Here is a 207,860-nt window from a genome sequence, read left to right as displayed (position 1 = left end):
GATTTTCTGTTTGCATGTCCCTTGCTGTAAACTCGTGGTCATTGTAAGTGAGGGAAACTACAATGCCCTACTAGTGTAAATAAAGTTTTGAAACTAGATTAAAAGGTGTTTTATTTGCAGGTGAGGCGTCATTGGACTCTAGTAGCCCCGATTTTGTGCCTTCTGTGTTTGTGTACACAAAACAAAGCCAGAACCCCGATGCAAAGATGGACAGGTACGATTTGAGTTGCCCTCCTCTTAGTCGTTTTTTAGTTTATTTTCCTCTTGCATAAGCTTTGGTGCATACAGCTGCTGTTTGGAGATATGGATCAGTCTAACTATAATCTTTATACTGTAGGTAGGTACCATAGGAAAATGAGGAGAGAGAGACCTAACAGACCTAACACTGCAGCAAATCCTCCGGTTCCATCTGAAACTCCAGAACAAGAATGCAGCATGGATCATTGTTCTGGTATGAATATATTTAATCTTACAATTAACTGATTGTCAGGGTTCCCACCGCCATGTATTTCCATGAGAAATGATTACATTAGAACAGACCTTGAAGTGGTTTTGGAATCGTGTGTGTGTGTGTGTGTGTGTGTGTGTGTGTGTGTGTGTGTGTGTGTGTGTGTGTGTGTGTGTGTGTGTGTGTGTGTGTGTGTGTGTGTGTGTGTGGCACATTGCTCCAATTGCATATGTATGTGTACACTGGCCCCTAGATGGATCAAATGCAGAGGAAAATTTCCCCCTGAGATCAATAAAGTATCTTCTCTTCTATCATGGAAACGTTTTGAAAAATCATTGGTAAAAATGTGTGAGTACCCCTTGATTGGGAACTTGTCTGCATTGGTTGCAGCACATGCTAATATATTTTTTTCTATATTTAAGCTGAAGAGGATATCCCAGTTCCAAGGAGAGAGTATGATGATCTGAACCTGAGACAGTCAACTTCAGGAGGACTATGTCAACCTGCGACAGGATTTGGACACACTACGAGCTGAAAATGTAAAGCTGAAAGAGGAGCTGCAAAAATCTACATTTTCCTACACCACTGTTAAGTGCAACAATGTACAATAGATTTTTCTCACAGGACTGACCTCTGTGATCTTTGAGTGGCTGCTTACAAAAATAACAGGCAGCGTAGAAATAATTTGCAAAAAACTTACAGTTGAGGACCACCTTTTGGTTATATTGATGAAATTAAGGTTGGGCCTATCCAATACTGACTTGGCATATAGATTTAAGGTATCAAAAACCACCATATCAAATATTTTGCGGAGCTGGGTCCCTGTTATGGCCGTGGTCCTCAAGCCACTCATTAAATGGCCAAGTAAGGAGGCAGTACTGAAATATATGCCAAAAATATTCAAGCGCAACTTTAAAAGATGCAGGTGCATAATAGATTGCACAGACATTTTCATAGCTATACCCAGTAATCTGACTTCCAGGGCCCAGACATGGTCAAATTATAAACACAACAACACCATTAAATATTTGATTGGCATCACTCCAGCTGGTGCAATTTCATTTCTGTCTCCTGGGTGGGGTGGACGGGTTTCAGACAAGCAGATCATTAAAGAGTCAGGATTCTACAAACTTTTGGAGTCTAGAGATGAGGTTTTAGCAGACAGAGGATTTCTCATCAGAGACGAGCTTGCAGCTTATGGTGCAACCCTTCGTATCCCTCATTTCACAAAGGGAAAAAAGCAGCTTTCTGCACAGGAAGTGGACACATCCAGACAACTTTCTCGTGTGAGGATCCATGTGGAACGAGTTATTGGTCGGTGGAAAAACTTTACGATTCTGCAAACAGTTATTCCAGTGTCGCAGGTTGATTTACTGGATGATGTTGTGACTGTATGTGGTGCCCTCACAAACCTCTGTAAGAGTGTTGTTCCCAAATGAGTTGCACATAAGAATGTAGGAGTTAAAGTGATTTATTTGTAACATGTATTTACTGTACTTAAAGCGTAATGAATTATAATAAACCTCCCAACATTGTCTGCTGCTGGTGTGTCTAATGGTCCTTTCCCCCCCAGATTACCTCTTAATTCAGTGTGCAGCATCACTTATTGTAATGATATTAACATAGTATACAAACAACATAGGTGCCATTAAAGTGCGATTAAACATTGACATGGAAAGTAGGAGTATGTACAATATATTACAATCAAACTGATCAAACAGTAAATAATAATTCCTAATAATTCAGTCCTAAATGAAGGCATTCAAGCCTCAACTCAGACATTTCCTACATAACCATTTTGCTGACTTCCTTTTTATTTGTGCACAGCTGTAGTGTATGTGGTTGGTGCATTTGACACAGATGATCATTTTTCCAAAATCTGGCCTTTTACAGTATTCGCAGGCTCTCTGTGTCACCAAGACAGGGTCATGTCTTCTTGTCAGTAGTTCAGGCAACACACTTGAGATAAAGAAGTCATGTGCTTTTAGCAACGCCTCCTGCAGAAAATCTTCATTTCTTAGAATACGTTGCACAATGAACTTCTCCTTCGTCCACACAGTCACAGTAGCTAACACCACACACAAACATGTGAAGTTGAGTTTGATAGTAGTATGTGTGTGACTGTTTCAATAAGAATGACTTGTCCAGACAAAACTGCTTGTCTTCTGTACATCCTTGAAGGCTATCACGGTATTTGTAGGGACACTTTATCTCTACCACCCCTTTGCCACAGCAGGTACATCTTGCTATCCCATCTGGTGATGATCCAAGGTGTGGCTCAGAAGGTTGCACCACTAAGCCACATGAGCTTATGCTGAAATCTGGATGGCTTTGGGACATAAATGCAGTGTAGGCTTGTCTTGCCGTTTCCTCCATGTTTTGACCCCAGAGCACAGATGGGACATTTAACTGTGTTTTGTTGTACTGCATTATATCAGTTAGGTATGTCATGCTGATCTTGTCAGTTGTGGTCGCATGGTGAAATTTGGTACTTGTGATCCGACCAGCCCTATAGGTGTGCCACTCCTTTGACATTGACTGTTGCCGAGTCACAAATTCCAATTTCTCACATTGATGAGGTTGTAGCGTCGTTTTTAGTCTGTGAAATATATCCTGACATTTCACCTGCATTTCCTGTGGTGAGAGTTCCCTAAGTGTTGCATCAAATAAAGCAGTCAAGGGCTCAGGTAAGTCTGGAAGCTCCTCTGAATCAGGGTCAGATGATGCAGTGTCCGTGTCACTATTTTTCAGGCTTGTCAGCACTGCAACACCTGGGTCCACAACCTGCAGTTCCCGGATGTCATCATCCGTCAACACTGATAATAGAGCAACAAAAATACACGATTATTGTGCTGCATAATGTTCAGTTTAATTCATTTAAAGCATACTGACTGAATTATTCTTAAACGGGTGAACAATAGATAACAAACAATCAGATTTCTACAATCAGTAATCTGAAGACAAATGCACAGACATATTAAAACTAACATAACAAATTATACTGACATTATTCAAACTGTGTCTGTAGGCCTTTTCATCTATGCATAAGTAACACCTATCTCAGGCTAGATTATGGTGTCAAAACACTGAGAAGAAATCCTCTGAATTAATAAAATGCACTATGGCAAAATGAAACTTATCTAGGCTCTGTCAACTACTACATGCCTCTCGGTGTGATACTACTTTTCCTAGCAGATGTTGAAGCTGCTGGAAGCTGCCTGCTTAGCCTCTTTGGTTTATGGAAGCTGATTTCCCTCAATGGAGCTGGTCTGACTTCTTTCCTGCTGATATCTTTCCACATGCACACTCCAGAAGTAACCGCTGCTTTCTCTGTCCTTCCCATCCTAACATAGAGCTCAACTTTGAACAGTATTGCAGCTGCATGGCTGCAGCATGACCCAAGTCTGAAATTTCACAAAAACATAATAAACATACTGTCTGCTCCATAATGTTATGCATTATGGAAAATAATAGTAATAAAGCAGAGTAATAGCCTAAGTTAAACCTGAAAGGACAGTAACACAGAAGCATAATTCATCTTTGCATAACAACTATGTATATCATAGAGCTCTGAACTATGTTAGCTACAAGCCCACAAAACCAAATAATATGCAACTTACCCCGCCATACAGGTGCAATTCGCTGTGAGGACGTAGTTTTCTCGTTGGTTGATTATAACCCAAGCCTCATACATCGTTGTCTTGTGTCCTTGTCTTTGACTAGGGAGGATTTCTGATTTCACCACACAAAACTCAGAGTCTATGTCATGGTATTTGACGTTCTGTACATGACCACAGACAACGTATTCATAAGCATCCAGTGACTTATAGGCTCGTAATTTCTCTCTGGTGTACACGCTCGGTTTCTCTATTAAGTACGTATATATCTGGCCACTGTATATTCGGCCACTTGTTGACGTGTTCAACCCACTCATTAATAGTACACGGATCTGGAAGTCGGACACCATTTGTCAAAGTCAACTTGTTGAAGTAAAATTTGCAATCTTGTGTTGATAATTCCCTTGCATAGCTTGACAAGCTGTTGATCTCTGCCATGCTTCTGTTGCCTGACTGCGCGTGCATGCGTTCTACGTCATCATTGTGTACAAACAGTAAAAGGGTCTATAGTTCAAACAACAATAACAGTGATAATAACAACACATAACAACAAGACATTACATAAGGGACATTACAAAGGAATGTAATGTCAGCGTGCTAACATTACACAGGAATGGAATAACCCAACCAACAGCTCTTCGATTGTTTTATGTTTTATAATTCAACAGCTCCACCCGGGAAAAGGAAGGTACGGGAAAAGGAACTTATCACTTCTTTTTCCCGTACCCTCGTTATTCCAGCACAGCCCTCCATTCACTTTAGGACTGTCTCTCAGACCCTTCACAGTACCAGTTCCCAAAGTATTGCAGGTGTGATGGTGGCTTCCGTTCCTGCTGGCACTTTCTACAAAGGATCACGCCTGTCTTCCTCACGTATTTCCTTGTGAAAGTGCCAGCGTGCTCCCTTTTCTCTTTTTTTTCCCTGTACAGTTGTGTTGTGTAAGGAGTTGATGGTGGCATCAACTCCTTACACAACGGAGTTGGGGGGTTGAAGACCATCACCTGCAAGGGTCCAGGCACGGTAGGAAGCTGTGCAGTGAAGGGGAGAGAGACGGGTGGAGCTGGTGCTATCACACCAAGTGGTGGTGCTTGGTGGATGGCCTGAGGTTGCGGTCTCCCCTTGAGCTTCGCCTGCCCAGCAGTGTTTGGTGGCAGAATGAACAGGTGAGGCTCAGCCAGATTGCCAGAATGCAGAGTTGTGGCTTTCTGCAAAGCCACAGGAAGCGTCTCTGGTCCTGCCATGGGTGCGTCTGGAGAAGGGACACCCTGCATCAGAGTATCATTCTCCTGTGATCGGCAACGCCTGCTGAACCTGGGAAAACAATCAATATGAATAAACATTTAGCAATAATACACAAGAGGGTGTGGCCGATTGGCATTTGATCATGACTATGATACAGCAGCATGACACAGCTGTGATCAAATAGCAATTGATGACATCCTCTCATGTATTATTGATTTTATCAGATGGCCAATTCATTTAGATTTACATTCCATTTGCTGAGCCAGCCATCTTGTTATGAAAACTGGAAACAATGCATTAAACATGCTCTGCATAAAATATCATGCAAAGCATGTACCTTAAGCATGCTCATTTACTCACCATTGTGTCACTGTTGCTGCATTGACTTCGGGCAGCTGGATGGTGGTCTCACTCAGCACCTTCGCGTTGGTGACGACGCACTCTCTGATGTGCTTGTAAGCACGCGTCACCACCGTGAAGCGCGACACCCTCCTGCCATCACAGCGCACAGCGCTTGGGTAGAGCGCACACATCTGATGAAGATGGCCTCCACCGCCCTGTTGCATTCTGGCCACTGTGCAGGACAGTGAGCCCCAACGAAACACCTGCAAATTACAACAGAATACATATCTTTAATATAAGATTGTTTTCAATGCGTGATCCTTACTCACTGTGCTATTTTTGTTGTTAAATACATTTCTTAATATCTGTGCATAATTATGTTGTCTTGTCTTGTTTTTTAAATGTTACTGTTTGTTTAAATGACTATTGTCTTATGTAATATATGTTTTGGACCCCAGGAAGATAAGCTGGTCGTTAAGGCGTCAGCTAATGGTGATCCTTTAATAAACTAAAGCTGGAGGCGAAATTTCAGCCAGTTTCAGTTATTTTAAAAGTTTTTAGGCAATCAAGACCCTGTGTTTGCTTAATTTAACGTACCTTTTGGTGCTCTCCACACCGGGTGCCACAATCTTCTTAGTGGCCCTGAATCGTCCCTGTTTCAGGCAATATTGGTGACGTGGCGGGTAAACGGTCTTCCTCTTGTCAAACTCCCCCAACGCCTGCCACAGGGTGATGATCTGGGCGCACTCCTCTCCAGTCAAGGCCAGACGGTGGTCTCTGAGGCCAAACAGTACCTCTGCCAAGTCCTGCACAGCTCCATACCCCTGAATATTGTCAGGTCCAACAGAATCCTAAAATGAGAAATAATTGTAGAACTTTTGATAGCAGCAATGAATACTATTAATTCTATGAGAGCACAGATAACACAACTCAGATTTTGTTTACAAATGTAAATATACATTTAAAGAAGGGATTTTTTACATCATGTGGAATGGACTCTTCAACTGCTGGAAGATCCGCCGTTGCTACGGTGCAGGACGCAGGACGTGTTGGTGCTGGTGATGGAGGGACCACAGAGGTCGTTGCCACGGTGCAGGATGCATGACGTGTTGGTACTGGTGATGGAGGGACCACAGAGGTCGTTGCCACGGTGCAGGATGCATGACGTGTTGGTACTGGTGATGGAGGGACCACAGAGGTCGTTGCCACGGTGCAGGACGCAGGATGTGTTGGTGCTGGTGATGGAGGGACCACAGAGGCCAGTGCTTGAGAGGAGGCAGCAGGTGTTCGTTCCGTCTCGAAGGTGGGGACAGCGATGTCCTGAAACTCCTCAAGTTCAGCGTGGCGTTCATCCACCTCTACAGAAAAATCTGAGGTCTCCGACTCCTCAATGGCCAAATTGTAGTCCTGCAGAACTTTACCGGTTTGATCATAGAGATATTCCACTCCGATAAGCTCACCTTTAAAATATAAAAACACTGACAATTAGATAATATACCAGGATTTTATATAATAACTTATGGTATTTGTAAACTTGAAATTGTCACAAAGAAACAACAAATATAATAGTTATCTACCAGTGTATTTTCTTGGCCCGACGTAAGGGATGATCTTCTCGCCCAGAACATCCTCTGCAAGACTGTTAACAGAGTGACGGAGAAGATGGTTGTACGAATGCTGCTGCTCATCTGTTGTCGTCGCTGCCACAGCCCGGTCCTCATTTCACCTCGCAAGTCCATCCAAAAGATACGCCTGGAAGAAGGTGTCACCTGCCAGTGTACCTGTAAAAAATAAAAAGATAAATGTCTGAGACCATATAAACATTTCCTATATGATAGGTTACATGACAGCTACAACATATTTACCTGGGATGAATCGGTTCAGGTGCAGGTGAAATGACTCAAGGGATGTTGAACCTCTGGCACAGCGGTAGGTTGGCAGGCGGTGCCCTCCCTTCCCTACTGTTCCCGTCTGTGGGTACAGCTGCACACCCGGAGGATCCTGGATGCAGGCCACATGCTTCCACTGGGCCTTCAGGATCGCACTCATCCAGGCCGAGTTGATCAAAGGGACTCCCATGTGTCCCATGGAGACAGAGTGTCACGACCCCTGTCTCCATCATAGGCCTGGATATGGCTTTCAATCAGAGCCTGGGTCTCCTTGGTCCCGCGGGTGGTTATCCTGCAATGCAGGGCTAGCTCGCATCGGCTGATACAGCGCATCACATCAGCCTCGGATGGATGCTTCCGGTCAACTACTAGCTCTGCACGCTTGGCCTCCTTCAGGGCCGTCAGGTCATCCTGGTCCCACATGAAGATGCAGTGGCTGAGGCGACTCATGAAGCTTGCGTATAACCGTTCTCAGCCAGCCATTTAAATGTTTGATTCCTGAAGAGCCCAAACTGTAATTTATGCTGGCCAAGAACATGCTCCTCGTTGTTCGGGTCCCGACCTTTATTCTTAACCGCTTCCCTTGCAGATTCTTTCACCTCATCTGGTGAAAGAGCTCTGGTCCATGGCCGTTTCTCTGCCTTGACCTTCCTCAGAGTCAAAAAGGGTGATACAGCCATCCTTCTTCCTAAATTTAGGATCCATTTTGTATTCTGAAAGTGGAGGAAATATCAATAATATAGAAAGAAATCTCCCATTACAGAGACACAGTCAACAATCAACATCAATCTTCTCAGTTCCTAAAAGTGTTTAAAGTACTTACCGGTAAATGACATAATCCGGTAATACTGTGTAAAGTTATATAGCCTACCACTTAATATCTTAAGAACAAGGAAAGAAAATACAATAAATACTTGAACACATTACTTAAGGCAGCTGTGAATATTATATTACTAACAGTTATATTCAGTTATGATCACCTCGTAATGTTGCTTTAATATTCTGCTCTCTGTATATTTGTCACTATGGGTTAGTTAGGATGACCACCTCGTTATGGCCCTGTTGCAGGACAGCAGACTATTATTAGGCTCTGTGAATAGTGATTTTATATTACATGCCTATTTGCAGTAGAGTTGGAAGTTAACCTGCTTTAAATCGCGTTGGGCTTTATGAAATGATGATTTTAACGGCACTGGACCTATTCAATGTAATACATATAATGAATTTAATATAATAGGCTAATGTGTTTTAAGAATAGTAAACGAGAGAAACAGATCAATATTACGAGTAAAGATTAGGCAGCTCCCCATAGGCTGTGTATCATATATAAGCTATGTAACATATATAGGCCATGTAACGGAAATATGAACGGCGATACTGAGTTACAGCTTCTTCACTGTATTATTTGTTGCTTGGTAGTAACGTGCTTCTTGAATTTTGGTTACCACGTTGCTAAGGTTACCAGTCTTGGTGTTCCAACGGTTTACTAGGTATCTAATAAATCGCTGTCTAATCAATACCTCATTAACTGCCTCTTCCGTGGTCATTACAATATTATGAATAGAAGCTGCCCATAACAGGTTCGAATATTAAGGGCTGCCTAATCAAAGCCCTACCTGTTAGTGACTTAACGTTCACTGAATGACTCGGCTCGTTAATGTTCATCAACCGGCATTTGTCGAATATGTTAACGTGAAATTGATTTTAAATCAACATATTATAAGTAGGAAATCCACATCACCATCGGAAAGCTGTAAAGTCATAACGGTTATGAGACAGATAACACTGGCACGTTATTTAGGCCTATTAACTATTCGTTAACGTTTCTGAGCGATAGGTTATTCATCCAACTAAAACCTGTTTATATATATATATATATATAGAGATATTTGCCAATTTATTTGGATTGAAAATCGCTAGAAAGGACTGACTTACCTCGGAAATGTTGGTAATAAGAAGATTTTCGTAATGTCACAAAATGCGATTCGAAGATTTTCGTAATGTCACAAAGTGCGATTCTTCGTAGGGAGCGATACGAGCACTGATTGGCCAGAGTGTAGCATTGTTCGTGCAATTATTGGTAGTGATACGAGCGCTGATTGGCCATAGCTTTGTATTCTTGGTAGATTCTTGGTAGCAGACTGAAATGTGATTGGCTGTCAATACCAAGAATGATCTCGACTCACAGGTGGCAGGTAGCGCCACTAACCCACCTGTATAAACACAGACCATCATTAAAATTCGTCCAATAAGAAAGGACGCTTGCTTTAAAATTCTCATTCCAAGCCCATTTTTCTCATTGTGAAAGTCAAATGGCTGACCATAGCTAGGTATGAATATGGCGCATTCAATCTTGTTGGGGAAATGAGCTTTTCTTTTAGAATAAAAGAAAAGCTAATTTTTTTCGTGGCTTTTGTACTTCAGCTCCTTCCACTGAGTATTCTTACTCGGTGAGAACGAATACTCCCGATGGCTCGGACTTAGGTTCTTCTCGCTTAGCAGACTTCTAACCCGTCTACAAACGTCATATAAAAGTCTAAAGCAAATGAAAAAGTGAAATAGAATTATATCACCCCATATAATTACTTGTTCCTACCTCTATAGTTCATTGTGAAACTCAAATGTCTACCCTGAGAGCAATTTGGAGTGGTGCATGTTATTCTTTGGAATAATAACCCAGCATTAGTTTCCAGGCATTTTAAAATATTTCGAGCTAGCCAGGAGTCGAACCTGGAATCTTCTGATCCGTAGTCAGACGCGTTATCCATTGCGCCACTAGCCCACCTGTTTAAACACAGACCATCATTAAAATTCGTCCAATAAGAAAGGACGCTTGCTTTAAAATTCTCATTCCAAGCTAATTTTTCTCATTGTGAAAGTCAAATGGCTGACCATAGCTAGGTATGAATATGGCGCATTCAATCTTGTTGGGGAAATGAGCTTTTCTTTTAGAATAAAAGAAAAGCAAATTTTTTTCGTGGCTTTTGTACTTCAGCTCCTTCCACTGAGTATTCTTACTCGGTGAGAACGAATACTCCCGATGGCTCGGACTTAGGTTCTTCTCGCTTAGCAGACTTCTAACCCGTCTACAAACGTCATATAAAAGTCTAAAGCAAATGAAAAAGTGAAATAGAATTATATCACCCCATATAATTACTTGTTCCTACCTCTATAGTTCATTGTGAAACTCAAATGTCTACCCTGAGAGCAATTTGGAGTGGTGCATGTTATTCTTTGGAATAATAACCCAGCATTAGTTTCCACGCATTTTAAAATCTTTCGAGCTAGCCAGGAGTCGAAGACTTCTAACACGTCTAAAACGTTATATGAAAGTCTAAAGGAAAGGAAAAAGTGAAATAGAATGATATCACCCCATTAAATTCCTTGTTCCTACCTCTATTGTTCATTGTGAAACTCAAATGTCTACCCTGAGAGCAATTTGGTGTGGTGCATGTTATTCTTTGGAATAATAACCCAGCATTAGTTTCCAGGCATTTTAAAATATTTCGAGCTAGCCAGGAGTCGAACCTGGAATCTTCTGATCCGTAGTCAGACGCGTTATCCATTGCGCCACTAACCCACCTGTATAAACACAGACCATCATTAAAATTCGTCCAATAAGAAAGGACGCTTGCTTTAAAATTCTCATTCCAAGCCCATTTTTCTCATTGTGAAAGTCAAATGGCTGACCATAGCTAGGTATGAATATGGCGCATTCAATCTTGTTGGGGAAATGAGCTTTTCTTTTAGAATAAAAGAAAAGCTAATTTTTTTCGTGGCTTTTGTACTTCAGCTCCTTCCACTGAGTATTCTTACTCGGTGAGAACGAATACTCCCGATGGCTCGGACTTAGGTTCTTCTCGCTTAGCAGACTTCTAACCCGTCTACAAACGTCATATAAAAGTCTAAAGCAAATGAAAAAGTGAAATAGAATTATGTCACCCCATATAATTACTTGTTCCTACCTCTATAGTTCATTGTGAAACTCAAATGTCTACCCTGAGAGCAATTTGGAGTGGTGCATGTTATTCTTTGGAATAATAACCCAGCATTAGTTTCCAGGCATTTTAAAATATTTCGAGCTAGCCAGGAGTCGAACCTGGAATCTTCTGATCCGTAGTAAGACGCATTATCCATTGCGCCACTAGCCCACCTGTTTAAACACAGACCATCATTAAAATTCGTCCAATAAGAAAGGACGCTTGCTTTAAAATTCTCATTCCAAGCTAATTTTTCTCATTGTGAAAGTCAAATGGCTGACCACAGCTAGGTATGAATATGGCGCATTCAATCTTGTTGGGGAAATGAGCTTTTCTTTTAGAATAAAAGAAAAGCTAATTTTTTTCGTGGCTTTTGTACTTCAGCTCCTTCCACTGAGTATTCTTACTCGGTGAGAACGAATACTCCCGATGGCTCGGACTTAGGTTCTTCTCGCTTAGCAGACTTCTAACCCGTCTACAAACGTCATATAAAAGTCTAAAGCAAATGAAAAAGTGAAATAGAATTATGTCACCCCATATAATTACTTGTTCCTACCTCTATAGTTCATTGTGAAACTCAAATGTCTACCCTGAGAGCAATTTGGAGTGGTGCATGTTATTCTTTGGAATAATAACCCAGCATTAGTTTCCAGGCATTTTAAAATATTTCGAGCTAGCCAGGAGTCGAACCTGGAATCTTCTGATCCGTAGTAAGACGCATTATCCATTGCGCCACTAGCCCACCTGTTTAAACACAGACCATCATTAAAATTCGTCCAATAAGAAAGGACGCTTGCTTTAAAATTCTCATTCCAAGCTAATTTTTCTCATTGTGAAAGTCAAATGGCTGACCACAGCTAGGTATGAATATGGCGCATTCAATCTTGTTGGGGAAATGAGCTTTTCTTTTAGAATTAAAGAAAAGCTAATTTTTTTCGTGGCTTTTGTACTTCAGCTCCTTCCACTGAGTATTCTTACTCGGTGAGAACGAATACTCCCGATGGCTCGGACTTAGGTTCTTCTCGCTTAGCAGACTTCTAACCCGTCTAGAAACGTCATATAAAAGTCTAAAGCAAAGGAAAAAGTGAAATAGAATGATATCACCCCATATTATTACTTTTTCCTACCTCTATTGTTCTTTGTGAAACTCAAATGTCTACCCTGAGAGCAATTTGGTGTGGTGCATGTTATTCTTTGGAATAATAACCCAGCATTAGATTCCAGGCATTTTATAATTTTTCGAGCTAGCCAGGAGTCGAACCTGGAATCTTCTGATCCGTAGTCAGACGCGTTATCCATTGCGCCACTAACCCACCAGTTTAAACACAGACCATCATTAAAATTTGTCCGATAAGAAAGGACGCAAGATTGAATGCGCCATATTCTTGCTTTAAAATTCTCATTCCAAGCCCATTTTTCTCATTGTGAAAGTCAAATGGCTGACCATAGCTAGGTATGAATATGGCGCATTCAATCTTGTTGGGGAAATGAGCTTTTCTTTTAGAATAAAAGAAAAGCTAATTTTTTTCGTGGCTTTTGTACTTCAGCTCCTTCCACTGAGTATTCTTACTCGGTGAGAACGAATACTTCCGATGGCTCGGACTTAGATTCTTCTCGCTTAGCAGACTTCTAACCCGTCTACAAACATCATATAAAAGTCTAAAGCAAATGAAAAAGTGAAATAGAATGATATCACCCCATAACATTTCTTGTTCCTACCTCTATTGTAATTTGTGAAACTCAAATGTCTACCCTGAGAGCAATTTTGTGTGGTGCATGTTATTCTTTGTAATAATAACCCAGCATTAGTTTCCAGGCATTTTAAAATCTTTCGAGCTAGCCAGGAGTCGAACCTGGAATCTTCTGATCCGTAGTCAGACGCGTTATCCATTGCGCCACTAGCCCACCTGTTTAAACACAGACCATCATTAAAATTCGTCCAATAAGAAAGGACGCTTGCTTTAAAATTCTCATTCCAAGCTAATTTTTCTCATTGTGAAAGTCAAATGGCTGACCATAGCTAGGTATGAATATGGCGCATTCAATCTTGTTGGGGAAATGAGCTTTTCTTTTAGAATAAAAGAAAAGCAAATTTTTTTCGTGGCTTTTGTACTTCAGCTCCTTCCACTGAGTATTCTTACTCGGTGAGAACGAATACTCCCGATGGCTCGGACTTAGGTTCTTCTCGCTTAGCAGACTTCTAACCCGTCTACAAACGTCATATAAAAGTCTAAAGCAAATGAAAAAGTGAAATAGAATTATATCACCCCATATAATTACTTGTTCCTACCTCTATAGTTCATTGTGAAACTCAAATGTCTACCCTGAGAGCAATTTGGAGTGGTGCATGTTATTCTTTGGAATAATAACCCAGCATTAGTTTCCACGCATTTTAAAATCTTTCGAGCTAGCCAGGAGTCGAAGACTTCTAACACGTCTAAAACGTTATATGAAAGTCTAAAGGAAAGGAAAAAGTGAAATAGAATGATATCACCCCATTAAATTCCTTGTTCCTACCTCTATTGTTCATTGTGAAACTCAAATGTCTACCCTGAGAGCAATTTGGTGTGGTGCATGTTATTCTTTGGAATAATAACCCAGCATTAGTTTCCAGGCATTTTAAAATATTTCGAGCTAGCCAGGAGTCGAACCTGGAATCTTCTGATCCGTAGTCAGACGCGTTATCCATTGCGCCACTAACCCACCTGTATAAACACAGACCATCATTAAAATTCGTCCAATAAGAAAGGACGCTTGCTTTAAAATTCTCATTCCAAGCCCATTTTTCTCATTGTGAAAGTCAAATGGCTGACCATAGCTAGGTATGAATATGGCGCATTCAATCTTGTTGGGGAAATGAGCTTTTCTTTTAGAATAAAAGAAAAGCTAATTTTTTTCGTGGCTTTTGTACTTCAGCTCCTTCCACTGAGTATTCTTACTCGGTGAGAACGAATACTCCCGATGGCTCGGACTTAGGTTCTTCTCGCTTAGCAGACTTCTAACCCGTCTACAAACGTCATATAAAAGTCTAAAGCAAATGAAAAAGTGAAATAGAATTATGTCACCCCATATAATTACTTGTTCCTACCTCTATAGTTCATTGTGAAACTCAAATGTCTACCCTGAGAGCAATTTGGAGTGGTGCATGTTATTCTTTGGAATAATAACCCAGCATTAGTTTCCAGGCATTTTAAAATATTTCGAGCTAGCCAGGAGTCGAACCTGGAATCTTCTGATCCGTAGTAAGACGCATTATCCATTGCGCCACTAGCCCACCTGTTTAAACACAGACCATCATTAAAATTCGTCCAATAAGAAAGGACGCTTGCTTTAAAATTCTCATTCCAAGCTAATTTTTCTCATTGTGAAAGTCAAATGGCTGACCACAGCTAGGTATGAATATGGCGCATTCAATCTTGTTGGGGAAATGAGCTTTTCTTTTAGAATAAAAGAAAAGCTAATTTTTTTCGTGGCTTTTGTACTTCAGCTCCTTCCACTGAGTATTCTTACTCGGTGAGAACGAATACTCCCGATGGCTCGGACTTAGGTTCTTCTCGCTTAGCAGACTTCTAACCCGTCTACAAACGTCATATAAAAGTCTAAAGCAAATGAAAAAGTGAAATAGAATTATGTCACCCCATATAATTACTTGTTCCTACCTCTATAGTTCATTGTGAAACTCAAATGTCTACCCTGAGAGCAATTTGGAGTGGTGCATGTTATTCTTTGGAATAATAACCCAGCATTAGTTTCCAGGCATTTTAAAATATTTCGAGCTAGCCAGGAGTCGAACCTGGAATCTTCTGATCCGTAGTAAGACGCATTATCCATTGCGCCACTAGCCCACCTGTTTAAACACAGACCATCATTAAAATTCGTCCAATAAGAAAGGACGCTTGCTTTAAAATTCTCATTCCAAGCTAATTTTTCTCATTGTGAAAGTCAAATGGCTGACCACAGCTAGGTATGAATATGGCGCATTCAATCTTGTTGGGGAAATGAGCTTTTCTTTTAGAATTAAAGAAAAGCTAATTTTTTTCGTGGCTTTTGTACTTCAGCTCCTTCCACTGAGTATTCTTACTCGGTGAGAACGAATACTCCCGATGGCTCGGACTTAGGTTCTTCTCGCTTAGCAGACTTCTAACCCGTCTAGAAACGTCATATAAAAGTCTAAAGCAAAGGAAAAAGTGAAATAGAATGATATCACCCCATATTATTACTTTTTCCTACCTCTATTGTTCTTTGTGAAACTCAAATGTCTACCCTGAGAGCAATTTGGTGTGGTGCATGTTATTCTTTGGAATAATAACCCAGCATTAGATTCCAGGCATTTTATAATTTTTCGAGCTAGCCAGGAGTCGAACCTGGAATCTTCTGATCCGTAGTCAGACGCGTTATCCATTGCGCCACTAACCCACCAGTTTAAACACAGACCATCATTAAAATTTGTCCGATAAGAAAGGACGCAAGATTGAATGCGCCATATTCTTGCTTTAAAATTCTCATTCCAAGCCCATTTTTCTCATTGTGAAAGTCAAATGGCTGACCATAGCTAGGTATGAATATGGCGCATTCAATCTTGTTGGGGAAATGAGCTTTTCTTTTAGAATAAAAGAAAAGCTAATTTTTTTCGTGGCTTTTGTACTTCAGCTCCTTCCACTGAGTATTCTTACTCGGTGAGAACGAATACTTCCGATGGCTCGGACTTAGATTCTTCTCGCTTAGCAGACTTCTAACCCGTCTACAAACATCATATAAAAGTCTAAAGCAAATGAAAAAGTGAAATAGAATGATATCACCCCATAACATTTCTTGTTCCTACCTCTATTGTAATTTGTGAAACTCAAATGTCTACCCTGAGAGCAATTTTGTGTGGTGCATGTTATTCTTTGTAATAATAACCCAGCATTAGTTTCCAGGCATTTTAAAATCTTTCGAGCTAGCCAGGAGTCGAACCTGGAATCTTCTGATCCGTAGTCAGACGCGTTATCCATTGCGCCACTAACCCACCTGTCTAAACACCGACCATCATTAAATTTTGTCCAATAAGAAAGGACGCAAGATTGAATGCGCCATATTCTTGCTTTCAAATTCTCATTCCAAGCCCATTTTTCTCATTGTGAAAGTCAAATGGCTGACCATATCTAGGTATGAATATGGCGCATTCAATCTTGTTGGGGAAATGAGCTTTTCTTTTAGAATAAAAGAATAGCTAATTTCTTTCGTGTTTTTTGTGGCTTCTGCACTTCAGCTCCTTCCACTGAGTATTCGTACTCGGTGGGACAGAATACTCCCGGTGGCTCGGACTTAGATACTTCTCGCTTAGCAGACTTCTAACACGTCTAAAACGTTATATGAAAGTCTAAAGCAAAGGAAAAAGTGAAATAGAATGATGTCACCCCATTAAATTCCTTGTTCCTTCCTCTATTGTTCATTGTGAAACTCAAATGTCTACCCTGAGAGCAATTTGGTGTGGTGCATGTTATTCTTTGGAATAATAACCCAGCATTAGTTTCCAGGCATTTTAAAATCTATCGAGCAAGCCAGGAGTCGAACCTGGAATCTTCTGATCCGTAGTCAGACGCGTTATCCATTGCGCCACTAGCCCACCTGTATAAACACAGACCATCATTAAAATTCGTCCAATAAGAAAGGACGCTTGCTTTAAAATTCTCATTCCAAGCCCATTTTTCTCATTGTGAAAGTCAAATGGCTGACCATAGCTAGGTATGAATATGGCGCATTCAATCTTGTTGGGGAAATGAGCTTTTCTTTTAGAATAAAAGAATAGCTAATTTCTTTCGTGTTTTTTGTGGCTTCTGCACTTCAGCTCCTTCCACTGAGTATTTGTACTCGGTGGGACAGAATACTCCCGATGGCTCGGACATAGATACTTCTCGCTTAGCAGACTTCTAACACGTCTAAAACGTTATATGAAAGTCTAAAGGAAAGGAAAAAGTGAAATAGAATGATATCACCCCATTAAATTCCTTGTTCCTACCTCTATTGTTCATTGTGAAACTCAAATGTCTACCCTGAGAGCAATTTGGTGTGGTGCATGTTATTCTTTGGAATAATAACCCAGCATTAGTTTCCAGGCATTTTAAAATATTTCGAGCTAGCCAGGAGTCGAACCTGGAATCTTCTGATCCGTAGTCAGACGCGTTATCCATTGCGCCACTAACCCACCTGAATAAACACAGACCATCATTAAAATTCGTCCAATAAGAAAGGACGCTTGCTTTAAAATTCTCATTCCAAGCCCATTTTTCTCATTGTGAAAGTCAAATGGCTGACCATAGCTAGGTATGAATATGGCGCATTCAATCTTGTTGGGGAAATGAGCTTTTCTTTTAGAATAAAAGAAAAGCTAATTTTTTTCGTGGCTTTTGTACTTCAGCTCCTTCCACTGAGTATTCTTACTCGGTGAGAACGAATACTCCCGATGGCTCGGACTTAGGTTCTTCTCGCTTAGCAGACTTCTAACCCGTCTACAAACGTCATATAAAAGTCTAAAGCAAATGAAAAAGTGAAATAGAATTATGTCACCCCATATAATTACTTGTTCCTACCTCTATAGTTCATTGTGAAACTCAAATGTCTACCCTGAGAGCAATTTGGAGTGGTGCATGTTATTCTTTGGAATAATAACCCAGCATTAGTTTCCAGGCATTTTAAAATATTTCGAGCTAGCCAGGAGTCGAACCTGGAATCTTCTGATCCGTAGTAAGACGCATTATCCATTGCGCCACTAGCCCACCTGTTTAAACACAGACCATCATTAAAATTCGTCCAATAAGAAAGGACGCTTGCTTTAAAATTCTCATTCCAAGCTAATTTTTCTCATTGTGAAAGTCAAATGGCTGACCACAGCTAGGTATGAATATGGCGCATTCAATCTTGTTGGGGAAATGAGCTTTTCTTTTAGAATTAAAGAAAAGCTAATTTTTTTCGTGGCTTTTGTACTTCAGCTCCTTCCACTGAGTATTCTTACTCGGTGAGAACGAATACTCCCGATGGCTCGGACTTAGGTTCTTCTCGCTTAGCAGACTTCTAACCCGTCTAGAAACGTCATATAAAAGTCTAAAGCAAAGGAAAAAGTGAAATAGAATGATATCACCCCATATTATTACTTTTTCCTACCTCTATTGTTCTTTGTGAAACTCAAATGTCTACCCTGAGAGCAATTTGGTGTGGTGCATGTTATTCTTTGGAATAATAACCCAGCATTAGATTCCAGGCATTTTATAATTTTTCGAGCTAGCCAGGAGTCGAACCTGGAATCTTCTGATCCGTAGTCAGACGCGTTATCCATTGCGCCACTAACCCACCAGTTTAAACACAGACCATCATTAAAATTTGTCCGATAAGAAAGGACGCAAGATTGAATGCGCCATATTCTTGCTTTAAAATTCTCATTCCAAGCCCATTTTTCTCATTGTGAAAGTCAAATGGCTGACCATAGCTAGGTATGAATATGGCGCATTCAATCTTGTTGGGGAAATGAGCTTTTCTTTTAGAATAAAAGAAAAGCTAATTTTTTTCGTGGCTTTTGTACTTCAGCTCCTTCCACTGAGTATTCTTACTCGGTGAGAACGAATACTTCCGATGGCTCGGACTTAGATTCTTCTCGCTTAGCAGACTTCTAACCCGTCTACAAACATCATATAAAAGTCTAAAGCAAATGAAAAAGTGAAATAGAATGATATCACCCCATAACATTTCTTGTTCCTACCTCTATTGTAATTTGTGAAACTCAAATGTCTACCCTGAGAGCAATTTTGTGTGGTGCATGTTATTCTTTGTAATAATAACCCAGCATTAGTTTCCAGGCATTTTAAAATCTTTCGAGCTAGCCAGGAGTCGAACCTGGAATCTTCTGATCCGTAGTCAGACGCGTTATCCATTGCGCCACTAACCCACCTGTCTAAACACCGACCATCATTAAATTTTGTCCAATAAGAAAGGACGCAAGATTGAATGCGCCATATTCTTGCTTTCAAATTCTCATTCCAAGCCCATTTTTCTCATTGTGAAAGTCAAATGGCTGACCATATCTAGGTATGAATATGGCGCATTCAATCTTGTTGGGGAAATGAGCTTTTCTTTTAGAATAAAAGAATAGCTAATTTCTTTCGTGTTTTTTGTGGCTTCTGCACTTCAGCTCCTTCCACTGAGTATTCGTACTCGGTGGGACAGAATACTCCCGGTGGCTCGGACTTAGATACTTCTCGCTTAGCAGACTTCTAACACGTCTAAAACGTTATATGAAAGTCTAAAGCAAAGGAAAAAGTGAAATAGAATGATGTCACCCCATTAAATTCCTTGTTCCTTCCTCTATTGTTCATTGTGAAACTCAAATGTCTACCCTGAGAGCAATTTGGTGTGGTGCATGTTATTCTTTGGAATAATAACCCAGCATTAGTTTCCAGGCATTTTAAAATCTATCGAGCAAGCCAGGAGTCGAACCTGGAATCTTCTGATCCGTAGTCAGACGCGTTATCCATTGCGCCACTAGCCCACCTGTATAAACACAGACCATCATTAAAATTCGTCCAATAAGAAAGGACGCTTGCTTTAAAATTCTCATTCCAAGCCCATTTTTCTCATTGTGAAAGTCAAATGGCTGACCATAGCTAGGTATGAATATGGCGCATTCAATCTTGTTGGGGAAATGAGCTTTTCTTTTAGAATAAAAGAATAGCTAATTTCTTTCGTGTTTTTTGTGGCTTCTGCACTTCAGCTCCTTCCACTGAGTATTTGTACTCGGTGGGACAGAATACTCCCGATGGCTCGGACATAGATACTTCTCGCTTAGCAGACTTCTAACACGTCTAAAACGTTATATGAAAGTCTAAAGGAAAGGAAAAAGTGAAATAGAATGATATCACCCCATTAAATTCCTTGTTCCTACCTCTATTGTTCATTGTGAAACTCAAATGTCTACCCTGAGAGCAATTTGGTGTGGTGCATGTTATTCTTTGGAATAATAACCCAGCATTAGTTTCCAGGCATTTTAAAATATTTCGAGCTAGCCAGGAGTCGAACCTGGAATCTTCTGATCCGTAGTCAGACGCGTTATCCATTGCGCCACTAACCCACCTGAATAAACACAGACCATCATTAAAATTCGTCCAATAAGAAAGGACGCTTGCTTTAAAATTCTCATTCCAAGCCCATTTTTCTCATTGTGAAAGTCAAATGGCTGACCATAGCTAGGTATGAATATGGCGCATTCAATCTTGTTGGGGAAATGAGCTTTTCTTTTAGAATAAAAGAAAAGCTAATTTTTTTCGTGGCTTTTGTACTTCAGCTCCTTCCACTGAGTATTCTTACTCGGTGAGAACGAATACTCCCGATGGCTCGGACTTAGGTTCTTCTCGCTTAGCAGACTTCTAACCCGTCTACAAACGTCATATAAAAGTCTAAAGCAAATGAAAAAGTGAAATAGAATGATATCACCCCATATAATTACTTGTTCCTACCTCTATAGTTCATTGTGAACTTCAAATGTCTACCCTGAGAGCAATTTGGTGTGGTGCATGTTATTCTTTGGAATAATAACCCAGCATTAGTTTCCAGGCATTTTAAAATCTTGCGAGCTAGCCAGGAGTCGAACCTGGAATCTTCTGATCCGTAGTCATACGCGTTATCCATTGCGCCACTAACCCACCTGTCTAAACACCGACCATCATTAAAATTTGTCCAATAAGAAAGGACGCAAGATTGAATGCGCCATATTCTTGCTTTAAAATTCTCATTCCAAGCCCATTTTTCTCATTGTGAAAGTCAAATGGCTGACCATAGCTAGGTATGAAAATGGCGCATTCAATCTTGTTGGCGAAATGAGCTTTTCTTTTAGAATGAAAGAAAAGCTAATTTTTTTCGTGGCTTTTGTACTTCAGCTCCTTCCACTGAGTATTCTTACTCGGTGAGAACGAATACTCCCGATGGCTCGGACTTAGATTCAACTCGCTTAGCAGACTTCTAACCCGTCTACAAACGTCATATAAAAGTCTAAAGCAAAGGAAAAAGTGAAATAGAATGATATCACCCCATATTATTACTTTTTCCTACCTCTATTGTTCTTTGTGATACTCAAATGTCTACCCTGAGTGCAATTTGTTGTGGTGCATGTTATTCTTTGGAATAATAACCCAGCATTAGTTTCCAGGCATTTTATAATCTTTCGAGCTAGCCAGGAGTCGAACCTGGAATCTTCTGATCCGTAGTCAGACGCGTTATCCATTGCGCCACTAACCCACCAGTATAAACACAGACCATCATTAAAATTCGTCCAATAAGAAAGGACGCTTGCTTTAAAATTCTCATTCCAAGCCCATTTTTCTCATTGTGAAAGTCAAATGGCTGACCATAGCTAGGTATGAATATGGCGCATTCAATCTTGTTGGGGAAATGAGCTTTTCTTTTAGAATAAAAGAAAGGCTAATTTTTTTCGTGGCTTTTGTACTTCAGCTCCTTCCACTGAGTATTCTTACTCGGTGAGAACGAATACTCCCGATGGCTCGGACTTAGGTTCTTCTCGCTTAGCAGACTTCTAACCCGTCTACAAACGTCATATAAAAGTCTAAAGCAAATGAAAAAGTGAAATAGACTGATATCACCCCATATAATTACTTGTTCCTACCTCTATAGTTCATTGTGAAACTCAAATATCTACCCTGAGAGCAATTTGGAGTGGTGCATGTTATTCTTTGGAATAATAACCCAGCATTAGTTTCCAGGCATTTTAAAATCTTTCGAGCTAGCCAGGAGTCGAACCTGGAATCTTCTGATCCGTAGTCAGACGCGTTATCCATTGCGCCACTAGCCCACCTGTTTAAACACAGACCATCATTAAAATTCGTCCAATAAGAAAGGACGCTTGCTTTAAAATTCTCATTCCAAGCTAATTTTTCTCATTGTGAAAGTCAAATGGCTGACCATAGCTAGGTATGAATATGGCGCATTCAATCTTGTTGGGGAAATGAGCTTTTCTTTTAGAATAAAAGAAAAGCAAATTTTTTTCGTGGCTTTTGTACTTCAGCTCCTTCCACTGAGTATTCTTACTCGGTGAGAACGAATACTCCCGATGGCTCGGACTTAGGTTCTTCTCGCTTAGCAGACTTCTAACCCGTCTACAAACGTCATATAAAAGTCTAAAGCAAATGAAAAAGTGAAATAGACTGATATCACCCCATAAAATTACTTGTTCCTACCTCTATAGTTCATTGTGAAACTCAAATATCTACCCTGAGAGCAATTTGGAGTGGTGCATGTTATTCTTTGGAATAATAACCCAGCATTAGTTTCCAGGCATTTTAAAATCTTTCGAGCTAGCCAGGAGTCGAACCTGTAATCTTCTGATCCGTAGTCAGACGCGTTATCCATTGCGCCACTAGCCCACCTGTTTAAACACAGACCATCATTAAAATTCGTCCAATAAGAAAGGACGCAAGATTGAATGCGCCATATTCTTGCTTTAAAATTCTCATTCCAAGCCCATTTTTCTCATTGTGAAAGTCAAATGGCTGACCATATCTAGGTATGAATATGGCGCATTCAATCTTGTTGGGGAAATGAGCTTTTCTTTTAGAATAAAAGAATAGCTAATTTCTTGCGTGTTTTTTGTGGCTTCTGCACTTCAGCTCCTTCCACTGAGTATTCGTACTCGGTGGGACAGAATACTCCCGATGGCTCGGACTTAGATACTTCTCGCTTAGCAGACTTCTAACACGTCTAAAACGTTATATGAAAGTCTAAAGGAAAGGAAAAAGTGAAATAGAATGATATCACCCCATTAAATTCCTTGTTCCTACCTCTATTGTTCATTGTGAAACTCAAATGTCTACCCTGAGAGCAATTTGGTGTGGTGCATGTTATTCTTTGGAATAATAACCCAGCATTAGTTTCCAGGCATTTTAAAATATTTCGAGCTAGCCAGGAGTCGAACCTGGAATCTTCTGATCCGTAGTCAGACGCGTTATCCATTGCGCCACTAACCCACCTGAATAAACACAGACCATCATTAAAATTCGTCCAATAAGAAAGGACGCTTGCTTTAAAATTCTCATTCCAAGCTAATTTTTCTCATTGTGAAAGTCAAATGGCTGACCATAGCTAGGTATGAATATGGCGCATTCAATCTTGTTGGGGAAATGAGCTTTTCTTTTAGAATAAAAGAAAAGCAAATTTTTTTCGTGGCTTTTGTACTTCAGCTCCTTCCACTGAGTATTCTTACTCGGTGAGAACGAATACTCCCGATGGCTCGGACTTAGATTCTTCTCGCTTAGCAGACTTCTAACCCGTCTACAAACATCATATAAAAGTCTAAAGCAAATGAAAAAGTGAAATAGAATGATATCACCCCATAACATTTCTTGTTCCTACCTCTATTGTTCTCTGTGAAACTCAAATGTCTACCCTGAGAGCAATTTTGTGTGGTGCATGTTATTCTTTGTAATAATAACCCAGCATTAGTTTCCACGCATTTTAAAATCTTTCGAGCTAGCCAGGAGTCGAACCTGGAATCTTCTGATCCGTAGTCAGACACGTTATCCATTGCGCCACTAACCCACCTATCTAAACACAGACCATCATTAAAATTTGTCCAATAAGAAAGGACGCAAGATTGAATGCGCCATATTCTTGCTTTAAAATTCTCATTCCAAGCCCATTTTTCTCATTGTGAAAGTCAAATGGCTGACCATATCTAGGTATGAATATGGCGCATTCAATCTTGTTGGGGAAATGAGCTTTTCTTTTAGAATAAAAGAATAGCTAATTTCTTTCGTGTTTTTTGTGGCTTCTGCACTTCAGCTCCTTCCACTGAGTATTCGTACTCGGTGGGACAGAATACTCCCGATGGCTCGGACTTAGATACTTCTCGCTTAGCAGACTTCTAACACGTCTAAAACGTTATATGAAAGTCTAAAGCAAAGGAAAAAGTGAAATAGAATGATGTCACCCCATTAAATTCCTTGTTCCTTCCTCTATTGTTCATTGTGAAACTCAAATGTCTACCCTGAGGGCAATTTGGTGTGGTGCATGTTATTCTTTGGAATAATAACCCAGCATTAGTTTCCAGGCACTTTAAAATATTTCGAGCTAGCCAGGAGTCGAACCTGGAATCTTCTGATCCGTAGTCAGACGCGTTATCCATTGCGCCACTAACCCACCTGTATAAACACAGACCATCATTAAAATTCGTCCAATAAGAAAGGACGCTTGCTTTAAAATTCTCATTCCAAGCCCATTTTTCTCATTGTGAAAGTCAAATGGCTGACCATAGCTAGGTATGAATATGGCGCATTCAATCTTGTTGGGGAAATGAGCTTTTCTTTTAGAATAAAAGAAAGGCTAATTTTTTTCGTGGCTTTTGTACTTCAGCTCCTTCCACTGAGTATTCTTACTCGGTGAGAACGAATGCTCCCGATGGCTCGGACTTAGGTTCTTCTCGCTTAGCAGACTTCTAACCCGTCTACAAACGTCATATAAAAGTCTAAAGCAAATGAAAAAGTGAAATAGAATGATATCACCCCATATAATTACTTGTTCCTACCTCTATAGTTCATTGTGAAACTCAAATATCTACCCTGAGAGCAATTTGGAGTGGTGCATGTTATTCTTTGGAATAATAACCCAGCATTAGTTTCCAGGCATTTTAAAATCTTTCGAGCTAGCCAGGAGTCGAACCTGGAATCTTCTGATCCGTAGTCAGACGCGTTATCCATTGCGCCACTAGCCCACCTGTGTAAACACAGACCATCATTAAAATTCGTCCAATAAGAAAGGACGCTTGCTTTAAAATTCTCATTCCAAGCTAATTTTTCTCATTGTGAAAGTCAAATGGCTGACCATAGCTAGGTATGAATATGGCGCATTCAATCTTGTTGGGGAAATGAGCTTTTCTTTTAGAATAAAAGAAAAGCAAATTTTTTTCGTGGCTTTTGTACTTCAGCTCCTTCCACTGGGTATTCTTACTCGGTGAGAACGAATACTCCCGATGGCTCGGACTTAGATTCTTCTCGCTTAGCAGACTTCTAACCCGTCTACAAACATCATATAAAAGTCTAAAGCAAATGAAAAAGTGAAATAGAATGATATCACCCCATAACATTTCTTGTTCCTACCTCTATTGTTCTTTGTGAAACTCAAATGTCTACCCTGAGAGCAATTTTGTGTGGTGCATGTTATTCTTTGGAATAATAACCCAGCATTAGTTTCCAGGCATTTTAAAATCTTTCGAGCTAGCCAGGAGTCGAACATGGAATCTACTGATCCTTAGTCAGACACATTATCCATTGCGCCACTAGCCCACCTGTTTAAACACAGACCATCATTAAAATTCGACCAATAAGAAAGGACGCTTGCTTTAAAATTCTCATTCCAAGCTAATTTTTCTCATTGTGAAAGTCAAATGGCTGACCATAGCTAGGTATGAAAATGGCGCATTCAATCTTGTTGGCGAAATGAGCTTTTCTTTTAGAATGAAAGAAAAGCTAATTTTTTTCGTGGCTTTTGTACTTCAGCTCCTTCCACTGAGTATTCTTACTCGGTGAGAACGAATACTCCCGATGGCTCGGACTTAGATTCAACTCGCTTAGCAGACTTCTAACCCGTCTACAAACGTCATATAAAAGTCTAAAGCAAAGGAAAAAGTGAAATAGAATGATATCACCCCATATTATTACTTTTTCCTACCTCTATTGTTCTTTGTGAAACTCAAATGTCTACCCTGAGAGCAATTTGGTGTGGTGCATGTTATTCTTTGGAATAATAACCCAGCATTAGTTTCCAGGCATTTTATAATCTTTCGAGCTAGCCAGGAGTCGAACCTGGAATCTTCTGATCCGTAGTCAGACGCGTTATCCATTGCGCCACTAACCCACCAGTTTAAACACAGACCATCATTAAAATTTGTCCAATAAGAAAGGACGCAAGATTGAATGCGCCATATTCTTGCTTTAAAATTCTCATTCCAAGCCCATTTTTCTCATTGTGAAAGTCAAATGGCTGACCATAGCTAGGTATGAATATGGCGCATTCAATCTTGTTGGGGAAATGAGCTTTTCTTTTAGAATAAAAGAAAAGCTAATTTTTTTCGTGGCTTTTGTACTTCAGCTCCTTCCACTGAGTATTCTTACTCGGTGAGAACGAATACTCCCGATGGCTCGGACTTAGATTCTTCTCGCTTAGCAGACTTCTAACCCGTCTACAAACATCATATAAAAGTCTAAAGCAAATGAAAAAGTGAAATAGAATGATATCACCCCATAACATTTCTTGTTCCTACCTCTATTGTAATTTGTGAAACTCAAATGTCTACCCTGAGAGCAATTTTGTGTGGTGCATGTTATTCTTTGTAATAATAACCCATCATTAGTTTCCAGGCATTTTAAAAACTTTCGAGCTAGCCAGGAGTCGAACCTGGAATCTTCTGATCCGTAGTCAGACGCGTTATCCATTGCGCCACTAACCCACCTGTCTAAACACCGACCATCATTAAATTTTGTCCAATAAGAAAGGACGCAAGATTGAATGCGCCATATTCTTGCTTTAAAATTCTCATTCCAAGCCCATTTTTCTCATTGTGAAAGTCAAATGGCTGACCATATCTAGGTATGAATATGGCGCATTCAATCTTGTTGGGGAAATGAGCTTTTCTTTTAGAGTAAAAGAATAGCTAATTTCTTGCGTGTTTTTTGTGGCTTCTGCACTTCAGCTCCTTCCACTGAGTATTCGTACTCGGTGGGACAGAATACTCCCGATGGCTCGGACTTAGATACTTCTCGCTTAGCAGACTTCTAACACGTCTAAAACGTTATATGAAAGTCTAAAGCAAAGGAAAAAGTGAAATAGAATGATGTCACCCCATATAATTACTTGTTCCTACCTCTATAGTTCATTGTGAAACTCAAATGTCTACCCTGAGAGCAATTTGGAGTGGTGCATGTTATTCTTTGGAATAATAACCCAGCATTAGTTTCCAGGCATTTTAAAAAATTTCGAGCTAGCCAGGAGTCGAACATGGAATCTACTGATCCTTAGTCAGACACATTATCCATTGCGCCACTAGCCCACCTGTTTAAACACAGACCATCATTAAAATTTGTCCAATAAGAAAGGACGCAAGATTGAATGCGCCATATTCTTGCTTTAAAATTCTCATTCCAAGCCCATTTTTCTCATTGTGAAAGTCAAATGGCTGACCATATCTAGGTATGAATATGGCGCATTCAATCTTGTTGGGGAAATGAGCTTTTCTTTTAGAATAAAAGAATAGCTAATTTCTTTCGTGTTTTTTGTGGCTTCTGCACTTCAGCTCCTTCCACTGAGTATTCGTACTCGGTGGGACAGAATACTCCCGATGGCTCGGACTTAGATACTTCTCGCTTAGCAGACTTCTAACACGTCTAAAACGTTATATGAAAGTCTAAAGCAAAGGAAAAAGTGAAATAGAATGATGTCACCCCATTAAATTCCTTGTTCCTTCCTCTATTGTTCATTGTGAAACTCAAATGTCTACCCTGAGAGCAATTTGGTGTGGTGCATGTTATTCTTTGGAATAATAACCCAGCATTAGTTTCCAGGCATTTTAAAATCTATCGAGCAAGCCAGGAGTCGAACCTTGAATCTTCTGATCCGTAGTCAGACGCGTTATCCATTGCGCCACTAGCCCACCTGTATAAACACAGACCATCATTAAAATTCGTCCAATAAGAAAGGACGCTTGCTTTAAAATTCTCATTCCAAGCCCATTTTTCTCATTGTGAAAGTCAAATGGCTGACCATAGCTAGGTATGAATATGGCGCATTCAATCTTGTTGGGGAAATGAGCTTTTCTTTTAGAATAAAAGAATAGCTAATTTCTTTCGTGTTTTTTGTGGCTTCTGCACTTCAGCTCCTTCCACTGAGTATTTGTACTCGGTGGGACAGAATACTCCCGATGGCTCGGACATAGATACTTCTCGCTTAGCAGACTTCTAACACGTCTAAAACGTTATATGAAAGTCTAAAGGAAAGGAAAAAGTGAAATAGAATGATATCACCCCATTAAATTCCTTGTTCCTACCTCTATTGTTCATTGTGAAACTCAAATGTCTACCCTGAGAGCAATTTGGTGTGGTGCATGTTATTCTTTGGAATAATAACCCAGCATTAGTTTCCAGGCATTTTAAAATCTTTCGAGCTAGCCAGGAGTCGAACCTGGAATCTTCTGATCCGTAGTCAGACGCGTTATCCATTGTGCCACTAACCCACCTGAATAAACACAGACCATCATTAAAATTCGTCCAATAAGAAAGGACGCTTGCTTTAAAATTCTCATTCCAAGCCCATTTTTCTCATTGTGAAAGTCAAATGGCTGACCATAGCTAGGTATGAATATGGCGCATTCAATCTTGTTGGCGAAATGAGCTTTTCTTTTAGAATGAAAGAAAAGCTAATTTTTTTCGTGGCTTTTGTACTTCAACTCCTTCCACTGAGTATTCTTACTCGGTGAGAACGAATACTCCCGATGGCTCGGACTTAGATTCAACTCGCTTAGCAGACTTCTAACCCGTCTACAAACGTCATATAAAAGTCTAAAGCAAAGGAAAAAGTGAAATAGAATGATATCACCCCATATAATTACTTGTTCCTACCTCTATAGTTCATTGGGAAACTCAAATGTCTACCCTGAGAGCAATTTGGAGTGGTGCATGTTATTCTTTGGAATAATAACCCAGCATTAGTTTCCAGGCATTTTAAAATATTTCGAGCTAGCCAGGAGTCGAACCTGGAATCTTCTGATCCGTAGTCAGACGCGTTATCCATTGCGCCACTAGCCCACCTGTTTAAACACAGACCATCATTCAAATTCGTCCAATAAGAAAGGACGCTTGCTTTAAAATTCTCATTCCAAGCTAATTTTTCTCATTGTGAAAGTCAAATGGCTGACCATAGCTAGGTATGAATATGGCACATTCAATCTTGTTGGGGAAATGAGCTTTTCTTTTAGAATAAAAGAAAAGCTAATTTTTTTCGTGGCTTTTGTACTTCAGCTCCTTCCACTGAGTATTCTTACTCGGTGAGAACGAATACTCCCGATGGCTCGGACTTAGGTTCTTCTCGCTTAGCAGACTTCTAACCCGTCTACAAACGTCATATAAAAGTCTAAAGCAAATGAAAAAGTGAAATAGAATTATATCACCCCATATAATTACTTGTTCCTACCTCTATAGTTCATTGTGAAACTCAAATGTCTACCCTGAGAGCAATTTGGAGTGGTGCATGTTATTCTTTGGAATAATAACCCAGCATTAGTTTCCAGGCATTTTAAAATATTTCGAGCTAGCCAGGAGTCGAACCTGGAATCTTCTGATCCGTAGTCAGACGCGTTATCCATTGCGCCACTAGCCCACCTGTTTAAACACAGACCATCATTAAAATTCGTCCAATAAGAAAGGACGCTTGCTTTAAAATTCTCATTCCAAGCTAATTTTTCTCATTGTGAAAGTCAAATGGCTGACCATAGCTAGGTATGAATATGGCGCATTCAATCTTGTTGGGGAAATGAGCTTTTCTTTTAGAATAAAAGAAAAGCAAATTTTTTTCGTGGCTTTTGTACTTCAGCTCCTTCCACTGAGTATTCTTACTCGGTGAGAACGAATACTCCCGATGGCTCGGACTTAGATTCTTCTCGCTTAGCAGACTTCTAACCCGTCTACAAACATCATATAAAAGTCTAAAGCAAATGAAAAAGTGAAATAGAATGATATCACCCCATAACATTTCTTGTTCCTACCTCTATTGTTCTCTGTGAAACTCAAATGTCTACCCTGAGAGCAATTTTGTGTGGTGCATGTTATTCTTTGTAATAATAACCCAGCATTAGTTTCCACGCATTTTAAAATCTTTCGAGCTAGCCAGGAGTCGAACCTGGAATCTTCTGATCCATAGTCAGACACGTTATCCATTGCGCCACTAACCCACCTATCTAAACACAGACCATCATTAAAATTTGTCCAATAAGAAAGGACGCAAGATTGAATGCGCCATATTCTTGCTTTAAAATTCTCATTCCAAGCCCATTTTTCTCATTGTGAAAGTCAAATGGCTGACCATATCTAGGTATGAATATGGCGCATTCAATCTTGTTGGGGAAATGAGCTTTTCTTTTAGAATAAAAGAATAGCTAATTTCTTTCGTGTTTTTTGTGGCTTCTGCACTTCAGCTCCTTCCACTGAGTATTCGTACTCGGTGGGACAGAATACTCCCGATGGCTCGGACTTAGATACTTCTCGCTTAGCAGACTTCTAACACGTCTAAAACGTTATATGAAAGTCTAAAGCAAAGGAAAAAGTGAAATAGAATGATGTCACCCCATTAAATTCCTTGTTCCTTCCTCTATTGTTCATTGTGAAACTCAAATGTCTACCCTGAGGGCAATTTGGTGTGGTGCATGTTATTCTTTGGAATAATAACCCAGCATTAGTTTCCAGGCACTTTAAAATATTTCGAGCTAGCCAGGAGTCGAACCTGGAATCTTCTGATCCGTAGTCAGACGCGTTATCCATTGCGCCACTAACCCACCTGTATAAACCCAGACCATCATTAAAATTCGTCCAATAAGAAAGGACGCTTGCTTTAAAATTCTCATTCCAAGCCCATTTTTCTCATTGTGAAAGTCAAATGGCTGACCATAGCTAGGTATGAATATGGCGCATTCAATCTTGTTGGGGAAATGAGCTTTTCTTTTAGAATAAAAGAAAGGCTAATTTTTTTCGTGGCTTTTGTACTTCAGCTCCTTCCACTGAGTATTCTTACTCGGTGAGAACGAATGCTCCCGATGGCTCGGACTTAGGTTCTTCTCGCTTAGCAGACTTCTAACCCGTCTACAAACGTCATATAAAAGTCTAAAGCAAATGAAAAAGTGAAATAGAATGATATCACCCCATATAATTACTTGTTCCTACCTCTATAGTTCATTGTGAAACTCAAATATCTACCCTGAGAGCAATTTGGAGTGGTGCATGTTATTCTTTGGAATAATAACCCAGCATTAGTTTCCAGGCATTTTAAAATCTTTCGAGCCAGCCAGGAGTCGAACCTGGAATCTTCTGATCCGTAGTCAGACGCGTTATCCATTGCGCCACTAGCCCACCTGTGTAAACACAGACCATCATTAAAATTCGTCCAATAAGAAAGGACGCTTGCTTTAAAATTCTCATTCCAAGCTAATTTTTCTCATTGTGAAAGTCAAATGGCTGACCATAGCTAGGTATGAATATGGCGCATTCAATCTTGTTGGGGAAATGAGCTTTTCTTTTAGAATAAAAGAAAAGCAAATTTTTTTCGTGGCTTTTGTACTTCAGCTCCTTCCACTGGGTATTCTTACTCGGTGAGAACGAATACTCCCGATGGCTCGGACTTAGATTCTTCTCGCTTAGCAGACTTCTAACCCGTCTACAAACATCATATAAAAGTCTAAAGCAAATGAAAAAGTGAAATAGAATGATATCACCCCATAACATTTCTTGTTCCTACCTCTATTGTTCTTTGTGAAACTCAAATGTCTACCCTGAGAGCAATTTTGTGTGGTGCATGTTATTCTTTGGAATAATAACCCAGCATTAGTTTCCAGGCATTTTAAAATCTTTCGAGCTAGCCAGGAGTCGAACATGGAATCTACTGATCCTTAGTCAGACACATTATCCATTGCGCCACTAGCCCACCTGTTTAAACACAGACCATCATTAAAATTCGACCAATAAGAAAGGACGCTTGCTTTAAAATTCTCATTCCAAGCTAATTTTTCTCATTGTGAAAGTCAAATGGCTGACCATAGCTAGGTATGAAAATGGCGCATTCAATCTTGTTGGCGAAATGAGCTTTTCTTTTAGAATGAAAGAAAAGCTAATTTTTTTCGTGGCTTTTGTACTTCAGCTCCTTCCACTGAGTATTCTTACTCGGTGAGAACGAATACTCCCGATGGCTCGGACTTAGATTCAACTCGCTTAGCAGACTTCTAACCCGTCTACAAACGTCATATAAAAGTCTAAAGCAAAGGAAAAAGTGAAATAGAATGATATCACCCCATATTATTACTTTTTCCTACCTCTATTGTTCTTTGTGAAACTCAAATGTCTACCCTGAGAGCAATTTGGTGTGGTGCATGTTATTCTTTGGAATAATAACCCAGCATTAGTTTCCAGGCATTTTATAATCTTTCGAGCTAGCCAGGAGTCGAACCTGGAATCTTCTGATCCGTAGTCAGACGCGTTATCCATTGCGCCACTAACCCACCAGTTTAAACACAGACCATCATTAAAATTTGTCCAATAAGAAAGGACGCAAGATTGAATGCGCCATATTCTTGCTTTAAAATTCTCATTCCAAGCCCATTTTTCTCATTGTGAAAGTCAAATGGCTGACCATAGCTAGGTATGAATATGGCGCATTCAATCTTGTTGGGGAAATGAGCTTTTCTTTTAGAATAAAAGAAAAGCTAATTTTTTTCGTGGCTTTTGTACTTCAGCTCCTTCCACTGAGTATTCTTACTCGGTGAGAACGAATACTCCCGATGGCTCGGACTTAGATTCTTCTCCCTTAGCAGACTTCTAACCCGTCTACAAACATCATATAAAAGTCTAAAGCAAATGAAAAAGTGAAATAGAATGATATCACCCCATAACATTTCTTGTTCCTACCTCTATTGTAATTTGTGAAACTCAAATGTCTACCCTGAGAGCAATTTTGTGTGGTGCATGTTATTCTTTGTAATAATAACCCATCATTAGTTTCCAGGCATTTTAAAAACTTTCGAGCTAGCCAGGAGTCGAACCTGGAATCTTCTGATCCGTAGTCAGACGCGTTATCCATTGCGCCACTAACCCACCTGTCTAAACACCGACCATCATTAAATTTTGTCCAATAAGAAAGGACGCAAGATTGAATGCGCCATATTCTTGCTTTAAAATTCTCATTCCAAGCCCATTTTTCTCATTGTGAAAGTCAAATGGCTGACCATATCTAGGTATGAATATGGCGCATTCAATCTTGTTGGGGAAATGAGCTTTTCTTTTAGAGTAAAAGAATAGCTAATTTCTTGCGTGTTTTTTGTGGCTTCTGCACTTCAGCTCCTTCCACTGAGTATTCGTACTCGGTGGGACAGAATACTCCCGATGGCTCGGACTTAGATACTTCTCGCTTAGCAGACTTCTAACACGTCTAAAACGTTATATGAAAGTCTAAAGCAAAGGAAAAAGTGAAATAGAATGATGTCACCCCATATAATTACTTGTTCCTACCTCTATAGTTCATTGTGAAACTCAAATGTCTACCCTGAGAGCAATTTGGAGTGGTGCATGTTATTCTTTGGAATAATAACCCAGCATTAGTTTCCAGGCATTTTAAAATCTTTCGAGCTAGCCAGGAGTCGAACATGGAATCTACTGATCCTTAGTCAGACACATTATCCATTGCGCCACTAGCCCACCTGTTTAAACAAAGACCATCATTAAAATTTGTCCAATAAGAAAGGACGCAAGATTGAATGCGCCATATTCTTGCTTTAAAATTCTCATTCCAAGCCCATTTTTCTCATTGTGAAAGTCAAATGGCTGACCATATCTAGGTATGAATATGGCGCATTCAATCTTGTTGGGGAAATGAGCTTTTCTTTTAGAGTAAAAGAATAGCTAATTTCTTGCGTGTTTTTTGTGGCTTCTGCACTTCAGCTCCTTCCACTGAGTATTCGTACTCGGTGGGACAGAATACTCCCGATGGCTCGGACTTAGATACTTCTCGCTTAGCAGACTTCTAACACGTCTAAAACGTTATATGAAAGTCTAAAGCAAAGGAAAAAGTGAAATAGAATGATGTCACCCCATATAATTACTTGTTCCTACCTCTATAGTTCATTGTGAAACTCAAATGTCTACCCTGAGAGCAATTTGGAGTGGTGCATGTTATTCTTTGGAATAATAACCCAGCATTAGTTTCCAGGCATTTTAAAATCTTTCGAGCTAGCCAGGAGTCGAACATGGAATCTACTGAACCTTAGTCAGACACATTATCCATTGCGCCACTAGCCCACCTGTTTAAACACAGACCATCATTAAAATTTGTCCAATAAGAAAGGACGCAAGATTGAATGCGCCATATTCTTGCTTTAAAATTCTCATTCCAAGCCCATTTTTCTCATTGTGAAAGTCAAATGGCTGACCATATCTAGGTATGAATATGGCGCATTCAATCTTGTTGGGGAAATGAGCTTTTCTTTTAGAATAAAAGAATAGCTAATTTCTTTCGTGTTTTTTGTGGCTTCTGCACTTCAGCTCCTTCCACTGAGTATTCGTACTCGGTGGGACAGAATACTCCCGATGGCTCGGACTTAGATACTTCTCGCTTAGCAGACTTCTAACACGTCTAAAACGTTATATGAAAGTCTAAAGCAAAGGAAAAAGTGAAATAGAATGATGTCACCCCATTAAATTCCTTGTTCCTTCCTCTATTGTTCATTGTGAAACTCAAATGTCTACCCTGAGAGCAATTTGGTGTGGTGCATGTTATTCTTTGGAATAATAACCCAGCATTAGTTTCCAGGCATTTTAAAATCTATCGAGCAAGCCAGGAGTCGAACCTTGAATCTTCTGATCCGTAGTCAGACGCGTTATCCATTGCGCCACTAGCCCACCTGTATAAACACAGACCATCATTAAAATTCGTCCAATAAGAAAGGACGCTTGCTTTAAAATTCTCATTCCAAGCCCATTTTTCTCATTGTGAAAGTCAAATGGCTGACCATAGCTAGGTATGAATATGGCGCATTCAATCTTGTTGGGGAAATGAGCTTTTCTTTTAGAATAAAAGAATAGCTAATTTCTTTCGTGTTTTTTGTGGCTTCTGCACTTCAGCTCCTTCCACTGAGTATTTGTACTCGGTGGGACAGAATACTCCCGATGGCTCGGACATAGATACTTCTCGCTTAGCAGACTTCTAACACGTCTAAAACGTTATATGAAAGTCTAAAGGAAAGGAAAAAGTGAAATAGAATGATATCACCCCATTAAATTCCTTGTTCCTACCTCTATTGTTCATTGTGAAACTCAAATGTCTACCCTGAGAGCAATTTGGTGTGGTGCATGTTATTCTTTGGAATAATAACCCAGCATTAGTTTCCAGGCATTTTAAAATATTTCGAGCTAGCCAGGAGTCGAACCTTGAATCTTCTGATCCGTAGTCAGACGCGTTATCCATTGTGCCACTAACCCACCTGAATAAACACAGACCATCATTAAAATTCGTCCAATAAGAAAGGACGCTTGCTTTAAAATTCTCATTCCAAGCCCATTTTTCTCATTGTGAAAGTCAAATGGCTGACCATAGCTAGGTATGAATATGGCGCATTCAATCTTGTTGGCGAAATGAGCTTTTCTTTTAGAATAAAAGAAAAGCTAATTTTTTTCGTGGCTTTTGTACTTCAGCTCCTTCCACTGAGTATTCTTACTCGGTGAGAACGAATACTCCCGATGGCTCGGACTTAGATTTTTCTCGCTTAGCAGACTTCTAACCCGTCTACAAACGTCATATAAAAGTCTAAAGCAAATGAAAAAGTGAAATAGAATGATATCACCCCATAACATTTCTTGTTCCTACCTCTATTGTAATTTGTGAAACTCAAATGTCTACCCTGAGAGCAATTTTGTGTGGTGCATGTTATTCTTTGTAATAATAACCCAGCATTAGTTTCCAGGCATTTTAAAATCTTTCGAGCTAGCCAGGAGTCGAACCTGGAATCTTCTGATCCGTATTCAGACGCGTTATCCATTGCGCCACTAACCCACCTGAATAAACACTGACCATCATTAAAATTCGTCCAATAAGAAAGGACGCTTGCTTTAAAATTCTCATTCCAAGTCCATTTTTCTCATTGTGAAAGTCAAATGGCTGACCATAGCTAGGTATGAATATGGCGCATTCAATCTTGTTGGGGAAATTAGCTTTTCTTTTAGAATAAAAGAAAAGCTAATTTTTTTCGTGGCTTTTGTACTTCAGCTCCTTCCACTGAGTATTCTTACTCGGTGAGAACGAATACTCCCGATGGCTCGGACTTAGGTTCTTCTCGCTTAGCAGACTTCTAACCCGTCTACAAACGTCATATAAAAGTCTAAAGCAAATGAAAAAGTGAAATAGAATGATATCACCCCATATAATTACTTGTTCCTACCTCTATAGTTCATTGTGAAACTCAAATGTCTACCCTGAGAGCAATTTGGTGTGGTGCATGTTATTCTTTGGAATAATAACCCAGCATTAGTTTCCAGGCATTTTAAAATCTTGCGAGCTAGCCAGGAGTCGAACCTGGAATCTTCTGATCCGTATTCAGACGCGTTATCCATTGCGCCACTAACCCACCTGTCTAAACAGCGACCATCATTAAAATTTGTCCAATAAGAAAGGACGCAAGATTGAATGCGCCATATTCTTGCTTTAAAATTCTCATTCCAAGCCCATTTTTCTCATTGTGAAAGTCAAATGGCTGACCATATCTAGGTATGAATATGGCGCATTCAATCTTGTTGGGGAAATGAGCTTTTCTTTTAGAATAAAAGAATAGCTAATTTCTTGCGTGTTTTTTGTGGCTTCTGCACTTCAGCTCCTTCCACTGAGTATTCGTACTCGGTGGGACAGAATACTCCCGATGGCTCGGACTTAGATACTTCTCGCTCAGCAGACTTCTAACACGTCTAAAACGTTATATGAAAGTCTAAAGCAAAGGAAAAAGTGAAATGGAATGCTGTCAACCCATATAATTACTTGTTCCTACCGCTATAGTTCATTGTGAAACTCAAATGTCTACCCTGAGAGCAATTTGGAGTGGTGCATGTTATTCTTTGGAATAATAACCCAGCATTAGTTTCCAGGCATTTTAATATCTTTCGAGCTAGCCAGGAGTCGAACATGGAATCTTCTGATCCTTAGTCAGACACATTATCCATTGCGCCACTAGCCCACCTGTTTAAACACAGACCATCATTGAAATTCGTCCAATAAGAAAGGACGCTTGCTTTAAAATTCTCATTCCAAGCCCATTTTTCTCATTGTGAAAGTCAAATGGCTGACCATAGCTAGGTATGAAAATGGCGCATTCAATCTTGTTGGCGAAATGAGCTTTTCTTTTAGAATGAAAGAAAAGCTAATTTTTTTCGTGGCTTTTGTACTTCAGCTCCTTCCACTGAGTATTCTTACTCGGTGAGAACGAATACTCCCGATGGCTCGGACTTAGATTCAACTCGCTTAGCAGACTTCTAACCCGTCTACAAACGTCATATAAAAGTCTAAAGCAAAGGAAAAAGTGAAATAGAATGATATCACCCCATATAATTATTTGTTCCTACCTCTATAGTTCATTGTGAAACTCAAATGTCTACCCTGAGAGCAATTTGGAGTGGTGCATGTTATTCTTTGGAATAATAACCCAGCATTAGTTTCCAGGCATTTTAAAATCTTTCGAGCTAGCCAGGAGTCGAACATGGAATCTACTGATCCTTAGTCAGACACATTATCCATTGCGCCACTAGCCCACCTGTTTAAACACAGACCATCATTAAAATTTGTCCAATAAGAAAGGACGCAAGATTGAATGCGCCATATTCTTGCTTTAAAATTCTCATTCCAAGCCCATTTTTCTCATTGTGAAAGTCAAATGGCTGACCATATCTAGGTATGAATATGGCGCATTCAATCTTGTTGGGGAAATGAGCTTTTCTTTTAGAGTAAAAGAATAGCTAATTTCTTGCGTGTTTTTTGTGGCTTCTGCACTTCAGCTCCTTCCACTGAGTATTCGTACTCGGTGGGACAGAATACTCCCGATGGCTCGGACTTAGATACTTCTCGCTTAGCAGACTTCTAACACGTCTAAAACGTTATATGAAAGTCTAAAGCAAAGGAAAAAGTGAAATAGAATGATGTCACCCCATATAATTACTTGTTCCTACCTCTATAGTTCATTGTGAAACTCAAATGTCTACCCTGAGAGCAATTTGGAGTGGTGCATGTTATTCTTTGGAATAATAACCCAGCATTAGTTTCCAGGCATTTTAAAATCTTTCGAGCTAGCCAGGAGTCTAACATGGAATCTACTGATCCTTAGTCAGACACATTATCCATTGCGCCACTAGCCCACCTGTTTAAACACAGACCATCATTAAAATTTGTCCAATAAGAAAGGACGCAAGATTGAATGCGCCATATTCTTGCTTTAAAATTCTCATTCCAAGCCCATTTTTCTCATTGTGAAAGTCAAATGGCTGACCATATCTAGGTATGAATATGGCGCATTCAATCTTGTTGGGGAAATGAGCTTTTCTTTTAGAATAAAAGAATAGCTAATTTCTTTCGTGTTTTTTGTGGCTTCTGCACTTCAGCTCCTTCCACTGAGTATTCGTACTCGGTGGGACAGAATACTCCCGATGGCTCGGACTTAGATACTTCTCGCTTAGCAGACTTCTAACACGTCTAAAACGTTATATGAAAGTCTAAAGCAAAGGAAAAAGTGAAATAGAATGATGTCACCCCATTAAATTCCTTGTTCCTTCCTCTATTGTTCATTGTGAAACTCAAATGTCTACCCTGAGAGCAATTTGGTGTGGTGCATGTTATTCTTTGGAATAATAACCCAGCATTAGTTTCCAGGCATTTTAAAATCTTTCGAGCAAGCCAGGAGTCGAACCTGAAATCTTCTGATCCGTAGTCAGACGCGTTATCCATTGCGCCACTAGCCCACCTGTATAAACACAGACCATCATTAAAATTCGTCCAATAAGAAAGGACGCTTGCTTTAAAATTCTCATTCCAAGCCCATTTTTCTCATTGTGAAAGTCAAATGGCTGACCATAGCTAGGTATGAATATGGCGCATTCAATCTTGTTGGGGAAATGAGCTTTTCTTTTAGAATAAAAGAATAGCTAATTTCTTGCGTGTTTTTTGTGGCTTCTGCACTTCAGCTCCTTCCACTGAGTATTCGTACTCGGTGGGACAGAATACTCCCGATGGCTCGGACTTAGATACTTCTCGCTCAGCAGACTTCTAACACGTCTAAAACGTTATATGAAAGTCTAAAGCAAAGGAAAAAGTGAAATAGAATGATGTCACCCCATATAATTACTTGTTCCTACCTCTATAGTTCATTGTGAAACTCAAATGTCTACCCTGAGAGCAATTTGGAGTGGTGCATGTTATTCTTTGGAATAATAACCCAGCATTAGTTCCCAGGCATTTTAAAATATTTCGAGCTAGCCAGGAGTCGAACCTGGAATCTTCTGATCCGTAGTCAGACGCGTTATCCATTGCGCCACTAGCCCACCTGTATAAACACAGACCATCATTAAAATTCGTCCAATAAGAAAGTTCGCTTGCTTTAAAATTCTCATTCCAAGCCCATTTTTCTCATTGTGAAAGTCAAATGGCTGACCATAGCTAGGTATGAATATGGCGCATTCAATCTTGTTGGGGAAATGAGCTTTTCTTTTAGAATAAAAGAATAGCTAATTTCTTTCGTGTTTTTTGTGGCTTCTGCACTTCAGCTCCTTCCACTGAGTATTTGTACTCGGTGGGACAGAATACTCCCGATGGCTCGGACATAGATACTTCTCGCTTAGCAGACTTCTAACACGTCTAAAACGTTATATGAAAGTCTAAAGGAAAGGAAAAAGTGAAATAGAATGATATCACCCCATTAAATTCCTTGTTCCTACCTCTATTGTTCATTGTGAAACTCAAATGTCTACCCTGAGAGCAATTTGGTGTGGTGCATGTTATTCTTTGGAATAATAACCCAGCATTAGTTTCCAGGCATTTTAAAATATTTCGAGCTAGCCAGGAGTCGAACCTGGAATCTTCTGATCCGTAGTCAGACGCGTTATCCATTGCGCCACTAACCCACCTTTATAAACACAGACCATCATTAAAATTCGTCCAATAAGAAAGGACGCTTGCTTTAAAATTCTCATTCCAAGCCCATTTTTCTCATTGTGAAAGTCAAATGGCTGACCATAGCTAGGTATGAATATAGCGCATTCAATCTTGTTGGGGAAATGAGCTTTTCTTTTAGAATAAAAGAAAAGCTAATTTTTTTCGTGGCTTTTGTACTTCAGCTCCTTCCACTGAGTATTCTTACTCGGTGAGAACGAATACTCCCGATGGCTCGGACTTAGATTCTTCTCGCTTAGCAGACTTCTAACCCGTCTACAAACATCATATAAAAGTCTAAAGCAAATGAAAAAGTGAAATAGAATGATATCACCCCATAACATTTCTTGTTCCTACCTCTATTGTTCTTTGTGAAACTCAAATGTCTACCCTGAGAGCAATTTTGTGTGGTGCATGTTATTCTTTGTAATAATAACCCAGCATTAGTTTCCAGGCATTTTAAAATCTTTCGAGCTAGCCAGGAGTCGAACCTGGAATCTTCTGATCCGTAGTCAGACGCGTTATCCATTGCGCCACTAACCCACCTGTCTAAACACCGACCATCATTAAAATTTGTCCAATAAGAAAGGACGCAAGATTGAATGCGCCATATTCTTGCTTTAAAATTCTCATTCCAAGCCCATTTTTCTCATTGTGAAAGTCAAATGGCTGACCATATCTAGGTATGAATATGGCGCATTCAATCTTGTTGGGGAAATGAGCTTTTCTTTTAGAATAAAAGAATAGCTAATTTCTTGCGTGTTTTTTGTGGCTTCTGCACTTCAGCTCCTTCCACTGAGTATTCGTACTCGGTGGGACAGAATACTCCCGATGGCTCGGACTTAGATACTTCTCGCTTAGCAGACTTCTAACACGTCTAAAACGTTATATGAAAGTCTAAAGGAAAGGAAAAAGTGAAATAGAATGATATCACCCCATTAAATTCCTTGTTCCTACCTCTATTGTTCATTGTGAAACTCAAATGTCTACCCTGAGAGCAATTTGGTGTGGTGCATGTTATTCTTTGGAATAATAACCCAGCATTAGTTCCCAGGCATTTTAAAATATTTCGAGCTTGCCAGGAGTCGAACCTGGAATCTTCTGATCCGTAGTCAGACGCGTTATCCATTGCGCCACTAACCCACCTGAATAAACACAGACCATCATTAAAATTCGTCCAATAAGAAAGGACGCTTGCTTTAAAATTCTCATTCCAAGTCCATTTTTCTCATTGTGAAAGTCAAATGGCTGACCATAGCTAGGTATGAATATGGCGCATTCAATCTTGTTGGGGAAATGAGCTTTTCTTTTAGAATAAAAGAAAAGCTAATTTTTTTCGTGGCTTTTGTACTTCAGCTCCTTCCACTGAGTATTCTTACTCGGTGAGAACGAATACTCCCGATGGCTCGGACTTAGGTTCTTCTCGCTTAGCAGACTTCTAACCCGTCTACAAACGTCATATAAAAGTCTAAAGCAAATGAAAAAGTGAAATAGAATGATATCACCCCATATAATTACTTGTTCCTACCTCTATAGTTCATTGTGAAACTCAAATGTCTACCCTGAGAGCAATTTGGTGTGGTGCATGTTATTCTTTGGAATAATAACCCAGCATTAGTTTCCAGGCATTTTAAAATCTTGCGAGCTAGCCAGGAGTCGAACCTGGAATCTTCTGATCCGTAGTCAGACGCGTTATCCATTGCGCCACTAACCCACCTGTCTAAACACAGACCATCATTAAAATTTGTCCAATAAGAAAGGACGCAAGATTGAATGCGCCATATTCTTGCTTTAAAATTCTCATTCCAAGCCCATTTTTCTCATTGTGAAAGTCAAATGGCTGACCATATCTAGGTATGAATATGGCGCATTCAATCTTGTTGGGGAAATGAGCTTTTCTTTTAGAATAAAAGAATAGCTAATTTCTTGCGTGTTTTTTGTGGCTTCTGCACTTCAGCTCCTTCCACTGAGTATTCGTACTCGGTGGGACTGAATACTCCCGATGGCTCGGACTTAGATACTTCTCGCTTAGCAGACTTCTAACACGTCTAAAACGTTATATGAAAGTCTAAAGCAAAGGAAAAAGTGAAATAGAATGATGTCACCCCATTAAATTCCTTGTTCCTTCCTCTATTGTTCATTGTGAAACTCAAATGTCTACCCTGAGAGCAATTTGGTGTGGTGCATGTTATTCTTTGGAATAATAACCCAGCATTAGTTTCCAGGCATTTTAAAATATTTCGAGCTAGCCAGGAGTCGAACCTGGAATCTTCTGATCCGTAGTCAGACGCGTTATCCATTGCGCCACTAACCCACCTTTATAAACACAGACCATCATTAAAATTCGTCCAATAAGAAAGGACGCTTGCTTTAAAATTCTCATTCCAAGCCCATTTTTCTCATTGTGAAAGTCAAATGGCTGACCATAGCTAGGTATGAATATAGCGCATTCAATCTTGTTGGGGAAATGAGCTTTTCTTTTAGAATAAAAGAAAAGCTAATTTTTTTCGTGGCTTTTGTACTTCAGCTCCTTCCACTGAGTATTCTTACTCGGTGAGAACGAATACTCCCGATGGCTCGGACTTAGATTCTTCTCGCTTAGCAGACTTCTAACCCGTCTACAAACATCATATAAAAGTCTAAAGCAAATGAAAAAGTGAAATAGAATGATATCACCCCATAACATTTCTTGTTCCTACCTCTATTGTTCTTTGTGAAACTCAAATGTCTACCCTGAGAGCAATTTTGTGTGGTGCATGTTATTCTTTGTAATAATAACCCAGCATTAGTTTCCAGGCATTTTAAAATCTTTCGAGCAAGCCAGGAGTCGAACCTGAAATCTTCTGATCCGTAGTCAGACTAGTTAACCATTGCGCCACTAACCCACCTGTAAAAACACAGACCATCATTAAAATTCGTCCAATAAGAAAGGACGCTTGCTTTAAAATTCTCATTCCAAGCCCATTTTTCTCATTGTGAAAGTCAAATGGCTGACCATAGCTAGGTATGAATATGGCGCATTCAATCTTGTTGGGGAAATGAGCTTTTCTTTTAGAATAAAAGAATAGCTAATTTCTTGCGTGTTTTTTGTGGCTTCTGCACTTCAGCTCCTTCCACTGAGTATTCGTACTCGGTGGGACAGAATACTCCCGATGGCTCGGACTTAGATACTTCTCGCTCAGCAGACTTCTAACACGTCTAAAACGTTATATGAAAGTCTAAAGCAAAGGAAAAAGTGAAATAGAATGATGTCACCCCATATAATTACTTGTTCCTACCTCTATAGTTCATTGTGAAACTCAAATGTCTACCCTGAGAGCAATTTGGAGTGGTGCATGTTATTCTTTGGAATAATAACCCAGCATTAGTTTCCAGGCATTTTAATATCTTTCGAGCTAGCCAGGAGTCGAACATGGAATCTTCTGATCCTTAGTCAGACACATTATCCATTGCGCCACTAGCCCACCAGTATTAACACAGACCATCATTAAAATTCGTCCAATAAGAAAGGACGCTTGCTTTAAAATTCTCATTCCAAGCCCATTTTTCTCATTGTGAAAGTCAAATGGCTGACCATAGCTAGGTATGAATATGGCGCATTCAATCTTGTTGGGGAAATGAGCTTTTCTTTTAGAATAAAAGAATAGCTAATTTCTTTCGTGTTTTTTGTGGCTTCTGCACTTCAGCTCCTTCCACTGAGTATTTGTACTCGGTGGGACAGAATACTCCCGATGGCTCGGACATAGATACTACTCGCTTAGCAGACTTCTAACACGTCTAAAACGTTATATGAAAGTCTAAAGGAAAGGAAAAAGTGAAATAGAATGATATCACCCCATTAAATTCCTTGTTCCTACCTCTATTGTTCATTGTGAAACTCAAATGTCTACCCTGAGAGCAATTTGGTGTGGTGCATGTTATTCTTTGGAATAATAACCCAGCATTAGTTTCCAGGCATTTTAAAATATTTCGAGCTAGCCAGGAGTCGAACCTGGAATCTTCTGATCCGTAGTCAGACGCGTTATCCATTGCGCCACTAACCCACCTTTATAAACACAGACCATCATTAAAATTCGTCCAATAAGAAAGGACGCTTGCTTTAAAATTCTCATTCCAAGCCCATTTTTCTCATTGTGAAAGTCAAATGGCTGACCATAGCTAGGTATGAATATAGCGCATTCAATCTTGTTGGGGAAATGAGCTTTTCTTTTAGAATAAAAGAAAAGCTAATTTTTTTCGTGGCTTTTGTACTTCAGCTCCTTCCACTGAGTATTCTTACTCGGTGAGAACGAATACTCCCGATGGCTCGGACTTAGATTCTTCTCGCTTAGCAGACTTCTAACCCGTCTACAAACATCATATAAAAGTCTAAAGCAAATGAAAAAGTGAAATAGAATGATATCACCCCATAACATTTCTTGTTCCTACCTCTATTGTTCTTTGTGAAACTCAAATGTCTACCCTGAGAGCAATTTTGTGTGGTGCATGTTATTCTTTGTAATAATAACCCAGCATTAGTTTCCAGGCATTTTAAAATCTTTCGAGCTAGCCAGGAGTCGAACCTGGAATCTTCTGATCCGTAGTCAGACGCGTTATCCATTGCGCCACTAACCCACCTGTCTAAACACCGACCATCATTAAAATTTGTCCAATAAGAAAGGACGCAAGATTGAATGCGCCATATTCTTGCTTTAAAATTCTCATTCCAAGCCCATTTTTCTCATTGTGAAAGTCAAATGGCTGACCATATCTAGGTATGAATATGGCGCATTCAATCTTGTTGGGGAAATGAGCTTTTCTTTTAGAATAAAAGAATAGCTAATTTCTTGCGTGTTTTTTGTGGCTTCTGCACTTCAGCTCCTTCCACTGAGTATTCGTACTCGGTGGGACAGAATACTCCCGATGGCTCGGACTTAGATACTTCTCGCTTAGCAGACTTCTAACACGTCTAAAACGTTATATGAAAGTCTAAAGGAAAGGAAAAAGTGAAATAGAATGATATCACCCCATTAAATTCCTTGTTCCTACCTCTATTGTTCATTGTGAAACTCAAATGTCTACCCTGAGAGCAATTTGGTGTGGTGCATGTTATTCTTTGGAATAATAACCCAGCATTAGTTCCCAGGCATTTTAAAATATTTCGAGCTAGCCAGGAGTCGAACCTGGCATCTTCTGATCCGTAGTCAGACGCGTTATCCATTGCGCCACTAACCCACCTGAATAAACACAGACCATCATTAAAATTCGTCCAATAAGAAAGGACGCTTGCTTTAAAATTCTCATTCCAAGTCCATTTTTCTCATTGTGAAAGTCAAATGGCTGACCATAGCTAGGTATGAATATGGCGCATTCAATCTTGTTGGGGAAATGAGCTTTTCTTTTAGAATAAAAGAAAAGCTAATTTTTTTCGTGGCTTTTGTACTTCAGCTCCTTCCACTGAGTATTCTTACTCGGTGAGAACGAATACTCCCGATGGCTCGGACTTAGGTTCTTCTCGCTTAGCAGACTTCTAACCCGTCTACAAACGTCATATAAAAGTCTAAAGCAAATGAAAAAGTGAAATAGAATGATATCACCCCATATAATTACTTGTTCCTACCTCTATAGTTCATTGTGAAACTCAAATGTCTACCCTGAGAGCAATTTGGTGTGGTGCATGTTATTCTTTGGAATAATAACCCAGCATTAGTTTCCAGGCATTTTAAAATCTTGCGAGCTAGCCAGGAGTCGAACCTGGAATCTTCTGATCCGTAGTCAGACGCGTTATCCATTGCGCCACTAACCCACCTGTCTAAACACAGACCATCATTAAAATTTGTCCAATAAGAAAGGACGCAAGATTGAATGCGCCATATTCTTGCTTTAAAATTCTCATTCCAAGCCCATTTTTCTCATTGTGAAAGTCAAATGGCTGACCATATCTAGGTATGAATATGGCGCATTCAATCTTGTTGGGGAAATGAGCTTTTCTTTTAGTATAAAAGAATAGCTAATTTCTTGCGTGTTTTTTGTGGCTTCTGCACTTCAGCTCCTTCCACTGAGTATTCGTACTCGGTGGGACAGAATACTCCCGATGGCTCGGACTTAGATACTTCTCGCTCAGCAGACTTCTAACACGTCTAAAACGTTATATGAAAGTCTAAAGCAAAGGAAAAAGTGAAATGGAATGATGTCAACCCATATAATTACTTGTTCCTACCTCTATAGTTCATTGTGAAACTCAAATGTCTACCCTGAGAGCAATTTGGAGTGGTGCATGTTATTCTTTGGAATAATAACCCAGCATTAGTTTACAGGCATTTTAATATCTTTCGAGCTAGCCAGGAGTCGAACATGGAATCTTCTGATCCTTAGTCAGACACATTATCCATTGCGCCACTAGCCCACCTGTTTAAACACTGACCATCATTGAAATTCGTCCAATAAGAAAGGACGCTTGCTTTAAAATTCTCATTCCAAGCCCATTTTTCTCATTGTGAAAGTCAAATGGCTGACCATAGCTAGGTATGAAAATGGCGCATTCAATCTTGTTGGCGAAATGAGCTTTTCTTTTAGAATGAAAGAAAAGCTAATTTTTTTCGTGGCTTTTGTACTTCAGCTCCTTCCACTGAGTATTCTTACTCGGTGAGAACGAATACTCCCGATGGCTCGGACTTAGATTCAACTCGCTTAGCAGACTTCTAACCCGTCTACAAACGTCATATAAAAGTCTAAAGCAAAGGAAAAAGTGAAATAGAATGATATCACCCCATATTATTACTTTTTCCTACCTCTATTGTTCTTTGTGATACTCAAATGTCTACCCTGAGTGCAATTTGTTGTGGTGCATGTTATTCTTTGGAATAATAACCCAGCATTAGTTTCCAGGCATTTTATAATCTTTCGAGCTAGCCAGGAGTCGAACCTGGCATCTTCTGATCCGTAGTCAGACGCGTTATCCATTGCGCCACTAGCCCACCTGTTTAAACACTGACCATCATTGAAATTCGTCCAATAAGAAAGGACGCTTGCTTTAAAATTCTCATTCCAAGCCCATTTTTCTCATTGTGAAAGTCAAATGGCTGACCATAGCTAGGTATGAAAATGGCGCATTCAATCTTGTTGGCGAAATGAGCTTTTCTTTTAGAATGAAAGAAAAGCTAATTTTTTTCGTGGCTTTTGTACTTCAGCTCCTTCCACTGAGTATTCTTACTCGGTGAGAACGAATACTCCCGATGGCTCGGACTTAGATTCAACTCGCTTAGCAGACTTCTAACCCGTCTACAAACGTCATATAAAAGTCTAAAGCAAAGGAAAAAGTGAAATAGAATGATATCACCCCATATTATTACTTTTTCCTACCTCTATTGTTCTTTGTGATACTCAAATGTCTACCCTGAGTGCAATTTGTTGTGGTGCATGTTATTCTTTGGAATAATAACCCAGCATTAGTTTCCAGGCATTTTATAATCTTTCGAGCTAGCCAGGAGTCGAACCTGGCATCTTCTGATCCGTAGTCAGACGCGTTATCCATTGCGCCACTAACCCACCTGTTTAAACACTGACCATCATTAAAATTTGTCCAATAAGAAAGGACGCAAGATTGAATGCGCCATATTCTTGCTTTAAAATTCTCATTCCAAGCCCATTTTTCTCATTGTGAAAGTCAAATGGCTGACCATATCTAGGCATGAATATGGCGCATTCAATCTTGTTGGGGAAATGAGCTTTTCTTTTAGAATAAAAGAATAGCTAATTTCTTTCGTGTTTTTTGTGGCTTCTGCACTTCAGCTCCTTCCACTGAGTATTTGTACTCGGTGGGACAGAATACTCCCGATGGCTCGGACATAGATACTTCTCGCTTAGCAGACTTCTAACACGTCTAAAACGTTATATGAAAGTCTAAAGGAAAGGAAAAAGTGAAATAGAATGATATCACCCCATTAAATTCCTTGTTCCTACCTCTATTGTTCATTGTGAAACTCAAATGTCTACCCTGAGAGCAATTTGGTGTGGTGCATGTTATTCTTTGGAATAATAACCCAGCATTAGTTTCCAGGCATTTTAAAATATTTCGAGCTAGCCAGGAGTCGAACCTGGAATCTTCTGATCCGTAGTCAGATGCGTTATCCATTGCGCCACTAACCCACCTTTATAAACACCGACCATCATTAAAATTCGTCCAATAAGAAAGGACGCTTGCTTTAAAATTCTCATTCCAAGCCCATTTTTCTCATTGTGAAAGTCAAATGGCTGACCATAGCTAGGTATGAATATAGCGCATTCAATCTTGTTGGGGAAATGAGCTTTTCTTTTAGAATAAAAGAAAAGCTAATTTTTTTCGTGGCTTTTGTACTTCAGCTCCTTCCACTGAGTATTCTTACTCGGTGAGAACGAATACTCCCGATGGCTCGGACTTAGATTCTTCTCGCTTAGCAGACTTCTAACCCGTCTACAAACATCATATATAAGTCTAAAGCAAATGAAAAAGTGAAATAGAATGATATCACCCCATAACATTTCTTGTTCCTACCTCTATTGTTCTTTGTGAAACTCAAATGTCTACCCTGAGAGCAATTTTGTGTGGTGCATGTTATTCTTTGTAATAATAACCCAGCATTAGTTTCCAGGCATTTTAAAATCTTTCGAGCTAGCCAGGAGTCGAACCTGGAATCTTCTGCTCCGTAGTCAGACGCGATATCCATTGCGCCACTAACCCACCTGTCTAAACACCGACCATCATTAAAATTTGTCCAATAAGAAAGGACGCAAGATTGAATGCGCCATATTCTTGCTTTAAAATTCTCATTCCAAGCCCATTTTTCTCATTGTGAAAGTCAAATGGCTGACCATATCTAGGTATGAATATGGCGCATTCAATCTTGTTGGGGAAATGAGCTTTTCTTTTAGAATAAAAGAATAGCTAATTTCTTGCGTGTTTTTTGTGGCTTCTGCACTTCAGCTCCTTCCACTGAGTATTCGTACTCGGTGGGACAGAATACTCCCGATGGCTCGGACTTAGATACTTCTCGCTTAGCAGACTTCTAACACGTCTAAAACGTTATATGAAAGTCTAAAGCAAAGGAAAAAGTGAAATAGAATGATGTCACCGCATATAATTACTTGTTCCTACCTCTATAGTTCATTGTGAAACTCAAATGTCTACCCTGAGAGCAATTTGGAGTGGTGCATGTTATTCTTTGGAATAATAACCCAGCATTAGTTTCCAGGCATTTTAAAATCTTTCGAGCTAGCCAGGAGTCGAACATGGAATCTTCTGATCCTTAGTCAGACACATTATCCATTGCGCCACTAGCCCACCTGTTTAAACACCGACCATCATTAAAATTCGTCCAATAAGAAAGGACGCTTGCTTTAAAATTCTCATTCCAAGCTAATTTTTCTCATTGTGTAAGTCAAATGGCTGACCATAGCTAGGTATGAAAATGGCGCATTCAATCTTGTTGGCGAAATGAGCTTTTCTTTTAGAATGAAAGAAAAGCTAATTTTTTTCGTGGCTTTTGTACTTCAGCTCCTTCCACTGAGTATTCTTACTCGGTGAGAACGAATACTCCCGATGGCTCGGACTTAGATTCAACTCGCTTAGCAGACTTCTAACCCGTCTACAAACGTCATATAAAAGTCTAATGCAAAGGAAAAAGTGAAATAGAATGATATCACCCCATATTATTACTTTTTCCTACCTCTATTGTTCTTTGTGAAACTCAAATGTCTACCCTGAGAGCAATTTGGTGTGGTGCATGTTATTCTTTGGAATAATAACCCAGCATTAGTTTCCAGGCATTTTATAATCTTTCGAGCAAGCCAGGAGTCGAACCTGGAATCTTCTGATCCGTAGTCAGACGCGTTATCCATTGCGCCACTAACCCACCAGTTTAAACACAAACCATCATTAAAATTTGTCCAATAAGAAAGGACGCAAGATTGAATGCGCCATATTCTTGCTTTAAAATTCTCATTCCAAGCCCATTTTTCTCATTGTGAAAGTCAAATGGCTGACCATAGCTAGGTATGAATATGGCGCATTCAATCTTGTTGGGGAAATGAGCTTTTCTTTTAGAATAAAAGAATAGCTAATTTCTTTCGTGTTTTTTGTGGCTTCTGCACTTCAGCTCCTTCCACTGAGTATTTGTACTCGGTGGGACAGAATACTCCCGATGGCTCGGACTTAGATACTTCTCGCTCAGCAGACTTCTAACACGTCTAAAACGTTATATGAAAGTCTAAAGCAAAGGAAAAAGTGAAATGGAATGATGTCAACCCATATAATTACTTGTTCCTACCTCTATAGTTCATTGTGAAACTCAAATGTCTACCCTGAGAGCAATTTGGAGTGGTGCATGTTATTCTTTGGAATAATAACCCAGCATTAGTTTACAGGCATTTTAATATCTTTCGAGCTAGCCAGGAGTCGAACATGGAATCTTCTGATCCTTAGTCAGACACATTATCCATTGCGCCACTAGCCCACCTGTTTAAACACTGACCATCATTGAAATTCGTCCAATAAGAAAGGACGCTTGCTTTAAAATTCTCATTCCAAGCCCATTTTTCTCATTGTGAAAGTCAAATGGCTGACCATAGCTAGGTATGAAAATGGCGCATTCAATCTTGTTGGCGAAATGAGCTTTTCTTTTAGAATGAAAGAAAAGCTAATTTTTTTCGTGGCTTTTGTACTTCAGCTCCTTCCACTGAGTATTCTTACTCGGTGAGAACGAATACTCCCGATGGCTCGGACTTAGATTCAACTCGCTTAGCAGACTTCTAACCCGTCTACAAACGTCATATAAAAGTCTAAAGCAAAGGAAAAAGTGAAATAGAATGATATCACCCCATATTATTACTTTTTCCTACCTCTATTGTTCTTTGTGATACTCAAATGTCTACCCTGAGTGCAATTTGTTGTGGTGCATGTTATTCTTTGGAATAATAACCCAGCATTAGTTTCCAGGCATTTTATAATCTTTCGAGCTAGCCAGGAGTCGAACCTGGCATCTTCTGATCCGTAGTCAGACGCGTTATCCATTGCGCCACTAGCCCACCTGTTTAAACACTGACCATCATTGAAATTCGTCCAATAAGAAAGGACGCTTGCTTTAAAATTCTCATTCCAAGCCCATTTTTCTCATTGTGAAAGTCAAATGGCTGACCATAGCTAGGTATGAAAATGGCGCATTCAATCTTGTTGGCGAAATGAGCTTTTCTTTTAGAATGAAAGAAAAGCTAATTTTTTTCGTGGCTTTTGTACTTCAGCTCCTTCCACTGAGTATTCTTACTCGGTGAGAACGAATACTCCCGATGGCTCGGACTTAGATTCAACTCGCTTAGCAGACTTCTAACCCGTCTACAAACGTCATATAAAAGTCTAAAGCAAAGGAAAAAGTGAAATAGAATGATATCACCCCATATTATTACTTTTTCCTACCTCTATTGTTCTTTGTGAAACTCAAATGTCTACCCTGAGAGCAATTTGGTGTGGTGCATGTTATTCTTTGGAATAATAACCCAGCATTAGTTTCCAGGCATTTTATAATCTTTCGAGCAAGCCAGGAGTCGAACCTGGAATCTTCTGATCCGTAGTCAGACGCGTTATCCATTGCGCCACTAACCCACCTGTTTAAACACAAACCATCATTAAAATTTGTCCAATAAGAAAGGACGCAAGATTGAATGCGCCATATTCTTGCTTTAAAATTCTCATTCCAAGCCCATTTTTCTCATTGTGAAAGTCAAATGGCTGACCAGATCTAGGTATGAATATGGCGCATTCAATCTTGTTGGGGAAATGAGCTTTTCTTTTAGAATAAAAGAATAGCTAATTTCTTTCGTGTTTTTTGTGGCTTCTGCACTTCAGCTCCTTCCACTGAGTATTCGTACTCGGTGGGACAGAATACTCCCGATGGCTCGGACTTAGATACTTCTCGCTTAGCAGACTTCTAACACGTCTAAAACGTTATATGAAAGTCTAAAGCAAAGGAAAAAGTGAAATAGAATGATGTCACCCCATTAAATTCCTTGTTCCTTCCTCTATTGTTCATTGTGAAACTCAAATGTCTACCCTGAGAGCAATTTGGTGTGGTGCATGTTATTCTTTGGAATAATAACCCAGCATTAGTTTCCTGGCATTTTAAAATATTACGAGCTAGCCAGGAGTCGAACCTGGAATCTTCTGATCCGTAGTCAGACGCGTTATCCATTGCGCCACTAACCCACCTGAATAAAAACAGACCATCATTAAAATTCGTCCAATAAGAAAGGACGCTTGCTTTAAAATTCTCATTCCAAGCCCATTTTTCTCATTGTGAAAGTCAAATGGCTGACCATAGCTAGGTATGAATATGGCGCATTCAATCTTGTTGGGGAAATGAGCTTTTCTTTTAGAATAAAAGAATAGCTAATTTCTTTCGTGTTTTTTGTGGTTTCTGCACTTCAGCTCCTTCCACTGAGTATTTGTACTCGGTGGGACAGAATACTCCCGATGGCTCGGACTTAGATACTTCTCGCTTAGCAGACTTCTAACACGTCTAAAACGTTATATGAAAGTCTAAAGGAAAGGAAAAAGTGAAATAGAATGATATCACCCCATTAAATTCCTTGTTCCTACCTCTATTGTCCTTTGTGAAACTCAAATGTCTACCCTGAGAGCAATTTGGAGTGGTGCATGTTATTCTTTGGAATAATAACCCAGCATTAGTTTCCAGGCATTTTAAAATCTTGCAAGCTAGCCAGGAGTCGAACATGGAATCTTCTGATCCGTAGTCAGACGCGTTATCCATTGCGCCACTAGCCCACCTGTTTAAACACAGACCATCATTAAAATTCGTCCAATAAGAAAGGACGCTTGCTTTAAAATTCTCATTCCAAGCTAATTTTTCTCATTGTGAAAGTCAAATGGCTGACCATAGCTAGGTATGAAAATGGCGCATTCAATCTTGTTGGCGAAATGAGCTTTTATTTTAGAATGAAAGAAAAGCTAATTTTTTTCGTGGCTTTTGTACTTCAGCTCCTTCCACTGAGTATTCTTACTCGGTGAGAACGAATACTCCCGATGGCTCGGACTTAGATTCAACTCGCTTAGCAGACTTCTAACCCGTCTACAAACGTCATATAAAAGTCTAAAGCAAAGGAAAAAGTGAAATAGAATGATATCACCCCATATTATTACTTTTTCCTACCTCTATTGTTCTTTGTGAAACTCAAATGTCTACCCTGAGAGCAATTTGGTGTGGTGCATGTTATTCTTTGGAATAATAACCCAGCATTAGTTTCCAGGCATTTCATAATCTTTCTAGCTAGCCAGGAGTCGAACATGGAATCTTCTGATCCGTAGTCAGACGCGTTATCCATTGCGCCACTAACCCACCTGTTTAAACACAGACCATCATTAAAATTTGTCCAATAAGAAAGGACGCAAGATTGAATGCGCCATATTCTTGCTTTAAAATTCTCATTCCAAGCCCATTTTTCTCATTGTGAAAGTCAAATGGCTGACCATATCTAGGTATGAATATGGCGCATTCAATCTTGTTGGGGAAATGAGCTTTTCTTTTAGAATAAAAGAATAGCTAATTTCTTTCGTGTTTTTTGTGGCTTCTGCACTTCAGCTCCTTCCACTGAGTATTCGTACTCGGTGGGACAGAATACTCCCGATGGCTCGGACTTAGATACTTCTCGCTTAGCAGACTTCTAACACGTCTAAAACGTTATATGAAAGTCTAAAGCAAAGGAAAAAGTGAAATAGAATGATGTCACCCCATTAAATTCCTTGTTCCTTCCTCTATTGTTCATTGTGAAACTCAAATGTCTACCCTGAGAGCAATTTGGTGTGGTGCATGTTATTCTTTGGAATAATAACCCAGCATTAGTTTCCAGGCAATTTAAAATCTTTCGAGCAAGCCAGGAGTCGAACCTGGAATCTTCTGATCCGTAGTCAGACACGTTATCCATTGCGCCACTAGCCCACCTGTATAAACACAGACCATCATTAAAATTCGTCCAATAAGAAAGGACGCTTGCTTTAAAATTCTCATTCCAAGCCCATTTTTCTCATTGTGAAAGTCAAATTGCTGACCATAGCTAGGTATGAATATGGCGCATTCAATCTTGTTGGGGAAATGAGCTTTTCTTTTAGAATAAAAGAATAGCTAATTTCTTTCGTGTTTTTTGTGGCTTCTGCACTTCAGCTCCTTCCACTGAGTATTTGTACTCGGTGGGACAGAATACTCCCGATGGCTCGGACATAGATACTTCTCGCTTAGCAGACTTCTAACACGTCTAAAACATTATATGAAAGTCTAAAGGAAAGGAAAAAGTGAAATAGAATGATATCACCCCATTAAATTCCTTGTTCCTACCTCTATGGTTCATTGTGAAACTCAAATGTCTACCCTGAGAGCAATTTGGTGTGGTGCATGTTATTCTTTGGAATAATAACCCAGCATTAGTTTCCAGGCATTTTAAAAAATTTCGAGCTAGCCAGGAGTCGAACCTGGAATCTTCTGATCCGTAGTCAGACGCGTTATCCATTGCGCCACTAACCCACCTGTATAAACACAGACCATCATTAAAATTCGTCCAATAAGAAAGGACGCTTGCTTTAAAATTCTCATTCCAAGCCCATTTTTCTCATTGTGAAAGTCAAATGGCTGACCATATCTAGGTATGAATATGGCGCATTCAATCTTGTTGGGGAAATGAGCTTTTCTTTTAGAATAAAAGAATAGCTAATTTCTTTCGTGTTTTTTGTGGCTTCTGCACTTCAGCTCCTTCCACTGAGTATTCGTACTCGGTGGGACAGAATACTCCCGATGGCTCGGACTTAGATACTTCTCGCTTAGCAGACTTCTAACACGTCTAAAACGTTATATGAAAGTCTAAAGCAAAGGAAAAAGTGAAATAGAATGATGTCACCCCATTAAATTCCTTGTTCCTTCCTCTATTGTTCATTGTGAAACTCAAATGTCTACCCTGAGAGCAATTTGGTGTGGTGCATGTTATTCTTTGGAATAATAACCCAGCATTAGTTTCCAGGCATTTTAAAATCTTTCGAGCAAGCCAGGAGTCGAACCTGGAATCTTCTGATCCGTAGTCAGACACGTTATCCATTGCGCCACTAGCCCACCTGTATAAACACAGACCATCATTAAAATTCGTCCAATAAGAAAGGACGCTTGCTTTAAAATTCTCATTCCAAGCCCATTTTTCTCATTGTGAAAGTCAAATGGCTGACCATAGCTAGGTATGAATATGGCGCATTCAATCTTGTTGGGGGAAATGAGCTTTTCTTTTAGAATAAAAGAAGAGCTAATTTCTTGCGTTTTTTTTGTGGCTTCTGCACTTCAGCTCCTTCCACTGAGTATTCGTACTCGGTGGGACAGAATACTCCCGATGGCTCGGACTTAGATACTTCTCGCTCAGCAGACTTCTAACACGTCTAAAACGTTATATGAAAGTCTAAAGCAAAGGAAAAAGTGAAATAGAATGATGTCACCCCATATAATTACTTGTTCCTACCTCTACAGTTCATTGTGAAACTCAAATGTCTACCCTGAGAGCAATTTGGAGTGGTGCATGTTATTCTTTGGAATAATAACCCAGCATTAGTTTCCAGGCATTTTAAAATCTTTCGAGCTAGCCAGGAGTCGAACATGGAATCTTCTAATCCATAGTCGGACACATTATCCATTGCGCCACTAGCCCACCTGATTAAACACAGACCATCATTAAAATTCGTCCAATAAGAAAGGACGCTTGCTTTAAAATTCTCATTCCAAGCCCATTTTTCTCATTGTGAAAGTCAAATGGCTGACCATATCAAGGTATGAATATATATGAATATTATTCTTTGGAATAATAACCCAGCATTAGTTTCCAGGCATTTTAAAATCTTTCGAGCTAGCCAGGAGTTGAACATGGAATCTTCTAATCCTTAGTCGGACACATTATCCATTGCGCCACTAGCCCACCTGATTAAACACAGACCATCATTAAAATTCTTCCAATAAGAAAGGACGCTTGCTTTAAAATTCTCATTCCAAGCCCATTTTTCTCATTGTGAAAGTCAAATGGCTGACCATATCTAGGTATGAATATGGCGCATTCAATCTTGTTGGGGAAATGAGCTTTTCTTTTAGAATAAAAGAATAGCTAATTTCTTTCGTGTTTTTTGTGGCTTCTGCACTTCAGCTCCTTCCACTGAGTATTTGTACTCGGTGGGACAGAATACTCCCGATGGCTCGGACTTAGATACTTCTCGCTTAGCAGACTTCTAACACGTCTAAAACGTTACATGAAAGTCTAAAGCAAAGGAAAAAGTGAAATAGAATGATGTCACCCCATTAAATTCCTTGTTCCTTCCTCTATTGTTCATTGTGAAACTCAAATGTCTACCCTGAGGGCAATTTGGTGTGGTGCATGTTATTCTTTGGAATAATAACCCAGCATTAGTTTCCAGGCATTTTAAAATCTTTCGAGCAAGCCAGGAGTCGAACCTAGAATCTTCTGATCCGTAGTCAGACGCGTTATCCATTGCGCCACTAGCCCACCTGTATAAACGCAGACCATCATTAAAATTCGTCCAATAAGAAAGGACGCTTGCTTTAAAATTCTCATTCCAAGCCCATTTTTCTCATTGTGAAAGTCAAATGGCTGACCATATCAAGGTATGAATATATATGAATATTATTCTTTGGAATAATAACCCAGCATTAGTTTCCAGGCATTTTAAAATCTTTCGAGCTAGCCAGGAGTCGAACATGGAATCTTCTAATCCTTAGTCGGACACATTATCCATTGCGCCACTAGCCCACCTGATTAAACACAGACCATCATTAAAATTCGTCCAATAAGAAAGGACGCTTGCTTTAAAATTCTCATTCCAAGCCCATTTTTCTCATTGTGAAAGTCAAATGGCTGACCATATCAAGGTATGAATATGGCGCATTCAATCTTGTTGGGGAAATGAGCTTTTCTTTTAGAATAAAAGAATAGCTAATTTCTTTCGTGTTTTTTGTGGCTTCTGCACTTCAGCTCCTTCCACTGAGTATTTGTACTCGGTGGGACAGAATACTCCCGATGGCTCGGACTTAGATACTTCTCGCTTAGCAGACTTCTAACACGTCTAAAACGTTATATGAAAGTCTAAAGCAAAGGAAAAAGTGAAATAGAATGATATCACCCCATTAAATTCCTTGTTCCTTCCTCTATTCTTCATTGTGAAACTCAAATGTCTACCCTGAGAGCAATTTGGTGTGGTGCATGTTATTCTTTGGAATAATAACCCAGCATTAGTTTCCAGGCATTTTAAAATCTTTCGAGCAAGCCAGGAGTCGAACCTGGAATCTTCTGATCCGTAGTCAGACGCGTTATCCATTGCGCCACTAGCCCACCTGTATAAACACAGACCATCATTAAAATTCGTCCAATAAGAAAGGACGCTTGCTTTAAAATTCTCATTCCAAGCCCATTTTTCGCATTGTGAAAGTCAAATGGCTGACCATATCAAGGTATGAATATGGCGCATTCAATCTTGTTGGGGAAATGAGCTTTTCTTTTAGAATAAAAGAATAGCTAATTTCTTTCGTGTTTTTTGTGGCTTCTGCACTTCAGCTCCTTCCACTGAGTATTTGTACTCGGTGGGACAGAATACTCCCGATGGCTCGGACTTAGATACTTCTCGCTTAGCAGACTTCTAACACGTCTAAAACGTTATATGAAAGTCTAAAGGAAAGGAAAAAGTGAAATAGAATGATATCACCCCATTAAATTCCTTGTTCCTACCTCTATTGTCCTTTGTGAAACTCAAATGTCTACCCTGAGAGCAATTTGGAGTGGTGCATGTTATTCTTTGGAATAATAACCCAGCATTAGTTTCCAGGCATTTTAAAATCTTGCAAGCTAGCCAGGAGTCGAACATGGAATCTTCTGATCCGTAGTCAGACGCGTTATCCATTGCGCCACTAGCCCACCTGTTTAAACACAGACCATCATTAAAATTCGTCCAATAAGAAAGGACGCTTGCTTTAAAATTCTCATTCCAAGCTAATTTTTCTCATTGTGAAAGTCAAATGGCTGACCATAGCTAGGTATGAAAATGGCGCATTCAATCTTGTTGGCGAAATGAGCTTTTATTTTAGAATGAAAGAAAAGCTAATTTTTTTCGTGGCTTTTGTACTTCAGCTCCTTCCACTGAGTATTCTTACTCGGTGAGAACGAATACTCCCGATGGCTCGGACTTAGATTCAACTCGCTTAGCAGACTTCTAACCCGTCTACAAACGTCATATAAAAGTCTAAAGCAAAGGAAAAAGTGAAATAGAATGATATCACCCCATATTATTACTTTTTCCTACCTTTATTGTTCTTTGTGAAACTCAAATGTCTACCCTGAGAGCAATTTGGTGTGGTGCATGTTATTCTTTGGAATAATAACCCAGCATTAGTTTCCAGGCATTTCATAATCTTTCTAGCTAGCCAGGAGTCGAACATGGAATCTTCTGATCCGTAGTCAGACGCGTTATCCATTGCGCCACTAACCCACCTGTTTAAACACAGACCATCATTAAAATTTGTCCAATAAGAAAGGACGCAAGATTGAATGCGCCATATTCTTGCTTTAAAATTCTCATTCCAAGCCCATTTTTCTCATTGTGAAAGTCAAATGGCTGACCATATCTAGGTATGAATATGGCGCATTCAATCTTGTTGGGGAAATGAGCTTTTCTTTTAGAATAAAAGAATAGCTAATTTCTTTCGTGTTTTTTGTGGCTTCTGCACTTCAGCTCCTTCCACTGAGTATTCGTACTCGGTGGGACAGAATACTCCCGATGGCTCGGACTTAGATACTTCTCGCTTAGCAGACTTCTAACACGTCTAAAACGTTATATGAAAGTCTAAAGCAAAGGAAAAAGTGAAATAGAATGATGTCACCCCATTAAATTCCTTGTTCCTTCCTCTATTGTTCATTGTGAAACTCAAATGTCTACCCTGAGAGCAATTTGGTGTGGTGCATGTTATTCTTTGGAATAATAACCCAGCATTAGTTTCCAGGCAATTTAAAATCTTTCGAGCAAGCCAGGAGTCGAACCTGGAATCTTCTGATCCGTAGTCAGACACGTTATCCATTGCGCCACTAGCCCACCTGTATAAACACAGACCATCATTAAAATTCGTCCAATAAGAAAGGACGCTTGCTTTAAAATTCTCATTCCAAGCCCATTTTTCTCATTGTGAAAGTCAAATTGCTGACCATAGCTAGGTATGAATATGGCGCATTCAATCTTGTTGGGGAAATGAGCTTTTCTTTTAGAATAAAAGAATAGCTAATTTCTTTCGTGTTTTTTGTGGCTTCTGCACTTCAGCTCCTTCCACTGAGTATTTGTACTCGGTGGGACAGAATACTCCCGATGGCTCGGACATAGATACTTCTCGCTTAGCAGACTTCTAACACGTCTAAAACATTATATGAAAGTCTAAAGGAAAGGAAAAAGTGAAATAGAATGATATCACCCCATTAAATTCCTTGTTCCTACCTCTATGGTTCATTGTGAAACTCAAATGTCTACCCTGAGAGCAATTTGGTGTGGTGCATGTTATTCTTTGGAATAATAACCCAGCATTAGTTTCCAGGCATTTTAAAAAATTTCGAGCTAGCCAGGAGTCGAACCTGGAATCTTCTGATCCGTAGTCAGACGCGTTATCCATTGCGCCACTAGCCCACCTGTATAAACACAGACCATCATTAAAATTCGTCCAATAAGAAAGGACGCTTGCTTTAAAATTCTCATTCCAAGCCCATTTTTCGCATTGTGAAAGTCAAATGGCTGACCATATCAAGGTATGAATATGGCGCATTCAATCTTGTTGGGGAAATGAGCTTTTCTTTTAGAATAAAAGAATAGCTAATTTCTTTCGTGTTTTTTGTGGCTTCTGCACTTCAGCTCCTTCCACTGAGTATTTGTACTCGGTGGGACAGAATACTCCCGATGGCTCGGACTTAGATACTTCTCGCTTAGCAGACTTCTAACACGTCTAAAACGTTATATGAAAGTCTAAAGGAAAGGAAAAAGTGAAATAGAATGATATCACCCCATTAAATTCCTTGTTCCTACCTCTATTGTCCTTTGTGAAACTCAAATGTCTACCCTGAGAGCAATTTGGAGTGGTGCATGTTATTCTTTGGAATAATAACCCAGCATTAGTTTCCAGGCATTTTAAAATCTTGCAAGCTAGCCAGGAGTCGAACATGGAATCTTCTGATCCGTAGTCAGACGCGTTATCCATTGCGCCACTAGCCCACCTGTTTAAACACAGACCATCATTAAAATTCGTCCAATAAGAAAGGACGCTTGCTTTAAAATTCTCATTCCAAGCTAATTTTTCTCATTGTGAAAGTCAAATGGCTGACCATAGCTAGGTATGAAAATGGCGCATTCAATCTTGTTGGCGAAATGAGCTTTTATTTTAGAATGAAAGAAAAGCTAATTTTTTTCGTGGCTTTTGTACTTCAGCTCCTTCCACTGAGTATTCTTACTCGGTGAGAACGAATACTCCCGATGGCTCGGACTTAGATTCAACTCGCTTAGCAGACTTCTAACCCGTCTACAAACGTCATATAAAAGTCTAAAGCAAAGGAAAAAGTGAAATAGAATGATATCACCCCATATTATTACTTTTTCCTACCTTTATTGTTCTTTGTGAAACTCAAATGTCTACCCTGAGAGCAATTTGGTGTGGTGCATGTTATTCTTTGGAATAATAACCCAGCATTAGTTTCCAGGCATTTCATAATCTTTCTAGCTAGCCAGGAGTCGAACATGGAATCTTCTGATCCGTAGTCAGACGCGTTATCCATTGCGCCACTAACCCACCTGTTTAAACACAGACCATCATTAAAATTTGTCCAATAAGAAAGGACGCAAGATTGAATGCGCCATATTCTTGCTTTAAAATTCTCATTCCAAGCCCATTTTTCTCATTGTGAAAGTCAAATGGCTGACCATATCTAGGTATGAATATGGCGCATTCAATCTTGTTGGGGAAATGAGCTTTTCTTTTAGAATAAAAGAATAGCTAATTTCTTTCGTGTTTTTTGTGGCTTCTGCACTTCAGCTCCTTCCACTGAGTATTCGTACTCGGTGGGACAGAATACTCCCGATGGCTCGGACTTAGATACTTCTCGCTTAGCAGACTTCTAACACGTCTAAAACGTTATATGAAAGTCTAAAGCAAAGGAAAAAGTGAAATAGAATGATGTCACCCCATTAAATTCCTTGTTCCTTCCTCTATTGTTCATTGTGAAACTCAAATGTCTACCCTGAGAGCAATTTGGTGTGGTGCATGTTATTCTTTGGAATAATAACCCAGCATTAGTTTCCAGGCAATTTAAAATCTTTCGAGCAAGCCAGGAGTCGAACCTGGAATCTTCTGATCCGTAGTCAGACACGTTATCCATTGCGCCACTAGCCCACCTGTATAAACACAGACCATCATTAAAATTCGTCCAATAAGAAAGGACGCTTGCTTTAAAATTCTCATTCCAAGCCCATTTTTCTCATTGTGAAAGTCAAATTGCTGACCATAGCTAGGTATGAATATGGCGCATTCAATCTTGTTGGGGAAATGAGCTTTTCTTTTAGAATAAAAGAATAGCTAATTTCTTTCGTGTTTTTTGTGGCTTCTGCACTTCAGCTCCTTCCACTGAGTATTTGTACTCGGTGGGACAGAATACTCCCGATGGCTCGGACATAGATACTTCTCGCTTAGCAGACTTCTAACACGTCTAAAACATTATATGAAAGTCTAAAGGAAAGGAAAAAGTGAAATAGAATGATATCACCCCATTAAATTCCTTGTTCCTACCTCTATGGTTCATTGTGAAACTCAAATGTCTACCCTGAGAGCAATTTGGTGTGGTGCATGTTATTCTTTGGAATAATAACCCAGCATTAGTTTCCAGGCATTTTAAAAAATTTCGAGCTAGCCAGGAGTCGAACCTGGAATCTTCTGATCCGTAGTCAGACGCGTTATCCATTGCGCCACTAACCCACCTGTATAAACACAGACCATCATTAAAATTCGTCCAATAAGAAAGGACGCTTGCTTTAAAATTCTCATTCCAAGCCCATTTTTCTCATTGTGAAAGTCAAATGGCTGACCATATCTAGGTATGAATATGGCGCATTCAATCTTGTTGGGGAAATGAGCTTTTCTTTTAGAATAAAAGAATAGCTAATTTCTTTCGTGTTTTTTGTGGCTTCTGCACTTCAGCTCCTTCCACTGAGTATTCGTACTCGGTGGGACAGAATACTCCCGATGGCTCGGACTTAGATACTTCTCGCTTAGCAGACTTCTAACACGTCTAAAACGTTATATGAAAGTCTAAAGCAAAGGAAAAAGTGAAATAGAATGATGTCACCCCATTAAATTCCTTGTTCCTTCCTCTATTGTTCATTGTGAAACTCAAATGTCTACCCTGAGAGCAATTTGGTGTGGTGCATGTTATTCTTTGGAATAATAACCCAGCATTAGTTTCCAGGCATTTTAAAATCTTTCGAGCAAGCCAGGAGTCGAACCTGGAATCTTCTGATCCGTAGTCAGACACGTTATCCATTGCGCCACTAGCCCACCTGTATAAACACAGACCATCATTAAAATTCGTCCAATAAGAAAGGACGCTTGCTTTAAAATTCTCATTCCAAGCCCATTTTTCTCATTGTGAAAGTCAAATGGCTGACCATAGCTAGGTATGAATATGGCGCATTCAATCTTGTTGGGGGAAATGAGCTTTTCTTTTAGAATAAAAGAATAGCTAATTTCTTGCGTTTTTTTTGTGGCTTCTGCACTTCAGCTCCTTCCACTGAGTATTCGTACTCGGTGGGACAGAATACTCCCGATGGCTCGGACTTAGATACTTCTCGCTCAGCAGACTTCTAACACGTCTAAAACGTTATATGAAAGTCTAAAGCAAAGGAAAAAGTGAAATAGAATGATGTCACCCCATATAATTACTTGTTCCTACCTCTACAGTTCATTGTGAAACTCAAATGTCTACCCTGAGAGCAATTTGGAGTGGTGCATGTTATTCTTTGGAATAATAACCCAGCATTAGTTTCCAGGCATTTTAAAATCTTTCGAGCTAGCCAGGAGTCGAACATGGAATCTTCTAATCCATAGTCGGACACATTATCCATTGCGCCACTAGCCCACCTGATTAAACACAGACCATCATTAAAATTCGTCCAATAAGAAAGGACGCTTGCTTTAAAATTCTCATTCCAAGCCCATTTTTCTCATTGTGAAAGTCAAATGGCTGACCATATCAAGGTATGAATATATATGAATATTATTCTTTGGAATAATAACCCAGCATTAGTTTCCAGGCATTTTAAAATCTTTCGAGCTAGCCAGGAGTTGAACATGGAATCTTCTAATCCTTAGTCGGACACATTATCCATTGCGCCACTAGCCCACCTGATTAAACACAGACCATCATTAAAATTCTTCCAATAAGAAAGGACGCTTGCTTTAAAATTCTCATTCCAAGCCCATTTTTCTCATTGTGAAAGTCAAATGGCTGACCATATCTAGGTATGAATATGGCGCATTCAATCTTGTTGGGGAAATGAGCTTTTCTTTTAGAATAAAAGAATAGCTAATTTCTTTCGTGTTTTTTGTGGCTTCTGCACTTCAGCTCCTTCCACTGAGTATTTGTACTCGGTGGGACAGAATACTCCCGATGGCTCGGACTTAGATACTTCTCGCTTAGCAGACTTCTAACACGTCTAAAACGTTACATGAAAGTCTAAAGCAAAGGAAAAAGTGAAATAGAATGATGTCACCCCATTAAATTCCTTGTTCCTTCCTCTATTGTTCATTGTGAAACTCAAATGTCTACCCTGAGGGCAATTTGGTGTGGTGCATGTTATTCTTTGGAATAATAACCCAGCATTAGTTTCCAGGCATTTTAAAATCTTTCGAGCAAGCCAGGAGTCGAACCTAGAATCTTCTGATCCGTAGTCAGACGCGTTATCCATTGCGCCACTAGCCCACCTGTATAAACGCAGACCATCATTAAAATTCGTCCAATAAGAAAGGACGCTTGCTTTAAAATTCTCATTCCAAGCCCATTTTTCTCATTGTGAAAGTCAAATGGCTGACCATATCAAGGTATGAATATATATGAATATTATTCTTTGGAATAATAACCCAGCATTAGTTTCCAGGCATTTTAAAATCTTTCGAGCTAGCCAGGAGTCGAACATGGAATCTTCTAATCCTTAGTCGGACACATTATCCATTGCGCCACTAGCCCACCTGATTAAACACAGACCATCATTAAAATTCGTCCAATAAGAAAGGACGCTTGCTTTAAAATTCTCATTCCAAGCCCATTTTTCTCATTGTGAAAGTCAAATGGCTGACCATATCAAGGTATGAATATGGCGCATTCAATCTTGTTGGGGAAATGAGCTTTTCTTTTAGAATAAAAGAATAGCTAATTTCTTTCGTGTTTTTTGTGGCTTCTGCACTTCAGCTCCTTCCACTGAGTATTTGTACTCGGTGGGACAGAATACTCCCGATGGCTCGGACTTAGATACTTCTCGCTTAGCAGACTTCTAACACGTCTAAAACGTTATATGAAAGTCTAAAGCAAAGGAAAAAGTGAAATAGAATGATATCACCCCATTAAATTCCTTGTTCCTTCCTCTATTCTTCATTGTGAAACTCAAATGTCTACCCTGAGAGCAATTTGGTGTGGTGCATGTTATTCTTTGGAATAATAACCCAGCATTAGTTTCCAGGCATTTTAAAATCTTTCGAGCAAGCCAGGAGTCGAACCTGGAATCTTCTGATCCGTAGTCAGACGCGTTATCCATTGCGCCACTAGCCCACCTGTATAAACACAGACCATCATTAAAATTCGTCCAATAAGAAAGGACGCTTGCTTTAAAATTCTCATTCCAAGCCCATTTTTCGCATTGTGAAAGTCAAATGGCTGACCATATCAAGGTATGAATATGGCGCATTCAATCTTGTTGGGGAAATGAGCTTTTCTTTTAGAATAAAAGAATAGCTAATTTCTTTCGTGTTTTTTGTGGCTTCTGCACTTCAGCTCCTTCCACTGAGTATTTGTACTCGGTGGGACAGAATACTCCCGATGGCTCGGACTTAGATACTTCTCGCTTAGCAGACTTCTAACACGTCTAAAACGTTATATGAAAGTCTAAAGGAAAGGAAAAAGTGAAATAGAATGATATCACCCCATTAAATTCCTTGTTCCTACCTCTATTGTTCATTGTGAAACTCAAATGTCTACCCTGAGAGCAATTTGGTGTGGTGCATGTTATTCTTTGGAATAATAACCCAGCATTAGTTTCCAGGCATTTTAAAATATTTCGAGCTAGCCAGGAGTCGAACCTGGAATCTTCTGATCCGTAGTCAGACGCGTTATCCATTGCGCCACTAACCCACCTGTATAAACACAGACCATCATTAAAATTCGTCCAATAAGAAAGGACGTTTGCTTTAAAATTCTCATTCCAAGCCCATTTTTCTCATTGTGAAAGTCAAATGGCTGACCATAGCTAGGTATGAATATGGCGCATTCAATCTTGTTGGGGAAATGAGCTTTTCTTTTAGAATAAAAGAAAAGCTAATTTTTTTCGTGGCTTTTGTACTTCAGCTCCTTCCACTGAGTATTCTTACTCGGTGAGAACGAATACTCCCGATGGCTCGGACTTAGGTTCTTCTCGCTTAGCAGACTTCTAACCCGTCTACAAACGTCATATAAAAGTCTAAAGCAAAGGAAAAAGTGAAATAGAATGATATCACCCCATATAATTACTTTTTCCTACCTCTATTGTTCTTTGTGAAACTCAAATGTCTACCCTGAGAGCAATTTGGTGTGGTGCATGTTATTCTTTGCAATAATAACCCAGCATTAGTTTCCAGGCATTTTATAATCTTTCGAGCTAGCCAGGAGTCGAACCTGGAATCTTCTGATCCGTAGTCAGACGCGTTTTCCATTGCGCCACTGACCCACCTGTTTAAACACAGACCATCATTAAAATTCGTCCAATAAGAAAGGACGCTTGCATTAAAATTCTCATTCCAAGCCCATTTTTCTCATTGTGAAAGTCAAATGGCTGACCATAGCTAGGTATGAATATGGCGCATTCAATCTTGTTGGGGAAATGAGCTTTTCTTTTAGAATAAAAGAAAAGCAAATTTTTTTCGTGGCTTTTGTACTTCAGCTCCTTCCACTGAGTATTCTTACTCGGTGAGAACGAATGCTCCCGATGGCTCGGACTTAGATTCATCTCGCTTAGCAGACTTCTAACCCGTCTACAAACATCATATAAAAGTCTAAAGCAAATGAAAAAGTGAAATAGAATGATATCACCCCATAACATTTCTTGTTCCTACCTCTATTGTTCATTGTGAAACTCAAATGTCTACCCTGAGAGCAATTTGGTGTGGTGCATGTTATTCTTTGGAATATTAACCCAGCATTAGTTTCCAGGCATTTTAAAATCTTTCGAGCTAGCCAGGAGTCGAACCTGGAATCTTCTGATCCGTAGTCAGACGCGTTATCCATTGCGCCACTAACCCACCTGTATAAACACAGACCATCATTAAAATTCGTCCAATAAGAAAGGACGCTTGCTTTAAAATTCTCATTCCAAGCCCATTTTTCTCATTGTGAAAGTCAAATGGCTGACCATAGCTAGGTATGAATATGGCGCATTCAATCTTGTTGGGGAAATGAGCTTTTCTTTTAGAATAAAAGAAAAGCTAATTTTTTTCGTGGCTTTTGTACTTCAGCTCCTTCCACTGAGTATTCTTACTCGGTGAGAACGAATACTCCCGATGGCTCGGACTTAGATTCTTCTCGCTTAGCAGACTTCTAACCCGTCTACAAACGTCATATAAAAGTCTAAAGCAAATGAAAAAGTGAAATAGAACGATATCACCCCATTAAATTACTTGTTCCTACCTCTATTGTTCATTGTGAAACTCCAATGTCTACCCTGAGAGCAATTTGGTGTGGTGCATGTTATTCTTTGGAATAATAACCCAGCATTAGTTTCCAGGCATTTTTCAATCTTTCGAGCTAGCCAGGAGTCGAACCTGGAATCTTCTGATCCGTAGTCAGACTCGTTAACCATTGCGCCACTAGCCCACCTGTGTAAACACATACCATCATTAAAATTCGTCCAATATGAAAGGACGCAAGATTGAATGCGCCATATTCTTGCTTTAAAATTCTCATTCCAAGCCCATTTTTCTCATTGTGAAAGTCAAATGGCTGACCATAGCTAGGTATGAATATGGCGCATTCAATCTTGTTGGGGAAATGAGCTTTTCTTTTAGAATAAAAGAAAAGCAAATTTTTTTCGTGGCTTTTGTACTTCAGCTCCTTCCACTGAGTATTCTTACTCGGTGAGAACGAATGCTCCCGATGGCTCGGACTTAGATTCATCTCGCTTAGCAGACTTCTAACCCGTCTACAAACATCATATAAAAGTCTAAAGCAAATGAAAAAGTGAAATAGAATGATATCACCCCATAACATTTCTTGTTCCTACCTCTATTGTTCATTGTGAAACTCAAATGTCTACCCTGAGAGCAATTTGGTGTGGTGCATGTTATTCTTTGGAATATTAACCCAGCATTAGTTTCCAGGCATTTTAAAATCTTTCGAGCTAGCCAGGAGTCGAACCTGGAATCTTCTGATCCGTAGTCAGACGCGTTATCCATTGCGCCACTAACCCACCTGTATAAACACAGACCATCATTAAAATTCGTCCAATAAGAAAGGACGCTTGCTTTAAAATTCTCATTCCAAGCCCATTTTTCTCATTGTGAAAGTCAAATGGCTGACCATAGCTAGGTATGAATATGGCGCATTCAATCTTGTTGGGGAAATGAGCTTTTCTTTTAGAATAAAAGAAAAGCTAATTTTTTTCGTGGCTTTTGTACTTCAGCTCCTTCCACTGAGTATTCTTACTCGGTGAGAACGAATACTCCCGATGGCTCGGACTTAGATTCTTCTCGCTTAGCAGACTTCTAACCCGTCTACAAACGTCATATAAAAGTCTAAAGCAAATGAAAAAGTGAAATAGAACGATATCACCCCATTAAATTACTTGTTCCTACCTCTATTGTTCATTGTGAAACTCCAATGTCTACCCTGAGAGCAATTTGGTGTGGTGCATGTTATTCTTTGGAATAATAACCCAGCATTAGTTTCCAGGCATTTTTCAATCTTTCGAGCTAGCCAGGAGTCGAACCTGGAATCTTCTGATCCGTAGTCAGACTCGTTAACCATTGCGCCACTAGCCCACCTGTGTAAACACATACCATCATTAAAATTCGTCCAATATGAAAGGACGCAAGATTGAATGCGCCATATTCTTGCTTTAAAATTCTCATTCCAAGCCCATTTTTCTCATTGTGAAAGTCAAATGGCTGACCATAGCTAGGTATGAATATGGCGCATTCAATCTTGTTGGGGAAATGAGCTTTTCTTTTAGAATAAAAGAAAAGCAAATTTTTTTCGTGGCTTTTGTACTTCAGCTCCTTCCACTGAGTATTCTTACTCGGTGAGAACGAATGCTCCCGATGGCTCGGACTTAGATTCATCTCGCTTAGCAGACTTCTAACCCGTCTACAAACATCATATAAAAGTCTAAAGCAAATGAAAAAGTGAAATAGAATGATATCACCCCATAACATTTCTTGTTCCTACCTCTATTGTTCATTGTGAAACTCAAATGTCTACCCTGAGAGCAATTTGGTGTGGTGCATGTTATTCTTTGGAATATTAACCCAGCATTAGTTTCCAGGCATTTTAAAATCTTTCGAGCTAGCCAGGAGTCGAACCTGGAATCTTCTGATCCGTAGTCAGACGCGTTATCCATTGCGCCACTAACCCACCTGTATAAACACAGACCATCATTAAAATTCGTCCAATAAGAAAGGACGCTTGCTTTAAAATTCTCATTCCAAGCCCATTTTTCTCATTGTGAAAGTCAAATGGCTGACCATAGCTAGGTATGAATATGGCGCATTCAATCTTGTTGGGGAAATGAGCTTTTCTTTTAGAATAAAAGAAAAGCTAATTTTTTTCGTGGCTTTTGTACTTCAGCTCCTTCCACTGAGTATTCTTACTCGGTGAGAACGAATACTCCCGATGGCTCGGACTTAGATTCTTCTCGCTTAGCAGACTTCTAACCCGTCTACAAACGTCATATAAAAGTCTAAAGCAAATGAAAAAGTGAAATAGAACGATATCACCCCATTAAATTACTTGTTCCTACCTCTATTGTTCATTGTGAAACTCCAATGTCTACCCTGAGAGCAATTTGGTGTGGTGCATGTTATTCTTTGGAATAATAACCCAGCATTAGTTTCCAGGCATTTTTCAATCTTTCGAGCTAGCCAGGAGTCGAACCTGGAATCTTCTGATCCGTAGTCAGACTCGTTAACCATTGCGCCACTAGCCCACCTGTGTAAACACATACCATCATTAAAATTCGTCCAATATGAAAGGACGCAAGATTGAATGCGCCATATTCTTGCTTTAAAATTCTCATTCCAAGCCCATTTTTCTCATTGTGAAAGTCAAATGGCTGACCATAGCTAGGTATGAATATGGCGCATTCAATCTTGTTGGGGAAATGAGCTTTTCTTTTAGAATAAAAGAAAAGCTAATTTTTTTCGTGGCTTTTGTACTTCAGCTCCTTCCACTGAGTATTCTTACTCGGTGAGAACGAATACTCCCGATGGCTCGGACTTAGATTCATCTCGCTTAGCAGACTTCTAACCCGTCTACAAACGTCATATAAAAGTCTAAAGCAAAGGAAATAGTGAAATAGAATGATATCACCCCATATAATTACTTGTTCCTACCTCTATTGTTCATTGTGAAACTCAAATGTCTACCCTGAGAGCAATTTGGTGTGGTGCATGTTATTCTTTGGAATAATAACCCAGCATTACTTTCCAGGCATCTTAAAATCTTTCGAGCTAGCCAGGAGTCGAACTTGGAAACTTCTGATCCGTAGTCAGACACGTAATCCATTGCGCCACAAGCCCACCTGTTTAAACACAGACCATCATTAAAATTCTTCCAATAAGAAAGGACGCTTGCTTTAAAATTCTCATTCCAAGCCCATTTTTCTCATTGTGAAAGTCAAATGGCTGACCATAGCTAGGAATGAAAATGGCGCATTCAATCTTGTTGGGGAAATGAGCTTTTCTTTTAGAATAAAAGAAAAGGTAATTTTTTTCGTGGCTTTTGTACTTCAGCTCCTTCCACTGAGTATTCTTACTCGGTGAGAACGAATACTCCCGATGGCTCGGACTTAGATTCTTCTCGCTTAGCAGACTTCTAACCCGTCTACAAACGTCATATAAAAGTCTAAAGCAAATGAAAAAGTGAAATAGAATGATATCACCCCATAAAATTACTTGTTCCTACCTCTATTGTTCATTGTGAAACTCAAATGTCTACCCTGAGAGCAATTTGGTGTGGTGCATGTTATTCTTTGGAATAATAACCCAGCATTAGTTTCCAGGCATTTTAAAATCTTTCGAGCTAGCCAGGAGTCGAACCTGGAATCTACTGATCCGTAGTCAGACGCGTTATCCATTGCGCCACTAGCCCACCTGTATAAACACAGACCATCATTAAAATTCGTCCAATAAGAAAGGACGCTTGCTTTAAAATTCTCATTCCAAGCCCATTTTTCTCATCGTGAAAGTCAAATGGCTGACCATAGCTAGGTATGAATATGGCGCATTCAATCTTGTTGGGGAAATGAGCTTTTCTTTTAGAATAAAAGAAAAGCAAATTTTTTTCGTGGCTTTTGTACTTCAGCTCCTTCCACTGAGTATTCTTACTCGGTGAGAACGAATACTCCCGATGGCTCGGACTTAGATTCTTCTCGCTTAGCAGACTTCTAACCCGTCTACAAACGTCATATAAAAGTCTAAAGCAAAGGAAAAAGTGAAATAGAATAATATCACCCCATAAAATTACTTGTTCCTACCTCTATTGTTCATTGTGAAACTCAAATGTCTACCCTGAGCGCAATTTGGTGTGGTGCATGTTATTCATTGGAATAATAACCCAGCATTCGTTTCCAGGCATTTTACAATCTTTCGAGCTAGCCAGGAGTCGAACCTGGAATCTTCTGATCCGTAGTCAGACTAGTTAACCATTGCACCACTACCCCACCTGTGTAAACACATACCATCATTAAAATTCGTCCAATATGAAAGGACGCAAGATTGAATGCGCCATATTCTTGCTTTAAAATTCTCATTCCAAGCCCATTTTTCTCATTGTGAAAGTCAAATGGCTGACCATAGCTAGGTATGAATATGGCGCATTCAATCTTGTTGGGGAAATGAGAGGGTTAGGTAGGAATAAAAGAATAAAAGAATAAAAGAAAAGCTAATTTTTTTCGTGGCTTTTGTACTTCAGCTCCTTCCACTGAGTATTCTTACTCGGTGAGAACGAATACTCCCGATGGCTCGGACTTAGATTCAACTCGCTTAGCAGACTTCTAACCCGTCTACAAACGTCATATAAAAGTCTAAAGCAAAGGAAAAAGTGAAATAGAATGATATCACCCCATATAATTACTTTTTCCTACCTCTATTGTTCTTTGTGAAACTCAAATGTCTACCCTGAGAGCAATTTGGTGTGGTGCATGTTATTCTTTGCAATAATAACCCAGCATTAGTTTCCAGGCATTTTATAATCTTTCGAGCTAGCCAGGAGTCGAACCTGGAATCTTCTGATCCGTAGTCAGACGCGTTTTCCATTGCGCCACTGACCCACCTGTTTAAACACAGACCATCATTAAAATTCGTCCAATAAGAAAGGACGCTTGCATTAAAATTCTCATTCCAAGCCCATTTTTCTCATTGTGAAAGTCAAATGGCTGACCATAGCTAGGTATGAATATGGCGCATTCAATCTTGTTGGGGAAATGAGCTTTTCTTTTAGAATAAAAGAAAAGCAAATTTTTTTCGTGGCTTTTGTACTTCAGCTCCTTCCACTGAGTATTCTTACTCGGTGAGAACGAATACTCCCGATGGCTCGGACTTAGATTCATCTCGCTTAGCAGACTTCTAACCCGTCTACAAACATCATATAAAAGTCTAAAGCAAATGAAAAAGTGAAATAGAATGATATCACCCCATAACATTTCTTGTTCCTACCTCTATTGTTCATTGTGAAACTCAAATGTCTACCCTGAGAGCAATTTGGTGTGGTGCATGTTATTCTTTGGAATATTAACCCAGCATTAGTTTCCAGGCATTTTAAAATCTTTCGAGCTAGCCAGGAGTCGAACCTGGAATCTTCTGATCCGTAGTCAGACGCGTTATCCATTGCGCCACTAACCCACCTGTATAAACACAGACCATCATTAAAATTCGTCCAATAAGAAAGGACGCTTGCTTTAAAATTCTCATTCCAAGCCCATTTTTCTCATTGTGAAAGTCAAATGGCTGACCATAGCTAGGTATGAATATGGCGCATTCAATCTTGTTGGGGAAATGAGCTTTTCTTTTAGAATAAAAGAAAAGCTAATTTTTTTCGTGGCTTTTGTACTTCAGCTCCTTCCACTGAGTATTCTTACTCGGTGAGAACGAATACTCCCGATGGCTCGGACTTAGATTCTTCTCGCTTAGCAGACTTCTAACCCGTCTACAAACGTCATATAAAAGTCTAAAGCAAATGAAAAAGTGAAATAGAACGATATCACCCCATTAAATTACTTGTTCCTACCTCTATTGTTCATTGTGAAACTCCAATGTCTACCCTGAGAGCAATTTGGTGTGGTGCATGTTATTCTTTGGAATAATAACCCAGCATTAGTTTCCAGGCATTTTTCAATCTTTCGAGCTAGCCAGGAGTCGAACCTGGAATCTTCTGATCCGTAGTCAGACTCGTTAACCATTGCGCCACTAGCCCACCTGTGTAAACACATACCATCATTAAAATTCGTCCAATATGAAAGGACGCAAGATTGAATGCGCCATATTCTTGCTTTAAAATTCTCATTCCAAGCCCATTTTTCTCATTGTGAAAGTCAAATGGCTGACCATAGCTAGGTATGAATATGGCGCATTCAATCTTGTTGGGGAAATGAGCTTTTCTTTTAGAATAAAAGAAAAGCAAATTTTTTTCGTGGCTTTTGTACTTCAGCTCCTTCCACTGAGTATTCTTACTCGGTGAGAACGAATGCTCCCGATGGCTCGGACTTAGATTCATCTCGCTTAGCAGACTTCTAACCCGTCTACAAACATCATATAAAAGTCTAAAGCAAATGAAAAAGTGAAATAGAATGATATCACCCCATAACATTTCTTGTTCCTACCTCTATTGTTCATTGTGAAACTCAAATGTCTACCCTGAGAGCAATTTGGTGTGGTGCATGTTATTCTTTGGAATATTAACCCAGCATTAGTTTCCAGGCATTTTAAAATCTTTCGAGCTAGCCAGGAGTCGAACCTGGAATCTTCTGATCCGTAGTCAGACGCGTTATCCATTGCGCCACTAACCCACCTGTATAAACACAGACCATCATTAAAATTCGTCCAATAAGAAAGGACGCTTGCTTTAAAATTCTCATTCCAAGCCCATTTTTCTCATTGTGAAAGTCAAATGGCTGACCATAGCTAGGTATGAATATGGCGCATTCAATCTTGTTGGGGAAATGAGCTTTTCTTTTAGAATAAAAGAAAAGCTAATTTTTTTCGTGGCTTTTGTACTTCAGCTCCTTCCACTGAGTATTCTTACTCGGTGAGAACGAATACTCCCGATGGCTCGGACTTAGATTCTTCTCGCTTAGCAGACTTCTAACCCGTCTACAAACGTCATATAAAAGTCTAAAGCAAATGAAAAAGTGAAATAGAACGATATCACCCCATTAAATTACTTGTTCCTACCTCTATTGTTCATTGTGAAACTCCAATGTCTACCCTGAGAGCAATTTGGTGTGGTGCATGTTATTCTTTGGAATAATAACCCAGCATTAGTTTCCAGGCATTTTTCAATCTTTCGAGCTAGCCAGGAGTCGAACCTGGAATCTTCTGATCCGTAGTCAGACTCGTTAACCATTGCGCCACTAGCCCACCTGTGTAAACACATACCATCATTAAAATTCGTCCAATATGAAAGGACGCAAGATTGAATGCGCCATATTCTTGCTTTAAAATTCTCATTCCAAGCCCATTTTTCTCATTGTGAAAGTCAAATGGCTGACCATAGCTAGGTATGAATATGGCGCATTCAATCTTGTTGGGGAAATGAGCTTTTCTTTTAGAATAAAAGAAAAGCTAATTTTTTTCGTGGCTTTTGTACTTCAGCTCCTTCCACTGAGTATTCTTACTCGGTGAGAACGAATACTCCCGATGGCTCGGACTTAGATTCATCTCGCTTAGCAGACTTCTAACCCGTCTACAAACGTCATATAAAAGTCTAAAGCAAAGGAAATAGTGAAATAGAATGATATCACCCCATATAATTACTTGTTCCTACCTCTATTGTTCATTGTGAAACTCAAATGTCTACCCTGAGAGCAATTTGGTGTGGTGCATGTTATTCTTTGGAATAATAACCCAGCATTACTTTCCAGGCATCTTAAAATCTTTCGAGCTAGCCAGGAGTCGAACTTGGAAACTTCTGATCCGTAGTCAGACACGTAATCCATTGCGCCACAAGCCCACCTGTTTAAACACAGACCATCATTAAAATTCTTCCAATAAGAAAGGACGCTTGCTTTAAAATTCTCATTCCAAGCCCATTTTTCTCATTGTGAAAGTCAAATGGCTGACCATAGCTAGGAATGAAAATGGCGCATTCAATCTTGTTGGGGAAATGAGCTTTTCTTTTAGAATAAAAGAAAAGGTAATTTTTTTCGTGGCTTTTGTACTTCAGCTCCTTCCACTGAGTATTCTTACTCGGTGAGAACGAATACTCCCGATGGCTCGGACTTAGATTCTTCTCGCTTAGCAGACTTCTAACCCGTCTACAAACGTCATATAAAAGTCTAAAGCAAATGAAAAAGTGAAATAGAATGATATCACCCCATAAAATTACTTGTTCCTACCTCTATTGTTCATTGTGAAACTCAAATGTCTACCCTGAGAGCAATTTGGTGTGGTGCATGTTATTCTTTGGAATAATAACCCAGCATTAGTTTCCAGGCATTTTAAAATCTTTCGAGCTAGCCAGGAGTCGAACCTGGAATCTACTGATCCGTAGTCAGACGCGTTATCCATTGCGCCACTAGCCCACCTGTATAAACACAGACCATCATTAAAATTCGTCCAATAAGAAAGGACGCTTGCTTTAAAATTCTCATTCCAAGCCCATTTTTCTCATCGTGAAAGTCAAATGGCTGACCATAGCTAGGTATGAATATGGCGCATTCAATCTTGTTGGGGAAATGAGCTTTTCTTTTAGAATAAAAGAAAAGCAAATTTTTTTCGTGGCTTTTGTACTTCAGCTCCTTCCACTGAGTATTCTTACTCGGTGAGAACGAATACTCCCGATGGCTCGGACTTAGATTCTTCTCGCTTAGCAGACTTCTAACCCGTCTACAAACGTCATATAAAAGTCTAAAGCAAAGGAAAAAGTGAAATAGAATAATATCACCCCATAAAATTACTTGTTCCTACCTCTATTGTTCATTGTGAAACTCAAATGTCTACCCTGAGCGCAATTTGGTGTGGTGCATGTTATTCATTGGAATAATAACCCAGCATTCGTTTCCAGGCATTTTACAATCTTTCGAGCTAGCCAGGAGTCGAACCTGGAATCTTCTGATCCGTAGTCAGACTAGTTAACCATTGCACCACTACCCCACCTGTGTAAACACATACCATCATTAAAATTCGTCCAATATGAAAGGACGCAAGATTGAATGCGCCATATTCTTGCTTTAAAATTCTCATTCCAAGCCCATTTTTCTCATTGTGAAAGTCAAATGGCTGACCATAGCTAGGTATGAATATGGCGCATTCAATCTTGTTGGGGAAATGAGAGGGTTAGGTAGGAATAAAAGAATAAAAGAATAAAAGAAAAGCTAATTTTTTTCGTGGCTTTTGTACTTCAGCTCCTTCCACTGAGTATTCTTACTCGGTGAGAACGAATACTCCCGATGGCTCGGACTTAGATTCAACTCGCTTAGCAGACTTCTAACCCGTCTACAAACGTCATATAAAAGTCTAAAGCAAAGGAAAAAGTGAAATAGAATGATATCACCCCATATAATTACTTTTTCCTACCTCTATTGTTCTTTGTGAAACTCAAATGTCTACCCTGAGAGCAATTTGGTGTGGTGCATGTTATTCTTTGCAATAATAACCCAGCATTAGTTTCCAGGCATTTTATAATCTTTCGAGCTAGCCAGGAGTCGAACCTGGAATCTTCTGATCCGTAGTCAGACGCGTTTTCCATTGCGCCACTGACCCACCTGTTTAAACACAGACCATCATTAAAATTCGTCCAATAAGAAAGGACGCTTGCATTAAAATTCTCATTCCAAGCCCATTTTTCTCATTGTGAAAGTCAAATGGCTGACCATAGCTAGGTATGAATATGGCGCATTCAATCTTGTTGGGGAAATGAGCTTTTCTTTTAGAATAAAAGAAAAGCAAATTTTTTTCGTGGCTTTTGTACTTCAGCTCCTTCCACTGAGTATTCTTACTCGGTGAGAACGAATACTCCCGATGGCTCGGACTTAGATTCATCTCGCTTAGCAGACTTCTAACCCGTCTACAAACATCATATAAAAGTCTAAAGCAAATGAAAAAGTGAAATAGAATGATATCACCCCATAACATTTCTTGTTCCTACCTCTATTGTTCATTGTGAAACTCAAATGTCTACCCTGAGAGCAATTTGGTGTGGTGCATGTTATTCTTTGGAATATTAACCCAGCATTAGTTTCCAGGCATTTTAAAATCTTTCGAGCTAGCCAGGAGTCGAACCTGGAATCTTCTGATCCGTAGTCAGACGCGTTATCCATTGCGCCACTAACCCACCTGTATAAACACAGACCATCATTAAAATTCGTCCAATAAGAAAGGACGCTTGCTTTAAAATTCTCATTCCAAGCCCATTTTTCTCATTGTGAAAGTCAAATGGCTGACCATAGCTAGGTATGAATATGGCGCATTCAATCTTGTTGGGGAAATGAGCTTTTCTTTTAGAATAAAAGAAAAGCTAATTTTTTTCGTGCCTTTTGTACTTCAGCTCCTTCCACTGAGTATTCTTACTCGGTGAGAACGAATACTCCCGATGGCTCGGACTTAGATTCTTCTCGCTTAGCAGACTTCTAACCCGTCTACAAACGTCATATAAAAGTCTAAAGCAAATGAAAAAGTGAAATAGAACGATATCACCCCATTAAATTACTTGTTCCTACCTCTATTGTTCATTGTGAAACTCCAATGTCTACCCTGAGAGCAATTTGGTGTGGTGCATGTTATTCTTTGGAATAATAACCCAGCATTAGTTTCCAGGCATTTTTCAATCTTTCGAGCTAGCCAGGAGTCGAACCTGGAATCTTCTGATCCGTAGTCAGACTCGTTAACCATTGCGCCACTAGCCCACCTGTGTAAACACATACCATCATTAAAATTCGTCCAATATGAAAGGACGCAAGATTGAATGCGCCATATTCTTGCTTTAAAATTCTCATTCCAAGCCCATTTTTCTCATTGTGAAAGTCAAATGGCTGACCATAGCTAGGTATGAATATGGCGCATTCAATCTTGTTGGGGAAATGAGCTTTTCTTTTAGAATAAAAGAAAAGCTAATTTTTTTCGTGGCTTTTGTACTTCAGCTCCTTCCACTGAGTATTCTTACTCGGTGAGAACGAATACTCCCGATGGCTCGGACTTAGATTCATCTCGCTTAGCAGACTTCTAACCCGTCTACAAACGTCATATAAAAGTCTAAAGCAAAGGAAAAAGTGAAATAGAATGATATCACCCCATATAATTACTTGTTCCTACCTCTATTGTTCATTGTGAAACTCAAATGTCTACCCTGAGAGCAATTTGGTGTGGTGCATGTTATTCTTTGGAATAATAACCCAGTATTAGTTTCCAGGCATCTTAAAATCTTTCGAGCTAGCCTGGAGTCGAACTTGGAAACTTCTGATCCGTAGTCAGACACGTAATCCATTACGCCACAAGCCCACCTGTTTAAACACAGACCATCATTAAAATTCTTCCAATAAGAAAGGACGCTTGCTTTAAAATTCTCATTCCAAGCCCATTTTTCTCATTGTGAAAGTCAAATGGCTGACCATAGCTAGGAATGAAAATGGCGCATTCAATCTTGTTGGGGAAATGAGCTTTTCTTTTAGAATAAAAGAAAAGGTAATTTTTTTCGTGGCTTTTGTACTTCAGCTCCTTCCACTGAGTATTCTTACTCGGTGAGAACGAATACTCCCGATGGCTCGGACTTAGATTCTTCTCGCTTAGCAGACTTCTAACCCGTCTACAAACGTCATATAAAAGTCTAAAGCAAATGAAAAAGTGAAATAGAATGATATCACCCCATAAAATTACTTGTTCCTACCTCTATTGTTCATTGTGAAACTCAAATGTCTACCCTGAGAGCAATTTGGTGTGGTGCATGTTATTCTTTGGAATAATAACCCAGCATTAGTTTCCAGGCATTTTAAAATCTTTCGAGCTAGCCAGGAGTCGAACCTGGAATCTTCTGATCCGTAGTCAGACGCGTTATCCATTGCGCCACTAGCCCACCTGTATAAACACACATCATTAAGATTCGTCCAATAAGAAAGGACGCTTGCTTTAAAATTCTCATTCCAAGCCCATTTTTCTCATTGTGAAAGTCAAATGGCTGACCATAGCTAGGTATGAATATGGCGCATTCAATCTTGTTGGGGAAATTAGCTTTTCTTTTAGAATAAAAGAAAAGCTAATTTTTTTCGTGGCTTTTGTACTTCAGCTCCTTCCACTGAGTATTCTTACTCGGTGAGAACGAATACTCCCGATGGCTCAGACTTAGATTCAACTCGCTTAGCAGACTTCTAACCCGTCTACAAACGTCATATAAAAGTCTAAAGCAAAGGAAAAAGTGAAATAGAATGATATCACCCCATATAATTACTTTTTCCTACCTCTATTGTTCTTTGTGAAACTCAAATGTCTACCCTGAGAGCAATTTGGTGTGGTGCATGTTATTCTTTGGAATATTAACCCAGCATTAGTTTCCAGGCATTTTAAAATCTTTCGAGCTAGCCAGGAGTCGAACCTGGAATCTTCTGATCCGTAGTCAGACGCTTTATCCATTGCGCCACTAACCCACCTGTATAAACACAGACCATCATTAAAATTCGTCCAATAAGAAAGGACGCTTGCTTTAAAATTCTCATTCCAAGCCCATTTTTCTCATTGTGAAAGTCAAATGGCTGACCATAGCTAGGTATGAATATGGCGCATTCAATCTTGTTGGGGAAATGAGCTTTTCTTTTAGAATAAAAGAAAAGCTAATTTTTTTCGTGGCTTTTGTACTTCAGCTCCTTCCACTGAGTATTCTTACTCGGTGAGAACGAATACTCCCGATGGCTCGGACTTAGATTCTTCTCGCTTAGCAGACTTCTAACCCGTCTACAAACGTCATATAAAAGTCTAAAGCAAATGAAAAAGTGAAATAGAATGATATCACCCCATTAAATTACTTGTTCCTACCTCTATTGTTCATTGTGAAACTCAAATGTCTACCCTGAGAGCAATTTGGTGTGGTGCATGTTATTCTTTGGAATAATAACCCAGCATTAGTTTCCAGGCATTTTTCAATCTTTCGAGCTAGCCAGGAGTCGAACCTGGAATCTACTGATCCGTAGTCAGACTCGTTAACCATTGCGCCACTAGCCCACCTGTGTAAACACATACCATCATTAAAATTCGTCCAATATGAAAGGACGCAAGATTGAATGCGCCATATTCTTGCTTTAAAATTCTCATTCCAAGCCCATTTTTCTCATTGTGAAAGTCAAATGGCTGACCATAGCTAGGTATGAATATAGCGCATTCAATCTTGTTGGGGAAATGAGCTTTTCTTTTAGAATAAAAGAAAAGCTAATTTTTTTCGTGGCTTTTGTACTTCAGCTCCTTCCACTGAGTATTCTTACTCGGTGAGAACGAATACTCCCGATGGCTCGGACTTAGATTCTTCTCGCTTAGCAGACTTCTAACCCGTCTACAAACGTCATATAAAAGTCTAAAGCAAAGGAAAAAGTGAAATAGAATGATATCACCCCATATAATTACTTTTTCCTACCTCTATTGTTCTTTGTGAAACTCAAATGTCTACCCTGAGAGCAATTTGGTGTGGTGCATGTTATTCTTTGGAATATTAACCCAGCATTAGTTTCCAGGCATTTTAAAATCTTTCGAGCTAGCCAGGAGTCGAACCTGGAATCTTCTGATCCGTAGTCAGACGCTTTATCCATTGCGCCACTAACCCACCTGTATAAACACAGACCATCATTAAAATTCGTCCAATAAGAAAGGACGCTTGCTTTAAAATTCTCATTCCAAGCCCATTTTTCTCATTGTGAAAGTCAAATGGCTGACCATAGCTAGGTATGAATATGGCGCATTCAATCTTGTTGGGGAAATGAGCTTTTCTTTTAGAATAAAAGAAAAGCTAATTTTTTTCGTGGCTTTTGTACTTCAGCTCCTTCCACTGAGTATTCTTACTCGGTGAGAACGAATACTCCCGATGGCTCGGACTTAGATTCTTCTCGCTTAGCAGACTTCTAACCCGTCTACAAACGTCATATAAAAGTCTAAAGCAAATGAAAAAGTGAAATAGAATGATATCACCCCATTAAATTACTTGTTCCTACCTCTATTGTTCATTGTGAAACTCAAATGTCTACCCTGAGAGCAATTTGGTGTGGTGCATGTTATTCTTTGGAATAATAACCCAGCATTAGTTTCCAGGCATTTTTCAATCTTTCGAGCTAGCCAGGAGTCGAACCTGGAATCTACTGATCCGTAGTCAGACTCGTTAACCATTGCGCCACTAGCCCACCTGTGTAAACACATACCATCATTAAAATTCGTCCAATATGAAAGGACGCAAGATTGAATGCGCCATATTCTTGCTTTAAAATTCTCATTCCAAGCCCATTTTTCTCATTGTGAAAGTCAAATGGCTGACCATAGCTAGGTATGAATATAGCGCATTCAATCTTGTTGGGGAAATGAGCTTTTCTTTTAGAATAAAAGAAAAGCTAATTTTTTTCGTGGCTTTTGTACTTCAGCTCCTTCCACTGAGTATTCTTACTCGGTGAGAACGAATACTCCCGATGGCTCGGACTTAGATTCTTCTCGCTTAGCAGACTTCTAACCCGTCTACAAACGTCATATAAAAGTCTAAAGCAAATGAAAAAGTGAAATAGAATGATATCACCCCATAAAATTACTGGTTCCTACCTCTATTGTTCATTGTGAAACTCAAATGTCTACCCTGAGAGCAATTTGGTGTGGTGCATGTTATTCTTTGGAATAATAACCCAGCATTACTTTCCAGGCATCTTAAAATCTTTCGAGCTAGCCAGGAGTCGCACTTGGAAACTTCTGATCCGTAGTCAGACACGTAATCCATTGCGCCACAAGCCCACCTGTTTAAACACAGACCATCATTAAAATTCTTCCAATAAGAAAGGACGCTTGCTTTAAAATTCTCATTCCAAGCCCATTTTTCTCATTGTGAAAGTCAAATGGCTGACCATAGCTAGGAATGAAAATGGCGCATTCAATCTTGTTGGGGAAATGAGCTTTTCTTTTAGAATAAAAGAAAAGGTAATTTTTTTCGTGGCTTTTGTACTTCAGCTCCTTCCACTGAGTATTCTTACTCGGTGAGAACGAATACTCCCGATGGCTCGGACTTAGATTCTTCTCGCTTAGCAGACTTCTAACCCGTCTACAAACGTCATATAAAAGTCTAAAGCAAATGAAAAAGTGAAATAGAATGATATCACCCCATAAAATTACTTGTTCCTACCTCTATTGTTCATTGTGAAACTCAAATGTCTACCCTGAGAGCAATTTGGTGTGGTGCATGTTATTCTTTGGAATAATAACCCAGCATTAGTTTCCAGGCATTTTAAAATCTTTCGAGCTAGCCAGGAGTCGAACCTAGAATCTTCTGATCCGTAGTCAGACGCGTTATCCATTGCGCCACTAGCCCACCTGTATAAACACAGACCATCATTAAAATTCGTCCAATAAGAAAGGACGCTTGCTTTAAAATTCTCATTCCAAGCCCATTTTTCTCATTGTGAAAGTCAAATGGCTGACCATAGCTAGGTATGAATATGGCGCATTCAATCTTGTTGGGGAAATGAGCTTTTCTTTTAGAATAAAAGAAAAGCTAATTTTTTTCGTGGCTTTTGTACTTCAGCTCCTTCCACTGAGTATTCTTACTCGGTGAGAACGAATACTCCCGATGGCTCGGACTTAGATTCTTCTCGCTTAGCAGACTTCTAACCCGTCTACAAACGTCATATAAACGTCTAAAGCAAATGAAAAAGTGAAATAGAATGATATCACCCCATAAAATTACTGGTTCCTACCTCTATTGTTCATTGTGAAACTCAAATGTCTACCCTGAGAGCAATTTGGTGTGGTGCATGTTATTCTTTGGAATAATAACCCAGCATTACTTTCCAGGCATCTTAAAATCTTTCGAGCTAGCCAGGAGTCGAACTTGGAAACTTCTGATCCGTAGTCAGACACGTAATCCATTGCGCCACAAGCCCACCTGTTTAAACTCAGACCATCATTAAAATTCTTCCAATAAGAAAGGACGCTTGCTTTAAAATTCTCATTCCAAGCCCATTTTTCTCATTGTGAAAGTCAAATGGCTGACCATAGCTAGGAATGAAAATGGCGCATTCAATCTTGTTGGGGAAATGAGCTTTTCTTTTAGAATAAAAGAAAAGGTAATTTTTTTCGTGGCTTTTGTACTTCAGCTCCTTCCACTGAGTATTCTTACTCGGTGAGAACGAATACTCCCGATGGCTCGGACTTAGATTCTTCTCGCTTAGCAGACTTCTAACCCGTCTACAAACGTCATATAAAAGTCTAAAGCAAATGAAAAAGTGAAATAGAATGATATCACCCCATAAAATTACTTGTTCCTACCTCTATTGTTCATTGTGAAACTCAAATGTCTACCCTGAGAGCAATTTGGTGTGGTGCATGTTATTCTTTGGAATAATAACCCAGCATTAGTTTCCAGGCATTTTAAAATCTTTCGAGCTAGCCAGGAGTCGAACCTGGAATCTTCTGATCCGTAGTCAGACGCGTTATCCATTGCGCCACTAGCCCACCTGTATAAACACACATCATTAAGATTCGTCCAATAAGAAAGGACGCTTGCTTTAAAATTCTCATTCCAAGCCCATTTTTCTCATTGTGAAAGTCAAATGGCTGACCATAGCTAGGTATGAATATGGCGCATTCAATCTTGTTGGGGAAATTAGCTTTTCTTTTAGAATAAAAGAAAAGCTAATTTTTTTCGTGGCTTTTGTACTTCAGCTCCTTCCACTGAGTATTCTTACTCGGTGAGAACGAATACTCCCGATGGCTCAGACTTAGATTCAACTCGCTTAGCAGACTTCTAACCCGTCTACAAACGTCATATAAAAGTCTAAAGCAAAGGAAAAAGTGAAATAGAATGATATCACCCCATATAATTACTTTTTCCTACCTCTATTGTTCTTTGTGAAACTCAAATGTCTACCCTGAGAGCAATTTGGTGTGGTGCATGTTATTCTTTGGAATATTAACCCAGCATTAGTTTCCAGGCATTTTAAAATCTTTCGAGCTAGCCAGGAGTCGAACCTGGAATCTTCTGATCCGTAGTCAGACGCGTTATCCATTGCGCCACTAACCCACCTGTATAAACACAGACCATCATTAAAATTCGTCCAATAAGAAAGGACGCTTGCTTTAAAATTCTCATTCCAAGCCCATTTTTCTCATTGTGAAAGTCAAATGGCTGACCATAGCTAGGTATGAATATGGCGCATTCAATCTTGTTGGGGAAATGAGCTTTTCTTTTAGAATAAAAGAAAAGCTAATTTTTTTCGTGGCTTTTGTACTTCAGCTCCTTCCACTGAGTATTCTTACTCGGTGAGAACGAATACTCCCGATGGCTCGGACTTAGATTCTTCTCGCTTAGCAGACTTCTAACCCGTCTACAAACGTCATATAAAAGTCTAAAGCAAATGAAAAAGTGAAATAGAATGATAACACCCCATTAAATTACTTGTTCCTACCTCTATTGTTCATTGTGAAACTCAAATGTCTACCCTGAGAGCAATTTGGTGTGGTGCATGTTATTCTTTGGAATAATAACCCAGCATTAGTTTCCAGGCATTTTTCAATCTTTCGAGCTAGCCAGGAGTCGAACCTGGAATCTACTGATCCGTAGTCAGACTCGTTAACCATTGCGCCACTAGCCCACCTGTGTAAACACATACCATCATTAAAATTCGTCCAATATGAAAGGACGCAAGATTGAATGCGCCATATTCTTGCTTTAAAATTCTCATTCCAAGCCCATTTTTCTCATTGTGAAAGTCAAATGGCTGACCATAGCTAGGTATGAATATAGCGCATTCAATCTTGTTGGGGAAATGAGCTTTTCTTTTAGAATAAAAGAAAAGCTAATTTTTTTCGTGGCTTTTGTACTTCAGCTCCTTCCACTGAGTATTCTTACTCGGTGAGAACGAATACTCCCGATGGCTCGGACTTAGATTCTTCTCGCTTAGCAGACTTCTAACCCGTCTACAAACGTCATATAAAAGTCTAAAGCAAATGAAAAAGTGAAATAGAATGATATCACCCCATAAAATTACTGGTTCCTACCTCTATTGTTCATTGTGAAACTCAAATGTCTACCCTGAGAGCAATTTGGTGTGGTGCATGTTATTCTTTGGAATAATAACCCAGCATTACTTTCCAGGCATCTTAAAATCTTTCGAGCTAGCCAGGAGTCGCACTTGGAAACTTCTGATCCGTAGTCAGACACGTAATCCATTGCGCCACAAGCCCACCTGTTTAAACACAGACCATCATTAAAATTCTTCCAATAAGAAAGGACGCTTGCTTTAAAATTCTCATTCCAAGCCCATTTTTCTCATTGTGAAAGTCAAATGGCTGACCATAGCTAGGAATGAAAATGGCGCATTCAATCTTGTTGGGGAAATGAGCTTTTCTTTTAGAATAAAAGAAAAGGTAATTTTTTTCGTGGCTTTTGTACTTCAGCTCCTTCCACTGAGTATTCTTACTCGGTGAGAACGAATACTCCCGATGGCTCGGACTTAGATTCTTCTCGCTTAGCAGACTTCTAACCCGTCTACAAACGTCATATAAAAGTCTAAAGCAAATGAAAAAGTGAAATAGAATGATATCACCCCATAAAATTACTTGTTCCTACCTCTATTGTTCATTGTGAAACTCAAATGTCTACCCTGAGAGCAATTTGGTGTGGTGCATGTTATTCTTTGGAATAATAACCCAGCATTAGTTTCCAGGCATTTTAAAATCTTTCGAGCTAGCCAGGAGTCGAACCTAGAATCTTCTGATCCGTAGTCAGACGCGTTATCCATTGCGCCACTAGCCCACCTGTATAAACACAGACCATCATTAAAATTCGTCCAATAAGAAAGGACGCTTGCTTTAAAATTCTCATTCCAAGCCCATTTTTCTCATTGTGAAAGTCAAATGGCTGACCATAGCTAGGTATGAATATGGCGCATTCAATCTTGTTGGGGAAATGAGCTTTTCTTTTAGAATAAAAGAAAAGCTAATTTTTTTCGTGGCTTTTGTACTTCAGCTCCTTCCACTGAGTATTCTTACTCGGTGAGAACGAATACTCCCGATGGCTCGGACTTAGATTCTTCTCGCTTAGCAGACTTCTAACCCGTCTACAAACGTCATATAAAAGTCTAAAGCAAATGAAAAAGTGAAATAGAATGATATCACCCCATAAAATTACTGGTTCCTACCTCTATTGTTCATTGTGAAACTCAAATGTCTACCCTGAGAGCAATTTGGTGTGGTGCATGTTATTCTTTGGAATAATAACCCAGCATTACTTTCCAGGCATCTTAAAATCTTTCGAGCTAGCCAGGAGTCGAACTTGGAAACTTCTGATCCGTAGTCAGACACGTAATCCATTGCGCCACAAGCCCACCTGTTTAAACACAGACCATCATTAAAATTCTTCCAATAAGAAAGGACGCTTGCTTTAAAATTCTCATTCCAAGCCCATTTTTCTCATTGTGAAAGTCAAATGGCTGACCATAGCTAGGAATGAAAATGGCGCATTCAATCTTGTTGGGGAAATGAGCTTTTCTTTTAGAATAAAAGAAAAGGTAATTTTTTTCGTGGCTTTTGTACTTCAGCTCCTTCCACTGAGTATTCTTACTCGGTGAGAACGAATACTCCCGATGGCTCGGACTTAGATTCTTCTCGCTTAGCAGACTTCTAACCCGTCTACAAACGTCATATAAAAGTCTAAAGCAAATGAAAAAGTGAAATAGAATGATATCACCCCATAAAATTACTTGTTCCTACCTCTATTGTTCATTGTGAAACTCAAATGTCTACCCTGAGAGCAATTTGGTGTGGTGCATGTTATTCTTTGGAATAATAACCCAGCATTAGTTTCCAGGCATTTTAAAATCTTTCGAGCTAGCCAGGAGTCGAACCTGGAATCTTCTGATCCGTAGTCAGACGCGTTATCCATTGCGCCACTAGCCCACCTGTATAAACACACATCATTAAGATTCGTCCAATAAGAAAGGACGCTTGCTTTAAAATTCTCATTCCAAGCCCATTTTTCTCATTGTGAAAGTCAAATGGCTGACCATAGCTAGGTATGAATATGGCGCATTCAATCTTGTTGGGGAAATTAGCTTTTCTTTTAGAATAAAAGAAAAGCTAATTTTTTTCGTGGCTTTTGTACTTCAGCTCCTTCCACTGAGTATTCTTACTCGGTGAGAACGAATACTCCCGATGGCTCAGACTTAGATTCAACTCGCTTAGCAGACTTCTAACCCGTCTACAAACGTCATATAAAAGTCTAAAGCAAAGGAAAAAGTGAAATAGAATGATATCACCCCATATAATTACTTTTTCCTACCTCTATTGTTCTTTGTGAAACTCAAATGTCTACCCTGAGAGCAATTTGGTGTGGTGCATGTTATTCTTTGGAATATTAACCCAGCATTAGTTTCCAGGCATTTTAAAATCTTTCGAGCTAGCCAGGAGTCGAACCTGGAATCTTCTGATCCGTAGTCAGACGCGTTATCCATTGCGCCACTAACCCACCTGTATAAACACAGACCATCATTAAAATTCGTCCAATAAGAAAGGACGCTTGCTTTAAAATTCTCATTCCAAGCCCATTTTTCTCATTGTGAAAGTCAAATGGCTGACCATAGCTAGGTATGAATATGGCGCATTCAATCTTGTTGGGGAAATGAGCTTTTCTTTTAGAATAAAAGAAAAGCTAATTTTTTTCGTGGCTTTTGTACTTCAGCTCCTTCCACTGAGTATTCTTACTCGGTGAGAACGAATACTCCCGATGGCTCGGACTTAGATTCTTCTCGCTTAGCAGACTTCTAACCCGTCTACAAACGTCATATAAAAGTCTAAAGCAAATGAAAAAGTGAAATAGAATGATATCACCCCATTAAATTACTTGTTCCTACCTCTATTGTTCATTGTGAAACTCAAATGTCTACCCTAAGAGCAATTTGGTGTGGTGCATGTTATTCTTTGGAATAATAACCCAGCATTAGTTTCCAGGCATTTTTCAATCTTTCGAGCTAGCCAGGAGTCGAACCTGGAATCTACTGATCCGTAGTCAGACTCGTTAACCATTGCGCCACTAGCCCACCTGTGTAAACACATACCATCATTAAAATTCGTCCAATATGAAAGGACGCAAGATTGAATGCGCCATATTCTTGCTTTAAAATTCTCATTCCAAGCCCATTTTTCTCATTGTGAAAGTCAAATGGCTGACCATAGCTAGGTATGAATATGGCGCATTCAATCTTGTTGGGGAAATGAGCTTTTCTTTTAGAATAAAAGAAAAGCTAATTTTTTTCGTGGCTTTTGTACTTCAGCTCCTTCCACTGAGTATTCTTACTCGGTGAGAACGAATACTCCCGATGGCTCGGACTTAGATTCTTCTCGCTTAGCAGACTTCTAACCCGTCTACAAACGTCATATAAAAGTCTAAAGCAAATGAAAAAGTGAAATAGAATGATATCACCCCATAAAATTACTGGTTCCTACCTCTATTGTTCATTGTGAAACTCAAATGTCTACCCTGAGAGCAATTTGGTGTGGTGCATGTTATTCTTTGGAATAATAACCCAGCATTACTTTCCAGGCATCTTAAAATCTTTCGAGCTAGCCAGGAGTCGAACTTGGAAACTTCTGATCCGTAGTCAGACACGTAATCCATTGCGCCACAAGCCCACCTGTTTAAACACAGACCATCATTAAAATTCTTCCAATAAGAAAGGACGCTTGCTTTAAAATTCTCATTCCAAGCCCATTTTTCTCATTGTGAAAGTCAAATGGCTGACCATAGCTAGGAATGAAAATGGCGCATTCAATCTTGTTGGGGAAATGAGCTTTTCTTTTAGAATAAAAGAAAAGGTAATTTTTTTCGTGGCTTTTGTACTTCAGCTCCTTCCACTGAGTATTCTTACTCGGTGAGAACGAATACTCCCGATGGCTCGGACTTAGATTCTTCTCGCTTAGCAGACTTCTAACCCGTCTACAAACGTCATATAAAAGTCTAAAGCAAATGAAAAAGTGAAATAGAATGATATCACCCCATAAAATTACTTGTTCCTACCTCTATTGTTCATTGTGAAACTCAAATGTCTACCCTGAGAGCAATTTGGTGTGGTGCATGTTATTCTTTGGAATAATAACCCAGCATTAGTTTCCAGGCATTTTAAAATCTTTCGAGCTAGCCAGGAGTCGAACCTAGAATCTTCTGATCCGTAGTCAGACGCGTTATCCATTGCGCCACTAGCCCACCTGTATAAACACAGACCATCATTAAAATTCGTCCAATAAGAAAGGACGCTTGCTTTAAAATTCTCATTCCAAGCCCATTTTTCTCATTGTGAAAGTCAAATGGCTGACCATAGCTAGGTATGAATATGGCGCATTCAATCTTGTTGGGGAAATGAGCTTTTCTTTTAGAATAAAAGAAAAGCTAATTTTTTTCGTGGCTTTTGTACTTCAGCTCCTTCCACTGAGTATTCTTACTCGGTGAGAACGAATACTCCCGATGGCTCGGACTTAGATTCTTCTCGCTTAGCAGACTTCTAACCCGTCTACAAACGTCATATAAAAGTCTAAAGCAAATGAAAAAGTGAAATAGAATGATATCACCCCATAAAATTACTTGTTCCTACCTCTATTGTTCATTGTGAAACTCAAATGTCTACCCTGAGAGCAATTTGGTGTGGTGCATGTTATTCTTTGGAATAATAACCCAGCATTATTTTCCAGGCATTTTAAAATCTTTCGAGCTAGCCAGGAGTCGAACCTGGAATCTACTGATCCGTAGTCAGACTCGTTAACCATTGCGCCACTAGCCCACCTGTGTAAACACATACCATCATTAAAATTCGTCCAATATGAAAGGACGCAAGATTGAATGCGCCATATTCTTGCTTTAAAATTCTCATTCCAAGCCCATTTTTCTCATTGTGAAAGTCAAATGGCTGACCATAGCTAGGTATGAATATGGCGCATTCAATCTTGTTGGGGAAATGAGCTTTTCTTTTAGAATAAAAGAATAGCTAATTTCTTTCGTGTTTTTTGTGGCTTCTGCACTTCAGCTCCTTCCACTGAGTATTCGTACTCGGTGGGACAGAATACTCCCGATGGCTCGGACTTAGATACTTCTCGCTTAGCAGACTTCTAACACGTCTAAAACGTTATATGAAAGTCTAAAGCAAAGGAAAAAGTGAAATAGAATGATATCACCCCATATAATTACTTTTTCCTACCTCTATTGTTCTTTGTGAAACTCAAATGTCTACCCTGAGAGCAATTTGGTGTGGTGCATGTTATTCTTTGGAATATTAACCCAGCATTAGTTTCCAGGCATTTTAAAATCTTTCGAGCTAGCCAGGAGTCGAACCTGGAATCTTCTGATCCGTAGTCAGACGCGTTATCCATTGCGCCACTAACCCACCTGTATAAACACAGACCATCATTAAAATTCGTCCAATAAGAAAGGACGCTTGCTTTAAAATTCTCATTCCAAGCCCATTTTTCTCATTGTGAAAGTCAAATGGCTGACCATAGCTAGGTATGAATATGGCGCATTCAATCTTGTTGGGGAAATGAGCTTTTCTTTTAGAATAAAAGAAAAGCTAATTTTTTTCGTGGCTTTTGTACTTCAGCTCCTTCCACTGAGTATTCTTACTCGGTGAGAACGAATACTCCCGATGGCTCGGACTTAGATTCTTCTCGCTTAGCAGACTTCTAACCCGTCTACAAACGTCATATAAAAGTCTAAAGCAAATGAAAAAGTGAAATAGAATGATATCACCCCATTAAATTACTTGTTCCTACCTCTATTGTTCATTGTGAAACTCAAATGTCTACCCTGAGAGCAATTTGGTGTGGTGCATGTTATTCTTTGGAATAATAACCCAGCATTAGTTTCCAGGCATTTTTCAATCTTTCGAGCTAGCCAGGAGTCGAACCTGGAATCTACTGATCCGTAGTCAGACTCGTTAACCATTGCGCCACTAGCCCACCTGTGTAAACACATACCATCATTAAAATTCGTCCAATATGAAAGGACGCAAGATTGAATGCGCCATATTCTTGCTTTAAAATTCTCATTCCAAGCCCATTTTTCTCATTGTGAAAGTCAAATGGCTGACCATAGCTAGGTATGAATATGGCGCATTCAATCTTGTTGGGGAAATGAGCTTTTCTTTTAGAATAAAAGAAAAGCTAATTTTTTTCGTGGCTTTTGTACTTCAGCTCCTTCCACTGAGTATTCTTACTCGGTGAGAACGAATACTCCCGATGGCTCGGACTTAGATTCTTCTCGCTTAGCAGACTTCTAACCCGTCTACAAACGTCATATAAAAGTCTAAAGCAAATGAAAAAGTGAAATAGAATGATATCACCCCATAAAATTACTGGTTCCTACCTCTATTGTTCATTGTGAAACTCAAATGTCTACCCTGAGAGCAATTTGGTGTGGTGCATGTTATTCTTTGGAATAATAACCCAGCATTACTTTCCAGGCATCTTAAAATCTTTCGAGCTAGCCAGGAGTCGAACTTGGAAACTTCTGATCCGTAGTCAGACACGTAATCCATTGCGCCACAAGCCCACCTGTTTAAACACAGACCATCATTAAAATTCTTCCAATAAGAAAGGACGCTTGCTTTAAAATTCTCATTCCAAGCCCATTTTTCTCATTGTGAAAGTCAAATGGCTGACCATAGCTAGGAATGAAAATGGCGCATTCAATCTTGTTGGGGAAATGAGCTTTTCTTTTAGAATAAAAGAAAAGGTAATTTTTTTCGTGGCTTTTGTACTTCAGCTCCTTCCACTGAGTATTCTTACTCGGTGAGAACGAATACTCCCGATGGCTCGGACTTAGATTCTTCTCGCTTAGCAGTCTTCTAACCCGTCTACAAACGTCATATAAAAGTCTAAAGCAAATGAAAAAGTGAAATAGAATGATATCACCCCATAAAATTACTTGTTCCTACCTCTATTGTTCATTGTGAAACTCAAATGTCTACCCTGAGAGCAATTTGGTGTGGTGCATGTTATTCTTTGGAATAATAACCCAGCATTAGTTTCCAGGCATTTTAAAATCTTTCGAGCTAGCCAGGAGTCGAACCTAGAATCTTCTGATCCGTAGTCAGACGCGTTATCCATTGCGCCACTAGCCCACCTGTATAAACACAGACCATCATTAAAATTCGTCCAATAAGAAAGGACGCTTGCTTTAAAATTCTCATTCCAAGCCCATTTTTCTCATTGTGAAAGTCAAATGGCTGACCATAGCTAGGTATGAATATGGCGCATTCAATCTTGTTGGGGAAATGAGCTTTTCTTTTAGAATAAAAGAAAAGCTAATTTTTTTCGTGGCTTTTGTACTTCAGCTCCTTCCACTGAGTATTCTTACTCGGTGAGAACGAATACTCCCGATGGCTCGGACTTAGATTCTTCTCGCTTAGCAGACTTCTAACCCGTCTACAAACGTCATATAAAAGTCTAAAGCAAATGAAAAAGTGAAATAGAATGATATCACCCCATAAAATTACTTGTTCCTACCTCTATTGTTCATTGTGAAACTCAAATGTCTACCCTGAGAGCAATTTGGTGTGGTGCATGTTATTCTTTGGAATAATAACCCAGCATTATTTTCCAGGCATTTTAAAATCTTTCGAGCTAGCCAGGAGTCGAACCTGGAATCTACTGATCCGTAGTCAGACTCGTTAACCATTGCGCCACTAGCCCACCTGTGTAAACACATACCATCATTAAAATTCGTCCAATATGAAAGGACGCAAGATTGAATGCGCCATATTCTTGCTTTAAAATTCTCATTCCAAGCCCATTTTTCTCATTGTGAAAGTCAAATGGCTGACCATAGCTAGGTATGAATATGGCGCATTCAATCTTGTTGGGGAAATGAGCTTTTCTTTTAGAATAAAAGAATAGCTAATTTCTTTCGTGTTTTTTGTGGCTTCTGCACTTCAGCTCCTTCCACTGAGTATTCGTACTCGGTGGGACAGAATACTCCCGATGGCTCGGACTTAGATACTTCTCGCTTAGCAGACTTCTAACACGTCTAAAACGTTATATGAAAGTCTAAAGCAAAGGAAAAAGTGAAATAGAATGATATCACCCCATTAAATTCCTTGTTCCTACCTCTATTGTTCATTGTGAAACTCAAATGTCTACCCTGAGAGCAATTTGGTGTGGTGCATGTTATTCTTTGGAATAATAACCCAGCATTAGTTTCCAGGCATTTTTCAATCTTTCGAGCTAGCCAGGAGTCGAACCTGGAATCTACTGATCCGTAGTCAGACTCGTTAACCATTGCGCCACTAGCCCACCTGTGTAAACACATACCATCATTAAAATTCGTCCAATATGAAAGGACGCAAGATTGAATGCGCCATATTCTTGCTTTAAAATTCTCATTCCAAGCCCATTTTTCTCATTGTGAAAGTCAAATGGCTGACCATAGCTAGGTATGAATATGGCGCATTCAATCTTGTTGGGGAAATGAGCTTTTCTTTTAGAATAAAAGAAAAGCTAATTTTTTTCGTGGCTTTTGTACTTCAGCTCCTTCCACTGAGTATTCTTACTCGGTGAGAACGAATACTCCCGATGGCTCGGACTTAGATTCTTCTCGCTTAGCAGACTTCTAACCCGTCTACAAACGTCATATAAAAGTCTAAAGCAAATGAAAAAGTGAAATAGAATGATATCACCCCATAAAATTACTGGTTCCTACCTCTATTGTTCATTGTGAAACTCAAATGTCTACCCTGAGAGCAATTTGGTGTGGTGCATGTTATTCTTTGGAATAATAACCCAGCATTACTTTCCAGGCATCTTAAAATCTTTCGAGCTAGCCAGGAGTCGAACTTGGAAACTTCTGATCCGTAGTCAGACACGTAATCCATTGCGCCACAAGCCCACCTGTTTAAACACAGACCATCATTAAAATTCTTCCAATAAGAAAGGACGCTTGCTTTAAAATTCTCATTCCAAGCCCATTTTTCTCATTGTGAAAGTCAAATGGCTGACCATAGCTAGGAATGAAAATGGCGCATTCAATCTTGTTGGGGAAATGAGCTTTTCTTTTAGAATAAAAGAAAAGGTAATTTTTTTCGTGGCTTTTGTACTTCAGCTCCTTCCACTGAGTATTCTTACTCGGTGAGAACGAATACTCCCGATGGCTCGGACTTAGATTCTTCTCGCTTAGCAGTCTTCTAACCCGTCTACAAACGTCATATAAAAGTCTAAAGCAAATGAAAAAGTGAAATAGAATGATATCACCCCATAAAATTACTTGTTCCTACCTCTATTGTTCATTGTGAAACTCAAATGTCTACCCTGAGAGCAATTTGGTGTGGTGCATGTTATTCTTTGGAATAATAACCCAGCATTAGTTTCCAGGCATTTTAAAATCTTTCGAGCTAGCCAGGAGTCGAACCTAGAATCTTCTGATCCGTAGTCAGACGCGTTATCCATTGCGCCACTAGCCCACCTGTATAAACACAGACCATCATTAAAATTCGTCCAATAAGAAAGGACGCTTGCTTTAAAATTCTCATTCCAAGCCCATTTTTCTCATTGTGAAAGTCAAATGGCTGACCATAGCTAGGTATGAATATGGCGCATTCAATCTTGTTGGGGAAATGAGCTTTTCTTTTAGAATAAAAGAAAAGCTAATTTTTTTCGTGGCTTTTGTACTTCAGCTCCTTCCACTGAGTATTCTTACTCGGTGAGAACGAATACTCCCGATGGCTCGGACTTAGATTCTTCTCGCTTAGCAGACTTCTAACCCGTCTACAAACGTCATATAAAAGTCTAAAGCAAATGAAAAAGTGAAATAGAATGATATCACCCCATAAAATTACTTGTTCCTACCTCTATTGTTCATTGTGAAACTCAAATGTCTACCCTGAGAGCAATTTGGTGTGGTGCATGTTATTCTTTGGAATAATAACCCAGCATTATTTTCCAGGCATTTTAAAATCTTTCGAGCTAGCCAGGAGTCGAACCTGGAATCTACTGATCCGTAGTCAGACTCGTTAACCATTGCGCCACTAGCCCACCTGTGTAAACACATACCATCATTAAAATTCGTCCAATATGAAAGGACGCAAGATTGAATGCGCCATATTCTTGCTTTAAAATTCTCATTCCAAGCCCATTTTTCTCATTGTGAAAGTCAAATGGCTGACCATAGCTAGGTATGAATATGGCGCATTCAATCTTGTTGGGGAAATGAGCTTTTCTTTTAGAATAAAAGAATAGCTAATTTCTTTCGTGTTTTTTGTGGCTTCTGCACTTCAGCTCCTTCCACTGAGTATTCGTACTCGGTGGGACAGAATACTCCCGATGGCTCGGACTTAGATACTTCTCGCTTAGCAGACTTCTAACACGTCTAAAACGTTATATGAAAGTCTAAAGCAAAGGAAAAAGTGAAATAGAATGATATCACCCCATTAAATTCCTTGTTCCTACCTCTATTGTTCATTGTGAAACTCAAATGTCTACCCTGAGAGCAATTTGGTGTGGTGCATGTTATTCTTTGGAATAATAACCCAGCATTAGTTTCCAGGCATTTTAAAATCTTTCGAGCTAGCCAGGAGTCGAACCTGGAATCTTCTGATCCGTAGTCAGACGCGTTATCCATTGCGCCACTAGCCCACCTGTATAAACACAGACCATCATTAAAATTCGTCCAATAAGAAAGGACGCTTGCTTTAAAATTCTCATTCCAAGCCCATTTTTCTCATTGTGAAAGTCAAATGGCTGACCATAGCTAGGTATGAATATGGCGCATTCAATCTTGTTGGGGAAATGAGCTTTTCTTTTAGAATAAAAGAAAAGCAAATTTTTTTCGTGGCTTTTGTACTTCAGCTCCTTCCACTGAGTTTTCTTACTCGGTGAGAACGAATACTCCCGATGGCTCGGACTTAGGTTCTTCTCGCTTAGCAGACTTCTAACCCGTCTACAAACGTCATATAAAAGTCTAAAGCAAAGGAAAAAGTGAAATAGAATGATATCACCCCATATAATTACTTGTTCCTACCTCTATAGTTCATTGTGAAACTCAAATGTCTACCCTGAGAGCAATTTGGTGTGGTGCATGTTATTCTTTGGAATAATAACCCAGCATTAGTTACCAGGCATTTTAAAATCTTTCGAGCTAGCCAGGAGTCGAACCTGGAATAATTTGATCCGTAGTCAGACAAGTTATCCATTCCGCCACAAGCCCACCTGTTTAATCACAGACCATCATTAAAATTCGTCCAATAAGAAAGGACGCTTGCATTAAAATTCTCATTCCAAGCCCATTTTTCTCATTGTGAAAGTCAAATGGCTGACCATAGCTAGGTATGAATATGGCGCATTCAATCTTGTTGGGGAAATTAGCTTTTCTTTTAGAATAAAAGAAAAGCAAATTTTTTTCGTGGCTTTTGTACTTCAGCTCCTTCCACTGAGTATTCTTACACGGTGAGAACGAATACTCCCGATGGCTCGGACTTAGATTCATCTCGCTTAGCAGACTTCTAACCCGTCTACAAACATCATATAAAAGTCTAAAGCAAATGAAAAAGTGAAATAGAATGATATCACCCCATAACATTTCTTGTTCCTACCTCTATTGTTCATTGTGAAACTCAAATGTCTACCCTGAGAGCAATTTGGTGTGGTGCATGTTATTCTTTGGAATATTAACCCAGCATTAGTTTCCAGGCATTTTAAAATCTTTCGAGCTAGCCAGGAGTCGAACCTGGAATCTTCTGATCCGTAGTCAGACGCGTTATCCATTGCGCCACTAACCCACCTGTATAAACACAGACCATCATTAAAATTCGTCCAATAAGAAAGGACGCTTGCTTTAAAATTCTCATTCCAAGCCCATTTTTCTCATTGTGAAAGTCAAATGGCTGACCATAGCTAGGTATGAATATGGCGCATTCAATCTTGTTGGGGAAATGAGCTTTTCTTTTAGAATAAAAGAAAAGCTAATTTTTTTCGTGGCTTTTGTACTTCAGCTCCTTCCACTGAGTATTCTTACTCGGTGAGAACGAATATTCCCGATGGCTCGGACTTAGATTCTTCTCGCTTAGCAGACTTCTAACCCGTCTACAAACGTCATATAAAAGTCTAAAGCAAATGAAAAAGTGAAATAGAATGATATCACCCCATTAAATTACTTATTCCTACCTCTATTGTTCATTGTGAAACTCAAATGTCTACCCTGAGAGCAATTTGGTGTGGTGCATGTTATTCTTTGGAATAATAACCCAGCATTAGTTTCCAGGCATTTTTCAATCTTTCGAGCTAGCCAGGAGTCGAACCTGGAATCTTCTGATCCGTAGTCAGACTCGTTAACCATTGCGCCACTAGCCCACCTGTGTAAACACATACCATCATTAAAATTCGTCCAATAAGAAAGGACGCTTGCTTTAAAATTCTCATTCCAAGCCCATTTTTCTCATTGTGAAAGTCAAATGGCTGACCATAGCTAGGTATGAATATGGCGCATTCAATCTTGTTGGGGAAATGAGCTTTTCTTTTAGAATAAAAGAAAAGCTAATTTTTTTCGTGGCTTTTGTACTTCAGCTCCTTCCACTGAGTATTCTTACTCGGTGAGAACGAATATTCCCGATGGCTCGGACTTAGATTCTTCTCGCTTAGCAGACTTCTAACCCGTCTACAAACGTCATATAAAAGTCTAAAGCAAATGAAAAAGTGAAATAGAATGATATCACCCCATTAAATTACTTATTCCTACCTCTATTGTTCATTGTGAAACTCAAATGTCTACCCTGAGAGCAATTTGGTGTGGTGCATGTTATTCTTTGGAATAATAACCCAGCATTAGTTTCCAGGCATTTTTCAATCTTTCGAGCTAGCCAGGAGTCGAACCTGGAATCTTCTGATCCGTAGTCAGACTCGTTAACCATTGCGCCACTAGCCCACCTGTGTAAACACATACCATCATTAAAATTCGTCCAATATGAAAGGACGCAAGATTGAATGCGCCATATTCTTGCTTTAAAATTCTCATTCCAAGCCCATTTTTCTCATTGTGTAAGTCAAATGGCTGACCATAGCTAGGTATGAATATGGCGCATTCAATCTTGTTGGGGAAATGAGCTTTTCTTTTAGAATAAAAGAAAAGCTAATTTTTTTCGTGGCTTTTGTACTTCAGCTCCTTCCACTGAGTATTCTTACTCGGTGAGAACGAATACTCCCGATGGCTCGGACTTAGATTCATCTCGCTTAGCAGACTTCTAACCCGTCTACAAACGTCATATAAAAGTCTAAAGCAAAGGAAAAAGTGAAATAGAATGATATCACCCCATATAATTACTTGTTCCTACCTCTATTGTTCATTGTGAAACTCAAATGTCTACCCTGAGAGCAATTTGGTGTGGTGCATGTTATTCTTTGGAATAATAACCCAGCATTACTTTCCAGGCATCTTAAAATCTTTCGAGCTAGCCAGGAGTCGAACTTGGAAACATCTGATCCGTAGTCAGACACGTAATCCATTGCGCCACAAGCCCACCTGTTTAAACACAGACCATCATTAAAATTCTTCCAATAAGAAAGGACGCTTGCTTTAAAATTCTCATTCCAAGCCCATTTTTCTCATTGTGAAAGTCAAATGGCTGACCATAGCTAGGAATGAAAATGGCGCATTCAATCTTGTTGGGGAAATGAGCTTTTCTTTTAGAATAAAAGAAAAGGTAATTTTTTTCGTGGCTTTTGTACTTCAGCTCCTTCCACTGAGTATTCTTACTCGGTGAGAACGAATACTCCCGATGGCTCGGACTTAGATTCTTCTCGCTTAGCAGACTTCTAACCCGTCTACAAACGTCGTATAAAAGTCTAAAGCAAATGAAAAAGTGAAATAGAATGATATCACCCCATAAAATTACTTGTTCCTACCTCTATTGTTCATTGTGAAACTCAAATGTCTACCCTGAGAGCAATTTGGTGTGGTGCATGTTATTCTTTGGAATAATAACCCAGCATTAGTTTCCAGGCATTTTAAAATCTTTCGAGCTAGCCAGGAGTCGAACCTGGAATCTTCTGATCCGTAGTCAGACGCGTTATCCATTGCGCCACTAGCCCACCTGTATAAACACACATCATTAAAATTCGTCCAATAAGAAAGGACGCTTGCTTTAAAATTCTCATTCCAAGCCCATTTTTCTCATTGTGAAAGTCAAATGGCTGACCATAGCTAGGTATGAATATGGCGCATTCAATCTTGTTGGGGAAATTAGCTTTTCTTTTAGAATAAAAGAAAAGCAAATTTTTTTCGTGGCTTTTGTACTTCAGCTCCTTCCACTGAGTATTCTTACTCGGTGAGAACGAATACTCCCGATGGCTCGGACTTAGATTCATCTCGCTTAGCAGACTTCTAACCCGTCTACAAACATCATATAAAAGTCTAAAGCAAATGAAAAAGTGAAATAGAATGATATCACCCCATAACATTTCTTGTTCCTACCTCTATTGTTCATTGTGAAACTCAAATGACTACCCTGAGAGCAATTTGGTGTGGTGCATGTTATTCTTTGGAATATTAACCCAGCATTAGTTTCCAGGCATTTTAAAATCTTTCGAGCTAGCCAGGAGTCGAACCTGGAATCTTCTGATCCGTAGTCAGACGCGTTATCCATTGCGCCACTAACCCACCTGTATAAACACAGACCATCATTAAAATTCTTCCAATAAGAAAGGACGCTTGCTTTAAAATTCTCATTCCAAGCCCATTTTTCTCATTGTGAAAGTCAAATGGCTGACCATAGCTAGGTATGAATATGGCGCATTCAATCTTGTTGGGGAAATGAGCTTTTCTTTTAGAATAAAAGAAAAGCTAATTTTTTTCGTGGCTTTTGTACTTCAGCTCCTTCCACTGAGTATTCTTACTCGGTGAGAACGAATACTCCCGATGGCTCGGACTTTGATTCTTCTCGCTTAGCAGACTTCTAACCCGTCTACAAACGTCATATAAAAGTCTAAAGCAAATGAAAAAGTGAAATAGAATGATATCACCCCATTAAATTACTTGTTCCTACCTCTATTGTTCATTGTGAAACTCAAATGTCTACCCTGAAAGCAATTTGGTGTGGTGCATGTTATTCTTTGGAATAATAACCCAGCATTAGTTTCCAGGCATTTTAACATCTTTCGAGCTAGCCAGGAGTCGAACCTGGAATCTTCTGATCCGTAGTCAGACGCGTTATCCATTGCGCCACTAGCCCACCTGTATAAACACAGACCATCATTATAATTCGTCCAATAAGAAAGGACGCTTGCTTTAAAATTCTCATTCCAAGCCCATTTTTCTCATTGTGAAAGTCAAATGGCTGACCATAGCTAGGTATGAATATGGCGCATTCAATCTTGTTGGGGAAATTAGCTTTTCTTTTAGAATAAAAGAAAAGCTAATTTTTTTCGTGGCTTTTGTACTTCAGCTCCTTCCACTGAGTATTCTTACTCGGTGAGAACGAATACTCCCGATGGCTCAGACTTAGATTCAACTCGCTTAGCAGACTTCTAACCCGTCTACAAACGTCATATAAAAGTCTAAAGCAAAGGAAAAAGTGAAATAGAATGATATCACCCCATATAATTACTTTTTCCTACCTCTATTGTTCTTTGTGAAACTCAAATGTCTACCCTGAGAGCAATTTGGTGTGGTGCATGTTATTCTTTGGAATATTAACCCAGCATTAGTTTCCAGGCATTTTAATATCATTCGAGCTAGCCAGGAGTCGAACCTGGAATCTTCTGATCCGTAGTCAGACGCGTTATCCATTGCGCCACTAACCCACCTGTATAAACACAGACCATCATTAAAATTCGTCCAATAAGAAAGGACGCTTGCTTTAAAATTCTCATTCCAAGCCCATTTTTCTCATTGTGAAAGTCAAATGGCTGACCATAGCTAGGTATGAATATGGCGCATTCAATCTTGTTGGGGAAATGAGCTTTTCTTTTAGAATAAAAGAAAAGCTAATTTTTTTCGTGGCTTTTGTACTTCAGCTCCTTCCACTGAGTATTCTTACTCGGTGAGAACGAATACTCCCGATGGCTCGGACTTAGATTCTTCTCGCTTAGCAGACTTCTAACCCGTCTACAAACGTCATATAAAAGTCTAAAGCAAATGAAAAAGTGAAATAGAATGATATCACCCCATTAAATTACTTGTTCCTACCTCTATTGTTCATTGTGAAACTCAAATGTCTACCCTGAGAGCAATTTGGTGTGGTGCATGTTATTCTTTGGAATAATAACCCAGCATTAGTTTCCAGGCATTTTTCAATCTTTCGAGCTAGCCAGGAGTCGAACCTGGAATCTTCTGATCCGTAGTCAGACTCGTTAACCATTGCGCCACTAGCCCACCTGTGTAAACACATACCATCATTAAAATTCGTCCAATATGAAAGGACGCAAGATTGAATGCGCCATATTCTTGCTTTAAAATTCTCATTCCAAGCCCATTTTTCTCATTGTGAAAGTCAAATGGCTGACCATAGCTAGGTATGAATATGGCGCATTCAATCTTGTTGGGGAAATGAGCTTTTCTTTTAGAATAAAAGAAAAGCTAATTTTTTTCGTGGCTTTTGTACTTCAGCTCCTTCCACTGAGTATTCTTACTCGGTGAGAACGAATACTCCCGATGGCTCGGACTTAGATTCATCTCGCTTAGCAGACTTCTAACCCGTCTACAAACGTCATATAAAAGTCTAAAGCAAAGGAAAAAGTGAAATAGAATGATATCACCCCATATAATTACTTGTTCCTACCTCTATTGTTCATTGTGAAACTCAAATGTCTACCCTGAGAGCAATTTGGTGTGGTGCATGTTATTCTTTGGAATAATAACCCAGCATTACTTTCCAGGCATCTTAAAATCTTTCGAGCTAGCCAGGAGTCGAACTTGGAAACTTCTGATCCGTAGTCAGACACGTAATCCATTGCGCCACAAGCCCACCTGTTTAAACACAGACCATCATTAAAATTCTTCCAATAAGAAAGGACGCTTGCTTTAAAATTCTCATTCCAAGCCCATTTTTCTCATTGTGAAAGTCAAATGGCTGACCATAGCTAGGAATGAAAATGGCGCATTCAATCTTGTTGGGGAAATGAGCTTTTCTTTTAGAATAAAAGAAAAGCTAATTTTTTTCGTGGCTTTTGTACTTCAGCTCCTTCCACTGAGTATTCTTACTCGGTGAGAACGAATACTCCCGATGGCTCGGACTTAGATTCTTCTCGCTTAGCAGACTTCTAACCCGTCTACAAACGTCATATAAAAGTCTAAAGCAAATGAAAAAGTGAAATAGAATGATATCACCCCATAAAATTACTTGTTCCTACCTCTATTGTTCATTGTGAAACTCAAATGTCTACCCTGAGAGCAATTTGGTGTGGTGCATGTTATTCTTTGGAATAATAACCCAGCATTAGTTTCCAGGCATTTTAAAATCTTTCGAGCTAGCCAGGAGTCGAACCTGGAATCTTCTGATCCGTAGTCAGACGCGTTATCCATTGCGCCACTGACCCACCTGTTTCAACACGGACCATCATTAAAATTCGTCCAATATGAAAGGACGCAAGATTGAATGCGCCATATTCTTGCTTTAAAATTCTCATTCCAAGCCCATTTTTCTCATTGTGAAAGTCAAATGGCTGACCATAGCTAGGTATGAATATGGCGCATTCAATCTTGTTGGGGAAATGAGCTTTTCTTTTAGAATAAAAGAATAGCTAATTTCTTTCGTGTTTTTTGTGGCTTCTGCACTTCAGCTCCTTCCACTGAGTATTTGTACTCAGTGGGACAGAATACTCCCGATGGCTCGGACTTAGATACTTCTCGCTTAGCAGACTTCTAACACGTCTAAAACGTTATATGAAAGTCTAAAGCAAAGGAAAAAGTGAAATAGAATGATATCACCCCATATAATTCCTTGTTCCTACCTCTATTGTTCATTGTGAAACTCAAATGTCTACCCTGAGAGCAATTTGGTGTGGTGCATGTTATTCTTTGGAATAATAACCCAGCATTAGTTTCCATGCATTTTAAAATCTTTCGAGCTAGCCAGGAGTCGAACCTGGAATCTTCTGATCCGTAGTCAGACGCGTTATCCATTGCGCCACTAGCCCACCTGTATAAACACAGACCATCATTAAAATTCGTCCAATAAGAAAGGACGCTTGCTTTAAAATTCTCATTCCAAGCCCATTTTTCTCATTGTGAAAGTCAAATGGCTGACCATAGCTAGGAATGAAAATGGCGCATTCAATCTTGTTGGGGAAATGAGCTTTTCTTTTAGAATAAAAGAAAAGCAATTTTTTTTCGTGGCTTTTGTACTTCAGCTCCTTCCACTGAGTTTTCTTACTCGGTGAGAACGAATACTCCCGATGGCTCGGACTTAGGTTCTTCTCGCTTAGCAGACTTCTAACCCGTCTACAAACGTCATATAAAAGTCTAAAGCAAAGGAAAAAGTGAAATAGAATGATATCACCCCATATAATTACTTGTTCCTACCTCTATAGTTCATTGTGAAACTCAAATGTCTACCCTGAGAGCAATTTGGTGTGGTGCATGTTATTCTTTGGAATAATAACCCAGCATTAGTTACCAGGCATTTTAAAATCTTTCGAGCTAGCCAGGAGTCGAACCTGCAATCATTTGATCCGTAGTCAGACAAGTTATCCATTGCGCCACAAGCCCACCTGTTTAAACACAGACCATCATTAAAATTCGTCCAATAAGAAAGGACGCTTGTTTTAAAATTCTCATTCCAAGCCCATTTTTCTCATTGTGAAAGTCAAATGGCTGACCATAGCTAGGTATGAATATGGCGCATTCAATCTTGTTGGGGAAATGAGCTTTTCTTTTAGAATAAAAGAAAAGCAAATTTTTTTCGTGGCTTTTGTACTTCAGCTCCTTCCACTGAGTATTCTTACTCGGTGAGAACGAATACTCCCGATGGCTCGGACTTAGATTCATCTCGCTTAGCAGACTTCTAACCCGTCTACAAACATCATATAAAAGTCTAAAGCAAATGAAAAAGTGAAATAGAATGATATCACCCCATAACATTTCTTGTTCCTACCTCTATTGTTCATTGTGAAACTCAAATGTCTACCCTGAGAGCAATTTGGTGTGGTGCATGTTATTCTTTGGAATATTAACCCAGCATTAGTTTCCAGGCATTTTATAATCTTTCGAGCTAGCCAGGAGTCGAACCTGGAATCTTCTGATCCGTAGTCAGACGCGTTATCCATTGCGCCACTAACCCACCTGTATAAACACAGACCATCATTAAAATTCATCCAATATGAAAGGACGCAAGATTGAATGCGCCATATTCTTGCTTTAAAATTCTCATTCCAAGCCCATTTTTCTCATTGTGAAAGTCAAATGGCTGACCATAGCTAGGTATGAATATGGCGCATTCAATCTTGTTGGGGAAATGAGCTTTTCTTTTAGAATAAAAGAGAAGCTAATTTTTTTCGTGGCTTTTGTACTTCAGCTCCTTCCACTGAGTATTCTTACTCGGTGAGAACGAATACTCCCGATGGCTCGGACTTAGATTCTTCTCGCTTAGCAGACTTCTAACCCGTCTACAAACGTCATATAAAAGTCTAAAGCAAATGAAAAAGTGAAATAGAATGATATCACCCCATTAAATTACTTGTTCCTACCTCTATTGTTCATTGTGAAACTCAAATGTCTACCCTGAGAGCAATTTGGTGTGGTGCATGTTATTCTTTGGAATAATAACCCAGCTTTAGTTTCCAGGCATTTTACAATCTTTCGAGCTAGCCAGGAGTCGAACCTGGAATCTTCTGATCCGTAGTCAGACTCGTTAACCATTGCGCCACTAGCCCACCTGTGTAAACACATACCATCATTAAAATTCGTCCAATATGAAAGGACGCAAGATTGAATGCGCCATATTCTTGCTTTAAAATTCTCATTCCAAGCCCATTTTTCTCATTGTGAAAGTCAAATGGCTGACCATAGCTAGGTATGAATATGGCGCATTCAATCTTGTTGGGGAAATGAGCTTTTGTTTTAGAATAAAAGAAAAGCTAATTTTTTTCGTGGCTTTTGTACTTCAGCTCCTTCCACTGAGTATTCTTACTCGGTGAGAACGAATACTCCCGATGGCTCGGACTTAGATTCATCTCGCTTAGCAGACTTCTAACCCGTCTACAAACGTCATATAAAAGTCTAAAGCAAAGGAAAAAGTGAAATAGAATGATATCACCCCATATAATTACTTGTTCCTACCTCTATTGTTCATTGTGAAACTCAAATGTCTACCCTGAGAGCAATTTGGTGTGGTGCATGTTATTCTTTGGAATAATAACCCAGCATTAGTTTCCAGGCATCTTAAAATCTTTCGAGCTAGCCAGGAGTCGAACCTGTAATCTTCTGATCCGTAGTCAGACACGTAATCCATTGCGCCACAAGCCCACCTGTTTAAACACAGACCATCATTAAAATTCTTCCAATAAGAAAGGACGCTTGCTTTAAAATTCTCATTCCAAGCCCATTTTTCTCATTGTGAAAGTCAAATGGCTGACCATAGCTAGGTATGAATATGGCGCATTCAATCTTGTTGGGGAAATTAGCTTTTCTTTTAGAATAAAAGAAAAGCTAATTTTTTTCGTGGCTTTTGTACTTCAGCTCCTTCCACTGAGTATTCTTACTCGGTGAGAACGAATACTCCCGATGGCTCAGACTTAGATTCAACTCGCTTAGCAGACTTCTAACCCGTCTACAAACGTCATATAAAAGTCTAAAGCAAAGGAAAAAGTGAAATAGAATGATATCACCCCATATAATTACTTTTTCCTACCTCTATTGTTCTTTGTGAAACTCAAATGTCTACCCTGAGAGCAATTTGGTGTGGTGCATGTTATTCTTTGGAATATTAACCCAGCATTAGTTTCCAGGCATTTTAAAATCTTTCGAGCTAGCCAGGAGTCGAACCTGGAATCTTCTGATCCGTAGTCAGACGCGTTATCCATTGCGCCACTAACCCACCTGTATAAACACAGACCATCATTAAAATTCTTCCAATAAGAAAGGACGCTTGCTTTAAAATTCTCATTCCAAGCCCATTTTTCTCATTGTGAAAGTCAAATGGCTGACCATAGCTAGGTATGAATATGGCGCATTCAATCTTGTTGGGGAAATGAGCTTTTCTTTTAGAATAAAAGAAAAGCTAATTTTTTTCGTGGCTTTTGTACTTCAGCTCCTTCCACTGAGTATTCTTACTCGGTGAGAACGAATACTCCCGATGGCTCGGACTTAGATTCTTCTCGCTTAGCAGACTTCTAACCCGTCTACAAACGTCATATAAAAGTCTAAAGCAAATGAAAAAGTGAAATAGAATGATATCACCCCATTAAATTACTTGTTCCTACCTCTATTGTTCATTGTGAAACTCAAATGTCTACCCTGAGAGCAATTTGGTGTGGTGCATGTTATTCTTTGGAATAATAACCCAGCATTAGTTTCCAGGCATTTTTCAATCTTTCGAGCTAGCCAGGAGTCGAACCTGGAATCTTCTGATCCGTAGTCAGACTCGTTAACCATTGCGCCACTAGCCCACCTGTGTAAACACATACCATCATTAAAATTCGTCCAATATGAAAGGACGCAAGATTGAATGCGCCATATTCTTGCTTTAAAATTCTCATTCCAAGCCCATTTTTCTCATTGTGAAAGTCAAATGGCTGACCATAGCTAGGTATGAATATGGCGCATTCAATCTTGTTGGGGAAATGAGCTTTTCTTTTAGAATAAAAGAAAAGCTAATTTTTTTCGTGGCTTTTGTACTTCAGCTCCTTCCACTGAGTATTCTTACTCGGTGAGAACGAATACTCCCGATGGCTCGGACTTAGATTCATCTCGCTTAGCAGACTTCTAACCCGTCTACAAACGTCATATAAAAGTCTAAAGCAAAGGAAAAAGTGAAATAGAATGATATCACCCCATATAATTACTTGTTCCTACCTCTATTGTTCATTGTGAAACTCAAATGTCTACCCTGAGAGCAATTTGGTGTGGTGCATGTTATTCTTTGGAATAATAACCCAGCATTAGTTTCCAGGCATCTTAAAATCTTTCGAGCTAGCCAGGAGTCGAACCTGTAATCTACTGATCCGTAGTCAGACACGTAATCCATTGCGCCACAAGCCCACCTGTTTAAACACAGACCATCATTAAAATTCTTCCAATAAGAAAGGACGCTTGCTTTAAAATTCTCATTCCAAGCCCATTTTTCTCATTGTGAAAGTCAAATGGCTGACCATAGCTAGGTATGAATATGGCGCATTCAATCTTGTTGGGGAAATTAGCTTTTCTTTTAGAATAAAAGAAAAGCTAATTTTTTTCGTGGCTTTTGTACTTCAGCTCCTTCCACTGAGTATTCTTACTCGGTGAGAACGAATACTCCCGATGGCTCAGACTTAGATTCAACTCGCTTAGCAGACTTCTAACCCGTCTACAAACGTCATATAAAAGTCTAAAGCAAAGGAAAAAGTGAAATAGAATGATATCACCCCATATAATTACTTTTTCCTACCTCTATTGTTCTTTGTGAAACTCAAATGTCTACCCTGAGAGCAATTTGGTGTGGTGCATGTTATTCTTTGGAATATTAACCCAGCATTAGTTTCCAGGCATTTTAAAATCTTTCGAGCTAGCCAGGAGTCGAACCTGGAATCTTCTGATCCGTAGTCAGACGCGTTATCCATTGCGCCACTAACCCACCTGTATAAACACAGACCATCATTAAAATTCTTCCAATAAGAAAGGACGCTTGCTTTAAAATTCTCATTCCAAGCCCATTTTTCTCATTGTGAAAGTCAAATGGCTGACCATAGCTAGGTATGAATATGGCGCATTCAATCTTGTTGGGGAAATGAGCTTTTCTTTTAGAATAAAAGAAAAGCTAATTTTTTTCGTGGCTTTTGTACTTCAGCTCCTTCCACTGAGTATTCTTACTCGGTGAGAACGAATACTCCCGATGGCTCGGACTTAGATTCTTCTCGCTTAGCAGACTTCTAACCCGTCTACAAACGTCATATAAAAGTCTAAAGCAAATGAAAAAGTGAAATAGAATGATATCACCCCATTAAATTACTTGTTCCTACCTCTATTGTTCATTGTGAAACTCAAATGTCTACCCTGAGAGCAATTTGGTGTGGTGCATGTTATTCTTTGGAATAATAACCCAGCATTAGTTTCCAGGCATTTTTCAATCTTTCGAGCTAGCCAGGAGTCGAACCTGGAATCTTCTGATCCGTAGTCAGACTCGTTAACCATTGCGCCACTAGCCCACCTGTGTAAACACATACCATCATTAAAATTCGTCCAATATGAAAGGACGCAAGATTGAATGCGCCATATTCTTGCTTTAAAATTCTCATTCCAAGCCCATTTTTCTCATTGTGAAAGTCAAATGGCTGACCATAGCTAGGTATGAATATGGCGCATTCAATCTTGTTGGGGAAATGAGCTTTTCTTTTAGAATAAAAGAAAAGCTAATTTTTTTCGTGGCTTTTGTACTTCAGCTCCTTCCACTGAGTATTCTTACTCGGTGAGAACGAATACTCCCGATGGCTCGGACTTAGATTCATCTCGCTTAGCAGACTTCTAACCCGTCTACAAACGTCATATAAAAGTCTAAAGCAAAGGAAAAAGTGAAATAGAATGATATCACCCCATATAATTACTTGTTCCTACCTCTATTGTTCATTGTGAAACTCAAATGTCTACCCTGAGAGCAATTTGGTGTGGTGCATGTTATTCTTTGGAATAATAACCCAGCATTAGTTTCCAGGCATCTTAAAATCTTTCGAGCTAGCCAGGAGTCGAACCTGTAATCTACTGATCCGTAGTCAGACACGTAATCCATTGCGCCACAAGCCCACCTGTTTAAACACAGACCATCATTAAAATTCTTCCAATAAGAAAGGACGCTTGCTTTAAAATTCTCATTCCAAGCCCATTTTTCTCATTGTGAAAGTCAAATGGCTGACCATAGCTAGGTATGAATATGGCGCATTCAATCTTGTTGGGGAAATTAGCTTTTCTTTTAGAATAAAAGAAAAGCTAATTTTTTTCGTGGCTTTTGTACTTCAGCTCCTTCCACTGAGTATTCTTACACGGTGAGAACGAATACTCCCGATGGCTCAGACTTAGATTCAACTCGCTTAGCAGACTTCTAACCCGTCTACAAACGTCATATAAAAGTCTAAAGCAAAGGAAAAAGTGAAATAGAATGATATCACCCCATATAATTACTTTTTCCTACCTCTATTGTTCTTTGTGAAACTCAAATGTCTACCCTGAGAGCAATTTGGTGTGGTGCATGTTATTCTTTGGAATATTAACCCAGCATTAGTTTCCAGGCATTTTAAAATCTTTCGAGCTAGCCAGGAGTCGAACCTGGAATCTTCTGATCCGTAGTCAGACGCGTTATCCATTGCGCCACTAACCCACCTGTATAAACACAGACCATCATTAAAATTCGTCCAATAAGAAAGGACGCTTGCTTTAAAATTCTCATTCCAAGCCCATTTTTCTCATTGTGAAAGTCAAATGGCTGACCATAGCTAGGTATGAATATGGCGCATTCAATCTTGTTGGGGAAATGAGCTTTTCTTTTAGAATAAAAGAAAAGCTAATTTTTTTCGTGGCTTTTGTACTTCAGCTCCTTCCACTGAGTATTCTTACTCGGTGAGAACGAATACTCCCGATGGCTCGGACTTAGATTCTTCTCGCTTAGCAGACTTCTAACCCGTCTACAAACGTCATATAAAAGTCTAAAGCAAATGAAAAAGTGAAATAGAATGATATCACCCCATTAAATTACTTGTTCCTACCTCTATTGTTCATTGTGAAACTCAAATGTCAACCCTGAGAGCAATTTGGTGTGGTGCATGTTATTCTTTGGAATAATAACCCAGCATTAGTTTCCAGGCATTTTTCAATCTTTCGAGCTAGCCAGGAGTCGAACCTGGAATCTTCTGATCCGTAGTCAGACTCGTTAACCATTGCGCCACTAGCCCACCTGTGTAAACACATACCATCATTAAAATTCGTCCAATATGAAAGGACGCAAGATTGAATGCGCCATATTCTTGCTTTAAAATTCTCATTCCAAGCCCATTTTTCTCATTGTGAAAGTCAAATGGCTGACCATAGCTAGGTATGAATATGGCGCATTCAATCTTGTTGGGGAAATGAGCTTTTCTTTTAGAATAAAAGAAAAGCTAATTTTTTTCGTGGCTTTTGTACTTCAGCTCCTTCCACTGAGTATTCTTACTCGGTGAGAACGAATACTCCCGATGGCTCGGACTTAGATTCATCTCGCTTAGCAGACTTCTAACCCGTCTACAAACGTCATATAAAAGTCTAAAGCAAAGGAAAAAGTGAAATAGAATGATATCACCCCATATAATTACTTGTTCCTACCTCTATTGTTCATTGTGAAACTCAAATGTCTACCCTGAGAGCAATTTGGTGTGGTGCATGTTATTCTTTGGAATAATAACCCAGCATTAGTTTCCAGGCATCTTAAAATCTTTCGAGCTAGCCAGGAGTCGAACATGTAATCTTCTGATCCGTAGTCAGACACGTAATCCATTGCGCCACAAGCCCACCTGTTTAAACACAGACCATCATTAAAATTCTTCCAATAAGAAAGGACACTTGCTTTAAAATTCTCATTCCAAGCCCATTTTTCTCATTGTGAAAGTCAAATGGCTGACCATAGCTAGGTATGAATATGGCGCATTCAATCTTGTTGGGGAAATTAGCTTTTCTTTTAGAATAAAAGAAAAGCTAATTTTTTTCGTGGCTTTTGTACTTCAGCTCCTTCCACTGAGTATTCTTACTCGGTGAGAACGAATACTCCCGATGGCTCAGACTTAGATTCAACTCGCTTAGCAGACTTCTAACCCGTCTACAAACGTCATATAAAAGTCTAAAGCAAATGAAAAAGTGAAATAGAATGATATCACCCCATAAAATTACTTGTTCCTACCTCTATTGTTCATTGTGAAACTCAAATGTCTACCCTGAGAGCAATTTGGTGTGGTGCATGTTATTCTTTGGAATATTAACCCAGCATTAGTTTCCAGGCATTTTAAAATCTTTCGAGCTAGCCAGGAGTCGAACCTGGAATCTTCTGATCCGTAGTCAGACGCGTTATCCATTGCGCCACTAACCCACCTGTATAAACACAGACCATCATTAAAATTCGTCCAATAAGAAAGGACGCTTGCTTTAAAATTCTCATTCCAAGCCCATTTTTCTCATTGTGAAAGTCAAATGGCTGACCATAGCTAGGTATGAATATGGCGCATTCAATCTTGTTGGGGAAATGAGCTTTTCTTTTAGAATAAAAGAAAAGCTAATTTTTTTCGTGGCTTTTGTACTTCAGCTCCTTCCACTGAGTATTCTTACTCGGTGAGAACGAATACTCCCGATGGCTCGGACTTAGATTCTTCTCGCTTAGCAGACTTCTAACCCGTCTACAAACGTCATATAAAAGTCTAAAGCAAATGAAAAAGTGAAATAGAATGATATCACCCCATTAAATTACTTTTTCCTACCTCTATTGTTCACTGTGAAACTCAAATGTCTACCCTGAGAGCAATTTGGTGTAGTGCATGTTATTCTTTGGAATAATAACCCAGCATTAGTTTCCAGGCATTTTTCAATCTTTCGAGCTAGCCAGGAGTCGAACCTGGAATCTTCTGATCCGTAGTCAGACTCGTTAACCATTTCGCCACTAACCCACCTGTGTAAACACATACCATCATTAAAATTCGTCCAATATGAAAGGACGCAAGATTGAATGCGCCATATTCTTGCTTTAAAATTCTCATTCCAAGCCCATTTTTCTCATTGTGAAAGTCAAATGGCTGACCATAGCTAGGTATGAATATGGCGCATTCAATCTTGTTGGGGAAATGAGCTTTTCTTTTAGAATAAAAGAAAAGCTAATTTTTTTCGTGGCTTTTGTACTTCAGCTCCTTCCACTGAGTATTCTTACTCGGTGAGAACGAATACTCCCGATGGCTCGGACTTAGATTCATCTCGCTTAGCAGACTTCTAACCCGTCTACAAACGTCATATAAAAGTCTAAAGCAAAGGAAAAAGTGAAATAGAATGATATCACCCCATATAATTACTTGTTCCTACCTCTATTGTTCATTGTGAAACTCAAATGTCTACCCTGAGAGCAATTTGGTGTGGTGCATGTTATTCTTTGGAATAATAACCCAGCATTAGTTTCCAGGCATCTTAAAATCTTTCGAGCTAGCCAGGAGTCGAACCTGTAATCTTCTGATCCGTAGTCAGACACGTAATCCATTGCGCCACAAGCCCACCTGTTTAAACACAGACCATCATTAAAATTCTTCCAATAAGAAAGGACGCTTGCTTTAAAATTCTCATTCCAAGCCCATTTTTCTCATTGTGAAAGTCAAATGGCTGACCATAGCTAGGAATGAAAATGGCGCATTCAATCTTGTTGGGGAAATGAGCTTTTCTTTTAGAATAAAAGAAAAGGTAATTTTTTTCGTGGCTTTTGTACTTCAGCTCCTTCCACTGAGTATTCTTACTCGGTGAGAACGAATACTCCCGATGGCTCGGACTTAGATTCTTCTCGCTTAGCAGACTTCTAACCCGTCTACAAACGTCATATAAAAGTCTAAAGCAAATGAAAAAGTGAAATAGAATGATATCACCCCATAAAATTACTTGTTCCTACCTCTATTGTTCATTGTGAAACTCAAATGTCTACCCTGAGAGCAATTTGGTGTGGTGCATGTTATTCTTTGGAATAATAACCCAGCATTAGTTTCCAGGCATTTTAAAATCTTTCGAGCTAGCCAGGAGTCGAACCTGTAATCTTCTGATCCGTAGTCAGACGCGTTATCCATTGCGCCACTAGCCCACCTGTATAAACACAGACCATCATTAAAATTCGTCCAATAAGAAAGGACGCTTGCTTTAAAATTCTCATTCCAAGCCCATTTTTCTCATTGTGAAAGTCAAATGGCTGACCATAGCTAGGTATGAATATGGCGCATTCAATCTTGTTGGGGAAATTAGCTTTTCTTTTAGAATAAAAGAAAAGCTAATTTTTTTCGTGGCTTTTGTACTTCAGCTCCTTCCACTGAGTATTCTTACTCGGTGAGAACGAATACTCCCGATGGCTCAGACTTAGATTCAACTCGCTTAGCAGACTTCTAACCCGTCTACAAACGTCATATAAAAGTCTAAAGCAAAGGAAAAAGTGAAATAGAATGATATCACCCCATATAATTACTTTTTCCTACCTCTATTGTTCTTTGTGAAACTCAAATGTCTACCCTGAGAGCAATTTGGTGTGGTGCATGTTATTCTTTGGAATATTAACCCAGCATTAGTTTCCAGGCATTTTAAAATCTTACGAGCTAGCCAGGAGTCGAACCTGGAATCTTCTGATCCGTAGTCAGACGCGTTATCCATTTCGCCACTAACCCACCTGTATAAACACAGACCATCATTAAAATTCGTCCAATAAGAAAGGACGCTTGCTTTAAAATTCTCATTCCAAGCCCATTTTTCTCATTGTGAAAGTCAAATGGCTGACCATAGCTAGGTATGAATATGGCGCATTCAATCTTGTTGGGGAAATGAGCTTTTCTTTTAGAATAAAAGAAAAGCTAATTTTTTTCGTGGCTTTTGTACTTCAGCTCCTTCCACTGAGTATTCTTACTCGGTGAGAACGAATACTCCCGATGGCTCGGACTTAGATTCAACTCGCTTAGCAGACTTCTAACCCGTCTACAAACGTCATATAAAAGTCTAAAGCAAAGGAAAAAGTGAAATAGAATGATATCACCCCATATAATTACTTTTTCCTACCTCTATTGTTCTTTGTGAAACTCAAATGTCTACCCTGAGAGCAATTTGGTGTGGTGCATGTTATTCTTTGGAATAATAACCCAGCATTAGTTTCCAGGCATTTTATAATCTTTCGAGCTAGCCAGGAGTCGAACCTGGAATCTTCTGATCCGTAGTCAGACGCGTTATCCATTGCGCCACTAGCCCACCTGTAAAAGCACAGACCATCATTAAAATTCGTCCAATAAGAAAGGACGCTTGCTTTAAAATTCTCATTCCAAGCCCATTTTTCTCATTGTGAAAGTCAAATGGCTGACCATAGCTAGGTATGAATATGGCGCATTCAATCTTGTTGGGGAAATGAGCTTTTCTTTTAGAATAAAAGAAAAGCTAATTTTTTTCGTGGCTTTTGTACTTCAGCTCCTTCCACTGAGTATTCTTACTCGGTGAGAACGAATACTCCCGATGGCTCGGACTTAGATTCTTCTCGCTTAGCAGACTTCTAACCCGTCTACAAACGTCATATAAAAGTGTAAAGCAAAGGAAAAAGTGAAATAGAATAATATCACCGCATAAAATTACCTGTTCCTACCTCTATTGTTCTTTGTGAAACTCATATGTCTACCCTGAGAGCAATTTGGTGTGGTGCATGTTATTCATTGGAATAATAACCCAGCATTCGTTTCCAGGCATTTTACAATCTTTCGAGCTAGCCAGGAGTCGAACCTGGAATCTTCTGATCCATAGTCAGACTCGTTAACCATTGCGCCACTAGCCCACCTGTGTAAACACATACCATCATTAAAATTCGTCCAATATGAAAGGACGCAAGATTGAATGCGCCATATTCTTGCTTTAAAATTCTCATTCCAAGCCCATTTTTCCCATTGTGAAAGTCAAATGGCTGACCCTAGCTAGGTATGAATATGGCGCATTCAATCTTGTTGGGGAAATGAGCTTTTCTTTTAGAATAAAAGAATAGCTCATTTCTTTCGTGTTTTTTGTGGCTTCTGCACTTCAGCTCCTTCCACTGAGTATTCGTACTCGGTGGGACAGAATACTCCCGATGGCTCGGACTTAGATACTTCTCGCTTAGCAGACTTCTAACACGTCTAAAACGTTATATGAAAGTCTAAAGCAAAGGAAAAAGTGAAATAGAATGATGTCACCCCATTAAATTCCTTGTTCCTTCCTCTATTGTTCATTGTGAAACTCAAATGTCTACCCTGAGAGCAATTTGGTGTGGTGCATGTTATTCTTTGGAATAATAACCCAGCATTAGTTTCCAGGCATTTTAAAATCTTTCGAGCTAGCCAGGAGTCGAACATGGAATCTTCTGATCCTTAGGCAGACACATTATCCATTGCGCCACTAGCCCAACTGTTTAAACACAGACCATCATTAAAATTCGTCCAATAAGAAAGGACGCTTGCTTTAAAATTCTCATTCCAAGCTAAATTTTCTCATTGTGAAAGTCAAATGGCTGACCATAGCTAGGTATGAAAATGTCGCATTCAATCTTGTTGGGGAAATGAGTTTTTCTTTTAGAATAAAAGAAAAGCTAATTTTTTTCGTGGCTTTTGTACTTCAGCTCCTTCCACTGAGTATTCTTACTCGGTGAGAACGAATACTCCCGATGGCTCGGACTTAGATTCTTCTCGCTTAGCAGACTTCTAACCCGTCTACAAACGTCATATAAAAGTGTAAAGCAAAGGAAAAAGTGAAATAGAATAATATCACCGCATAAAATTACCTGTTCCTACCTCTATTGTTCTTTGTGAAACTCAAATGTCTACCCTGAGAGCAATTTGGTGTGGTGCATGTTATTCATTGGAATAATAACCCAGCATTCGTTTCCAGGCATTTTACGATCTTTCGAGCTAGCCAGGAGTCGAACCTGGAATCTTCTGATCCGTAGTCAGACTCGTTAACCATTGCGCCACTAGCCCACCTGTGTAAACACATACCATCATTAAAATTCGTCCAATATGAAAGGACGCAAGATTGAATGCGCCATATTCTTGCTTTTTAAATTCTCATTCGAAGCCCATTTTTCCCATTGTGAAAGTCAAATGGCTGACCATAGCTAGGTATGAATATGGCGCATTCAATCTTGTTGGGGAAATGAGCTTTTCTTTTAGAATAAAAGAATAGCTCATTTCTTTCGTGTTTTTTGTGGCTTCTGCACTTCAGCTCCTTCCACTGAGTATTCGTACTCGGTGGGACAGAATACTCCCGATGGCTCGGACTTAGATACTTCTCGCTTAGCAGACTTCTAACACGTCTAAAACGTTATATGAAAGTCTAAAGCAAAGGAAAAAGTGAAATAGAATGATGTCACTCATTAAATTCCTTGTTCCTTCCTCTATTGTTCATTGTGAAACTCAAATGTCTACCCTGAGAGCAATTTGGTGTGGTGCATGTTATTCTTTGGAATAATAACCCAGCATTAGTTTCCAGGCATTTTAAAATCTTTCGAGCTAGCCAGGAGTCGAACATGGAATCTTCTGATCCTTAGGCAGACACATTATCCATTGCGCCACTAGCCCAACTGTTTAAACACAGACCATCATTAAAATTCGTCCAATAAGAAAGGACGCTTGCTTTAAAATTCTCATTCCAAGCTAATTTTTCTCATTGTGAAAGTCAAATGGCTGACCATAGCTAGGTATGAAAATGTCGCATTCAATCTTGTTGGGGAAATGAGCTTTTCTTTTAGAATAAAAGAAAAGCTAATTTTTTTCGTGGCTTTTGTACTTCAGCTCCTTCCACTGAGTATTCTTACTCGGTGAGAACGAATACTCCCGATGGCTCGGACTTAGATTCAACTCGCTTAGCAGACTTCTAACCCGTCTACAAACGTCATATAAAAGTCTAAAGCAAAGGAAAAAGTGAAATAGAATGATATCACCCCATATAATTACTTTTTCCTACCTCTATTGTTCTTTGTGAAACTCAAATGTCTACCCTGAGAGCAATTTGGTGTGGTGCATGTTTTTCTTTGGAATAATAACCCAGCATTAGTTTCCAGGCATATTATAATCTTTCGAGCTAGCCAGGAGTCGAACCTGGAATCTTCTGATCCGTAGTCAGACGCGTTATCCATTGCGCCACTAGCCCACCTGTATAAACACAGACCATCATTAAAATTCGTCCAATAAGAAAGGACGCTTGCTTTAAAATTCTCATTCCAAGCCCATTTTTCTCATTGTGAAAGTCAAACGGCTGACCATAGCTAGGTATGAATATGGCGCATTCAATCTTGTTGGGGAAATGAGCTTTTCTTTTAGAATAAAAGAAAAGCAATTTTTTTTCGTGGCTTTTGTACTTCAGCTCCTTCCACTGAGTTTTCTTACTCGGTGAGAACGAATACTCCCGATGGCTCGGACTTAGGTTCTTCTCGCTTAGCAGACTTCTAACCCGTCTACAAACGTCATATAAAAGTCTAAAGCAAAGGAAAAAGTGAAATAGAAAAATATCACCCCATATAATTACTTTTTCCTACCTCTATTGTTCTTTGTGAAACTCAAATGTCTACCCTGAGAGCAATTCGGTGTGGTGCATGTTATTCTTTGGAATATTAACCCAGCATTAGTTTCCAAACATTTTAAAATCTTTCGAGCTAGCCAGGAGTCGAACCTGGAATCTTCTGATCCGTAGTCAGACGCGTTATCCATTGCGCCACTAGCCCACCTGTGTAATCACATACCATCATTAAAATTCGTCCAATATGAAAGGACGCAAGATTGAATGCGCCATATTCTTGCTTTTTAAATTCTCATCCCAAGCCCATTTTTCCCATTGTGAAAGTCAAATGGCTGACCATAGCTAGGTATGAATATGGCGCATTCAATCTTGTTGGGGAAATGAGCTTTTCTTTTAGAATAAAAGAATAGCTCATTTCTTTCGTGTTTTTTGTGGCTTCTGCACTTCAGCTCCTTCCACTGAGTATTCGTACTCGGTGGGACAGAATACTCCCGATTCAAGCCCATTTTTCTCATTGTGAAAGTCAAATGGCTGACCATAGCTAGGTATGAATATGGCGCATTCAATCTTGTTGGGGAAATGAGCTTTTCTTTTAGAATAAAAGAAAAGGTAATTTTTTTCATGGCTTTTGTACTTCAGCTCCTTCCACTGAGTATTCTTACTCGGTGAGAACGAATACTCCCGATGGCTCGGACTTAGATTCTTCTCGCTTAGCAGACTTCTAACCCGTCTACAAACGTCTGATCCGTAGTCAGACACGTAATCCATTGCGCCACAAGCCCACCTGTTTAAACACAGACCATCATCAAAATTCTTCCAATAAGAAAGGACGCTTGCTTTAAAATTCTCATTCCAAGCCCATTTTTCTCATTGTGAAAGTCAAATGGCTGACCATAGCTAGGTATGAATATGGCGCATTCAATCTTGTTGGGGAAATGAGCTTTTCTTTTAGAATAAAAGAAAAGCTAATTTTTTTCGTGGCTTTTGTACTTCAGCTCCTTCCACTGAGTATTCTTACTCGGTGAGAACGAATACTCCCGATGGCTCGGACTTAGATTCTTCTCGCTTAGCAGACTTCTAACCCGTCTACAAACGTCATATAAAAGTCTAAAGCAAATGAAAAAGTGAAATAGAATGATATCACCCCATAAAATTACTGGTTCCTACCTCTATTGTTCATTGTGAAACTCAAATGTCTACCCTGAGAGCAATTTGGTGTGGTGCATGTTATTCTTTGGAATAATAACCCAGCATTAGTTTCCAGGCATCTTAAAATCTTTCGAGCTAGCCAGGAGTCGAACTTGGAAACTTCTGATCCGTAGTCAGACACGTAATCCATTGCGCCACAAGCCCACCTGTTTAAATACAGACCATCATTAAAATTCTTCCAATAAGAAAGGACGCTTGCTTTAAAATTCTCATTCCAAGCCCATTTTTCTCATTGTGAAAGTCAAATGGCTGACCATAGCTAGGAATGAAAATGGCGCATTCAATCTTGTTGGGGAAATGAGCTTTTCTTTTAGAATAAAAGAAAAGCTAATTTTTTTCGTGGCTTTTGTACTTCAGCTCCTTCCACTGAGTATTCTTACTCGGTGAGAACGAATACTCCCGATGGCTCGGACATAGATTCTTCTCGCTTAGCAGACTTCTAACCCGTCTACAAACGTCATATAAAAGTCTAAAGCAAATGAAAAAGTGAAATAGAATGATATCACCCCATAAAATTACTGGTTCCTACCTCTATTGTTCATTGTGAAACTCAAATGTCTACCCTGAGAGCAATTTGGTGTGGTGCATGTTATTCTTTGGAATAATAACCCAGCATTAGTTTCCAGGCATTTTAAAATCTTTCGAGCTAGCCAGGAGTCGAACCTGGAATCTTCTGATCCGTAGTCAGACGCGTTATCCATTGCGCCACTTGCCCACCTGTATAAACACAGACCATCATTAAAATTCGTCCAATAAGAAAGGACGCTTGCTTTAAAATTCTCATTCCAAGCCCATTTTTCTCATTGTGAAAGTCAAATGGCTGACCATAGCTAGGTATGAATATGGCGCATTCAATCTTGTTGGGGAAATGAGCTTTTCTTTTAGAATAAAAGAAAAGCTAATTTTTTTCGTGGCTTTTGTACTTCAGCTCCTTCCACTGAGTATTCTTACTCGGTGAGAACGAATACTCCCGATGGCTCGGACTTAGATTCTTCTCGCTTAGCAGACTTCTAACCCGTCTACAAACGTCTGATCCGTAGTCAGACACGTAATCCATTGCGCCACAAGCCCACCTGTTTAAACACAGACCATCATCAAAATTCTTCCAATAAGAAAGGACGCTTGCTTTAAAATTCTCATTCCAAGCCCATTTTTCTCATTGTGAAAGTCAAATGGCTGACCATAGCTAGGTATGAATATGGCGCATTCAATCTTGTTGGGGAAATGAGCTTTTCTTTTAGAATAAAAGAAAAGCTAATTTTTTTCGTGGCTTTTGTACTTCAGCTCCTTCCACTGAGTATTCTTACTCGGTGAGAACGAATACTCCCGATGGCTCGGACTTAGATTCTTCTCGCTTAGCAGACTTCTAACCCGTCTACAAACGTCATATAAAAGTCTAAAGCAAATGAAAAAGTGAAATAGAATGATATCACCCCATAAAATTACTGGTTCCTACCTCTATTGTTCATTGTGAAACTCAAATGTCTACCCTGAGAGCAATTTGGTGTGGTGCATGTTATTCTTTGGAATAATAACCCAGCATTAGTTTCCAGGCATCTTAAAATCGTTCGAGCTAGCCAGGAGTCGAACTTGGAAACTTCTGATCCGTAGTCAGACACGTAATCCATTGCGCCACAAGCCCACCTGTTTAAATACAGACCATCATTAAAATTCTTCCAATAAGAAAGGACGCTTGCTTTAAAATTCTCATTCCAAGCCCATTTTTCTCATTGTGAAAGTCAAATGGCTGACCATAGCTAGGAATGAAAATGGCGCATTCAATCTTGTTGGGGAAATGAGCTTTTCTTTTAGAATAAAAGAAAAGCTAATTTTTTTCGTGGCTTTTGTACTTCAGCTCCTTCCACTGAGTATTCTTACTCGGTGAGAACGAATACTCCCGATGGCTCGGACTTAGATTCTTCTCACTTAGCAGACTTCTAACCCGTCTACAAACGTCATATAAAAGTCTAAAGCAAATGAAAAAGTGAAATAGAATGATATCACCCCATAAAATTACTGGTTCCTACCTCTATTGTTCATTGTGAAACTCAAATGTCTACCCTGAGAGCAATTTGGTGTGGTGCATGTTATTCTTTGGAATAATAACCCAGCATTAGTTTCCAGGCATTTTAAAATCTTTCGAGCTAGCCAGGAGTCGAACCTGGAATCTTCTGATCCGTAGTCAGACGCGTTATCCATTGCGCCACTTGCCCACCTGTATAAACACAGACCATCATTAAAATTCGTCCAATAAGAAAGGACGCTTGCTTTAAAATTCTCATTCCAAGCCCATTTTTCTCATTGTGAAAGTCAAATGGCTGACCATAGCTAGGTATGAATATGGCGCATTCAATCTTGTTGGGGAAATGAGCTTTTCTTTTAGAATAAAAGAAAAGCTAATTTTTTTCGTGGCTTTTGTACTTCAGCTCCTTCCACTGAGTATTCTTACTCGGTGAGAACGAATACTCCCGATGGCTCGGACTTAGATTCTTCTCGCTTAGCAGACTTCTAACCCGTCTACAAACGTCTGATCCGTAGTCAGACACGTAATCCATTGCGCCACAAGCCCACCTGTTTAAACACAGACCATCATCAAAATTCTTCCAATAAGAAAGGACGCTTGCTTTAAAATTCTCATTCCAAGCCCATTTTTCTCATTGTGAAAGTCAAATGGCTGACCATAGCTAGGTATGAATATGGCGCATTCAATCTTGTTGGGGAAATGAGCTTTTCTTTTAGAATAAAAGAAAAGCTAATTTTTTTCGTGGCTTTTGTACTTCAGCTCCTTCCACTGAGTATTCTTACTCGGTGAGAACGAATACTCCCGATGGCTCGGACTTAGATTCTTCTCGCTTAGCAGACTTCTAACCCGTCTACAAACGTCATATAAAAGTCTAAAGCAAATGAAAAAGTGAAATAGAATGATATCACCCCATAAAATTACTGGTTCCTACCTCTATTGTTCATTGTGAAACTCAAATGTCTACCCTGAGAGCAATTTGGTGTGGTGCATGTTATTCTTTGGAATAATAACCCAGCATTAGTTTCCAGGCATCTTAAAATCGTTCGAGCTAGCCAGGAGTCGAACTTGGAAACTTCTGATCCGTAGTCAGACACGTAATCCATTGCGCCACAAGCCCACCTGTTTAAATACAGACCATCATTAAAATTCTTCCAATAAGAAAGGACGCTTGCTTTAAAATTCTCATTCCAAGCCCATTTTTCTCATTGTGAAAGTCAAATGGCTGACCATAGCTAGGAATGAAAATGGCGCATTCAATCTTGTTGGGGAAATGAGCTTTTCTTTTAGAATAAAAGAAAAGCTAATTTTTTTCGTGGCTTTTGTACTTCAGCTCCTTCCACTGAGTATTCTTACTCGGTGAGAACGAATACTCCCGATGGCTCGGACTTAGATTCTTCTCACTTAGCAGACTTCTAACCCATCTACAAACGTCATATAAAAGTCTAAAGCAAATGAAAAAGTGAAATAGAATGATATCACCCCATAAAATTACTTGTTCCTACCTCTATTGTTCATTGTGAAACTCAAATGTCTACCCTGAGAGCAATTTGGTGTGGTGCATGTTATTCTTTGGAATAATAACCCAGCATTAGTTTCCAGGCATTTTAAAATCTTACGAGCTAGCCAGGAGTCGAACCTGGAATCTTCTGATCCGTAGTCAGACGCGTTATCCATTGCGCCACTAGCCCACCTGTATAAACACAGACCATCATTAAAATTCGTCCAATAAGAAAGGACGCTTGCTTTAAAATTCTCATTCCAAGCCCATTTTTCTCATTGTGAAAGTCAAATGGCTGACCATAGCTAGGTATGAATATGGCGCATTCAATCTTGTTGGGGAAATGAGCTTTTCTTTTAGAATAAAAGAATAGCTAATTTCTTTCGTGTTTTTTGTGGCTTCTGCACTTCAGCTCCTTCCACTGAGTATTCGTACTCGGTGGGACAGATTACTCCCGATGGCTCGGACTTAGATACTTCTCGCTTAGCAGACTTCTAACATGTCTAAAACGTTATATGAAAGTCTAAAGCAAAGGAAAAAGTGAAATAGAATGATATCACCCCATTAAATTCCTTGTTCCTACCTCTATGGTTCATTGTGAAACTCAAATGTCTACCCTGAGAGCAATTTGGTGTGGTGCATGTTATTCTTTGGAATAATAACCCAGCATTAGTTTCCAGGCATTTTAAAATCTTTCGAGCTAGCCAGGAGTCGAACCTGGAATCTTCTGATCCGTAGTCAGACGCGTTATCCATTGCGCCAGTAGCCCACCTGTATAAACACAGACCATCATTAAAATTCGTCCAATAAGAAAGGACGCTTGCTTTAAAATTCTCATTCCAAGCCCATTTTTCTCATTGTGAAAGTCAAATGGCTGACCATAGCTAGGTATGAATATGGCGCATTCAATCTTGTTGGGGAAATGAGCTTTTCTTTTAGAATAAAAGAAAAGCTAATTTTTTTCGTGGCTTTTGTACTTCAGCTCCTTCCACTGAGTATTCTTACTCGGTGAGAACGAATACTCCCGATGGCTCGGACTTAGATTCTTCTCGCTTAGCAGACTTCTAACCCGTCTACAAACGTCTGATCCGTAGTCAGACACGTAATCCATTGCGCCACAAGCCCACCTGTTTAAACACAGACCATCATCAAAATTCTTCCAATAAGAAAGGACGCTTGCTTTAAAATTCTCATTCCAAGCTAATTTTTCTCATTGTGAAAGTCAAATGGCTGACCATAGCTAGGTATGAATATGGCGCATTCAATCTTGTTGGGGAAATGAGCTTTTCTTTTAGAATAAAAGAAAAGCTAATTTTTTTCGTGGCTTTTGTACTTCAGCTCCTTCCACTGAGTATTCTTACTCGGTGAGAACGAATACTCCCGATGGCTCGGACTTAGATTCTTCTCGCTTAGCAGACTTCTAACCCGTCTACAAACGTCTGATCCGTAGTCAGACACGTAATCCATTGCGCCACAAGCCCACCTGTTTAAACACAGACCATCATCAAAATTCTTCCAATAAGAAAGGACGCTTGCTTTAAAATTCTCATTCCAAGCTAATTTTTCTCATTGTGAAAGTCAAATGGCTGACCATGGCTAGGTATGAAAATGTCGCATTCAATCTTGTTGGGGAAATGAGCTTTTCTTTTAGAATAAAAGAAAAGCTAATTTTTTTCGTGGCTTTTGTACTTCAGCTCCTTCCACTGAGTATTCTTACTCGGTGAGAACGAATACTCCCGATGGCTCGGACTTAGGTTCTTCTCGCTTAGCAGACTTCTAACCCGTCTACAAACGTCATATAAAAGTAAAAAGCAAAGGAAAAAGTGAAATAGAATGATATCACCCCATATAATTACTTGTTCCTACCTCTATAGTTCATTGTGAAACTCAAATGTCTACCCTGAGAGCAATTTGGTGTGGTGCATGTTATTCTTTGGAATAATAACCCAGCATTAGTTTCCAGGCATTTTAAACTCTTTCGAGCTAGCCAGGAGTCGAACCTGGAATCTTCTGATCCGTAGTCAGACGCGTTATCCATTGCGCCACTAACCCACCTGTATAAACACAGACCATCATTAAAATTCGTCCAATAAGAAAGGACGCTTGCTTTAAAATTCTCATTCCAAGCCCATTTTTCTCATTGTGAAAGTCAAATGGCTGACCATAGCTAGGTATGAATATGGCGCATTCAATCTTGTTGGGGAAATGAGCTTTTCTTTTAGAATAAAAGAAAAGCTAAATTTTTTCGTGGCTTTTGTACTTCAGCTCCTTCCACTGAGTATTCTTACTCGGTGAGAACGAATACTCCCGATGGCTCGGACTTAGATTCTTCTCGCTTAGCAGACTTCTAACCCGTCTACAAACGTCTGATCTGTAGTCAGACACGTAATCCATTGCGCCACAAGCCCACCTGTTTAAACACAGACCATCATCAAAATTCTTCCAATAAGAAAGGACGCTTGCTTTAAAATTCTCATTCCAAGCCCATTTTTCTCATTGTGAAAGTCAAATGGCTGACCATAGCTAGGTATGAATATGGCGCATTCAATCTAGTTGGGGAAATGAGCTTTTCTTTTAGAATAAAAGAAAAGCTAATTTTTTTCGTGGCTTTTGTACTTCAGCTCCTTCCACTGAGTATTCTTACTCGGTGAGAACGAATACTCCCGATGGCTCGGACTTAGATTCTTCTCGCTTAGCAGACTTCTAACCCGTCTACAAACGTCATATAAAAGTCTAAAGCAAATGAAAAAGTGAAATAGAATGATATCACCCCATAAAATTACTGGTTCCTACCTCTATTGTTCATTGTGAAACTCAAATGTCTACCCTGAGAGCAATTTGGTGTGGTGCATGTTATTCTTTGGAATAATAACCCAGCATTAGTTTCCAGGCATTTTAAAATCTTTCGAGCTAGCCAGGAGTCGAACCTGGAATCTTCTGATCCGTAGTCAGACGCATTATCCATTGCGCCACTAGCCCACCTGTATAAACACAGACCATCATTAAAATTCGTCCAATAAGAAAGGACGCTTGCTTTAAAATTCTCATTCCAAGCCCATTTTTCTCATTGTGAAAGTCAAATGGCTGACCATAGCTAGGTATGAATATGGCGCATTCAATCTTGTTGGGGAAATGAGCTTTTCTTTTAGAATAAAAGAAAAGCTAATTTTTTTCGTGGCTTTTGTACTTCAGCTCCTTCCACTGAGTATTCTTACTCGGTGAGAACGAATACTCCCGATGGCTCGGACTTAGATTCTTCTCGCTTAGCAGACTTCTAACCCGTCTACAAACGTCTGATCCGTAGTCAGACACGTAATCTATTGCGCCACAAGCCCACCTGTTTAAACACAGACCATCATCAAAATTCTTCCAATAAGAAAGGACGCTTGCTTTAAAATTCTCATTCTAAGCCCATTTTTCTCATTGTGAAAGTCAAATGGCTGACCATAGCTAGGAATGAAAATGGCGCATTCAATCTTGTTGGGGAAATGAGCTTTTCTTTTAGAATAAAAGAAAAGGTAATTTTTTTCGTGGCTTTTGTACTTCAGCTCCTTCCACTGAGTATTCTTACTCGGTGAGAACGAATACTCCCGATGGCTCGGACTTAGATTCTTCTCGCTTTGCAGACTTCTAACCCGTCTACAAACGTCATATAAAAGTCTAAAGCAAAGGAAAAAGTGAAATAGAATGATATCACCCCATATAATTACTTGTTCCTACCTCTATAGTTCATTGTGAAACTCAAATGTCTACCCTGAGAGCAATTTGGTGTGGTGCATGTTATTCTTTGGAATAATAACCCAGCATTAGTTTCCAGGCATTTTAAACTCTTTCGAGCTAGCCAGGAGTCGAACCTGGAATCTTCTGATCCGTAGTCAGACGCGTTATCCATTGCGCCACTAGCCCACCTGTTTAAACACAGACCATCATTAAAATTCGTCCAATAAGAAAGGACGCTTGCTTTAAAATTCTCATTCCAAGCCCATTTTTCTCATTGTGAAAGTCAAATGGCTGACCATAGCTAGGTATGAATATGGCGCATTCAATCTTGTTGGGGAAATTAGCTTTTCTTTTAGAATAAAAGAAAAGCAAATTTTTTTCGTGGCTTTTGTACTTCAGCTCCTTCCACTGAGTATTCTTACTCGGTGAGAACGAATACTCCCGATGGCTCGGACTTAGGTTCTTCTCGCTTAGCAGACTTCTAACCCGTCTACAAACGTCATATAAAAGTCTAAAGCAAAGGAAAAAGTGAAATAGAATGATATCACCCCATATAATTACTTCTTCCTACCGCTATTGTTCTTTGTGAAACTCAAATGTCTACCCTGAGAGCAATTTGGTGTGGTGCATGTTATTCTTTGGAATATTAACCCAGCATTAGTTTCCAGGCATTTTAAAATCTTTCGAGCTAGCCAGGAGTCGAACCTGGAATCGTCTGATCCGTAGTCAGACGCGTTATCCATTGCGCCACTAACCCACCTGTATAAACACAGACCATCATTAAAATTCGTCCAATAAGAAAGGACGCTTGCTTTAAAATTCTCATTCCAAGCCCATTTTTCTCATTGTGAAAGTCAAATGGCTGACCATAGCTAGGTATGAATATGGCGCATTCAATCTTGTTGGGGAAATGAGCTTTTCTTTTAGAATAAAAGAAAAGCTAATTTTTTTCGTGGCTTTTGTACTTCAGCTCCTTCCACTGAGTATTCTTACTCGGTGAGAACGAATACTCCCGATGGCTCGGACTTAGATTCAACTCGCTTAGCAGACTTCTAACCCGTCTACAAACGTCATATAAAAGTCTAAAGCAAAGGAAAAAGTGAAATAGAATGATATCACCCCATATAATTACTTTTTCCTACCTCTATTGTTCTTTGTGAAACTCAAATGTCTACCCTGAGAGCAATTTGGTGTGGTGCATGTTATTCTTTGGAATATTAACCCAGCATTAGTTTCCAGGCATTTTAAAATCTTTCGAGCTAGCCAGGAGTCGAACCTGGAATCTTCTGATCCGTAGTCAGACGCGTTATCCATTGCGCCACTAACCCACCTGTATAAACACAGACCATCATTAAAATTCGTCCAATAAGAAAGGACGCTTGCTTTAAAATTCTCATTCCAAGCCCATTTTTCTCATTGTGAAAGTCAAATGGCTGACCATAGCTAGGTATGAATATGGCGCATTCAATCTTGTTGGGGAAATGAGCTTTTCTTTTAGAATAAAAGAAAAGCTAATTTTTTTCGTGGCTTTTGTACTTCAGCTCCTTCCACTGAGTATTCTTACTCGGTGAGAACGAATACTCCCGATGGCTCGGACTTAGATTCAACTCGCTTAGCAGACTTCTAACCCGTCTACAAACGTCATATAAAAGTCTAAAGCAAAGGAAAAAGTGAAATAGAATGATATCACCCCATATAATTACTTTTTCCTACCTCTATTGTTCTTTGTGAAACTCAAATGTCTACCCTGAGAGCAATTTGGTGTGGTGCATGTTATTCTTTGGAATATTAACCCAGCATTAGTTTCCAGGCATTTTAAAATCTTTCGAGCTAGCCAGGAGTCGAACCTCGAATCTTCTGATCCGTAGTCAGACGCGTTATCCATTACGCCACTAGCCCACCTGTATAAACACAGACCATCATTAAAATTCGTCCAATAAGAAAGGACGCTTGCTTTAAAATTCTCATTCCAAGCCCATTTTTCTCATTGTGAAAGTCAAATGGCTGACCATAGCTAGGTATGAATATGGCGCATTCAATCTTGTTGGGGAAATGAGCTTTTCTTTTAGAATAAAAGAAAAGCTAATTTTTTTCGTGGCTTTTGTACTTCAGCTCCTTCCACTGAGTATTCTTACTCGGTGAGAACGAATACTCCCGATGGCTCGGACTTAGATTCTTCTCGCTTAGCAGACTTCTAACCCATCTACAAACGTCATATAAAAGTCTAAAGCAAATGAAAAAGTGAAATAGAATGATATCACCCCATAAAATTACTGGTTCCTACCTCTATTGTTCATTGTGAAACTCAAATGTCTACCCTGAGAGCAATTTGGTGTGGTGCATGTTATTCTTTGGAATAATAACCCAGCATTAGTTTCCAGGCATCTTAAAATCTTTCGAGCTAGCCAGGAGTCGAACTTGGAAACTTCTGATCCGTAGTCAGACACGTAATCCATTGCGCCACAAGCCCACCTATTTAAACACAGACCATCATTAAAATTCTTCCAATAAGAAAGGACGCTTGCTTTAAAATTCTCATTCCAAGCCCATTTTTCTCATTGTGAAAGTCAAATGGCTGACCATAGCTAGGAATGAAAATGGCGCATTCAATCTTGTTGGGGAAATGAGCTTTTCTTTTAGAATAAAAGAAAAGCTAATTTTTTTCGTGGCTTTTGTACTTCAGCTCCTTCCACTGAGTATTCTTACTCGGTGAGAACGAATACTCCCGATGGCTCGGACTTAGATTCTTCTCGCTTTGCAGACTTCTAACCCGTCTACAAACGTCATATAAAAGTCTAAAGCAAATGAAAAAGTGAAATAGAATGATATCACCCCATAAAATTACTTGTTCCTACCTCTATTGTTCATTGTGAAACTCAAATGTCTACCCTGAGAGCAATTTGGTGTGGTGCATGTTATTCTTTGGAATAATAACCCAGCATTAGTTTCCAGGCATTTTTAAATCTTACGAGCTAGCCAGGAGTCGAACCTGGAATCTTCTGATCCGTAGTCAGACGCGTTATCCATTGCGCCACTAGCCCACCTGTATAAACACAGACCATCATTAAAATTCGTCCAATAAGAAAGGACGCTTGCTTTAAAATTCTCATTCCAAGCCCATTTTTCTCATTGTGAAAGTCAAATGGCTGACCATAGCTAGGTATGAATATGGCGCATTCAATCTTGTTGGGGAAATGAGCTTTTCTTTTAGAATAAAAGAATAGCTAATTTCTTTCGTGTTTTTTGTGGCTTCTGCACTTCAGCTCCTTCCACTGAGTATTCTTACTCGGTGGGACAGATTACTCCCGATGGCTCGGACTTAGATACTTCTCGCTTAGCAGACTTCTAACACGTCTAAAACGTTATATGAAAGTCTAAAGCAAAGGAAAAAGTGAAATAGAATGATATCACCCCATTAAATTCCTTGTTCCTACCTCTATTGTTCATTGTGAAACTCAAATGTCTACCCTGAGAGCAATTTGGTGTGGTGCATGTTATTCTTTGGAATAATAACCCAGCATTAGTTTCCAGGCATTTTAAAATCTTTCGAGCTAGCCAGGAGTCGAACCTGGAATCTTCTGATCCGTAGTCAGACGCGTTATCCATTGCGCCACTAGCCCACCTGTATAAACACAGACCATCATTAAAATTCGTCCAATAAGAAAGGACGCTTGCTTTAAAATTCTCATTCCAAGCCCATTTTTCTCATTGTGAAAGTCAAATGGCTGACCATAGCTAGGTATGAATATGGCGCATTCAATCTTGTTGGGGAAATGAGCTTTTCTTTTAGAATAAAAGAAAAGCTAATTTTTTTCGTGGCTTTTGTACTACAGCTCCTTCCACTGAGTATTCTTACTCGGTGAGAACGAATACTCCCGATGGCTCGGACTTAGATTCAACTCGCTTAGCAGACTTCTAACCCGTCTACAAACGTCATATAAAAGTCTAAAGCAAAGGAAAAAGTGAAATAGAATGATATCACCCCATATAATTACTTTTTCCTACCTCTATTGTTCTTTGTGAAACTCAAATGTCTACCCTGAGAGCAATTTGGTGTGGTGCATGTTATTCTTTGGAATATTAACCCAGCATTAGTTTCCAGGCATTTTAAAATCTTTCGAGCTAGCCAGGAGTCGAACCTCGAATCTTCTGATCCGTAGTCAGACGCGTTATCCATTGCGCCACTAACCCACCTGTATAAACACAGACCATCATTAAAATTCGTCCAATAAGAAAGGACGCTTGCTTTAAAATTCTCATTCCAAGCCCATTTTTCTCATTGTGAAAGTCAAATGGCTGACCATAGCTAGGTATGAATATGGCGCATTCAATCTTGTTGGGGAAATGAGCTTTTCTTTTAGAATAAAAGAAAAGCTAATTTTTTTCGTGGCTTTTGTACTTCAGCTCCTTCCACTGAGTATTCTTACTCGGTGAGAACGAATACTCCCGATGGCTCGGACTTAGATTCTTCTCGCTTAGCAGACTTCTAACCCATCTACAAACGTCATATAAAAGTCTAAAGCAAATGAAAAAGTGAAATAGAATGATATCACCCCATTCAATTACTTGTTCCTACCTCTATTGTTCATTGTGAAACTCAAATGTCTACCCTGAGAGCAATTTGGTGTGGTGCATGTTATTCTTTGGAATAATAACCCAGCATTAGTTTCCAGGCATTTTTCAATCTTTCGAGCTAGCCAGGAGTCGAACCTGGAATCTTCTGATCCGTAGTCAGACTCGTTAACCATTGCGCCACTAGACCACCTGTGTAAACACATACCATCATTAAAATTCATCCAATATGAAAGGACGCAAGATTGAATGCGCCATATTCTTGCTTTAAAATTCTCATTCCAATCCAACCTGTATAAACACAGACCATCATTAAAATTCGTCCAATAAGAAAGGACGCTTGCTTTAAAATTCTCATTCCAAGCCCATTTTTCTCATTGTGAAAGTCAAATGGCTGACCATAGCTAGGTATGAATATGGCGCATTCAATCTTGTTGGGGAAATGAGCTTTTCTTTTAGAATAAAAGAATAGCTAATTTCTTTCGTGTTTTTTGTGGCTTCTGCACTTCAGCTCCTTCCACTGAGTATTCGTACTCGGTGGGACAGATTACTCCCGATGGCTCGGACTTAGATACTTCTCGCTTAGCAGACTTCTAACATTTCTAAAACGTTATATGAAAGTCTAAAGCAAAGGAAAAAGTGAAATAGAATGATATCACCCCATTAAATTCCTTGTTCCTACCTCTATTGTTCATTGTGAAACTCAAATGTCTACCCTGAGAGCAATTTGGTGTGGTGCATGTTATTCTTTGGAATAATAACCCAGCATTAGTTTCCAGGCATTTTAAAATCTTTCGAGCTAGCCAGGAGTCGAACCTGGAATCTTCTGATCCGTAGTCAGACGCGTTATCCATTGCGCCACTAGCCCACCTGTATAAACACAGACCATCATTAAAATTCGTCCAATAAGAAAGGACGCTTGCTTTAAAATTCTCATTCCAAGCCCATTTTTCTCATTGTGAAAGTCAAATGGCTGACCATAGCTAGGTATGAATATGGCGCATTCAATCTTGTTGGGGAAATGAGCTTTTCTTTTAGAATAAAAGAATAGCTAATTTCTTTCGTGTTTTTTGTGGCTTCTGCACTTCAGCTCCTTCCACTGAGTATTCTTACTCGGTGGGACAGATTACTCCCGATGGCTCGGACTTAGATACTTCTCGCTTAGCAGACTTCTAACACGTCTAAAACGTTATATGAAAGTCTAAAGCAAAGGAAAAAGTGAAATAGAATGATATCACCCCATTAAATTCCTTGTTCCTACCTCTATTGTTCATTGTGAAACTCAAATGTCTACCCTGAGAGCAATTTGGTGTGGTGCATGTTATTCTTTGGAATAATAACCCAGCATTAGTTTCCAGGCATTTTAAAATCTTTCGAGCTAGCCAGGAGTCGAACCTGGAATCTTCTGATCCGTAGTCAGACGCGTTATCCATTGCGCCACTAGCCCACCTGTATAAACACAGACCATCATTAAAATTCGTCCAATAAGAAAGGACGCTTGCTTTAAAATTCTCATTCCAAGCCCATTTTTCTCATTGTGAAAGTCAAATGGCTGACCATAGCTAGGTATGAATATGGCGCATTCAATCTTGTTGGGGAAATGAGCTTTTCTTTTAGAATAAAAGAAAAGCTAATTTTTTTCGTGGCTTTTGTACTACAGCTCCTTCCACTGAGTATTCTTACTCGGTGAGAACGAATACTCCCGATGGCTCGGACTTAGATTCAACTCGCTTAGCAGACTTCTAACCCGTCTACAAACGTCATATAAAAGTCTAAAGCAAAGGAAAAAGTGAAATAGAATGATATCACCCCATATAATTACTTTTTCCTACCTCTATTGTTCTTTGTGAAACTCAAATGTCTACCCTGAGAGCAATTTGGTGTGGTGCATGTTATTCTTTGGAATATTAACCCAGCATTAGTTTCCAGGCATTTTAAAATCTTTCGAGCTAGCCAGGAGTCGAACCTCGAATCTTCTGATCCGTAGTCAGACGCGTTATCCATTGCGCCACTAACCCACCTGTATAAACACAGACCATCATTAAAATTCGTCCAATAAGAAAGGACGCTTGCTTTAAAATTCTCATTCCAAGCCCATTTTTCTCATTGTGAAAGTCAAATGGCTGACCATAGCTAGGTATGAATATGGCGCATTCAATCTTGTTGGGGAAATGAGCTTTTCTTTTAGAATAAAAGAAAAGCTAATTTTTTTCGTGGCTTTTGTACTTCAGCTCCTTCCACTGAGTATTCTTACTCGGTGAGAACGAATACTCCCGATGGCTCGGACTTAGATTCTTCTCGCTTAGCAGACTTCTAACCCATCTACAAACGTCATATAAAAGTCTAAAGCAAATGAAAAAGTGAAATAGAATGATATCACCCCATTCAATTACTTGTTCCTACCTCTATTGTTCATTGTGAAACTCAAATGTCTACCCTGAGAGCAATTTGGTGTGGTGCATGTTATTCTTTGGAATAATAACCCAGCATTAGTTTCCAGGCATTTTTCAATCTTTCGAGCTAGCCAGGAGTCGAACCTGGAATCTTCTGATCCGTAGTCAGACTCGTTAACCATTGCGCCACTAGACCACCTGTGTAAACACATACCATCATTAAAATTCATCCAATATGAAAGGACGCAAGATTGAATGCGCCATATTCTTGCTTTAAAATTCTCATTCCAATCCAACCTGTATAAACACAGACCATCATTAAAATTCGTCCAATAAGAAAGGACGCTTGCTTTAAAATTCTCATTCCAAGCCCATTTTTCTCATTGTGAAAGTCAAATGGCTGACCATAGCTAGGTATGAATATGGCGCATTCAATCTTGTTGGGGAAATGAGCTTTTCTTTTAGAATAAAAGAATAGCTAATTTCTTTCGTGTTTTTTGTGGCTTCTGCACTTCAGCTCCTTCCACTGAGTATTCGTACTCGGTGGGACAGATTACTCCCGATGGCTCGGACTTAGATACTTCTCGCTTAGCAGACTTCTAACATTTCTAAAACGTTATATGAAAGTCTAAAGCAAAGGAAAAAGTGAAATAGAATGATATCACCCCATTAAATTCCTTGTTCCTACCTCTATTGTTCATTGTGAAACTCAAATGTCTACCCTGAGAGCAATTTGGTGTGGTGCATGTTATTCTTTGGAATAATAACCCAGCATTAGTTTCCAGGCATTTTAAAATCTTTCGAGCTAGCCAGGAGTCGAACCTGGAATCTTCTGATCCGTAGTCAGACGCGTTATCCATTGCGCCACTAACCCACCTGTATAAACACAGACCATCATTAAAATTCGTCCAATAAGAAAGGACGCTTGCTTTAAAATTCTCATTCCAAGCCCATTTTTCTCATTGTGAAAGTCAAATGGCTGACCATAGCTAGGTATGAATATGGCGCATTCAATCTTGTTGGGGAAATGAGCTTTTCTTTTAGAATAAAAGAAAAGCTAATTTTTTTCGTGGCTTTTGTACTTCAGCTCCTTCCACTGAGTATTCTTACTCGGTGAGAACGAATACTCCCGATGGCTCGGACTTAGATTCTTCTCGCTTAGCAGACTTCTAACCCGTCTACAAACGTCATATAAAAGTCTAAAGCAAATGAAAAAGTGAAATAGAATGATATCACCCCATAAAATTACTTGTTCCTACCTCTATTGTTCATTGTGAAACTCAAATGTCTACCCTGAGAGCAATTTGGTGTGGTGCATGTTATTCTTTGGAATAATAACCCAGCATTAGTTTCCAGGCATTTTAAAATCTTACGAGCTAGCCAGGAGTCGAACCTGGAATCTTCTGATCCGTAGTCAGACGCGTTATCCATTGCGCCACTAGCCCACCTGTATAAACACAGACCATCATTAAAATTCGTCCAATAAGAAAGGACGCTTGCTTTAAAATTCTCATTCCAAGCCCATTTCTCTCATTGTGAAAGTCAAATGGCTGACCATAGCTAGGTATGAATATGGCGCATTCAATCTTGTTGGGGAAATGAGCTTTTCTTTTAGAATAAAAGAATAGCTAATTTCTTTCGTGTTTTTTGTGGCTTCTGCACTTCAGCTCCTTCCACTGAGTATTCTTACTCGGTGGGACAGATTACTCCCGATGGCTCGGACTTAGATACTTCTCGCTTAGCAGACTTCTAACACGTCTAAAACGTTATATGAAAGTCTAAAGCAAAGGAAAAAGTGAAATAGAATGATATCACCCCATTAAATTCCTTGTTCCTACCTCTATTGTTCATTGTGAAACTCAAATGTCTACCCTGAGAGCAATTTGGTGTGGTGCATGTTATTCTTTGGAATAATAACCCAGCATTAGTTTCCAGGCATTTTAAAATTTTTCGAGCTAGCCAGGAGTCGAACCTGGAATCTTCTGATCCGTAGTCAGACGCGTTATCCATTGCGCCACTAGCCCACCTGTATAAACACAGACCATCATTAAAATTCGTCCAATAAGAAAGGACGCTTGCTTTAAAATTCTCATTCCAAGCCCATTTTTCTCATTGTGAAAGTCAAATGGCTGACCATAGCTAGGTATGAATATGGCGCATTCAATCTTGTTGGGGAAATGAGCTTTTCTTTTAGAATAAAAGAAAAGGTAATTTTTTTCGTGGCTTTTGTACTTCAGCTCCTTCCACTGAGTATTCTTACTCGGTGAGAACGAATACTCCCGATGGCTCGGACTTAGATTCTTCTCGCTTAGCAGACTTCTAACCCGTCTACAAACGTCATATAAAAGTCTAAAGCAAATGAAAAAGTGAAATAGAATGATATCACCCCATAAAATTACTTGTTCCTACCTCTATTGTTCATTGTGAAACTCAAATGTCTACCCTGAGAGCAATTTGGTGTGGTGCATGTTATTCTTTGGAATAATAACCCAGCATTAGTTTCCAGGCATTTTAAAATCTTTCGAGCTAGCCAGGAGTCGAACCTCGAATCTTCTGATCCGTAGTCAGACGCGTTATCCATTGCGCCACTAACCCACCTGTATAAACACAGACCATCATTAAAATTCGTCCAATAAGAAAGGACGCTTGCTTTAAAATTCTCATTCCAAGCCCATTTTTCTCATTGTGAAAGTCAAATGGCTGACCATAGCTAGGTATGAATATGGCGCATTCAATCTTGTTGGGGAAATGAGCTTTTCTTTTAGAATAAAAGAAAAGCTAATTTTTTTCGTGGCTTTTGTACTTCAGCTCCTTCCACTGAGTATTCTTACTCGGTGAGAACGAATACTCCCGATGGCTCGGACTTAGATTCTTCTCGCTTAGCAGACTTCTAACCCGTCTACAAACGTCATATAAAAGTCTAAAGCAAATGAAAAAGTGAAATAGAATGATATCACCCCATAAAATTACTGGTTCCTACCTCTATTGTTCATTGTGAAACTCAAATGTCTACCCTGAGAGCAATTTGGTGTGGTGCATGTTATTCTTTGGAATAATAACCCAGCATTAGTTTCCAGGCATTTTAAAATCTTTCGAGCTAGCCAGGAGTCGAACCTGGAATCTTCGGATCCGTAGTCAGACACGTTATCCATTGCGCCACTAACCCACCTGTATAAACACAGACCATCATTATAATTCGTCCAATAAGAAAGGACGCTTGCTTTAAAATTCTCATTCCAAGCCCATTTTTCTCATTGTGAAAGTCAAACGGCTGACCATAGCTAGGTATGAATATGGCGCATTCAATCTTGTTGGGGAAATGAGCTTTTATTTTAGAATAAAAGAAAAGCAAATTTTTTTCGTGGCTTTTGTACTTCAGCTCCTTCCACTGAGTATTCTTACTCGGTGAGAACGAATACTCCCGATGGCTCGGACTTAGATTCAACTCGCTTAGCAGACTTCTAACCCGTCTACAAACGTCATATAAAAGTCTAAAGCAAAGGAAAAAGTGAAATAGAATGATATCACCCCATATAATTACTTTTTCCTACCTCTATTGTTCTTTGTGAAACTCAAATGTCTACCCTGAGAGCAATTTGGTGTGGTGCATGTTATTCTTTGGAATATTAACCCAGCATTAGTTTCCAGGCATTTTAAAATCTTTCGAGCTAGCCAGGAGTCGAACCTCGAATCTTCTGATCCGTAGTCAGACGCGTTATCCATTGCGCCACTAACCCACCTGTATAAACACAGACCATCATTAAAATTCGTCCAATAAGAAAGGACGCTTGCTTTAAAATTCTCATTCCAAGCCCATTTTTCTCATTGTGAAAGTCAAATGGCTGACCATAGCTAGGTATGAATATGGCGCATTCAATCTTGTTGGGGAAATGAGCTTTTCTTTTAGAATAAAAGAAAAGCTAATTTTTTTCGTGGCTTTTGTACTTCAGCTCCTTCCACTGAGTATTCTTACTCGGTGAGAACGAATACTCCCGATGGCTCGGACTTAGATTCTTCTCGCTTAGCAGACTTCTAACCCGTCTACAAACGTCATATAAAAGTCTAAAGCAAATGAAAAAGTGAAATAGAATGATATCACCCCATAAAATTACTGGTTCCTACCTCTATTGTTCATTGTGAAACTCAAATGTCTACCCTGAGAGCAATTTGGTGTGGTGCATGTTATTCTTTGGAATAATAACCCAGCATTAGTTTCCAGGCATTTTAAAATCTTTCGAGCTAGCCAGGAGTCGAACCTGGAATCTTCTGATCCGTAGTCAGACGCGTTATCCATTGCGCCACTAGCCCACCTGTATAAACATAGACCATCATTAAAATTCGTCCAATAAGAAAGGACGCTTGCTTTAAAATTCTCATTCCAAGCCCATTTTTCTCATTGTGAAAGTCAAATGGCTGACCATAGCTAGGTATGAATATGGCGCATTCAATCTTGTTGGGGAAATGAGCTTTTCTTTTAGAATAAAAGAAAAGCTAATTTCTTTCGTGGCTTTTGTACTTCAGCTCCTTCCACTGAGTATTCTTACTCGGTGAGAACGTATACTCCCGATGGCTCGGACTTAGATTCTTCTCGCTTAGCAGACTTCTAACCCGTCTACAAACGTCATATAAAAGTCTAAAGCAAATGAAAAAGTGAAATAGAATGATATCACCCCATAAAATTACTTGTTCCTACCTCTATTGTTCATTGTGAAACTCAAATGTCTACCCTGAGAGCAATTTGGTGTGGTGCATGTTATTCTATGGAATAATAACCCAGCATTAGTTTCCAGGCATTTTAAAATCTTTCGAGCTAGCCAGGAGTCGAACCTGGAATCTTCTGATCCGTAGTCAGACGCGTTATCCATTGCGCCACTAGCCCACCTGTATAAACACAGACCATCATTATAATTCGTCCAATAAGAAAGGACGCTTGCTTTAAAATTCTCATTCCAAGCCCATTTTTCTCATTGTGAAAGTCAAATGGCTGACCATAGCTAGGTATGAATATGGCGCATTTAATCTTGTTGGGGAAATGAGCTTTTCTTTTAGAATAAAAGAAAAGCTAATTTTTTTCGTGGCTTTTGTACTTCAGCTCCTTCCACTGAGTATTCTTACTCGGTGAGAACGAATACTCCCGATGGCTCGGACTTAGATTCTTCTCGCTTAGCAGACTTCTAACCCGTCTACAAACATCATATAAAAGTCTAAAGCAAATGAAAAAGTGAAATAGAATGATATCACCCCATAAAATTACTTGTTCCTACCTCTATTGTTCATTGTGAAACTCAAATGTCTACCCTGAGAGCAATTTGGTGTGGTGCATGTTATTCTTTGGTATAATAACCCAGCATTAGTTTCCAGGCATTTTAAAATCATTCCAGCTAGCCAGGAGTCGAACCTGGAATCTTCTGATCCGTAGTCAGACGCGTTTTCCATTGCGCCACTGACCCACCTGTTTAAACACAGACCATCATTAAAATTTGTCCAATAAGAAAGGACGCAAGATTGAATGCGCCATATTCTTGCTTTAAAATTCTCATTCCAAGCCCATTTTTCTCATTGTGAAAGTCAAATGGCTGACCATATCTAGGTATGAATATGGCGCATTCAATCTTGTTGGGGAAATGAGCTTTTCTTTTAGAATAAAAGAATAGCTAATTTCTTTCGTGTTTTTTGTGGCTTCTGCACTTCAGCTCCTTCCACTGAGTATTCGTACTCGGTGGGACAGAATACTCCCGATGGCTCGGACTTAGATACTTCTCGCTTAGCAGACTTCTAACACGTCTAAAACGTTATATGAAAGTCTAAAGCAAAGGAAAAAGTGAAATAGAATGATATCACCCCATTAAATTCCTTGTTCCTACCTCTATTGTTCATTCTGAAACTCAAATGTCTACCCTGAGAGCAATTTGGTGTGGTGCATGTTATTCTTTGGAATAATAACCCAGCATTAGTTTCCAGGCATTTTAAAATCTATCGAGCTAGCCAGGAGTCGAACCTGGAATCTTCTGATCCGTAGTCAGACGCGTTATCAATTGCGCCACTAGCCCACCTGTATAAACACAGACCATCATTAAAATTCGTCCAATAAGAAAGGACGCTTGCTTTAAAATTCTCATTCCAAGCCCATTTTTCTCATTGTGAAAGTCAAATGGCTGACCATAGCTAGGTATGAATATGGCGCATTCAATCTTGTTGGGGAAATGAGCTTTTCTTTTAGAATAAAAGAAAAGCTAATTTTTTTCGTGGCTTTTGTACTTCAGCTCCTTCCACTGAGTATTCTTACTCGGTGAGAACAAATACTCCCGATGGCTCGGACTTAGATTCTTCTCGCTTAGTAGACTTCTAACCCGTCTACAAACGCCATATAAAAGTCTAAAGCAAATGAAAAAGTGAAATAGAATGACATCACCCCATAAAATTACTTGTTCCTACCTCTATTGTTCATTGTGAAACTCAAATGTGTACCCTGAGCGCAATTTGGTGTGGTGCATGGTATTCTTTGGAATAATAACCCAGCATTAGTTTCCAGGCATTTTAAAATCTTTCGAGCTAGCCAGGAGTCGAACCTGGAATCCTCTGATCCGTAGTCAGAAGCGTTTTCCATTGCTCCACTATCCCACCAGTTTAAACACAGACCATCATTAAAATTTGTCCAATAAGAAAGGACGCAAGATTGAATGCGCCATATTCTTGCTTTAAAATTCTCATTCCAAGCCCATTTTTCTCATTGTGAAAGTCAAATGGCTGACCATATCTAGGTATGAATATGGCGCATTCAATCTTGTTGGGGAAATTAGCTTTTCTTTTAGAATAAAAGAATAGCTAATTTCTTTCGTGTTTTTTGTGGCTTCTGCACTTCAGCTCCTTCCACTGAGTATTCGTACTCGGTGGGACAGAATACTCCGGATGGCTCGGACTTAGATACTTCTCGCTTAGCAGACTTCTAACACGTCTAAAACGTTATATGAAAGTCTAAAGCAAAGGAAAAAGTGAAATAGAATGATATCACCCCATTAAATTCCTTGTTCCTACCTCTATTGTTCATTGTGAAACTCAAATGTCTACCCTGAGAGCAATTTGGTGTGGTGCATGTTATTCTTTGGAATAATCACCCAGCATTAGTTTCCAGGCATTTTAAAATCTATCGAGCTAGCCAGGAGTCAAACCTGGAATCTTCTGATCCGTAGTCAGACGCGTTATCCATTGCGCCACTAGCCCACCTGTATAAACACAGACCATCATTAAAATTCGTCCAATAAGAAAGGACGCTTGCTTTAAAATTCTCATTCCAAGCCCATTTTTCTCATTGTGAAAGTCAAATGGCTGACCATAGCTAGGTATGAATATGGCGCATTCAATCTTGTTGGGGAAATGAGCTTTTCTTTTAGAATAAAAGAAAAGCTAATTTTTTTCGTGGCTTTTGTACTTCAGCTCCTTCCACTGAGTATTCTTACTCGGTGAGAACGAATACTCCCGATGGCTCGGACTTAGATTCTTCTCGCTTTGCAGACTTCTAACCCGTCTACAAACGTCATATAAAAGTCTAAAGCAAATGAAAAAGTGAAATAGAATGATATCACCCCATAAAATTACTTGTTCCTACCTCTATTGTTCATTGTGAAACTCAAATGTCTACCCTGAGAGCAATTTGGTGTGGTGCATGTTATTCTTTGGAATAATAACCCAGCATTAGTTTCCAGGCATTTTAAAATCTTACGAGCTAGCCAGGAGTCGAACCTGGAATCTTCTGATCCGTAGTCAGACGCGTTATCCATTGCGCCACTAGCCCACCTGTATAAACACAGACCATCATTAAAATTCGTCCAATAAGAAAGGACGCTTGCTTTAAAATTCTCATTCCAAGCCCATTTTTCTCATTGTGAAAGTCAAATGGCTGACCATAGCTAGGTATGAATATGGCGCATTCAATCTTGTTGGGGAAATGAGCTTTTCTTTTAGAATAAAAGAATAGCTAATTTCTTTCGTGTTTTTTGTGGCTTCTGCACTTCAGCTCCTTCCACTGAGTATTCTTACTCGGTGGGACAGATTACTCCCGATGGCTCGGACTTAGATACTTCTCGCTTAGCAGACTTCTAACACGTCTAAAACGTTATATGAAAGTCTAAAGCAAAGGAAAAAGTGAAATAGAATGATATCACCCCATTAAATTCCTTGTTCCTACCTCTATTGTTCATTGTGAAACTCAAATGTCTACCCTGAGAGCAATTTGGTGTGGTGCATGTTATTCTTTGGAATAATAACCCAGCATTAGTTTCCAGGCATTTTAAAATCTTTCGAGCTAGCCAGGAGTCGAACCTGGAATCTTCTGATCCGTAGTCAGACGCGTTATCCATTGCGCCACTAGCCCACCTGTATAAACACAGACCATCATTAAAATTCGTCCAATAAGAAAGGACGCGTGCTTTAAAATTCTCATTCCAAGCCCATTTTTCTCATTGTGAAAGTCAAATGGCTGACCATAGCTAGGTATGAATATGGCGCATTCAATCTTGTTGGGGAAATGAGCTTTTCTTTTAGAATAAAAGAAAAGCTAATTTTTTTCGTGGCTTTTGTACTTCAGCTCCTTCCACTGAGTATTCTTACTCGGTGAGAACGAATACTCCCGATGGCTCGGACTTAGATTCTTCTCGCTTAGCAGACTTCTAACCCGTCTACAAACATCATATAAAAGTCTAAAGCAAATGAAAAAGTGAAATAGAATGATATCACCCCATAAAATTACTTGTTCCTACCTCTATTGTTCATTGTGAAACTCAAATGTCTACCCTGAGAGCAATTTGGTGTGGTGCATATTATTCTTTGGTATAATAACCCAGCATTAGTTTCCAGGCATTTTAAAATCTTTCGAGCTAGCCAGGAGTCGAACCTGGAATCTTCGGATCCGTAGTCAGACGCGTTATCCATTGCGCCACTAGCCCACCTGTATAAACATAGACCATCATTAAAATTCGTCCAATAAGAAAGGACGCTTGCTTTAAAATTCTCATTCCAAGCCCATTTTTCTCATTGTGAAAGTCAAATGGCTGACCATAGCTAGGTATGAATATGGCGCATTCAATCTTGTTGGGGAAATGAGCTTTTCTTTTAGAATAAAAGAAAAGCTAATTTCTTTCGTGGCTTTTGTACTTCAGCTCCTTCCACTGAGTATTCTTACTCGGTGAGAACGTATACTCCCGATGGCTCGGACTTAGATTCTTCTCGCTTAGCAGACTTCTAACCCGTCTACAAACGTCATATAAAAGTCTATAACCCAGCATTAGTTTCCAGGCATTTTAAAATCTTTCGAGCTAGCCAGGAGTCGAACCTGGAATCTTCTGATCCGTAGTCAGACGCGTTATCCATTGCGCCACTAGCCCACCTGTATAAACACAGACCATCATTAAAATTCGTCCAATAAGAAAGGACGCTTGCTTTAAAATTCTCATTCCAAGCCCATTTTTCTCATTGTGAAAGTCAAATGGCTGACCATAGCTAGGTATGAATATGGCGCATTCAATCTTGTTGGGGAAATGAGCTTTTCTTTTAGAATAAAAGAAAAGGTAATTTTTTTCGTGGCTTTTGTACTTCAGCTCCTTCCACTGAGTATTCTTACTCGGTGAGAACGAATACTCCCGATGGCTCGGACTTAGATTCTTCTCGCTTAGCAGACTTCTAACCCGTCTACAAACGTCATATAAAAGTCTAAAGCAAATGAAAAAGTGAAATAGAATGATATCACCCCATAAAATTACTTGTTCCTACCTCTATTGTTCATTGTGAAACTCAAATGTCTACCCTGAGAGCAATTTGGTGTGGTGCATGTTATTCTTTGGAATAATAACCCAGCATTAGTTTCCAGGCATTTTAAAATCTTTCGAGCTAGCCAGGAGTCGAACCTCGAATCTTCTGATCCGTAGTCAGACGCGTTATCCATTGCGCCACTAACCCACCTGTATAAACACAGACCATCATTAAAATTCGTCCAATAAGAAAGGACGCTTGCTTTAAAATTCTCATTCCAAGCCCATTTTTCTCATTGTGAAAGTCAAATGGCTGACCATAGCTAGGTATGAATATGGCGCATTCAATCTTGTTGGGGAAATGAGCTTTTCTTTTAGAATAAAAGAAAAGCTAATTTTTTTCGTGGCTTTTGTACTTCAGCTCCTTCCACTGAGTATTCTTACTCGGTGAGAACGAATACTCCCGATGGCTCGGACTTAGATTCTTCTCGCTTAGCAGACTTCTAACCCGTCTACAAACGTCATATAAAAGTCTAAAGCAAATGAAAAAGTGAAATAGAATGATATCACCCCATAAAATTACTGGTTCCTACCTCTATTGTTCATTGTGAAACTCAAATGTCTACCCTGAGAGCAATTTGGTGTGGTGCATGTTATTCTTTGGAATAATAACCCAGCATTAGTTTCCAGGCATTTTAAAATCTTTCGAGCTAGCCAGGAGTCGACCCTGGAATCTTCTGATCCGTAGTCAGACGCGTTATCCATTGCGCCACTAGCCCACCTGTATAAACATAGACCATCATTAAAATTCGTCCAATAAGAAAGGACGCTTGCTTTAAAATTCTCATTCCAAGCCCATTTTTCTCATTGTGAAAGTCAAATGGCTGACCATAGCTAGGTATGAATATGGCGCATTCAATCTTGTTGGGGAAATGAGCTTTTCTTTTAGAATAAAAGAAAAGCTAATTTCTTTCGTGGCTTTTGTACTTCAGCTCCTTCCACTGAGTATTCTTACTCGGTGAGAACGTATACTCCCGATGGCTCGGACTTAGATTCTTCTCGCTTAGCAGACTTCTAACCCGTCTACAAACGTCATATAAAAGTCTAAAGCAAATGAAAAAGTGAAATAGAATGATATCACCCCATAAAATTACTTGTTCCTACCTCTATTGTTCATTGTGAAACTCAAATGTCTACCCTGAGAGCAATTTGGTGTGGTGCATGTTATTCTATGGAATAATAACCCAGCATTAGTTTCCAGGCATTTTAAAATCTTTCGAGCTAGCCAGGAGTCGAACCTGGAATCTTCTGATCCGTAGTCAGACGCGTTATCCATTGCGCCACTAGCCCACCTGTATAAACACAGACCATCATTATAATTCGTCCAATAAGAAAGGACGCTTGCTTTAAAATTCTCATTCCAAGCCCATTTTTCTCATTGTGAAAGTCAAATGGCTGACCATAGCTAGGTATGAATATGGCGCATTTAATCTTGTTGGGGAAATGAGCTTTTCTTTTAGAATAAAAGAAAAGCTAATTTTTTTCGTGGCTTTTGTACTTCAGCTCCTTCCACTGAGTATTCTTACTCGGTGAGAACGAATACTCCCGATGGCTCGGACTTAGATTCTTCTCGCTTAGCAGACTTCTAACCCGTCTACAAACATCATATAAAAGTCTAAAGCAAATGAAAAAGTGAAATAGAATGATATCACCCCATAAAATTACTTGTTCCTACCTCTATAGTTCATTGTGAAACTCAAATGTCTACCCTGAGAGCAATTTGGTGTGGTGCATGTTATTCTTTGGTATAATAACCCAGCATTAGTTTCCAGGCATTTTAAAATCATTCCAGCTAGCCAGGAGTCGAACCTGGAATCTTCTGATCCGTAGTCAGACGCGTTTTCCATTGCGCCACTGACCCACCTGTTTAAACACAGACCATCATTAAAATTTGTCCAATAAGAAAGGACGCAAGATTGAATGCGCCATATTCTTGCTTTAAAATTCTCATTCCAAGCCCATTTTTCTCATTGTGAAAGTCAAATGGCTGACCATATCTAGGTATGAATATGGCGCATTCAATCTTGTTGGGGAAATGAGCTTTTCTTTTAGAATAAAAGAATAGCTAATTTCTTTCGTGTTTTTTGTGGCTTCTGCACTTCAGCTCCTTCCACTGAGTATTCGTACTCGGTGGGACAGAATACTCCCGATGGCTCGGACTTAGATACTTCTCGCTTAGCAGACTTCTAACACGTCTAAAACGTTATATGAAAGTCTAAAGCAAAGGAAAAAGTGAAATAGAATGATATCACCCCATTAAATTCCTTGTTCCTACCTCTATTGTTCATTCTGAAACTCAAATGTCTACCCTGAGAGCAATTTGGTGTGGTGCATGTTATTCTTTGGAATAATAACCCAGCATTAGTTTCCAGGCATTTTAAAATCTATCGAGCTAGCCAGGAGTCGAACCTGGAATCTTCTGATCCGTAGTCAGACGCGTTATCCATTGCGCCACTAGCCCACCTGTATAAACACAGACCATCATTAAAATTCGTCCAATAAGAAAGGACGCTTGCTTTAAAATTCTCATTCCAAGCCCATTTTTCTCATTGTGAAAGTCAAATGGCTGACCATAGCTAGGTATGAATATGGCGCATTCAATCTTGTTGGGGAAATGAGCTTTTCTTTTAGAATAAAAGAAAAGCTAATTTTTTTCGTGGCTTTTGTACTTCAGCTCCTTCCACTGAGTATTCTTACTCGGTGAGAACAAATACTCCCGATGGCTCGGACTTAGATTCTTCTCGCTTAGTAGACTTCTAACCCGTCTACAAACGCCATATAAAAGTCTAAAGCAAATGAAAAAGTGAAATAGAATGACATCACCCCATAAAATTACTTGTTCCTACCTCTATTGTTCATTGTGAAACTCAAATGTGTACCCTGAGCGCAATTTGGTGTGGTGCATGGTATTCTTTGGAATAATAACCCAGCATTAGTTTCCAGGCATTTTAAAATCTTTCGAGCTAGCCAGGAGTCGAACCTGGAATCCTCTGATCCGTAGTCAGAAGCGTTTTCCATTGCTCCACTATCCCACCAGTTTAAACACAGACCATCATTAAAATTTGTCCAATAAGAAAGGACGCAAGATTGAATGCGCCATATTCTTGCTTTAAAATTCTCATTCCAAGCCCATTTTTCTCATTGTGAAAGTCAAATGGCTGACCATATCTAGGTATGAATATGGCGCATTCAATCTTGTTGGGGAAATTAGCTTTTCTTTTAGAATAAAAGAATAGCTAATTTCTTTCGTGTTTTTTGTGGCTTCTGCACTTCAGCTCCTTCCACTGAGTATTCGTACTCGGTGGGACAGAATACTCCGGATGGCTCGGACTTAGATACTTCTCGCTTAGCAGACTTCTAACACGTCTAAAACGTTATATGAAAGTCTAAAGCAAAGGAAAAAGTGAAATAGAATGATATCACCCCATTAAATTCCTTGTTCCTACCTCTATTGTTCATTGTGAAACTCAAATGTCTACCCTGAGAGCAATTTGGTGTGGTGCATGTTATTCTTTGGAATAATCACCCAGCATTAGTTTCCAGGCATTTTAAAATCTATCGAGCTAGCCAGGAGTCGAACCTGGAATCTTCTGATCCGTAGTCAGACGCGTTATCCATTGCGCCACTAGCCCACCTGTATAAACACAGACCATCATTAAAATTCGTCCAATAAGAAAGGACGCTTGCTTTAAAATTCTCATTCCAAGCCCATTTTTCTCATTGTGAAAGTCAAATGGCTGACCATAGCTAGGTATGAATATGGCGCATTCAATCTTGTTGGGGAAATGAGCTTTTCTTTTAGAATAAAAGAAAAGCTAATTTTTTTCGTGGCTTTTGTACTTCAGCTCCTTCCACTGAGTATTCTTACTCGGTGGGAACGAATACTCCCGATGGCTCGGACTTAGATTCTTCTCGCTTTGCAGACTTCTAACCCGTCTACAAACGTCATATAAAAGTCTAAAGCAAATGAAAAAGTGAAATAGAATGATATCACCCCATAAAATTACTTGTTCCTACCTCTATTGTTCATTGTGAAACTCAAATGTCTACCCTGAGAGCAATTTGGTGTGGTGCATGTTATTCTTTGGAATAATAACCCAGCATTAGTTTCCAGGCATTTTAAAATCTTACGAGCTAGCCAGGAGTCGAACCTGGAATCTTCTGATCCGTAGTCAGACGCGTTATCCATTGCGCCACTAGCCCACCTGTATAAACACAGACCATCATTAAAATTCGTCCAATAAGAAAGGACGCTTGCTTTAAAATTCTCATTCCAAGCCCATTTTTCTCATTGTGAAAGTCAAATGGCTGACCATAGCTAGGTATGAATATGGCGCATTCAATCTTGTTGGGGAAATGAGCTTTTCTTTTAGAATAAAAGAATAGCTAATTTCTTTCGTGTTTTTTGTGGCTTCTGCACTTCAGCTCCTTCCACTGAGTATTCTTACTCGGTGGGACAGATTACTCCCGATGGCTCGGACTTAGATACTTCTCGCTTAGCAGACTTCTAACACGTCTAAAACGTTATATGAAAGTCTAAAGCAAAGGAAAAAGTGAAATAGAATGATATCACCCCATTAAATTCCTTGTTCCTACCTCTATTGTTCATTGTGAAACTCAAATGTCTACCCTGAGAGCAATTTGGTGTGGTGCATGTTATTCTTTGGAATAATAACCCAGCATTAGTTTCCAGGCATTTTAAAATCTTTCGAGCTAGCCAGGAGTCGAACCTGGAATCTTCTGATCCGTAGTCAGACGCGTTATCCATTGCGCCACTAGCCCACCTGTATAAACACAGACCATCATTAAAATTCGTCCAATAAGAAAGGACGCTTGCTTTAAAATTCTCATTCCAAGCCCATTTTTCTCATTGTGAAAGTCAAATGGCTGACCATAGCTAGGTATGAATATGGCGCATTCAATCTTGTTGGGGAAATGAGCTTTTCTTTTAGAATAAAAGAAAAGCTAATTTTTTTCGTGGCTTTTGTACTTCAGCTCCTTCCACTGAGTATTCTTACTCGGTGAGAACGAATACTCCCGATGGCTCGGACTTAGATTCTTCTCGCTTAGCAGACTTCTAACCCGTCTACAAACATCATATAAAAGTCTAAAGCAAATGAAAAAGTGAAATAGAATGATATCACCCCATAAAATTACTTGTTCCTACCTCTATTGTTCATTGTGAAACTCAAATGTCTACCCTGAGAGCAATTTGGTGTGGTGCATGTTATTCTTTGGTATAATAACCCAGCATTAGTTTCCAGGCATTTTAAAATCTTTCGAGCTAGCCAGGAGTCGAACCTGGAATCTTCGGATCCGTAGTCAGACGCGTTATCCATTGCGCCACTAGCCCACCTGTATAAACATAGACCATCATTAAAATTCGTCCAATAAGAAAGGACGCTTGCTTTAAAATTCTCATTCCAAGCCCATTTTTCTCATTGTGAAAGTCAAATGGCTGACCATAGCTAGGTATGAATATGGCGCATTCAATCTTGTTGGGGAAATGAGCTTTTCTTTTAGAATAAAAGAAAAGCTAATTTCTTTCGTGGCTTTTGTACTTCAGCTCCTTCCACTGAGTATTCTTACTCGGTGAGAACGTATACTCCCGATGGCTCGGACTTAGATTCTTCTCGCTTAGCAGACTTCTAACCCGTCTACAAACGTCATATAAAAGTCTATAACCCAGCATTAGTTTCCAGGCATTTTAAAATCTTTCGAGCTAGCCAGGAGTCGAACCTGGAATCTTCTGATCCGTAGTCAGACGCGTTATCCATTGCGCCACTAGCCCACCTGTATAAACACAGACCATCATTAAAATTCGTCCAATAAGAAAGGACGCTTGCTTTAAAATTCTCATTCCAAGCCCATTTTTCTCATTGTGAAAGTCAAATGGCTGACCATAGCTAGGTATGAATATGGCGCATTCAATCTTGTTGGGGAAATGAGCTTTTCTTTTAGAATAAAAGAAAAGGTAATTTTTTTCGTGGCTTTTGTACTTCAGCTCCTTCCACTGAGTATTCTTACTCGGTGAGAACGAATACTCCCGATGGCTCGGACTTAGATTCTTCTCGCTTAGCAGACTTCTAACCCGTCTACAAACGTCATATAAAAGTCTAAAGCAAATGAAAAAGTGAAATAGAATGATATCACCCCATAAAATTACTTGTTCCTACCTCTATTGTTCATTGTGAAACTCAAATGTCTACCCTGAGAGCAATTTGGTGTGGTGCATGTTATTCTTTGGAATAATAACCCAGCATTAGTTTCCAGGCATTTTAAAATCTTTCGAGCTAGCCAGGAGTCGAACCTCGAATCTTCTGATCCGTAGTCAGACGCGTTATCCATTGCGCCACTAACCCACCTGTATAAACACAGACCATCATTAAAATTCGTCCAATAAGAAAGGACGCTTGCTTTAAAATTCTCATTCCAAGCCCATTTTTCTCATTGTGAAAGTCAAATGGCTGACCATAGCTAGGTATGAATATGGCGCATTCAATCTTGTTGGGGAAATGAGCTTTTCTTTTAGAATAAAAGAAAAGCTAATTTTTTTCGTGGCTTTTGTACTTCAGCTCCTTCCACTGAGTATTCTTACTCGGTGAGAACGAATACTCCCGATGGCTCGGACTTAGATTCTTCTCGCTTAGCAGACTTCTAACCCGTCTACAAACGTCATATAAAAGTCTAAAGCAAATGAAAAAGTGAAATAGAATGATATCACCCCATAAAATTACTGGTTCCTACCTCTATTGTTCATTGTGAAACTCAAATGTCTACCCTGAGAGCAATTTGGTGTGGTGCATGTTATTCTTTGGAATAATAACCCAGCATTAGTTTCCAGGCATTTTAAAATCTTTCGAGCTAGCCAGGAGTCGAACCTGGAATCTTCTGATCCGTAGTCAGACGCGTTATCCATTGCGCCACTAGCCCACCTGTATAAACATAGACCATCATTAAAATTCGTCCAATAAGAAAGGACGCTTGCTTTAAAATTCTCATTCCAAGCCCATTTTTCTCATTGTGAAAGTCAAATGGCTGACCATAGCTAGGTATGAATATGGCGCATTCAATCTTGTTGGGGAAATGAGCTTTTCTTTTAGAATAAAAGAAAAGCTAATTTCTTTCGTGGCTTTTGTACTTCAGCTCCTTCCACTGAGTATTCTTACTCGGTGAGAACGTATACTCCCGATGGCTCGGACTTAGATTCTTCTCGCTTAGCAGACTTCTAACCCGTCTACAAACGTCATATAAAAGTCTAAAGCAAATGAAAAAGTGAAATAGAATGATATCACCCCATAAAATTACTTGTTCCTACCTCTATTGTTCATTGTGAAACTCAAATGTCTACCCTGAGAGCAATTTGGTGTGGTGCATGTTATTCTATGGAATAATAACCCAGCATTAGTTTCCAGGCATTTTAAAATCTTTCGAGCTAGCCAGGAGTCGAACCTGGAATCTTCTGATCCGTAGTCAGACGCGTTATCCATTGCGCCACTAGCCCACCTGTATAAACACAGACCATCATTATAATTCGTCCAATAAGAAAGGACGCTTGCTTTAAAATTCTCATTCCAAGCCCATTTTTCTCATTGTGAAAGTCAAATGGCTGACCATAGCTAGGTATGAATATGGCGCATTTAATCTTGTTGGGGAAATGAGCTTTTCTTTTAGAATAAAAGAAAAGCTAATTTTTTTCGTGGCTTTTGTACTTCAGCTCCTTCCACTGAGTATTCTTACTCGGTGAGAACGAATACTCCCGATGGCTCGGACTTAGATTCTTCTCGCTTAGCAGACTTCTAACCCGTCTACAAACATCATATAAAAGTCTAAAGCAAATGAAAAAGTGAAATAGAATGATATCACCCCATAAAATTACTTGTTCCTACCTCTATAGTTCATTGTGAAACTCAAATGTCTACCCTGAGAGCAATTTGGTGTGGTGCATGTTATTCTTTGGTATAATAACCCAGCATTAGTTTCCAGGCATTTTAAAATCATTCCAGCTAGCCAGGAGTCGAACCTGGAATCTTCTGATCCGTAGTCAGACGCGTTTTCCATTGCGCCACTGACCCACCTGTTTAAACACAGACCATCATTAAAATTTGTCCAATAAGAAAGGACGCAAGATTGAATGCGCCATATTCTTGCTTTAAAATTCTCATTCCAAGCCCATTTTTCTCATTGTGAAAGTCAAATGGCTGACCATATCTAGGTATGAATATGGCGCATTCAATCTTGTTGGGGAAATGAGCTTTTCTTTTAGAATAAAAGAATAGCTAATTTCTTTCGTGTTTTTTGTGGCTTCTGCACTTCAGCTCCTTCCACTGAGTATTCGTACTCGGTGGGACAGAATACTCCCGATGGCTCGGACTTAGATACTTCTCGCTTAGCAGACTTCTAACACGTCTAAAACGTTATATGAAAGTCTAAAGCAAAGGAAAAAGTGAAATAGAATGATATCACCCCATTAAATTCCTTGTTCCTACCTCTATTGTTCATTCTGAAACTCAAATGTCTACCCTGAGAGCAATTTGGTGTGGTGCATGTTATTCTTTGGAATAATAACCCAGCATTAGTTTCCAGGCATTTTAAAATCTATCGAGCTAGCCAGGAGTCGAACCTGGAATCTTCTGATCCGTAGTCAGACGCGTTATCAATTGCGCCACTAGCCCACCTGTATAAACACAGACCATCATTAAAATTCGTCCAATAAGAAAGGACGCTTGCTTTAAAATTCTCATTCCAAGCCCATTTTTCTCATTGTGAAAGTCAAATGGCTGACCATAGCTAGGTATGAATATGGCGCATTCAATCTTGTTGGGGAAATGAGCTTTTCTTTTAGAATAAAAGAAAAGCTAATTTTTTTCGTGGCTTTTGTACTTCAGCTCCTTCCACTGAGTATTCTTACTCGGTGAGAACAAATACTCCCGATGGCTCGGACTTAGATTCTTCTCGCTTAGTAGACTTCTAACCCGTCTACAAACGCCATATAAAAGTCTAAAGCAAATGAAAAAGTGAAATAGAATGACATCACCCCATAAAATTACTTGTTCCTACCTCTATTGTTCATTGTGAAACTCAAATGTGTACCCTGAGCGCAATTTGGTGTGGTGCATGGTATTCTTTGGAATAATAACCCAGCATTAGTTTCCAGGCATTTTAAAATCTTTCGAGCTAGCCAGGAGTCGAACCTGGAATCCTCTGATCCGTAGTCAGAAGCGTTTTCCATTGCTCCACTATCCCACCAGTTTAAACACAGACCATCATTAAAATTTGTCCAATAAGAAAGGACGCAAGATTGAATGCGCCATATTCTTGCTTTAAAATTCTCATTCCAAGCCCATTTTTCTCATTGTGAAAGTCAAATGGCTGACCATATCTAGGTATGAATATGGCGCATTCAATCTTGTTGGGGAAATTAGCTTTTCTTTTAGAATAAAAGAATAGCTAATTTCTTTCGTGTTTTTTGTGGCTTCTGCACTTCAGCTCCTTCCACTGAGTATTCGTACTCGGTGGGACAGAATACTCCGGATGGCTCGGACTTAGATACTTCTCGCTTAGCAGACTTCTAACACGTCTAAAACGTTATATGAAAGTCTAAAGCAAAGGAAAAAGTGAAATAGAATGATATCACCCCATTAAATTCCTTGTTCCTACCTCTATTGTTCATTGTGAAACTCAAATGTCTACCCTGAGAGCAATTTGGTGTGGTGCATGTTATTCTTTGGAATAATCACCCAGCATTAGTTTCCAGGCATTTTAAAATCTATCGAGCTAGCCAGGAGTCGAACCTGGAATCTTCTGATCCGTAGTCAGACGCGTTATCCATTGCGCCACTAGCCCACCTGTATAAACACAGACCATCATTAAAATTCGTCCAATAAGAAAGGACGCTTGCTTTAAAATTCTCATTCCAAGCCCATTTTTCTCATTGTGAAAGTCAAATGGCTGACCATAGCTAGGTATGAATATGGCGCATTCAATCTTGTTGGGGAAATGAGCTTTTCTTTTAGAATAAAAGAAAAGCTAATTTTTTTCGTGGCTTTTGTACTTCAGCTCCTTCCACTGAGTATTCTTACTCGGTGAGAACGAATACTCCCGATGGCTCGGACTTAGATTCTTCTCGCTTTGCAGACTTCTAACCCGTCTACAAACGTCATATAAAAGTCTAAAGCAAATGAAAAAGTGAAATAGAATGATATCACCCCATAAAATTACTTGTTCCTACCTCTATTGTTCATTGTGAAACTCAAATGTCTACCCTGAGAGCAATTTGGTGTGGTGCATGTTATTCTTTGGAATAATAACCCAGCATTAGTTTCCAGGCATTTTAAAATCTTACGAGCTAGCCAGGAGTCGAACCTGGAATCTTCTGATCCGTAGTCAGACGCGTTATCCATTGCGCCACTAGCCCACCTGTATAAACACAGACCATCATTAAAATTCGTCCAATAAGAAAGGACGCTTGCTTTAAAATTCTCATTCCAAGCCCATTTTTCTCATTGTGAAAGTCAAATGGCTGACCATAGCTAGGTATGAATATGGCGCATTCAATCTTGTTGGGGAAATGAGCTTTTCTTTTAGAATAAAACAATAGCTAATTTCTTTCGTGTTTTTTGTGGCTTCTGCACTTCAGCTCCTTCCACTGAGTATTCTTACTCGGTGGGACAGATTACTCCCGATGGCTCGGACTTAGATACTTCTCGCTTAGCAGACTTCTAACACGTCTAAAACGTTATATGAAAGTCTAAAGCAAAGGAAAAAGTGAAATAGAATGATATCACCCCATTAAATTCCTTGTTCCTACCTCTATTGTTCATTGTGAAACTCAAATGTCTACCCTGAGAGCAATTTGGTGTGGTGCATGTTATTCTTTGGAATAATAACCCAGCATTAGTTTCCAGGCATTTTAAAATCTTTCGAGCTAGCCAGGAGTCGAACCTGGAATCTTCTGATCCGTAGTCAGACGCGTTATCCATTGCGCCACTAGCCCACCTGTATAAACACAGACCATCATTAAAATTCGTCCAATAAGAAAGGACGCTTGCTTTAAAATTCTCATTCCAAGCCCATTTTTCTCATTGTGAAAGTCAAATGGCTGACCATAGCTAGGTATGAATATGGCGCATTCAATCTTGTTGGGGAAATGAGCTTTTCTTTTAGAATAAAAGAAAAGCTAATTTTTTTCGTGGCTTTTGTACTTCAGCTCCTTCCACTGAGTATTCTTACTCGGTGAGAACGAATACTCCCGATGGCTCGGACTTAGATTCTTCTCGCTTAGCAGACTTCTAACCCGTCTACAAACATCATATAAAAGTCTAAAGCAAATGAAAAAGTGAAATAGAATGATATCACCCCATAAAATTACTTGTTCCTACCTCTATTGTTCATTGTGAAACTCAAATGTCTACCCTGAGAGCAATTTGGTGTGGTGCATGTTATTCTTTGGTATAATAACCCAGCATTAGTTTCCAGGCATTTTAAAATCTTTCGAGCTAGCCAGGAGTCGAACCTGGAATCTTCGGATCCGTAGTCAGACGCGTTATCCATTGCGCCACTAGCCCACCTGTATAAACATAGACCATCATTAAAATTCGTCCAATAAGAAAGGACGCTTGCTTTAAAATTCTCATTCCAAGCCCATTTTTCTCATTGTGAAAGTCAAATGGCTGACCATAGCTAGGTATGAATATGGCGCATTCAATCTTGTTGGGGAAATGAGCTTTTCTTTTAGAATAAAAGAAAAGCTAATTTCTTTCGTGGCTTTTGTACTTCAGCTCCTTCCACTGAGTATTCTTACTCGGTGAGAACGTATACTCCCGATGGCTCGGACTTAGATTCTTCTCGCTTAGCAGACTTCTAACCCGTCTACAAACGTCATATAAAAGTCTATAACCCAGCATTAGTTTCCAGGCATTTTAAAATCTTTCGAGCTAGCCAGGAGTCGAACCTGGAATCTTCTGATCCGTAGTCAGACGCGTTATCCATTGCGCCACTAGCCCACCTGTATAAACACAGACCATCATTAAAATTCGTCCAATAAGAAAGGACGCTTGCTTTAAAATTCTCATTCCAAGCCCATTTTTCTCATTGTGAAAGTCAAATGGCTGACCATAGCTAGGTATGAATATGGCGCATTCAATCTTGTTGGGGAAATGAGCTTTTCTTTTAGAATAAAAGAAAAGGTAATTTTTTTCGTGGCTTTTGTACTTCAGCTCCTTCCACTGAGTATTCTTACTCGGTGAGAACGAATACTCCCGATGGCTCGGACTTAGATTCTTCTCGCTTAGCAGACTTCTAACCCGTCTACAAACGTCATATAAAAGTCTAAAGCAAATGAAAAAGTGAAATAGAATGATATCACCCCATAAAATTACTTGTTCCTACCTCTATTGTTCATTGTGAAACTCAAATGTCTACCCTGAGAGCAATTTGGTGTGGTGCATGTTATTCTTTGGAATAATAACCCAGCATTAGTTTCCAGGCATTTTAAAATCTTTCGAGCTAGCCAGGAGTCGAACCTCGAATCTTCTGATCCGTAGTCAGACGCGTTATCCATTGCGCCACTAACCCACCTGTATAAACACAGACCATCATTAAAATTCGTCCAATAAGAAAGGACGCTTGCTTTAAAATTCTCATTCCAAGCCCATTTTTCTCATTGTGAAAGTCAAATGGCTGACCATAGCTAGGTATGAATATGGCGCATTCAATCTTGTTGGGGAAATGAGCTTTTCTTTTAGAATAAAAGAAAAGCTAATTTTTTTCGTGGCTTTTGTACTTCAGCTCCTTCCACTGAGTATTCTTACTCGGTGAGAACGAATACTCCCGATGGCTCGGACTTAGATTCTTCTCGCTTAGCAGACTTCTAACCCGTCTACAAACGTCATATAAAAGTCTAAAGCAAATGAAAAAGTGAAATAGAATGATATCACCCCATAAAATTACTGGTTCCTACCTCTATTGTTCATTGTGAAACTCAAATGTCTACCCTGAGAGCAATTTGGTGTGGTGCATGTTATTCTTTGGAATAATAACCCAGCATTAGTTTCCAGGCATTTTAAAATCTTTCGAGCTAGCCAGGAGTCGAACCTGGAATCTTCTGATCCGTAGTCAGACGCGTTATCCATTGCGCCACTAGCCCACCTGTATAAACATAGACCATCATTAAAATTCGTCCAATAAGAAAGGACGCTTGCTTTAAAATTCTCATTCCAAGCCCATTTTTCTCATTGTGAAAGTCAAATGGCTGACCATAGCTAGGTATGAATATGGCGCATTCAATCTTGTTGGGGAAATGAGCTTTTCTTTTAGAATAAAAGAAAAGCTAATTTCTTTCGTGGCTTTTGTACTTCAGCTCCTTCCACTGAGTATTCTTACTCGGTGAGAACGTATACTCCCGATGGCTCGGACTTAGATTCTTCTCGCTTAGCAGACTTCTAACCCGTCTACAAACGTCATATAAAAGTCTAAAGCAAATGAAAAAGTGAAATAGAATGATATCACCCCATAAAATTACTTGTTCCTACCTCTATTGTTCATTGTGAAACTCAAATGTCTACCCTGAGAGCAATTTGGTGTGGTGCATGTTATTCTATGGAATAATAACCCAGCATTAGTTTCCAGGCATTTTAAAATCTTTCGAGCTAGCCAGGAGTCGAACCTGGAATCTTCTGATCCGTAGTCAGACGCGTTATCCATTGCGCCACTAGCCCACCTGTATAAACACAGACCATCATTATAATTCGTCCAATAAGAAAGGACGCTTGCTTTAAAATTCTCATTCCAAGCCCATTTTTCTCATTGTGAAAGTCAAATGGCTGACCATAGCTAGGTATGAATATGGCGCATTTAATCTTGTTGGGGAAATGAGCTTTTCTTTTAGAATAAAAGAAAAGCTAATTTTTTTCGTGGCTTTTGTACTTCAGCTCCTTCCACTGAGTATTCTTACTCGGTGAGAACGAATACTCCCGATGGCTCGGACTTAGATTCTTCTCGCTTAGCAGACTTCTAACCCGTCTACAAACATCATATAAAAGTCTAAAGCAAATGAAAAAGTGAAATAGAATGATATCACCCCATAAAATTACTTGTTCCTACCTCTATAGTTCATTGTGAAACTCAAATGTCTACCCTGAGAGCAATTTGGTGTGGTGCATGTTATTCTTTGGTATAATAACCCAGCATTAGTTTCCAGGCATTTTAAAATCATTCCAGCTAGCCAGGAGTCGAACCTGGAATCTTCTGATCCGTAGTCAGACGCGTTTTCCATTGCGCCACTGACCCACCTGTTTAAACACAGACCATCATTAAAATTTGTCCAATAAGAAAGGACGCAAGATTGAATGCGCCATATTCTTGCTTTAAAATTCTCATTCCAAGCCCATTTTTCTCATTGTGAAAGTCAAATGGCTGACCATATCTAGGTATGAATATGGCGCATTCAATCTTGTTGGGGAAATGAGCTTTTCTTTTAGAATAAAAGAATAGCTAATTTCTTTCGTGTTTTTTGTGGCTTCTGCACTTCAGCTCCTTCCACTGAGTATTCGTACTCGGTGGGACAGAATACTCCCGATGGCTCGGACTTAGATACTTCTCGCTTAGCAGACTTCTAACACGTCTAAAACGTTATATGAAAGTCTAAAGCAAAGGAAAAAGTGAAATAGAATGATATCACCCCATTAAATTCCTTGTTCCTACCTCTATTGTTCATTCTGAAACTCAAATGTCTACCCTGAGAGCAATTTGGTGTGGTGCATGTTATTCTTTGGAATAATAACCCAGCATTAGTTTCCAGGCATTTTAAAATCTATCGAGCTAGCCAGGAGTCGAACCTGGAATCTTCTGATCCGTAGTCAGACGCGTTATCAATTGCGCCACTAGCCCACCTGTATAAACACAGACCATCATTAAAATTCGTCCAATAAGAAAGGACGCTTGCTTTAAAATTCTCATTCCAAGCCCATTTTTCTCATTGTGAAAGTCAAATGGCTGACCATAGCTAGGTATGAATATGGCGCATTCAATCTGGTTGGGGAAATGAGCTTTTCTTTTAGAATAAAAGAAAAGCTAATTTTTTTCGTGGCTTTTGTACTTCAGCTCCTTCCACTGAGTATTCTTACTCGGTGAGAACAAATACTCCCGATGGCTCGGACTTAGATTCTTCTCGCTTAGTAGACTTCTAACCCGTCTACAAACGCCATATAAAAGTCTAAAGCAAATGAAAAAGTGAAATAGAATGACATCACCCCATAAAATTACTTGTTCCTACCTCTATTGTTCATTGTGAAACTCAAATGTGTACCCTGAGCGCAATTTGGTGTGGTGCATGGTATTCTTTGGAATAATAACCCAGCATTAGTTTCCAGGCATTTTAAAATCTTTCGAGCTAGCCAGGAGTCGAACCTGGAATCCTCTGATCCGTAGTCAGAAGCGTTTTCCATTGCTCCACTATCCCACCAGTTTAAACACAGACCATCATTAAAATTTGTCCAATAAGAAAGGACGCAAGATTGAATGCGCCATATTCTTGCTTTAAAATTCTCATTCCAAGCCCATTTTTCTCATTGTGAAAGTCAAATGGCTGACCATATCTAGGTATGAATATGGCGCATTCAATCTTGTTGGGGAAATTAGCTTTTCTTTTAGAATAAAAGAATAGCTAATTTCTTTCGTGTTTTTTGTGGCTTCTGCACTTCAGCTCCTTCCACTGAGTATTCGTACTCGGTGGGACAGAATACTCCGGATGGCTCGGACTTAGATACTTCTCGCTTAGCAGACTTCTAACACGTCTAAAACGTTATATGAAAGTCTAAAGCAAAGGAAAAAGTGAAATAGAATGATATCACCCCATTAAATTCCTTGTTCCTACCTCTATTGTTCATTGTGAAACTCAAATGTCTACCCTGAGAGCAATTTGGTGTGGTGCATGTTATTCTTTGGAATAATCACCCAGCATTAGTTTCCAGGCATTTTAAAATCTATCGAGCTAGCCAGGAGTCGAACCTGGAATCTTCTGATCCGTAGTCAGACGCGTTATCCATTGCGCCACTAGCCCACCTGTATAAACACAGACCATCATTAAAATTCGTCCAATAAGAAAGGACGCTTGCTTTAAAATTCTCATTCCAAGCCCATTTTTCTCATTGTGAAAGTCAAATGGCTGACCATAGCTAGGTATGAATATGGCGCATTCAATCTTGTTGGGGAAATGAGCTTTTCTTTTAGAATAAAAGAAAAGCTAATTTTTTTCGTGGCTTTTGTACTTCAGCTCCTTCCACTGAGTATTCTTACTCGGTGAGAACGAATACTCCCGATGGCTCGGACTTAGATTCTTCTCGCTTTGCAGACTTCTAACCCGTCTACAAACGTCATATAAAAGTCTAAAGCAAATGAAAAAGTGAAATAGAATGATATCACCCCATAAAATTACTTGTTCCTACCTCTATTGTTCATTGTGAAACTCAAATGTCTACCCTGAGAGCAATTTGGTGTGGTGCATGTTATTCTTTGGAATAATAACCCAGCATTAGTTTCCAGGCATTTTAAAATCTTACGAGCTAGCCAGGAGTCGAACCTGGAATCTTCTGATCCGTAGTCAGACGCGTTATCCATTGCGCCACTAGCCCACCTGTATAAACACAGACCATCATTAAAATTCGTCCAATAAGAAAGGACGCTTGCTTTAAAATTCTCATTCCAAGCCCATTTTTCTCATTGTGAAAGTCAAATGGCTGACCATAGCTAGGTATGAATATGGCGCATTCAATCTTGTTGGGGAAATGAGCTTTTCTTTTAGAATAAAAGAATAGCTAATTTCTTTCGTGTTTTTTGTGGCTTCTGCACTTCAGCTCCTTCCACTGAGTATTCTTACTCGGTGGGACAGATTACTCCCGATGGCTCGGACTTAGATACTTCTCGCTTAGCAGACTTCTAACACGTCTAAAACGTTATATGAAAGTCTAAAGCAAAGGAAAAAGTGAAATAGAATGATATCACCCCATTAAATTCCTTGTTCCTACCTCTATTGTTCATTGTGAAACTCAAATGTCTACCCTGAGAGCAATTTGGTGTGGTGCATGTTATTCTTTGGAATAATAACCCAGCATTAGTTTCCAGGCATTTTAAAATCTTTCGAGCTAGCCAGGAGTCGAACCTGGAATCTTCTGATCCGTAGTCAGACGCGTTATCCATTGCGCCACTAGCCCACCTGTATAAACACAGACCATCATTAAAATTCGTCCAATAAGAAAGGACGCTTGCTTTAAAATTCTCATTCCAAGCCCATTTTTCTCATTGTGAAAGTCAAATGGCTGACCATAGCTAGGTATGAATATGGCGCATTCAATCTTGTTGGGGAAATGAGCTTTTCTTTTAGAATAAAAGAAAAGCTAATTTTTTTCGTGGCTTTTGTACTTCAGCTCCTTCCACTGAGTATTCTTACTCGGTGAGAACGAATACTCCCGATGGCTCGGACTTAGATTCAACTCGCTTAGCAGACTTCTAACCCGTCTACAAACGTCATATAAAAGTCTAAAGCAAAGGAAAAAGTGAAATAGAATGATATCACCCCATATAATTACTTTTTCCTACCTCTATTGTTCTTTGTGAAACTCAAATGTCTACCCTGAGAGCAATTTGGTGTGGTGCATGTTATTCTTTGGAATATTAACCCAGCATTAGTTTCCAGGCATTTTAAAATCTTTCGAGCTAGCCAGGAGTCGAACCTCGAATCTTCTGATCCGTAGTCAGACGCGTTATCCATTGCGCCACTAACCCACCTGTATAAACACAGACCATCATTAAAATTCGTCCAATAAGAAAGGACGCTTGCTTTAAAATTCTCATTCCAAGCCCATTTTTCTCATTGTGAAAGTCAAATGGCTGACCATAGCTAGGTATGAATATGGCGCATTCAATCTTGTTGGGGAAATGAGCTTTTCTTTTAGAATAAAAGAAAAGCTAATTTTTTTCGTGGCTTTTGTACTTCAGCTCCTTCCACTGAGTATTCTTACTCGGTGAGAACGAATACTCCCGATGGCTCGGACTTAGATTCTTCTCGCTTAGCAGACTTCTAACCCATCTACAAACGTCATATAAAAGTCTAAAGCAAATGAAAAAGTGAAATAGAATGATATCACCCCATTCAATTACTTGTTCCTACCTCTATTGTTCATTGTGAAACTCAAATGTCTACCCTGAGAGCAATTTGGTGTGGTGCATGTTATTCTTTGGAATAATAACCCAGCATTAGTTTCCAGGCATTTTTCAATCTTTCGAGCTAGCCAGGAGTCGAACCTGGAATCTTCTGATCCGTAGTCAGACTCGTTAACCATTGCGCCACTAGCCCACCTGTGTAAACACATACCATCATTAAAATTCATCCAATATGAAAGGACGCAAGATTGAATGCGCCATATTCTTGCTTTAAAATTCTCATTCCAATCCAACCTGTATAAACACAGACCATCATTAAAATTCGTCCAATAAGAAAGGACGCTTGCTTTAAAATTCTCATTCCAAGCCCATTTTTCTCATTGTGAAAGTCAAATGGCTGACCATAGCTAGGTATGAATATGGCGCATTCAATCTTGTTGGGGAAATGAGCTTTTCTTTTAGAATAAAAGAATAGCTAATTTCTTTCGTGTTTTTTGTGGCTTCTGCACTTCAGCTCCTTCCACTGAGTATTCGTACTCGGTGGGACAGATTACTCCCGATGGCTCGGACTTAGATACTTCTCGCTTAGCAGACTTCTAACATGTCTAAAACGTTATATGAAAGTCTAAAGCAAAGGAAAAAGTGAAATAGAATGATATCACCCCATTAAATTCCTTGTTACTACCTCTATTGTTCATTGTGAAACTCAAATGTCTACCCTGAGAGCAATTTGGTGTGGTGCATGTTATTCTTTGGAATAATAACCCAGCATTAGTTTCCAGGCATTTTAAAATCTTACGAGCTAGCCAGGAGTCGAACCTGGAATCTTCTGATCCGTAGTCAGACGCGTTATCCATTGCGCCACTAGCCCACCTGTATAAACACAGACCATCATTAAAATTCGTCCAATAAGAAAGGACGCTTGCTTTAAAATTCTCATTCCAAGCCCATTTTTCTCATTGTGAAAGTCAAATGGCTGACCATAGCTAGGTATGAATATGGCGCATTCAATCTTGTTGGGGAAATGAGCTTTTCTTTTAGAATAAAAGAAAAGCTAATTTTTTTCGTGGCTTTTGTACTTCAGCTCCTTCCACTGAGTATTCTTACTCGGTGAGAACGAATACTCCCGATGGCTCGGACTTAGATTCTTCTCGCTTAGCAGACTTCTAACCCGTCTACAAACGTCATATAAAAGTCTAAAGCAAATGAAAAAGTGAAATAGAATGATATCACCCCATAAAATTACTGGTTCCTACCTCTATTGTTCATTGTGAAACTCAAATGTCTACCCTGAGAGCAATTTGGTGTGGTGCATGTTATTCTTTGGAATAATAACCCAGCATTAGTTTCCAGGCATCTTAAAATCTTTCGAGCTAGCCAGGAGTCGAACTTGGAAACTTCTGATCCGTAGTCAGACACGTAATCCATTGCGCCACAAGCCCACCTGTTTAAACACAGACCATCATTAAAATTCTTCCAATAAGAAAGGACGCTTGCTTTAAAATTCTCATTCCAAGCCCATTTTTCTCATTGTGAAAGTCAAATGGCTGACCATAGCTAGGAATGAAAATGGCGCATTCAATCTTGTTGGGGAAATGAGCTTTTCTTTTAGAATAAAAGAAAAGCTAATTTTTTTCGTGGCTTTTGTACTTCAGCTCCTTCCACTGAGTATTCTTACTCGGTGAGAACGAATACTCCCGATGGCTCGGACTTAGATTCTTCTCGCTTTGCAGACTTCTAACCCGTCTACAAACGTCATATAAAAGTCTAAAGCAAATGAAAAAGTGAAATAGAATGATATCACCCCATAAAATTACTTGTTCCTACCTCTATTGTTCATTGTGAAACTCAAATGTCTACCCTGAGAGCAATTTGGTGTGGTGCATGTTATTCTTTGGAATAATAACCCAGCATTAGTTTCCAGGCATTTTAAAATCTTACGAGCTAGCCAGGAGTCGAACCTGGAATCTTCTGATCCGTAGTCAGACGCGTTATCCATTGCGCCACTAGCCCACCTGTATAAACACAGACCATCATTAAAATTCGTCCAATAAGAAAGGACGCTTGCTTTAAAATTCTCATTCCAAGCCCATTTTTCTCATTGTGAAAGTCAAATGGCTGACCATAGCTAGGTATGAATATGGCGCATTCAATCTTGTTGGGGAAATGAGCTTTTCTTTTAGAATAAAAGAATAGCTAATTTCTTTCGTGTTTTTTGTGGCTTCTGCACTTCAGCTCCTTCCACTGAGTATTCTTACTCGGTGGGACAGATTACTCCCGATGGCTCGGACTTAGATACTTCTCGCTTAGCAGACTTCTAACACGTCTAAAACGTTATATGAAAGTCTAAAGCAAAGGAAAAAGTGAAATAGAATGATATCACCCCATTAAATTCCTTGTTCCTACCTCTATTGTTCATTGTGAAACTCAAATGTCTACCCTGAGAGCAATTTGGTGTGGTGCATGTTATTCTTTGGAATAATAACCCAGCATTAGTTTCCAGGCATTTTAAAATCTTTCGAGCTAGCCAGGAGTCGAACCTGGAATCTTCTGATCCGTAGTCAGACGCGTTATCCATTGCGCCACTAGCCCACCTGTATAAACACAGACCATCATTAAAATTCGTCCAATAAGAAAGGACGCTTGCTTTAAAATTCTCATTCCAAGCCCATTTTTCTCATTGTGAAAGTCAAATGGCTGACCATAGCTAGGTATGAATATGGCGCATTCAATCTTGTTGGGGAAATGAGCTTTTCTTTTAGAATAAAAGAAAAGGTAATTTTTTTCGTGGCTTTTGTACTTCAGCTCCTTCCACTGAGTATTCTTACTCGGTGAGAACGAATACTCCCGATGGCTCGGACTTAGATTCTTCTCGCTTAGCAGACTTCTAACCCGTCTACAAACGTCATATAAAAGTCTAAAGCAAATGAAAAAGTGAAATAGAATGATATCACCCCATAAAATTACTTGTTCCTACCTCTATTGTTCATTGTGAAACTCAAATGTCTACCCTGAGAGCAATTTGGTGTGGTGCATGTTATTCTTTGGAATAATAACCCAGCATTAGTTTCCAGGCATTTTAAAATCTTTCGAGCTAGCCAGGAGTCGAACCTCGAATCATCTGATCCGTAGTCAGACGCGTTATCCATTGCGCCACTAACCCACCTGTATAAACACAGACCATCATTAAAATTCGTCCAATAAGAAAGGACGCTTGCTTTAAAATTCTCATTCCAAGCCCATTTTTCTCATTGTGAAAGTCAAATGGCTGACCATAGCTAGGTATGAATATGGCGCATTCAATCTTGTTGGGGAAATGAGCTTTTCTTTTAGAATAAAAGAAAAGCTAATTTTTTTCGTGGCTTTTGTACTTCAGCTCCTTCCACTGAGTATTCTTACTCGGTGAGAACGAATACTCCCGATGGCTCGGACTTAGATTCAACTCGCTTAGCAGACTTCTAACCCGTCTACAAACGTCATATAAAAGTCTAAAGCAAAGGAAAAAGTGAAATAGAATGATATCACCCCATATAATTACTTTTTCCTACCTCTATTGTTCTTTGTGAAACTCAAATGTCTACCCTGAGAGCAATTTGGTGTGGTGCATGTTATTCTTTGGAATATTAACCCAGCATTAGTTTCCAGGCATTTTAAAATCTTTCGAGCTAGCCAGGAGTCGAACCTCGAATCTTCTGATCCGTAGTCAGACGCGTTATCCATTGCGCCACTAACCCACCTGTATAAACACAGACCATCATTAAAATTCGTCCAATAAGAAAGGACGCTTGCTTTAAAATTCTCATTCCAAGCCCATTTTTCTCATTGTGAAAGTCAAATGGCTGACCATAGCTAGGTATGAATATGGCGCATTCAATCTTGTTGGGGAAATGAGCTTTTCTTTTAGAATAAAAGAAAAGCTAATTTTTTTCGTGGCTTTTGTACTTCAGCTCCTTCCACTGAGTATTCTTACTCGGTGAGAACGAATACTCCCGATGGCTCGGACTTAGATTCTTCTCGCTTAGCAGACTTCTAACCCGTCTACAAACGTCATATAAAAGTCTAAAGCAAATGAAAAAGTGAAATAGAATGATATCACCCCATAAAATTACTGGTTCCTACCTCTATTGTTCATTGTGAAACTCAAATGTCTACCCTGAGAGCAATTTGGTGTGGTGCATGTTATTCTTTGGAATAATAACCCAGCATTAGTTTCCAGGCATTTTAAAATCTTTCGAGCTAGCCAGGAGTCGAACCTGGAATCTTCTGATCCGTAGTCAGACGCGTTATCCATTGCGCCACTAGCCCACCTGTATAAACATAGACCATCATTAAAATTCGTCCAATAAGAAAGGACGCTTGCTTTAAAATTCTCATTCCAAGCCCATTTTTCTCATTGTGAAAGTCAAATGGCTGACCATAGCTAGGTATGAATATGGCGCATTCAATCTTGTTGGGGAAATGAGCTTTTCTTTTAGAATAAAAGAAAAGCTAATTTTTTTCGTGGCTTTTGTACTTCAGCTCCTTCCACTGAGTATTCTTACTCGGTGAGAACGAATACTCCCGATGGCTCGGACTTAGATTCTTCTCGCTTTGCAGACTTCTAACCCGTCTACAAACGTCATATAAAAGTCTAAAGCAAATGAAAAAGTGAAATAGAATGATATCACCCCATAAAATTACTGGTTCCTACCTCTATTGTTCATTGTGAAACTCAAATGTCTACCCTGAGAGCAATTTGGTGTGGTGCATGTTATTCTTTGGAATAATAACCCAGCATTAGTTTCCAGGCATTTTAAAATCTTTCGAGCTAGCCAGGAGTCGAACCTGGAATCTTCGGATCCGTAGTCAGACACGTTATCCATTGCGCCACTAACCCACCTGTATAAACACAGACCATCATTATAATTCGTCCAATAAGAAAGGACGCTTGCTTTAAAATTCTCATTCCAAGCCCATTTTTCTCATTGTGAAAGTCAAACGGCTGACCATAGCTAGGTATGAATATGGCGCATTCAATCTTGTTGGGGAAATTAGCTTTTCTTTTAGAATAAAAGAAAAGCAAATTTTTTTCGTGGCTTTTGTACTTCAGCTCCTTCCACTGAGTATTCTTACTCGGTGAGAACGAATACTCCCGATGGCTCGGACTTAGATTCAACTCGCTTAGCAGACTTCTAACCCGTCTACAAACGTCATATAAAAGTCTAAAGCAAAGGAAAAAGTGAAATAGAATGATATCACCCCATATAATTACTTTTTCCTACCTCTATTGTTCTTTGTGAAACTCAAATGTCTACCCTGAGAGCAATTTGGTGTGGTGCATGTTATTCTTTGGAATATTAACCCAGCATTAGTTTCCAGGCATTTTAAAATCTTTCGAGCTAGCCAGGAGTCGAACCTCGAATCTTCTGATCCGTAGTCAGACGCGTTATCCATTGCGCCACTAACCCACCTGTATAAACACAGACCATCATTAAAATTCGTCCAATAAGAAAGGACGCTTGCTTTAAAATTCTCATTCCAAGCCCATTTTTCTCATTGTGAAAGTCAAATGGCTGACCATAGCTAGGTATGAATATGGCGCATTCAATCTTGTTGGGGAAATGAGCTTTTCTTTTAGAATAAAAGAAAAGCTAATTTTTTTCGTGGCTTTTGTACTTCAGCTCCTTCCACTGAGTATTCTTACTCGGTGAGAACGAATACTCCCGATGGCTCGGACTTAGATTCTTCTCGCTTAGCAGACTTCTAACCCGTCTACAAACGTCATATAAAAGTCTAAAGCAAATGAAAAAGTGAAATAGAATGATATCACCCCATAAAATTACTGGTTCCTACCTCTATTGTTCATTGTGAAACTCAAATGTCTATCCTGAGAGCAATTTGGTGTGGTGCATGTTATTCTTTGGAATAATAACCCAGCATTAGTTTCCAGGCATTTTAAAATCTTTCGAGCTAGCCAGGAGTCGAACCTGGAATCTTCTGATCCGTAGTCAGACGCGTTATCCATTGCGCCACTAGCCCACCTGTATAAACATAGACCATCATTAAAATTCGTCCAATAAGAAAGGACGCAAGATTGAATGCGCCATATTCTTGCTTTAAAATTCTCATTCCAAGCCCATTTTTCTCATTGTGAAAGTCAAATGGCTGACCATATCTAGGTATGAATATGGCGCATTCAATCTTGTTGGGGAAATTAGCTTTTCTTTTAGAATAAAAGAATAGCTAATTTCTTTCGTGTTTTTTGTGGCTTCTGCACTTCAGCTCCTTCCACTGAGTATTCGTACTCGGTGGGACAGAATACTCCGGATGGCTCGGACTTAGATACTTCTCGCTTAGCAGACTTCTAACACGTCTAAAACGTTATATGAAAGTCTAAAGCAAAGGAAAAAGTGAAATAGAATGATATCACCCCATTAAATTCCTTGTTCCTACCTCTATTGTTCATTGTGAAACTCAAATGTCTACCCTGAGAGCAATTTGGTGTGGTGCATGTTATTCTTTGGAATAATCACCCAGCATTAGTTTCCAGGCATTTTAAAATCTATCGAGCTAGCCAGGAGTCGAACCTGGAATCTTCTGATCCGTAGTCAGACGCGTTATCCATTGCGCCACTAGCCCACCTGTATAAACACAGACCATCATTAAAATTCGTCCAATAAGAAAGGACGCTTGCTTTAAAATTCTCATTCCAAGCCCATTTTTCTCATTGTGAAAGTCAAATGGCTGACCATAGCTAGGTATGAATATGGCGCATTCAATCTTGTTGGGGAAATGAGCTTTTCTTTTAGAATAAAAGAAAAGCTAATTTTTTTCGTGGCTTTTGTACTTCAGCTCCTTCCACTGAGTATTCTTACTCGGTGAGAACGAATACTCCCGATGGCTCGGACTTAGATTCTTCTCGCTTAGCAGACTTCTAACCCGTCTACAAACGTCATATAAAAGTCTAATGCAAATGAAAAAGTGAAATAGAATGATATCACCCCATAAAATTACTGGTTCCTACCTCTATTGTTCATTGTGAAACTCAAATGTCTACCCTGAGAGCAATTTGGTGTGGTGCATGTTATTCTTTGGAATAATAACCCAGCATTAGTTTCCAGGCATTTTAAAATCTTTCGAGCTAGCCAGGAGTCGAACCTGGAATCTTCGGATCCGTAGTCAGACACGTTATCCATTGCGCCACTAACCCACCTGTATAAACACAGACCATCATTATAATTCGTCCAATAAGAAAGGACGCTTGCTTTAAAATTCTCATTCCAAGCCCATTTTTCTCATTGTGAAAGTCAAACGGCTGACCATAGCTAGGTATGAATATGGCGCATTCAATCTTGTTGGGGAAATGAGCTTTTCTTTTAGAATAAAAGAAAAGCAAATTTTTTTCGTGGCTTTTGTACTTCAGCTCCTTCCACTGAGTATTCTTACTCGGTGAGAACGAATACTCCCGATGGCTCGGACTTAGATTCAACTCGCTTAGCAGACTTCTAACCCGTCTACAAACGTCATATAAAAGTCTAAAGCAAAGGAAAAAGTGAAATAGAATGATATCACCCCATATAATTACTTTTTCCTACCTCTATTGTTCTTTGTGAAACTCAAATGTCTACCCTGAGAGCAATTTGGTGTGGTGCATGTTATTCTTTGGAATATTAACCCAGCATTAGTTTCCAGGCATTTTAAAATCTTTCGAGCTAGCCAGGAGTCGAACCTCGAATCTTCTGATCCGTAGTCAGACGCGTTATCCATTGCGCCACTAACCCACCTGTATAAACACAGACCATCATTAAAATTCGTCCAATAAGAAAGGACGCTTGCTTTAAAATTCTCATTCCAAGCCCATTTTTCTCATTGTGAAAGTCAAATGGCTGACCATAGCTAGGTATGAATATGGCGCATTCAATCTTGTTGGGGAAATGAGCTTTTCTTTTAGAATAAAAGAAAAGCTAATTTTTTTCGTGGCTTTTGTACTTCAGCTCCTTCCACTGAGTATTCTTACTCGGTGAGAACGAATACTCCCGATGGCTCGGACTTAGATTCTTCTCGCTTAGCAGACTTCTAACCCGTCTACAAACGTCATATAAAAGTCTAAAGCAAATGAAAAAGTGAAATAGAATGATATCACCCCATAAAATTACTGGTTCCTACCTCTATTGTTCATTGTGAAACTCAAATGTCTACCCTGAGAGCAATTTGGTGTGGTGCATGTTATTCTTTGGAATAATAACCCAGCATTAGTTTCCAGGCATTTTAAAATCTTTTGAGCTAGCCAGGAGTCGAACCTGGAATCTTCTGATCCGTAGTCAGACGCGTTATCCATTGCGCCACTAGCCCACCTGTATAAACATAGACCATCATTAAAATTCGTCCAATAAGAAAGGACGCTTGCTTTAAAATTCTCATTCCAAGCCCATTTTTCTCATTGTGAAAGTCAAATGGCTGACCATAGCTAGGTATGAATATGGCGCATTCAATCTTGTTGGGGAAATGAGCTTTTCTTTTAGAATAAAAGAAAAGCTAATTTCTTTCGTGGCTTTTGTACTTCAGCTCCTTCCACTGAGTATTCTTACTCGGTGAGAACGTATACTCCCGATGGCTCGGACTTAGATTCTTCTCGCTTAGCAGACTTCTAACCCGTCTACAAACGTCATATAAAAGTCTAATGCAAATGAAAAAGTGAAATAGAATGATATCACCCCATAAAATTACTTGTTCCTACCTCTATTGTTCATTGTGAAACTCAAATGTCTACCCTGAGAGCAATTTGGTGTGGTGCATGTTATTCTATGGAATAATAACCCAGCATTAGTTTCCAGGCATTTTAAAATCTTTCGAGCTAGCCAGGAGTCGAACCTGGAATCTTCTGATCCGTAGTCAGACGCGTTATCCATTGCGCCACTAGCCCACCTGTATAAACACAGACCATCATTATAATTCGTCCAATAAGAAAGGACGCTTGCTTTAAAATTCTCATTCCAAGCCCATTTTTCTCATTGTGAAAGTCAAATGGCTGACCATAGCTAGGTATGAATATGGCGCATTTAATCTTGTTGGGGAAATGAGCTTTTCTTTTAGAATAAAAGAAAAGCTAATTTTTTTCGTGGTTTTTGTACTTCAGCTCCTTCCACTGAGTATTCTTACTCGGTGAGAACGAATACTCCCGACAGTGTTGTGCCTGAACGCGTTCATTGAACGATAGTTCATGTACTCGTTCATATTTTCGGCGAACGTGAACTGAACGTACTGTATTACTGCCTGATGAACGTTACTGTGAACTCGTTCATTCTGGTGTCTGTGAACGGCACGCGCACTCGGTTTAACTTCGTTCAATTGGGGGGTTATTTGTTTATCAAAACGGCGGATGCGCGCGCAGAATGATTTGTTTGACCGGTTGCCATTGTTATCTCCGTGTGTTTCATTTGCAGTTGCGGCGTTGTCAGCTTACTGTTACATTAAACTGCAATCAGAAAATGCGGTTATATGCTATAGACCCTATAGTGTCTGTGGTGTAAAGGCTGGGACGAATTAAAAAATATAAATACACTTTATGTTGAAAGTATAGACCGTCCCGATTCCCATTGAAACGAATGGCGCGGTGATTATTCTTCAGAACGAGATCTGTTAAATAGTGAAAAATGAATCAAACTGTAATCAGACAACACGGTTATATGCTATTGACCCTAGAGTGTTTGTGGTATAAAGGCTGAGACGAATTTCGAATTATAAATATGTACAATCCATAACGTTATCTCCCGCTGGCTCATAGCTCAGCGGACTAGAATACCTCCTAGATTCATTGCTTATTGGCCGGAAACGTAAATGGGGGCTGTTTACGTTTGGTTGTATTCTTTTCGCTCGGTTCTCCGACTCAACAGTAGGGCTAGAACCGAGCGAAAAGACTACAACCAAATTTGAACTACAACCAAACTAGTTCCCTTTCCGCTTCCGGCCAACGAAGCAATGAGTCTTCCAACAGAAATCAATGGGATTTACAAAATGCGCTAAATGTACAATACATTTTCGCTACGATGCTTGATTCAACCACTCTATATCATCCTAGACAAATCACGAAGTGGGCTCGATGTTCAAAATACCGGAAAAAAATAAGGTAACACTTTATATTAAGGTACACCTATTCACCATTAATTAGTTGCTTATTAGCATGCAAATTAGTAACATATTGGCTCTTAATTAGTCATTATTAAGTACTTATTAATGCCTTATTCTGCATGGCCTTATTATACAACCAGTAAGCCATTAACTAAGAGTTTTCCCTCAATAACCTCAGAATTATTGCTTATTAGCAGTAAGTAAGGAAGTTGTTGCATATGAATTATGATCTTAATATGCTTTGCTTAGTATGGACTTTATAAGGTGGTAGTACCACAAGAATAGTTATTCTCCCTTAATAACACTTAATGAATATGGTCTGTTCTTACATAAAAAATACACAAGACTACAAGTGTTAATAGTGTCCAAATAACTCTAAATTAAGTCTTTGTTACTTAGAATATGTTCCCCATACTAAAGTGACATCTTGATCATTACTAATTCACTAGTAATTGAACACTTATTAACCAACACATGTTCCCTAATCTAAAGTTGCCTCCTTTTTACACTTAGTTAATATATTATAGCACATAACTACTGCAATGAACAAGCGATGGGTTACACCTTTGAAAAAAATGGATCTATCTATAGGTTCCCTCTCATTCAGTGGTAGAATAACAAAGACAGCACAAGTACAAATACCTCATTTATTAAACCACTGGTTCATTTGTTGAACCACTGGTTCAACAAATACTGCCTGAAAATTCAAACACTGACAAGTATCAATGTTTATAAACATGTCATACAATATGGTATCAAATGTATAAGCAGGTCATACTGTATGATAATACAGGTACTCTATTGTTGAACATCTGTGTGATCCTTTAACCAAAATCTGCCTGCTTAAAAAAAACACAATATAAAATACTGCACAATATTAAGTACAAAAATACAATAAATTGCAAAAAATATAAAACCTGCACAGCTCAACATGAACTTGCTCTTCATCAGCTAAACTACACTTATACAAGCTTAGAACAAATGTACTGAACTGTACAAACATTGCACTTTCACAGCCTAAACTTGCTCTATAATTACTGCATCAGGTTGATTTATTTCCCCTGTGCACAAATATTTAACTTTTCCAATACAATATAACAGAATTTTAACTGAACAAAGAAGCTCACTTGCATTTTAATACTTTAACAAGGGAAGGAGTTGACCTTTGGCCTTCATGTCCATGATAATAGTATTTTTCTCAGAGGTAACAGTACATTTAGTGTGTCGAAACTTTTGACTGGTAGTATAAATATCAACTTGATATCTGCATCTACATTTCAGACAGGTTTCATACTGGATATTTTTTCCTAATGTCATGCAGAAGCATTCCAAGTGTTCCGTTATTGTGATGTTTTCCACGCCAATAAGTCCACTCAATTACATCTAAGTGATCCCTCAACAGTTTTTGTGTGCGGTTCCCTCTTTGTCTCCAGATAGTTGACTTGCAAATACCCCAAAATCTCTCCAGGTTTTGTGTATGTGCACCTGTAACAGGGTCGACAAAAAAATCTTGATGGTTGACAGTCAGGTGATTGTACCCTTCATCCTGAAGACGGCGGTAAGACCTCCACCCATCTGAAATGACAGAGCTTCCACGACGAACATGCTTCTTTATTAGAGGCAAGAGATGCCTGACTGAACGGTGATGCACAATCTTAAGAATGGGTCTCCTCCTGTCATTCTTAATCCCTAGCATTCCGAACACCCAGGAACTCCTGTTGCTTGCCCGTCCTCTGTTGTACTGAAATTCACAAGAGCAAATATTTCAAAATGAGGACAATGGCACTCACAATACAATGATTCTGCAATAATGGTGGGAAATGGGAGAGAATAAATCATAAGTCAAAAATTCAAAAGTTCTCTCTAGCTTTGGAGTAGTGGTGCATGTTTACAAATATTGAACTGTCCTGGGGTGTAGGAATAATGTGGTTTCTTAAAACTGACATTCCCCTCTATTGCATCAATGAACTACAATGTATCTTATTTCATAATGCAGTAGTTACTTCTCGAGATACAGCAGATACACCTCCAAGCACCTCAGGCAAAAACAGGTTTTAAATGTATGTATTGTCTCTACTTTCAGTAGCTGAGTTTAGCTCAGACTTAACCAACATCAAATACATGTTTTTAGACACAAAATCATGTATTTGGCATCAAAGTAATACTCATAAGTGTTTAAGTAACTTTCATACCTTTCTTTTATGGCCAAATTTGCTTTAATCTATCATAACAATCTCTGCTCTTTGTCCAACAGTCTGCTTGCCTCTTCTTCTCATTCTTTTCATTCCTGATTTGCAAACTCTCCGCAGCTTGTCTGCAAGTTTACTCAGAGTTGCAGAACTCTGAGTAATTCCTTCCTGCAGCATGTCCACTTGTCTCAGTCGAAGGCCTTGGGCGAATCTGTAATAGATCAACCAGATAAATATTTCAATGACACAATTTAGAAGTGGGGGGTTAAAACCAATTTCTTAAGTTGTCATAATTATAACCATAATTTCTCATTTGCAGTCCCATTTGCAGACACAGCAGATACTCATAGCCTGAATACAAGAGTGTATAAAAACCGGAAACAACAAATCTCAAAAGCAAAGTAGGGTGAAGAACATTCTCTGTATGAGGGGAGGAATGGAATAAAATCCCAAAACAAATTAAATCTGCTGTATCTTTGAAGAGTTTTAAGAAACAACCGAAAAAATGGATACTGAGTAAATTAGCACAGTGAAGTGTCTGTTTAGAAAAGTTAAGTTCTTTTGAACTTGTGTGGGTTTTTTTCTCGCCAATGAATTAAGTTATTTTGAGACAATTTCCGGGAACCACCTAAAACCTAAAAATCCACAAGACCTTTGTACTACATTGGACTCTTCGCAACCCAGTACTTATACAATTACACATACTTGATAAATTCGACCAATGTTCAGAATTCTTCCCATATAATGTATAAACTCATGTCTCGTAAGCATTGGCTCTTATAGGACCCATCCCAACCAACAGTATAGTGAGAACATTCAAAGAAAACATTATGGTCCGAGTTAAGAGTTTGTCTTTGATGGCTTTTGTTATTATACAATGTAAAACCACGCACCTGTAGATGTAATGCATCCACGTATGCAGTCGAATGTGAGTATTCTCAAACATTGAGCCACTTCGGATGGACCTCGACACCGTTTTCCCTTTGTGACAGGAATCTCGGCATGTCCTGATGATTAAATCCAAAGGTTAATGTAACAAAATAAAAACCTATGATACTGTGCTGATTTCACTTAATAAAAATGTAACATAAAGGAAGATGGAGAGGGGGACATAGATGTTTATGTATAAGTGTTGAAACAGCTAAGATTGGGATTGAACAAGGTAGTAGTCCTTGTGATTCCCTCCCCCCATGCAATCTCAAAGCACAAGAGAACAGTCCCATTTCTAGGCCTACTTGACAAGTAATATCTGTTACACCTTAAATTGGGTTAGACATTTGAGTAAATTTAGCTGTGTCTACTCTACTCTACTTGTCACCACTTGTGCTTCCGTGCCACGCAGCATGAAAAGGGTGATATCAATCAATTAATCCCTGTGCATGTACAAGTTTAAAGTCAAGCTGATTGGTGGCATGTATTGTTAAATAGGTGAACAATATGACCAGGAATGTGATCTAAAATTGGTAAAAAGGCATTTTTCATTTCAGATTTTGTACACATATAGAACTTTGTGGAAACATTAAAACCCCTATCTCTACCAAATAAACAGTAGCTTACTTAAAAATTAAAATTTGCAGCTGTGTGTGTGATTTGTATTGTGACTGTCTAGATGTGACTTAGCATATTTTGTGTGTACACCACTCATAACTTCTGTATTAAAAAAATTGTCGTAAAATATAGGATTTGCCACTGAATTCTAGCAGATATAATTGGATGGCTGCATGCTGCACACTCCCCTATGCTTACACACAAAGAAAGAATTAATAAATAAGGCACATGTCTAGTTGTTCTACTCACCATGCTGCCTCCTTTTTGCCGTAGGACCGTTTCAACTTCATAACATGAGAGCAAGAGGGGCATTTCATCCATTTTCAAAGTAGGCCTTCTTTCATTAACCATCTGGTGAACTTGTAGTTTTCCTTGGGGCACCGTCTAAAATGTATTCGACTCAAAAACTCGTAACCCAACAACATATTTGTTAAACCTATACCTATGGAATAATATTAGATTCAAAGCTCATAATATTGCCCCGCGCACCCGTCTTCTTTGATGTCTAAATGTGTAAACAGTCTCGCAGTCCTGCATCAAAGAATGGCGCGAAGTGCCATTACAGTAATTGACATAACAATCTACCAATCCGTAGCCGTGTTCCTCCGATATGTTGCTCTCATCCAATCATTGACTGTTACTATGCTGTCATGTGACATCCTCATCCAATCATCCAAAGGGAGCCACCAGTCACGTCAAAGATTCGGAGAAGGTGGGTATTTGCCGTTTCGTTCACAGTTTGGAGAGTGAAGAGGGAAATTCGTGTAACAAAAATGGTAAGTTAAGCGCTAGCCTGTTAATTGAAACTCCCCCTGAGTTTTGTAAGCACATCATAACGCTCGTCCTCGGGCCGTTTACATAGTTAAAGAGTAGTAAACCCTCCTATTTATCTGCAGTGTGTAGGCTAATTAGCTAATGTAACGTTAAGCTAGCTGAGTGCGTGAGTGTGCACGTGAGCTGGGTGAATAGTAGGAAAGAAACTGTAACATTAACATAAAATGTGAATGTAGGTGCATATGTAATGCTTTAGTATGAACCATATTTTGTAATGAAAAATAAATTATGCACTATGCAGTCATTCGAACAAGAAGAGCTTTTGAATCTTGTGTAGATTATTTAAGTTACATTTTGCCGGTTATAGTGACATGAATTTATTTATATTTTTACAGCCTAAGGGCAAGAAGAAAATGTCCCTAAAAGTCCCTAAAAATGACTCGATGACAGAGGTGACCAAAAATGATTTGGATGGTAAATTTTTCTTTGTCAACTTTCAAGTAACTTTAATACCTAAATAATTAGCTTGTCCAAATGTGTTTAAACATTGAAAGTCCTCTATTCATATGTTGATTTTGTTGTACCTATGCCATACTGTAGGTCCTGAAGTTGAAGGAAGCTCTGCTCCAAGTCGCAGCAGCATAAGCAGCATTGGATCAGGTAATGATTTCTCATTTTCTAGCAGTGTATCTTAGCAGAGTTTCATTTTTTGCTAGGGATTTTTCCTGCCTGAGATTAAAGTTGTTGGCAGATTTTGTCAGTATACATGTGCTTACAAATCAAGTTGAGGCAGCCGCACACACCATATCTGGTCCACTACCTTTGTTACATGCATGTCATTCTCTCTTTCTCTCTCACTCACTCACTCACTCAATACTGTCAAATCATAATATTTTTTGTATCCTGCTCTCATTTTTGTTTTTAAGGATCAATCTCCAAAGTGGAGTTCCTAGAAGCAAGGATCCAATGGCAAGAAAAAATAATAAAGGATCTTGAGCAAGAGCGCAATTTCTTGCGTGAGCAAATCATGGGAAAGAAGAAATCATGTGAGTGATTTGGGAGCAACTTGTATCTGCAAAATGTAATGTAATTGTAATGAAAGGTGTGATATGTCTTCATAACAATCTGATCTTTGTCTCATCTATCCTCCTATTTGATCAAAGCTCAACCAAAAGTATTTACTTTGGAGGACGACGACGAGGATGACGATGGTAACATGGATGAAGATGACGTCATTCCCCCATCTTCTCCAAACATCAGTGAGTCCTCGGACAGTGATGTTGTCATCCAAAGACGGAAGAAACGTTGGACACAGCCACCTGCATCTGCAACTGTGGCTGTGCTTGGAAAAGCTCATGTGAGAGGTAAGAATGGGATAACTTGAACCACCTGCCCTGTTAGCAACAAGTGGTCATGAAAAGTAATTATTAATAAAAGCATTGGAAGAGCTGTTAAAAATATATGTTCTGAAGTAATTATGAGGCAAAAATACAGATCTTCAGTTCTAGAGTCTGAATATACTAGGAATTTGATGATAAATAAAAATTAAATGTCTAAAGTAAAAAATGTGGCTTTCATCAAGAATAAAGCTCCATTTTATTTTGCAGCATTCACACTAATTATTATTCAACATCAAATGTATTGCTAGAAAGATTTGTCTCTCAGAAGTAAACATAATTCTGAACCGTAAGACTTACCAACTAAACAGATCTTAGAGTATCATTTTTGTATTGAATTCTGAACCACATATTGTGCATGTAATCATATCAGTAGATGAGCAGATTGTCCCATTCCTAGAATATGCTTCATACTTTTATCAAAAGAGAAGTGACCGGTTTGAGCAATTTCAGCTGACCTTAAGCCGTTGTTTGTGCTCATTTCTCGTGTTCTTTTGTTTTTGTTTTATATATTTTTCAGCAAAAGGACCAGCTGAGGTTATCAGCAGATATAAAAAAGTCTTGAAAAGCTTAAGCAAAGTCCGCACCATGACTGAAGCCTTCAGAATCAATGGCGTGGACCGGGGAACCATCAAGATGACTGCTGCAATTGCAGAGCTCAGCATTGTGGATCCTGAAACCTTCAAGACCCTGAAGTATGATCCTGCAACTGAGACCCTGCAGTCCTTTGCTAAGAGGTGTGCAACCCACATTACCCCTGAGAAGAAGAGCATTATAGAGGACATGAAGGCCAAAGGCCAACTCCTCCCCTTGTTGATGAAATATTAAAGACTTAAGTGATCTGCTTTGTTCAGTTAAAGATCGGTTGTATTGTATTGGAAACGTGAAATATTAACCTGTGCAGATTTAGTTATATCCTTGTTAGTGCACAGGGGAAATAAATCACCTGATGCAGTAATTATAGAGCAAGTTTAGGCTGTGAAAGTGCAATGTTTGTACAGTTCAGTACATTTGTTCTAAGCTTTGACAAGTGTAGTTTAGCTGATGAAGAGCAAGTTCATGTTGAGCTGTGCAGGTTTTATATTTTTTAGATTGTGCAATTTATTGTATTTTTGTACTTAATATTGTGCAGTATTTTATATTGTGTTTTTTTTAAGCAGGCAGATTTTGGTTAAAGGATCACACAGATGTTCAACAATAGAGTACCTGTATTATCATACAGTATGACCTGCTTATACATTTGATACCATATTGTATGACATGTTTATAAACATTGATACTTGTCAGTGTTTGAATTTTCAGGCAGTATTTGTTGTCAGCCTTGGGAAAACCTGAACCAGTGGTTTAATAAATGAGGTATTTGTACTTGTGCTGTCTTTGTTATTCTACCACTGAATGAGAGGGAACCTATAGATAGATCCATTTTTTTCAAAGGTGTAACCCATCGCTTGTTCATTGCAGTAGTTATGTGCTATAATATATTAACTAAGTGTAAAAAGGAGGCAACTTTAGATTAGGGAACATGTGTTTGTTAATAAGTGTTCAATTACTAGTGAATTAGTAATGATCAAGATGTCACTTTAGTATGGGGAACATATTCTAAGTAACAAAGACTTAATTTAGAGTTATTTGGACACTATTAACACTTGTAGTTTTGTGTATTTTTTATGTAAGAACAGACCATATTCATTAAGTGTTATTAAGGGAGAATAACTATTCTTGTGGTACTACCACCTTATAAAGTCCATACTAAGCAAAGCATATTAAGATCATAATTCATATGCAACAACTTCCTTACTTACTGCTAATAAGCAATAATTCTGAGGTTATTGAGGGAAAACTCTTAGTTAATGGCTTACTGGTTGTATAATAAGGCCATGCAGAATAAGGCATTAATAAGTACATAATAATGACTAATTAAGAGCCAATATGTTACTAATTTGCATGCTAATAAGCAACTAATTAATGGTGAATAGGTGTACCTTAATATAAAGTGTTACCAAAAATAATAGCTCACACAGCAACATATTGAAAAAAAGAACTATGAACTAGTTAATTTTTTGGAACTGTGAACTTAGTTCAAATCTTTGAATTATGAACGTTGAACTGAACTAGTTCATTTTAAAATTTGTGAACTGAACTTTGAACTAGTTCACGTAGAAAGTGAACTATCCCAACACTGACTCCCGATGGCTCGGACTTAGATTCTTCTCGCTTAGCAGACTTCTAACCCGTCTACAAACGTCATATAAAAGTCTAAAGCAAAGGAAAAAGTGAAATAGAATAATATCACCCCATAAAATTACTTGTTCCTACCTCTATTGTTCATTGTGAAACTCAAATGTCTACCCTGAGAGCAATTTGGTGTGGTGCATGTTATTCATTGGAATAATAACCCAGCATTCGTTTCCAGGCATTTTAAAATCTTTCGAGCTAGCCAGGAGTCGAACCTGGAATCTTCTGATCCGTAGTCAGACGCGTTATCCATTGCGCCACTAACCCACCTTTTAAAATACAGACCATCATTAAAATTTGTCCAATAAGAAAGGACGCAAGATTGAATGCGCCATATTCTTGCTTTAAAATTCTCATTCCAAGCCCATTTTTCTCATTGTGAAAGTCAAATGGCTGACCATATCTAGGTATGAATATGGCGCATTCAATCTTGTTGGGGAAATGAGCTTTTCTTTTAGAATAAAAGAAAAGCTAATTTTTTTCGTGGCTTTTGTACTTCAGCTCCTTCCACTGAGTATTCTTACTCGGTGAGAACGAATACTCCCGACAGTGTTGTGCCTGAACGCGTTCATTGAACGATAGTTCATGTACTCGTTCATATTTTCGGCGAACGTGAACTGAACGTACTGTATTACTGCCTGATGAACGTTACTGTGAACTCGTTCATTCTGGTGTCTGTGAACGGCACGCGCACTCGGTTTAACTTCGTTCAATTGGGGGGTTATTTGTTTATCAAAACGGCGGATGCGCGCGCAGAATGATTTGTTTGACCGGTTGCCATGGTTATCTCCGTGTGTTTCATTTGCAGTTGCGGCGTTGTCAGCTTACTGTTACATTAAACTGCAATCAGAAAATGCGGTTATATGCTATAGACCCTATAGTGTCTGTGGTGTAAAGGCTGGGACGAATTAAAAAATATAAATACACTTTATGTTGAAAGTATAGACCGTCCCGATTCCCATTGAAACGAATGGCGCGGTGATTATTCTTCAGAACGAGATCTGTTAAATAGTGAAAAATGAATCAAACTGTAATCAGACAACACGGTTATATGCTATGGGCCCTAGAGTGTCTGTGGTATAAAGGCTGAGACGAATTTCGAATTATAAATATGTACAATCCATAACGTTATCTCCCGCTGGCTCATAGCTCAGCGGACTAGAATACCTCCTAGATTCATTGCTTATTGGCCGGAAACGTAAATGGGGGCTGTTTACGTTTGGTTGTATTCTTTTCGCTCGGTTCTCCGAATCAACAGTAGGGCTAGAACCGAGCGAAAAGACTACAACCAAATTTGAACTACAACCATACTAGATCCCTTTCCGCTTCCGGCCAACGAAGCAATGAGTCTTCCAACAGCAATCAATGGGATTTACAAAATGCGCTAAATGTACAATACATTTTCGCTACGATGCTTGATTCAACCACTCTATATCATCCTAGACAAATCACGAAGTGGGCTCGATGTTCAAAATACCGGAAAAAAATAATAGCTCACACAGCAACATATTGAAAAAATGAACTATGAACTAGTTCATTTTTTGGAACTGTGAACTTAGTTCAAATCTTTGAATTATGAACGTTGAACTGAACTAGTTCATTTTAAAATTTGTGAACTGAACTTTGAACTAGTTCACGTAGAAAGTGAACTATCCCAACACTGACTCCCGATGGCTCGGACTTAGATTCTTCTCGCTTAGCAGACTTCGAACCCGTCTACAAACGTCATATAAAAGTCTAAAGCAAAGGAAAAAGTGAAATAGAATAATATCACCCCATAAAATTACTTGTTCCTACCTCTATTGTTCGTTGTGAAACTCAAATGTCTACCCTGAGAGCAATTTGGTGTGGTGCATGTTATTCATTGGAATAATAACCCAGCATTCGTTTCCAGGCATTTTAATATCTTTCGAGCTAGCCAGGAGTCGAACCTGGAATCTTCTGATCCGTAGTCAGACGCGTTATCCATTGCGCCACTAACCCACCTGTTTAAATTCAGACCATCATTAAAATTTGTCCAATAAGAAAGGACGCAAGATTGAATGCGCCATATTCTTGCTTTAAAATTCTCATTCCAAGCCCATTTTTCTCATTGTGAAAGTCAAATGGCTGACCATATCTAGGTATGAATATGGCGCATTCAATCTTGTTGGGGAAATGAGCTTTTCTTTTAGAATAAAAGAATAGCTAATTTCTTTTGTGTTTTTTGTGGCTTCTGCACTTCAGCTCCTTCCACTGAGTATTCGTACTCGGTGAGAACGAATACTCCCGATGGCTCGGACTTAGATTCTTCTCGCTTAGCAGACTTCTAACCCGTCTACAAACGTCATATAAAAGTCTAAAGCAAAGGAAAAAGTGAAATAGAATAATATCACCCCATAAAATTAATTGTTCCTACATCTATTGTTCATTGTGAAACTCAAATGCCTTAATGATGGTGAGGAGTCGAACCTGAAATCTTCTGATCCGTAATCAGACGCGTTATCCATTGCGCCACTAGCCCACCAATTAAAATACAGACCTTCATTAAAATACGTCTAATAAGAAAGGACGCTTGCTTTAAATTCTCATTCCAAGCCCATTTATCTCATTGTGAAAGTAAAATGGCTGACCATAGCTAGGGATGAAAATGGCGCATTCAATCTTGTTGGGGAAATGAGCTTTTCTTTTAGAATAAAAGAAAAGCTAACTTTTTTTGTGGCTTTTGTGCTTCAGCTCCTTCCGCTGAGTATTCGTACTCGGTGAGAACGAATACTCCCGATGGCTCGGACTTAGATTCTTTTCGCTTAGCAGACTTCTAACCCGTCTACAAACGTCATATAAAAGTCTAAAGCAAAGGAAAAAGTGAAATAGAATGATATCACCCCATACAATTTCTTGTTCCTACCTCCATTGTTCATTGTGAAACTCAAATGTCTACCCTGAGAGAAAATTGGTGTGGTGCATGTTATTCTTTGGAATAATAACCCAGCATTAGCTTTTAGGCATTTTAAAATCTTTCGAGCTAGCCAGGAATCTTCTTATCCGTAGTCAGACCCGTTATCCCTTGCACCACTACCCCACCAGTTTGAACACAGACCTTCATCAAATTTCGTCCAATAAGAAAGGACGCTCGCTTTAAAATTCTCATTCCAAGCCCATTTTTCTCATTGTGAAAGTCAAATGACTGACCATAGCTAGGTGTGAATATGGCGCATTCAATCTTGTTGGGGAAATTAGCTTTTCTTTTAGAATAAAGTAAAAGCTAATATCTTTCGTGGCTTTTGTGGCTTTTGCACTTCAGCTCCTTCCACTGAGTATTCGTACTCGGTGAGAACGAATACTCCCGATGGCTCGGACTGAGATACTTCTCGCTTAGCAGACTGCTAACACGTCTACAAACGTCAAATAACAGTCTAAAGCAAAGGAAAAAGTTAAAAAGAATGATATCACCCTATTAAATTCCTTGTTCCTACCTCTATTGTTCATTGTGAAACTCAAATGCCTACCCTTAGAGTAATTTGGTGTGGTGCATGTTATTCTTTGGAATAATAACCCAGCATAAGTTTTTAGGCATTTTAAAATCTTTCGAGCTAGCCAGGAGTCGAACCTGGAATCTCATGATCCATAGTAAGACGCGTTATCCATTGCACCACTAACCCACCTGTTTATTCACATACCATCATTAAAATTCGTCCAATAAGAAAGGACGCTTGCTTTAAAATTCTCATTCCAAGCCCATTTTTCTCATTGTGAAAGTCAAATGGCTGACCATAGCTAGGTATGAATATGGCGCATTCAATCTTGTTGGGGAAATTAGCTTTTCTTTTAGAATAAAAGAAAAGCTAATTTTTTTCGTGGCTTTTGTACTTCAGCTCCTTCCACTGAGTATTCTTACTCGGTGAGAACGAATACTCCCGATGGCTCGGACTTAGATTCTTCTCGCTTAGCAGACTTCTAACCCGTCTACAAACGTCATATAAAAGTCTAAAGCAAAGGAAAAAGTGAAATAGAATGATATCACCCCATACAATTTCTTGTTCCTACCTCTATTGTTCATTGTGAAACTCAAATGTCTACCCTGAGAGAAAATTGGTGTGGTGCATGTTATTCTTTGGAATAATAACCCAGCATTAGTTTTTAGGCATTTTAAAATCTTTCGAGCTAGCCAGGAATCTTCTGATCCGTAGTCAGACCTGTTATCCCTTGCACCACTACCCCACCAGTTTGAACGCAGACCTTCATCAAATTTCGTCCAATAAGAAAGGACGCTCGCTTTAAAATTCTCATTCCAAGCCCATTTTTCTCATTGTGAAAGTCAAATGACTGACCATAGCTAGGTGTGAATATGGCGCATTCAATCTTGTTGGGGAAATTAGCTTTTCTTTTAGAATAAAGGAAAAGCTAATTTCTTTCGTGGCTTTTGTGGCTTTTGCACTTCAGCTCCTTCCACTGAGTATTCGTACTCGGTGAGAACGAATACTCCCGATGGCTCGGACTGAGATACTTCTCGCTTAGCAGACTTCTAACACGTCTACAAACGTCAAATAACAGTCTAAAGCAAAGGAAAAAGTGAAAAAGAATGATATCACCCCATTAAATTCCTTGTTCCTACCTCTATTGTTCATTGTGAAACTCAAATGCCTTAATGAAGGTCAGGAGTCGAACCTGGAATCTTCTGATCCGTAGTCAGACGCGTTATCCATTGCGCCACTAGCCCACCAGTTAAAATACAGACCTTCATTAAAATACATCTAATAAGAAAGGACGCTTGCTTTAAATTCTCATTCCAAGCCCATTTATCTCATTGTGAAAGTAAAATGGCTGACATTAGCTAGGGATGAAAATGGCGCATTCAATCTTGTTGGGGAAATGAGCTTTTCTTTTAGAATAAAAGAAATGCTAACTTTTTTCGTGGCTTTTGTGCTTCAGCTCCTTCCGCTGAGTATTCGTACTCGGTGAGAACGAATACTCCCGATGGCTCAGACTTAGATTCTTCTCGCTTAGTAGACTTCTAACCCGTCTACAAACGTCAAATAAAAGTCTAAAGCAAAGGAAAAAGTGAAATAGAATGATATCACCCCATACAATTTCTTGTTCCTACCTCTATTGTTCATTGTGAAACTCAAATGTCAACCCTGAGAGAAAATTGGTGTGGTGCATGTTATTCTTTGGAATAATAACCCAGCATTAGTTTTTAGGCATTTTAAAATCTTTCGAGCTAGCCAGGAATCTTCTGATCCGTAGTCAGACCCGTTATCCCTTGCACCACTACCCCACCAGTTTGAACACAGACCTTCATCAAATTTCGTCCAATAAGAAAGGACGCTCGCTTTAAAATTCTCATTCCAAGCCCATTTTTCTCATTGTGAAAGTCAAATGACTGACCATAGCTAGGTGTGAATATGGCGCATTCAATCTTGTTGGGGAAATTAGCTTTTCTTTTAGAATAAAGGAAAAGCTAATTTCTTTCGTGGCTTTTGTGGCTTTTGCACTTCAGCTCCTTCCACTGAGTATTCGTACTCGGTGAGAACGAATACTCCCGATGGCTCGGACTGAGATACTTCTCACTTAGCAGACTTCTAACACGTCTCCAAACGTCAAATAACAGTCTAAAGCAAAGGAAAAAGTGAAAAAGAATGATATCACCCCATTAAATTCCTTGTTCCTACCTCTATTGTTCATTGTGAAACTCAAATGCCTACCCTTAGAGTAATTTGGTGTGGTGCACGTTATTCTTTGGAATAATAACCCAGCATAAGTTTTTAGGCATTTTAAAATCTTTCGAGCTAGCCAGGAGTCGAACCTGGAATCTCATGATCCATAGTAAGACGCGTTATCCATTGCACCACTAGCCCACCTGTTTATTCACATACCATCATTAAAATTCGTCCAATAAGAAAGGACGCTTGCTTTAAAATTCTCATTCCAAGCCCATTTTTCTCATTGTGAAAGTCAAATGGCTGACCATAGCTAGGTATGGATATGGCGCATTCAATCTTGTTGGGGAAATGAGCTTTTCTTTTAGAATAAAAGAAAAGCTAATTTTTTTCACGCCTTTTGTCCTTCAGCTCCTTCCACTGAGTATTCTTACTCGGTGAGAACGAATGCTCCCGATGGCTCGGACTTAGATTCTTCTCGCTTAGCAGACTTCTAACCCGTCAACGAACGTCACATAAAAGTCTAAAGCAAAGGAAAAAGTGAAATAGAATGATATCACCCCATAATATTTCGTGTTCCTACCTCTATTGTTCATTGTGAAACTCAAATACCTACCCTTAGAGTAATTTGGTGTGGTGCATGCTATTCTTTGGAATAATAACCCAGCATTCGTTTCCAGGCATTTTAAAATCTTTCGAGCTAGCCAGGAGTCGAACCTGGATTCTTCTGAACCGAAGTCAGACGCGTTATCCATTGCACCACTAGCCCACCTGTTTAAACACAGACCATCATTAAAATTCGTCCAATAAGAAAGGACGCTTGCTTTAAAATTCTCATTCCAAGCCCATTTTTCTCATTGTGAAAGTCAAATGGCTGACCATAGCTAGGTATGAATATGGCGCATTCAATCTTGTTGGGGAAATGAGCTTTTCTTTTAGAATAAAAGAAAAGCAAATTTTTTTCGTGGCTTTTGTACTTCAGCTCCTTCCACTGAGTATTCTTACTCGGTGAGAACGAATACTCCCGATGGCTCGGACTTAGATTTTTCTCGCTTAGCAGACTTCTAACCCGTCTACAAACGTCATATAAAAGTCTAAAGCAAAGGAAAAAGTGAAATAGAATAATATCACCCCATAAAATTACTTGTTCCTACCTCTATTGTTCATTGTAGAACTCAAATGTCTACCCTGAGAGCAATTTGGTGTGGTGCATGTTATTCTTTGGAATAATAACCCAGCATTCGTTTCCAGGCATTTTAAAATCATTCGAGCTAGCCAGGAGTCGAACCTGGAATCTCATGATCCATAGTAAGACGCGTTATCCATTGCACCACTAACCCACCTGTTTATTCACATACCATCATTAAAATTCGTCCAATAAGAAAGGACGCTTGCTTTAAAATTCTCATTCCAAGCCCATTTTTCTCATTGTGAAAGTCAAATGGCTGACCATATCTAGGTATGAATATGGCGCATTCAATCTTGTTGAATGCGCCCTCTTAGATTCATCTTGAATGAATCGTGTAATAGCTAATTTCTTTCGTGTTTTTTGTGGCTTCTGCACTTCAGCTCCTTCCACTGAGTATTCGTACTCGGTGGGACAGAATACTCCCGATGGCTCGGACTTAGATACTTCTCGCTTAGCAGACTTCTAACACGTCTAAAACGTTATATGAAAGTCTAAAGCAAAGGAATAAGTGAAATAGAATGATAACACCCCATTAAATTCCTTCTTCCTACCTCTATTGTTCATTGTGAAACTCAAATGCCTTAATGAAGGTCAGGAGTCGAACCTCGAATCTTCTGATCCGTAGTCAGACGCGTTATCCATTGCTCCACTAGCCCACCAGTTAAAATACAGACCTTCATTAAAATACGTCTAATAAGAAAGGACGCTTGCTTTAAATTCTCATTCCAAGCCCATTTATCTCATTGTGAAAGTAAAATGGCTGACCATAGCTAGGGATGAAAATGGCGCATTCAATCTTGTTGGGGAAATGAGCTTTTCTTTTAGAATAAAAGAAATGCTAACTTTTGTCGTGGCTTTTGTGCTTCAGCTCCTTCCGCTGAGTATTCGTACTCGGTGAGAACGAATACTCCCGATGGCTCAGACTTAGATTCTTCTCGCTTAGTAGACTTCTAACCCGTCTACAAACGTCATATAAAAGTCTAAAGCAAAGGAAAAAGTGAAATAGAATGATATCACCCCATAAAATTTCTTGTTCCTACCTCTATTGTTCATTCTCATCTCATCTCATTTTCGACCGCTTATCCGGGGTCGGGTCGCGGGGGGAGCAGCTCAAGCAGGGGGCCCCAGACTTCCCTTTCCCGGGCCACATTGACCAGCTCTGACGGGGGGATCCCGAGGCGTTCCCAGGCCAGTGTTGAGATATAATCTCTCCACCTAGTCCTGGGTCTTCCCCGAGGTCTCCTCCCCACTGGACGTGCCTGAAACACCTCCCAAGGAAGGCGCCCAGTGGGCATCCTTACCAGATGCCCGAACCACCTCAGCTGACTCCTTTCTAAGTAAAGGAGCAGCGGCTCTAATCCGAGTTCCTCACGGATGGCTGAGCTTCTCACCCTATCCCTAAGGGAGACGCCAGCCACCCTTCTGAGAAAACTCATCTCGGCCGCTTGTACCCGCGATCTCGTCCTTTCGGTCATCACCCAGCCCTCATGACCATAGGTGAGGATAGGAACGAAGATCGACCGGTAGATCGAGAGCTTTGCCTTGCGGCTCAGCTCTCTTTTCGTTACAACGGTGCGGTAAAGCGAACGCAATACCGCCCCCGCTGCTCCGATTCTCCGGCCAATCTCACGCTCCATAGTACCCTCACTCGCGAACAAGACCCCGAGGTACTTGAACTCCTTCACTTGGGCTAAGGACTCATTTCCTACCCGGAGTAAGCAATCCACCGGTTTCCTGCTAAGAGTCATGGCCTCAGATTTAGCGGTGCTGATCCTCATCCCAGCCGATTCACACTCGGCCGCCAGCCGATCCAGTGAGTGCTGAAGGTCACAGGCCGATGATCCAATGAGGACCACATCATCTGCAAAAAGCAGTGACGAGATCCTCAGACCACCGAACTGCAACCCCTCCCCACCACGACTACGCCTCGATATCCTGTCCATGTATATCGCAAACAGGATTGGTGACAAGGCGCAGCCCTGGCGGAGACCAGCACCCACTGAGAACGAAACTGACTGGCTGCCGAGAACACGAACACAGCTCTCGCTTTGGGAGTACAAAGATTGGATGGCCCTGAGGATAGACCCCCTTACCCCATACTCCCGCAGCACCTCCCACAGTTTCTCCCGGGGGACCCGGTCATACGCCTTCTCCAGATCCACAAAACACATGTAGACCGGATGGGCATACTCCCAGGCCCCCTCCAGGATCCTTGCGAGAGTGAAGAGCTGGTCCGTAGTTCCACGTCCGGGGCGAAAACCGCATTGTTCCTCTTCAATCTGAGGTTCGACGATCGGCCGAACCCTCCTTTCCAGCACCTTGGAGTAGACTTTACCAGGGAGGCTGAGAAGTGTGATACCCCGGTAATTGGCACACACTCTCTGGTCCCCCTTTTTGAACAGGGGAACCACCACCCCGGTTTGCCACTCCTTTGGCACTGTAGCCGACTCCCACGCGATGTTGAATAGGCGTGTCAACCATGACAGCCCCTCAACACCCAGAGCCTTTAGCATTTCTGGCTGGATCTCATCAATCCCTGGGGCTTTGCCACTGCGGAGATGTTTGACTACCTCAGTGACCTCCACCAGGGAAATTGACGACGAAACACCATCAACCTCGAGCTCTGCCTCCAACATAGAGGGCGTGTTATTCGGATTCAGGAGTTCCTCAAAGTGTTCCTTCCAACGTCCGACGACCTCCTCAGTTGAGGTCAACAGAGTCCCATCCTTACTGTACACAGCTTGGATGGTTCCCCGTTTCCCCCTCCTGAGGTGCCGGATAGTCTTCCAGAAACACTTTGGTGCCGACCGAAAGTCCTTCTCCATGGCCTCTCCGAACTTCTCCCACACCCGCTGCTTAGCCTCCGACACGGCAGCCGCTGCAGCCCTTCGAGCCTGTCGGTACCCTGCAACCGAGTCAGGAGTCCTCCAGGATATCATATCCCGGAAGGCCTCCTTCTTCAGTCGGACGGCTTCCCTGACCACCGTAGTCCACCACGGTGTCCGAGGGTTACCGCCCCTTGAGGAGCCTAAGACCCTGAGGCCACAGCTAGCCACCGCAGCTTCAGCAATGGAGGCTTTGAACACCGCCCACTCCGGCTCAATGCCCCCAACCTCCACAGGAATGCCAGAAAAGCTCCGCCGGAGGTGTGAGTTGAAGATACCTAGGACGGGGGCCTCCTCCAGACGTTCCCAGTTCACCCGCACTACTCGTTTGGGCTTACCCGGTCTATCCGGAAATTTCCCCCATTCCCTGATCCAACTCACAACCAGATGGTGGTCGGTTGACAGTTCCGCCCCTCTCTTTACCCGAGTGTCCAAAACATGCGGCCTCAGATCAGATGACACGATCACGAAATCGATCATCGATCTTCGGCCTAGGGTACTCTGGTACCAGGTACACTTATGAGCACCCTTATGTTCGAACATGGTGTTTGTTATGGATAATCCATGACTAGCACAGAAGTCCAATAACAAACGACCGCTCGGGTTTAGATCAGGGAGGCCGTTCCTCCCCACCACGCCTCTCCAGGTGTCTCCATCGTTGCCCACGTGGGCGTTGAAGTCTCCCAGCAGAACTACGGAGTCCCCTACTGGAGCCCCATACAGGACTCCATTCAGGGTCTCCAAGAAGGCCGAGTACTCTGAGCTGCTGTTTGGTGCATACGCACAAACAACAGTCAGAGTTTTCCCCCCTACAACCCTTAGGCGCAGGGAGGCGACCCTCTCGTCTACCGGGGTAAACTCCAACACCGCGGCGCTCAGCCGGGGATTTATGAGTATCCCCACACCCGCCCGGCGCCTCACGCCCTTGGCAACTCCGGAGAAGAATAGAGTCCAACCCTTATCCAGGAGTACGGTACCAGAGCTGAGACTGTGCGTGGAGGTAAGCCCCACCAGATCTAACTGATAGCGCTCCACCTCCCTCACAAGCTCCGGTTCCTTTCCCCACAGCGAGGTGACGTTCCACGTCCCCAGAGCCAGCTTCTGCCGCCCGGGTCTGGTCCGTCGAGACCCCTGACCTTCGCTGCCACCCATGTGGCTGCGCACCCGACCCCAACGGGTCTTCCCACAGGTGGTGGGCCCATGGGATGAAGAGAGGGGGGGTGCCACGTAGTTTGTTCGGGCTGTGCCCGACCGGGCTCCGTGGCAAACCCGGCCACCAGGCGCTCGCCATCGAGCCCTCCGTCTGGGCCTGGCTCCAGACGGGGGCCCCGGGCTTCCTCCGGGCCGGGTCACATCTCCTCTTTTTCCGTTATTCATTGGAGTTTTATGAACCATTCTTAGTCTGGCCCCTCACCTGAGACCACTCTGCCATGAGAGACCCTACCAGGAGCACAAGGCTCCAGACAACACAGCTCTCAGGATTGTTCATTGTGAAACTCAAATGTCTACCCTGAGAGAAAATTGGTGTGGTGCATGTTATTCTTTGGAATAATAACCCAGCATTAGTTTTTAGGCATTTTAAAATCTTTCGAGCTAGCCAGGAATCTTCTGATCCGTAGTCAGACCCGTTATCCCTTGCACCACTACCCCACCAGTTTGAACACAGACCTTCTTCAAATTTCGTCCAATAAGAAAGGACGCTCGCTTTAAAATTCTCATTCCAAGCCCATTTTTCTCATTGTGAAAGTCAAATGACTGACCATAGCTAGGTGTGAATATGGCGCATTCAATCTTGTTGGGGAAATTAGCTTTTCTTTTAGAATAAAGGAAAAGCTAATTTCTTTCGTGGCTTTTGTGGCTTTTGCACTTCAGCTCCTTCCACTGAGTATTCGTACTCGGTGAGAACGAATACTCCCGATGGCTCGGACTGAGATACTTCTCGCTTAGCAGACTTCTAACACGTCTACAAACGTCAAATAACAGTCTAAAGCAAAGGAAAAAGTGAAAAAGAATGATATCACCCCATTAAATTCCTTGTTCCTACCTCTATTGTTCATTGTGAAACTCAAATGCCTACCCTAAGAGTAATTTGGTGTGGTGCATGTTATTCTTTGGAATAATAACCCAGCATATGTTTTTAGGCATTTTAAAATCTTTCGAGCTAGCCAGGAGTCGAACCTGGAATCTCATGATCCATAGTAAGACGCGTTATCCATTGAACCACTAGCCCACCTGTTTATTCACATACCATCATTAAAATTCGTCCAATAAGAAAGGACGCTTGCTTTAAAATTCTCATTCCAAGCCCATTTTTCTCATTGTGAAAGACAAATGGCTGACCATAGCTAGGTATGGATATGGCGCATTCAATCTTGTTGGGGAAATGAGCTTTTCTTTTAGAATAAAAGAAAAGCTAATTTTTTTCGCGCCTTTTGTCCTTCAGCTCCTTCCACTGAGTATTCTTACTCGGTGAGAACGAATACTCCCGATGGCTCGGACTTAGATTCTTCTCGCTTAGCAGACTTCTAACGCGTCAACAAACGTCACATAAAAGTCTAAAGCAAAGGAAAAAGTGAAATAGAAAGATATCACCCCATAATATTTCGTGTTCCTACCTCTATTGTTCATTGTGAAACTCAAATACCTACCCTTAGAGTAATTTGGTGTGGTGCATGCTATTCTTTGGAATAATAACCCAGCATACGTTTGTAGGCATTTAAATTTTTTTCGAGTGAGCCAGGTGTCGAACCTGGAATCTTCTGATCCGTAGTCAGACATGTTGGCCATTGCTCCACTACCCCACCTGTTTGAACACAGACCTTCATTAAAATTCTTCCAATAAGAAAGGACGCTCACTTTAAAATTCTCATTCCAAGCCCATTTTTCTCCTTGTGAATGTCAAATGGCTGACCAAAGCTAGGTGTGAATATGGCGCATTCAATCTTGTTGGGGAAATTAGCTTTTCTTTTAGAATGAAGGAAAAGCTAATTTCTTTCGTGGCTTTTGTGGCTTTTGCACTTCAGCTCCTTCCACTGAGTATTCGTACTCGGTGAGAACGAATACTCACGATGACTCGGACTGAGATACTTCTCGCTTAGCAGACTTCTAACACGTCAACAAACGTCAAATAACAGTCTAAAGCAAAGGAATAAGTGAAAAAGAATGATATCACCCCATTAAATTCCTTGTTCCTACCTCTATTGTTCATTGTGAAACTCAAATGCCTACCCTTAGAGTAATTTGGTGTGGTGCATGTTATTCTTTGGAATAATAACCCAGCATAAGTTTTTAGGCATTTTAAAATCTTTCGAGCTAGCCAGGAGTCGAACCTGGAATCTCATGATCCATAGTAAGACGCGTTATCCATTGCACCACTACCCCACCTGTTTATTCACATACCGTCATTAAAATTCGTCCAATAAGAAAGGACGCTTGCTTTAAAATTCTCATTCCAAGCCCATTTTTCTCATTGTGAAAGTCAAATGGCTGACCATAGCTAGGTATGAATATGGCGCATTCAATCTTGTTGGGGAAATGAGCTTTTCTTTTAGAATAAAAGAAAAGCTAATTTTTTTCGCGCCTTTTGTCCTTCAGCTCCTTCCACTGAGTATTCTTACTCGGTGAGAACGAATACTCCCGATGGCTCGGACTTAGATTCTTCTCGCTTAGCAGACTTCTAACCCGTCAACAAACGTCACATAAAAGTCTAAAGCAAAGGAAAAACTGAAATAGAATGATATCACCCCATAATATTTCGTGTTCCTACCTCTATTGTTCATTGTGAAACTCAAATACCTACCCTTAGAGTAATTTGGTGTGGTGCATGCTATTCTTTGGAATAATAACCCAGCATAAGTTTGTAGGCATTTAAATTTTTTTCGAGCGAGCCAGGTGTCGAACCTGGAATCTTCTGATCCGTAGTCAGACATGTTGGCCATTGCTCCACTACCCCACCTGTTTGAACACAGACCTTCATTAAAATTCTTCCAATAAGAAAGGACGCTCACTTTAAAATTCTCATTCCAAGCCCATTTTTCTCCTTGTGAATGTCAAATGGCTGACCAAAGCTAGGTGTGAATATGGCGCATTCAATCTTGTTGGGGAAATGAGCTTTTCTTTTAGAATAAAAGAAAAGCTAATTTTTTTCGCGCCTTTTGTCCTTCAGCTCCTTCCACTGAGTATTCTTACTCGGTGAGAACGAATACTCCCGATGGCTCGGACTTAGATTCTTCTCGCTTAGCAGACTTCTAACCCGTCAACAAACATCACATAAAAGTCTAAAGCAAAGGAAAAAGTGAAATAGAATGATATCACCCCATAATATTTCGTGTTCCTACCTCTATTGTTCATTGTGAAACTCAAATACCTACCCTTAGAGTAATTTGGTGTGGTGCATGCTATTCTTTGGAATAATAACCCAGCATAAGTTTTTAGGCATTTTAAAATCTTTCGAGCGAGCCAGGTGTCGAACCTGGAATCTTCTGATCCGTAGTCAGACACGTTAGCCATTGCTCCACTACCCCACCTGTTTGAACACAGACCTTCATTAAAATTCTTCCAATAAGAAAGGACGCTCACTTTAAAATTCTCATTCCAAGCCCATTTTTCTCCTTGTGAATGTCAAATGGCTGACCAAAGCTAGGTGTGAATATGGCGCATTCAATCTTGTTGGGGAAATGAGCTTTTCTTTTAGAATAAAAGAAAAGCTAACTTTTTTCGTGGCTTTTGTACTTCAGCTCCTTCCGCTGAGTATTCGTACTCGGTGAGAACGAATACTCCCGATGGCTCGGACTTAGATTCTTCTCACTTAGCAGACTTCTAACCCGTCTACAAACGTCATATAAAAGTCTAAAGCAAAGGAAAAAGTGAAATAGAATAATATCACCCCATAAAATTAATTGTTCCTACCTCTATTGTTCATTGTGAAACTCAAATGTCTACCATGAGTGCAATTTGGTGTGGTGCATGTTATTCTTTGGAATAATAACCCAGCATTCGTTTCCAGGCATTTTAAAATCTTTCGAGCTAGCCAGGAGTCGAACCTGGATACTTCTGATCCGAAGTCAGACGCATTATCTATTGCACCACTAGCCCACCTGTTTTTTCACATACCATCATTAAAATTCGTCCAATAAGAAAGGACGCTCGCTTTAAAATTCTCATTCCAAGCCCATTTTTCTCATTGTGAAAGTCAAATGGCTGACCATAGCTAGGTATGGATATGGCGCATTCAATCTTGTTGGGGAAATGAGCTTTTCTTTTAGAATAAAAGAAAAGCTAATTTTTTTCGCGCCTTTTGTCCTTCAGCTCCTTCCACTGAGTATTCTTACTCGGTGAGAACGAATACTCCCGATGGCTCGGACTTAGATTCTTCTTGCTTAGCAGACTTCTAACCCGTCAACAAACGTCACATAAAAGTCTAAAGCAAAGGAAAAAGTGAAATAGAATGATATCACCCCATAATATTTCGTGTTCCTACCTCTATTGTTCATTGTAGAACTCATATGTCTACCCTGAGAGCAATTTGGTGTGGTGCATGTTATTCTTTGGAATAATAACCCAGCATTCGTTTCCAGGCAATTTAAAATTTTTCGAACTAGCCAGGAGTCGAACCTGGATTCTTCTGATCCGAAGTCAGACGCGTTATCCATTGCACCACTAGCCCACCTGTTTAAACGCTGACCATCATTAAAATTCGTCCAATAAGAAAGGACGCTTGCTTTAAAATTCTCATTCCAAGCCCATTTTTCTCATTGTGAAAGTCAAATGGCTGACCATAGCTAGGTATGAATATGGCGCATTCAATCTTGTTGGGGAAATGAGCTTTTCTTTTAGAATAAAAGAAAAGCTAATTTTTTTCGTGGCTTTTGTACTTCAGCTTCTTCCACTGAGTATTCTTACTCGGTGAAAACGAATGCTCCCGATGGCTCGGACTTAGATTATTCTCGCTTAGCAGACTTCTAACCCGTCTACAAACGTCATATAAAAGTCTAAAGCAAAGGAAAAAGTGAAATAGAATAATATCACCCCATAAAATTACTTGTTCCTACCTCTATTGTTCATTGTAGAACTCAAATGTCTACCCTGAGAGAAAATTGGTGTGGTGCATGTTATTCTTTGGAATAATAACCCAGCATTAGTTTTTAGGCATTTTAAAATCTTTCGAGCTAGCCAGGAATCTTCTGATCCGTAGTCAGACCCGTTATCCCTTGCACCACTACCCCACCAGTTTGAACACAGACCTTCATCAAATTTCGTCCAATAAGAAAGGACGCTCGCTTTAAAATTCTCATTCCAAGCCCATTTTTCTCATTGTGAAAGTCAAATGACTGACCATAGCTAGGTGTGAATATGGCGCATTCAATCTTGTTGGGGAAATTAGCTTTTCTTTTAGAATGAAGGAAAAGCTAATTTCTTTCGTGGCTTTTGTGGCTTTTGCACTTCAGCTCCTTCCACTGAGTATTCGTACTCGGTGAGAACGAATACTCCCGATGACTCGGACTGAGATACTTCTCGCTTAGCAGACTTCTAACACGTCTACAAACGTCAAATAACAGTCTAAAGCAAAGGAATAAGTGAAAAAGAATGATATCACCCCATTAAATTCCTTGTTCCTACCTCTATTGTTCATTGTGAAACTCAAATGCCTACCCTTAGAGTAATTTGGTGTGGTGCATGTTATTCTTTGGAATAATAACCCAGCATAAGTTTTTAGGCATTTTAAAATCTTTCGAGCTAGCCAGGAGTCGAACCTGGAATCTCATGATCCATAGTAAGACGCGTTATCCATTGCACCACTAGCCCACCTGTTTATTCACATACCGTCATTAAAATTCGTCCAATAAGAAAGGACGCTTGCTTTAAAATTCTCATTCCAAGCCCATTTTTCTCATTGTGAAAGTCAAATGGCTGACCATAGCTAGGTATGAATATGGCGCATTCAATCTTGTTGGGGAAATGAGCTTTTCTTTTAGAATAAAAGAAAAGCTAATTTTTTTCGCGCCTTTTGTCCTTCAGCTCCTTCCACTGAGTATTCTTACTCGGTGAGAACGAATACTCCCGATGGCTCGGACTTAGATTCTTCTCGCTTAGCAGACTTCTAACCCGTCAACAAACGTCACATAAAAGTCTAAAGCAAAGGAAAAAGTGAAATAGAATGATATCACCCCATAATATTTCGTGTTCCTACCTCTATTGTTCATTGTGAAACTCAAATACCTACCCTTAGAGTAATTTGGTGTGGTGCATGCTATTCTTTGGAATAATAACCCAGCATAAGTTTTTAGGCATTTTAAAATCTTTCGAGCGAGCCAGGTGTCGAACCTGGAATCTTCTGATCCGTAGTCAGACACGTTAGCCATTGCTCCACTACCCCACCTGTTTGAACACAGACCTTCATTAAAATTCTTCCAATAAGAAAGGACGCTCACTTTAAAATTCTCATTCCAAGCCCATTTTTCTCCTTGTGAATGTCAAATGGCTGACCAAAGCTAGGTGTGAATATGGCGCATTCAATCTTGTTGGGGAAATGAGCTTTTCTTTTAGAATAAAAGAAAAGCTAACTTTTTTCGTGGCTTTTGTACTTCAGCTCCTTCCGCTGAGTATTCGTACTCGGTGAGAACGAATACTCCCGATGGCTCGGACTTAGATTCTTCTCACTTAGCAGACTTCTAACCCGTCTACAAACGTCATATAAAAGTCTAAAGCAAAGGAAAAAGTGAAATAGAATAATATCACCCCATAAAATTACTTGTTCCTACCTCTATTGTTCATTGTAGAACTCATATGTCTACCCTGAGAGCAATTTGGTGTGGTGCATGTTATTCTTTGGAATAATAACCCAGCATTCGTTTCCAGGCATTTTAAAATCTTTCGAGCTAGCCAGGAGTCGAACCTGGAATCTCATGATCCATAGTAAGACGCGTTATCCATTGCACCACTACCCCACCAGTTTGAACACAGACCTTCATCAAATTTCGTCCAATAAGAAATGACGCTCGCTTTAAAATTCTCATTCCAAGCCCATTTTTCTCATTGTGAAAGTCAAATGACTGACCATAGCTAGGTGTGAATATGGCGCATTCAATCTTGTTGGGGAAATTAGCTTTTCTTTTAGAATAAAGGAAAAGCTAATTTCTTTCGTGGCTTTTGTCCTTCAGCTCCTTCCACTGAGTATTCTTACTCGGTGAGAACGAATACTCCCGATGGCTCGGACTTAGATTCTTCTCGCTTGGCAGACTTCTAACCCGTCAACAAACGTCACATAAAAGTCTAAAGCAAAGGAAAAAGTGAAATAGAATAATATCACCCCATAAAGTTAATTGTTCCTACCTCTATTGTTCATTGTGAAACTCAAATGTCTACCCTGAGTGCAATTTGGTGTGGTGCATGTTATTCTTTGGAATAATAACCCAGCATTCGTTTCCAGGCATTTTAAAATCTTTCGAGCTAGCCAGGAGTCGAACCTGGATTCTTCTGATCCGAAGTCAGACGCGTTAGCCATTGCACCACTAGCCCACCTGTTTAAACGCAGACCATCATTAAAATTCGTCCAATAAGAAAGGACGCTTGCTTTAAAATTCTCATTCCAAGCCCATTTTTCTCATTGTGAAAGTCAAATGGCTGACCATAGCTAGGTATGAATATGGCGCATTCAATCTTGTTGGGGAAATGAGCTTTTCTTTTAGAATAAAAGAAAAGCTAATTTTTTTCGTGGCTTTTGTACTTCAGCTTCTTCCACTGAGTATTCTTACTCGGTGAGAACGAATGCTCCCGATGGCCCGGACTTAGATTCTTCTCGCTTAGCAGACTTCTAACCCGTCTACAAACGTCATATAACAGTCTAAAGCAAAGGAAAAAGTGAAATAGAATAATATCACCCCATAAAATTACTTGTTCCTACCTCTATTGTTCATTGTAGAACTCAAATGTCTACCCTGAGAGCAATTTGGTGTGGTGCATGTTATTCTTTGGAATAATAACCCAGCATTCGTTTCCAGGCATTTTAAAATCTTTCGAGCTAGCAAGGAGTCGAACCTGGAATCTTCTGATCCGTAGTCAGACGCGTTATATGGCAAGCCATCCCCGCCAGAAAACGGCATCATTTAGACGCGTATCACCTTCATTACGCCGTAAAAAACGCCGTAAAATGTAGAAAAACGCCGTAAAATACGCCGTCATGCGCAAAAAAGCGCCGCTTTTTACGCCGCAATTGAGCCGTTCAAGAGCGCGCGTAAAAAGCACAGTTTTGAACATCAAACCGCGCGTAAAATACGGCGCTTTTGTGCACATCACAACGCCGTAAAATACGGCGTTTCTCTAGTATGCTAATAATCTCCGCCCTTCTTTTCTCTCAGCCAAGGCATTTGAAGTTTTTGCGCCCAATCGCTGAACAAGCAGACCAAATCAGTTCAACACAGATCTCCTCTCATTTGGCGTTAGTTGTAGCGTCATATTCATATAGATATATATATTAGTAAATGCAGTTTCAACGTTGTGATAACCGTGGTCCAATCGAGACGCTTGCCATGTAGGGAAGAGGTTGTCGGATCGAATCTATATATTGTCAGATTTGTGCTTTTGTCAGATGGTCACGCTTTTATGATCGCATTCGCAATGCTTTTTAGTCCGCAAGCCAGACCTCCTGTGTTATAAGTTCCAAATTCAGTGCCTTTTTAGTCAGCCAGCCAGATCATCTAGGTGTCTTGTTACACGCTTTATAAGTTAATTATATTTAAATTATTACAGCCATGGAGCCTTTATTTTCGCGGAGTTATCGTAACATCCTCTCTTGTTCAATCGATATAAATACACAGTGGAAAGGAGTGAGAGGGAGCCATAGAGAGAGACACTGATGAACTGGGGAGCCATGCTCTAACAACGTTCAGAGATTTGTAACAGTCTACTGAGTCTGACACGGTGCTTAAATGGGCTCTGGAGACGCAGGAATGTTGTTGGATTCAACTATTTGTGCATGGAAGCAAAGAAAATATCTCCCCATCAAGGCCAACAGCAGAGTAGCCGAAAAGAATAGACTGATATGAATGCTTCAAATATTAAAACCCGATTGATTAGGCCTATGCCGACATAATATCAGTCCTAATCCTGAACGCACCGTGCGTACATTTTTCACGGCATTTTCCGACAGACAGACAGACAGACAGACAGACAGACACTTTATTTACCCCAAACTAACTTTCATAATCCAGCAGGTTACACAATACAAATAACTCTTACACAAATACAGACAGCCTATACAGTAGGCTAATACAGCGCCCACCTCAGCAAAAGGTAAAATGTAAAAAGAAGATATAAGCTACATTTAAAACACAGATGCTGTAGCCTACATAAAAATACAGATGCCACATGAAATATGAAAATAGGATGCAATGTATAAATATGCAAAACTAGGATATAACTGGCTATAATGAGAATACTTGGTTAACTTACATCTGTGCAATGACTATCCTCCTAAATTAAATTAGTTAGATGGAAAGATTTTTGTCTATGGAATGATCCTGTCACTTTACTGCCACACATTGTGTGTAAAGTGATGAGGTAGGAGAATCCGTGCATGGTTCGTTCTTTGAATATTCCGAAATAACAAAATCAGAAAAAACTATTAACAGGATTGTTTTTTGGTTTTTCAGATTTGGTTTTGAAACTGAAAAAGGGCAAAAGGAATAAACAAATAAACGGCATTTGATTTTGTGTGTTGGTTTTTAAAACCCGAAACAGAAAAACAAATAGGGCCTACAAAAATAGATACATTTATAGTTATAGGCTACACCAGAAGGCAGAACGCAGCGAAGAAAAAAGAGCCAACCACCTAAACCAGCAATAGAATTATATTTAGCCTTAGTTATGGCCGCACTTGAACCTTATGTTGATTTTATTCGTGAACTATTTGACACTGGAAAGACACGATGCGATCAGTACCGCTCTAAAGCATTCTGGTGCCCCGAAGTACTCCGTTATAATGGTGAGGAGGTTCTGTGTGGAGCACAACCTTCGAAGAAGAAATCTAGTTTTGCCGGCTCCCATGGGAAACAATAAAGCTGCCCATTGTAGAATGCGAGAGACTCGATGGAACGTTTGAAACGTCTTTATATGTATTATTATTATTTATTTTTTAAACAACCTCTTGCCTACAGAGCAAGCGTCTCTATCGATTGGGCCACGGTCACGGTGACCACACTGTAGGAACTGGATTTACTAATATATATCGATATGACGCTACAACTAACAACAAATGAGAGGAGAACTCCTCAAAGCAGATCTGTGCTAAACTGATTTGGTCTGCTTGTCTTGTTCAGCGATTGGGCCCAAACACTTCAAATGCATTGGCTGAGAGAAAAGAAGGGCAGAGATTATTAGCATACTAGAGAGACGCCGTATTTTACGGCGTTGTGATGTGCACAAAAGCGCCGTATTTTACGTGCGGTTTGATGTTCAAAACGGCGCTTTTTACGCGCGGTCTTGAAAGGCTTAATTGCGGCGTATAAAGCGGCGCTTTTTTTGCGCATGACGAAGTAAAATACGGCGTTTTTCTACATTTTACGGCGTTTTTTACGGCGTAATGAAGGTGATACGCGTCTAAATGATGCCGTTTTCTGGCGGGGATGGCTTGCCATAGCGTTATCCATTGCGCACTAGCCCACCTGTGTAAACACAGACCATCTTTAAAATTCTTCCAATATGAAAGGACGCAAGATTGAATGCGCCATATTCTTGCTTTAAAATTCTCATTCCAAGCCCATTTTTCTCATTGTGAAAGTCAAATGGCTGACCATATCTATGTATGAATATGGCGCATTCAATCTTGTTGAATGCGCCCTCTTAGATTCATCTTGAATGAATCGTGTAATAGCTAATTTCTTTCGTGTTTTTTGTGGCTTCTGCACTTCAGCTCCTTCCACTGAGTATTCGTACTCGGTGGGACAGAATACTCCCGATGGCTCGGACTTAGATACTTCTCGCTTAGCAGACTTCTAACACGTCTAAAACGTTATATGAAAGTCTAAAGCAAAGGAAAAAGTGAAATAGAATGATATCACCCCATTAAATTCCTTCTTCCTACCTCTATTGTTCATTGTGAAACTCAAATGCCTTAATGAAGGTCAGGAGTCGAACCTGGAATCTTCTGATCCGTAGTCAGACGCGTTATCCATTGCGCCACTAGCCCACTAGTTAAAATACAGACCTTCATTAAAATACGTCTAATAAGAAAGGACGCTTGCTTTAAATTCTCATTCCAAGCCCATTTATCTCATTGTGAAAGTCAAATGGCTGACCATAGCTAGGGATGAAAATGGCGCATTCAATCTTGTTGGGGAAATGAGCTTTTCTTTTAGAATAAAAGAAAAGCTAACTTTTTTCGTGGCTTTTGTGCTTCAGCTCCTTCCGCTGAGTATTCGTACTCGGTGAGAACGAATACTCCCGATGGCTCGGACTTAGATTCTTCTCGCTTAGCAGACTTCTAACACGTCTACGAACGTCAAATAACAGTCTAAAGCAAAGGAAAAAGTGAAGAAGAATGATATCACCCCATTAAATTCCTTGTTCCTACCTCTATTGTTCATTGTGAAACTCAAATGCCTACCCTTAGAGTAATTTGGTGTGGTGCATGTTATTCTTTGGAATAATAACCCAGCATAAGTTTTTAGGCATTTTAAATTCTTTCGAGCTAGCCTGGAGTCGAACCTGGAATCTCATGATCCATAGTAAGACGCGTTATCCATTGCACCACTAGCCCACCTGTTTATACACATACCATCATTAAAATTCGTCCAATAAGAAAGGACGCTTGCTTTAAAATTCTCATTCCAAGCCCATTTTTCTCATTGTGAAAGTCAAATGGCTGACCATATCTAGGTATGAATATGGCGCATTCAATCTTGTTGGGGAAATGAGCTTTTCTTTTAGAATAAAAGAATAGCTAATTTCTTGCGTGTTTTTTGTGGCTTCTGCACTTCAGCTCCTTCCACTGAGTATTCGTACTCGGTGGGACAGAATACTCCCGATGGCTCGGACTTAGATACTTCTCGCTTAGCAGACTTCTAACACGTCTAAAACGTTATATGAAAGTCTAAAGGAAAGGAAAAAGTGAAATAGAATGATATCACCCCATTAAATTCCTTGTTCCTACCTCTATTGTTCATTGTGAAACTCAAATGCCTACCCTTAGAGTAATTTGGTGTGGTGCATGTTATTCTTTGGAATAATAACCCAGCATAAGTTTTTAGGCATTTTAAATTCTTTCGAGCTAGCCTGGAGTCGAACCTGGAATCTCATGATCCATAGTAAGACGCGTTATCCATTGCACCACTAGCCCACCTGTTTATACACATACCATCATTAAAATTCGTCCAATAAGAAAGGACGCTTGCTTTAAAATTCTCATTCCAAGCCCATTTTTCTCATTGTGAAAGTCAAATGGCTGACCATAGCTAGGTATGAATATGGCGCATTCAATCTTGTTGGGGAAATTAGCTTTTCTTTTAGAATAAAAGAAAAGCTATTTTTTTTCGCGCCTTTTGTCCTTCAGCTCCTTCCACTGAGTATTCTTACTCGGTGAGAACGAATACTCCCGATGGCTCGGACTTAGATTCTTCTCGCTTAGCAGACTTCTAACCCGTCTACAAACGTCACATAAAAGTCTAAAGCAAAGGAAAAAGTGAAATAGAATGATATCACCCCATAATATTTCGTGTTCCTACCTCTATTGTTCATTGTGAAACTCAAATACCTACCCTTAGAGTAATTTGGTGTGGTGCATGCTATTCTTTGGAATAATAACCCAGCATATGTTTTTAGGCATTTTAAAATCTTTCGAGCGAGCCAGGTGTCGAACCTGGAATCTTCTGATCCGTAGTCAGACACGTTAGCCATTGCGCCACTACCCCACCTGTTTGAACACAGACCTTCATTAAAATTCTTCCAATAAGAAAGGACGCTCACTTTAAAATTCTCATTCCAAGCCCATTTTTCTCCTTGTGAATGTCAAATGGCTGACCATAGCTAGGTGTGAATATGGCGCATTCAATCTTGTTTGGGAAATGAGCTTTTCTTTTAGAATAAAAGAAAAGCTAATTTTTTTCGTGGCTTTTGTACTTCAGCTCCTTCCACTGAGTATTATTACTCGGTGAGAACGAATACTCCCGATGGCTCGGACTTAGATTCTTCTCGCTTAGCAGACTTCTAACCCGTCTACAAACGTCATATAAAAGTCTAAAGCAAAGGAAAAAGTTAAATAGAATGATATCACCCCATTAAATTCCTTGTTCCTACCTCTATTGTTCATTGTGAAACTCAAATGCCTACCCTTAGAGTAATTTGGTGTGGTGCATGCTATTCTTTGGAATATTAACCCAGCATACGTTTTCAGGCATTTTAAAATCTTTCAAGCTAGCCAGGAGTCGAACCTGGAATCTTCTGATCCGTAGTCAGACCCGTTATCCCTTGCACCACTAGCCCACCAGATTGAACACAGACCTTCATCAAATTTCGTCCAATAAGAAAGGACGCTCGCTTTAAAATTCTCATTCCAAGCCCATTTTTCTCATTGTGAAAGTCAAATGACTGACCATAGCTAGGTATGAATATGGCGCATTCAATCTTGTTGGGGAAATGAGCTTTTCTTTTAGAATAAAAGAAAAGCTAATTTCTTTCGTGGCTTTTGTGGCTTTTGCACTTCAGCTCCTTCCAATGAGTATTCGTACTCGGTGAGAACGAATACTCCCGATGGCTCGGACTGAGATACTTCTCGCTTAGCAGACTTCTAACACGTCTACAAACGTCAAATAACAGTCTAAAGCAAAGGAAAAAGTGAAATAGAATGATATCACCCCATAAAATGTTGTGTTCCTACCTCTATTGTTCATTGTGAAACTCAAATACCTACCCTTAGAGTAATTTGGTGTGGTGCATGCTATTCTTTGGAATAATAACCCAGCATAAGTTTTTAGGCATTTTAAAATCTTACGATCTAGCCAGGAGTCGAACCTGGAAACTTCTTATCCGTAGTCAGACGCGTTATCCATTGCAGACTTTAATGAATGGGGTGATAACATTCTATTTCACTTTTTCCTTAGCTTTAGACTTTTATATGACGTTTGTAGATGTGTTAGAAATCTGCTAAGTCATTCATTAAAATTTGTCCAATAAGAAAGGACGCTTGCTTTTAAATTCTCATTCCGAGCCCATTTTTCTCATTGTGAATGTCAAATGGCAGACCATAGCTAGGTGTGAATGTGGCGCATTCAATCTTGTTGGGGAAATTAGCTTTTCTTTTAGAATAAAAGAAAAGCTAATTTCTTTCGTGGCTTTTGTGGCTTCTGCACTTCAGCTCCTTCCACTGAGTATTTGTACTCGGTGGGACAGAATACTCCCGATGGCTCGGACTTAGATACTTCTCGCTTAGCAGACTTTTAACATGTCTACAAACGTCATATAAAAGTCTAAAGCAAAGGAAAAAGTGAAATAGAATGATATCACCCCATTAAATTCCTTGTTCTATTGTTCATTGTGAAACTGAAATGCCTGCCCTTAGAGTAATTTGGTGTGGTGCATGTTATTCATTGGAATAATAACCCAGCAAAAGTTTTTAGGCATTTTAAAATCCTTCGTGCTAGCCACGAGTCGAACCTGGAATCTACTGATCCCTAGTCAGACGCGTTATCCATTGCAGACTTTAATGAATGGGGTGATATCATTCTATTTCACTATTTCCTTAGCTTTAGACTTTTATATGACGTTTGTAGATATGTTAGAAGTCTGCTAAGTCATTCATTAAAATTCCTCCAATAAGAAAGGACGCTTGTGAGGGGAAAAACGGTCTGTCTAGCTACTGGACCAGATAAAATGAGACGGAGAGGTAATAAAGTCTATCGGCACGAGGACCTTGGATTTATTAAGTAAAGTGGCAACGGTTATACAGAGTCATAAAGCGTGAGAAATCGAATATGTCTAAGTCCCTAATCAGCGCTGATGGTTCGTCCGGAGCTTCGCCTCCGTGGAAGGTCTGCTTCAGAAGAAGATGAAGAGTCCCTGTGTGATGCAGTCTTATGCTGTATCCTCCTCTCGATGAGGTGTGTGCGTTTGAGGTGTGTGCGGTTCTGTGTGTTTTTGCTGCCCCTTGGCTCCCAGGCCCTGGGTCTTCTCCTAACGGGGAGAGTTCCTCGTGTCTCCGGTGTGATAAATTAAAGCGGGGGAGTGCCCCCCGAAGTGTCTCGTGTGTGATAATTTAATGTGGCTCTCAGGCCCCTGGTGTGGGCAGAGGTATCTCTTGGTTCCTCCTAACGGGGAAGAGCTCTCAAAATGTCTCCTGTGTGATAAATTAATGTGGCTCTCCCGTTCTGGAGATGATACTGGTGCATTGTCTGAGTGTCCACCATCTGCCTGCCTGGGAGATGGGGCCTTCAGCTCCGGCCTTGACCTGACTATATATTATCATGTTTGTGTTATGTGTTCGTTGGGTTTAGAGCAAGAGTCGACTATATATTAATGTGCCTGCCATGTGATGTGCTCATCAGGTTATTTTTCCCAACACTTGCTTTTAAATTCTCATTCCAAGCCCATTTTTCTCATTGTGAATGTCAAATGGCTGACCTTAGCTAGGTGTGAATATGGCGCATTCAATCTTGTTGGGGAAATGAGCTTTTCTTTTAGAATAAAAGAAAAGCTAATTTATTTCGTTGCTTTTGTGGCTTCTGCACTTCAGTTCCTTCCACTGAGTATTTTTACTCGGTGGGACAGAATACTCCCGATGGCTCGGACTTAGATACTTCTCGCTTAGCAGACTTCTAACACGTCTAAAACGTTATATGAAAGTCTAAAGCAAAGGAAAAAATGAAATAGAATGATATCACCCCATTAAATTCCTTGTTCCTACCTCTATTGTTCATTGTGAAACTGAAATGCCTACCCTTAGAGTAATTTGGTGTGGTGCATGTTATTGATTGGAATAATAACCCAGCAAAAGTTTTTAGGCATTTTAAAATCCATCTAGCTAGCCAGGAGTCGAACCTGGAATCTTCTGATCCGTAGTCAGACGCGTTATCCATTGCAGACTTTAATGAATGGGGTGATATCATTCTATTTCACTTTTTCCTTAGCTTTATACTTTTATATGACGTTTGTAGATGTGTTAGAAGTCTGCTAAGTCATTCATTAAAATTTGTCCAATAAGAAAGGACGCTTGCTTTTAAATTCTCATTCCAAGCCCATTTTTCTCATTGTGAATGTCAAATGGCTGACCATAGTTAGGTGTGAATATGGCGCATTCAATCTTGTTGGGGAAATGAGCTTTTCTTTTAGAATAAAAGAAAAGCTAATTTCTTTCGTGGCTTTTGTGGCTTCTGCACTTCAGCTCCTTCCACTGAGTATTCGTACTCGGTGGGACAGAATACTCCCGATGGCTCGGACTTAGATACTTCTCGCTTAGCAGACTTCTAACACGTCTAAAACGTTATATGAAAGTCTAAAGCAAAGGAAAAAATGAAATAGAATGATATCACCCCATTAAATTCCTTGTTCCTACCTGTATTGTTCATTGTGAAACTCAAATGCCTACCCTTAGAGTAATTTGGTGTGGTGCATGTTATTCTTTGGAATAATAACCCAGCATAAGTTTTTAGGCATTTTAAAATCTTTCGTGCTAGCCAGGAGTCAAACCTGGAATCTTCTGATCCGTAGCCAGACGCGTTATCCATTGCTCCACTAGCCCACCAGTAAAAATACAGACCTTCATTAAATTACGTCCAATAAGAAAGGACGCTTGCTTTAAATTCTCATTCCAAACCCATTTTTCTCATTGTGAAAGTCAAATGGCTGACCATAGCTAGGTATGAATATGGCGCATTCAATCTTGTTGGGGAAATGAGCTTTTCTTTTAGAATAAAAGAAAAGCTATTTTTTTTCGTGGCTTTTGTACTTCAGCTCCTTCCACTGAGTATTCGTACTCGTGAGAACGAATACTCCCGATGGCTCGGACTTAGATACTTCTCGCTTAGCAGACTTTTAACATGTCTACAAACGTCATATAAAAGTCTAAAGCAAAGGAAAAAGTGAAATAGAATGATATCACCCCATTAAATTCCTTGTTCCTACCTCTATTGTTCATTGTGAAACTCAAAGGGAAAAGGGAAAGGGAAGGGAATGAGAGAAATTTAGGACATAAATTACAAAAAATAAACTGAAAATGTGGAGTTTTGTTTGCAATTCTTCAGCCTTGGAACAGAAGGTCGGCGGTTCAAGTCCCACCGGTGACAAATTTGTTTTGGTTCATTCATGGATGTACTCAAGATCTCTTGCGCAAATATAATTACCCTTGCCCTCCATTGACACACATATGCACTTATTTTAATGGGAATATTCTAATTACTATGTTACTTTCTATTCCACTATTGTTGTAGCCATACAGCTATTCACAGCACACCTGTGCACTCTTTAGCAAGCTACTTGTTTAGTTATTATTTGTATTGTGACCTGTGGGCTCAATTTAGCCTCCATCTTCAACCTACAAGTATTTCAACTATAAATCATTTTGTGTGCATATTATATTGCAATAGTAGTATGGTGCATCCTCTTGTGGAGTGGATCTGGCTAATGATTAGAATAAGATGACCAGCAAATAATTCTTAAAACATTTGTTAATATATAAACATGTTTATTTTAACATATGACATAGATAGTATACACTGGTGATCTTATTTCCTCCTTTCCGCCAACCACTGCT

General features: G+C 39.6%; 1 protein-coding gene and 106 non-coding genes across 107 annotated transcripts; 1 reads left to right on the top strand and 106 right to left on the bottom strand.

Annotated features, from left to right (window-relative positions):
* Positions 1-10,247: 10,247 nt before the first annotated feature.
* On the bottom strand, positions 10,248-10,320 carry trnar-acg (transfer RNA arginine (anticodon ACG)). Its single transcript has one exon. It is a non-coding gene; the product is annotated as a tRNA-Arg (tRNA).
* A 725-nt stretch (positions 10,321-11,045) lies between these two features.
* Positions 11,046-11,118, bottom strand: trnar-acg (transfer RNA arginine (anticodon ACG)). Its single transcript has one exon. It is a non-coding gene; the product is annotated as a tRNA-Arg (tRNA).
* A 1,640-nt stretch (positions 11,119-12,758) lies between these two features.
* trnar-acg (transfer RNA arginine (anticodon ACG)) lies at positions 12,759-12,831 on the bottom strand. The gene has a single exon. It is a non-coding gene; the product is annotated as a tRNA-Arg (tRNA).
* Positions 12,832-13,350: 519 nt separating this feature from the next.
* Positions 13,351-13,423, bottom strand: trnar-acg (transfer RNA arginine (anticodon ACG)). Its single transcript has one exon. It is a non-coding gene; the product is annotated as a tRNA-Arg (tRNA).
* A 725-nt stretch (positions 13,424-14,148) lies between these two features.
* On the bottom strand, positions 14,149-14,221 carry trnar-acg (transfer RNA arginine (anticodon ACG)). The gene has a single exon. It is a non-coding gene; the product is annotated as a tRNA-Arg (tRNA).
* Positions 14,222-15,861: 1,640 nt separating this feature from the next.
* Positions 15,862-15,934, bottom strand: trnar-acg (transfer RNA arginine (anticodon ACG)). The gene has a single exon. It is a non-coding gene; the product is annotated as a tRNA-Arg (tRNA).
* Positions 15,935-16,453: 519 nt separating this feature from the next.
* trnar-acg (transfer RNA arginine (anticodon ACG)) lies at positions 16,454-16,526 on the bottom strand. The gene has a single exon. It is a non-coding gene; the product is annotated as a tRNA-Arg (tRNA).
* A 1,106-nt stretch (positions 16,527-17,632) lies between these two features.
* trnar-acg (transfer RNA arginine (anticodon ACG)) lies at positions 17,633-17,705 on the bottom strand. The gene has a single exon. It is a non-coding gene; the product is annotated as a tRNA-Arg (tRNA).
* A 1,069-nt stretch (positions 17,706-18,774) lies between these two features.
* On the bottom strand, positions 18,775-18,847 carry trnar-acg (transfer RNA arginine (anticodon ACG)). Its single transcript has one exon. It is a non-coding gene; the product is annotated as a tRNA-Arg (tRNA).
* Positions 18,848-19,366: 519 nt separating this feature from the next.
* Positions 19,367-19,439, bottom strand: trnar-acg (transfer RNA arginine (anticodon ACG)). Its single transcript has one exon. It is a non-coding gene; the product is annotated as a tRNA-Arg (tRNA).
* Positions 19,440-20,545: 1,106 nt separating this feature from the next.
* On the bottom strand, positions 20,546-20,618 carry trnar-acg (transfer RNA arginine (anticodon ACG)). Its single transcript has one exon. It is a non-coding gene; the product is annotated as a tRNA-Arg (tRNA).
* A 1,090-nt stretch (positions 20,619-21,708) lies between these two features.
* trnar-acg (transfer RNA arginine (anticodon ACG)) lies at positions 21,709-21,781 on the bottom strand. The gene has a single exon. It is a non-coding gene; the product is annotated as a tRNA-Arg (tRNA).
* A 498-nt stretch (positions 21,782-22,279) lies between these two features.
* trnar-acg (transfer RNA arginine (anticodon ACG)) lies at positions 22,280-22,352 on the bottom strand. Its single transcript has one exon. It is a non-coding gene; the product is annotated as a tRNA-Arg (tRNA).
* A 1,098-nt stretch (positions 22,353-23,450) lies between these two features.
* Positions 23,451-23,523, bottom strand: trnar-acg (transfer RNA arginine (anticodon ACG)). Its single transcript has one exon. It is a non-coding gene; the product is annotated as a tRNA-Arg (tRNA).
* Positions 23,524-24,621: 1,098 nt separating this feature from the next.
* trnar-acg (transfer RNA arginine (anticodon ACG)) lies at positions 24,622-24,694 on the bottom strand. Its single transcript has one exon. It is a non-coding gene; the product is annotated as a tRNA-Arg (tRNA).
* A 498-nt stretch (positions 24,695-25,192) lies between these two features.
* On the bottom strand, positions 25,193-25,265 carry trnar-acg (transfer RNA arginine (anticodon ACG)). The gene has a single exon. It is a non-coding gene; the product is annotated as a tRNA-Arg (tRNA).
* A 1,069-nt stretch (positions 25,266-26,334) lies between these two features.
* Positions 26,335-26,407, bottom strand: trnar-acg (transfer RNA arginine (anticodon ACG)). Its single transcript has one exon. It is a non-coding gene; the product is annotated as a tRNA-Arg (tRNA).
* Positions 26,408-26,926: 519 nt separating this feature from the next.
* trnar-acg (transfer RNA arginine (anticodon ACG)) lies at positions 26,927-26,999 on the bottom strand. The gene has a single exon. It is a non-coding gene; the product is annotated as a tRNA-Arg (tRNA).
* A 2,277-nt stretch (positions 27,000-29,276) lies between these two features.
* trnar-acg (transfer RNA arginine (anticodon ACG)) lies at positions 29,277-29,349 on the bottom strand. The gene has a single exon. It is a non-coding gene; the product is annotated as a tRNA-Arg (tRNA).
* A 498-nt stretch (positions 29,350-29,847) lies between these two features.
* On the bottom strand, positions 29,848-29,920 carry trnar-acg (transfer RNA arginine (anticodon ACG)). The gene has a single exon. It is a non-coding gene; the product is annotated as a tRNA-Arg (tRNA).
* Positions 29,921-30,418: 498 nt separating this feature from the next.
* Positions 30,419-30,491, bottom strand: trnah-aug (transfer RNA histidin (anticodon AUG)). The gene has a single exon. It is a non-coding gene; the product is annotated as a tRNA-His (tRNA).
* Positions 30,492-31,018: 527 nt separating this feature from the next.
* trnar-acg (transfer RNA arginine (anticodon ACG)) lies at positions 31,019-31,091 on the bottom strand. Its single transcript has one exon. It is a non-coding gene; the product is annotated as a tRNA-Arg (tRNA).
* Positions 31,092-32,731: 1,640 nt separating this feature from the next.
* trnar-acg (transfer RNA arginine (anticodon ACG)) lies at positions 32,732-32,804 on the bottom strand. The gene has a single exon. It is a non-coding gene; the product is annotated as a tRNA-Arg (tRNA).
* Positions 32,805-33,323: 519 nt separating this feature from the next.
* Positions 33,324-33,396, bottom strand: trnar-acg (transfer RNA arginine (anticodon ACG)). Its single transcript has one exon. It is a non-coding gene; the product is annotated as a tRNA-Arg (tRNA).
* A 6,398-nt stretch (positions 33,397-39,794) lies between these two features.
* On the bottom strand, positions 39,795-39,867 carry trnar-acg (transfer RNA arginine (anticodon ACG)). Its single transcript has one exon. It is a non-coding gene; the product is annotated as a tRNA-Arg (tRNA).
* Positions 39,868-40,373: 506 nt separating this feature from the next.
* trnar-acg (transfer RNA arginine (anticodon ACG)) lies at positions 40,374-40,446 on the bottom strand. Its single transcript has one exon. It is a non-coding gene; the product is annotated as a tRNA-Arg (tRNA).
* Positions 40,447-40,944: 498 nt separating this feature from the next.
* On the bottom strand, positions 40,945-41,017 carry trnar-acg (transfer RNA arginine (anticodon ACG)). Its single transcript has one exon. It is a non-coding gene; the product is annotated as a tRNA-Arg (tRNA).
* Positions 41,018-42,115: 1,098 nt separating this feature from the next.
* trnar-acg (transfer RNA arginine (anticodon ACG)) lies at positions 42,116-42,188 on the bottom strand. The gene has a single exon. It is a non-coding gene; the product is annotated as a tRNA-Arg (tRNA).
* A 527-nt stretch (positions 42,189-42,715) lies between these two features.
* Positions 42,716-42,788, bottom strand: trnar-acg (transfer RNA arginine (anticodon ACG)). The gene has a single exon. It is a non-coding gene; the product is annotated as a tRNA-Arg (tRNA).
* A 1,656-nt stretch (positions 42,789-44,444) lies between these two features.
* Positions 44,445-44,517, bottom strand: trnar-acg (transfer RNA arginine (anticodon ACG)). Its single transcript has one exon. It is a non-coding gene; the product is annotated as a tRNA-Arg (tRNA).
* A 498-nt stretch (positions 44,518-45,015) lies between these two features.
* Positions 45,016-45,088, bottom strand: trnar-acg (transfer RNA arginine (anticodon ACG)). The gene has a single exon. It is a non-coding gene; the product is annotated as a tRNA-Arg (tRNA).
* A 1,098-nt stretch (positions 45,089-46,186) lies between these two features.
* Positions 46,187-46,259, bottom strand: trnar-acg (transfer RNA arginine (anticodon ACG)). Its single transcript has one exon. It is a non-coding gene; the product is annotated as a tRNA-Arg (tRNA).
* Positions 46,260-52,612: 6,353 nt separating this feature from the next.
* trnar-acg (transfer RNA arginine (anticodon ACG)) lies at positions 52,613-52,685 on the bottom strand. The gene has a single exon. It is a non-coding gene; the product is annotated as a tRNA-Arg (tRNA).
* A 2,256-nt stretch (positions 52,686-54,941) lies between these two features.
* Positions 54,942-55,014, bottom strand: trnar-acg (transfer RNA arginine (anticodon ACG)). The gene has a single exon. It is a non-coding gene; the product is annotated as a tRNA-Arg (tRNA).
* A 5,101-nt stretch (positions 55,015-60,115) lies between these two features.
* On the bottom strand, positions 60,116-60,188 carry trnar-acg (transfer RNA arginine (anticodon ACG)). The gene has a single exon. It is a non-coding gene; the product is annotated as a tRNA-Arg (tRNA).
* A 2,256-nt stretch (positions 60,189-62,444) lies between these two features.
* On the bottom strand, positions 62,445-62,517 carry trnar-acg (transfer RNA arginine (anticodon ACG)). Its single transcript has one exon. It is a non-coding gene; the product is annotated as a tRNA-Arg (tRNA).
* A 3,351-nt stretch (positions 62,518-65,868) lies between these two features.
* trnar-acg (transfer RNA arginine (anticodon ACG)) lies at positions 65,869-65,941 on the bottom strand. Its single transcript has one exon. It is a non-coding gene; the product is annotated as a tRNA-Arg (tRNA).
* Positions 65,942-67,010: 1,069 nt separating this feature from the next.
* trnar-acg (transfer RNA arginine (anticodon ACG)) lies at positions 67,011-67,083 on the bottom strand. The gene has a single exon. It is a non-coding gene; the product is annotated as a tRNA-Arg (tRNA).
* Positions 67,084-68,173: 1,090 nt separating this feature from the next.
* Positions 68,174-68,246, bottom strand: trnar-acg (transfer RNA arginine (anticodon ACG)). Its single transcript has one exon. It is a non-coding gene; the product is annotated as a tRNA-Arg (tRNA).
* Positions 68,247-69,336: 1,090 nt separating this feature from the next.
* On the bottom strand, positions 69,337-69,409 carry trnar-acg (transfer RNA arginine (anticodon ACG)). The gene has a single exon. It is a non-coding gene; the product is annotated as a tRNA-Arg (tRNA).
* A 3,412-nt stretch (positions 69,410-72,821) lies between these two features.
* On the bottom strand, positions 72,822-72,894 carry trnar-acg (transfer RNA arginine (anticodon ACG)). The gene has a single exon. It is a non-coding gene; the product is annotated as a tRNA-Arg (tRNA).
* A 1,090-nt stretch (positions 72,895-73,984) lies between these two features.
* Positions 73,985-74,057, bottom strand: trnar-acg (transfer RNA arginine (anticodon ACG)). Its single transcript has one exon. It is a non-coding gene; the product is annotated as a tRNA-Arg (tRNA).
* A 3,412-nt stretch (positions 74,058-77,469) lies between these two features.
* trnar-acg (transfer RNA arginine (anticodon ACG)) lies at positions 77,470-77,542 on the bottom strand. The gene has a single exon. It is a non-coding gene; the product is annotated as a tRNA-Arg (tRNA).
* A 1,661-nt stretch (positions 77,543-79,203) lies between these two features.
* trnar-acg (transfer RNA arginine (anticodon ACG)) lies at positions 79,204-79,276 on the bottom strand. Its single transcript has one exon. It is a non-coding gene; the product is annotated as a tRNA-Arg (tRNA).
* A 4,534-nt stretch (positions 79,277-83,810) lies between these two features.
* trnar-acg (transfer RNA arginine (anticodon ACG)) lies at positions 83,811-83,883 on the bottom strand. Its single transcript has one exon. It is a non-coding gene; the product is annotated as a tRNA-Arg (tRNA).
* Positions 83,884-84,378: 495 nt separating this feature from the next.
* trnar-acg (transfer RNA arginine (anticodon ACG)) lies at positions 84,379-84,451 on the bottom strand. The gene has a single exon. It is a non-coding gene; the product is annotated as a tRNA-Arg (tRNA).
* A 2,803-nt stretch (positions 84,452-87,254) lies between these two features.
* trnar-acg (transfer RNA arginine (anticodon ACG)) lies at positions 87,255-87,327 on the bottom strand. Its single transcript has one exon. It is a non-coding gene; the product is annotated as a tRNA-Arg (tRNA).
* A 495-nt stretch (positions 87,328-87,822) lies between these two features.
* trnar-acg (transfer RNA arginine (anticodon ACG)) lies at positions 87,823-87,895 on the bottom strand. The gene has a single exon. It is a non-coding gene; the product is annotated as a tRNA-Arg (tRNA).
* A 2,832-nt stretch (positions 87,896-90,727) lies between these two features.
* trnar-acg (transfer RNA arginine (anticodon ACG)) lies at positions 90,728-90,800 on the bottom strand. The gene has a single exon. It is a non-coding gene; the product is annotated as a tRNA-Arg (tRNA).
* Positions 90,801-95,966: 5,166 nt separating this feature from the next.
* On the bottom strand, positions 95,967-96,039 carry trnar-acg (transfer RNA arginine (anticodon ACG)). The gene has a single exon. It is a non-coding gene; the product is annotated as a tRNA-Arg (tRNA).
* A 1,069-nt stretch (positions 96,040-97,108) lies between these two features.
* Positions 97,109-97,181, bottom strand: trnar-acg (transfer RNA arginine (anticodon ACG)). The gene has a single exon. It is a non-coding gene; the product is annotated as a tRNA-Arg (tRNA).
* Positions 97,182-99,413: 2,232 nt separating this feature from the next.
* On the bottom strand, positions 99,414-99,486 carry trnar-acg (transfer RNA arginine (anticodon ACG)). The gene has a single exon. It is a non-coding gene; the product is annotated as a tRNA-Arg (tRNA).
* Positions 99,487-99,981: 495 nt separating this feature from the next.
* Positions 99,982-100,054, bottom strand: trnar-acg (transfer RNA arginine (anticodon ACG)). The gene has a single exon. It is a non-coding gene; the product is annotated as a tRNA-Arg (tRNA).
* A 498-nt stretch (positions 100,055-100,552) lies between these two features.
* Positions 100,553-100,625, bottom strand: trnar-acg (transfer RNA arginine (anticodon ACG)). The gene has a single exon. It is a non-coding gene; the product is annotated as a tRNA-Arg (tRNA).
* A 498-nt stretch (positions 100,626-101,123) lies between these two features.
* On the bottom strand, positions 101,124-101,196 carry trnar-acg (transfer RNA arginine (anticodon ACG)). Its single transcript has one exon. It is a non-coding gene; the product is annotated as a tRNA-Arg (tRNA).
* Positions 101,197-103,457: 2,261 nt separating this feature from the next.
* Positions 103,458-103,530, bottom strand: trnar-acg (transfer RNA arginine (anticodon ACG)). The gene has a single exon. It is a non-coding gene; the product is annotated as a tRNA-Arg (tRNA).
* Positions 103,531-104,599: 1,069 nt separating this feature from the next.
* Positions 104,600-104,672, bottom strand: trnar-acg (transfer RNA arginine (anticodon ACG)). Its single transcript has one exon. It is a non-coding gene; the product is annotated as a tRNA-Arg (tRNA).
* A 1,682-nt stretch (positions 104,673-106,354) lies between these two features.
* trnar-acg (transfer RNA arginine (anticodon ACG)) lies at positions 106,355-106,427 on the bottom strand. The gene has a single exon. It is a non-coding gene; the product is annotated as a tRNA-Arg (tRNA).
* Positions 106,428-108,088: 1,661 nt separating this feature from the next.
* Positions 108,089-108,161, bottom strand: trnar-acg (transfer RNA arginine (anticodon ACG)). Its single transcript has one exon. It is a non-coding gene; the product is annotated as a tRNA-Arg (tRNA).
* Positions 108,162-109,822: 1,661 nt separating this feature from the next.
* On the bottom strand, positions 109,823-109,895 carry trnar-acg (transfer RNA arginine (anticodon ACG)). The gene has a single exon. It is a non-coding gene; the product is annotated as a tRNA-Arg (tRNA).
* A 1,661-nt stretch (positions 109,896-111,556) lies between these two features.
* Positions 111,557-111,629, bottom strand: trnar-acg (transfer RNA arginine (anticodon ACG)). Its single transcript has one exon. It is a non-coding gene; the product is annotated as a tRNA-Arg (tRNA).
* Positions 111,630-114,432: 2,803 nt separating this feature from the next.
* trnar-acg (transfer RNA arginine (anticodon ACG)) lies at positions 114,433-114,505 on the bottom strand. The gene has a single exon. It is a non-coding gene; the product is annotated as a tRNA-Arg (tRNA).
* Positions 114,506-115,003: 498 nt separating this feature from the next.
* Positions 115,004-115,076, bottom strand: trnah-aug (transfer RNA histidin (anticodon AUG)). Its single transcript has one exon. It is a non-coding gene; the product is annotated as a tRNA-His (tRNA).
* A 2,269-nt stretch (positions 115,077-117,345) lies between these two features.
* On the bottom strand, positions 117,346-117,418 carry trnar-acg (transfer RNA arginine (anticodon ACG)). Its single transcript has one exon. It is a non-coding gene; the product is annotated as a tRNA-Arg (tRNA).
* A 498-nt stretch (positions 117,419-117,916) lies between these two features.
* Positions 117,917-117,989, bottom strand: trnar-acg (transfer RNA arginine (anticodon ACG)). Its single transcript has one exon. It is a non-coding gene; the product is annotated as a tRNA-Arg (tRNA).
* A 4,642-nt stretch (positions 117,990-122,631) lies between these two features.
* On the bottom strand, positions 122,632-122,704 carry trnar-acg (transfer RNA arginine (anticodon ACG)). Its single transcript has one exon. It is a non-coding gene; the product is annotated as a tRNA-Arg (tRNA).
* Positions 122,705-124,493: 1,789 nt separating this feature from the next.
* Positions 124,494-124,566, bottom strand: trnar-acg (transfer RNA arginine (anticodon ACG)). Its single transcript has one exon. It is a non-coding gene; the product is annotated as a tRNA-Arg (tRNA).
* A 1,781-nt stretch (positions 124,567-126,347) lies between these two features.
* trnar-acg (transfer RNA arginine (anticodon ACG)) lies at positions 126,348-126,420 on the bottom strand. The gene has a single exon. It is a non-coding gene; the product is annotated as a tRNA-Arg (tRNA).
* A 2,782-nt stretch (positions 126,421-129,202) lies between these two features.
* Positions 129,203-129,275, bottom strand: trnar-acg (transfer RNA arginine (anticodon ACG)). Its single transcript has one exon. It is a non-coding gene; the product is annotated as a tRNA-Arg (tRNA).
* Positions 129,276-129,781: 506 nt separating this feature from the next.
* On the bottom strand, positions 129,782-129,854 carry trnar-acg (transfer RNA arginine (anticodon ACG)). Its single transcript has one exon. It is a non-coding gene; the product is annotated as a tRNA-Arg (tRNA).
* A 1,747-nt stretch (positions 129,855-131,601) lies between these two features.
* On the bottom strand, positions 131,602-131,674 carry trnar-acg (transfer RNA arginine (anticodon ACG)). The gene has a single exon. It is a non-coding gene; the product is annotated as a tRNA-Arg (tRNA).
* A 506-nt stretch (positions 131,675-132,180) lies between these two features.
* Positions 132,181-132,253, bottom strand: trnar-acg (transfer RNA arginine (anticodon ACG)). The gene has a single exon. It is a non-coding gene; the product is annotated as a tRNA-Arg (tRNA).
* Positions 132,254-134,571: 2,318 nt separating this feature from the next.
* On the bottom strand, positions 134,572-134,644 carry trnar-acg (transfer RNA arginine (anticodon ACG)). The gene has a single exon. It is a non-coding gene; the product is annotated as a tRNA-Arg (tRNA).
* A 506-nt stretch (positions 134,645-135,150) lies between these two features.
* Positions 135,151-135,223, bottom strand: trnar-acg (transfer RNA arginine (anticodon ACG)). The gene has a single exon. It is a non-coding gene; the product is annotated as a tRNA-Arg (tRNA).
* Positions 135,224-137,434: 2,211 nt separating this feature from the next.
* trnar-acg (transfer RNA arginine (anticodon ACG)) lies at positions 137,435-137,507 on the bottom strand. The gene has a single exon. It is a non-coding gene; the product is annotated as a tRNA-Arg (tRNA).
* Positions 137,508-138,005: 498 nt separating this feature from the next.
* On the bottom strand, positions 138,006-138,078 carry trnar-acg (transfer RNA arginine (anticodon ACG)). Its single transcript has one exon. It is a non-coding gene; the product is annotated as a tRNA-Arg (tRNA).
* A 2,840-nt stretch (positions 138,079-140,918) lies between these two features.
* On the bottom strand, positions 140,919-140,991 carry trnar-acg (transfer RNA arginine (anticodon ACG)). Its single transcript has one exon. It is a non-coding gene; the product is annotated as a tRNA-Arg (tRNA).
* Positions 140,992-141,497: 506 nt separating this feature from the next.
* On the bottom strand, positions 141,498-141,570 carry trnar-acg (transfer RNA arginine (anticodon ACG)). Its single transcript has one exon. It is a non-coding gene; the product is annotated as a tRNA-Arg (tRNA).
* A 936-nt stretch (positions 141,571-142,506) lies between these two features.
* On the bottom strand, positions 142,507-142,579 carry trnar-acg (transfer RNA arginine (anticodon ACG)). The gene has a single exon. It is a non-coding gene; the product is annotated as a tRNA-Arg (tRNA).
* Positions 142,580-144,219: 1,640 nt separating this feature from the next.
* trnar-acg (transfer RNA arginine (anticodon ACG)) lies at positions 144,220-144,292 on the bottom strand. The gene has a single exon. It is a non-coding gene; the product is annotated as a tRNA-Arg (tRNA).
* Positions 144,293-145,390: 1,098 nt separating this feature from the next.
* On the bottom strand, positions 145,391-145,463 carry trnar-acg (transfer RNA arginine (anticodon ACG)). The gene has a single exon. It is a non-coding gene; the product is annotated as a tRNA-Arg (tRNA).
* Positions 145,464-146,561: 1,098 nt separating this feature from the next.
* On the bottom strand, positions 146,562-146,634 carry trnar-acg (transfer RNA arginine (anticodon ACG)). The gene has a single exon. It is a non-coding gene; the product is annotated as a tRNA-Arg (tRNA).
* A 498-nt stretch (positions 146,635-147,132) lies between these two features.
* Positions 147,133-147,205, bottom strand: trnar-acg (transfer RNA arginine (anticodon ACG)). Its single transcript has one exon. It is a non-coding gene; the product is annotated as a tRNA-Arg (tRNA).
* A 506-nt stretch (positions 147,206-147,711) lies between these two features.
* On the bottom strand, positions 147,712-147,784 carry trnar-acg (transfer RNA arginine (anticodon ACG)). Its single transcript has one exon. It is a non-coding gene; the product is annotated as a tRNA-Arg (tRNA).
* Positions 147,785-148,720: 936 nt separating this feature from the next.
* On the bottom strand, positions 148,721-148,793 carry trnar-acg (transfer RNA arginine (anticodon ACG)). Its single transcript has one exon. It is a non-coding gene; the product is annotated as a tRNA-Arg (tRNA).
* Positions 148,794-149,862: 1,069 nt separating this feature from the next.
* On the bottom strand, positions 149,863-149,935 carry trnar-acg (transfer RNA arginine (anticodon ACG)). Its single transcript has one exon. It is a non-coding gene; the product is annotated as a tRNA-Arg (tRNA).
* Positions 149,936-150,433: 498 nt separating this feature from the next.
* trnar-acg (transfer RNA arginine (anticodon ACG)) lies at positions 150,434-150,506 on the bottom strand. Its single transcript has one exon. It is a non-coding gene; the product is annotated as a tRNA-Arg (tRNA).
* Positions 150,507-152,775: 2,269 nt separating this feature from the next.
* On the bottom strand, positions 152,776-152,848 carry trnar-acg (transfer RNA arginine (anticodon ACG)). The gene has a single exon. It is a non-coding gene; the product is annotated as a tRNA-Arg (tRNA).
* Positions 152,849-153,346: 498 nt separating this feature from the next.
* trnar-acg (transfer RNA arginine (anticodon ACG)) lies at positions 153,347-153,419 on the bottom strand. The gene has a single exon. It is a non-coding gene; the product is annotated as a tRNA-Arg (tRNA).
* A 506-nt stretch (positions 153,420-153,925) lies between these two features.
* Positions 153,926-153,998, bottom strand: trnar-acg (transfer RNA arginine (anticodon ACG)). Its single transcript has one exon. It is a non-coding gene; the product is annotated as a tRNA-Arg (tRNA).
* Positions 153,999-154,934: 936 nt separating this feature from the next.
* trnar-acg (transfer RNA arginine (anticodon ACG)) lies at positions 154,935-155,007 on the bottom strand. The gene has a single exon. It is a non-coding gene; the product is annotated as a tRNA-Arg (tRNA).
* A 1,069-nt stretch (positions 155,008-156,076) lies between these two features.
* On the bottom strand, positions 156,077-156,149 carry trnar-acg (transfer RNA arginine (anticodon ACG)). Its single transcript has one exon. It is a non-coding gene; the product is annotated as a tRNA-Arg (tRNA).
* A 498-nt stretch (positions 156,150-156,647) lies between these two features.
* Positions 156,648-156,720, bottom strand: trnar-acg (transfer RNA arginine (anticodon ACG)). Its single transcript has one exon. It is a non-coding gene; the product is annotated as a tRNA-Arg (tRNA).
* A 2,269-nt stretch (positions 156,721-158,989) lies between these two features.
* trnar-acg (transfer RNA arginine (anticodon ACG)) lies at positions 158,990-159,062 on the bottom strand. The gene has a single exon. It is a non-coding gene; the product is annotated as a tRNA-Arg (tRNA).
* A 498-nt stretch (positions 159,063-159,560) lies between these two features.
* trnar-acg (transfer RNA arginine (anticodon ACG)) lies at positions 159,561-159,633 on the bottom strand. Its single transcript has one exon. It is a non-coding gene; the product is annotated as a tRNA-Arg (tRNA).
* A 506-nt stretch (positions 159,634-160,139) lies between these two features.
* trnar-acg (transfer RNA arginine (anticodon ACG)) lies at positions 160,140-160,212 on the bottom strand. Its single transcript has one exon. It is a non-coding gene; the product is annotated as a tRNA-Arg (tRNA).
* Positions 160,213-161,959: 1,747 nt separating this feature from the next.
* On the bottom strand, positions 161,960-162,032 carry trnar-acg (transfer RNA arginine (anticodon ACG)). Its single transcript has one exon. It is a non-coding gene; the product is annotated as a tRNA-Arg (tRNA).
* Positions 162,033-163,101: 1,069 nt separating this feature from the next.
* On the bottom strand, positions 163,102-163,174 carry trnar-acg (transfer RNA arginine (anticodon ACG)). Its single transcript has one exon. It is a non-coding gene; the product is annotated as a tRNA-Arg (tRNA).
* A 506-nt stretch (positions 163,175-163,680) lies between these two features.
* On the bottom strand, positions 163,681-163,753 carry trnar-acg (transfer RNA arginine (anticodon ACG)). The gene has a single exon. It is a non-coding gene; the product is annotated as a tRNA-Arg (tRNA).
* Positions 163,754-165,393: 1,640 nt separating this feature from the next.
* trnar-acg (transfer RNA arginine (anticodon ACG)) lies at positions 165,394-165,466 on the bottom strand. The gene has a single exon. It is a non-coding gene; the product is annotated as a tRNA-Arg (tRNA).
* Positions 165,467-167,106: 1,640 nt separating this feature from the next.
* On the bottom strand, positions 167,107-167,179 carry trnar-acg (transfer RNA arginine (anticodon ACG)). The gene has a single exon. It is a non-coding gene; the product is annotated as a tRNA-Arg (tRNA).
* Positions 167,180-167,706: 527 nt separating this feature from the next.
* On the bottom strand, positions 167,707-167,779 carry trnar-acg (transfer RNA arginine (anticodon ACG)). The gene has a single exon. It is a non-coding gene; the product is annotated as a tRNA-Arg (tRNA).
* A 1,640-nt stretch (positions 167,780-169,419) lies between these two features.
* On the bottom strand, positions 169,420-169,492 carry trnar-acg (transfer RNA arginine (anticodon ACG)). The gene has a single exon. It is a non-coding gene; the product is annotated as a tRNA-Arg (tRNA).
* Positions 169,493-169,990: 498 nt separating this feature from the next.
* On the bottom strand, positions 169,991-170,063 carry trnar-acg (transfer RNA arginine (anticodon ACG)). Its single transcript has one exon. It is a non-coding gene; the product is annotated as a tRNA-Arg (tRNA).
* Positions 170,064-175,859: 5,796 nt separating this feature from the next.
* Positions 175,860-178,689, top strand: LOC132457515 (coiled-coil domain-containing protein 106-like). Its single transcript, XM_060051768.1, has 5 exons — positions 175,860-176,253; positions 176,380-176,439; positions 176,706-176,825; positions 176,943-177,143; positions 177,697-178,689. Exons 1-5 carry the CDS (start codon positions 176,151-176,153, stop codon positions 178,002-178,004), a joined length of 792 nt encoding a protein of 263 aa, XP_059907751.1. The 5' UTR covers positions 175,860-176,150; the 3' UTR covers positions 178,005-178,689.
* A 16,027-nt stretch (positions 178,690-194,716) lies between these two features.
* trnar-ucg (transfer RNA arginine (anticodon UCG)) lies at positions 194,717-194,789 on the bottom strand. The gene has a single exon. It is a non-coding gene; the product is annotated as a tRNA-Arg (tRNA).
* Positions 194,790-197,568: 2,779 nt separating this feature from the next.
* trnar-ucg (transfer RNA arginine (anticodon UCG)) lies at positions 197,569-197,641 on the bottom strand. Its single transcript has one exon. It is a non-coding gene; the product is annotated as a tRNA-Arg (tRNA).
* Positions 197,642-207,860: the final 10,219 nt, after the last annotated feature.

This window comes from Gadus macrocephalus, chromosome 5 (assembly GCF_031168955.1).
Source record: "Gadus macrocephalus chromosome 5, ASM3116895v1".
NCBI classification, from domain to species: Eukaryota; Metazoa; Chordata; class Actinopteri; order Gadiformes; family Gadidae; genus Gadus; species Gadus macrocephalus.
The sequence above is the reverse complement of the archived record's forward strand: the minus strand, read 5'-3'. Positions and strand labels throughout refer to the sequence as shown.

Coding starts and splice junctions, on each gene's coding strand:
- LOC132457515 (XM_060051768.1), top strand. CDS start 176,151: ATGAATTTATTTATATTTTTACAGCCTAAGGGCAAGAAGAAAATGTCC. Junction 176,254..176,379: donor GACCAAAAATGATTTGGATG/GTAAATTTTTCT, acceptor GCCATACTGTAG/GTCCTGAAGTTGAAGGAAGC. Junction 177,144..177,696: donor TGGAAAAGCTCATGTGAGAG/GTAAGAATGGGA, acceptor TATATTTTTCAG/CAAAAGGACCAGCTGAGGTT.